This window comes from Gymnogyps californianus, chromosome 6 (assembly GCF_018139145.2).
Source record: "Gymnogyps californianus isolate 813 chromosome 6, ASM1813914v2, whole genome shotgun sequence".
Classification (NCBI taxonomy): domain Eukaryota; kingdom Metazoa; phylum Chordata; class Aves; order Accipitriformes; family Cathartidae; genus Gymnogyps; species Gymnogyps californianus.
The window spans coordinates 9,908,465-10,196,094 of NC_059476.1; the positions used below are offsets into that span (position 1 = coordinate 9,908,465).

A 287,630-nucleotide genomic window follows, 5' to 3' on the forward strand; every position below is an offset into this window, starting at 1 on the left:
CCATGACCCTAGAGCTAAGGGAATGGTGAGTCTATGGGACAAGCTGGAGAATATGCTACCATGCAGATCTGGTATCACAGTCCCCACTGAACAGAAGTCCTCAGTGAACACTGTAACACAGACAATTGTGAGTAAGCTCTCTGGATGTTACTGAGATTGCAGCAAGGATCAGTTCAACATGTTTTCCTTCATTTTTCAGAAAAAGCGTCTGAAAGGGTTTTAGAGGAACACTGAAAAGTAAATGGAAATGTTAGGGGCACTGGCAGTTTGAGATGCATTTTTGAGTGACTGCTGAAACCAAATCCATATGATGAAAGAACAGCAGCGTTTTACAGTCACAAGCTTCGTGAATGCTGGAGTCTCAGAAATTCAGTGTTTGTCACCTGCAAGGGGTGGCTTAACTTTGAGATGAACATTTGAGTTTTAATGCATTTAAAGTATTAAAATTCTCCAAATTTTGTCAGCGCACATCCTATAGACAATACTGTGCTGCTGCCTCTCAAACATAGTAGGCATTATGGGTCTTTTAGCCCAAGTCACCTTGACAATAAACCTTTTTGATCTGAAGACTTGCTCTCTCAAGGATGTGAGCTGCCAGTCTGTGTTTTTCTGTCCCCATCTCTAGATTACTATTGAACTTCTCACAGAATATATGAATACACTACCCAGTCGTGTCAGAAATGACTAAGCCAGGTTGTTTTCTCTCCTCTCCCGCCTCTCCAAAAAAAAAAAAAAAAGAAAAAAAAAGTTAATAAAAAAAAAAAAGGAACCCAGCCTCCTAGCCTGTGAAGAATGACAGGGTAATTTGTATCTGCCTCATCAACTGAGAATTTAAAACTGTAATTGCAGCTTGGGAAGGAATGAAGAGAAGCCAGCTTAGATGCTGCAGAAACAATTAATCTCTAACTGGATTTTGGGCCACTGCTGGTTCACATTTCACTAGTGTGGAGCATAGTCAGTTCACAGCCCTCTGCACTAGACTTAATACTGCTTATTTCTGATTGAGAACATGAAGGGTTTTCTGAGCTTCAGTTTCATGCCTATAGTTAATTCCCCTTAACTATCCCAACCATCTACATGTAGACACACCCCAAGAGATTGCCTGTCCATAAAAACCACGCTGCAGCCAGCCGCAGGGGGTGTGTGTGTTTTCTGCAGTGGGCTGTTAGCGATTGTCACTGCAACATTTTCTGTTCTTTCATCTGGTCTTCCCACCTAATAAAAACAGAAATGTAGCCCCAGGGAGAATTTTCTTTGTAAGCAATGAATCATTTTCCTAGTATCAATCAAGTAGCATTTTCTTGGGCAGTTCTTAGTAATTCCCCTCTTCAATGTTCCCTTGAGACATGTCAGGGGTTGGACTAGATGATCTTTAAAGATCCCTTCCAACCCAAACCATTCTATGATTCTATGAATATGCCTTAAGTACATGCTTACGTTCTTCTATCTCCTGCAAAGCGTTTGAGCTTCTGATAAAGTCCCATCAAAGTCAGTGCTGTCAACAGAACGTCATTGCCAAGAGGACTGAAAACTGGTTGGTTTTGTCTTGTTTTTTCCCCTTTTCTGCTTTAGGAGTGATGTAAGAGCAAAGACCTGTGAAAACATTGCAAAATAACCACACATGTGCAAAATGGGATTATGTACGCATGCAGGTTCTCAAACACAGGTGCACACGTAGCACGCACACTCTCCATTTGGAGTTGAGATACTATGTGAGTAGTTAACCTGGAATTTCCAAATAGTGCATAGTGTTGAATAGATAGCAGTCATAAAGTTATGAAGGTTGTCACTTGCCTCTGCGCTTGTATCTGCGGCGCTTGTGGATACCTGTGATGTATTGAGTGTGCAAAAGGCAGGGTCAGTTTCCCACATCATGGAAGTGCCAGGCTGGCCACAAGTGATATCACTTAAAAGACCTCCTCAGGCGTATGTGAACGTTTGCAGCACCCATCCCTGGCAGCGCTTAGATGGAAGGGTAATACCCTGTGCAGTAGTCTTCATATTAATGGGGAATCCAGAGATCTGACTCAGTGGGTTTTGTGCCCTCTCCAGATACTGGTCTGATAATTTCCATATGAACAAGTAGAGAACTGTTCTGCGTTAGAGTGGGAACAGCTGGCCATACCCTCTATACCCATGCCTTAACTTAGTGTAAGCTCCAGCCTACTGCAAGTCAGAAGTTAAAATGAATATGTTGAAATAAATATGTTTTTCATCATCTCTGAAGATAGTAGAATTAAGCCAACTTGAAGAGCACATTTGGAAATTACTAAACTGTCCACTATTTCTCAATGAAGCAATGTAATCTATTGTGGCCTTAGTTCAGGAAGCTGAATGTAGCATCTCAACTCTGCCAGTGTCCTATCCTAAACCTGCTAAACTTTCTGTACAACTGGAAGAATAAGTTCTTGTGAAGTTTGCTCACAGAATTTCTTTTTTTTTTTTTTTTTAATCATTTGTTATCATCTCATGCTGGTGTCATTTAAGACAGGTTTTAGAGGCATCTCAGAAACATACTTGTTTTCAGTTTGGTTAGTAGCTTTTCATTAAATATGGTTTGTGATGCATTGTGGACATAGCTGCGGTGTGCTGTGAAAGGTTAGACTAGGAGAACAGTAAGTTTCTTAATAGCTGTATGTGGGACAAGATAGCTCTGTGGCTCCAGTAGTGCTTTTACTTCTGTCAAGACAAGTGTCATCTCTCCTTACAAAGTCCTATAGTCCTAAGTCTGTGGGCCTCGCACTGAAGTGCTTGCTACCCTTTCCCTGTTGCAATTTGGAAGTCCTTTCTCAGCCATGTAGTTTAGATGTCTTGCTGTTCAGGGGAGGTCGTTAGGAGTCTCTTTTGTAGAAGTTTGTTATGCTGAAATTAGACACATTTTGAAGTGAAATCCCTTTCCACAAGCCATGCTTCTCCTGGTCAGGTAATGTCGATAGATGGAGAGGGTTAAGTTCTGGGAAGGAGGAGGGCTGGTGTAAGCTTGATTTCTCCAGGGTTTACCAGGGTGGTGTTTAGCAGACTTAGAAGAAAACGCAGGCGTGAGCCTGTGGTACTTATTTCAAACTGTGGGGAAGTAAAGTTTGGAGCCCATAGCTCATGAGCATCTACACTGAAATTAATGGTATGAAGCTGTTGCAACAAGTGACAGAGAAATTAACCCCCAAAATGGTAAAAATATGACCATCCTCTAAACTCATCTTGGAATGACTTATCTTGGCTCGTCCTGACTTAGGAGGAGATCTTGGCATATTTGGGCCATAGCCTCGTAGACTAAATGGAAATGGGCCTTTCTCCCACTCCATGACTCATTGCTTTCCTTCAGAATGTATTTGTGGAGGAGGATGTCCACATCCTGGAAGTTACCTATGGCAGTGAAAAATACCAATCAATGATAATGGTGATGCAATAAAACACATGCAGGAAACAAGAATATCAACTAATCTGTCCTGAAATGCCACTCATCTTGCCCTGTCAGAGAGACACCTAGGGCTTGACTCCACAGCCCCCCTCCCCGTTCAGTTAGCTGCAGGTCGTGGTCCAGTTCGTGCCCTGTCAAACTTTTTGGCCCTGTCAACACACCTGCTAGAGTCCAGCATAGTCTTCAGGGTAGACGCATAGCGAGGGCTGGTCTTGACAATATGTGGTATGTTTTTACCCCATTGCAATGTAATGAAGAGCTAGAGAGAGCTACTGAGCACTGTGATAGTAGTACAATGCACCTTTCTCTCTTAATGTAGAAACACCCTTGTCGCTGTGGGTTGCAGGACTGCTCTGGCTGGTGAGTTTTGCCTTGTGATTTCTCCCACACACCTTTTTTGTGCTTAATAAAATAAGGAACAAAAAATCTATCACAATGCAAAGATAGAGAGTTTTCAGTCAGACAGCTCTGCTGGCAGGATCTGTGTGATGCCTGCATTTGGCAGGGAGAGAATAAGTATTATTAATTTTAATGTAGGCATCAGTGCAGGAAGTGGGAATGTAATTAGCCATTAATGTTGTTTGCCTGTATGCAAAATAAATTATTTGTTGCCCAAAGGGCTTCTAACAGGGAAATAGATTTCTGCTAATGATTTCCTACAAAGTGCTTGTCCGTGTGAAGAGATAATACTTCCACGTGCATTGCGGTCTTTCTTTTGATGTAAAAAGAGATGACTGAAGGCAAACAGTAACCTGTTTTGTCAGGATCACCACAGTTAATACAAGTGTTGCTCCCAGGACTTGCAAAGCTGAGGCCCACAGGACCTTGCTCGTAGGCATTAGGAAATGAAGCATTTCAAGCAGCAGAGGCAGCTATGGGAATTCCAGCGGTGCCTTACCAGGCTGAGTCTCTAGCTCCCTTAGGCGCTTTGACAGGTCCCACTGGACACTTGCCTGGGCTTTTGTCACTGAACACCCTTCAGAAAGCGCTTCCTTCCAGATGCAAAACCACTGAAATCAGTGGAGCCTCTCACTGACATCCGCACGCTTTGGAACAGGCTCTTTCTCGGCTGGCTAGCCCAGGAAAGTCTCTGACCGCTGTGTATGCCCACAGCAACAAGCTCTGTATGTCATTACCAGATCAGTCCTGTTCAAGCAGTGCGGCTTGGTCATTGCTGACAACTCTTCCTGTAAGGGGCCCTTACAGCTGGGGGCTTTTTTTTAAGCTTTGGAAAATGAAACTGATTTTTCAAAGGTATATTTTCCTTTAAATCAGTAGATTTTGGCAATAGGATTTTTTATTATTTTATTTTTCTTTTCTCCTCCCTCCACATGTTGCAAACCAGCGTTTTGGGGAGGTGTCCCTGTGTTTTCCATTCATCTGTGAGACAGGTCTCTTTCTGAGTCTCTGTAAAAGTGAATCAATGTCTTGTCTGTACAGTAAGTCTGCTTGTCTGCATAATGAAAAGTTGAGCTGGGTTGCTGTTCTGTACAATTAGTGTTTCCACTGTCATACCGCAAACAGCACATATTGCACTCCTGTGCCACTGTAATCTGCATCACTGTTGTACTCAAGTCAATGAATAAAGTTTGGAGCTTTATTCTTAATTGCTGGCTTCATGTTGCTTCATTTATTTGGGGTTTTTTTCATCTTGCAGAGTTACATCAAAGTCCTCTTACAAAACAGGATGTGCTCTCAAGAAAGAGAGGTGAGATATGAATGACCAGAGCAAGACAGACGAACAGTTACACAGCTTCAGTGAAATTATGACAAAAGGTTTGAAAATGGACACAAGGCTTCCTGTAACTAAGTCACTAGAAGTAGATATTCATACAAACCACACAGGAGTGTTAATTTTGTGTGGTCAAGTTGTGGTTTAAAAGGACCTGAGATGATCATGCTGTTAAATCAGCTTCACAGGCTAAATGGTTTCCTTTCTTTATCCTTGCAAGTTCAGCTAAGATTGTAGTCCCCAACTTGAAAAGATATTTATGTGTCTTAGTATTTAAAGTTAGGTGTTTGCTTAATTACCTGGAGTTTAAACCTGCCCAGCCTTCGTCTGGGTGTAGAAAGTAGGGGACGATACCTTTCAAGGAAGTAGGGCTATAAAACACCTATGAATATGCTCAACGCCCAGGTCTCCAGCAGACCATAGTAGCAGCAGAATTAAGCACACTGCACCTCAGAGGAATCTGTAGCAATTCCTGCCAGTGCCTCAGAGGAAATACATGTCAAGGGACTTCACTCGTTACTGCATGTAGATATCCCCTGGAAAAGAAGCCACTCATACACAGCTCTCCAGATGACCTGCCAGACATCATCACTGAATTAATTTGAGCCTCCTGCAGTTGTGGGACCTGGAGCAACCAGAGCTGGAGCCTCATTAGGATTGGCCTCTAGGCTTGTTTGTTAAAGGGGAGGCGGGGTGTGGTGGTGTTACTATTTGAAGAGAAGCCACTGGGAATCAATCCTAAAAAAAACTCAAAGGGGGTGGGAAAGAATCTTGCTTCAGGCCATTATCATCTGAGCTGCAGCTCTCTGTTCAGGGGCAGGAGCGATGCAGCCCACATCCTGCACAGCGTCCTTGAGCCTACAGAAAGCCCCTGCAGCATCAAGATCTGTGTCCTGCAGATAACATGTTCCCCATCTTCTCTTCCACTCCTCAGCCCTCTGAGACTTATCCCTGCCCTTGCCCTGCCTTGATACTCTACACAGGTTCTCTCTCACAACAAAGGCAGAGGCTCCCCCAGGGTTTTACTTCAATGATGTACTGTGTTGAGTCTATCTAAGGACTGAGTCTCAGATGAGATGGGGGCTCATGTTCCTGCTTGGAGAGCAAGAGGTGGGGAATTCAACACCACCATGAAGTTAGCCTTTAGCAAAGTTCATATCTGCCCCGTTCACTTCCCAAGCCATGCCTTGATTTTTGTTGTGTTATATGTGTGCTGGAACTTGCACAAGAGAAACTCTCCTGTGGACAAATCCAGCAAAGTGACCTGGTGGCAGTTAGATGCTTCCTTTCTTTGGATGGCTTACTCCAGAGATTGTATTTTTCCTGTAGGTGGGACGACATCAAATCAGAATCAGAAAATCAGATTCATTTATTGCAACTGCTGTGAAGGGCAGAAGCACCACTTCAGTGGAGTATTTTAACACAGGTTTTTTGCTATCTATATTGCTGCAGTGCCTAGCTGGATGAGCCCTAATCCCGAACTGGATGATTTGTACGTACAGGGTGGAGATGACCCTTGCTTTGAACATTTAATAGGCTAATTTTCAACGGGCATGTAGGCCCACGGACTTCAGCAGATCAGCGCATGTGTTCCAGTATCCCTTGTTTCTCTGTTTGCTCCATGTTTACAGACATTTCCTGCCTGGCCACTTCACAGCCCTCAGAGCTGTCAGACCAGGTATGAATGAGGACATAATAACCCATTTTCTATCCTCTTCTTTTTAGGACCAGCACTGAGAAACTTCAGGTTTTTTAGGAAACCGTAGCCTCTTGTGAGCAAACCTTGGCTGATAGCACATAGTGCTGTGCAGGTTACTGGTGAGGAGTGCTGGGCAAACCTGAGCCAGAGAAGAGTTAGGAAGGCACAGGGATGTTTTTAAATGTCTGCCTGTTTGTCTGAAAGGCAAACATAGAGTCTAAGAGAGACCTTTCTTTGAAAAAGTTCTGCGCTGCTCATTTCCCCTTCCCCTGGACAACCAGACATCAGGGAGATGCTTCCTCACTGCTCTGCAGGGCAGGACCCCATTCCCTGCCTGCCAGCCTGCAGCCCCCCAGCACTTCCATGTTAGGTGCTCCCTGGGCATCTCCTGTTAGCCTCCCTGGACATCTCCACACGGTTAGGGAATAAGGAAGGTCTGTGCATGGAGTATCTGCTTAAAAAACCACAAGTGTAGGTCTATGGTTTGGCCTCAGAAATTTTCTTGAATGTTTCCGAACCATAGAAAAGAAAAAAAACAAAGTCTTCTTTTGGACTCAGGCTCACTTACTCTTGAAAATCTGCTGCCTGAGTCTCAGCTCCTTCCCTGTAGCAACAGTTACTGCGTAGTGCCAGCCCTAGGACATGTCCTGCCAACCCAAGCTCTGGAGGTCCTAAGCAGCAATCCCCCAGCTGGGGATCTTTGACCCAGGCGTGTAACGGAGCAGTTGCTCCATGACAGCCTTCCCCAGCCCAGAGCAGTTGGGAATATTATTGCCGTGAATGCACTGCTATGTGTAGAGCAAAGTCACAAGGATCCGTTCCAGTCATCAGCCCCACAGTGTGACAGTGCCAGCCAGCCTAAGTGCATTTTTAATTTCCCTCCAGTTAAATACACAAGCCCAGTGAAATCTAAGTCCAGAGTTTCTTTTTTTTTTTTTAATTGTTAGACCATTTTTCCCTGCTCCCCTCCTTCCCACAAATAATGTGAGGTTTATGACCCCTGAGTAATGACTGTGGAATGCACTGCATCCTACAGCCATTGCAAGGCATCTGGCAATGGGAATCTTCACAGCATGTCAAAAATACACGGATAATACCACTGTAAATAGTTCAGATCAAAACAAGTCAAATGTCAATGCTAATTTGCTGTCAAGTATATAGCCCAAGACCACTTCCTCCTGCAAAAAGAGAAACCCAGTTCCCAAGTGTGACTTGCTCCCCACCAAAAGAAGCTCGTTCTCCACCAAAAATCTCCCCAAACTCTGAATGAACAAGAGTGGTTTTTTCCCCTTGCTGTTTTATTTTTCTGTAGCTTTTGTGCCTGTCTGCTGCTGAATCCAAGGCTGGGAAATGAAACTTCAGTTTTGCCTGCCATTTTTCTATTGTAAAAAAAGGACTCTTGGGAGAGATACTTACTGTTTTCTATGGCTCAGTCAGAGGGCGAGAGAGAAAAGTTGTTCCAGGAGTTCCCATTACAAAGCATTTTTTCACATAGGCTCACTTTTGTTTTTTAAGGACTGGGAGATTAAAGAGCCGGCAGCACTGGAACAGGAAGTTTGCTGTACGTCCAAAGGTCAGGTGGGTCTCAGACAGCCACCGTTTCCAGCTCTCTTTTATATACACACTGCAGATTAAAATGTACATCCCGGACTGGATGTAGTTGTGGTAGTGATGGGGGCCCAAGGGTTTGGGGGGAAAGGAAGAGAGGGGGAGCAGGAAAACAGCACAGCGCACTCTCTCCTCGGGCTGTGATTTCAGAAGACAAAGCACTGGGTCGCTGTTCAGCGAGCTTAAGGTGTTCCCACGCCCCCACAGCTTTTTCCTGCCATCAGATATGTCAGCATGACTGCTTGTGGGGTCGCTCTCAGTGACATTCGGGAACTGATCCTGCTTAAAAAAACATTTTTTACTTTTTATTTTGTCGCATAGAGTTGGTATCTTTTTTCCTTTTTAAATGGAGTCAGTTCCCTGCTTTGATTTAAGCAGCGGCCTCACAAAGCAGTTGTGCTGGCATGAAAAATGGCGTGGGCACAGGTGGACAACGGGGTCTGAAGAAAGAGTTAGAGCAGGACACATTAAACTGCTAGGGATGTTGCACACTTTGTGTCAGGAAATCACAGTCTCAGGTCCATGGCAGAGAGGGCAGGTGGTGGCCCTCCCCTGGTTCCTTCAATTCCAGCAATACCATCGCACCTTCTGTTACTGAGTAGTCAATTAAGAAGGGTATAATTGTCTCCAAGACCTTCAAGGTTTACACTGCTGGAGTCGGATGTTTTTGCAAAGTCAGGAGTGTTTCAGCTGTCACCCCAGAATGAAAGAGGGAAGCAAGGAGGTGGACTAAAACCCACCTTCAACTTGCATCCTCTGGAGGATGTTCTGCTGGGAGAGTAAGCCAGGTGCAGACTGGCCCTGCTTGGAGAGCCACTGTACTGGCATGTTATCCTGTGTCCCAACTATTCCACTCACTCCAGGACTGTGCTCGAGTGCAAGGGGATGAAATACCAATGTCTTTTTTTCCCCTTTAGGTATTCCTCATTGTCTTGTGGCTGGACAGCAGGTCAGGACACATAAGTTCAATGCTTTCAGCTTTCTGGACTTGGCCAAGTCACTGAAATTCTCTAGGCTTCAGGTTTCCCTCATACCCTTTGTGGTCTGGTTTTGCCAGAGATAGCCAACGTGTCCCATGGATCAATCCAGTCTGCGAGGCAGGTTAAGCCCCGCTAAGGCTTTTGATTGAACAATGCATCAGCAAGTGTGGCCAGAAGCTTTTGCCTACTTCTGCCACTTGCCTTGACAGATTCTGATTAAGAGGGGACAATGCAGGCAGGGTCTGTGGGCCAGAGCGCTAAGGCTCACGTTGGATAGTTAACTGTAAAGAGCTCTGAAGATTTTGCATGGTCCTTGTGTTATTGTCTCTGCAAGTGGCTTTGCTAAGCTAGAAAGTCTCCATCCTCTGTCTGGCTGGGGGAGTGACATCCTGAAGAAGGGTGTTAGAGTGGAGGGAGAACGGGTTGAGCTCTGAGAGCCCTACGGTCTGTGCTAGGTTAGTGTTCAGGGCAGAAGATGGGATAGAGCTTCTGCTAGGCACGCTTGCCTTGGTGGGTATTATAATGTCTTTGCTAAAACTGCGGCAATACTGTTTGGATATAAGTCTGGAGAAGATGGTCTCTACAGAGTAGAGCCCTTCTTAGTGAAATTCCCAGTCTTTGTAGTTGGCAAGAGTAAGGGGCTGGATGTAAATTAATAGTGCATCCCTGGGCAGCCCAATGAAGAAACATCAAAAGGCAAGTCAGGTCTGGCAGGAGCAGACTGACTTGGAGGCTGACTCTGCTGCTGGGGGTCTCCACGCTTGGGAGTAGATCTATTATCTATTTCCCATTATTTGGACTATCCCAGCCCCCATAGCACCAGGTATTGGAAAGAAGAGTTGATGGCAGAACCAACCCTCTCCTCAGGACTAGCCCAGTAAGGCTGCCAAGAGGGAAATGGTGCTCCCCCTTGGTGACTCTCCTGGATTTAGGCTAGATACTGCAGAGAAAACAAAATGCAGCTGAGGCCATTCAAGGAATTCATTGACAAATGCTTTGAGGTCTTTATGTGAACCTAAGTGTTTGCTGTGAAACAGGAGACAAGCTAATAATCGAAACAGGTTTTACAATGAATGAACTGCTGCTGAGAAATGCCTACTTTACAGCCTTGATACTATGCTGGATGTTAAATGACTGCCAGGAGCAAACTCTGTGGTATCTCAATTAGCTCTTACCCTAATTATCGTTTACAGAGCAGTCCTAGCTAGATGAATGAGGACTGCAATATAAAGGACTTAAGTAAGATTTATTGATGTGACTACATGAATAATTCCCCTTGCAATGATGCATTTAAAAGCATAGATATTGTGGGAGGAGGAAAGCCAGTGTTTGATATTTTGAATCATTTAAAAGTGTGTATTTTACTTTTATGTTTTGGCTTTTGCTGTTCCCTCTACCTGCCCCCCTTCCAAAAAAAAAAAAAAAGGTTTAGTCCTCTTACTGGCCAGGTTTGTGAAACAATAGTAGGTAATTGAAAATAAACTTCTGCTGAGGCCAATAAATATTCGATCAACTAAATGGTCTGCCATGGTGCTCAGGCAGGCCCGAGCACACCGCTTCAATGCTCCGATGTTGCTCCGAACTCTTGGCACTCAAAGTTTGGTTTTTCCGTAACTAACTAATTGTTCAGCTTCCTGAAAAGTACGTTTGTGCTCTTTCTCCCTCGGGAGTGATCCCAGCAGAGGACCCTCTGGCAAATTTTCCTGTGTTCTGCCAGTTCGAGCAACAATGGAGTTACCACCAGGGCAGGCAGATCACCCATCTGACTGGGGGGAAAAGCTAGCTGAAAAACTGACCCTGTGAGGAAAAAACGAGTAACTTTTAGTCGTATCAGCTAGCCTGTCAGCCTCGACATGCAGCCAACCTGTTGCCAGTGCTGACATAAGGGAAGGGGTGAGGGAAGGCATTACCATTCAGTGGCAGCATGTTTTTAAGTAACTTGCAAACACCTCTAGCAGTGCAAGTCCATAGACTCGTAAGCTGAAGTGAGAGCTGCTGCTGTCCTGCCAGGCAGCCCTGGCCATTCCCAGTCCCGCTGATGGAGGCCGTAGTGGAAGAGTGCCCTGAGCCACCACGACTGCAGGCACGGGGAGGGCTCTGCCCCATGCCCCATCCCCGTGGTGACCGCACTACTGAGCCACCTGAGTCTTCAAAGGAAATTGTAAACCATTCATTGAAGACTGGAGTCAAGAATGAGCCTTCAGGAGAACATCTCCCTAGAGACAACCTTGCCCTAGTAAGTGCTAATGCTACCCAAAGGATCCCTGCCTGTTGCTGTTGCCCCCATTCTGGAGTCACATCCCTCAAGGAGAGGTATTCCTGTGACTGTCCTTTCTCCACAAACCCTATTCCCCTTATCTCGTCTTTCTTTCCTCAATCAGATTGTTACACAGGGACAAACATGCCCATTAGCCTGCTTTATCTTTGCCTGGCAGACTCCTAGCAGTCTGTGTCTGCTCCCACAGGTTTGGCCTTGCTCCACCACAGTTCCACCACAGCAGAATTAACCCCTCTACAGGTCCCAGGGTTCGACTTATTCTTCTCCTCATGGGGACACCCAGGAAAGTTCACCCAAAATTATCTAAACTAAATTTACTAATCACCACCCCTCCTGGGCCTTTTCAGCCTGAATTAAAATGTCTTTAGTTAGATTAGCTCACTGTGGAATGGAGTAAACCAAAACAAATTAAAGACACTTAAAATCTGAAGGTTTGGTAAGATCTTCTGCAGGTCTCACGGGAGATACTAAAGCCATTACTGCTCATCATCTCACCACCACTCCTCTGCCGCATGTCAGCACCTTAAGCTGCAGCGCGGAAGCAGCTGAAGGTGTGGGCGCTGTGTGCAAACACAGGCAGGTTATTTCAAGCAGCCTTCCTTGGTGGTTGAACTGTGGTAGCTTTGCGCTGAGAACGAAGCGCGACAACGACAATAGTATTTGGTGGGTGGCCAGTGAGAAGCGAGGAGAGGGCAGAACCCACACGGAACAGTCTTGATACAACTTCAGTACTGACAACTACCCATCAGCAGAAACCTCTTCCTGTAGCAGGAACGCACGTGTCCCCTTACTGTATCTGTCTGTGGGGAGGACTGGAAAGGTGTGGTCCAACAGGGACCGTATGCACTGGTATAGCCACCTCCCACCCCACGTTGTCTGTTGTGGTGGCAGCTCTGTGCTCCCTGGGGATGGGCAGATGATGGCTTGAATGTACAGGGGCCTCGGGCATTGCAGGACACTCTTTGCTCCTGCCCCTTGTGCGTGAGGTGACTCACACCGTTGCCTCACTTTGCTGGTAGCAACCCTAGTGGCCTGTGCCCCTGGGCGACTCTCCCAGTTGCTCCCCGCCTCCGAAAAACCCATTTCTGGGCACCTGGCCTGCAGTGTGAAACAGCCTTTGTGTGATATTTTGTCAGCTACAAATAATTGAAAAAGGCCTACATAAAGTCCTAATTGTGTCACAGAACAGGCTCTTCAGTCATCCATCTTCCTATTAAACTTGTGAATTTCAGCTACTCAGCCCTGTTGGAGTTATTTTCCCCTTCCCCTCCTTCTTCTTTTAAGCTTCTATTTATATTCTCTCAGTTGTCTCTGCCAGAAGATCTCATGTGGATACATTAGGCCTTTTCAAAAGGAAAGTTCGATTACAGCGATTTTTCTCCCCGTAGGACACAACAGCTTCATCATTCATAACAGAGCAATACACTATAACTTCATTATAGATGGCATGAAGCTGGCCTATTTAAACAGAATACTTAATGATAGTTGGGAAGGCAGGAGAAATTCAGCTCTACTGGTCTACATGGGAAAAGGGAAACTGCGTTTTTTGGTATTTACTGAGGCGGATTTCTTGACTCTTAATTAAATCTCTTTTCACAGAACAAAAAAAAAATGTGGAAGACTCAGCTGACATGGGTGAGATCTGTTACCTGGTAGTTACTTCCACTTTGGCAGGTAGTTTGACATACCCTAACATCTAATATTAATAGCAGATGTGGGGGCTGGGAAGGAAACTTGGACTCCGCCGTAGTACTTAGCCTCCACTGAAACAAAGTGCAGTTTGTTGGTGCTCTCCTGTATGGACCACAGGTTCTCGTTCTTTTCCCTTTCCCACTTCAGCAGCGCTGACCTCAGAAGTGTGCTCTGCTTATTGACTTTGGCTGAGTAGAAGTGGTTTAGGCCTAAAGAAAAGATGCAGACTGAAAAAAACTCCTTTTTGGGAAAATGCCAGAATAAATAGCCTTCTGTGAGCTCACAGTTGACATCGGACCACAGTTTGCGGTGGTGATGGGGGAGGCTTAAAAAAATCCCAGTGAAAATGTAGCAAGACGTAAAAATTAATGTTTTCCCATATTTTGATAAAACTAGTTTTTCCTCTTGCCTGGGTATGTTTTAGTGGTGCTGAAAGGTGCCAAGAGTTCAGCTCTGTCAAGGCGAGTCCTCCATTGACAGCTTGATACTCCACACAGGTGTTTTTGTACCAACTTGGGAGAGATTTTGATCAATATTGGTTTACCGGTAAAATCCGTAAGTGTGGATGAAGTTTCTAATATTTGTTCAGCTGAAAGCCATGATTTCCTATCCGATCCCCTCAAAAACTAGGACCATGGCTAGTAGGTATCAGAAACCTGTATCAGAAACTCTTAGGAAGCTGATAGCCACGTCCTGTGGCGCCTGTGAGTGTTACATGCCGAAATACTGTGTATTGATACCCGATGAGGACTGCTGGTGTGAGCATCCCCATGTGGAGTTTGGAGGGGAGAGGAAGAAAGAATGCTTTTTACTTATTTAGCTGGTATTGAACACTGTCAAAGGAAAGCTGAGGGGCTTCCCTGGAGGGGGGAGAGGGTCTGAAGTGAAAAATAAGTATAAGGAAGAAATGGCTCCAGGAGGAACAAGTGCCCCGGATGTTGAGCGCACTGTCTGGTCAGCATGTCTCATACTTTGGCCAGAAGAAGGTACTCTATCTGTTGGGGGAAAGAAAACAATTCATGCTATTAGAGCTCCCTGTAATTTGGCCTAGAAGCAGTTTGGACTCAACAACTGAAAAGGAAATGTCAAAGAATGGGAAGCCAAGAGAAGCTCATCAAAAAGACATCTGGTCCTGCTGTCCTTAATGGGAAATCCCCCCCTCCCTCCAGCCACCCTCTTCCCAGCCACGCTCTTTTGAAACAGTTAATGTCTGAGAGAATCCAAAACATTGCTGGAATGTATCAGCAACGAAGCTTTTGTATAGCTGAGCAGCTAAACAGCTCTGGTTTTGTTTGTGTTAGGGCTGATTGTCTTGCCTTTCATCGGTGAAAGTCAGAAATGGCTGGACAGAAGTCAGTGGAGCAACACCAGAGTAAGGGCAGTTTAAGCTGCGGGAGAATTTGGTCATCTCTTTTATGGCCAGAATCATGAAGCACTTCACAGGGAAGCCAGACCTCAAAAGGGACACCCATAGACAGGATGCTTGCAAATCTTGTAAGGTGAAAGATTCATGTCCTGTTCTCCAACAGAGTACTCACTCCTCTTCCACCGAGCAGCTTTGTTTGCAACAACCATGCTAGCCCAGACGGTGACCCATCTGCGCCTCTCTTTCTTCTGGCCCTTTCTTCACTGCCTGAGCCCTGGCAGGCTCCCAGTGCCTTCCTGGAACCAAGGAACTAGTCTGGTCTGCTATGAAGCACCCATAAAGGTTATTTCTGGGGAAAGATGTTTCATTGCTGCTCATGCTCCTGAGTTGGTAACCTGGGATCCGTAACACATTTCTGCAGTAAGCCATGTGGCAATGTCATTTATCACAGCTCCTCTCACAAAACCGTGTTCCCAGGGCCTGCGGGGCTCAGGGTTTCGACATGGGATGTAGAGTCTTTGATCATATGAATCAGGACAGTTTGCAGTGTCCAGCTATTTAGACTTCCCTGGGGAATAAACAGAGGCCTCAGCTCAATCTCCCAACACCAACTGTCCCTTTCACCCCCCAAATCAGAAATTCTGGAAGACAGGCATGATTCAGCAGATCAGGGGTCAAAGACATTGGTGGGAGCTCCATAAACATGCTGAACTCCTGTCAGTGTCTGCTCTGTGTCCCTGGCTAGAGGGAAGATCAGGGAGGACTTTCAAGACAGCTGAGCTTGTGACTGATGATCCCTCTTATCTGGTCCCAGCTGTGTGGTCCCACCTGCTTTTGTGGACATGTTTACATGGTCTCCTCCTTCCTTCCAGCTGCAGGTGCTTGCCATTTACCTGGTGCTGCCTCAGTCTTCCCTGACTCTCCTGCGACCCAACTTGGCTTTCTCAGCTGGGAGAAGAATCTGCCATTTTAGTTTTCCACCATTTCAGCATGGAAGTTGGTCCAATAACTGTGAAAATGATGCTAGGAAGAGAGAGATCATTTGGCCAGAAGCAGGGGGAGGAGAGAAAAAGAGACTTCTCCCTTTCAGAGACAGCAGTGTTGTTTTGCTGGCTTAGCTGTCCCTAGGTCCACAGGCTTCATTGCTGTTCAGAGGGATCCACGTATGGGCAAAAGTAATCCCCCCCCTCAGATTGTGGCAGCATTAAAGCCCAGCATTGTGGCCAGGGATGCCAAAGTGAAGAAGCCTTTGGCTTCCTCGTTTCTTGGCATTTCACAGGACACACCTCATCTTTAATCTCAGCTCAGATTTGTCACAAAACCCACCTCTGCTCAGATCTCTCATGTCAACTGCTCTGAGATGGTTTTATGCCTGCTTGACCACAACTGTCCACAGAGGTGTCACACCCTTATCTCAACAGGTACCTGAGATGATATTTGGAAGAAAAGAGGACACCGGTGCACCACCATTGATCTGAGCACATCTCTCTGCTAACCCTAGTCTCCCAAGCCATCTTCTTTCTCCATCTGTCCTCCAGGTGCCTGCACACATGGAGTACTTGACATGGCTCCCCATCTTTCAGGAGCTTAACAAGACCAAGTTAATTTTACTGCTGACTGAGCTTGGTCTTGCTGAGTAGACTCCTGAACTAGTTTTTCACAGCTTTGATCAGTGCATGGGGAAGAGAGAAAGAAAATCCCTGTGAAACGACAGATACCCTTCATGTGTGGAGGAAATTTCTACCTTTTGTTCTGCCAGCTGCAATATTTTCCCTGAAGAAAGGCAGAAGCCTGACCACTATGGACTGCTGCAATTGGGATGAACATCTGGGAGAAAATACCCCGGGGAGCAGGTCCACATAGTCCAAGTCAGGTGTGATTCTTCCTGACAGTCTCCATCAAGCATAATTTCCTTGAAGTCGGTGGAGGGCACCTGCACACAAGCTCTCATGGTAGGATTCCCTCCAGCTTTCCCAACGGAGAGGTCAGTAACTTCCACCAGACTTTGACTCATGCTTAAACCAGGGAAAGAGCAAGTCAAATGCAACCAAAGAGAAGAAAGTCATAGCAAAGATTTAGACAAACATTAGACATGAAAGACTTTGCTGATGCAAAAGGTAAGTGTAACAGCAGTAATATTAATGAAGCAATGTACACCTGCTTAGTGTCAATATTTGGGAAAAAAAGAAAAGCATTTAGCATCGCCAGTGGATAAAAGAGAGGATCAGGATCATGCTTCCACACAAGGTATTTAGCAAATCATTGTAATTGTTTGCAGAGTTTGTTCAGGCTTCTAAATTTATACTTGATTCCTTCTCTGTTTCATAGGAAGCAAAAGTGCTAAAATGACAGGATGTAAGGCCAGAGGAGCAGAATCACATCGGCTGAAAGCCACAGCACGGAACTCGAGAACTTCAGCCAAAGGTGATAATCTCACTAGCGGTCAGACTGTCTATTAATACAGCATGGATATGCAAGGAAAAAACCATTAAAACATGTAATCTATAGTATGATCCTCTGCACTGAAGGACAGGATGTCAGCCACATAAAAAAAGAAAAGTCTTGAACAGGATCAGCTTGGCCCTCAAGGCTTGTCACACCTGAGTCATCACTAATAATAATCATCACTAATAATCATCATTAATAATAAGCAGGAAAAAAGCAAGGAATACATGGGTACACAGGCAGATGACTGTTATTTTATTGGCTTCAAGAAGCTCCACCAGGAAAACCAGTGCGCAAGTATTTGCTCGAGCTGAGCATAGTGGCAAACATCTAGACTTCAGCACCAACACTGGGAATATTAATTCCTCACACTAAGCAGGGTCTGAGTATTTCCCAGTTTTATTAAACCCCAGAACACAACAGCCTGTTTGAAAAAGAATATCCCAAAGTATTTTAGGTACTTCCTACTGCAAGAGGAAGGGGACAAACAGGAAGAACTTGTATTCCTCTGGCATTAGTATTCGTCCCATTGTCACTTGCCCGGCAATTGCCATGGGCCTAACCAGCAGTCCTGGGATTCCAGAGCATCCTTATCACGGCTGGGGAGGGGAATGAAGGGACAAGCAGGGGATGTAAAGGCTCTGGGGCCTGAAGACAGGAATCACAGGTATCTGATGTCTTGATCTTTCAAATCATCTTTAATTAGTTTGTTTAACTGGTATTATCCTTAATTAGTCTTGCTGAGTTCAGAATGACTACTCACCTGCTTTGAGATACAGGCACACTTCAAAAGTTCGCAAGAACAGGGCCTACCCTGCTAGATTTTGAAAGCTAGAGCCAAGAAGTAGCTGGAAAGAGCTCTAAGAGAAGTCTTCCTGCGTGACAGATATATTTATTTAACCTGTTTTTTCTCCAGTCATTGAAGACCGCTATCTGCTTGCCGGATCTGATGGTTCAGGCGTTTGGCTTGCCTGTCTTTTTGTGCGGTAGTTATGTACTGGCAAGAGATGAGACATGCTCCACCTTCAGCTTCCTTGAGCAGCAATAACCCTTTATCTAAACTTGGTCTCGTATGGAAAGTTTCCATGCGGCAAAAGTCACTTTCCGGTTCCACCTGACACACGGATCCTCTGTGAGGTGTCATCTCCGTCAAGCACAGCCTGGGAGGGTGGGGGGCAGGAGAGGCACGTGGGGACCCGATGAGTGCCGGGACAGTGCCCTTCCAGCCCGGCTGCTCGCTTCCCTTGTGAGCCAAAAGAGCCTGCTTATGGCTATTTTCAGAAAATGTAAGGAGGGCCATATGATGAAGGCTTGGGTTTTTTTCAACATACACGGCACTAACATTTCCCAAGGCTGCCTTGGACCACAGATGTCAATGGTCTGTGGGCTGACAGGTCCAAAAATTGGGAAATATGGATTCTGTGAGCCTCTCGTTGACTTTGTCTAACTGCCCTCTCCTTGCTGACACCATGACCCTGCTATTGCACAGAAACAATGATGCTCCCACTACCACCTTACTCAGATGGATATGTGGAAATTACCATTTGTGAGTACTCCAGGCTCTTTCGATGTGGGTTGATGGCCAAGAGCTCGGCTTGCAGGGCAGAGTCAATGTGCAAGGGGCTGTGTAGTTTGGGGAACCCACCTATCTGTCCCGCTGCTCTCTGCAAGAAAAGGTTCGTTTCCATTGCAGGCCACACCACCATCTTCCTGTCCACACTTAAACCCTGAGCCAGGCCCAAGCTCTGTTTTGCCCAGACCCCAAAGCCTGTGAGTCCCTTGAGGGTCAAAGCAGTGGGATGAGGATTAATCTCAGAACAGTGTGAGCTTGGTGTGACCCTGGTGTGACCGGCATCTTTCGGTGGAAGGAGGACTAGATGCTCACACAGAGAGCCAGTGGATGTAGCTCTAGTGAATGATGCAGAGCTGACTTCTGGTTCCTTATTTTTCAGCTCCCAAGCAGAGCGGTTGATTTTCCAGGTAACGGTTGTATCTCTTTCCACAGGAACAGTGGAGCTGCCCGCCCAAGTCAGACGCCTAGCCTCTCCTTTTGCCAGACAGACCTTGTAATAGGCGGGTATAGCTCCCTTGTTGCCACACTGGGGATAGGGACTGATGGATTAACCTTAATTCTGAAGAGAAAACTTCCTCTATAATCATTGTGTACCTTGTCCATTGTAACTTTCGATGTTTTCATTATTGATATAAACACTAAATTCCTGCAGTGTCTCCAAAACATTGGCCTCAGGACAGATTGTCACCTGTGCCTTGTATTGAGGTCAGACTGGATGCCCGCTTCTCCATTTGTTATTATTTGTGCACTTTGGGCATGCTATCTCTGTCTGCAGTGGTGGAAGTCAGGCAAAAATGTTACTGGAACCCAAGGAGAGGAACATCTTCCTGTCAGATCTGCTCTATCCAGGAGGCAGATCCTACCAGGAAGCCTTAATGAAGCCACTGGAAAGGGAGAGTGCAGACTCACTGGCTCGGTGTAACAACCAGCAGCTGCCCCGGGAAGCTGGAAGGAGAACCCGACTTTTCAGCCTGCCAGCCCAGAGCAGGGCAGGAGGTGGGTCGCTGGTGGACTCCTGCCTGGGGTCTTAGCACCGGGAGCCACCGGGACCACACACAGCTATCCCTGGATAACCAAAGCCTTTCTCTGAATGTGCCCAAAGCCCCACTGCAGCCAGAGCAAACACCATCCTGAACATAGGGAGCAGACAGGGCACCCCCGCCCTGGGCACAGCGCTGGGGAGCAGCAAGGGGCCCCAGGAGCCACCCCACGGCCTCAGCCCAGCACCCCAGGCACCCTCCTCCTCGTGTCACCGGCCCTAACCCTGCTCTTTTCCCAGGGGACCGGCAGCCGGAGGGGCCCCACGCCGACGGGGAGGATCCGTGCCGTGCCGTGCGGGGACAAGGAGCGGGGCCGGTCCCCCATCCCCGTCCCCCGATCCCCGATCTCCATCCCGGACCCAGGTCCCCGTTCCCCATCCCGGAGCCCCGATCCCGGCCAGCTCCGCGGCTCCGGGGCGGGGCGGGCGGGGCGGGGCGGCCCGGGCCGGCCGGGGGATCCGGCGCCGCCGGAATAAGAGGCTACGGGAGCGCGGTGGCGGAGCGGCGGCAGCGGCAGTGCTGTGTCGTGTCTCGGAGCCCCTCGGGAGCTGGCGGGCTGCGGCCCCCCGCTGCAGTCTCCATGGATAGATACAAAGGTGAGGCGGGGTCCCACGCGTGTCTGTGCCCCGCGGCAGTCCCCCACGGGGGCCGCTGCCCTGCCCGCCGGGGGGGGATCGGAGACCTGCGGGGGCGGCGTGAGGGGGGAAGGGTCTTTTGCGGGGGACAGACCCACTGACGCGGGACCGCTGCGGCTCGCTGTCCTCACGCGTGGGAAAGCGCGGCGGCGATGGGCTGCGGCGGGCTGGGAGCCAGCTCCGGTGATGATGTTTCCTGAGAGAGGGACTGGGGGTCAGCTCCGGAGGAGGGGGTCCCCGGGAGCGGGGCCCGAGCTCGGTTCCGGGGGGGTGGATTGTCCCGCGAGTGGGACCGGGCGGTGAGGGCGGGAGTCCGGCTCTGCGGAGGAGGAGGCCAGCAAGTGGGGACGGGAGCCAGCTCCCGGGGGAGGCGATCTCCGCGAGTGGGGCCGCGGTCAGCTCGGGGCCGGCGGGGAAGCGGTCCCCGCGAGTGGGGCCGGGCGGTGGGAGCGCGGCTCCCGGCGGGCAGCGCCGGGGAAGGTGCGGGGCAGCGCAGCCAGGTCGCAGCACGGCCCCGCTCGGGGATGTGAAGTCCCCCTGTACCTGCCCCGGGCACTGGGCAGCGACGAGGAGCGCGGGAGACCTCTCGTTTCACACCATCTGTGGATCGGGACCTTTTTTTGCCACTTAAAAGCAGCGTCTTGTTTCGTTTTCTGCAGCCACTGAATTTGGCTAACGTTGCCTGCTCTGTCTTTCTTCCTAAATTGCCCGTCTGCATGGACTTCCCACCCTCCCAGGCTTAACAGGCACGACATTGAGTGTCCTGTTTTCTAAATGCAAGTAGGTTTGGTGGGTAGGGTGGGTGAACAGCCTTCCTGCTTTCTCTCTGGCAGATCTCATCCGGGCTGGTGGTCACCCACGGCCCATTTATTTCCCTGCAATCGATGGCTCTGGCGCTTCCTGTGTGATGCTACTTGGCCATTATCACTGAGAATGGCTCATCTCAGATCTGTGGTGCTATGGGCAGCTCTTGGAAACTTCTCAAACTTCAGTGCATCTTGCCAGCTGAGGAGGGAGGAGGTGGGGTGAGGTGCCCAGGCATGGGACACTCAGATGTGCATGGGTATTCTGCAGTTTCTGCTCCTGCTAGCGTGTAAAAGTCACCCCTGGAGGAGGTGGATCCAGCACTTGTGTAGCACAGAATAAGTCTGCAGTAAACGTTACCTGTTGAGAAGAGATGTGGCTCTCCTTGTAACTGCTGTCCTCCTTACAGAGCTTGAACATTTAAGTGGGGAACTTGGTACTAGACAAATATATTCCTGCCTGACCCCATTTGGACTTGTTATTGTCAAACTGGCAAGGTTTGGTTAGGCCTCAGCTGATGCATTCAAGCTAATAGCCCTTGTTCCCTAATCCTTTTTTGGTGGGGTCTTTGTATGTCAAGGTATCATATTGTGTGAAGTTAATTTTTGCCAGAGCTGTGTATTTTTGAGTATGCAAGTACTTTAGTATTCTGACAGGGCTGGCACTGTGCTGCCTGTTACATTTTGATCCTTTTCCTCCTTACAATCAATACTTCGCAGGCCTGCTAAGCACAATAGTAACATACTGCAAAAGTGATGTTAAAGATTATATTACAAGTCAAATATTGTGTAGTCTTTTTATTTTTTTTTCCTGGCAGGGTCTGTGCAATTCCATTCAGTTCCAGTAGCAAAGCAGTAGATTCATTAAGATTCAGCTATGTTTTGTATATTGTCTTTTTAAATATGCACACTGCTCCCTCAGAGCAGCGGGGATGTGTTCTGCACATGTGTAATTAATAGCAAGCGCAACTGATTGCGGAGCCTTGCCAGTCCTTTTTGTGTTAGTGGTAACGAATGTGTGCGCATGTGGGAGCGGGTGTGTGTTAATGAGGGTACCGAGGCATCTCTAGCTCTGCAGGGCGGCCGCAGGTGATGGCAACAGCTTGTTTAGCGGGTGGGAGGTGTCCCCAGCGTGGTGGGGTGGCTGGAGTCACTTGGGGCTGGTGAGGCAGGTAGGGGGAAGGGCTGGGCTGGGGGAGAACATGTGGGAGTTGGGAGCCCTGAGGAGCAGGTGGAGAAAGCAGGCAAGTAAGCTGTTATTAATAAGCACAGGGGATATGTGCCCGTTCTGGTGGGGATATCTTGTTGCTGCCATGGCTGGTATGGGGAGTCTTCATCCTTGCCACTAGCCAGGCAGAGCGTTTGTGCAGGGAAATCCTGTAAGGACAGAGATAGATGGACTCAAAGAGGGCTGTTGAGCAATGAACTGGTGTTCTGGGAAGAGGAATTTGACTACAAGATCTTTCCTATTACTTAAGAAATGAAGGTTGCAAGCATCAGCAAACAGCAGCATTTCTTTCCTTTAAACACAGGCAGGGATGTGCTTTAATCCAAGCTCTAACCTGGCACGCACAAGAGGTGTCCCTCCTGTTTCAAAGGCAGGGTGAAGCAGCCACAGGAATCTGGTTGGGTGGAGTGTGCAGGGCCAGGTGGGGTGTGAGCCAGGGAGGCTGGGGCTGGTGGCCGGCAGGATGGCTCCCATGGAGCGAGAAGAGCTCGGGCTGTTGGACTTGCATGGTGGGAAGTGAAGGAGGGATTGTGAAACTCTCCTGGGAATGGGTTTCCTTTCCCAGCCTCTGCAAACGGGGTTGCAAGGCCAGCTGCATAGGAAGACATTGTCTCTTGACTCTTGTTTGGCTATTAAAGCTCTGAAGGATGATCTCGATGTGTGGCAGGGTTTTTTTCTGCCAGGCCGCAGTAAAGAGTGTCTTGCGTTGGTGAAGATGCTGTTTAAAAATCCACCTTCTCCCTGGGATTTAGGAAGTATGTGTGAGGCATAAAGAGCAACGGACCCAACAGCCCCAGGGGGACAAGAGGGAGACCTGCAGAGGGCAGGCGTGAGTGAGGGTGGCTGCTGTACCCACAGCTATGTAGTGACAAGGACAGAGCTGCTCATCTCTTGCTCCTCCTCTGTTCCCTGCAAGCGCTCTCTCCCCTCCTTCCCATGTGTTTTACCTTTGAATATAAGATTCGTACAACTGTCCCATCTTGTGCTCCCTGTTACGGTGGCACTATGGCTGCTTGCCTACTCCTTGCCCCGCTTGTCAGACATGGCTGGCTGGTCTGTGACCAGCCGTCTCCAGACCCTGGAGGAGGAAGAGGTGCTGAATGCACTGTTACTGATGAGGCGTGTCTTGGGGGCTCCCTTACTTATCTGCCATCCCTGTCAAGTCCTCTCAGACCAACCCCTTGTCACTGCAGTCATGGGTGATTCCCCTGTGATGCAGCCCCATGCACATAGTCTAAAATGTCAGGTGATGTGAGGTTTGTAAGATTATTATTGTATTTTTAATGTGTTAGAGCTCCGTAATGGAAATCAGAGTGACTTGCAGCCCAGTTCTTCAAAGAAAGGTGTTTGGCATTCTTGTTTTACTGTCTTTGAGCAAAGACACAAGCTTCACGTTCCTTATCTGAGGGTCTCCTAGGGCTCTGCAGGGCATTGGTAGTGTTTGCAGTGCTCCCTGAAGGAGATGAGCATTGTTTGTCTATGGAGAAGAGGTTGGCTTCTTAACAGAAGCCAACAGTTGATAAGGATTAAAATGGTGACTTGGTAGAAAGACGAGGTGTTTGCTTGCTAGTTAACATGTTTTAACTGGGAGGGGAAAGGGGTGTGGGTTTGTTTGGGACTTTGGCACGTGTTCTTTTTAACAAGTTCCTGCAAATACAAGGAGATATGCTTGGGATTAAACCACAAAGTGGAGACATGAATGAAAGATGCGAGCCCAGCTAACAATCTGAGGCCCTTTATAAACTCTTGGTAATCAGAGTCAGAAATGGACTGACTCATATTAACATGATCTAGGCTCTAGACAAACATATGTGGTTTCTCCTCAGCTGAGCATCAACACAGCTGTTGTGTTTAGCTAATTATCTTGGTGTAATTGGCAACTGGCGAAAACAGGGCAATGTACTGCCCTCTACCAAATCAATACAATTTTCAGCTGCTGGGCTGAGCCGTCTTTGAAATGCAGATGAAAATTCATGTCCTGCATAACCTCGTAACATATACAGTAACTCTCCCTTATGTGAGAGTGACCCTGGTTGGTTTTGGAGAATGGAACGGACTCTGTTGGGGAATAGGCAGCAGGAGTGCAGAGTCATTTACTTAGCAGGGATTTAGGAGATGAAACCTTTTTCTGTGACTGAAACCACAGCCTGTCTGAATTATACATCTACCATGTCCACCCTACCAAGCCATCCTACACACTGTCACCTGTGCCAGTGTATTTCTGTCTCTTCCAGCACAGCTGCATTTCTTATGTAAACAGGGCACCTGAGGATGCTCTGAGTTGTAGTGGGTGCACATAAGCCTCTCCAGTGCTCTCCAGACCAGGACAGGCTCACTGCAGATGGGCATGAGGCTATAGGGATGCTGGCTTCAGCCCCATTTGATAAGCAGTGACGGCCCTTGGGGTGGGTGTGGGTAACTGCCAGGTCTGGGGGTGCTCCTTTTGCTACCCCCAAAATGGCCACTGGGGCTTGCTCCGTCCCCTTGGAGTAAGGGGCAGGGATCCATGCAGTGAAGGGCAGCGGGAGCAGTACCCCTGTAGCCCTGCCGCTCCAGGGTCTGTGCACCGTCTGTGTCACTACCAGAATTGCCAGGAGCCTGCTTCTAAAGCTAGCAGTGCTCACAAGCTCTGAGCCTTTGGGCACCTGCATTTGGAGTGCTCTGGGCAAGGCACGAGCCCTCGCTTTTCTCTTGTGGTGTTGACTAGTGTGTCAGGGAAGTCTTGCTCCTGTTCCTCCACGCACCTTCACCACTCCCCGCAGCAGGCTCTGTGCATGGTGTGCCCGGCCAGGGACCAGGGATACCATGTGAATGAGTTTATTGTTCAGGGGTTTTCACTGATCGCTTTCATCGAACACCCACAGCCCAGGAACACAGGGAGAGTCTATGCAAAAATGCTTGTACTACTTTATTTTGGAGCATGGCTGGCTCTTCCAGCTCCCAGCAGCGGTGATGGACTGGGGGCAAGCAGGCAAATGGGCAGCCCATGTCACCCAGGCCCTGCAGGGCTGCGCGCCAAAGCACCACAGGCTTTTAAATCTGAATTCTGGACACCTGCTCAATTGCATACTTGCTCCACAATGTTTCCATCTCAACATACAGCACATATGAAGGATTTAATGACTTGACTGAATCCCTGAAGATTTTATGGCAAATCCAGGACCTGAACCCGAAGCTCCCTAACCAGTGGCCAATGCCTTCCTCGCAACCATCCTGCCTGGGTCAGGGGAAATTAGGGATGCTGTTCTCTTGAGAAGTCCCTGTAAACTCTGATTTGCTGTACCCTCTGGAAAGGCAGGGGCCATCTAAGGCAGGGAAGTGCATCTTCAGGGAGTAGCAACTGGACAGCCCAGAGCTATAGGGGACATCTTGGGGAACCAAAAATAAGAGGTGCACCTATGATTAAAGATGATGCAGAGCACGTGCACCTAGGACATAGGTCTTCCCCTCAAGCTGCCTGGCTGAAGCACAGATCCAGACCCAGCAAGTAGATTGGGATCCCGCAGCCACAGAGCCAGTTTGACGACCTGCGTGTTGTTGTTTACTTCATCTTGGAAGTTGAGTCATTTGTGCTTTTCTCTCAGGTCAGCAGACAAGACAGACGGGTCCAGTCTGTGCTGCAGACTGTCAGCACAGCTCTGTGGGTCAGAGATGTGTCTGACATGGCCTTGCCCCAAGGAGCTGCTGGTGCAGGTGCCGACACCGCCAGTTTCTGGGCTGGAACCGCTTATTTGGCTCTGGTTTAGGGGTGGATGGGGAAGTGTCAGTGAACAGGCAAGTTCCCTGGCAGTAGCTGGAGAAGGCATTTCGATTGTAAGAGCAATGCTGCAATTTGAAGAAGGGGGGTTAAATTTGGGAACTTGCTGTGTGCTACAGTGCATGGTAAAACCTTGTGTGAACTGGAGGAATGACTAAAAGTTCACAAAAGAAAAATGTGTACAGAAGTGTTCAGTAGTAAGACACCCATCTCCCAGTACCCAAAGTTCCTATTTATTTAAAAAAATAAACTATTAAATTTACTTGAATCCAGGGAGCAGAGCTTTAGGAGGGAAAAAAACCTCCAAAACAAACACAAGTTGCTAAGGGTGGCCAGAAGAGCCGAGCCCTCTGAGAAGCTGCAGCAAAGCAGGGCTGGCACTGTGCCTGCACGCGCCCCTTCTGCGGGGCTGTGCGTTAGGTCCGAATCTGGCTTCTCGCTCTGGCCACAGCCGAAAGAGAGAACAACCGGGGCCAAAACCACTGAGAGCGGTTAAACTTGCAGCTGGTGGGCCAGGATGGCCGTGAGAGCAGCTGTCGCTAAAGCAGGCGTGAGCGTGGTAATTCCTGCTGGCAGGGAGGGCTTGGCTTACCATCGCCCGTGCTGCTGCCGGCTGGGGTGCAGCAGTGGAGGTCAGTTGTGGCAGCGCAGGACCCGCGGTGTAGCGGGGTGCTGCGGAGGGGAGGCCTGGGAAGTGCACTGGCTTGGTCTAAAGTTCAAAAGACGAGGGTCAGGACTCGGTAAAATACTTTTTCTCCCCGCTGACCTATTGCCTTCTTCGTGGGCAAAATGCCACAGAAAGCACATGTCTGAGGATGGTTTGGTGTATGGCAACATTGTCTTTGGTTATAAACAGCTCTGTCTGGAAGTAAATATCTCAGAATTATGGGATCAGACTGAAACTCCCACATAACATACAGACTTGGCCACTTGCAATTTAATAAAAGCCAGTATTTTCCCCCCTTGGGTGGACTGTGCTCTGTCTTGCATAAAGATTTTTCTGATGTCTTTTTTTTTCCTTCTTTTCCTTTGGATCTACTTAGGATAAAAGTGTAGTGCAAGGTTTAGAAAAAGCCTGGGAAATAGGGATCCACAAGCCTTAGCTGGCAGTTCAGCCTGTGGGCTTCTTATTTCTGAGTGTAGGAATCTCCTCCTGAGATAACCAGGAGCAGTAGCCGCCTCCAGCACCAGGGTTATGCATGTGTTTTTTCACTTGCTTTTGTGACTTAGGAGACTGAATCTTTTAAAAAATGTCTTTAGACTACCAGTCTCGCTGATAATTAATGCATCTAGGCTTTCCAGAGTCGGCACTGAGTTTGGGGTGTAGAGGTGGGCAGTTAAGCAGTTGGGATGCTTTTTGAAGAAGTTTGCATAACACTTTGGCTGCAGTGCTTTGAAAGAGGTGGGTCTGAGCCAGGAGATTCTTGCAGTTCATGCTCAAGTTGTGGCTTGAGCCCTTCCCTCTTGGAGTGAATTAGATGGGGAGCAAGTCTTGGGCTGCTGCAAGGAGGGGATCTCCTTCCTGGAGCCTGTGTGTCCTCCAAGGCAGCCAGCTCGGTCAGGTGGTGAGGGGAAGCATGTGTGCAGGCTCCTGTGAGCTGAGATAAGGTATCTGCAAAGAAATCTCTGATCCAAAGTTGCTCTGCAGATCTCATCATTGCTATTTATCACTACAAAGTATGACAACTATTAAGGCTTGGGAAGAAAGAGCTGGCTCGCAGAGAACATGAGTCGCACAAGGTTTTGCGGTGTCACTAGTGGCTTTAGCTGAAAGTCTCTCCACAAGTGTGTGTGAAACGCGGAGCTTTCTTCTGCTGAGGAATGCAACCGAGCCAGCTGCAGCCCCACAGCCTTCCAGTAGCGCTGTTGATTTGTCATCTCTGTGGAATAAGCCAGTGCATGTGTCCGGTCAGTCCCAGTGCCAAACAGCTCCGACTTCTGGTGGTCCCACTGTGAATGAGCTGAAATCAGTAGTAATGCAGAGACGCTCTTTAGTGTCTGCTGGTAACAGGTATGCAGTCGCAGCAATGAGGTGGCCACCACTTCTGGTAGCAAAATATCACAAATGTAGAAATTGGGGCTGCCTTTAAAAGCGGAGACGTGGCAAGCCCAGACTTCGGCAGTGACTTGTGACAGCTGGAGGCCGTCTGCCCCATCCATCCCATCAGCAGCTTCGTCCCTGCTGCTTGGCTGGGGAGCATGTCCTGTCTCCTTTGTTTAAATCCAGTATCTTCAAGGATCTTTTGTGTTTTATTGCAGTCTCTAAAAATGTGCCATGTAGTCTTGAATGGTGGGAACTTCTGCTGTTTTTATTGTCATACTCTTCAGACTTCTGCATCGCTCTGGGGTATGCAGAATCAGGCAGAGAGCTGGGATTGTAATGTACCATTCCACATCTGCTATAGGATTGCCTGATCTTGGCAGCTGCTGAAGTGTGATCAAGCCCTACTTGAGGAGAGAACTGCTTAGACTAATTGGGCTCAATCTACAAAGCAGCTGAGGTATCTTTACCTTGCTGTAGTTAGCCGGGCTGAGGGGTGGGATGTGCATCCATCTCATCTAACCACAGCCAGGTTTTTGGTCCCGTTAGGAATTCGGTATGTGTGCACATGGGTGAAGGCAGCTCTTTTTGCTAAAAAATGAGCTGTGTGTGACGTCACATGAACTAGGTCCGAGTGGAGGTGCGACAAAGGCAGGCAAGCCTGGCTGCTGCCTGTGGTGCAGGAGCCATCCTCCCCAAGTCTGAGGCCACAGAAGAGCTGGCTGCACGCTGAGCAGGGTGGCTCTTGCTCCACTCTCTGCTGCTGCAGGGGTCTCGAGTCTGCTGGGCAGCACGGTGGCTACGTGCTTTTTCTCCTGAATTTTTTCAGGCCATGTGGGTGGTTTGCCTCATCTGGGGCATGTTGCATTTGGTGCCTGGGGCTGTAAGTGTAACCAGTGCAGGGGCTGCAGGCGCTGTTGGAGTTCAGCAACTTCACCTGTTGCATTGAAAGATGGTCACAAGTACCCCAGAGCAGTGCAAAGTCACCAGTGAAATGCGTGTGTGATGTTTTGGGTGGTTTTGGTTTTCCCCCACCCCGGTAATTGTGCTCCCCACTTACTGCTGCCTTGCTTCCCTGAGCAGCAGTGTCAGAGCTGAATGCGGTTGTCAGTGACACTCAGCCTATGTGCAGTCACGGTGTCTCTAATAGCCAGTGACCTCTGGAACAAGTCATCTCCGCAGAGCATCTTCTTGTGTGCTCTGCCTCCTTCACCCCACCAGTTCATCTGGTAATACTTCCTTCGACTGGTCTGTGGGAAGGCTGTAGGAAAACGTGTGGATTAACTTCTCATGATGGTCCTAATCAAGTGTTACTGGATTCTGTCTATAACTTAACTAATTATAACACTGAGGAGTTAATATAATCCCTTTTCTGCTAACAAGGACCTGTCTTGTTGCAGGGCCAGGGCTGTATGGGATAAGGCGCAACCCAAATGTTCTCTGAGGTTTACAGCGGAGATGCACTTACCTTAATACAAAACCAAAAGGTCATGTTTCTTCTTACTGATAGAAAACAGAAGTCAGTTACCATATCATTTAGCAAAGCAACACTTGTAAATGATTTACTCTTGAGTGAAGCATGGTATGTTATATAAACACAGGTTCTCATTACTGCTTCAACTTTATCCCACCTTCTCTCTTCCAGTCATATTATAGGATACATACACATGTATCCATGCACAGTGTCTTTCAGCTTTCTCTAATGAGCAATGCTAGCTGATGATATTATCTAGTTGCCTAGATGCCGTGTCAGTTTAATTTGCTGTAGCTAGAGCTTTGAAATTGTTCCCCTAGTGAGATGATACGTCTTGGAAATTAGGTTGCCTTTCAGGTGCTGAAAGGAATTATTGGCTTGTTTGGTACTGGTTGCCCTAATGCAATATTATATGGACCCTGTAACTGATTAAAGCGTGTCAGAAATGTATTGATGCTCGCAAGTGTGGCTTGGCTTATATCTGAGTCTGTGTGAACTCTAAGGCCTGGTTCTAGGAAAATTCACCAGTTTTGTAAATCAGTCTTGAAGTGTATTCCTTATGCTAACCTATACTCTTGACTTCTGGGATATTGAGTTGTAATTCTGTCTCTGATCTTGATCCACAGCTATTGAGACACTGTTAATGTGGTCTGTCATCTGAGTGCTTGGATCATGGTAGCTAGTCACACTTTCAGCTCAGTGGGCTCTTGATTTAATCACCTATATATGCCAACATACCGATCAAATCTATTTAAATGGGTTACACTGGCTTATACTGAGCCAGCATAAACTGGCAATAAATGAAGCAGAACAGACCTGGGCACGGAAGTAGTTCCTTTAAGCCCGTGTCTGTTAGCACTCTGTGCTAGTTAACTTCAGTGAACGTAGTTTTCGGATCAGGTTGTTCAAACAGATGCTCTCTGAGTGTAGAAGAGGCCTATTTCTGGAAATTGAAGTGGGAGTTGGCAGGGTGGGGGCAAGCGAAATGGCAATCAATATTCCTGTACGTTATCCTAAAGGCTGAATTCCCATGTCTGGCTGAGAAGAGAGAAATGCTTTCTAGACCCAGGAGGCTCAGCATTCCCCAAAACAGAATGATTTAATTCTGATAGTTCACTGGAGCTCTTAAACCAAAAGAGCAATGACAGTTTTATTATACTGCTCAGAAATAAAAGCAGCGAGCTTTGGGCGATGCTGAGGTTGAAAATCCTGGGGTGCTGTAGGAAGGAAGGACAGGTACACCCGGCAGTCGGGCATCTGCACCGCCTGCGAGCCCAGCCCAGCCTGAGCACAGCCGGGGTGCTGGGGCAGCACCCAGAGGCAAAGTTTGACTCTGGCTGAAATTCTGTATTAAACGACACGGGATTTCACGTTCATGTTTCTTTGGACTGGCTACGTCAGCCTTCCTTCAATTCTTTCACTTAAATAATGACATCCCCCTAAGGTTATGTGCTAGGTTCTTTTCATTTGCTGCTGGTATCATTTCAGCTACAGTGAGTCTTCTGTTCTTGTGGTGGTCAGTTACAAATCCCACAGGAATGTCAAAGCCATGGGGACCAACAGGAGTACAGCCAGGTGTTGAGCACAGAGAATGGTACTTGTGTGAGAGGGTTTGAAGATCATACGTAGGGTGTCCTATTAGTGCTGTGCGTGTAATAAAATGGAGTATCCTTGCAGTTAACGTAGGCTGTTTACTGTCTCTTTGAAACTAGTGTTACTCCAAAACCAGGATAAGAACCAATGGACTGTTGCGTACCACTTCCAGATCACGTGTTCTTACATCAGTCGGCTGCTTGGTGTCTCCATTAAGAAATGTGTAGGTCTGGAAGATACTCCAATGCTTTCTTTAAGGTATTCTTATAATGTTTAATTCTGGTCAGACAATCTCACACTGACACTCCTGATTAGATAAAAAAATCTTTGCAGTTTGCTTTTGTTCCCATGCTGGACTGAGGTTTTTGTTGGAAATGCTCTGTTTTCAGCATATGTTCTTGTTTTTCCTGATAAACATGAATGTCTGTTGGCCCACATTTAGAGGAGGTGGGAAGGGCCAAATTCATTCCTGGTGTTACTCCAGCATGGTCAATGGGCTGACCACAAGGATCAGACTGAATCTAAGAATTATATTAGGTTTACCGCAAGTTTTACCAGTATTTATTGATACGTTACTTAACTGTATTTCTGGTGCAATTGATAAAGATGCCTTTGACATGCCAGGAAATCTAATGTTAACATAACAAAACCTGACTTGTGATAGAGAAGGAATGTAGAGCTGGCAACTCTTTCACCAAACAGAAATGCTAACGGTTCCGGGTGCTAATAGCACAGACGCGGCTGACCCTTGCTCCAGACATAATTATTTGGACCGTGCAAGATGAGGAGGCTCTACCGCACTGGAGACGTGCTGTATGAAAATGCAGCCAAATCTTGCTGAGGTCTCCACAGATGGGCTGAGGGGCCCTGGTGTTGAGGGCTGCGGAGCTGACGGTGGAGCCTGCACCGCAGCACAGACCCCGCTGGTCCATGACGTCTTCAACTTCTCTGATGCTTTGGGCTGAAGCCTCTTCAGCTGCTGATGAAATGGTGGTCCTGAGAGTGTTTGCTAATCCCAGATTCTGGGTTGGAATTTCAAATTTTCTTTCAACCCTCGATTGTACAATTACCTTCCCTCATTCATACATTCACTTTTTGTCTGTTATTCCCAAACGTGTGGGCCTGCTCTACCATAGTACAGACAGAAGGAAGTAAAATATTCCATTTTGAATATGTAAAGGGAGCGGCTGCTTAGCACAGACAGAGCTGGCTTCTAGATGAAAGAGTCAAATGCCAAACTGTTTTGTTTCAATTTGAGCAGGAGAAGCTTTGATCTAGAGGAGATGACTCAGTCAGTAGCAGGGAACAATTCTTTATAGTGAGTTTAGAAATAAAACCCAAAGATTTAGGCTATGATGGCTTTGACACATCAGTCATAGTGTATATTATGTGAAAATGAAAACCATAACATCTGAAATGAAGTGTCGAGGCTTTTCTGAAAAGAGAAAAAACACTTCTGATGTTGGTTGCCAAGCTTTCCTGAAGCCAGAAAGGACTGGGGGTGGGGGAAGATCGTTCCTATCGAGATAGGAATAATGAGCAATGTGGACAAACCAGGAAGGGGAAAGATTTCCTGCAGCACAGCTCAAGCCAGAGGTGGGGCCAGGATGAAAACTGGGATCTCCTGGCCCCAAGTCAGGCTCCATAATGCATGTGTGCTGCCTCCTCTTCACCCTGACTTGATGCGTCCCCTTTGTCACCACTCGCAGCACTCTGGATGAGAAGGCAGACGTGGTCAGACCCTGCTTGGTCACAGGGTCAGCTACAGTTGCATGGAGCAGGGATGGCCAGCTTCTTGCTACTGAGCTGCTTTTATCTGGATCCAGGTGTCCAGACCCGGATCAATGCAGCTGTGTTTTGTGGCACCGCAGCTGACCGAATAAACACAGCTGGACCCAGTCTGGGTCTCTGCGCCTGCCGCAGCACACATGCGTGGAGTGAGCTGCGCAATTTGGTTGGCGTGCTGCGTGGCCAGGATCCTGGGGATGTGGTGAAACACATCTGGCTCAATGCAGCAAGCTGTTGGCAATTCCCAGTATGAAAGGAAAGTGTCACTGGTGTTCATTATTTCTGCAGCTTTATTCTACATCCAGCCACTGACCTACATTTTGTTCTGTGCTACTGTCCTCTCTAGGCTAAGAACGAATGGGTATCTGCCTGGAGAGGGCCTCAGGGCATTTCTTCATTCTTTTTGGTGGCTGCATGCAGTAGGTGACGGAGACTTCTTTGGCACAGTCACCTTGTGAAGTATCCTGCTATCTAACAGTTTATTCCTGCTGAGAAGGATGGCCCAGCCCTCAGCCTTACAATCCCACCTCCTTGCCTGCACCATCTTTGGCATTCGTTCTTCTCTCCAGCAGACAGCTACTAGCTTTTCATCAGGTTATTTTTCTGCTGGCTTGGCTTGCTGACAGACTGGGCAGCAATGGGAGCAGGAGCAGTGGGCTGGGGAGAGGGACGAGTCCATTGGGTAGCAAAGCACTGTCAAGTGGGCTCACTCAGGGTGTCGAGGATGTGCAGGTCCTTCAGAGATGCCTGGCAGCAGAGACTTCCCTGGTCTGTGTTGTAGCCCTGGTCACAGAATTTGTTACAAAATAGTAGTCTGATTAGGTGGCCCAAGCTATGCAGGTATAGAGGTGGTGAAATCAGAGAGGGAAAAGATCCTTTAGGTCATCTAGTTTATGCTATATTCCAGAAAGTGTGCATCTTCTGGTGTTCTTCCTATTTAAATGTGCAATATTCCCAGTGAGGTGACTTGCCTCAGTTCTCTCAGGGATTATTCCATGGTCTGGGAGGTCTCATTACTCTTGTGCATATGATGTATAAAGGAATCAAATTATTAGTATTGGATGTATATAATGGAAGAATAAGATAATTTCCTTTCTTGGCACGGCAAAAAAAAAGCCATTTTCACTGATGTCAAAGAACAGCCAGTGCTGTGATGTGAGAACTGGAGAAAGTGTGTCTGTACCAGGGGATGCGCTGAGGATGCAGATACCCACATTGTATGCTGTCACCAAATCAAAACCGTCCTGGCTCTCACGAGTGTCACAGCCAGCCTGTGCTCAGCAGGCAGCTGCTGTCCTCCTCTAATGTCACTGTGCGACTGGTCAGGCTTGTGCATGTCTGAGTGCAGAGGTTGTGCTTGGAGATGGTTCAGAAGCTCAAGGCTTGCAAACAGAAGGCGGAGGGAGTGTGGTTGGAGAGAAGCAAGGTCCTCACCGGGTGCTGAGCTGGCCTGCAGGCGGGCAGCAGGGACTACCTGTGCTGTGGCTAGGAGGGCTCCCTGCTTGCTGCAGCTGGCCAGGGCAGCCCTGCCTGCCTCCGGCAGGGTGTGTAGGTGAGGGACTGACCTCTTGCTAGTATGGAGCAGGCCTGATGGATTGCATCCCTTCCTTGAGGACAAAGGAACAGGGTCACAGGTCCTTTCACCCTGGGGTTGTGCGGGAGGGAGATGGCATCTGCTGTCCATCCTACAGCAGAGAGGGCTGAGAGCTCCCAGATGTCACCAAATCCTTCTCTTCCTCTTCCAACTTCCCTTTGTACATACCACTATCATGGTTTGTTTTGCTGATGCATTTCCAGGAACTACCACCATTTTCAAAGTCCTGCAGAGACAGAGGGAGGTTCTTCTTGTGAAGGCTTGAGGAGAAGATGATCACATTTATTTTTTTTTTTAAATAGTCTTTAATGTGGCAGTGGCTCCCCTGCCACAGAGAAGACTTCTTCAGCCCAAGAATCCTTCTTTTAGATTATGTCTTTCCCCTAAATCCCAGTCTCTTCAATAGAATAGTTTTGAATGTATTTTTAATGAGGCTTCACTATTTGACTCCAAAGGGACTTTAAGAAGTCTCCACCCCAGCCTCCTGCTCGGAGCAGGGCCAACACTGAACTCAGACCAGATTGCTTGGGGATTTGTCCTGTCAGGTCTTGAAAATCTTAGAGGACAGAACTGCCACAACAAATTTTCATGGAGAAATTTTTTTCCCATGTATCCAGTTGGCACCTCCCTGTTTCAATTTATGTCCACTTCTTGTTCTCCCACTGTGCACCTCTCTGGGGAGCTGGGTCTTCTTGTTAGTGTCCTCATAGGTGTTGGAGGGCTGCTTTTAGCCCCCGAGACCTTCTCCAGGCTGTGCAAGCTGTGCGCAGCTGCTACTCATGCCCTCCTGCTTCATCTCAACTCCTTAGTGCCAGGGGCTGGATGCTGCTCATGAGGTTGTAGACACTGTAGCCTTTCCTACAACTTTCTCGAGTTACTTAATCAGGGCAGCTTTTGTATTCCTGCTGAACAAAGTGCTGATTTGACAAGAAATCTGAGCCTTTCTCTGCCAGGAATTGTACTCGTTGCCTACTCCTGGACTCCTGAAATTTGGGAGGTAGGTGTGAATATAAATAAGATAGGGAAGGAGGATGGGAAGAAAAGTGTTAGGTGAATTTAGCCTGTTCTCTGACTAGTATTCTCAGATGAGATCAACATTGTAATTGGTCTTTTAAACCTTAATCTACAGAAGTGCTGAAGTACTTCTGCTAACTTCAAGTATGTGAACAGCTCCGCTGACTCTGGTAGAGGCTTGCAAGGTTTCTTGGACTAGAGTTAGCATAAAGGTGGAAAATAAGTTCAATGAAGCTGGAAAGGAAAAGAAGGGATATTGTAGGGATGTGAAGGGGATTATGTTTGATTGTGTCAATGGAGATTAAGACAGAATTAAACTGACCATGACATATAAGCAAATGAGAGGCTGATGGACTGAAAACGCATTGCAGTTCTGGCTAATCCCAACTAAACCTCCAGCAGTATGTAGCATGGCAGTATGGGTGTACTCCTCGTTTCTGGTGGTGCTTTTGATATTCCCATGCTTCAGTTTACTCCTGTCTTGAGTGCATAGCACTGCCTTTACTATAAAGCAGTATTGTGAAAATTAATGGCTTTGCCCAGTGGCACCACGTGAATGCTAAAAGGAAAAACACTTTCTTGTGAGTAGCACTGATAATGTGTATGTTAGCAAAGAGATTGGAAATGTGGGCTCCAGTCCTCCAGGAGACAGCCAAAAGGACCTAACCAGAGGTGTTACTGAGTGTTATCCGAGTGAAGCCACTGCGAGCTCGTGATAGTTTTACCTCTTGATGGAAACAGTCCTGTCTATTGGGTGGACACACAGTGAGAATATTCATCTACAGCTATAAAACTATAACCTTTGCAATCAGTTGGGGTTTTTTTGCACAATTTCCAGATCTCATAAAATTGATGTTTATGAATTATAGATAGCAGTAAGTGTACCTGAAAACTTGGGTGCCATAATGGTTATTAACTACTCTTAATGTATATTGTAACAAAATGTAACTTCAGTCCAGAACTGGTGGCAATCCTCAAAGCTATAGGTGTGCCCAATACTGCAGTATTGTCATGGAGGTCCCTTTTAGATGAAGGAAATTGATGTGATAAACGTTGTATCAGAAAATCAAAACAAGTCTGTAGAAATTTCTGTTTGCAGCAAAGACCATAATTTTTAAGTATAGGACAAAGAGATAATAAATAATAAATCCAGCAGGGAACAAGGAAATCATGTAGCAACTGCAAAAGATCCAAACATATGGAAAATTCAATTATATGGAGAATTAAGTCACTATTATGTAATCAGGATCAATGGAAATGAGCTGATGTCAGTATTGGATTGGCTTAATGCATGGATGGAAAATTGTGTCCTCTCGGAGAGACCTGCTAATAGGAGTGGAAGCTCCATGCACACTACATTTCCATTAACTGTTGGGTTTCTTTTTTACCCAGGAGGGGCCTAATCCAAACCCAGCAAACAGAAGTAAGTAGGGTTTCTGCTAACCTGAAACTGATTTGGGGTCTGAATCTAAAAGATCTATAGAAGATGGCAAACAGTAAGAGCCTGTAATGAACATCTACCTCATACTGGTTGTTTGGGGTGAAACTTATCCCTTTCTTTCCATCTGTCTGAGCCTTTTGCACTACAGGTTACCTGCTCGTCCCTCCAGGGAGGGCTACAGTGGCCCAGCAGCCTTGAAAAGCCCCTGCCCAGGTAGGGATTTCCTTCCCGAACCCCCAGCTGCAGACTGGAAGGGGCTTTACCTGGCACCAGGAGGCAGGGGTGTCCCCTGTGCCCAGGGCATGGAGACTCCAGCAGCGTTGCACACTGATAGTGTTGCAAAAGTGCCCGAAGACCTTCCTAGCCTTCTTACGGCATGACTGTGATCCTGTGAGACGGAGCATGTGGTAGGGAGGGGATGTAGAGCAGCAGAAAAGCCCCTGCAGCTGCACAAGGTGTCCTGGAGGGGGGCATGCAAGCAAGGCATCCGGGAAGGTCCTGTGCTTGGTTTTCTGTTGTGACAGGGCTTGGTGGCAGCAGAAGTCTTGGAGCTTGTCCCTGAAAATAAGCCATCATTAGCCTGGCAGCTGTGCAGGAAACACCAGAGCACGCTCTTTGGGGTGAGCACACTCTAGTTGATGTTACCGGAGGATTGTCCTTGAGAAAGAGTGGCAGCAATGCATAGTCCTAGACATGCATGTGTATGCTCTGGCTAGCGTAAGGGAATTGGCAGCACAGAAGTACACCGTGCCACAGAGCCTCCCTCCTGGAAGAGCTGCTTGGGTTCGGCACAACTTAGAACAGTCCCCCTCTGGCCGCTGGTTATTGGGCACTTTGGCCCTGAGAATACAGACAAGCATCCTTGCTGCTGATTTGAGAGCCAGGAGGAGGGTTTGGGGGTTTCTAGGGTGTGGTGTTTTTGTTTGGGGGTTTTTTGGGTTTTTTTTCCTGGTTTGTAAGTGAGGATAATGGAGAGGACACAGCATGTCATGGTTTAGTGAAAAGTTCATGCTCTGGGTACCTTGGACACTGAGATAGTGATCAGGGCACTGCACTGTGACTTACTGAAGGCGCGTTTTAGTGATGAGCATCAGCCACATACTATCTAGAAGGGATCTTCTGGTGGGAAGCAATGGGCTTCATGAGAGACTCTTCCCCACATGAAATAGGTTTGATATTCTAGAGTGTTACTGTGTAAGAAAACATGCCTTTGAATCAACAAATTGGGGAGAAACGTCAGCTGTTAAATGTTAGTGGATGGAGCTGTTGCATGAAGTTAGTGTGTGGGTGGCTTCGAATTAACAGAGATGCCAGAGGTGGGGAGAGTTATGAGAGAAAGAGGGATGGGATAGCCTGACCTTCAACAGTTTCCAGTCCAGTGAGACCGTGAAGGGAGTGGGCGAAGTGAGTGTGAGGTCTCTAAGGGTGTCATCACAGGAGAGGACCTGAGTTGCTAAACACCTCACACCCACTGGAAAGGGGAGCTGCCATGCGTGCTCTTAGCTCTTCCCCTAGCCAGGCACTTCTGCTGCTGGCTTTATGCCTGCTCTGACAGTCAACCCACCCTCTGAGTCAATTCACCTGGCCAACCTAGCGGGGGGGGGGGGGGGGGGGGGATGACGACCCAAAACAAATAAACAAACAAAAAAACCCCAAACCCTTTTGTTGCTGCATATATCTTCCACTGAATTAGAGTTACTGTGGCTCAGTGCAGGGTGTGATCAACACCATTGCAAGTGCAAGGGAGGGCTGAAACTATGTAACCAAAAGCAGGGAAAATGAAGAGGAAAGAGGAGCACAGGGGTCTCACTAGCTCTATGGGTTCCTCATTTGGAAGGTTTCTGGGTCCCTGAAATAACCTTGATGTTTCCCAAAGGGAACTCATGAAAAGGATATAGAGGGGGCTATGACATGAGGAGAGCAAACAGAATTATCTTCAGTTCCTTAGACATTTCTTCTGCATTTCTAGTAGGCCTGTTCAGCTTAACTCAAGAAACATTTTCTGCGCTATGGAATAATCCCCCTTAAAATGGTGCTAGAGAGGTGAGAACACCCTTGGCTTTGTGAGCAATGTTAAAGTGATTGCGTCTACTTCCTGCCCTGCAACTATGCAGATCCATTGAAAGTTGGCCAGTGTCTTTCCTGAGAAACAGCTGCTCAGAAATTTTGGAGGAAAAATATTTTATTCCTCACATTCTGGCAGATTTGAGGCTCACCAGCTGGTTGAGAAGCCTGCCAAGGCTCCGCGCTGTTGTGGAAATGTACAGTAACTGGGCATAAGTAGCTCTAAGCCCTTTTTGGACTTAAGTGTGAAAATGTCTTAATGCTGGGAAGCTGTTGAATGTCTCTTTCAAAGTAGAAATAAATCAGAAGGGAATTGCTCTGTCTTTGCCAACAAATAAACTAATTCTGGGGAATTTACTGTCCCTGTTTCCACAGCACCTCTTAGGATCTGCTTGTTGGCTGGAGCTGTCCAAGCCCTCCAAGGCCCTCATGCTGTTAATGTCCATGTTTGAAATACAATATTCAAACTAAAAACCTGGTTCTTAAATTGGACTTTTTGACTGTTTGTACCCATAATTTGTGTTATTTCAGTCTGAGGACCAAATTCTGACTATTGAGGAAAGTCTCCCATTGACTTCAGTGAAATTAGACTCTAGCCCTAGCAGGCTGAATTAAAGAAGGAGAGGCGGACAGAATATTTCTGTCAAAATGACTGCTCCAGCAAATGCAATTTCTGTCAGTGTTTTGTTTTGGTCTTTTTCTCCTTTTTTTCTTTTTACCCCGAGTAAACTATTCTGATTTCATAGAATCATAGAATGGTTTGAGTTGGAAGGGACCTTAAAGATCATCTAGTTCCAACCCTCCTGCCATGGGCAGGGACACCTTCCACTAGACCAGCTTGCTCAAAGCCCCATCCAACCCGGCCTTGAACACTTCCAGGGAGGGGGCATCCACAACTTCCCTGGGCAACCTGTTCCAGTGCCTCACCACCCTCACAGGGAAGAACTTCTTCCTTACATCTCATCTAAATCTACCCTCTTTCAGTTTAAAGCCGTTACCCCTTGTCCTATCACTACATGCCCTTGTAAAAAGTCCCTCTCCAGCTTTCTTGTAGGCCCCCTTCAGGTACTGGAAGGTTGCTATAAGGTCTCCCTGGACCCTTCTCTTCTCCAGGCTCAACAACCCCAACTCTCTCAGCCTGTCCTCATAGCGGAGGTGCTCCAGCCCTCTGATCATCTTTGTGGCCCTCCTCTGGACTTGCTCCAACAGGTCCATGTCCTTCTTATGTTGGGGGCCCTAGAGCTGAAGCCCTCCAGGTGGAGCCTCATGAGAGCGGAGTAGAGGGGGAGAATCACCTCCCTCGACCTGCTGGTCATGCTTCTTTTGATGCAGCCCAGGATACGGCTGGCTTTCTGGGCTGCAAGCGCACATTGCTGGGTCATGTTGAGCTTCTTGTCAACCAACACCCCCAGGTCCTTCTCCGCAGGCCTGCTCTCAATCCACTCATCACCCAGCATGTATTTGTGCTTGGGATTGCCCTGACCCATGTGCAGGACCTTGCACTTGGCCTTCTTGAACTTCATAAGGTTCACACAGGCCCACCTCTCAAGCCTGTCAAGGTCCCTCTGGATGGCATCCCTTCCCTCCAGCATGTCCACTGCACCACACAGCTTGGTGTTGTTGGCAAACTTGTTGAGGGTACACTCAATCCCACTGTCCATGTCACCAACAAAGATGTTAAACAGCGCCGGGCTCAACACCAACCCCTGAGGAATGCCACTCGTCACTGCTCTCCACTTGGACATCGACCTGTTGACCGCAACCAATTGAGTGCGACCATCCAGCCAATTCCTTATCCACTGAGTGGTCCATCCGTCAAATCCATGTGTCTCTCCCATTTAGAGACAAGGATGTCAAGCGGGAGAGTGTTCAAATGCTTTGCACAAGTCCACATAGATGATGTCAGTTGCTCTTCCCTTATTCACCAATGCTGTAACCCCATCATAAAAGGCCACCAAATTTGTCAGGCACGATTTGCCCTTAGTGAAGCCATGTTGGCTGTCACCAATCACCTCTTTATTTTCCATGTGCCTTAGCATAGTTTCCAGGAGGATCTGCTCCATGATCTTGCCAGGCACAGAGGTGAGACTGACTGGCCTGTAGTTCCCCAGGTCTTCCTTTTTTCCCTTTTTTAAAAAGATTTGCTTTTCTCAACTCCCTTCCCACCCACAACATGGGGAAAAGTTTATATGAAGTATTTTGGCTGCTGTAAAGCAAGTATTTTGTTTGCTGTAGATCGAAAAGAAATATGTTTGCCCCAGTCTTAAAGCCTGTCTCTGGATGGAAAACTGGATGTTTTCTGGCTTAGGATGGAGTGGTGGTGCTTAGCAAAAGGGACAGCCTTATTCAGCCCAAACGTGTGCTCAGGTTGAGATGTTATGGTCCAAGTGGGTGGGCTGTGGATGGGTGGGCTGTAGATGAGTAAATAAATGCCTGGATTTTGGGGCTCAAGAAGAAAATGGTGATGGTTTGTACTCTACCTGAAGACCAGTTACCAGCAGAGTTTCCCAGGGATCTGTCCTGGGGCCTATCTCTATCTGTGACCTGGTGAAAGAGATGGATGCACCCTCATCAAGGGGGGGATAGTTATGACCCAGACACTGAATTCAGCATAAATACATGATACTTGTATCATTAGGCAGCTGCCTTCAGGGTGTGCATGGAGGGCCCTTGCCTGCACGGAATGGTTGAAGGCTATGTGAGCTGTATTCAGCCATTTTGTGAGTTCTGTGCACACATCCTATCTGGCCAAAGCTGCTCTTACCTGGGGCCAGGAGGTGCTTGTGTGTGGCTTTTACAATGGGATAAAGATTGCGGGTGCTGCAAGTATGGTAAGGGATCTCCAGGTAGACTTCCTCCCTCTGGTTGGAATAGGCCAGTCTCCTTGTAGCAATCCTGTCTGGTGAAACTCAGATCAAGGTTTCTTTAACGTAGAGTGAATTGTTCTCTTGGGATGAAGTTCAGGCTGCAAAAGGCCAGAGCTTCTTTGGATCTCACCCAAGACTTTAACAAAGCAGCATCAACCTATTTGTATGATTTTTGTATACACTATTCAAAATTTCTGAACAAGATGTTCTTCTAACCCTATGAAAAGAAAGGCCAAGAGAGAAAGTGTGATGCACTAGTGGGAGGCATTCAGATGCTGCCAAAAGGGTGTGATGTAACTTGATACAGTGCCAATGTTTCAGCTGTAAACTGAATGCAGGTGAATGCTGATTAAAATGAGCCTGCCCAATACCTATCTACTGCATCTGTTGTTTGGTTTAAGGTAGCATCTAGAAATACAGGTGAGGGAACCAGCTTCTGTCTGTCTGGTGATATATGAGTATTCTTATCTCTACTTTCATCCTAAAACAAACACAAACAACCCACAGATATGCAATGTTACTTGCTCTGAATAACTATAAAAAGAACCCCAAACACACCTTACTACTCTTGTTTAGTTTTTGATGAGTAGACAGCTTGGGAAAATGTTGGCTTTATTTATTACACCCTATCATCTTACAGTCTTGATGTGTGTAAAACTCCAATAACTGGCTTGGTGGCTGAGGGGAGAGTGGTGGATGTGGTTTATCTTGACTTTATTAAGGCTTTCAACACTCTCCCGTAACATCCTCATAGGCAATCTGATGAAGTACAAGCTAGAGAAGTGGACAGCGAGGTGAGGTGAAAACTGGCTGAACTGCCATGCTCAAAGGGTTGTGACTGGAGACACGAAACCCAGCTGGAGGCCAGTCACTAGTGGTGTGCCCTAGGGGTCAATACTGGGGCCAGTACTGTTCAGTGTCTTCATCAATGACCTAGCTGAGGGGGCAGAGTATGTCCTCAGCAGTTTAGTACGTAACGCAAAACTGGGAGGAGTGGTTGATACACCACATGGTTGTGCTGCTGTTAGGAAGGACCTCACCAGCCTGGAGGAATGAGCCAACAGGGATCTCCTGATCTTCAAGAAAGAAGGGTAGAGTCCTGCCCTTGGGGAGGAATAATCCCATGTACCAGTACATGCTGAGGCTAACCAGCTGGAAAGCAGCTTTGCAAAAAAACATTTGGGGGTCCTGGTGGACACCAAGTTGAACGTGAGCCAGCAGTGTGCCCTTGTGGCAACAGGCCAACAGCCTCTGGGGCTGCATTAGGCAGAGTGTTGCCAGCAGGTCGAGGGAGGTGGTTTTTCCCCTTTATTCCTCCCTGGTGAGACACATGGGGAATGCTGGCTCCAATGCTGGCCTCTCCAGTACAAAAAAAGATGTGAACATACTGGAGCTGGTTCAGGCAAGGGCTGTGAAGATGAAGGGATTGGAGCATCTGTCACAGGAGGGGAGGCTGAGAGAGCTGGGACTGTTCAGCCTGGAGAAGAGTCAGTTCAGGGGGATCTCATGCATATGTATGAATGCCTGATGGTGGGGAGTAAAGAAGATAGACAGGCTTTTCTCAGTGGTATCTGGTGAAAGGACAAGAGGCAATGGGCACAAACTGGAATAGAGAAAAATTCCGTTTTAATGTAAGAAAAAGCTTTTTCCCTCTGAGGGCTGTCAGAAAGTAGAACGGGTTGCTCTGAGTGACATGCTGCCGCTAGCAGGGGCTTGGATTAGACAGTCTCTGGAGGTGCCTGCCTACCTCTACCCATGGGAGTAGTGAAACCTCTTGGTTGTCGACACGGTGTGCAGTCCCTTTGAAGTGATTTCTGTGATCAGTGGGAAATCTGGGATGGAGCATGCATTACTCCAGCCCTAGTAGCTGCTCATGCTAGGTACACCCTTAGTAACAGAGGAGGAACTCTTAAACAAAAGAGTATGTAAGCTATCCTACGATGCTCCTCTATAGAGGCACAGTCTGTATCGGTCAAGGGAGTTTTAGCTTCCCGGAGCAGGGCCTATGTTCCCGTGACACGGCTGCATGGATGAACACCCATCCCATTGCGCTGGATCTACTTTTGGCACACTCCAGGCATCTGTGAACTTGTGGCTCTTAAGCTGTTCTACAGATGAAAATCTCAAGTGTTGAGAGTGTACTGTCTGGAAAAAGAGGCTTTTCTGTGCTAATGGATTTACTGCCTCTCTGATTTCCTCGAAGCACCGCTGAATGTGTCATGCAGAAAGGTGGTTTCATCAGCAGTTCTGCTTGGCTGGAGGGAAAATGCTCTCTATTTTATTTATATATTTGGTTGGTTCAACATGAAGTCTCTCTTGGCAGGTCAGTGGCTTCCCAGGCACTAGCAAGCAGCCGTTTTCTGTTCCTTTGCCGTGAAGCAAAGGTGAGCTCCCACCCCTGGCCAGCTCTGGTTGATGTGGGCAGAGCTGCTGGCCCGGTTGCCCTCCAGCCCAGCCAAGCGTGGTGTTTGCCGTGTCAATCCTCCTTGGCTGCCCTCTATTTTTAGAGGTTTGGAAGTGTCACTGGGATGTTCCTTGCCAGAGGATCTGGCACATTGGGTGTCCTACACGTACTGAAGTTCAGCTGGGCAGGAGGGACTTCTAGTGGAAAGGCACATCTGTTACTCCTTAAGTGTGACCACTGTCAAGGTTTCCATCCCTCCAGCAAAGCAGGTTTTAGCCAAAGGCTCGGTAATCTGATTTTTCAGCAGGAGAGGGAAAGGGAGTAAGTCTTCAGGATAACTGATTCTTTTTTTTTTTAACTGAAGAGACTAGTTTTGTTTTAAATTACAGTCTATTGAGTCAGTGTCTTTGACACCCACAGCTGTGTTGGTGGAAAGCTGCTGGAGGGCTTGGTCAAGCAGGACCCCATGTGTCTACTGTAGCTTTGTGCAGGATGCACCTTGCGTGGGGCCTTGCACAGCCAGTGGCGGAGGATGCCGCATGGCTCCCATGCTTGGCTTTGCTTCTCCGGTGGGAGCGTTCCTGTCAGAGGGTGCGAGTCTGCCCAGCAAAACAAATGACATTGTTTTCACATGGTGTAAAACTGCTCCCTCCACCTTCCCCTGCACCGCTGCCTGTATCCCGGCTGTAAATCCTGAGGGGAAGCAGCAGGCTGAGTCATCTGGCACTGCATGTGTATTTACAAAACAGAAAGGCTGGAACACTGCAGAGGCTGGGAGGAGAAACCGATGCACAAAAGATCTTGGCCAGAGATGGTGGGTTCCCCCCACACTCCTTTCCTGCCCTTGGGCTTGGTTGCTGACACAGATTGCCAGGTTTCAGCTGTGAGGTGATCAATAGGAGCTGGTTCAAGAAAACCATTAATGAGGCATCAAACTGCTGGGCTAAATTTGCTTGCTTTTTCCTTGAAAAACCTCACATGTGAGCTCAAGGCAGGGACAGAAGTATGGTAAAAGGCTTACACAGGCAAGTGCTTTGAAGATTTGTGATGCTCGCAGCGAAGATAAGAGGGCTGGTTGTGCTCGCCCTACAGCACCCAAGGTGATGGGGAGGCTGCCTGTGCAGCTCTGGCCATTTCAGCTGCTCCTTGCATTAGCTGCAGCCTGCAGCAATGTAACTTTGATCTTGCTCACACAAGGGTGAGAGGGAGCACCAGGGCTGCTCCTGGGGCTGCTTTGGAGTGGGGTAGCCTGCTGCGGTGGGCATGCAGCCTGTGCTGTGACACAGAGGGGCTAAGCCTAGCCTGGTCCCACGTCCTCAGGGTTAGCTTATTGTTTTGTAGCCTCTCCATATTCCCTCCCATCCCCTTTCCTCCTGGAATAACAAAATTGGAGCAGGGAGGTTTGGGTTACTCTGCTGGGTCTCTCCTTCCTCCACCTGCTCCAGCAGGTGATCTCCTCTTAATGAGCAAAGTTGCCTGGGTGTCGTGGTTTAACCACCATTTATGCAGGGGAGGCAGTTCCCCCTGCACTATTGCATTGATTTCTTGTGGAAACTGCATGTCCAGCCTTGCTTGCGGGTGCTGTTATCTCTTTTCCATGCTTTCCTTGGCAAAGCTGCTTTTCAGCAGAAGGGCTGTGTTTGCAAGCTTCCTCCTTCCTGGAAGGAGCAGGGTGAAACGGCTCGGCTCGTGGTCCTGATAATGTGTGATGGGAAGTGGAGACAGTGGAGGAGAAGTACAGTGGGGAGGGATTGCTCCTTTCCTCTCCATATATCCCACCTGCGCTATGAGAACAGGGAGTTTGCTGCTGAAGCAAATGGGCAGGAAATGGGAAGTGAATAAAGGAAAGGGCTCCTTCGCATGCAGCAAGTGCAACCTGTGGGACATGCTGCTCGGGCCAAAAAGTCACTGCTATTAGCCTAGCTTTTAAAAAGGGCTTGCTAACTGGATGTAACCCAAATCTGCCAGACCTCAAAGCAGTAAGTCTGCATCATGCCTTGTGGCTAGCCAAAATCAATCTGCACACTTGCAAGAAACACAAAGCAAGTGTGTCATGGGCTCCTTGGGCTTGCAGGGGTTGTGCAGCAGCTGACGTGGGGCAGTGTGGTCTTGCAGGCAACACCTGGAAAGCCTGAGCCTGTCCCTCAGCGAGGCAGTGCAGCCCAGGGTGGAAGAAGACCCCTCTATAAGGTGCACTGGCAATATCTCAGTGAAGACTCACTGTCCCATCTGGTCAGGGTTGTGTGCCATGCTGAGACTCAAAACTTCCTATGCTGCGACCCCAAAATGCAGACCCAAGCCCTGTGCCCTGAGCAGTGTTGGATGTTTCACAGGTGGGCTGCTGCTGCTGCAGCGGTTCTGCTCTGCTGTGGAGCGCCAGGTATCAATGTGGGCTTGCTGGCTCAATGGTTTCCACCACTACTGCATCCCTCTGGCTCCCCAGGGTCCTGGTCTGGGATTTGAGGCCAACGGATTTCTGTTTGTTTGTTTAAGAATGTTTTATTCATTTATTCCTAATCGCATACAGTTCTCATCACTGCTCAGGCTGTGGCTTTCAGCTATCTTGAAATGAAAAGAAAATACATGTTTGTCTTCCAGCACCTTGGGAGCCAAGGGAAGCCTTAGCCAGAGCCAAGATGTAACGTGGCAGTACAAACACTAATATCCAATGTTCCCCCAGATTTGTAATTAAGACCCGATGATTTTCCCAAGGTTACCAGAAGGACACTAGCCTACAGGACCCAGTTGTCTGACTCCCATAACACTAAACCTGTTCCTATGGCAGTGAGCTGATTGCTGTTGGGTTTTGTGCTGATTTCAGGGGTTTTTTTTTTTATTTTTAATTTAATTTTTTTTTTACAATGAGTGCTGCTACGTATCTCCCTCCTTCCTGATGCAGCCAGGATCTCAGCACAATTTCTCGGCACTGCAGCATCCCGTAAGGGCCGCAGGCAGTGCCAGACACTCTGCGGGGACGTCATGAGAAGCAGCCCTTTTCCCAGGGGTCCGTCAGTCCCAATACCATCACGGAGGTGAAGGGGGCCAGTGCAGCTCCAGTGGCTTCTGCTGGGGGCTGTGCTGGGGCTGCCGCTCAGTCATTCTTTCTCATAGTATTTTTGTCAGAGGAATGCACCTCCTGACCCGCTGCTTGCAGCGCTGCCTGGGAGAGCGGAGCGCCGGGAAGGGGGGTCCCGGCCGTGCTCCAGCTGCGACTCGCCAAGCTGCTCCTATTTTGGGAATGGGTGGTTGTTTCCAGGTCCCCTGGGTATGCGCTGCGTTTGCCTTCTTGCCTTTGTTAATGCTACTTGGACAATAACGAGGACCTGGAAACCAGCCATAATTTATGATCTATTTTTTTTTATTAGGTAAGCAAGAGACAGAATGCATCCTGCTTACCTCCCCCCCTCCCCTTTTGGAGAAGGGGTGTCTGTCTGAGTGGGAAGCATGCAGGGAGGGCTGTGTTGGTGCAGGTACCAGCCAGGTTTTTTGCCTGGTTGGTGCTCCCAGGCCACACCTAGTGTAGCGAGGGAAAAAGAAGATATTTTTGTCCTATTGAAAATTTGGGTCCTGCTTCCTGCCTGTACTGGAAGGTGAAATGTGTTAGGAACAAGCACAGTGTACATCTCAGGAGCTCCTCTCCTCTCTGCTCGCTGGTTGGGATGCTTTGGGAAGTTTTAAACTGACTGCCAGTTGGGAAAGCGCAGGCATGCTCCTGCCTGCTCCTGCCTGCTTTACTGCTGAGACATCCCTCCCCCAGCCTGAGCACAGGCTCAGATCCTATCACAGACTCGCTTAAAAGCGAGTTGTGTGCGCAAAGACATGCCGTCAAGGGATGGAGTTAACCGCATGCCTGACTTCTTTAGTTGAACCAGGTCCATAAATAGGCCAGTCGCAACAGTACAGTGTTTTGTAAAAGTCTGCCCTTCTGAGTTGCTAAAAGATGGGCTTATTAGTCATGGATTAAGGGAAATACATAAATTTAACACAGCCTTCAGATCACCCACCTACTGTACTTGGTACATGCAAGGGCTAGAGGACTTTGCTTCAGGTTACGTCTAAGTCTAACTGCTGTGCTGAGCAGGGATAGCCATGAGGATGGCACCCTTCGGGCTCTTCAGCTCCAACTCCAAGTCCTCCCTTTGCTGCATGACTGCAGCAGTGTGTCCCAGGCTCCTTGTTGCCCTCTTTTCGTGGGCATCCTGAAAAGTTTTTGTTCAGCCCAGCTCCCATCTGAAGTCCTTCTGGAAACCAGATGTGTCAGCTCAGCAAGACATCCTGCCTAAATATTTTCAAACAGAAGTTTAGGGTTGCCTTGTGACTCTTGGTTCATGAGTTGTTTGTTTTTCAATGGTGGTTTTCGGTCTTGTGGCTCTCCCTCTGCAACAAGGCCAGATCCCGATCTGACTTGATCCTGATCAGTCAGACCAGGAGCAGCTCATACTGAGTTGGGTAGCATGAAGGTTGGAGCAGACCCCTTGTCCACAGGGCCTTCTGAAAGGTGACTGAGAACGCAGTGGCTGTTTCCTAACCCAAACATCAGCACGGGGCGAGCCCCTCACAGAAGCTGCTGGGTCTCATCCCAGTAGGGTATGCTTGCTGGAACTGCAGTTGGCAGCAGGAGAAGGGAAGGAAAGCGGGCAGGTTAGGACATCGGTGGGTTTTTTCCTACTGTAGTAAGAAAAAGGAGACCATGGAAGCGCTTCTTGGCAGCAGCCCGTAATTTCTGAGACGGGCTGTGACGTGCAGGAAGAGGCTGGTTTGGGGGTTCCTGGCTGCAGCTCCAGGTGGGGGCCCTCGCCGTGTACCGAAGCAGGTTTCCCTGCAGGATGCTGCACCAGGATGCAGGCTGGCATGGCCAGCACTGACCCCTCTGCCAGAGGAGAGAGCACTGCCTCTACAGGAGATGAGCTTAAAAAATTTCCAAGCTTCTCCTGTCACTGAGAGAGTAAGAGATTACCAGTAACGCAGCTGGAGTTCATAGGCCAAATTTATTGGTAATTCCCAGCTGCTTTGGGATTTTGGGCTAGTGCAAAAGGGACATAAACCTAGTCTACTCATGCAGTTAACCAGGAGCTCTAAGGGCTTTGTAGCACCACTCTGGGATGAAGTCATTAGAGCTGCCCTGATGAATCTGGCCCAGAGGAATTCTACTGGCATGTAAAAGTCTGATCCTGGTATCCTCTTGCACTTAGAGCAAGTAGAAGGTTTTTCTGCTGGACTTCCCCCGCGGCCCCCCCCCCCCCCCCCCCCAAATCTTGACACATCAGGAGCTTGCTGGGTTTTTTGGTTTTGTTTTTGGTTTGTTGGTGTGTGGTGTTTTGTGGTTTGGTTTGGTTGTTTTTTTTTTTTTTTTTGCTAAATGAAGCTGCACAAAAGTATTTTTCATGAAAGTTCCTCAGGTCCTGGCTGGTATTTCTGATCATAAACAGCCTTTGTGGTGATGGCACTGCCCAGGAAACCCAGGTCCCCAGGCCTGAGCCTCAGAGATCACTGCCGCTGTCTTGGCGGGGCTCCTACCCCAAGGAACGGTGGTAGCATGTATACATGTATATGTAGGGGAATGACTTAAATGGGAGAGAGCAGCTCCAGAGGAACCGGTGTTTGGTATGCAGAGGAGTTGCCTGTGGTGCTGCAGTCTGAGCTCGGTTTTGGTCCTCAGTCCCTCCCATCCTAGACAAGAGCCCCAGTAGCCTGGTGGAGTTATTGGCTATTGAAGGGTGGTGGATTCTGTCTGTCTTTTCTCAAAAACAAACAAAATCCCAAAGTTTGGGCTTCCCATTGAACATGGAGTGGTTTGTGGTTTCCCGTTTCAATGAAGTACAGCTTGCATTTGTTTCACTTTCATCTTGGTTTTTCTCTGGTGTTTTGGGATCCCCAGAGCTGGACATCTGGATCTGACATGAATTGGGAAATTTCTGCACTGTCTGTTTGTGCCTGCATAAAACTGGAGTTTCCTGATAAGAGGGCATCCTTCTCCTCTGTGCTTAAATTAAAACTTTTTTGGTAGGCTTCAGTGGGGCTGAATAGGTCTATACCAGATGAAGATACAGCTCAGGTAGATATCTGTGGTGACTGCACAGCAATAATGTGATCTTTATGTATACTCTGAGCATTTCTGTGCTCTCAAAGGAATGCTCCTTTTATATGTAACCCAATTTATTCTAAACCCAACCTTCCAACTTCTGGTGCAAGTCCAAAGGTCCAGGTAGACCTGCCCAGCCCATTGAGCTGACATGGCTAAGGAACACCCATTTCCAGCCAGTGACTACAGAGGCGAGCAGTGTGTCCAGTTGCCTTTGATTCATGGCCCAAATACCCAGGTGGCTGCTTGCATATGGGTCAAGCTGATGGTATCACTGATACCTCCTGGAGCAAGTTTTGAAGTGGTATCTTGGCTTCTGTAGCAAGATGCCTTTGCCAGTCTGCCACTATGTCCCGAAATGTGGCACCCTTAGCATACCTTCTTGTGATAAGTCCTCATTCAGGAGTAGCTGCATTTGTACAAAGATTGTTCTGTTTCCCTCAAAATTGTGTCAGGAGCTTGTGAATAAGAGGCCCCATGAGACCTATGGGGATAAGTGACATAGGGTGAAAACTTCCATGCCTTTGAGATTATGGTTGGATCCACAAGCCTGAAGCAGATGGGATCCAACACAGCTTGAACTAAATCCACAAGGAGCATGTGAATGCTGAGACAATTTTCAGTAAATACTTTGTGTTATGACATCCTGTGAGCTTCCTCAGAGTGTTACTGGAAGCCTGTTTAAGCTTAGCAAACTTCCAGCAAATTTTTTTCTTGCACGCTTGACAGATAAGCAACTCGAGTGCCTTAACTGCAGTGACCCACTGAGCTGGAAGTGGGGGGGTCTGGAGGGACCGGCTGCACCAGGTGCTGCTGCTCGAGCTCATTCCTCCAGCCTGACTCACCACATCTCACCTGCACCCGGTGAGACAACACGAGCCCTGTTTGCCTTCGGAGGGCTGTTGACTCATTTTAGTTGTCTCTGTCACTGTCTGGATATGAACCACTGAGCAAAAGAGTCTCTACTGCAGGGGAAAGGGTCAAGAAAATGGGCATTAATGCCTTCAGGTAGGGAACAGATGATGGGAAGAAATGGCCCTGGTGGAACACCAGCTTTGGCTTCACTCCAAAGCTGCAAATTTTTTGACCTTGGATTTTATTGCAGACCTCTAGCTTTGGCTTTTGCTTTCCCAGAAGTGTTGAGACCTCCTGGTGGAAGGGGCTAAACGTTGAGTTTGTTGTGAGCTGCTTTGGCTTGCTGAGGAGAACCAGAACAAATGTTTCTGCTGGTTTCAGCTGCAGTTTTGCTGTTGCAGCCTCACGTTTGTTTGAATTACCAGTTCAAAGCCTCTTGTGGCATAGCAGAGATCTCAAAGCAGCAGAAATTTAGCAATGATCCTTGCTGACTGGAAACCACTGAGTTTTGCATTCAGTTTGATCTCTGACTAACATCACACCTCTCCAGCTGAAGCAGTGCTCCTGATCTGGTAGGTCACTCACTGGCAGAGCAAACACCAGTGCTTACAGACCCTGGAAGCCTTTGAAGCCTTTGCTTCAAAAAAAACCCTGCGATGCAGGAAGATAAACTGTGCCATATACAAAACCAGTCCTCTAAGAAATGTCTTATTTCTGAGGCGTTTGCAGAAACGCTCTCCTGTTTGGGAATGATGAAAGCAAGACAGCTATTAATAAGCTGAAAAGAGAAATGGGAGCAGGAGGCATCTAGTTTTTGATGGTGGCATCTTTCTCATGTTTTCAACAATTGCAAGGGTTTTCTGTAAAAATGTTTTGAGACACAGATATTCATGAAACTGCATTTCTAATACAGGCTAGGGAGCACTGGGAAAGCTAAAGAAACTTTTTTGGCAGCAGTTCATCTTTCTTAGCCTAGTGTACTTGCCCAATCTGTGTCCCTTTTAAATTCTAATTACTTCCTCAGGCACCACAAACACTCTGGCCTTGTCACTTCTCCTTTTGAAGTTTGCTCCTCATAATGCAGCCTTTTCTGAAGCGCTCCTGCTCTCAGTCAGCTAACTAGTCCAAAACACTCCCCTGCTTCAAAATCACTTAATTCCTTTTCAATTACAAAGAACGGCTCTCCTGTTGCTGGCAGCTGACTCATGCGAGCGTGCCTTGTGTCAGCCAGGAGAGCAAGTTCCTGCAGCCACCTAAAATAGGGCAGAAAATTTGAAAAGCGAGATGGCCGAGGTGGGAAGCAGAGCTCTAGATGCAGTGAGGTGTGTTAAGAGAAAAACATGTCTCGGTGAAGCCGGAGTCTGAGCATCAGTCAGTGCTGGGTGTGTATCTTTGCCGAAGCTTCGGCAATCAGCCCCATCGCTGAAGTTTTGTGCTTTGACCTAAAAGGCTGCCCGTGATGAAGGGTGAACACTGAAGAAAGCACACTTCTGAAAAATCTGAAGTATTTAACTGCACAGTAGGCTTTCCCAGGTTTGCAGGACCAATTTATCAAGTGTTGCAAAAGGTGAGTCTGCAGTTTGGCCCAGAGATACCTAAGCTAGCAGAGAGGGAGAGCTTGTGAGCACCATGCTGTCCCAAGATGCTGATTCCAGGATCTGAGCGTGGTCTCTGTATGGTGCCATGTTGTGTGAACATGCTGGCCTGCTCAGGGCGAGGTGGAGATGCTGCAGCATTGAGGGATATAAGCTGTCACACGTATTTTTCTTCACTGACCTTCCTCCCACTCCCCCCTTTATCCCCCACTAATCTGCCTGCACCTAGCTCGAGGTAGACTCACTGGTTGTCACTGAGGTGTCTTGTCCTGCATCAGGGATTTCACTTGTCTTCTGCTGCTTTATACCAACACGCAGCACTCATCCTCAAATGCCCTTTTGAGATGACACTGAGACAGGCATACAGAGGATGTGGGTAAAACATGCTGGAACGCTGCCTCTGAAGCACTTTGGATGAGGATGGATAACCATGGGTGGGGAAAGTGCAATGTATTATTTTGTTGCTGAGAGGTTCTTATAGATCCAGTTTCTCTTCTACATCTCTGAAACAGTTTCCTGCACTTTCCTTGCCTCCCAGGAGGGGAAACTTGAAGAAGCATGAGTTGGCATGTCTCACCTGGAAATTTCAGACAGATGTTATTCAAAATGGAGAGGAAATTTAGATCATACGTTTCTTGAATGCCATGGAGGAGCTGAGGAGTTTGTGGCTTGAGCAGCCCTTGAGAGCTTGGCAGCTCTTGTGCCTGTGGTTTTTGGTCTGCATTTTGTGCAGTGTGTGACCTGTTCAGCAGCTTACCCAGGAGGCCGTAACAGATGTCCCTGCTGAAGGCTGAGATGGAGCTAATTGCTGCTCCCTGCCCTTTCTGTCTTGCTACCGGCCAAACATGCCCCCTTAGGTAGTTTTTCACATAGGCAAATGTCGGTAGGCAGCAAAGTCCCATCAGTGCAAGTGTAAGAGAGATGACTGCCCTGGGGTGGCTGCCAGGCAGAAATCTTGTTTTGGGGGGCAAACAAAAGATTATGTGTGTTTTTCTTTTTAACTAAAGTCAAGTGATGAAGGACTAGGCACAACAGTAAGTAGAAGCCTTTCAGTGGCGTGGAAAGAGACGCACGGTGGTTACATCCCAGTTGCTGTTTGAGGTGGGACTCTCTGGGTGGGACAGCCCATGCTCTTTCTCCTCTGTAGTAAGATAAGTGGATGGAGCAGCCTCCAGAGAAGACTAATTCAAATCCCTTCAGTCAGGGTAGGGATTTGAGTCCAGCTCCCCACATTGGAGGTGAGGGCAAGAGGGCAACTGCCTGGTCTTTGGGGATCCAGCATCCTCCCACCCCCTCTTTTTTTTCTCCCTGAAATAAATGAGTGAAATCAAAATTACTTTTATCTCGAAAAAAATCAAATTTTTTATTTTTTTCAATGAATTCTGCAACAAAATATGCCTAGCCCTAAAAATGGGGGGTGTTTTCCTAGTCATTTTCTTTCCTTCACCTGCCTGTCTGCTTCTTAGAAAGCCCGGCCAAGCAGATAACAATAAAACCAATGAAATTGCAAAAAAACCACAACAGAAACAACCCTTGTGTTTTTCCTAATCTGAGAAGATTGAAAGGCTCTGTGGCTTTGTGCTCCCTGGCTGCCTCTGCTTCACCTTTGGGGCTGGAGCTTTTGTGCAGAACTGATGGAAGGGAAGTCAAAAGGTTGAGTAGGTGTTTGTAGTGGCAGCCTACAATCCCTCCCTAAGTAATATCCAAGATGTACTGCTCCCTAAACAGGTAGGCAAAGCAACATCGCTGCCTCCTCTTTTTCTCTGGGCCATCGGCAAGTTGAACGGCCAGCAGTTTTCAGTACCTTCTCTGCGAAACTGGAAGGCTGCTGGGCTGGCTGGGGCTGGCTGTTCCTTACCAGCTAGCCGGCAGTTGTGAGGATGTGCGTCTCTTTATGGCTGTGAGTACTAGAAAACTATCTCGAGGGCAGTTCCTGCTTGCAAGATGCTAATCATGTCCTCGATTGAATTGCTTCCAGCACTGGAGGCAGAGCGGTGGACTAGCCAGGCTGCACTTAGCAGTAAGTAAATAGAGAGTTCCTTCAAGTTATTACTTTCATTAAAAGCTATTAATTTATTAGTGCCAACACTTAACTATATTACGTTCACCTTTTGGATGGAAAACACAGCAATGCGGTTTTGAGCGAGGACAGCGTGGCCTGCCCTAACCGCAGGGAGCCAGGCATGAGCTGCTGATCCCAAACCGCTGCTACCCAAATAAGCTGGGTGGGAAGGGATCCTTAGTTACTGAGGATGACATAAGTGTTCATTAGCATGTAATGATGAGAAAACAGAAATGCCAGGCTAGTTAAATTATAGCCAAGCTACAAGGATGCCTCCAAAGTCTGTTAAGAGGGAGATGAAAGAGTCAAACATGAGTTTAGAAAAGCTCCAAGGAAGCTGTATTTGCTGGAAGGGCCTGAACTCGTTCATCAGCAGTTTCTTGTCACAGATTTTTCTGCTGAAATGGTAAACGAAAATAATGATCTAACTCTTAAATCTGTGATAGGATTAGTGATACCTTCGGCATATTTATGTAATGGGTTTCAGAGATTTAATTCAGAGTATTGTTCCCAGTCTGGATAACTGGCTCTCATTCATGTAAACAAAGTGCAAGACAGACAAAGTAAGAAAATCTTTTTTATCCGGTAAATGGTTGTTTCGCTGCTTTGAGAGCTGTCTTTCATTTCCCATGCCTCACAGTCAGGATAGAAAGGGAGAAGTTTTCCAATTCGCATGCAAAAAAAGAAATGCTACTCTGTCCTGGTTCTCTGCTGCCTCAGCCCCCCTGGGCTCCTGCGGGGCCCTGCTGGGGAAGAAGGCAGAGGTGCAATATGGTTGTCTTGTCCTGAGCCTCCTCTTTCCCACCTATGCATCTCTGAGTTTGACTTGCTGCTACTGCTGCTCGCTGATGAGACTCAAGCCCAGGGTGCAGGTGGTGGCTTCTCCTGTGACCCTAATGGTAAAACAAGGTTTATTTCTCAGTCTTGGCAGCTCTTTCGGTGCTTGCGTCTACCATACCTTGTAAGAGATTCCCCCATGCAGCAGAGCAGCTCTGGGCAGCGGGACAGGTCCATCACCATGAGTCAAACCAAGAGCTGTCCATTAGGTAGGTCACTCCAGAAGTTGCTTATCTCAGTAGGTAAATGTCCATGGCTTCTCTGATCCCTGCTTCATGAGTCTGATCATCACACCACGTGGGGCCTGGATCTGTAGGGAGACAAACAGGAGCTCACGTTGTATCTCCTCATGCAGTGGTGTGCAGCTCCAGCAGTCTCCATGGCGCTGGCATCCTGACCCTTTATCTTCACTGGTTCCACGCTGGTTTGCCTATTACTGCATCACTTATCCCAGTACACTACTGGCTTATGAGAAGTATTGTATCACCATTTTTCCTCCAAGTATTGTCACTTGTGTTTTAGCAGGACACGTTTCTTTCACGCAGTGAATGGGACCTGTGTTCAAAGAGTAATGTGTGTGCACCCATTGCACAAACTGGGTGGCTTGGGAGAGGCTCTCTTCTGAGGCTCTTCCCCATGAGTGACACTTATTTTCCCCAAGGCAGATGATACTTGTTTTTTGAGTATTAGACAGAGAGGCTCTACTAAGAAAACATATTTGGGAGTTTCTTGGGCAATGCAGATTAACAACACAGATGCCAAATGGTACCAAAAACTTGAACTGCATTTGAAAACCTGTTGAGTGACGAAAGCGATGTTTGGGGTGTGAAGCAGGGCAGAGCCTCTGTTTCTCTGGAGCATTGCTGCAGCATTGGGACAACATTGGTGTTTCCCCACAGGGCACATGTGTCTTGAAACAGCTCATGTGGTGCCCAGCTGCTTTGGTAATCCATAGCAAACAGGGGACCTGCCTGCTCTTGGGAGGCTGCTCTTCCACCCTGACTTCAGAAAAATGTCCTGTTGGAGGTGTGGGAGAGGAATAAAGGTGGCATCTCTTGAATGTAAGAGTGAGGACATCCGGCCCTGTCCTCAGGTCACCTTCTGGCATCTGTGCCTTCCCCGTGCATGTGGGAGGGTGGGTGGGTGGGTGGGAGCTGTGGCCTCCTGTGGTGGCAGGTGTTGGAGCCCTGCTGGGAGATACTCACTGAGCACTGGTGACTCATGGCAGGAGAAGGTTTGTAACTTGACCTCTGAAGTACTGTGTAGTCATTCCTAAACCTGCCCTTTCCACACCTGTTAACGCTAAACTGAAGTTTAGTAAATGCTGGTTTGCTTTGAATCTTGTTAGGAACGGAGGTGAGCTTTGGTCCTTGGTGATGTCTGTAGATTGCAGGGGCTGGGGGTGATGTTTTGGGGTTTTTTTGTGAGCAAATTTGTCTGCTGATGGTTATACACTGGGATTCCAGAGAAAATCTCTGGTTCGCACATTGCTGCATCAACACTGCTCAGCACCTCAGCTGCATGCTCCCTCCCGATGATTAGGCTCCCAGGTTACCCTGAAGAGGATGGATAAGGACTGCATGCAATGTTTGGACAAGGGATGGAGCAAGATATTAAGAAAGAAATCTAGCAATCAATAACAGTGTTGCTGTAGGCTCTGCCAGCCTACCCTGCTATACTTCAGGATACTTTTAAAACATGTTTTTCCCCTGCACTAGTGCAATAGCCTTGTGTAGTCATTCTGCTTTTCAGCTGTAGGAACAGAGGCCCAGCCTTGGCTGTTGTGGGCGGCATAGCTCGAAGAGCCCTTGCTGCAGAGGAAACGGCAAGGAAAAGACTGGGGACTCCAGGGCTGTGTGTCTGTCTTTCAGCCCCCAGAGCTCTTGCTTTTGCTTTCTCAAACATAATTGCTTTCCCCTTCTGTTATGTTTCTATTGTTCATTGGAGAAATGATGCCATTAAATCAACAGAGAATGGTGGGAAAATGCTTTGATATGAGGCCTTCAGAGGGTGTGTGCATGTCCTCTCTTAAAAAAAAAAAAAAAAAACCACACAACCCTCTGTGTATCTGGCAGCTTCCTTTAATTTGTGTCTTGCCTGAGAGAAAGAAATCCATCTCCAAATATTTTTGGCAGTTACCCTCCTTTATTTGTATTGAAGTGGTACAAACTGTGGGGTGTTGTTCCAGGGCTGTCGTTCACCATCATTGTGATAGTTAATCTTGTTAGGACCTTGCATTTTCCCAGTTGCTGTTTTGGGAATGTGGTATCCCAAGCTTCCTCTTTCCACAGGAAAGAGGGGTCCTGTGGCCGCAGGCTCTGGCAGGCACTAGGACAGCAGTGTGCCGGCTATTCTGCTGCTATTCTGTAATGCAGAGAGGGATGGAAACGTGCTTTCCTCTAGACATAGCCACACAGAGTGATGAACAAGGATGATACAAAATCTGCCACCACATTTTGACTGCAATCTTGCTCCCTAACCAAGGAGACTTGGCTCCAGGAGCCTTGGCAAAGACCTGAGCTGAGGTGCAGGAGCACGTGTTTCCACCTTTGTGGAGCAAAGACCACATTAAGGCAGAGGAGAACAAGGCTGGTCTAAGCAGGCGGCTGCAGCATGCCTCCTTGTGCTGGGTTTGAGCAGTAGAGACCCACGTGTTTGTGTCATGTAGTTGAGTTTTTTGCATGTTTGTTTTTCTTGAAAACAGCTGTTCTATTTGATCAAACACCTCTTAGTAGCCCTTTCCTGGATATAGCTATGTGTTACATTAGATAGCAAACAATGAATGTCCTTTAAGTTGCAGGTCAGGTGGTCCCCAACCCCCCCAGTGAAGTCAACTATGGAGAGGAGAGCAAAACTTCACAAGACAGGAAAAAAAAAAAAAATCTGAGCTGAAAACTGAAGAAGTATGGGAAAAAACATCAGAAAGGACTGTGGGGAGAGAAGGGGATCAATGGTGGCAGCTTTAGAGGAAATTGTGTCTCTCTGTGTCACTCCACTGTAGGATTCAACTCTGGGGCTTGGCAGCAAACACTATTTCTGCTTTGTAAGAATTGTTGGGATTGTTTTCCTCCCCGCTAGGAAGGGAGCCTGCTAGGGCCTGCTCTGGGGGATATTTATCTGAGAAAGAGTACCCTTTTTAACATCCTGCCCTGCCTGACTTGGTCCAAATTTTTCTAGTTGACAATTATCCTGATTTGGTTTGATCCTTACCCTCTTGGCTACTGTGCTGATGTTTCTTTAGTTGCTTCCTTGATGTTTTCCTAGCTCGGTTCTGCCCCAGCAGGAGTTACTGTGTTACACAAGTGATATGTGACCTGGTCCCCCACATGCTGAGGATGCAGCACTTCTCCAGGTGACAGTCTGATCAACCTCAGGTCCCAGCATGCTTTTCCATGGCACTTTGTGATATGTCCCCATTTGCTGATGCTACATGCATCACTAAGCACCTGAGCACAGACCTGCAGTCCGTAGCCTAGTAAAGCTTTGGGGATCTTCTGAGTCTGATGGGCAGTCTGCTAAGGTGGCATGCTGCAAAGGGAAGCGATGCTGGCTTCTCTCAGATGTCATCCAACAGATTTGTTTGGCAGTGTGAGGCCTTCAATGACTCACCAGTTGCTCTGTCATGGAAAGACTGAGACCCTTTGCAAAGAAAGACGTCACTGTATTGCCCCTGAAGTTTAATGCGTATACCCTCTATTGCATGTAATAAAGCACTATGGTATCAAAATACAAGACTGCTCAGTAAAAACTCCTTACGACACAGTAATTTTCATGTTTTGCTTCTCTTCTCTCTTCCTTCTTTTTTTTTTTCCTTAATTTTTCTTGGATGCTGTTTCCCACCTTCCAGCGGAGGGAAGAGAAGTCTATTGTTTGCTCAGCTAACTGAAAAAAAGCTTTGTGTGCATTTTCTGCTGCCGTTTCTGTTAAAGTTCAGAGTTCCTAGGTTAGAGCTGCCACTTCTCAATACAAATCTTGTTCGAACTTCCAGAGCAGCCCACGCAGAGCTGCTTGGGTTCATCTGCGCAGTTCACAGCCCACAACCAACGAGACACGTTGTTTGCCTCTCTCCTTCCGTGATTCATACTTTGCAACAAAGACGAGCCTAATGCTCCCAACGTGAGTGTGAAGCCAGGCGGTACAGGGTTTTAGGTACATCAATAGAAGCAGTCTGGGTGGGTTTTTTTCTTTTTCTTCCTTGTGAACACTCATGTCTGAAAATCAGACAGCTTTGTGACAGTGGTCATAACTGTCTGACACTTGTCTGGCTTAATAGGGAAACTATGATAGTTCTTCTCCAATTTTACAGTTTTCTTATTTTGAGGGATTTGTCTTGTCTCAGGCTTGTGATTTTTGCCTTTTATTTTGTTTAATCTAGCAGTGATTCTCCAATGAGAACGTTCACTGTTTACCAGAGGCTTGGTGGGGGTTTTGTGGTTTTTGTTTTTTTTTTTTTTTTTCTTTTTTCCTTTCGTTTCAGAAACACAGCACTTCTTATTTTGCTGTGGGGAGATTTCTTTTTTTCTACAAATATTTATATATTTATTTTTCTGTGGAAAAAATGGAGGCGTTTCAACTGGACAGCAATGGGCTGGGCTTTTTATTCTTTTCCCATGAAAAGCTAGAAGAAGGAAGGCTGGCCAGTCCTTGTGCAGCCAGGTGCAAGTGTGGGAAGTAAAGCCTGTTTCTGATAACCAAAACCAAGCTGGTAAACTTTATTCCACACTGGTCTGCTTTTTTTGGCTCATCACCCTGGGTGAACGCTGGTGGGGTTTCAGTGCGATGGGGATGCTTTTTGGAGGAGCAGCCTTCTGGGGTTCAACAGAGATGTTGCTTCTTCGTGGCGCTGCATTTGGGCAAGCCGTTCACCATGTGTCCTTCCTTGCATTATGTTGCCCGTGTGCACCGAAGCCAGTGGCATCCAGAGCAGGGCAGAGGAGCTGTAATCGCTGCAGAACGGCCAACGCATTGCTGTACCCTTTTCTTCACTGCTCCTCTGCAAGACCCTGAAGCTGGCAGGATGAGGAGGCTTGGTTTGCCTGAGGAAGGATCTGCTTTGCTGTTTTGGAAGGTGGCCCTGTGTAGGGGTCATCCAGCTGTTACAGCTGTCACCATCCACACATCTGCATTTCCTCACAGCTGGGGAGAATGGCCTTCTCTAGCTGTCATCGTGGGTGACTTTTTCCCTCTTGCAAAGGCCGACTGTTACTGTAAGACTCCAAATTAGCCAAGGAGGCCTGGGCTGGGTCCTCCTGCTCTGCTGACAGACTCGCTATTCAGCAGCCTGAATGCTGTCTCTGTACCCGCCTGTCCTCTCTGCACGCTCGTCAGCTGCCCTATTGATTTTACGCAGGGAAGGAAAAAAGAAACCAGGGCAAGAAAGGAACTGCTTTCTGCCAAAGCAGCCCCTGGGGAATCCCAGTGCTGCCAGCTGGGGCTGGTCAGTGGGAAATGGGGGCCGAAAGGCTGCCATGGGATGTACTGCGCGGAGGAGGCAGTCCAAGGAGGCTGAGGATGTGCAGGTACCTCGAGGTACCCCTCAGGAGCCCCTCTGCTCCTGCGGCATGACGCTTGCATGAATCATGATGCTGTTATCAGTTTCACTATCTCTGGACTTTCCAAGGTTTTTGAAGCGAAAAGCTTGGCATGCCACAGGCTGCAGGTATTTACCAGGTGCCTGAATCCGTGCTGTTTGCCAGCAGCTTAGCTCAGCCCCTTCTAGGAGAGGTGAAGCCAAAAGCACCAAACCCAGATCCTGCTTTCAGCAGGAGGGTGGGAAATCTCCCAGCACTTCAGGATCCAAGGAAGGGTGGTTTGGGAGCGAGATCTGTCGGCTGGGACACAGGAAAGCTAGGTTGTTCTCTCTACTAGAGAATACGCCCGTATCCTTGGACAAATCGCTTAATCTCTCTATGCCTTAGTTTCGTGTTAGCAAATGATACTCCTTATCTTTCATCTCTCATCTCAGTAGAGGAAAGAGTTTGTCTTTTAGTATGTATCTTATTACAGTTCTTTGTCCGGTGGCTGGGGGCCCTCTACCTTGATAAAATAAATAATTGAATTTAGATTAAATGCTCTAATATAATCCTGCCCAGTGGTTACTAAAACACTTGAATGAAAGTTCATTTTGAGCCTGTCTTTCCATTTCCTCATAAGGCCAAGACATGAAGTAATTAGATGTAGACATAGGTTGTTATTGTAGCACAATGACAAAGATCAGTGGTTATTGGTAGGAATGGCTTTTATAATCTAGTTTAATGGTCATTTACCTTCCAGTGACCTTGGTGTCAGGCAAAATTGGCAGCTCTTTTGCAAGGAATGTGCTTCCTCAATGGGGCTTTGCAAGCTGCTGCATTTTTGGCTCTAGCTTCACATGAACTAGGATAGACATTGCTGCAATGCAAGAGACTTTCTGTCTGCAAAGAAAGGCCATTAGATTCCTGCCGAAAGAAGCCCTTTTCAGTGCTGTCCTACTGCCACTGAACCGCTATTGAAACAGATCAGTCATGTTTCAAGCAATTCTTTGCTTATTGCTGTGACCAAAGTTGCAACCTTCAAACAGAGAGAGTCTGCTGTGGTCAGAGGGCTGCCCAGGAGTTTCTGTAAAAAGGGTTGCATTGTCGTGGAGTAAAAGGAGGGAGAACATCTCTCATCATCCAGTTACGTGCATGCAAGAGGAGCTGGTAGTTCTGGTTGTAATAAGGACTTACAGGGTGGGGGTTACATCAGTAAAGACGTGATATTTCTATACACTTTAAAGTTCAGTCCTTTCAGTGATGATAGTCCACTCACTGCAGATGCAAATCAGTCAAGTTTTCCATTGACTGTGATGCTCCTACACCTCTCTCCATTGCATGTTGTGAAATCCTCGTGGGTTTTGTCCAGTGACTGATGCATGTGGCCATGGAGAAGAGCATGGTATGAGCTGTGCTGTGATATCTAATGGTACCTCATATCTGTGGCCATGTAAGGAGATGGAGTAGGTCGTGTCCTGGGCTTGAGAGGACTGGATTCCGTAGAGGTATTCACAGTGACCTTGGCTAAGTCTCTTAATTCTTCTGGGCCAATCTTAACCTTAGAGGTAATCTCCTGTTTTCCATGAAGTAGGCTGACTTTTTGCAAGGGCTATGGAGGTATTTATTTGAGATGGTGCCAGAAAGATTACTTGAGTCACATTGTACTTGGTGGCTCACAAAGAAGTGCTATGAGAGGTGAGAAGAACAACATAGCTATGGAAGGAGGTTTCGCAAAAGTATCTCTGAGAATTGCACTGCCTTGTGACTTGGGCTTCTGTCTACTTCTGATCTCTCATCCTGCTGCTCACAGCCATTTGATTTTGCAAACACATTCCTTGCATCTGTAACTATTGCCCTGCAGAGCAAGCCTAGCTACAGGAATGATCTCTTTGTGTTCTTGTTTCTAAATGGCTCAGATAAGGAGAGCAAAACAATGCAGCTTGGAGGGAGAGCCATTTGTTTCAGGCTGCTTTGGATAACCACCAACCTGGTTTTGCCACAAGCATGTTCAATACATCATTGCCACAGCATGATAGGTCTTTAGCTGAGATCAAGCAGTGGTTTCCAGCATTCGAAATCCTGAGATGGTTTGACGTATGTGGGCTCTCAACTGTTTTTAATCCTATTGACCTGCTGGGACCTGCTGCGATACTTGCTTGCACAGAGGATCTTATAGACCTTCATCATATTAATTCTTCTTACTTCTCACATTCATCACTCTCCGATAAGTATTAGCTTGTTCTCCTCCTGATATGAGAGAATGAATGGTTGCATTCATTTCAACGGCAGTTTATTTTTGCAGGTATCAGGTTTGGATTGGGAATGTCCAGCTGAGATGAAAGAGATACTTGCATAGAAGCAGATGGTTTATATGCTGTTTCTTGCTGAAGAAGAGCAAAATGAATCTCTCTTGAGTCCCTGAAGTCTGAATCCATTGAAGTCTGACAGAGTCTTTCCACTGACCTCTGTGGCCCCAGGATCACATCCTAAATGAGTTGCTTTGATTCACTAGAAGCCTGAATTCAGCTTTGGTGGGCTGGAAAATGTAACCTACTGTATGGGCTGCGCTATTCATAAGCGCTCGGCCCTGTGTGTGTGCTAGCTGTGGATGCCTGGGAGAAGAATAAAGTCATTTTCTGCAGTCATGGGGGTGGAGGAGGGAATGGGAATTATACCCCTTTCCCTGCAAACCCGGTATCGTGACATCCACGTGGGCAGCTGTTGGGAGCTGACCCGCTTCTGACACTTCAAATTAAGGTTAGGTATTTGTTGCGCTGTTTCTTCTGATATCATCCCTGACGCATAAATGTCCTGTCCACCAGGCCTGAGCAGCAGGAACTGACCTCAACTTAAATTTTCTGAAGTGGGCCACTGAAGCAGATGAATGAGTATAGCAAGGTGCTGATTTACCCCAGTGGAGTTTCCTTAAACTTAGGAGAAGCAGGGTCCTTGAAGCTTGAGAGAAGCCGGTTATGAGTGTGTTTGACACCAAATGCTCACAGTTTGTTGTTTAACGATATCAATGGCATCTGATATTGTTGTCAACAAATACTACCTTACAGTTTATGAAAAAAGCTGTTGTTTCTTGAAGCGATTCTTGCTTTCTCTGGGTTGCAGTGAGTTATAGCTGGGCAAAAGAGCAGCTAGCAAAAACATTCAAGTTAATGCAGCATGATACAGGTGTTTTCCATTCCCTACTGGTCCTAAATCAGACCAGAAAAGAATTAATTGGGTGTAGAGGGTATAAAATGAAGTGTGAAGAACTGCCAGTTGGTAGGTTCCTCTGGAGCCGTTATTGATTGATTTGGAGTCATTAGACTGTTTTACAATCAAGCTAGTGAAGATTAATACAGTTTGAGAGCAGTAGCATGTTTTTCAATTAATGGCTAGCAACATAAACCTTTACAGTGTAACTTATGCTTTATTTGTCAATCTTCTAACATGTATTCACCTGAGGAAGGGTCAGCTGGTGGCTAAAGATGGGGGACTAAGAAGGTGATGGCTCTCTCCTGCTCTTACACAAATGTTCTTTGTGACCTTGGAGGTGGTAGCACTTAAACTAGATATGCTTCAGACGCTTTGCACTGTGAAACTAAAATATTAACACTTTTCTAGTTCATTGGTGTGAACTGTGACTCTCGGGGGTACCATGGGAACACACAGCATGGAAATGCTGTAAGTAAAGGGAATGGAGCATTGCCCCAGTTAAATTATCCATATGTCACGTTCCTTGATGGTGTGCTGAGGAGTCACAGCCTGGTTTGCAGCCTGGCAGCGGCAAACCCAAGCTTGACTGCCCGTCTCCCCCACAGCTCCTTAGCATCGGGGAGCGATGGAGTGGGGTAGCAGGGGAGCCTCCGAAGGGGAGGAACAGCCCCGCCTGGGTTTTCCGTGCTTTTCCCACACGCCGTCATTCTTGCGCAGCGCTTCCTCTCTCCACATAATACTCTGTTATTTCCTCCCTGGAACGGCATCCTGCCACTGCTGCTAATTAGCCCACGATAAACTTCAGTGTGAACAAAAGCAAGCAATTAAATGCCTGTTGCTTCAGCGTGAGCTCTGTCAGAGAAGTGATTTGTCGGTGGCAGAGCTGAGTAGCACCTCCTCAGGAGGAAAACAAACCTATTAGCCTGGCTTAGCCGCCAGTGCTGGGGAGTGGTGTGTCTGAGTTGCTTGTTGTGGGTGTGCAGGGATGTCTTTGGTACGGCAGGTTTTCCTGAGGCTGTCTGAGATGCTGCTCGGTCTTGGGTGTTCAGTTCCACGTGGTACAGTGATCTCTGTGGTCACTACCCAAGCAAGATGGCTTGAGAAGGTACTGAATTACGATTTATGTATGTGGGGGTTTTGGGGTGGGGGTTTTTTGTCTCTTTTTGGGAGACACACGTAAACGTTTTCAAATCATTAGAGACAGAGAAATGAGGAGGAGGCTTGGAAAGAGGAAGCAAAAAGCAGGGTCTTTGGTAGATCTCAATCCAAGTGAGGTTTGAAAGATATTTGCCGGGACTCAAGATGCAAGTATCAAGATCTTGCTAGCTGCTTTTGCGTAATCTCAGCCCTAATGCTCAAAATCCCTCCAGGCTTTCCCCCCTTGAGCAAAAAGTCCTATCGGAAGAATAGGTATTTACATGGGATTTTGTCGATGTATGAACAGAGTAAGGGAAGTTGGGGCCTTTTTGGTTTTGGCACCCACTTTCTTTTCAAAACTAGAGGGAGGGTTCAAGCTGGAAAATGAAATATGGATTATTCCTGGGCAGAAAAATGCAAAGGATCTCGGAAAATACAGAATTAATGTATGTCCTCTTTTGACATGCCACCCAACTGCTTTGCCATCAGTTGTCTCTGTTGCTGTTGTAGCTCTCGAGCAGCTGCTCACAGAACTTGAAGATTTTCTGAGGATACTGGACAAGGAGAACTTGAGCAGCACTGCCGTTGTGAAGAAGAGCTTCCTCTCCGACCTTCTGCGGGTCTACACCAAGTCCAGTGGTACGGGCAAGGAAAACCAACTGGGCTCTCGTGGGAATTGCTATGGGGTCTTGAAGCAACATTTTCTTGGAGGCTGGTGGGAAGGGGAGACATGAAAATTAGAAGGAGAAAATGAAACGGAGATTATTTTTGGAGTGACCTCTAATTGTTTATGTAAAATTACTATAGTTATGTGTCCAGCTTTACAAGCAAAGGATTCCCAAGATTCCTGATCCTTTCTGTTTTCCTTATTAAACCTTAAGTTTATTTAATCCACTTTGTAAGATACACAGGATGTACTGCTTGGCCAAGTTAATGTTTAAGTAGAAATTTTAACTTAAGGAATTTCCTGACTATAAAGCATTTAATTCTTCTGCTTTTTATTATTGCTTGGGGTTTTTTCTGCACATTGCCTCAATCAACATGCTCTCCCCAAATGTACTCAGCAGAGACACTTTTTACATCTGTTTTTGTGGAAAAACTTAGCAACGTGAAAGCAGCGGGTGGGTAAAGAGTTCACTTTTCCCTTTGGTTGCAGGTGGCGATGAGGAATATATTTATATGAACAAAGTGACCATCCATAAACAGCAGGGTGACCAGGAGAAACAAGACAAAGGTAGGGAGCTGAAGATTAATGGTTGCATCATGTCTAACGGGGTGATGAAGGCACACGCAGTTAGAGCCTTGCTTTACTGATGGAGGCCTCTCTGGCAGCTCTGAGGGCTGAGGCAGTTGATGGAGTGGAAGGACTGCCATTTTCATAACATTCCCTTAGAAATAGTGGTCCTTGCCAACGCTGTGAGGTTATTCCTGGAAGTAGCACTTCGGAGGGTGTTATTTTGGGATAAAAATGTTGCCTTCTAAGGCTTGAAGCTCCAGTGCCTGAAATATTTAAGGAAGCCCTCATGTTTCCTTTGGCCACAAAACAAGTCACTTCACCTCTTTGAGACCTTGAAAGCATGTGTCGTCTTTAGTGTGTTGCCCTGCACTATCCCAGAGAGTCTGTGTCATCACAGCCTTGTGAGGAGCGTTCCCGGGCACAGAATGCACCCTCAGCATCTGTGCGGGCAGAGCACCTTCATCTCCCGGGGGATGCAAAAGTTCTGCGGTGTACAAGCCAAGAAATTAAACCTAGATAAAATATTCATTTCCAATTTAGATTTCCCAGGTTCTGAATTTGTAACGTGGCAAAGAACATAATTGTCTAAAAATGTTCTTGCTCTTTGAAGTTCATCATAAAAGCTGCTTTTGATAATTGCGTAGAGTGAGAGTATTAGTGACACAGTCTCCTTAATGCACACCTAGTCGGAGGCTGACCCTGCCCCAAAGTTTCCGATCTAAATAGATGAGACAAGAGGACGCATCAGTGCAGCCTGCTGTTGACATGCTGGTCCTGCAATAGTTGGGATACCTCCACTTCCAGAGTTGTTTGGTTTGGTTTTATTGCTTTGTGGTGGGGTTTTTTTTTTTTTTGGTTGGTTGGTTTTGGTTTTTTAAACTACCTGCAGCTGAATTTAGGTTAACTTCAAACAACCCTGAAGACAGGATGTCCTCCCAGATTACACATGCAGCCCCAATGTGATCTCCAGACAGGGCCCTCTGGGTGATGCTGTAATGCTCTATAACAGGATTGCACAGCCTCCCGGTAGCTCCCAGCAGCTGAGCAGCAACAGAAACATCTCTTTATATAAGCTCTCATTGGGTGGATAAAACAAGGCTTGCACTGATCCACCATGCTGAAACACGGGGGCAAATTTCAGACAATTTATTTTTAGAGTTGGTTCTTTTATTTCAGACTTTTCCCTCTCAAGGCCATGAGCCTACCCACTCAGTTGCTCCCTGTGGGACCTGGCACTTCTCTCTTTCTCTGTTTTCAACAACCTCCCTATTCCAAGTAAAACTTCTGAGTTATTTGGAAATGCTGAAGTCAGTGAGATATGTATGGGATCTTAGCCATAGCTGCAGCTGGGTGTACAGCCCTGATCCTGCCTCTGTAACTGGATGGAGAGATCTGTGCCTGTCTGGTCAGTGGTGGGACCTGCAGGTTCAGGTTTAGCGGGTGGAGGGGGCCCTAGCACCCACTGGTGGTAGGGGGTGTGATATGGATCTCCTGGCGATCATGCAGCTCCATTTACTCCTTTTATCTACTACTGCTCTGTGCACTTTGTTTCACCAAAAGCCTTTGATGGGATGTGGTGACAGCACTTTTGTGGCTGAGATCAACAGGACCTCTCATGCCCTGCAGGGTTTCTTCACCACCATAGCTGCGCTCAAGTGTGCTCTAGCAGCACAGGATGAAATGCTTTCCAAAGTGATAATACGTCAGCTCCAAAAGTCCCCCCTCCAAACCTTAAAATGTGCTATTTCTGCAAAAACCATATTTCACTACTCACTGTATCTACTTCCAATTTCATCGGTAACGATTTAAGCTGAACAGTACGCTGCTTTTGAGATGCCTTTTTATGGCACAGTAATTGAATTCACTGCAGTCAGTGATGAAGGCACCATCACTTACTTGATCTCATTTACTTGAGAAACACAGCAAGTCTCTACCCTGCAAGTCCATGGGGCTCTTCAGTGAGCCAAATGCCATCTCCTTCTGGAAGTCAGCACAGAGGGATCGAGGTGCAGGAGTCTGGGAGGTGGGACTGATGCACAGTGTAGGGTTCCTGGTGGTGCACACTGTGGTCCCCTTAGCCCAAATACCGGGAGACATTCACTCTTACAAAGAACAGAGAGCACAGATAAGTAACAGTTAGTACAGACATGAATTTTAGCAGGCTCTTGGCTATTTTTTTCTTCTTCCTTCCCTTTTCTAAATTCTCTCTAAATTCCGGGTTTTAGAGAGACATCTTTATCAGAAGACACCTGCAAAGTGTTAATGCTTGTCTAGGAAAAAATACTCCTTCCCTCCCACCCCAGTAAGGAAACAGTCTGTGATTTGTGGTGCTGACCTGTGTAGCAGGAGAAGGAAGGGGTATGCACAGCACATGCTGTGTGGGGTCACCATACAGAAAGCATGCATTAGGTGCTTTTATCCATATGCTGGGCACAGCGATAGCTGCCCTCTGCAACCTCAGAACAGAAAACCCCGTAACATCTCCCACGGGTCTTGTCAGGATGAAGGTTAAAGGGATGGTTCTTCCTGGACAGAGCCTGAAAATCAAAGTTCCATTGCATCCTGCTCTGCTCCTCAGCTGGAGTACGTGGGCACGTGTCCATGGAGGTGGGCAGGTTTCCAGCAGGGTGAGGACCGAAGCCGTGGTCTCCATCCCATGCTCCAAGGTTGGTGGGAGGAGGAGGAACTGCTGGTACAGAAATCAAACAGCATTTTCCTGGCACGGTGAGGTTCAGTGGGATGATTGCTAGGTTTGCTGGAGAGTCAAGAACAGATGGCCGCCACTTGTGAAGGGTTTGGCAGTGGTTTTTGCTGCTGCAATGATTTCTCTTCTGTGGAGCTGAGCATGGGAGGTTCTGCCTGACGCAGGAGAATGTGAGTTGGCCTCTCTGTTTCTCCCTGCTAAAGAGGCCCCTAAAAAGTTCCCTGTGTGGACAACTATGAGTGCGGAGATAATCCCCTCTTGGGGAGTAGCCCACTGGGGCTTTAGGAAATCTCAGCTTTGTTTCTGGTGTTTCCAAAACTAGCAATGACCTCAGCAGCTGCTGCTGATGGAAGGTGTCTGCCCTGAGAGTGCCATCTCCTTGGTCCTTTACAGGAAAGGCCAGCCTCCAACAGCAGCACGTAGATATGACTCTGGCAGTATAATCATGGGATATTTTGGTAGGTGGATCTCCCCACGATCAGTCTGTGTCATAGGCTCACCTGCTTTACTCTGAACCTTACGAGGCATCCAGCAGCCCTACTTTCAGGGTGCAGACAGCTCCTTGGAGTTGGTGTCTATTGATCCATGGATCTGCGTGTCCTCCTGACTTACTGAAGTTAGCCAGTGCTGATGACCAGGAGACCTGCGTCACAGGGAGCAATTTGTCACAAGAGACGTGTTTTGGGCTCTTGCGCCATCAGGCCAGGAGCTGGCTGCAGCCTGGCAGGGCAGAGCTGTCATTGTGGCTTCTGAGCCCCAGACGCAGAGAAAGTAATGTGGTTTCCAGCTTCTATTTTTAAAGCCCAGAAATATGCAGCAAAGTTCCTGCCCATGTCTTCTGAGCGCAGCACTAACCGCTGCTGGGCACTGCGCAATGCATTGGTGGTTTCTGTGTGTGCCCGAGGAATGTGGCTGGAGCATCAACAGGTGACTAAGGGAGCTGGAGCATCAACTCGCTGCAGATTTTGGACCTAATTCCCTCACTTAATTTACCAGATTTGCAATATCTGGATACCTTAGCCTCATTTCTCCCAAAGTATTTGGCAAGAGACACTCTGTAAAAGGGGACTTCCCCTCTGCACAGTATAATGCCTTCAAAGTCCTTCATTTTTCAGCCATTTGTGCCTTGCTCCCACTTGTTCCTGAGCATTGCTGCATTGCGCTATCTCAGAGGTCGTGGGATTTGGGCACTTGTTTGAGGCCACCCAGGAGTTCTGTGGTGGGGGAAGAGGGACTGAACACAAGTTTTCTGAGCCTTCAATGTACCTTCCAGCTACTGAATCACTCTGTGTTCAGCTGCTTGGAAGATCTGACTTTCCAGAGGCAGACGCAGATCGCCTGGAGCAGTTTTGCTGCCATATGCCCTTTCACATGTTTGGCCTGGGCTGCTTCAAGAGCAACTCTGCCTTCAATAGCGATTAAATTACTGTTCTTGGCTGGCTTTGATAAACCGTTGTGCAGCCCAGCTAGGCAGCAACCTTTGCAGTTTGCTCTGGGAGCAGGGTGGTATCAGCTCTAGTTTTCTGGAAAGGCAGCAGAGGTGAGGACAGTTACTGATCTGTCTACTCGCAGCAGCAGGGATCAGAGCCAGCAAGGACTAAAGTGCTATGGATTTCCACATACTGTGTAGTGTTTGCCCATGCTGCTTCTCAAGACCCTTTAAAGTTTCAGCAGTGGGTCTGGGCTTCACAGTTCTCCCTCCAGAAGGAAAAACATGCCCTACAACCAGAGGCCAGCTCTTTTGCTGGGTCTCCTAGTGCCACGTTCCTGGGTATGGCCTGAAATGACATGGTGGCCCTGCAGCGCTGCCTGTAATTGTCACTCTGCTTCCTACCGAAATAGCACCTCGCTGTTCCTGCACAGCCCTGGTAGTGAGTGCTCTGCTGGGAAATGCCACAAGTCATGCATATAATTGTGTTTCTGGCTTGCAGCCCTGGATCGGAGAAGCTCCTTGACCAATGGAGACTCGGGACTGCATTCGTCCCCTCCTCAGAAGAGCCTGCCGGACCTCCCCCCTCCAAAGGTACATTTTGCAAATCCTTTGCTTTTCACTGCCTAGCCCTCAGCCTGGGGATCTGAACCCCCTGAGGCTTCACTTTTGTTACGTACTGTGCAGCATGGCTAAATGGAGAGACCTCTGCCCGTGTATGTTAGTGAGGTAAATAGTCATGGGGAGCTTTATTTAAAAAAATAATAAAATATTCAACTAGGGGCTCCCCAGTGTACGGGTTTCCAGCTGTACATTTGTCTTTATGAACACTGCAGGGCAGCGTGTGGCTGCTGCAGGCGCTGCAGCTGGCTGGTGGCCCCAGCAGAGTGGCCTTGCTCCGGGGCGGCTGGGCATCCAGAAACCCCTGGGGTTCCCAAAGCTCGTGCGCAGATGGAGCAGGCAGCTGTGGGAGCCTTGGGCTTCCCGTGCGTGTGCAGGAGCACTGTGCAAAACAGGCTGTGTTCCCTGCCAGGGAAACCCGTGCCCATCACATGGCAATCTAGGCTCAAAGAAGGAAGAGAATTGAGGTTTTCAGAGAAACAAAGGTGATGATGGCTCTCAGTTGTGGCTTTGAAAATCTCCCCTGAGTTGTAAAGCAGCTGTGCCTGGGCTGCTGACATGAACTTATAAAAGCCAGAAATCCTTCTGCTGCAGGGCGGTGGTGCGATCCCCAGGCAGCATCAGGATCTCCCTCGCTGGCAGAGCCTTGCACAGTTTGGCCATTAGCAGAGAAGATCAGGTTTGCTTCCAGTTGAAGTGTCTGGTGTTGTCTGTGGGTTGGGTGACCGTGCTGGGCGTTATGCTGGCTGTACAGCCCACAGGTCTGCGAGGAGTCGTCACTGGCACTGTAGATTTTTCCATAGGGCAGCTACAAATCTAGCCAAGGTCCAGTTCAACACCATCAGCTTTCAGTGGGATTTTGTCTCTGTGCCAGCAAGCTAGCTAGGCTGTCCTAGAGAGACACGGGTCATCCTCAAGACCTCGGATGTTGCTGTTCAGTAGTTGATCCAACGTGGGAATCACTGTAGCTGGAATTTCAGGATGTGAAAGGAAAGGAGGGCAAGGAGTGTGCATGGGGAGGAGGATGGGGTGGTGCATCCATCAACCATAGAGGAGGATCTGCTCCTTTCCCAGGAAGGAGGACGTGGGGTGAGGCCCCAGGACTTCTGCCCAGGGGACTATGTGGCTCAGCTAGAGTTAACTGGAGGAGCTAGGAAAATGAGGGGATAGGATGGGATGCAGCCAGCAAACCCTGGGATGAAGTGGGGTTGCCTGCTGGGAGCTGCTCAAGCCCCCAGGACAGCTCTGCCCACACAGCTGGCCAGGGATATGGCACTGGAGCTGGAGTCACCTGGGAGCAGCTACCAGAGCAGGAATCCCTGTTTGGCTTTGGGTTTCTCAAAGCCGGAGGGGATGGTGGCTGTGGCAGGGAGATGGGCAGAAGGACGGATGGTGGAATGAAGGCACAACCGAGAAAGCAGCAGCCAGCTATCCTGAAGGTATCTCTGCTTGTGCTTGGTGCAGCCCAGCTTTCTGATAGGGCAATCAGGAAGTTAAATGAGGGAATTAGAAAAAAACAGTCTTGGGTTTTAGCTGAGAAGGGTACCTAAGCTGTCTGTCTTCTCCCAGGCCTGTGCTGGGAACTACCTTCTTCTACCTGCTTACCACTGGAGCTAATCTCCCTTGGATAAAGCAATCAAGTACCTCCTTACTGCGAGCATGAGTGTCAGTGAGCTGTTGGCAGCAAAGATATCTGAGCATACTTCAAGGAGTAGGGCTGGGGAGAGCTTTAATGTGGTCTCAGTTAGTGTGTGGAAATTGCTGCTGTGGGGAAATGAATCTTCCCTGTCCATGTTTGCTGCTCCTGGTGCAGGCAGGAGCCATGGCCACGTGGGTGGTGGAGGAGGGAGCACAACTCCTTACACAGAAACGGGGAGGTGAGGAGAGGACCTCAGAACATATCTATTTTATCTCTGTGGAGTTTTCTGTAGTTTGGTGATGTTAAGGCACCCTCTGGTGTTGCTCTACACTTGCCTTTTGAGGCACAGGAGAAATTTGGTGATAAAGCTCTGCACAGCAGATTGTCCCTGGTATTTGCTGACACCAACAGTCAACAGGCAACCCAACAGGGGTGGCCCAGCTGGATCCCACTGGTTTCTTTGGATTTGTCCCAAAGCAACCTTTAAGCAATGAGTCCTGCAGGCTGTGGCTCAGACATCGGTGACCTTTCATCTGCGGTAGCCCTGGCAGCTCTGCCGCTTTCCGAAGCTGTCCACTGAGAAAGTCATGCAGTGCGGATGCAGATGCCCAAGATGGTTTTATTTGCATGCTCTGTTGTGCTGTAATGCAACAGGCAAATGTTCTGCAAGGGCCAGCCTGGGTTAGATAACACAGTATATACTCTTTGACTTAAGCTAGAGACAAAACAACTCCATGCCTTTAGGGAAAGAGAAGAGAAAAAAATAGCTTCTGGGGCAGCTGAGGTGCAGTCCCACCTAGTCCCTGTTGGCTTCCATTGTCTGTAGGAAACAAAACAGAGCAGCCCCTTCCCCCCCACCTCCTTTTGTGGGATGGTGTCAAATAAACCCACAGTGTTTCTTTGTTTAGGCAATTTGTTTATGGTCATAGCACAGTAAGAGCTGGCTACACTCAGGAGGCCACCACAGATGGCAATTGCAGACACGTTCCCTGGCCAGGGAAGGGGTTAAGTAAAGCTTTGTAGTGGCTGGATTTGGGTTTTTTCTTTAATTTAACACATTAGGACAGGTTCCTAAACCTTTAAGTGTTTGGAGGCAAGTGTTTTCCGGCATTGTGTCCTACGTGGCTCTGGAAAGCAAGCTCAGAGTGTGCTCACAGCATCTGGCAGACCCATGTAGGAAGGAGTTTTCATCCAAGACACTGAAGAAGTTTGTGAGGTTGGCAGAGCCTTGAGCAGATCGCTCATGTGGGAGCAGAGATGTGTGATTTTGGCCAGTGTGGTCAGGGTACATAGCTCCCACAGGCTCAGCAGCATCCCCCTTCATGGGCAGTTGCTGACCAGAAAATCTTTTCCTTCAAAGCTTCCTTTCTACTTCTGGGCAGCAGTACCTGTTGGTGGAAACATCCAGGGCAGGATGGGCAGCTTTGAATCTGCATTTGATGATGCTGGCATGACCTGCAAAGGGGCTGATCTTGCCTTAGACTGCTCTGCAATGCTGGTGCCCAGCTGGCCCCTCTTCTCCAGGCCACCACGAGCAATCATATGGGCTGGCATGAAGGACCGTGCATGATCCACGACCTTCAACGTTGCTGTCTCTGCAGAGAGAGACCTGCACTTCTGCCTGTCCTCCTGGGAGGAGCAGGGCTTTAGCCCTGCACGCACGGAACATCCTATCCAGAGTTTGCACAGGTCTCAGTCAGAAGCCAGTTGAAGCATTGTGAGCCAGAGCATGCTGTTGTCAGATGACCGAGGGTGGTTTGACCTGGGCGAGGAGAGGGGACACCTCACTGGGGAACAGGGGGATGCTACTGTCAGGTCATGATGGGAGATGGGATGCCACGTATTTTGGGAAGAGCATAAGCTGTGCGCTCATCTTACTGTGATCTCCAGCTCCGCTGTCTAACGTTCAACAGCTATGTGAATTACTTGAAAATTAAAAAGTTTGTTTCTTAGCTTCCCTTCCCCTCCTGCCCCTCCCCCCCCCCCCATGTGCTGGTATTTCTAAAGGATCAAGGCACTGTTTTTCCTGCCAGCCCTTGCTTGTGTTTAGGGAGGGGTTTGGCAGGCACCACAGGGATTTTCCAGCACTTGGACTCTTTTCAAAGGCTTACTTTCCATCAGTGTTGTTTATCCATTTCCTTCATTATTTGCTCAGAGCATAATTAAAGATTCCTGATATAGCTCCTAAAGCTGAGATTTTTAGCTGTTGGTTTGCTGTCAGTCAGAGACTTGGAGACACGACCAGCGACCTCTCAGGCTGCACTTCTCAGTGTAAAGCCAGGATTGCACCAAATGTCTGCCCTTCTGGTTCCCTGTTAAGATAATCAATAGCGCAGACGATCATCGCCAGTTACGATGAGCAGCCTAGGCGGGGTCGGTGCAGCAGGCAGAAGTCCCAGTTCACGGTAAGGCCAGTGGGTTGCAATTGTTGCTTTTGAGGAAACCTATGAGTTGATCTTCCCAGGGCTTTCAGCAATATTAAAGAAAATAACATTTACGACGCAATTATACAGTAATTTCAAAGAACACCTTTATATTTGAGCTAACTGTATACTGGAAACCCTCAGCAGTCTTTGTTCCCTGTCATCTCAACCAGTTTACATGAAAATCCTGGTGTACACATCTGAAAGATCTCATCCACTCAGATGCACTTTAGTGCTAAAAAAAAAAAGGATGCCCCATTGTTTTCAAGGATCTGTTTTTACCTTAAATCATGCTGCTTTTATTTATTTATTCTGCAGATTCCCGAAACAAAACAACCTCCAGTCCCCAAGATCGAATCCCCAGAGGGATATTATGAAGAGGCTGAGCCATATGATGTCTCTGTAAATGGTATATCACAGCTAACTCTCTGGGGGGTTTCATGTGGGAGATGGAGGACTTGAGGTTTATGAGAATGAGTAAATGAAAGCGTGGACATTTCTTGCAGCTTATGTGACAAATTTATTTTCTGATGCTGGTCACACTTGATATTACAGATCTAATGCTAGTTGGAAAGAAAATGCTACTGAATTACTCAAATTTTTAACTTTCCTGTAGAAATAAGTAGTACACCTGGGTTAATATAACATCACTGTAAAATATTATAAACCATTTTGGGTTTTCTTTGTCTTGATGGTTTTCTGGCAGATAGGCTGTAGTCAAATGCAGGTTTCTGTTGAGTGAGCGGTGAAGCTGTGGTGGCTTGCATTCATGTCCTAGTGCTCTAATCGTCCCTTTGGGGCTCAAAATCCATGACTCTTTTGGTCTGTTGGATGTGATAACCATTTTTATAATTGGCTATTTATTCAGCTCTGTCTCTTGTGGCAGTTTAACCATCTGTAAACTTGATTAAAAAGCCACACTTCGTGTGAGGGGACAGTGTGTGGGTTCTCTCTGCACACACTCGCTCGCCGCCTGGGTTGGCACCTCCCAGCAATGTCCTCAGCAGTGCCACCGATACCTGTCACCTGTGGGCTCCCCACCCCTTCGGGAGGAGACTGCTGCACGCAGGCTGAGCTCCCAGATTCTCACTTTTTAAGATGTATTCCTGTATCCTTCTTCTGGTGAACACCCTTCATGAGAGATTACCTTCCTCTGATCTGATAGTAGAGCTGATCTTGTCATCGCTTTATAATCCATTTAAGCCCAAATGAGACAGATTATATCGCTCTGCTGCAGAAGCAGATCTGTGCTCATCAGCCTTGACTGCAGCAGAGTGGGGTGCAATGACATATGTGGCGTGGGGCAGAGCTGAGCAGGGAGAGTTAAGGCAAGCAAAGAAATGAGTTAAGGGTAAAAGATTTGAATCTAAACCCTTGGCTGTTGAATCTGAGCTGCTTACGAGAGAAGCTGAGTCCTCTCCAGCCCCAGGGTGCACCACTGGGCTTTGAAGCTCCCTGGCAGGGAAGCACCAGTGGTGCCACTGTTTGAAGTGGCTGGGGGTTGACGTATCTGAACAGCCCTCGCTGCATGTGTGCATCTTGCACTCCTGGACAGCTTGTAGCTTAGTGTGGGTCACTGTTCTCACGAAGGCTTAGGAGTTACAGTACTAAACAAAAAAGGGAAATCTAGAAAGATCTTCATTTCCCTGAACCATTCCTGTTTTGGCTGCAGCCGCATTACAGCGGTGAACAGGAACATCATGCCCAGCTCAGGTGGGAAAAGGTGCAGGCTCATCATGGCTGGGGTGAAACGTGCCATTTGGTGTGGAGGAGAGTCCCCCAGCTCTGCCATGTGTAGTTAGGTGCCAGCTCGGTTTTTCCGAAATGCTCTGGGTTATTTGGCTGAGGTCAGGGCTGCGATGTGCGGGGCGCAGAGGGGCGAAGCCTTGCTGCAGCCGGGGCAGCACAGGTCGCTGCAGCCTTGTCCCCGTGGGGGGTTTCCAGTTGCCTGCACTGTAAGATAAATGGACTTTTTTTTCCCCTGCTGCACATGGGGAAAGTGGATAATGTGCTAACAGCCATGGCATGTAAAGACATACACTGGATTAGCTGGAGTATGGCCATGGACCTGTGTGTTGGGAAACCCAGGTTATGTTATCCAGGCAGCTCCATAAACTCATGTGGGGTTCAGAGCCTTGGCTCTGGAGCGATATCAGGAGCGATAAGCACACACCCAGCTTAAACCTCTGCTTTTCCTTGGTAACCTGCTGCTCAAAGATGCAAATACACCCACTGTCCACTGAAATCCAGACCGGTCAGATGCCTAAGGAAACGAGATCAGAGCCCTGCAAAAAGAGAGGAAAAAACCCCATATGATGGGGTTTTGATCCACTGTCAAAATGAGGTAGTTCTGGGCGCTGATGGGGCAGTCTGTGGCTGCTGTGACTAGCTGTTTGACCAGCAGGCTCAGTGTTTTACCGACCAGTATCGCAGACATAAGTGGAGATAAGAGCCCGTGAAGCAAGCAGAGATGGGACGTGCAAGTCCAGGCAGCCCCTCAGCGCTGAGGTGTGTGGCGCCTTTTCCTCCTGTGATGGCTCAACCACCGGTCCCCTCTGCAGGCCCTGGCAGGTCCCTTAGACACAAACCAACTGGTGTGCTATAATGCCGATGGCTTTTAAGGTGGTTTGCATGAGAAGGAAGGCAGCGTCATGTCACCAAGAATCTCTGTGCTTTTTGGAAACCTCATGTTTGAGGTGGTGCCTTGGGGTGAGCGAGAAGGAGCAGGGAGAGATGTGGAGCAGCAGGTATGTGGCAAGAGGAGGCTACGGGGGCTCAGGAGAGGGTGAAGCATGGCATGCTGTGCGGAGGGGAGGTTGGGCAGCGATGCTGGGAAGCTGCTGGTGCCCTGGTTTGCCTTGAGATCAGGCTTCAAATCCCATGGCACTTGGACAAACCTGCAGGTCTCGGTCCTGCCTGTTTGTTCAACAAGTACAAAACTGGGCTCCCCATCCCTTTTTTTTTTTCCCCCCTCTTGCCTTATCAGATGGCAGTAGTACCCTGTACCTGTCCTACATGGAGTGATGCTCGTTGCTAGCAACTGCCTTGAGACCTTGGTGTGACTGCTGTTGCTAAAGGGCAGTCTGGGCATGTATGGGTTTGCCCTGGCCAAAGATGCTAAAGCCTGACTGCAGCAACCCCCCAAGCCCTCTGTGCTCACCCCCCTCTCCCCACAAGCTGGGTAGGGAAGGGGCCGGGGGTCCAGGGAGCTGTTGGTGGTGTTTCTGACAGAATTACAGCGCGAGCCTTGGAAGACACCCATGCGTCCCCAAACAAATGGGCGTAGTGAAATCAAACAAAAATAGGAACACCACTAAAATTAGTGGGTGCACTGCCAAGAAAGGACATCAAAGCAAGCCTCCAGATGAGCTGACGAGATAGACGATTCGTGCAGCGTCAGAGGTGGGACTGTGAGGCACTGTAACAAACTGTGGGAGAATTAATTAAAATAAAGTGGGCAGGCGAGACCGCTGGGCCTCAGGGTCCCTCTTTCATCGGCAGGATTCCTGCCCCTCCGCTGGGGATGCCTCTGCCTTTCATTTTACAGCTCTGGCAAATGCTGCTGCTTCCCTTTCCTCCTGGGCTGAAATGTGTTAAACCCTTATCGTCCTCGTCTGCGTTTGCATAATTGAAGGGTGTGATAAACAGTGAAAATGCAAGGGGCAACATGACTGCAACTGAGCAATAATCATTCAGGCTGAAACAGCTCATCTGCCCTGGCTGATTTTAATTAAATAATGGTGATTCTGTTTTAAAGGGAGTTGCCTTGTTTGAGGGGATGGGATGAAAACGTTGTCTCTGTTCAAAGTCTCGCCTTGTCCCCGTTCGAAGTCTCGCCATACGGCGTGCTCCTCCATGGGCAGCAGGGACGGGGCAGCCTCACCGGCCGAGGGGGGAGTGCGGGGCTGAGCCAGACTGACGCCCTCATTCTCCGCATTTGCTTATCTGTGGCTTTCTCTCTTTGTCTCTCTTTCTCTTTCCTTTTGACTGTGCAGGTCTTTTTGGTAGGCTTGCTGCGGCTGGACCCAGGCCAGGGTTGCAGGTTACTGAGGGCGTTATTTATGCCACAATAACGATGGGTATGGCATGCTTTCGAAACCTGAAGTGGTTGGTTGTTTGGGTTTTTTTAATTAAAAAAAAAAAAAACAACAAAACAAAACAAGCCCAACAACTCAGTTTTATCAAAGATGATCAAGTGCCTCTCCCTGGCATTGCCCATTATGTGCATGAATATACATACTCTCCCCTCTCTCTGCCCGTGCTGGATATACACAAGGCAGCATGTTTTGTGCCTTCCCTGTGCTCAAGACAACAATGAAGAGAACTTCCCTAGCCTTTATTCCCCTGGTTCTGATCACTGATGTGGAGCTGATATGTGGTAACACTGGCTGTATTGACAAGTAGCCGTTCAGTGAATGTTGAAGGTGCTCTGCTCAGGCAGAGGCAGCTCTGGCGTACAAGATGGTTGGAGCTTCCTGCATCATGGTATTGATTTAGCTCCCTGGGAGGTTGTGGGAAGACAAACAGGAAAGCAGAGGTGGATTAGGTAAAGATATCCAAGAACATGGCTGCCACTGATGTCATGGCAATGAGAGAATAAAACTGTAGTCTTAGTTTAAACTGCCAGCAGGTGGAAATGGAGACCTTGTACTGTGCCTGAGCTGTATGACTTGGGATTGAGTGAGCCTTAGTAGTGACGACAGTGTTGTCTCAAGTCACCCAAGCAACGTTTGTCCCAGTTGGCCAACTACACAGCCTGGAAAACGCCTTTCCATCATGAGGCCGTAGCAGTGTCACTGAGCCAGCAACAGCTGCAGCTCTTCAAGTAGAGAAGAGCTCATCTCATGAGGCACTTGTGGTTGTGGGCGATGCATAGAAGAGCAGCCAGGGCTCCTACTGAGAGCATGGAAGAAAACTGTTATTCCCCCAGCAGAGAGGTGTGGCAGCTTGAGACCTAATGCCTAGGTGAGGAGCACCAGAGACATCCAAAAGGGGCCAGAGGGGCAGTTAGCAATAGCCCCATGTTGATGAGGAGGGAGACTTAGAAGATGAGGTTCCCTTAGGCATCCTTGCTGCTACTGCATAAGGAAGGGTCCCTAGCAGTGTAGAGGTTCAGCTTCTTGGTATTTCTAGGGATGAGAAACCTCAACACTTTTACTCCATCTGAATTTCTGCCCAGGGTGCCTGTGGACAAGGTCTGCATAGGGATAATGCATTGAAGGGGTAATCTTTTCCCATAAAAGATGGACAGTCCAATATGTTGAGGGTATGGAGATGGTGAGCTGTCAGCACCATTCAGAGACTTTAAAAGGGAGTATTTGCTTTTTAATAAGTTTAATTGGTGCAGCTTTGATCACTTGAGGGATGTTATAGAGTGAGATTTCACTTGGGGGTAAGGCTGTAGCTTTGTTACCACATCTCAGTTCCTTTTGTTTTAAGAACAAATAAACTCAACTTAAATGTTCTTCAGTGAAGCTCCTAATGCTTTTTATTCTCTTTTCTGGCTGCTTTTCCTCTCTTTATTTTGCACCAATCTGATAATGTTACTTTTATGTGGTACTAAACACCACACAGCTGTTCGTTTGCTTACTTCCCTCCTCCTGCATGGGATGGGGAGAGAATCGGGGGAAAAAAAAAAAAGTAAAATTTGTGGGCTGAAATAAAGATGACTTAATAGGACAGAAAAGGAAGGGAATAATAATAATAATGATAAAAGAATTAGAATATGCGAAACAAGTGATGCACAATGCAATTGCTCACCGCCTGTTGACTGATGTCCAGCCAGTTCCCAAGCAGCAGCCCCTGGCCAGCTTTCCCCCTAGTTCATATACTGGGCATGACATTATATGGTATGGAATATCCCTTTGGCCAGTTTGGGTCAGCTCTCCTGGCTGTGTCTCCTCCCAATTTCTTGTGCCCCCAGCCTACTCACTGGCAGGGCAGTATGAGAAGCTGAAGGGTCCTTGACCACTGCTTAGCAACAACTAAAACATCAGTGTGTTATCAATGTTATCCTAAATACAAAACACAGCACTGTACCAGCTACTGGGAAGAAAATTAACTCTAACCAGGACAGATGAGAATCAAAATTAGATTAAATTCTGGTAGGAGAAACTTAACGATATTCCTCCGTGCTATTTGGTAGGACAAGAATGCGAAACCCTACACAGATGCTGCCCAAATCTTACCATCTTGCTATGTGAGCTTACCTTGCGAATAAGAGCCGTACTGTAAACACCAGCAGAGCATTGCAAATTCCCCTGCAGTCAGTGGGAACATTTTCATTGTTTCTGATGAGTCTGGTACCAACGACCAGCTGTTCCTGTCGGCTGAAAACTCCAATAACCTACAATACAGTAGAGCTGGGTATTGAAAATCCCAACTCATCCTAATAATGTAGCAATCCATTTAAGAATGAACATGAAAAATGTGATTACTGTTATTTACAGCTGCCACTCATGACTAATTTTTGCTGCTGCAACAGTGTATTACTTCAAAGCCCCTTGCTGTCACTTAGATGCCGAGTAGAGAGAGAGCGCTGTTAGCCCAGAGAGGGAAAGTGGAATGCCATCTCAAACACAATATATCATTGCTTGCTGCATGGCCTCGCAAATACCATTTTTACTTCTGACATTCAGAGGACAAGGGCTTGATTGTAGCTTGCTGTTGCCTTAAAAACTGTGAGTGTTTGGCTTGAAGTGGAAAGTAGAAAAAGCATCTTTGGGGGGGAAAAAAAGAAGCAAACATCAGAAAACATCTAAGGGAATGTTCTCGAATTTGTGATCAACTGCTAAGTGTCTTTTGAGTGTTTGCTAACTGAGACTATTAGGCACAAAACATTGCGATGAGATTAATATTGGGCTAGAAAGAAAAAAGGATCTATGAGGGTTATTTTCCTATTGATTATCCTTCTGTAGGAGAGCCTCAAAAGACACGTCCCTACGCTGGAAGCTTTTGCATGTGTGAGCATGGCTGAGGCAAGCAATAGGCTCAGAGTTGTTCTAGAAATGTATTTAATGATAGAGCTTTGCTTTTGTTATAGAAGATGGTGAAGCCGTTAGTAGCTCCTATGAATCTTATGATGAAGAAGAGAGCAGCAAAGGCAAGTCAGCAACCCATCAGTGGCCATCCACGGAGGCCACCATTGAGCTGATGAAGGATGCCCGCATCTGTGCGTTCCTGTGGAGAAAGAAGTGGCTGGGACAGTGGGCAAAACAGCTGTGTGTTATCAAGGACACCAGGTTGCTGGTGGGTAGATCCTCCACTCTCTGCCTAAAACAACCTATTTTCATGAGCTGGGGAGGGAAGTGGCACCTCAGGCCATGTTAACTAGCTGGCAAAAACAAAGTACATCTAGAAGCAATGCTTCAAAAACCATGTCCCAGAGGTTTGGGGATCTCATTCCATTTTCAGAAGCGATGTGGGCATGGGGCTGCTGAGGGGCACACAAGGGCACATTTGTGGCCAAACTCCCAAAACGCCTAGAGATGCTTTTTGGGGAAACTTTCTGAGGTGGTTAAGCAGGAAGGGATGCTTATCCCACTGGCTAACCGCATACTTGACCCTCTAGCAGTATCTGTGAGAGGTATTTCAGACTATATATGCATGTACATAGATGTATGTGTATCTGTACATGCAGAGGTGTCCTGTATGTAGTCTCTGTAGACATCACAGCCTTGTAGGACCTGTAGGACCTTCCTGTGTTCAGTGCACTCTAATGCGTGTGGTTGCACTGAGCCACTTCTAGGGTTGAGTTCACGCCAGCGAGCGAGAGGGAAAGCTCCTCCTCAGCCTCTTACCTACCCTCCCATCTTCCTTCCCCAGTGCTACAAGAGCTCCAAAGACCACAGCCCTCAGCTTGACGTGAATTTGCTGGGCTGCACTGTCATTCACAAGGAAAAGCAAGTAAGGAAGAAAGAGCACAAGCTGAAGATCATCCCCATGAATGCCGACGTCATCGTGCTGGGGCTGCAGAGTAAAGACCAGGCAGAGCAGTGGCTCAGGGTCAGTGGCACCTTCAGGGCTTGCCCCGCTGGTGCTCCCATGCTTCTACCCTGACTTTGCTGGGAGACCATATCTTATCTCAGTCTTGTCCTTGTGTGCTCTGCCTCCCTTCCTAACTTCAAGCCCGTATACAAATACACGTTTCATTTTCATGTCCCGGGATAGCTTATTCCTGCAGCTCCCTGCCGCCTTCTGTGCGCGGGAGGCCATGGAGGGACCTCCCAGCCCAGCTGCTGTGGCAGGAGGGATGTCTGGGGTGGGTGCCCAGCATGAATTGGCTGAGGACAGGGGGAGATGTGGCCCTTTCCCTGAGACGGCAGCAGAAGAAGGAGCCTTCGTGGAGCCCGGGGCAGCAGCGGGGCTGCAAGGTGCTGGGGCTGCCTTTGCTGGCAGCCTCTCCCCGGCTGACTTGGATCCGACAGTTTCTGGTGGCTGCTTGCTGCAACACCAGGAAAGTACCTGGGGTCGCAGGGAACATAAACCGTGGGTGTCTCAGGCTGCTGTGGTTTTGCCTGTCCTGGGTGGGGGAGAAGTATTGATCCTATTACTGGAGCTCTCTCACAGGCTTATGGCTTCCCCTGCTGCACAGGTAATCCAGGAGACCAGCGGTCTGCTGTGCGAAGGAGGCAGTGAAGGCAACCAGTACGTCCCAGATTCACAGCGTCTCAGTTACCCAAAGGTACACCTTGTCTCTACAGAGAGAACTAGAACTTAGGCTTTTCCACCCTATTCCTTTAATAAATAATAGTTGTAGGTGCAGTAATTTTATCTGAGTGAAGACTGATATGAGTGTAACCAGACCCCTGTTCTGCTGAAAAGGAGCAGTATTGGAACAATCTTAATTTTCCTTTGCAATCTTAATTTTGTTGCCACATCTTTCCCCCAAAACTGACTCAGCATTGGGCTCTCCTCCATACAGGGCAGCAGCCACTATCTCATCCAACGGGACAGTTGTGCTCACCAAGGGCTTTGGAAGGGACATAGACCCTTGGATGCCAGGGCTTGGGCCATTCTCTAGTCCAGGTTTAGGTGACACTCCCCTGGGTGCAGCTTGTTCCAAAACAGTGGGAGAAGAAAGAAATCTTCATAAGTCTCTGGTGGACACCCAAAATGGACCTATTTGGGCACCTGGCCAGCTCCTCTGCCCATGCCCTCCTACAGGGACTGGCCAATGCCCCCACCAGCCAGGCTGCAGGGCAGGAGGCCATAGGGTGGCACTGGTGGTCCCACCACGTCACCTCAGAGGTGAGCCTAGCTGGGGCGGTTCATGTGCTGGATCTGCCCGTGGCGGGCTCAGAAACAATGGCGAGGGCACAGCGTGAATGGGTGGGCAGGGAATGTCTGCATGAAAGCATCTGCTACGGAGAGGGTGGGACCTCGTAATTTAGGAAGGGGGAAAAAGGCACTTGCGGCGGGTGCTGGCTGGAGGAATGGGTCACGTCCATCTGCGGAGCGTGTGTGTGGTGCTTGTTGACAGGTGGAGGTATCCGAGAGGTACTCTGCAGCCTCAGAGAGCGGGAGCAGCACGGATGGCCACCCAGAGACAGCCGAGACAAAAGATGGTAAAACCTCACCCTGGGAACAACAGGGAAACCAGGCCATCGACCCTGCACGTGCTGAGGGTTTCTGTAGCTTCTCCTGCCACCTCAAACTGACCTGATGCAGGGTGAAAGCTGCCTGTGAATTTGATTTCAGTGCTTTTTTCCCATAGTGAAGTGACAGGTGGATGTTGGGATTTCTCAGCAGTTACAGAGTTAGGATAGGGTTTGAGAAACCCGGGTGTGATACCTGCCCTATCACAGAGATCCTGCATGACTCTGGGCAAGTCACTTTGGGACAGTTTGAGATGGCATAAATGTAACCTAAGTGATTTTCCTCAGAGATGTCTGCAGAGAAACTTGGAGTACCTGTGTGACATGCTGAGCTGTCTCCAATGGGAGAGTTATACCTTTACACTAGGGCATCCGACTCTGGGCTTTAAGCTGCATTCCCCATCTATAAGATGGGGCGCCTAAGTACATTAAAAGAGGAGATGCTCTATTAGAAGGATGGTGGGACCTATCTATATATCAGAGAGAGAGAAAGAAATCCATGCTGAGGACTCACTGGAATCACCCAACAGATGGAGCTCGGATGCTGAGTCCCCCTACACTAGGACTTCATTTTGTTATGATAGCAGGAAGGAAAATCTGGACTAAAAACATCCAACTTTATTTCTTATCAGGATTACCTGATGATTACACAGCCATATTCACGCACTGACTGATATGCTCGGTAGGAAAATGCCGAAGAGGCTCTTTGGTCATAAGCTTTCCCCCTCCCCACCTTGAGTCCCTCTTTTAGAAAGGAAAAGAGTGGAATGCAGTAAATATTTATAGGTAATGGGTTTTAATTCAGTTCTTTGTAGTGTAAGAAAGTGAAGGGAGGTTGGCACCTGCATGGCAAGACCTGTGCAAACAGCATTCCCACAGCTCCTGCAGTGCCTGGCATTTGGTCAGAACTAACCCAAGTTTAAAAAAGCAATATAGATTAAGTATCTTTGGCAAATTACTTAACTGAGATGACCGGGGCCATCTTGCTCATCATCTCCCTGGGCTTTGGACTATTACAGCCTGTGCCTGGGTCGCAGGTTTGCCCTCTGCAAGGGATGTGTGTGCCTCAGCGCTGTTGGGTGCAGGACGGCAGCGCAGGCAGCTTTGGGGCAGGACACCCAGCTGGGACAGCAGGCTGTGTGTATGGCTGTGAGCTGGGAAAGCCATGCATACATCTTTTTCTTTTTCTTTTCTGGTAGTTAAGAAGAAGGGTACAACTGGCCTGAAACTGAGCAACCTGATGAACCTCGGGAGGAAAAAATCCAGCTCCCTGGATAGCCCAGAGAGATCCCTGGAGACTTCAAGTAAGTGGCAGTATGAGCCCCTCTGCTGGGACTTGTCTCAGGGATGGATCTCAGTGTGCAGGGCAGGATGAGCACCAGGCACCATCCTCCTCAAACGTGCATGTGCTGGGCTGTCCTGCTGGGGGAGGCAAAGAGGCCATGGTCTGCTTGGTCCGTGCCAGTAAATCCGTGCAGATTATGGTGCCTCTCAGGTGAGTCACCTCTCAAGGTGACTGTGTGGCTTACAAGGGCAGGCAATAGCTTGCAGGGTGGCCCAAGAGGAAGGGGAAGGTAATAACAGACATGCACGCAGAGGGCATCTCTGCTGCTCTTCCTGGGCATCAGCCCAGAGTGTGGGAGTTAGCAGGGAGAGAGTTGTGTGGGTCAGCTGGTATTCACCATCTGTGACCAACTTTGTCCAACCATCTGCAGCCAATTTGCTGCTCCAAACCTAACCTGAATTTCAAAGGTCTCATTTTGAACAGATTTTAACCCTTTTCACCTTGTTTCATGTGAACAGGACAGCTTGTCTTTGTGCTTTTGCTCTTTGTCATTGCCTGTGGCTTTGTGTTGTGTGGTGATCTCGGAACTTACCCATCAGGCATCCCCGTGCACACAAATGAGTTTGGATTCCCTCTCCCCATGGGGTGGAAAATGTGCATAAGTAACCTGTGCTTGCTTGCAGGTTACCTGAATGTGCTAGTGAACAGCCAGTGGAAGTCCCGTTGGTGTCAGATAAAAGATGGTCACCTGCATTTCTACCAGGACAAGAACCGAAGCAAACTGGCTCAGCAGCCCCTGAGTTTGGCAGGTTGTGAAATTATCCCAGAGCCAAGCCCTGATCATCTCTACTCCTTCCGCATTCTGCACAATGGGGAAGAACGGGTCATTCTGGAGGTAGGGTGTATATTTCCAAGAAAGCTCTCCAGCTTGGTCTGAAGTCATCACTGAAAGTCATCAGCTTGGGTGTCTTAGTAGGCCTAAGAGCCGGTGAGGTCCTCCAGAGGAACCCTCAGTCCAGCAAAACAGAACCTGAAGCGTGGGACTTTGGTTCATCTGCCTGCGGTCACCTAGGTGGTGTCCCACCTAACTGGTAATCCAGGCTGTGTCTGATGCTGGTGCCTCCAGAGGACCGTTCAGCCTTCATCTTGGGCACTCATCTTAGGATGGGATGAAGGGTCCTCTGGAGGTGCCCATCTCTCTCCACTGACTATAGAATAACCTTGGATGATTAACCATCTGAAATGCATCCCATATAACATAATGTTAGATGAGAGGAATGCCACTTTAGGGATTTAAGTCTGTGGTTAGGAGGAACAGAGAACTTCATCTTCTGAAAACAGAGAGTCCCAAAGCCATGGGTCATGCATCCCAAGTAAACCGATCACAGGTCTGCCCCTGAAAGTGCAAGTGAATTCATCTCCATCTGTTACTTTCCTTTGCCTGCATCCAGGACTGTTTATCTCTAATCTTAGTTCTCTCTGACGACAGCATGATTATAGTAGGAGGTGGACAATGTGAGCAATTTCCTGTATTTTTCCAGTGGGTGGAATATTTATAGCTAAACAACTGACTTCAAGGGCCTGCCATGAAGTTTGAAGGTGTTTTTGTTTAGCTTCTGATTCAGGGTATGTCTGTGTCTAAGAAACTTTGCCTAATTACAGATGTGAAGAAGAGGTCTGGAAAAATTTACATTTTGTGAATGGAAGAATCTGTATTTTGTTGGGATGTCAGACTCAATGTACAGGCTGGCTGGCTGGCGGGCTTCCCAGGGACCGAAGTCTCTGCTAAATAAAACAGATTGAAAGCTTAAAATATACTTTCCAGTTTGGGATTCACTTGCCCTGAATTTTACTTTGTGCTTACTGCTCTAACTCCTCAAATCAAAGCAAAAGATGGCTGCATCAGCCCACTTCGTGCTTCAGGTAGAAATCCCCCACTACCGGGAAGTGCATGTGGCTAGTTGCTAGAGCTGACTTCAAGGCACCGTATTTAGCTCTTTATTTTGCAAAATGTCAGACTGCTCACTGCAGCTGGGAATTTGGTACAGGCCATGTTAAAGCGAGGGGCTCTCTCTGCTGTTCTCTGATCCCACTTTAAACTCTTCCCTTCCCCTCTCCCCTACGCAAACAGCCCTGGAAGGGGTTTGGGCTCTGGAATTAGGAACTCGCAGGCTCCCTGGTGTGCTCGGGTCCCCTTGCATGTCTGTGTTTGGCAATCCCATTGCTGCGCTCTGCTGGTGCAAAATAAAACCCACACGCTTTCCTCGCCAAAGCCGGCTCTCCGCCAGCATCTCCAGCCCCAGAGACTTCTCTTACTCTTGAAGGCAGCTGAGCTGATCACCATTGAAAGGAAAAAGCAGACTTACTAGAAATTTTAGGAAGGAGTTAAGCAAATATAATCAGTCCATACACAGAGCAGTACTTCTTCTTCTTTTAATGCAGCCTCAGGTTTAATATAAATACCCGGCAGTTTATCTTTCCCCTTGCAAGCCCAGAGGACTGCCAGCATACTTCCCTACCCAAGGCAAAGTCAGCATTAGCCTTGGGAGCACAGAGAAACTGCTGTTGCAACCTGTACTATCTGTCTGATCACCTTGTAGGCGAAGTCCTCGGAGGAAATGGGCCACTGGCTGGGCCTCCTCTTGTCGGAGTCAGGCTCAAAAACAGATCCGGAGGAATTTACCTACGACTATGTGGATGCCGACAGGGTTTCCTGCATTGTCAGCGCTGCGAAGAACTCCTTCTTGTACGTCAGCGGTACCGGGTGGGGCTGGTGGAGGGGAAGCAAGCCGGAGCAGGGGTCCCTCCGCTTGCAGGAGGTTGGCTGCCATGGGTATAGGTGGTAAACTCCCAGCTGCAGCTCAGTCGCTTTCTTTGGAAGCTCAGCGTGGGACAGGAGAGCACTTTTGTCCTTGTCCCACCATGACACATCTAACCTGAGCTGCAGCTTGCCATGGGGCTAGGGGCATGTGCCCAGGTGGCTTTTGCAAAGGCAGGTTGGTGGGGTGGACTTGTCTGGGGGGCGTGGGGCCATGAGCACCCAGCCACACGGTTCACTGTGCCACTGGGGTGGGGGGGTTGTGCTGCTGCGGTGCTGTGCCTGAGGGGTGGGCGAGAAAGGAAAGAGCTGAGGGGAAATGTAGCCCCCCTCTGGTGGGTGCTGCTTAATGGGCAACAGCAGCAGTGATCACATTGCTGCATGGCTCTACCTTCTCATCTCCTGTGTCTGGCCATGTGGCCCTGCCCAGACTCCAGGACCGCTATGCTCAGATGCCCCAAAATGCAGCACAGCACGGCCACACAGCGAGACCGATCCCTCCTGACGGGATGTCCCGCTGCCTGTTCACAGCTTAATGCAGAGGAAGTACTCTGAGCCCAACGCCTATATCGACAACCTGCCAAAGGGCAGGATGCAGCAGGAGGAGCTGTACGACGATGTGGATCTGCCAGACCTGCCTGCGGTAAGATGCCCAGTGTCACAGGCAGCTGCCCTGCTGCAGCGAGCTCTGCGGAGACCATGGGCAAACATCTGGCCAGGGCGAGTCTCCAGCAGTGAAGGGGGAGGTTTTTCCAACAGCGGCAAAGGGGATTCCCAGCCCCTGGGGAAATCCAGGCTTTTGCAACAGGGCAGAAGTGAGTGCTGGAGAGGAGTTGCTAAGGAATGGGGGAGAGGTTTCCAGCAGGGTGCTGTTAGGGATCCTCAGGCAGCTGGGATAAAATCCCAGAGTTTCCGTCAGCAAACAGCATGGATTATTTGGTGATAGATAGTGGGTTGTTTGCAGCCCTGTCTATCAAAATTCCTTTTGATGCCTGTGAGAGCACATCCTGTGTGTAAGGACAAGAAAGATGGGCCATGCTGGGGATGGGACTGTTATCCTGGGAAAGGCAAAGAATCTGGCAGGGGTTGTTAGATGTACAACAGCGTGAGACCCTTGCATGGGGCTGCTGCTACCATTAGAAAGACCTATTGAAGGAGAGCAGGAGGGGCCTTTCCTTCAGTACACCAAAAGCCCTGTATGGAATGACTTAGAGAATGGGGGTTTAGTTCCTCTAAGGTTTATGGAAAATACTCCAGATTGCCTGAGATGCTGCTACTCTGCAGTGAGATGTTTCCTGTACTTCTGGCTGCAGCAGATGGTCCCTTTTCAGGGGAACGTTCTCCTTTTGCAGGAAGAAGTACCCAAGAGTGAGAGCAAATTGGAGGGGGACCAAGACAGAGTGTACCTGGATCTCACCCCAGTGAAGTCCTTCCTACACTGTGCTGGCAAGAAGTCATGCCAGCCTTCACCCCTCAGCTCACCATCTTTAGAAAGGGCTGCTAACAAGGCTACAGGAGAGAGTGCAGCCGAGACAGCCCTCACGGCTAAGGAAGGCGAGGCCTGTAGTAAGGTGATGGAGACCTTGGAGCAGGTACTGTCCTGAACTGTGGTGCGGGGCCAGGCTTAATCAGGGAGCCAGTTCCCACCACCACATCATCCCACTTCATTTCCACCCTCCCCCCCCCAGAAACACCCAGAGAAGCCAGAGCCCGATGAGGCGCTGCCACGGATGCCCGCCATCAAAATCCAGACGCAGCAGCAGAACATCGCCTTCCCCCAGCCGGCCCCTGAGCTGCCGGTGGGCACAGCGATGGCAGGCAGTCCCCAGCTGGTGCCCACACACCGGCCCAAGATGCCACTGCCGGGTGAGCGGGCTGCACGGGCAGCCAGCGGGTGCCTGCTGCAGCAGGGGCTGGGAGGGAGGTGGTGTTCTTGGCGTGAGTTTTGCCCTGTGGTTCGGCTTGCTGCTACTATACAGTAGCTTTACAGTGCCCAAGGGGCTAATGAGCCTCCTGCTTGGTGACTTTCCAGACCCTGGTTCGTTTTGTTTCCAAGCACCTGAAAAGGTTTTCCCTCCTGCTTTTTCCCCTGGCTGAGCTTGTTTTGGTGGGTTGTGTTTCCAGTGGCAGCAGTGGAAACCAAGCTGGGCAAGAACAGGACAGAGGCGGAGGTGAAGCGGTTTACAGAGGAGAAGGAGCGGCTGGAGAAGGAGAAGGATGAAATCCGGGCTCAGCTCACCCAGCTGCGCAAGGAGAGGCGGGAGCTGAAGGAGATGCTCGGGGGCAGCACAGGTAGAGCAGGGCAAGGGGTGATGTGTGGAAATGAGCCAAGGTGGGATCATGGAGAAGGAGGGGCAATGAACCTGGCCCACCTGGGACTAGAAGGGGCAGGGGGGAGATCTGGTGATTTGAGCTGAACCACATAGCCCAAATTGCACTAGAGCAAGAGCTTGCTCTGTCACAGTCCCTCTTGAGGCAAAATATAAAGAAAATATACAGGACATGCCCTGGTCTGTGCTCCCCTCACGAGCTCCCCAAGTTCCCGGCTGGCACCAAGTTACCCCTCCCTTCACAGACAAGAGCCTGGAGCAGAAGCTGAAGGAGATAGAAGAAGAATGCAAAAGGAAGGAGAGCCGGAGGGTGGACCTGGAGCTGAGCCTGGTGGAGGTGAAGGAGAACCTGAAGAAGGCAGAGTCCGGCCCTGTGACGCTGGGCACCGCGGTGGACACCACGCACCTGGAGAACACAGCTCCCCGGGTACGTGGGGGCACCCCTGGGACGCACAGCGGCTTTCCCGCAGCCAGGCAGTTGCACTGTTTCAGCCTGCTTAATAATACAATAATTAATAACAATATTATATTATTATAATATGTGATCTTAGGTGATATATAAATATAATCTATATGTTTGTATAAGTATGTTGTTTATTATATATAATATACATAAAATAATAATAATATAATGAGGTAACAGCAGCGATGGGGAGGTGAAAGGAGGCCAAGGCTCAGGAGAGCAGCTGTGTTTCCCTGTGGGACCTTAAGCAACACCCTCTGGGGCCATACAGGTCTGGACCCAGCTACTTCTGTGCTCAGCTGAGCCAAGGGGTGTTTTTTGGGGGGACATTCAGGCATCTAAATTCCTTCTTGGGAACTTGGTTCCCATGAAACGGAGATGGTCACCACCTGAGCCCTGCTCTGTACCTCTGCTTGAGTCCTCAACACCCAAACACACCACACACACATCCTGGTGGTATTTTGAAATTGGCATGTCACTGAAAAAATGTGCCTCAGTGCAAGTGGGGTGTGACACTGACTAGGAGATGGTGGGGAAAGGCAGCAATCTCTCTCAGTAGTCTGAAGTCATTACCATTTCTATTATTTTTATTGTAGATTCAGGCAAAAAGTGCCAGTCCAGCAAATAGTGCAGAGAACTCGCCAGTCAATTCAGCAACGGCTTTAAAAAACCGGCCTTTATCCGTCATGGTGACGGGAAGGGAACAGTCCTACAGAAAGCTAAGGTAACGTGCCAATTGGTACAGGAGAAAAATCCATCTGGGACAGCCACTGCTTTTCCCTCCTGGCAGTGGAGCAGACTGGCTGTGGTGGGACAGGGTTGTGGGGGGTCTCACGTCTGGGAAGCACCCCTCACCAAGCACCACTTGGAGCAGGCCAGCCTGGCTTTCCTCTGGTCTTTTCACCTGGGTTTGCCTTGGCTGCTATTTAAACGAATAAATGTGTGTATTGCTTATAACGGGGAGACATCCCTGACCCACCGTGTGGCCAAAACCACTCGGGTACCAGACGATCAGATTGATCCTGTGCACATTATGGCTACCGTGGCTTGCCAGATTTGCCTTTTGACTAATTTGCCTTTATTCCTTGGCAGGAATGGGAGAAGAAGGGCGCTAGTTAGAACCACGTTTTTCAGAGATGGACTAAAGACTGGAATTGCCCATGCATGGCCAAGGGGATTCAATCATCTGTAGGTGGAGGTTGGGTGTGCAACACAACCACATACCAAGCGCCTCCTCCACGTCGCGCCAACTGCTCAGACGCAGCAATGGAGGCAACAGCTGCCGATACAAGTTATCCCAAATGATCTTGCTCTTTCCAGACAAGTCCCAATCACATAGCTAAAACAATAACAACCAGTGGAAATCCTTGCATCAAATTCCTAACCCAGTTGATGTAAACAAGAATGTTACTGTACATAGGGGTGTTTTGTGTATTTCTACTCTGAAGGTTTATCAATGAGTTATTAAGGTTTCTATATTAGTGACAGTAGTGGGTTCAGAAGGGGCCTCCGCTATTCTTTATACCCCAGTGGTTTTCAACCTGTCATGGCAAACTGCAGTCAACTAAAGTCTCACCTGTCTTGCTGCCAGTCATCACTCAGCTGCATTTCATTCAGCCTTCAGTCAAAGGTGATACCCATGCCTGAGCGATGCTCAAGACATGAATGAGAAGCACATAGCAGCCTCTCTAGGGGATTTTTAATCAGTGTACTGATGCATCCCAGCATGTGCTTACTCCTACCAGCCTGCCATTTGCCAGAATATCAAGGAAGAGCCTTGCTTACCTTGTGCTGTAAGCTGTGTTACAGGCTGGTGGCACCAAGAGCTCTGGGCAAAGAAGATCTGCCAAGCAAATTCAGTTAATTTTCTTGAAGACCTTGATCTACTTCACCTGAGGAGTTTGTTCTGAAAGAAGAGGGGAAAAAAAAATCATATTTGAAGGTTTGTTAATAATTTACCAAAGGCCCAGGCCTGCTCAGCTGTTGGATGGGGAAGCTGGATCCCAGTGTATCCTTCAGGGCTTGCCCTTTCCCAGGTGAGGGGAGGTAAAGCTGTTCCTGTGCTCCTACCCCAGCTGTGAGCACCACTTTGCTGATGCTCTCTGGTCCTCGCAGAGCCACAGCTGTACAATCTGCTGAAGACATCCCCCTGCAAAAGGGTCCCCTCCACACAGGCAGGGCTGAGCAGCCTGACCTGCTCTCCTCCTAGGCCTGGCAGGTGAGGTTGCACCACCATGTCTTTGGTGGGCTGCTGGCCATCTTGGTGCTTATTTCCAAATTATTATACTTAATATAGACTTTGGGCCCTGGCAGTGTGGCCCACAATGCCCACCCCTCTCTGCCCTAGCCAAGCTTTCTAATGAAAGATGTTGGACATGTGGGACTGCTAAACTTAGAGACATTGAAATTTGAAGGAGGGTGGAGGGGGTGCAGAAATCCATGCACCCTCTCCTCCCTGTAGCCTGCTGTCATGTCTGATGGTCTGGAGAGACCTCTGCCTGTCTCCTCTGATGGTCCTTCAGCCTTAGAGCCCAGGCTCCGTAACTGGGTTGACTGTGCTGGGGCTGCAGCTGTTTTCCAACCCTGTAAAGCTAAAGCAGCACTGGTACCCTGGCCAGGTTGTTCCTGGGGTCCTGTGGCTACACCGATGAGCAGCACCCAGAGCCAGGGTAAAGGCAGACAGGCAAAATGTTGTACCTTCCTAACCCTTGAAAACCTTTGATGGGCCTGAGACCACCTCTAAAGGGATGCTCCTTCTTTGCACAAAGGCCCAACAGCCGGGGGGGTGCAGGGCTGTGATACCTGGAGCTGGTGGTGGCACTGGGGTGAGTGAGGACGTGCTGATGAGGGGCTCTGGGCTTGCTTGCCACTGCCACAGAGCTGGGGTGCCACAAAGCACTTGGTCAGGGTATCCTGGAGGCAAGAAAGGTGACCTTGCTCCCATTCTTTTTACTTTGAAAGTCTCCACTGCGTTGCAGATGGAGGAATTGCTAATCCCAGGCCTCGGGAGGAGTACATCAGACCCAGCTGCCAGGCCTGTCCCTGTGCAAGGTTTGCACATAGGAAAAACTTGTGCAAATAAACCACTAAAACTTCTGGTTCAGGACCCATGGGACTTCCCAAAGCACAGGGAGGCCACAGACACCATGAAGCTTTTGTTTGACTCATGATGAGCTGGGCAGGAGCCCCTCTCTACATCCTAAATATATGTGTAGTACCATGCTGTCACCATACACTCCACTGTCGTCCTCCAGAAGTTGTTCAGACATTTCACAGTGGTACTGAAACAGCAATGGAGGAGAGCAGCTCTGCTTTCTCCACCACAGCCCAGTCAGCTTCAGTGGTCCTGCTGGGATGTCTCTATTAGGGGATAGTAAACATAGGCAAGTCCTGAGCAACACATGTTCCCCAGACAAGAAACGTTAAACAATGTCTCTGCATCCCCATTGTTTTCCTAACTCAAGGCATTTCCTTTGTTGTAACTGTGACCTATAAAGTGGCGCTTTAGAGGGTTTTATAATAAAATGTTGAGTATATTATGTTACCAGTGTTTTTTCTTTGTAATGTGGCTTGTCCCTGCTCTACTTTCCAGTAGATTTCAAGTACATCAAACCCCCAACACTGTTAGTTACTACAAAGTTCCTTAGCTATGCAGTCTACAACTGCAATGGACTGTATCTTTAATTTAGTCCTCTATAGTGACTGCACCGTCAACCAAAAAAATTTCTGGACAGCTAACCCACTGAAAAATAGGAATAACCCTGAGAATTTGCATGAATACATGTAACAGATTCCTGCCTGTATCGCTGTAGCACAGTCCTCTTGCACAAAACCAGCAGAGAAAAATGCATCCACTACCTTCCTCTGGCCACTAGATCGCAACTGTGTGCAACGCTTAGTGCCTGCTGCAGTCACTGAAGGGAAAAGCAGGATGGGGTTTAGCTGGAAAAGAAGGAAAAGAATTAGTGAAGTGGTTGAGGCCAGTCTTTACAGAACAGACACCAAGCCAGACACATCTGTGAAATATCTTTTCATGGCTGTACCACTACTTGCTCCACTCCTGCAGAAAGCTTGGGAAGGCACCGTAGCTATGGCACAAAGTCCTAGGGAAGGTCCCGCTCCCCTGCCTTTCCTAGCCCACCCATTGACACAAACGTGCTAACAAGCCCATGAGTGTCTTGTCAGCCTCTGAGCCCAGGAGTCCCAAAAGAACAACTCGATTTGGGATTGCTGTTTTTGTGAGCTGAAGGGGCAACAGCAGTTGCTTTTGTCTTTCCCCAGCGGCACTGCCCATCATCTATGGCTGCTTTATAACACCTTGGTATCGGCTCCGGCTGTCCCCAGCACACCTCTGCCTTTCGATCCCTGTGGAGCATCCTGGTAGCAAACACAGCTGCCAAGGGTCATGGCTGCACCCAGACTGAAGGGCTTGCTCACCCAGGCACCACAAAGCCCTCGTGCCTGACCCAATGCAGCCTCATCCTACAAAATACCGTGCTGAAGGATTGCACCCAAAGACACAGCTGTGTAGGGAGGCAGAGCTCCTACTGCTACTGAACATCTAGCACACAATTTAATGCTTATTGTTATTGCTTTGTTAGTTATTCCTAGCATAATTCTTACCTGTGCACAATGCAGCCAGGCCACCATGGGGCCTGCAGTGTGTCACAAGCAGAAGCCCATATTCTTCTGGAAGTAAATTTCCTGCTACAAGTAATTTTTCTTAGCAAGTTGCTCACCTAAGTACCTTCAGTTCTTGCTTTGCATTCATGGAGAAACCCTACAACAGCTACTGGGGGGTCCTGCCTTAGCACATCAAGAGAGCTAGTGGGCACTTTGATTTTCAACTAAGACACAAGTGAAGTGCCAGATTTTAAAGGAAAAAAAATTTGCCTTTTACTGGTGGAGAAGCTGGCCTAAGTGTTTATATAAGTTGTCTCATGTATGAATCAAATCAATTTACTTCTACTGAAGAGAATAAGATTGCAGGTGTTTTGCAAGCTGAAGGAGCCAGCTGGCTTTACGGGGAGCATCAGCAGACCCAGTGCCAGCGCTGCGGTACCTCTCACAGGCCGGCCCCGGCTGTCAGTGCCCAGGGCAGGTGGCACAGCAGGGTCCAAAGCCCAGGTCCCCTGCTGCAGCCTTTACAGTACAGGCACCAAACACATTTACTCATCATCACAAACAGGCATGATTGATTTTGCTTGCTGAGGGAAGGTAAGACTAAAGGGGGTGAAATTCATGGCACTTAAATCCCAGTTTCTTAAAGGAGAAACAGGCTCTCCCCTGAAGTCAGCACATGGCCCGCGACCAGCCAAGGCTCATCCAGCAATCCTACAGAGCAAGAGTAATTCACAGCTCCGTTGTTAGTAACAGCAGCCCAGACATCTAATGACGACCTGGCACAGACGGCGTCCTCTGCGCTCCTCTGATGCCAGACAGAATTAGCACTGGCTTTGCAGGGACCCCACCTCCTCGGTGGCTGTGTCAGCCTCAAACATCGACCCAGCCTTCAGGGAATGAGCTCCCATCAGGTAAGTTCTCATTAAGTATTTCTGATCGAATTAAAGCAAGTCTGTGAGAGTGAATTTAATAAGAGATCATGTCAGAGACCCAAGCCACTTACTTACTCTTTTTTAATTAAAATTTGCAGGAGAAATGGCCTAGAAATTAGCCAGGATCTTCAACTCACATTTTTAAAAAGAAAACCGCTCCAACAACTGCTCAGCAGTGTCCTGCTTGCTTGTGGGATCAGCAGGTCTCTCCAAGACCATCCCATATATCCTGATCTTTGTTATCACCTTGGCTTTTCCCATCTCCTCCCAGTGCCCCGCCACCTTCTTACCTTGCAAAACGCTTTGTCCAGTACAAAAGGAGAGCTGGTGGGTGCTGCCACTGCCAGAGCATGTCTAAGCAACCATCCAAGGCTTCAGCGATCAGACGCATTTTGGAGGAAGGTCACAGTCGCAGCACGTGTAGATCCCCGACACATGGGGCATTTTGGGCACTGAGATGTCAGCCAGATGCACCCAGAGGCTAAGGGCTGGGTTTAGGAACCAGCTTTCCCAAAACTCCTCCATGAGTTTCCAATCTTTCATACCATCTCTACTTGAGAAACTGATGCACAGGGCTAGATGTATCCCATCCAGCATTAAAATGTTCTCTCCAGCATGAGATTTCACAGTCTGTGACTCCTGAATCACACAGAGAGGTTTGTCTATCTGTGCTTAAAACCAGCAGGGTGGCACAAACACAGGGTTTCCCCCAGCTCAGGACCCAGGCAAGCATCCTTTGTCCCAGTAAAGCCCATGCACTCTAAAAATGTACTTACTAGCTATGTATTAAAACAAAGAGAACTTACAAAGATTACACAAAACCACATTTGCCACAAAGCAAAGTGCTCAGCAGCACTGTACAAACTATCCTGCAGGCAACAGAGATACAAGGAAAAGGCTTTAAGCACCTGTATGAGGCTAGGAAAGCACGTCCCAGCTCCAGAGCTGCGTGCCAGACAAGGCAAATATGCATCTGTTTGAGAGGGAAGACTGATCCTGCCAAGGACAAACGCCTGTGAGGAGTGAATTAACGATGCTGTTAGACAAACTATAGCAGAGAAACCACCAGGGATCTGCAAACCCAACGGGGCAGCGAGGATGAGAAGTCACGGTCTCTCTGACCCTTCACACAACAGAGGATGCGCAGGGAGGCCGGGGAGAGTTTTCAGAGCAGTCTGGCTGGAATCCAGCCAGCTCCACAGGCGCTTCTGCACCATAAAGCACGAACCACGTCTTTGGTGTCAGCTGTGAGTCTGATCTAGCCCATTCTCCCTACAACAAGAGACAACTGACAGTTTTACAGCAGAGGCAATGCTTAGCTACAGCCATGCCTAAGTAACATTAATAGATTAGTTTCTCTTTCTATCCCAAATGTCAGCCCTTCAACTAAGCCTCTATTTGCTGTGCCTTAGGACACAGACAATCTACTAAAGTGACAGTGAAAAGAAAGAGGAAATTCTCCTTTCTCCTAGCCTGGTCTCTCCCACAAGGTACGACAGTGCTGCTCCTGTCTCAGTGCCAGCTTTCATCCCTGAGAGTGCTTTTAGACGGTTCTTTTGACAACAAACCTGCAGAGTAATTTGTGTCTCCCTCTGTACATCTAATGTTACTATTCAAACATGGGGCCAGGACATCTGGGTGAAGGGATTTTTATTCTTCTGGGAACAATAGATGCTATTTTCACAAGCTCTGGCAGTCACAGTTAATGTCTCTGCCTTGGCCCTGCCCAGAGCTGCTCCTGCTCTCCCGAGGTGATGGACGCCATGGGAAAGGCAGCAGAGAACAACACAAGAGTGTGAACCACGGGCCCTGGGGGAGCAATTATGTAAATTTTACAGCTTCATGGGCAAATTGATCTAGTGATCCAGTGAGGCTGATGCTCTGAAGGATGCAGGCATGTGGCCAAACTGTCTTTGGAGACACATGAGCCATCACAGCCCACCAGAGGCCCAGCTTGTGCTGCAGACACCACTGCTGCACTGAGGACAAGATCAGCTTAAAACAACAAGTAGAGGTAGAAATGCCATTCGGCTCGTCCTTCTGGGTTCAGGCCAGGACAAGCACGCTGTTCTCCCCAGCCAGCTGCAAAAGGAGAGCAAAGTGACACGGCACAGCTCAGAGTCATGGAAACAGCACCAAGAAGAGGTGAGACTTGACCTGGAACGGGCAAAAAAGAAGGAATACGAGAAAAACATGCACTGGCAAAGGAGAGAGCAAAGAGGTGGCCAGGAGGAGGACAAAGGAAAGGGTGGATGAGATCTGGGAGGAGAGGTCCAGGCCTCTTCCTCCTCTGACCCGCACGTTGCCTGCTATGCTCTGCTCCCAGCACCCACGCAAGCCACTGAGGAGGTTGTCCTGGTCCTGTCCCCTCCAGGTCAGACTGTGGCTGGCAGACAAGAGTGAGGCTGGGAGGGGAGGAATGGAGTTAAACCTGAAAGCAGATAGACCAAGGTCCAAAGACCAGCAGGATGGTACAAACCATGGCTCCATCCAGAGCCTACAACAGACCAGATCTTTGTTTACAAATGGTTGGGGGATTGCCCTTACGTGGTGTGTTTGCAGCACAGGTAACTGGATTTCACCTGGGTCAAATCTAGGAGAAAAATAGTCAACACACCTACTAAAAACAGCAACACACACTGACTGTTACAGCTCTGCTTTGGAGTTGCATAAACCATTAAATGCTCTTGCAAAACCAATCCTTTTCAAACCTCTCCTTATAAAAAATACACGGCTACAAAATGCCCATGAAGCTAAACCATATTCAATCACTCCAAATAAATTCAGAGGAGAAAGCGGCATGGACAACTTACAAAACAGAACAGAGGCTCATAATCAGTTCTCTTTCCTCTTCCTCTTATATGTCTTCCTGTGTGTAACAAGCCATTCACTCCAGCACCTGACTGCCAGTGCGTAATCTACGTTATACCCCTTCAGCAGGAGTTCCAGAATTGCTCAGACTTCTATGTATTTTTAGACTAACTCAAAGATCTCTCAAGAAGTCTGTTTAAAAAAAAAAAAATAATAATCACACAGCACTAGAATCTGGATGAGGAAATGCAAAATGCCAATAATAAATACTTAAACACAAATATTTACTTCAATTAAAAAAGAAAGAGAACACTGGGAAGCCCAGTTTGTGCAATGCAGGAACTGGGAACAGCCTCAGCACAGTCCCTGTGCTGGAGCAACTCAGTCACTGCTAAGGACAGTGGTGGCTTGCTGGATCGTGCCTGTGAGTGCCAGTAAGCATTCCTGGACGGAGAACTGGAGCACTCGGCGCATCTGTGTCAGTGTCTCTGATCCACGCGCCTTTTGGTGTGCTGGGGGACTCTGGAGAAGTGCTGCAAACCCCTTGGACTCCACTGCACATGGGAATGTGGAGGAAGGACTGGGGATCTTGGAGAATCACCCCGGAGAACTCCTGTTGCAGAAGAGAAGCACAGACGTGGGATAAGGGATTTAGGACCAAGGGATAACTCAAGCTCAGTCCATTTCAACCCAACAAGCATCCTCTTGGCTTTAGCTGACAGACATTAGAGGCCATGGGGTATAAGTCAGAATTCCTGGGCTCAGGTAAAGAGCACAATATTTGGCGAGGGGGAAACCCACTTAATTGAGAACTACTCACTGTGGGCACAGGACCACCTCTAGGGAGCCAGAGGCTCACCACCTCCTGGCCATTGCTCCCCTGCTGAAGAGGAGGAAGGCAATGGGGAGGCTTTTGCACCATGGAAAGCACTGAAAGCAATAGGGAGGGGATTGCAGCCCAACAGAGATGGCTCCCTCCCATTAAAAGGGAGCCAGAGCTTTCCACCCCAGGAGGGTTTGTTTCTTCTAGCAGGGCAGAGGGAGAAGAGGAACAGAACAGAGTGGAAGAAGATTACCAAAATTATTAGACCTTCTTGGGGTCCTCTCACAGTCAACTCGCTTAGTGAATACGTAAAACAGGGCACAGCTTCTTGAGAGAAGCCCTTGTTCCCCTCAGCAGCCCAAACCTCTCCACTTTCCATGTGACAGAGGCCACGTCAGCACCAAGACCTGGCCACCAAACAGCTGTCCAAGAGTTACAGCCACATCTCTGCTCGAGGGAGAGGTGGAGATGTGGGATCCGTTCAGAGGGGCTGGGCAGAACAGATGACATCTGCCGTGGTTGCCATCTGCTGATCCTTACTGCTCTCACAGTGGGGTCCTTCCCAGCCATGGCATTCACACCGGTAGCTCCCAGGCCCAAGGATGCATACGCCCTGGTTCATGCATGGGTTGGGTTTGCACAGGTTCACGGGGCTTTTTGCTTCTGCAACAAACACAAGCAGAACAGCAGGCTCAGGCACATCTACAGAGCATTAATAGCTAGCACCCACGTCCATCAGGAATGCTACAAAAATAACAGCAACTATACATCCCAGACATCAAAAAAGTCTCATCTAGGGCTAATGGGATGGGAATACCACATTAACATGGCAGAGGGTGCAAGCTCACAACCCTGTCTTGATCCAGAGGACAAACTCCGTGTTTAACCTAGAGAAGAGGAAGAACGGTGTTGCTAGATGTTCTAATCTGGAGGAGAACATTCCTAATAAAGCTTAAAACAGTGACATCATGTTAGGCTGCATATCAAAGAAAACCAAAACAGAGCATCTTCAGAGCTGTGCACTGAACACACGAGCACCTCTAAGCCCCCCCAGCATCCAGACACTGCCAATGCAGAGCAAGACACATTCCCTGCTCCAAGCAGTTTACAACCCCAAACACCACTGCAGTTCAAACCCCACCTTGCCCTGGAGAGGACCTGAGTTTCCACCAGAGAGGAGCAAGGACAAGAAGTCAGCTGGGAAGCAGGGATGGCACAAATGGAAAACAACATAGGAGAAATTTCTGGGCTTCTTTTCTAGGAGGTTTGAGAGAAAAGCTTGCAACCACGGCCCAAGTTGTTATTAGCCCTGTTCTTGTGAAGTACGTGACAGCTTTCCCAATCCTCTTAACACAGCAGAGCCCAGCTGTCAGCAAGGCTGGCAGTGTTTCATGCTGCCTTGCTGCGAATACATTAGGTTAAGTAGCAGCATCCCAGAGGGATTTGCTTCCAGTCTGCTGGCAACACCACTGCAGTGTTGGTAAGGGTGTGAAATTCCTCTGCTGAACAACTACGTGGTGTAGAGTCTGGAGCTGCTAGCCTTGCCCGTTGCTCCACAGTAGAAAAAGCGCAGAGGGAGTAGGAAAAGGGGGAGAAGGAAAGAACATAGAGTCTATCCCCTGTCCATCAGGACGGTTACTACAGCTTACCACACATTGTGCTCATTCTCCCTGTACAGATAACGATATGTGCACATCAATTCTCAACCTACGCCTAAGATTGGCAAAATTATAATTGAAATTCAGTTTTTTGACAGTCAAATCCTAGATCTGAGACATCTCAAGCTTTAGTTCCTGTTGATTTTATACGGAGCCAAGCTGAGTTCAACAACATTTTTGTCATCATGGGACATTTCAGATGGGGTCCTGCCTGACAGTGTATCCCCATGGATGGACACTTTCGCTTTCGTTGTAGGTTGGTAGAGCCACTGGCAATGAAAGCCAGATCTCTTGGACACACCACTGATCTTCCAGGTGCTGGCTGCTCCCCAGAGAGTTTTTCCATGGTGCTCTGCTCCACATGCCATGCGTCCACCACTTCCCTCCACGGCTGCTCCACAGCATAACCTCATCGTCCTTGTTTGTGGGAATCATGATATTCTGCCCAGACACCATTTTTCTGAACTCAAGCCTACTGTTAACACAGTATCATCTTAAATAAGCTTCTTGCACTTCAGAGATTATACCCTTTGATGATCCCAAGAGCTTGTATTTCCATTCATCAGATTCATATATATTTAATGCTTGGGATCTTTTCTCCTAGATGCCGGATCGTTTTTTTTCTGGTCTGTTTTCAGCTGTGCCTCAGAATAAATATGATATTCCAGGTGTCCAGAACCAGGGTCTGTTTCTCAAATACTTTTATCATGAGTCATAAATTTTTTAAAGTCCTTTCACAGACAATGATTCTGTTATTGAGTCTTGGACTTGGGAGTAGAAGACTGAATGAAGGGCTTATCTTTACATCGCCCTTGGTCCCAGCCTACCTAGTACAACAGCGATTACCTGCACATGAAATGAAAGCAGCAATTCAGTCTCAGGAAATGATATGTTATTACCCTGACTCATTGAACCTTGCCGTCTCTTCCCCTTCATCTGTGCCGTTGTAGTTAATTTCATGGTACAGTAGATTGTTTTTATAATAACACAGCTGAAAATACCACTGCAATAGGAGCACATTGAAAAGCTCCAGGTAGAAACCATCTGCAGAGTCTGCCAGGAGACCAGCTCCTCACCCCAAACAGACAGCGCTGTAGTTCTTTCTAACCCTGAAGGAGCCACAGGCATGCCCAGAGATGAAAAGGACCTTTGATTGTGCTGAACCTCAACATGCTTCTCCATTTGATCTTACAAATGGGTTAAAACTTAACAAAAGCAAATAGCTAGATGTTAAACTCTGACTATTTTGAATGAGAAACAAGGCATGGCATTTTAACTCGAAGCACTTTTGCCACCACTAATGTCTGCACACCAGGGCTGCTATCCTTTCTGAAAAGCTGATTTCCATCAAACACAGGCACTCACACTCAGGATGCAAGTGTTTCAAACTTGGTATCAGAGTCAATTTTTTCCCAGCTGGGGACTGGCCCTCAGGACTCAAAGTTTTGAAGTGCACTTTTTTTTTTTGCACAAACATGAGCTTTTACATGAATATTTAAAAATTCTTCCCTCCCACTTTGGAGATAAGGATTTGGTCCTGCAAACAAAATTAATCACAAGTTGTCTGAAGGCCTCAGTTTAACAGCCTGCAGGCTTCAAAATGGGCCAGTTCCGATTTTAGGATTAAATCCTGTGCAACACAAATAAAATCTTGAGAGCCTACGTGATAACTTCAGTAGCAGGACACTAAGGAGGAACAGGAGTGATGAGGTTTCAGACCCACCACTTCGCAAACACCTGGGCACAAACCTGTTGAACAAGACAGCAGAGACCTCACTCAGGGACCAACACTGTTGGCTGCAGAAACGTGTCCCATTAAGCCTCCCCAGCAACACTGCAGGGGGTACAGTAATGCACAGCAAATTCTACAGGTTTAAAGCAACATCAGAAAAAGAGCAAACTTCTTTTTCTTTCAGGGAAGGCAGAACCTAGACCTGGCAGGGCTAGAAAGAGCCAGTCACACTAAGCCCAATCTCACCCACTGGACTGAATCTTAGGAAAGTCGGTTCCTATTCCTATAGGATTGCTTTGGACTGTCACCAGATCTCTATGCCACAGTTTCCCCATCTGTAAAATGCAAAAGATAGTATTGAGCTCACTCGGTAAAGCATCAGAAAACCTACGATAACAACGGCTGGTGGCACCAGCATAAAGAGCGAGGATGGGACATTCTCTCACCTTCACAGATTCTTTCGATGATAAGGTCTTGGTAATACTGCAGGTCTTCATAGGAGGAGATGTGGACCAGGTAGTTGGGAGACCCAGCAATCCTCAGCAGCATGTCCCTCTGTGCATCCCCAATGACAACGACAAACACCAAGATGCCGTTGTGCCTCAGCTGCTGAGCTGGGGCAGCTGCATCCTCCATGCCGCCTCCATTTGTGAGCACCACCACCACCTTGTTGACACCAGGTCTTGCTCCTTTCTGCACTGTCATCACGTCACCATAAATATGCAGCAAGGCGCTGCCAGCAGAGGCCAAGTCCCCGAGGAAAGGCACCTGGTCGATGGCTTGGAGGACAGCTGAATTGCTTGTGTGGGTGTCCAAAGCAAACACAGTGTGAGCTTTGCTGCCATAGATCACAAGGGCAATTTGGGTGACATCCCGGTTGATGCTGAAGTGCAAACAGCTGCTCCTGACAAAGCCCCTCAGCCACAGAAAATTCTCCAGGCCAACTCCAGACGAGGCATCCACCGCAAATGCCAAATCAAGAGACTGCGCCTGGCAGCCTGGATAAAAGAGTGCAAACACGGTATTTTTCAGAATATATATATATATACTCCTTTCTGACCAAAAAAAAGCAGGAGGGGGGAAAGGTGGGCAAAATTCATCACTGCTGATCACTGACTGTGAAGGGTGATCTACGACCCTTTCACACCAATAGATAGAGATCCATCATAAAAAGCAGTGATGGAAGGTTTGTCCCTGGATCTGTGACTGACACAAACAGAACAAGGACATTCATCCTTCTGTCATTCCCTTCTCTTCAGTGGAGCTCCGAAGACCTCCTCATGGTTTGACAAACTCGTCCCGCAATGCCCATATCACAGTCTTACCTTCAGGGTTGTCCACGCTGCAGATTCTTCGCTGCAGCTCTGGGATCCTGTTGAACAGGTCCTGGGGGTCCGAGTAGACAATTGTCTGCTTTGGATTGCCGGTCACCTTGGTCAGCTCTGCTCTCATGAAGCTGCTGCCTACACCGATCAAGAAGAGATCTCGGTCCCTCACGTACTTAGCGGCTTCTGCCACTGGATCCTGGGACTTAGAGTCAGTGAGCAAGACAACCACACGTGGGAGATCATCCTGCACGTCTGCAAAGACTGGGGTGCTCCTAAAACCGTGCTGTGCAATGTACTGCAGGGCTCTGCCTGTCAGGGTTCTGCCTCCACTGAAATGCAAAGCATCAATGCTCTTCATGAGACTGAATGCATCCTTGTGTTGGCCCACTTCAATGGGTATCCTGACATCATTATCATACTGGGCCACCCCCACGTTCATTGGCGAGTCCTGGCCCATCACTGCTTGGAGGAACCTCTTGAGGAACGCCTTGTAGCGCAGGAACCCTTCCAGCGTGACCCCTGCCGAGCTGTCCATCAGGAAAAGGAGATCCAGGCTGCATTCGAGGATCAGCTTTGGTGCTGAAAAGGGAGACAGCAATTTGTCATTTGCAGGGCAACAAGACAAGCATGCCAGGCACCTCATCTGGGGCCTGCTGGAAGCCCTGTGGTGTGGAGAAGGGACATTGTGTCCAGTAACCTAAATGGTTTGCCAGACATGTCATGAGCTGGAGGACAACTGTGCCAGGAGTGCACTTTATTTTGGTTGGATGCCACATAAGCCTTTAGAGACAGGAAATATCTGTGGATGTCTGGGGGGATTCCTGAACTTTTGGATGGCAAACTTCAAATTAGAAACAACTCCTCCACTCTCTTAGTACTCTGGGGAAAACACTCCGAGTTTCAGTATATTGTATATTGGAGAAAGGAGAGAGTCCAAGCACCAGACCCTCATCTGTAACACCCTGAGACACTTTAAAGTGAAAGTCTTGATTCTGGGGGAAGTACAAAGCATCTTCTGAAGATCAGGACCTTCTTGGGTTTCTTACACTGAACCCCCAAAATCAGGAGTCCCTCCTGGGCCCATGTGTGCAGGAAGGAGAGCCAACAGACATACTTATGTGTCTCTCCCAGTTTCTCTGTTCTCATGCTCACATAGCACCTGCATTAAGAAACAAAGGCAGCCACAGCAGGGTGAGACTGTCAGTATTGGTGCTCTCCGCATCCACAAGGTTTCTGAGCAGCAAGACCCAGTCACTGGGCCTGACACAGTCATAACCAGCATCAGAGAAAACTCAGCCTGTCTTCTGGAGAAAAGCCCAAAGGCTGCAGCCCAACCTCAGTTGTCCCTATGGCCGTGCAACGGGCACCGCAAAGGCAGGACACAGCCGAGAAGGAAGGAGGGAGAGCGCAGGTTCACACCTACCGCAGTGGATGTCTCCTCCGTACCCCACCGGGCAGAGGCAGTGGTATTTGTCCAGTCCCTCTGGGACACATGTGCCCCCGTTCTGGCACGGCTGGGAGTCACAAGGGTCTAAAGAGGACCAGGGAAGGGAAAGACAGGGAGTCAGCAGGGAGCCTGCCCCCTTCCATCCTGTGCCAGTGTAAGCATCACCATTAGTGGAAAAGGGGTCACACCTCTGCCCCTCTTGCTGCAGAGTCTGAACTAACGCAGGGCCACGTGCACCCTCACCTCCATGGCAATTTCATTTTGAGATGGCTCTCCAACAGGCAGCGGTGAAGAGAGCAAAACAGACTGTGACCTCACTTCATTTGATTTGGAATAACGCCAATGAAGTTACATTCATGTAAATAGAGAATTGCTAAAGGTCATTGTCCTGGTTTTGGCTGGGACAGAGTTAACTTTCTTCTTAGTAGCTGGTACAGTGCTGTGTTTTGGATTTAGTGCGAGAATAATGTTGATAACACTCTGATGTTTTAGTTGTTGCTAAGTAGCGCTTATCTTAAGCCAAGGACTTTTCAGTTTCCCATGCTCTGCCAGCAAGCAGGTGTGCAAGGAGCTGGGAGGGAGCAGAGCTGGGGCAGCTGACCTGAACTAGCCAAAGGGGTATTCCATACCATGGAACGTCATGCCCAGTATATAAACTGGGGCGAGTTGGCTGGGCGGCACGGATCGTGGCTCGGGAACTAACTGGGCATCGGTCAGCGGGTGGTGAGCAATTGCATTGTGCATCACTGGTGGGTTTTTTTTGTTCGTTTGTTTTTTTCCCTTCCTCCCCCTCCTTTTTTGTTATATTCCTTTTCATTACTATTACTATTATTATATTTCATTATTACTATTGTTAGTATTATATTTTACTTTAGTTATTAAACTGTTCTTATCTCAACCCACGAGTTTTACTTTTTTCCCCTCTTTCCTCCTCCTCACCCCACCGGGAGGGGGAAGGGGGAAGCGGCTGCGTGGTGCTGAGTTGCTGACTGGGGTTAAACCACAACAGTCATGCAGCCCTGCCAGATTTACACCAGCAACGAACGGATCAGGCCTGCTGCTTGGACAACGTTGTACTGACAAAGAAAGTAAAGCCACTGTCACCTGAACCAGCAAAAAGATGGGGTTAAGGGCAGAACTGAAGGACCATAGCTATTTCCACAGTCACAAAAACAGGCTGGCAATCAGCAAGTGTCAGGTTCCCTGCTAAACTGATGATGTTCACGGTACCAAGTGAATGAGTGGAGGCATCTCACTGCATACTCCCCTAGCTGGAGAGCAGTGACTCCCTGCAGGCATTGGGAAGCAGTGCAAGCCTCTGACCCAGGAACACAAGCAGATGAGGATTAACCGGCTCCTCAAGTGGAAGGAGAAATGACGGGGAGATACTTTAATCCAAAAGAACTCTGGTCATAGATACCCATGAGACAAAAAAACCTGGACGTAATATCAACTTCTTGCTAAGGATCACAATCTCTCATTCAGAACAAAATTTTTAGAAGTAAAACCCCACCTGTTTATTCTTTAGTTATTACCTTTCCTGCTTTGTAAATAAATTTTTTAAAAGGCTAAATCCTACCTGGACAAACAGTTCGGAAGCATCTGGATGGGTGTTTTATCAAGACTCTCTTCCATCTGAAACAGGAAGAATAAAACCTGTCATGAATGTAAAGATTAACAAGGTATCTTCAAGGCTGACCTTACCGTGTTTTCAATGGAACAAATTTTCCTTTGAAAATGCAGTTTTTCAAAACAAGTATTTCAAAAGAAGATGTCCATTCTGAGTGGGGTGGCAAAAGAAAAAACATCATTTCATCAAATCTACTCTTTCTTTTTTTTTAATTCTACTTTAACGTTTTACATTTAAAGATTATGGTTGTATTTTTAAGGCTCCAAATGATTTTTTTTTTTCAGTTGCTACAGAAGAGATGTTAAACCTTTTGCTCTAAACTGGAATGAAAAAAAAAATTTTACAGCAGTGAGAATTTCTTATTCAATATTAATTCTGGCATCTAACTTATCCAGCTGTAACTAGTGGACAGGCAAGGTTTAGACTGGGAAGAAATCCTCAGCCCTCAGCTGTGCCTCCCAGTGGGATTTTTCAACTTCCTCCATCATTTCCCTGTCCTAAGGGGACATGAAAAAAAAAAAACCAAACCCTAGAGCAGAAGTGTATATTTGCCACGTGTAAGAAGGCAGGTGATGTTGGTTCCTGACAGTGAGATGATGTCTGCTTTTTTTCATCCCTGTTAACGAAGATTCTATTTCTCTAATACCTGCAGCTTCACTATGCCACCGATTTTCCAGTGGTCTGCATTAGGGCTGCTCAAATTTGTGGCAATTGTGGCCAAAACCATCACTTTTGGGATGCTGTAAGCGAGGCACAAGCTGCTCTGCCTTCCCACATTGGCTCCGAGGTACAAGTATCTGCCAGCACTCACAGACATTAGGACTTGTCTGAAATTATCCATACAATCATCCCCCAGTATATCTATGCAGCAGGCCATCAATGCACAGCCCAGATCTGGGGTGATTTTCAAACATTAATCTGACTGCCTGGTATTAAAACAAATGCATGAAGCATCTCTTCAAAGGAAAAACAATCCTCCCTACCAATTTCTGTACACCACCACTTTCACTCAGCTATTTTTATCAGCAAAGAGCACAAAGCTGCCTTTCCCTCCACAGCTCATTTTTAAAGCATTTCTCCCACTGTACTGATTGCAGTGACAATATTATTTGAAGGACCTGACATGCTTTATGGGTTTTCAGCTCCAGCCTCCTCTCCCCGAGCAAGAGGACATTTCCCTCATGCAACTCACTGCCATCGACCTGACAATGCAGCTCTTTGTGTGCATCCCTGTTTTGGTGCTGCTGCACTATGACTGAGGGGTATTTTCTGCCAGTGACTGGAGCCTCTCCATAGGAAAGTCCTTCCCAAGCCCCCCAGGGCAGCCAAGCAAAGGAAAAGGGGCTTCTCTGAAGGGAAGAAAGCCTGAGTGGACGAAAACAGAACTAAGCACCAACACAGGGAGCCAGACCTAGAAACCCTCTGCAGCACAGAGTCAGTACAGAGATGTAAACTTCAAAGCATCTCGGTTCAACAGGTAGGAAACTAATCCCAATTCCATTTATATTTATGGTGCTCTTGGGCTAATCATCTTCTGCTTCTTTGTCTCAGCTCCTCCTCCTACCCTTTGCTGCTCAGATCAGCCAATGGTCAGAGCAGGGAGAGCCTCTTCCTAGGTCTAGAGACCATCAGGTCTAGTTTGCATCAGTCTTCTGAGGGATCTTCATCCCAGTAAAGAGTCAAGGTCAGATAAAAGCCTCATTACTGTATCTCGCATCTTCTCTCAGCCCCACTCACTTTTAGAGATGTGGGTGTCCAACTCACCTGTAGAAAGGGCACAGTGATGCACGCACTGCATTTGGCTGCTTTGAGCCTTTCCAACACACATAGTTTCCAGCCAGCTCTTTCACAGTCTCCAAGGTCCTGCGTTCACAAGGGTGGGATTCAACTTTGCAGCCTGTAGCAAAGAACAAACGCAAACTAGGACCAACTGCCTGAAAATACAAAGTCTGTGTGAAAGTGGAGCACCATTTTGAAATGGGTTAGTCTTCTTCATCCACCTGCCAACAGCAGACCAGGCAGTGCTTCAAAGAGCCCCCATTAGAGCCCAGAAGAGAAATTCTCTGTCGACAAGCTCACCAGCCTACCCCACTTTCTGGGGTGCTCTCTATTCAGCCTCCTTTACTTTGCTATAAAACACACACCGCTGAGTTCAGGGTTCAATGACAACTTTTCAGCCCCTCTGGTGCCTTCATCATTCATGTATTTGACTGTCTTCTACCTCTGGACCACTCTAGTTCTATCTTTTCTATCTCTTGCAAGCCCCTGGTGGCCTCCCCTTAACACAGCCAAGTCCATTAGAAGATTTAACACAACTGTGTTTATTCCTCTATCCCCCATGACATGAGCAAGGACCAATACTCCCATTTTCAGAGGTGAACCGAGACACAGAAAGATTTAGGATCCTGCAGCTTGCAGGTATTTGGAGAGGTAGCTGGCAAGCATGCCATCCAGTATGGGCACCAGAAGCAGGTTACCTCGAAGTGCAACACCTGCTAATTCCCCTGTACGCTTTCTGACACTGCCTCATCTTTCTCACTCAGTGACACAGTCCAAGCTCAAAGCATGGGCATGACGGTGGAGCCAGGACAGGGGTTACCTGGAGCGGTGGTGCTGCAGACAGAGCCGGTGAGGGTGCTGTACAGGCCGTTGACAGCATCGTCGGCATCTCCAGCAAAGAGCACGTGCTGCTCGGTGGGCTCGCTAGCCAGCACGTACAGCTCCTCCCACCTGCCGAGCAAGGGAGGGGTTCAACCACTTAGTCACCCCCAAAGAACTGAGTATCAAAACAAAATCTGTGCAGCAGATAGAGAGCTGATGCAAAACCATGACACCCTTCAAACAGTTTTCAAGATCCTGGTGTGTTTATTTGCAGGCAGTAGCATAGCTCTACTCAGTGGAAGAGCTTCCTTCACCAACTCTGGTCCTTCTTCTACACCAGCCACCAAATTAGTGTTTCCTCCATGCCTGTGTTACCCCGCACATTCCCCTTTTCTCTTTCCAAAACTCGTATCTAACACAAGACCATCCCTCACTCACTAGGACTTGCCATGTAGCTAGCTGGGCCTCCATTTCCCACACTGTGGAAAGTTTCCTACCTTGGAAACTTGATTCCCACTGCAAAAACTGTGATGTGTCTCTCCTTCACCTGCATTGCAGGCATCGCGGTACTGCCCTGGGACTTTCCATCCGAAATGATGATCAGGACTTCAGGGACGCTTGAGTTTCTGCCACCAGGGAATCCCTTGCGGAGAATGTACTTCAGAGCCCGACCTGTCTCTGTGCTCCCACCTCTAGAAACAAGGGAGATAAAATCAGAAAAGCAGAAATCAAAGCTCTTCTCCTGCTACTGAATTTACCATTTGATTTTCAAATTTCCACCCTCTGGTATGATGGGGAACTTAGCATATTTCTGCCTATTGCCACATAACACATTCACAGAGATGTCTCGTCCTGTCATTCTTGTCATCTTCCTATCCATAGGTCCCATCTACTCGCCCTTACCTGCCTCCTCTCCAACCTAGAGTGGTCTCTAGAAGACTGCTAAACACACAGCAGAGTGCTTCTGCAATTGGAGCAGGAACCAGAGCTCTCAGATATTTGAGTTTTATTTCCAGCTTCGACAAATGCCTCAACTGCTTCTGTTTTTCCACTTGAAAATTGCAGTCACTTCTTTAAGAGTTGTGTGGAAAAGCTGTTTTACAACAACCTCTTGTATTCCAGTCAGAAACACAGTACAAGTGGGCAAAATGAATAAAGACCAGCACCTCAAAGTGGTTTCCTTTCTCTTGACGCATAAACGTGCTACAAATTCCTGTCACGCATCATCCCTTTCCCTCCATGGCACCTTCTGCCGTTCTTAGACCAACAGCTAAGGCAGGGAGCTATGTGTCCCAGCTTGTAACTGAGAATCTGCAGTCCAGCAGTGTGCAGAGAGTCCTTGCCTTTTTCTCCCTGGTTGATCTGCAGGTTAATTTGATTTTCTACAAAAAGTCATTCGTCCATCCTGTAGTAAAGCTCCTGAAAATACAAATGCTGAAAGCTTCTTAGTGTATCCCTGGAAACTCAGAAGGACTGAACACAAGGCATGCTTTCTTCAGGGCTTCACCAGTACCTTTTACCTGAGGAAAGTAAACATTAAGAAAAGCCACCTGATGTTCCAGTTGTCTAAACCCATGCTAAACTCAGTTAAAAGCAATATTCTCATCTGCTAGGTTGCTTGCCAGCAGCACTGGTATGATAGGGAAAGTGCATCAGCCACTGATGTTCACACAAGCTGTATCCGTCACTTCTCGTTTTGGAGATGGCACCACCTGGAAGAAGCACAAGGCCATTTAAAATGTGGCACAAGTTACCCACATCAGCTCATTTGTGGCTCAGATGCCAAAGCTGCCTTACTCCTCATACTGCCTGCACTGCAGTAGTGTCCTGTAGTCCTGGCAGGGTCTGGGGGCCCTCGGGGCTGGGGTCTGGGCTATCATGGAGATTGCCTGGGGGTCTCTCCTGTCAAAAATACCTTCCAATACATGTAACTCAAAGAGTGGGATGAAGACAGTCCTGCCATCCTTTGCTTACAAATGAATGGGATATCAAGAGATGAAAGGCCAGACTTGTCAAAGCATCAGATGATCCCGTCTGAAAATCTGCACATATCCATCTGCTCCGAAGAGCTGACTGATGGGATGGTCCTGAAGAGAAGTGGGCCTGGGGAGCAGGATGGAGGGGTGCGCAAGCTGACCTCTGAAGGAATGAAAACTAAATGTCCTCTTGGACCAAAGAGGACAGAGGCAGATTTGAGCGCTGATCCTGGGTCCTTCCCCACAAAACCATCTACTCCCTCTTGCCTGGCCCCACAAAAGCAGTTTCTGGTGGTGCAAGGAACCAGCTACCTCTGTATTTTGGCAGCCCTTGAATTCTGCCCTGGAGAAGGGAATGTTTCTGAGGTAGAAAGCGATTAGTTCAATACTCAGCAATGCTCTCAGTAGCAAAGTACTAAACCCACACCAGGACTTGGGTGCCAAAGGGGACACATTCCAGTGGTGACACATGCCAATGGTGACATAAATCAGCAGGTAAAATGGGCTGCTGCTAAGCATTAGGGAATGGCAGACATCCAGCCTTGCAGCTGTGCAATAACTCCCAAGGAAAAGCAACCTCGAATGCAGTATTAGTAGAAAATAAGCTACAGCTTGCCAGAGAACAGCTTTAGTCAAAGATGCCTTAGAAATCCTGAGACTCATTTCTTGTGAGATTATTAAAGAATAAGATTTGCTGACTGCTGGATGCCTCCTTAACCTAAGAGCCTGATTGCCCTGCTGAGCCTGTAGATACTGGAGCTATCTGTTTGAGAGGTATGCTGCACATCAGCACAAAGCCCTGGGGAGGGAAAAGAGAGGTCCCTCTGGCACCAGAGTGCACCCAAGAGAAGAGCTGCTCACTGCAGGCAGGCAGGCTTATAGGCAGCGTCCGCACAGTGCTAGGGTCTCTTTGGTGATGGCATACTGGATGTGAACTGGGAAGGAGCCTCTCATTGCAGAGCGTGCTGAAAATAAAGCAGAAGGGAATAAAAAGGGGAGTGCTATACATACACAGAGGTCTAGGAGGGGAAGGACAAGGTGTGGCTGTTTTTATGCACGTTATGCACATTTACTCTAGCTGTTATTTCTTGCTAGTGAGCTCCGTGGGGCAAGGACTGTCCTCCTCTGCTTTCAAGATTTAACTTTAAATGACTGTTAGAGATGCCTGCTCAAGACTGGGCTCCATGTTCTATGTACCATGAAATGTCATCAAAATTATATATAAAATTATCATCTGTGTCAAGCTGAGGCAGGAATGACTACATTGTGAGCCAAACACTGAAGTTTTATTTAAGTAAAACCATGGGTAACCTAACAGAGACCTTGGAGAGGAGGTAGGAGATGGTCTCCCCTCTGTCTTACAGGGTGAGGTTTGGTGGACTGTGCAGCTGGATCCCAAGGTGGCTGGGTGAAATCAGCCCCAGCTGCTCCAACTCCCTACCTACCTCCCACACTCAGAGACTTAGGCTACCCAGGCACAGCAGCCCCTGGTGCTGGCCACCTGATGCAACCAACTCAAGCTTCACATCAACCACCTACATTCCCCACCCAGTCATCACCAGGCTAAGACCTTGCTACAACACAACACACTAGGCAAAACCTTTTCGTCCCCTGTAAAAACCGAGGGCAACCTACACTGCAAGTTCTTCAGCTATTGTCACCAGCTTTGATCGCTGCCTACAACACATTATCTCTTTTTGTTGTTGGAGGGCTAAACATTTGCTTATCTCAAAGGGGTAAATCCTGCATGGACATGAGTCTCCCTCTTCCTTTCTTGGTAGTTCTCCATCTGCACAACATGAGAGGTCTGTAATGTGCTGTCCCCGACTGGACGTTTGATACCAGAGAGCCCAGCTCCCTGGGAACATGCGCCAGACCTGTTGATAATTAAGCCACTAGATCAGAGAAGACATTTCCAGCTGTCTTCTAATTCTGTCCAAGAAGCTGTGCTACAAATCACTTCCTATGATTGCCTTTTAGGGCTGCTTTTATTGCCATCCAGAGCAAGCAAGGGGAAACAAACTACAAGTGTTACTCCTTTCTTGGAGGCATCGTGTTCTCCGGTGGCTGTGTTGACACAAACACACCCCATTTGCTTTCTCAACATCCATCCTTTGCTTTAGCACCTGATTCCTGACTTGCTTGTTCTAGAAAAGCATTTGATCATGCCCAAGTTCATTATTTTCCATCTACCCTCTGATTTTCACAGAAACTTTTCAATTCAGTACCTGACAGGCCTTTTTGCTTTGAACTTCTTTCTTTAGGTACTTCCTCCTCTGCGCTCCACCATTTCAAAGCATACTCAATGACCGTGTGTTCATAGCATGTCCAAATCTGCCTTTTCCTGACCAGATGTCAGTAGCCGTCAGGCGCTTCAGTAAAAAGTGCTGTGCCTGACGGAAAATATATTGTGCATAGTCAGTTTGATGACTAAATCTTGATGAACTCAGTACGCTGTGCCCATGTGAGCCTTGAGGATTAGAAAAAGTTAATAGAGAGTCTCTGCACCAAAGCTCATTAAATTCAGTTTCTTACAAATTTGCATTTGGAGGTTCGCTGGTTTTTGACACAGCGGATGTGCGTTTAAGGCATTACTCCAATAAAGATTTTCTGAAGCCGAAGGAGATCTGGACTTTACCTGCTGCCTTTCCTCAGGAACAGCACTAAGAAGGTTTCTCTCCTGTAATCAGCCATTGACTTGTATGAAAGAAATTAATAAGAAATTTAGCTTCTGAGATTACCGCCGAATTCGGTTGAAATTGGCCAATGAATTCAAAAGCTATTTGGATGGGATTCACGGAGAGAGACCGGCACACTCTGAATAAATCACAAAAGCTTCACTTCAGTCTGGTGCTGCCTCCTTTCAAGCGTGCTCAGCTCCGTGCCCGGAGCACAGGGCTGAAGTCGGGAAATGCCTCGCTGGCCAAAGGCTCATCAGAAGCACATCAAGGAGCCTCTCAATCGAGACGTCAAACACCCAGTTTTTTCGGAAGCCGACTGGAATCCATCCATAACTATTTTATCTGCTTTGAAATGTCAGCTTTTCATTTAAACTAGATGAAATGGCCGAGCACAAGGTCATTACTTCTGTTTGATCTGTCAGCATCCATGTGTTGTCATCAAGGAATTTCAGCGCCAGACACCAAACACTGCTTCACTTTCTCTGCTCTCACAGACTTTCAAGCAACAGCCAAAGAGGAGGAGTATATCTTGTTTTCTGGTAAGTTTTTCCTGTAACATTACATGAGAGGTTTTCTTGATTTGATAAGTTTATCAAAAGCAATACAACAAAACCCAGCCAACTGATCTTGCTTGAAAAAGTCAAAAGTGATCACATTTGCTTGCAGTATGTACATCATGCTGAGAGCAGCAGACACCCCTGAGAAATGTTGAGCTAACCTTTGGCCTTAAAGCAGATCAGCTAAAGAAAGAGTAGACACCCACAGGCCATACCAGTACCTCATCTATCATCAAAACAAGTGTTATTTTGAGGTGGTTGTCAGATCCTTTGTAGATCCAAATGTATTTCTCAGAGATGAAAAGTTTGGATTTTGAGAGGCTCTAAGGACAGTGCTTCTTTGGGCTCCTGGCTCCGTTTCCTGAGGTCATGGGAAGACATCCAAGTCTTAACATTCAGGAAGAAAAAAGGTTTCTGTCTGAAAACCTGATCCTCTTCTTGAATTCAGCAGACACACATGCACAGATATCTGGGGACCAGCAATTCATCACTACCTCGTAGGACACAGGAAACTGTAACCACCAAAAAATGAAGATGCACACTGTCCTGCCTTTGCTCAGCCATGTGGGAACGCCACACTTGCTTTTCCCTGAAAGGATGTAACCCACTGCTTGGCACAAACAACCAGAAAAACCTGCCAGGAGGCTCATGGAAAACTCTCCCCTATTTACCACGTTATAGTGGGACTCTGAAAACTTTCTCCCCTATCAACTTTCACTGACAAAGACAGACCAGGTTGCGCGTTTTTAGCTGACTGTGGATTATGGACCACAGACAGTGTTCATCCACCCCCCCCCCGGGGGCATCATGTTGGTGTATGCACAGCAGAGGTGGAGATGTCTGGACCTCAAAAAACTCTCAGTCCAGAGATCATTCATAGCCCAGAAAAAGAGAAGAGCTGTAAAATAAGCTGACCTGAACGCAACCCTCTTGATTATCTCTTTCACTTCTTGTTTAGTGAGATACGAATCCAGTGGGAATTCAAGGTGGGGAGTTGAGCTAAACTGTATCATTCCCACGCGGACCTAAAAGAAAAGGTTAAAGATTATGAAAGGTGTCTGTGAGAGTTTTACTCTCTTGATCAATTTACAGATTTGGGAAGACTAAACTCTATCAAGACAAACTCTGTTTTCCATGTTGAGCCACTGGCACTCTAAATGAACTTCAAAAAAGAGCACAAATCACAGCATTACCTATACAGACTATAAACAAGTCAAAAAAGTTCATCTGCAAACAACGGGAGCCTCTGCTGCAGTTACAGGCAGCTCAAGATCTATATTTATCCATTCAGAGCGGCTAGTAGCCTCAAGGACAGTAAGTTCATAAATAACACCTTTTATACCAAGCCATTTATACACTGTGCAGGCTATCTTTCCATTACCAAAAGCAGCTCCCTCTGGCATTGAGCACAGTAGGCAACACAAACTGATTATTTTTCCACTACCTCCTCTAAAACCATTTTCTATAGTTGAAAATGCCTGAAAATGCAAACAGACCAAATTGTCTCTATTGGGCAATACATTCACAATATTTCACTGAAGCCTTACAAGAAGTTTTAGGGAATGTGACAACTTCAAAGGTGAAAAGGCTACTGATTTTCAGTCCAGCCTATGTGAGGACTAAGAGAAAGACTAGGGGAAGGATGGTATTTAAAAAAAACAACCACCAAATCTGCAAATATTAAATGTTCAAATTCTTTTGCCTAAGCCTACATTGCAGTTGGTTCCTAGATGCAAGACTCTACTTTCAGTCAATTTAGTATGAGCCACGAAAAGGGAATGCCCATTTAACCTGAGCCACCTAGCATCTCTCAAAGCCTCGCACACGCACTGTGACTCCTTACCATCATGGCCCAGGTTGTGGAAAGCTTCCTGTGCTGTGTGGCTGTAAGCTGAGATCTGAAGGGTGAAAGACTTCTAGATGAGAAAATGATGGAAGGGAATGGCGATTTCAGCTTCCAAAGGGCCTTGCAACAGGGGCAGAGCCGCAGATTTTGATTTTAGGACCTGGAGCAGCGGTGGTAGTTGGTCTGGAGGAGGTTTTTGGGTAAAAGTCTAAGCATCCCTGCTGTGGGAACCAGGAGCAAACACAAGACCTGCCTCTGTTCCTTTGCTCCCACACCTTTCTGGAGAATCAGACATGGACCAGGGGTCCTCAAAGCCACAGCAGGCCCAGACCCACTCTTTGTCCTGCCTCTTCCTGCTATGCAGAGACCTTGCGTCCCTGCCACAACCTTCCCAAAGACCTGACATTTATTTGGAAAGGCTCTGGCAGGGAATCAAGTACAGCAACCATCCCAGCCCGCTCCAAGGCCCCAGGCTAGGATAGTGTGATGTGGGACTGGATGCACAGCTGGAACTGCAGCTGGGTCTGGCTTGAAATCCCCTCAGACAAACCCCAGAACGTGTTATTCAGGCCCAGAGGTGCCTCAAGGATGGCTCCAGGGAGCAGGTAAGACCTGAGGGAGCCCGGACTGTGGCTACAGCGGCACAGCTCCCATCACTCCTTGCAGACACACAGCACCCAAAATTAGACTTTGATTTGAGCCAAGGTCCAGAATAGGAGTGGACAAGAAAGAACTTGGCATAGCCACACCTGTCCATTTATCTTAGCACGTTTTATACTGGGTATCCGCAAACAACAGCTGCTTGGACTCCAGCTGGCAGTCCCAGCTGGCCAGTCCTGTGCTCTTCTCTCTGGTGAGCACCAGCATTAAATGCACTGCGCCACTAGCAGGTGGGGAGTGCGGTGATATCTTGGAGACCTATGGCAGCATACAGATGCCCAAACGCCTCAGTATACAGCTGGTGCCTTGCAATGAACTCCTTCCCTTCTGCCCTTTTGGCTTATTTTGGAATAGAGACCTTCTAGGAGAAGCAGAGCAAGCAGACTGCATCATTTACCTCTGCACATGTGAAGGTGATTAACTTCCCAGAGACTAATTCTGCAACTTTCCAGGGAAAAACAACAAAAAGAGCCAATCATTTTAATCTATGACCATCCAAACCAAAATAAAAATCAGTAAAAAAACCCCAAATCATAATCTTTAACCTGAAAGATTATGTCTTTTCTCAAGACCAAATGGAACTGCTTAAAAATCTGTGAAGAATCAAGAAGTGTCCTCCAACTCTACCACTTCACAAACCTCCACTGCATCGTTCTGAATAAATACTCAGACCCCATGGTAGCTGCTAGGTTGAATTTTGCAAATTCACTCAGCATGTTATCACTGGCCTTTCCAGACATTGCCAAGCTGCTTGAAACTAAAATGAGACATTCCTGACACTCACCCTGTCTGGATGGATGTCCAAGGCATCACAGAGCTTGCCTGCGAAGTGCTTAGACCTTTCAAAGCTTCCTTTGCCAATGCTGTAGGAGCCATCCAAGAGGAAAAGAACATCTAATGAAGCAGAGCACTGCATCACTAGGAGAAAAAGATACACACTGTGAAACTGCACTTTATTAGTCTCACTCTCTGGAAGCAGACAGCCAAGAGCAGAAAATCCAGACAAATGAACTTGCCGAGGACGGACTGGGGCAACCCGGTGTTCACAACCCAAAGCTCACACGCACTCCTGCTCTGGCCTGCAGCAGTGCCAGTTCAGCCCTCACAGTCTGCAAGACTTTCACCTTAGATTTCAGGTCCCCAGCCTGGCTTTAGCAGTTCAGTGAAAGCATGGGAGCAACAACTCCAACGAGCTGATACAGCCATATCATTAACCGCAGAGAGAGCTGCTCTCCCGGCGAGGACGCGGAGGGGTGAGCAGTGGGGAGAGGTGGCCGTGCCCGGCGGGACCTGCAGCCTCTCCCAGCCCAAGGCACGGACGTGAATCCGGGAGGCGTTTACAAAGCGTAGAGAGTCCCACAGAGACAGATGTGTTTCATCTGCAGCACGTTTTTCAAAACACGCTCGTATTTTTCTAAACACAAACTCTCTGAACAGCTCCCAGGCATGGAGATAAACACTTTTCACAAAAATCTGCCTTTTATCCTGTCTTCAGAGATGTGTCCTTGTATCGCCCCTGCCTGCATGGACACGACTGCTCCCAAGTACAAGTTCCTGAGGTGCTTACGCTGCAGTGGAAACCCATAATTTCACTGACAAAAATAATAATCAAAAAAAAGGTAGTCTGCAGACTCTGAAGAGACATTTTCAAAGCATTTACACAGAAATTTTGAAGTCACCTCTGTAGCATTTACCAGAACCAACTTCAAGGGAAACTGAATCCAGAAGCTCAATACAGGCAGCAAGCACACCAGCCTTTTAAGAACCCTTTTGACCCGTGCCCTTCTCTATCCCCATTATCATCATCATCATTTTATTATCACTACTTTTTTCCAAATCAGTCCTTCTAGCAAAAACCTGTATTTATAATTAGGGTTTTCTAATACCAGATTATGAGGGATTGAAAGTTGTAAAGCATTCCCTTCTGGGTCGCTGGGTTTTCCAATAGGGCAACCAGCCTTGCCCTGGAGCACTGCATTGGGGACGAGCTGGAGCACGGCCCCTCTGCTAGCGCCGTCCCAGCTTGTCAGCCTTGCCCTCACAGCCGATCTGAACGTGGAGATGCAACAACCCGGGTACTCGCCCACAGTCACTGACCCCAGCTGCCTGCCCAAGCATGCACAGAGAAAACTGTTGTGCCCCCATCCCAGTATGGGCTTGGCATGGAGAAACGGTCTTCAGGTTGCTCTGGAGTTCAGCGGAACAGGGAGCAGGGATCTCCATATAGCAGCTGCACAGCAGCAGCAACACAGCTCTCTTACAGAGACTTGTAAGCAGGATGTCTGCAGCCCACCAAAGGGCTCTTGGTGATGTGCATCAGTGAGAAACTCCAAATACAGCACATCAGGATGGAAAGTCTGAGCTGAACACATGGTGCTACAGGGTGGGGCTGGAGGACATGCCTGGCATAGGAAAAAATGTAATTTATCACTTGACGGACAGACAATAGAAAATAATGGCTAGCAGGAGAATGCATGATACAGTTAAGTATAAGTAACCGATTGCATGTACGTCAAGGGAGCTGTAGGGGAACATGGTCTGCTGGTCAGCCAGAGCCCAGTCATCCCTACTCACCGCATCGTGGCTGGTGCTGGCCTTACAGCCTGAACAAATCAGCCACATGAGAGGTCTGATCACAAATCAAGTCTGTAATTAAACACGGCTCCTTAAATCAGGATTGCTTGAAACAGGCTCTGAAGGAACTGACAGAAACACGAGCCGGTTGGCAAATAGCCAATTTGGGAAAAACAGAGTAGGTCAGTGTCCCAGAAGGGCTAATACCAATGAGGGGAAAAGTCGAGCTAGGGCAGAAGCAGCCACAACATTGTGCTTGCCAGAGCATTGCCAGGGACTTTACGGACCGAATGGGGTCCAATAAACAAAAATAATAACAAAAATAAAAAAAACCCTGAGAAAAACAAAGAAAGAAGGAATTCAGAAAGTAGATGACTTGCTTTAAAAAGCAAACTTACACTGGCCAGCAGCTGAGATCTTGCTAATCATCTCCTGGTCAGCATGAATTTCTTGTATACCCAACACCAGCAAAACTGTGGGATCAAACAGATAATCACCCATCGACACTAGAAACTGCCTTTTAAAAAAAAAAAGTTACATGCAGGCTTTAATCTATAGCAGCAAAAATGTTCTTTTGTTGTGTAGATTTCACACTCGCAAAAAATAATTTGGTGACACAGCACAGCAGTGTATCTACGGGAGGAAATTCCTTCCAGCAGGGACACAGAGAGCGTGAAGAATGCCAAGGACCTGACTCCAGCGCATGGGAGGACAGTCCCTCTGCTCACCACATGCAGGGGTGCAGCACAAGAACAAGAGCTAGGCCAGGCTTAGGCTCCAAAGATTACAGTCATAAGCACTGGAGACACCAAATAATTGCACTGGAGAAATTTATGAACTTTTAATATCATAACAACAACATCAGTTTTTCCCATATCAGTTAGACACTTCACATACAAATCAGTGCCATGTGTTTGGATTCTCAGAAAAGCTGTTTCTCCAGGTATTATTTTCTCCCCTTCTGCATGAAACTATGTTTCAGAGGTTTATCCGCAAACCTCCTGGAGAGGAACTGATTTGGCTCTCGTTCCTGGGAGCGAAGAACTCCAGCCAGAGATGGGGAAGCATCCAGGACAGAAACCACTGATGCAAAACGACAACTTTAAACTTACCTTGGGGAAGCAGGAAAACGCAGATGGACTCAAATGACAAGAGGCTCATGGTGACAAATCTGAAAGAAAAAAAAAAAAAAAGGAGAGGAATATTAATCCAATTCCTAAAGCCGGTTTCTTTACCTGCAGCTGATGATCTCCTTGCTGGTTGTCTCATGTGATGAGTTCAGAAACATTTGGTTTGAGGGACAAAAGCAACTCCTACCCTGGGGAGAAGGGTGGGAAACAGAAGAAAAATACATTAAAATGAGGGAATGATAGAACAGAAAGTCTCCCCTACATACTCATCTCCTTTCCTATCAAGAACGGAGAAAGCAGGCTTCACAGGGGAGGGAGGGAGGGACTGCCCAGCCTCCTCTCCTTCCCTCCATGGCCACCCAGACCTCTACTCTCCTCCCTCCTCCCTCCACCTCCTTCCTCTTCACTGCATCTCCTTCTCAAAGCCGAGTCCCCCCAGGGCCCCCACTGCCCTCGGGGAGCCGGTGGAGAGCTCACGACCACAGGGCAGAGCCATGTCCCCCAACCCCACCATCACTTGGGGCTCCAGCTGAGACACCCCTGCTGTGGAGCCCTGCAGAGGGGGACCTGCCCCGTGGGGCCTGCCTCGGCCAGCACTGCTGCCCAGCCCCATCGCGGGTCTTCAACAACACTCAACCACAGGCTCTTCCATGCCTTACATTTTCTGAGGACTGGCTTGCCGGCAAGATGTTTTTATGTACAACTGTCCAGCAAAGTCAATTTTCTGCTCGTTTTTCCTTCGAAATCAGCAAGGCTGCCATCACATTTTAGGTGGACTTCAGTGACACTTTCAAGCATGCCCAGATTTAGACCAAGCATGTCTGGCAGAGGCCTTGGCTTTCTATTTAAAACTTGTATATTTATTTTTTCTCCAGATTAAAAGCACTGGATGCACTCACTAGAGCAAATTTGACCAGATTCACACTGGGTCTCTGCCTCTCTCTTTGCAAAAGCAGATTTTCTTCATGTAGGTACAGAGAAATAAGTGCATTTCTCGATAACCAGCTCTATTAACCAATTGTTTTTCCAAGAAAATAGAGAGTTTTTTCTCAGGAAAGACTTGTCTCTGCAGCAAATGATATATTTAATAAGCAGCTGGGAAGAACTGATGCTTGTTGGTGAAATCGCCAAAATAGGCCCATTCCCATCACTCCCAGTGCCAATTCTTTGAAAGCATAATCTGGCAAATCTCACATATCAGGGCAGTGGGGGTCAGGCTTCCTGGGGTGTCCCACAGGGCCCCATGCTGCCTCTCCCAGTCCAGCCTTCAACTGCTATCACCCTCAGACACATCTCTATATATTAGCTCCTGCAGGAAGGAACATATTTAGTCAGAGGAAGGAGCCGAGCGGTGGTTCCTCTCTGTCTTACTGTTTGACCTTGGATTTAATGTTCAGTGCTGGCGTCTCGCTTCCTCAGTTTCTCCAACTTTTGAGATTGGGTGCCAGCACCCCCTGTGTTTCCATAGGTGGGAAGACTCTATCAATACACAGGCATACTCCCATAAGACTTTAAACACAAGCCAAGCTTTAAGCAACAGAAACTCCTCCTCTAGGCAAGCTTTTCTCTTCAGAGGAGTGGGTGAGACACCTTAAGTGATGGGCTTGTCTTGTACTGGAGCCTCAGTCTCCGACCCTTCCCTCTGCCAGGGGGACCTCTAGCACCCATCCCAGACACATTTGGTCAGAGCAAGGGCCCATTAGGCCCATGAAGCTGCCTGCACCTTACACCCCTCACATCAGACAAGGCAAGATACCTGTAGCAGGCCATGCTCAGTTACCTGCATGGGTCCATAATGAAGAGGGGATTAAGAAAGTGTCATTAGGGATTACAGACACAATAATGCTCTGTGTCTTGCAGTTCTTTACCCAGTACCAGGTGCTTTCCAAGCATCACCCTTCAACGCATCCTCCCAACACCCCCACCAGACTTCCACTGCCAAATTAACATATCCCAGCTTGCTTAAGTAAAGGGAGGCAAACACAAAATATGACTTCATCAAGGAAGCCCTTGCGTTCCGCAGTAGCTTCAAGCCCTGGCACATGCCACAGAGGTAAGGTGATCCTTTTGCCATGCCCCGAGGACATTCTTTCTAGGAGCTAATTCCAGAGCACACAACACCCAAAGGGGGACAAGCCTCTGCTTGTAACCAGATGTGACAGGCAGAGGAGGGGTTCAGGTTGTTTTCATACAAAACATCGACAGGTCGAGATGTTTCTACAACTTGGTCTTATCTTGGGCTTAAATCAACTAATTTGCAGGATGAATTCTTTGCCTTGCAGCCCAGCTAGACTCTTGGCATCAGGAACTGAAAGCAAGCTTCATCATCACCTGCTGCTCATCAGCATTAGCCCAGGATTAGCAGCAGCCCAGGAACTTTAGACAGCAGCTTTGCTGGGGGATGGAGTGGTGAGTGAAGGACCTTTAAATTTTATCTTCCTGGCCATTAAGAAAGGGAAATTCAAAAATGTCTGCATTAGTACTGAGTCAAAAATAATCTTTTTTTTTTTAACCACACTCAGTCGAAACTCCTATTTTTTGTACCCAGATTCTCACTTGGCCACATAAATATGATGACAACTTATGCAAAGCTAAGTAAGAGTGTAACCATACATACCTTATTTGGAGGAGTGAGACAAGAGAGGGGAGAGAGAGGTAGAGGGGGGAAAACCTCTTCTTGACAAGTATCTTCCCAACATGCCTCTCACCATCTGCAAAATATCTGAGCTTGCTTATTCTTTCTAATGAGACAGAACCAAACTGTGATCTGAAAAAACAGTAAACCCAACACCACCGACCACTGTGGTCACCTGGACGTGGAACCAGGTTCGACAGCACAGCTGCGCCTACAAGGGGGCAAGCACCTGGCTGAGAAGGGATCCAAAAAATACCGTGGGCTGGTGCCTCTGTAAGAAAGGGAAAAGGCTTGCAGCTGATGTCAGGTAACTTGCTAAACTTGCCTGGCACGAAACACCATCGCGAGATGCTATCATATCCACATGAACACGTCCCACTTCTACAGACTGTTACCAGAACAGTTAATATCATGTACGCTACTTTGGGGCAAATGTTACTCTTGTACTGGGACAAGTAGAAGATACTTAAAAGTACCAGTCAGCTGCTTTAATTAATTACCACCTCTTCTCATCTCAGAGACCTGGCTTGCAACAAAAGACATCTCCAGCTCATTTTTCAAACTGTCCCCCTTTTATTTAATAGTAGGGGAGAAAGCAGAAAAGATTATGCTGCATATTCATTAAAGCATATTCTTAACAAGCCAAGTGACCCCCTGTCACTGCAGCTGTAACTCTGTGGTTCCCTTCAGTGCTGCTCTGTCTGCTGGGGAGGACGGGGCACCGGCTTGCTGAGGGGTGCCCACTGCTAGGGTCTTGTCTGATGTTTAGGCATAGGGGGGGAAGAGAGGAGGCCAATTTTGCTACCCCCTCTTTCAGTCTCCCTCGGCCTGTTTTCCATAGGTAAATTTTACTTTTTTCTTCTTGCCCAGGTTTGGAGGCAATGGGCCACCTCTATTGGGAACTCCAGGTGTCCCCTCTGCCCGGCCACAGGCACTGCCCCGGCTGGGGGCAGCTAACAGTGGGGGCTGAAACTGAAGGGGGGAGGAGAAAGATGACAGGGAAATGTTTAACTTCTCCTTAAAACAAACATCACAAATTTCAGTCTAAAACTTTTGACAATTTTTTTTCTCCAAGTGATAAACAAGATTAAATTTGCATAAGATGTTCTGCAAAACCAGCTTGTTTATTCATCCCCTGATTCTGCAGCGAGGAACAGTTTTGACAGGCTCTTTCCCCCCGTGCAATAAGGGCTCCTGTGCATAAGACGACCTTGATCCTGCAGCACTGCTCACATGGGGTACTGTCAAAATGAACATACTGCAGATCAGGTCCTGTATGACCCACGAGTTATGGAACAAAAGACACTTTTCTGACCCAAGAGCTTGTGCTAAACCTATTGTGTAGTTTGTTCTGACAGAAGTGCTCATGCTACTGACTTTGCCTGTGGCTAAAGCAACGGGAGTGTTTCTATGAATGTCTCATCTTTTTTTATCCTTTACTGGATGCCACATGCAAGACCACCCAAGGGAACCAGAGCCTGCCTCAGCATTGCAAGCACTCAGCACTTGCTTGCAGCAGCAGGCAGCTAGTGCGGATGCTGGGAAGAAACATTTTATGGAGCGGCTGAGAAAGGGGCACAGTGATCCGTGGGAACTTGGTGTCTTAGGACAAACCAATGGCAGCATAAGAAAATAAATATGCAAACAATATAATTATATTGATGTTATGAAAGAATACAGATACCTTGGTCACATACCCTGCTGAAAACTACTAATTCAAGGCTATGGGTTCTGGTGCAATTACCGTAATTGTCCCGTGTCACCCCCCGCCCCGAGCTGTGCAAATCTGGGAAGGCTACAGCTGGGTGCCTGGCTCGGGGCCTGACCTGCGTCGCCTTGCACCAGCCAGAAACATCCGCACCTGAGGTGGATCAACTACTGATCTACCTACACCACAAGCAGGTGTGAATGGTTCCCAAAGAATGAGGTGGGAGAGGATCACGCTCCCTGCAGCCTTGCAGCAGGCAGCTTTCTTGTGCATATCAGCAAGACGACATCTCTCTACTTCATTCCTTCGATGTACCACAATGCCATACAGATGTCTTTGTCCAAAAGCTTCGCAGAGGGACAGAAAGAGCTCAGGTTTGCCACCTTATCTTACAAGACAAAAAACCATCTGTTATTTCACTTGGTGGTAATCACTGTCCCAAGAGCCTCCCCTGCACGTGTCCTCAGCAGTTCTAGAAGGGGTGCTTGCCATCTGCAGCAGAAGCAAACCACTGGCCAAAGAGCATCATGTTGGTTGCTAATGAAGCCAGGCCTCAAAACATAGGCACCTGCTGGCTGGCTCAGAAGGACAAGCCTCATAGTACCACAAGCAGGAATAAGGACTTAAAGATTGCTACGACAAGCCTCCCTCTTGAGGGAACAAAATTCTGGTCTGTCCTTCCCCAAGCACCCAGTACTGCAGAAGAGGAGGAATTCTACCTTTCCAAGCCAGTCAGTTGCAGTCATTACCTACAGCAGAGGCTGGAGGGAGAGAGGAAAAATCCTTTTTTGACATCTCTGGTATTCAATTTAGCTCTCAGAACATTAAACAGTCTGTCCTCATCTCAGCATGCATGATGCCAAGATGTTCCTGATCATCTCATACCCAGCCCCTTTTACAAAACTAACCCCAGGTCACATCTTATCCTCCTGCTGCATCTCTGTGAGCCCCAGGGACAAGCCACGGCCTGAGAATTTTCTCCATGGCATCACTCCTGCAAACACGTACAAGCTGTTACCCACACGCATTTTCAGGACAGCGGCCTGTGGGACCTTTAGAAAGTGGGAATGTTCCATGTTTGGGTTTTTTTTTTTTGCAGAACTGGGGTAGGGTCAAAAGAGAATTTTTTTAAGTCAGTCCATCTACTTATTCCTTTTAGAGTCTTCCTAGAAGACCCAAACATCTTTAGGAGCACACACCGAAGATGACGTGGTTAACTACCCCAGCACACAGTACATGAGGAGCGGGTCAGCACACACACAGCCCCTCCAGCACAGCCCTCTCTGAAGAAAGTGGGAAAATGTGGTTGTATGTGGGACTTGTCTCCTGGTGATGCCTCATCTTCACTATGCAAAATAAACAAACAAAATAGAAGTCAACTTAGCAGAAGCTGACTTCTGTGAAATCATTTTTACAATTCCCAGGTCACATTTTAATGTCTGTTCACATTTTCCCAGATAACTTGGAAGCAGGGTCCTGCCACCTCCCTGTTTCCTTTCCACTCCAGGCCACTGGGGAAGGCATCTTCATCCCTCTTTAACATACACAGAAACCAAGATACAGAGAGACAAAGTGGCTTGCTCACTGGTGCATGAATCTGTAGCACAACTGGGAACCAGCCAGAGAGTCCTCCTCTAGCCATTATACCACATCAGGAAAAGCCGCTGTTGCGTGTACTCAAAGACAGGGGCGACTCCAATTTCTTTAATGAAATACAAGTGTCTGGGCATATTACAGATATCATTCCAGGTCCTTCAGTCCTTGCTTGATCAAGACTTGATCAAATTGTCTTTGTGTTTTCTGCAGAAAGGTTTTCATTAAGGACATGAGACACAACCTGTCTGAAAGCCTGCCCTGGCAAGTTCAGCACTTTCCCCTGGCCACACCCCAAAACTGCTAGAAACAAGTCAATTAAAGCATTACAGCATGGGCTAGGTCTGGTTTTCTGGGTGGTGGGTTTTTTTGTTATTTTAATAACGCAGCATGGCACTACTTGTTCATTACAGCGAACAAATTCATCCCTTGTTCAAGATGAGTCTGACCCAGTCCCTGTTACTGTGTACAGGAGCAAAGCTTGTGCTCTCAGGGGCACCGTGCAACTGGACCAAAGGCAGAACACACGGAGGCTGGGGCTCAACCTGCCTTGTTGCCAGGTCTTCTCCTGACCAGTGACGGGACCTCGGCTGAGCAACGGGGCTTTTGGGTACCTTCTACCATCCCCTCCCTGATCCTGACTGGCACACGGGCTTTAAGATACCTGCCGCAGAAGCGGTGTCCCGCCGCCCCCCCCACCCGTTGCCCCCCAGCACCCCTCGCACCCCGCGGAGGGGCCAGGAAGGCTTCACCGCCGCCGGGACCGATCCGGTGCAATCCCCGAGGACCGCCCGCTGGGGGCCAGCCCGGCTGCTCGGGCGGCGGCCGGGCTGAGACCCCCCCCGACCCCACCGCCCCCCACCCGGCGCTGCCGCCCGGGGAAGACTCACCCAGGCGCCATCACCCACTCGTCCCGCTCGGCAGCCGCCGCCGCCCCCCGCTCGCTCGCCCCCCCTCCGTCCCTGTGCTTACCCGGGCTCCGCGCACCCCGCCGGGCTGGGAGGAGGCCGAGAGAGCCGGGGCAGCCGGAGGAGGAGCCGGGCGGGGGCTGGCTGCCCTCCCCGCGCTCGCCCCCCTCCTCTCTGCCGCAGGGCCGGGAGAGACCCGCAGCCCCCGCCGCGCACCCAGCTCCGGCGAGCGAGCTTACTCTCAACACCTCTGCTTTCCCACAGGGTCCCTAACCTCTAAAGTCAGAGGTTTAAGATGTTATCAACTAAAAAAGGGGGGGGGAAGCGGTTAGAGTCTTGCAGAGAAAAAGTAAAATGCAACTCAGTATTGCGTAGCCCTCGTGCACCCGATGGGTTGATGAGCAGCCTCCTTCACACTTGGGATTTATATTGTGTCCAGCTGCGACAGCCTCTCTTCCTCATCCATCACACCCTGCCATCTACAACTACGATTTGGGGGAAAAAACCAAACCCAAGAACACCCACAGTGCTCTAGGTTACATTTAAGAGTCACACTGTTGTATCCGCTCATCCAATAGACTAAGTACAGCTGAAAATGTCAGCAGCCCTGGAGCACAGCTAACAGGCCTGGCAGCAACACAGAGCAGAAGTAAAACCACAGACTGCAGGTTACTTTGCACCACCAACAGCCATAAAGTAACTTCTTTTAGGAGTCAACTTTTTTGGGGGAGTGTTTTCCCTAATGCTTGTTTTTCCACAGAAAACTGTTCTTCACCTGTGATTAAAAGTACCATATTCACACTTACTACACTCAGAGGAATTATTTAGGGGACCCATATTAAAAATTATGTTGTGGGGTTTTTTTGGGGGGGGGGGGGTGGGGTGGGGTGTTTTTTTTAACAACTGAAGATGTGCAACTGTAGGAGCAGAAAAGAACTCTACAAATTAATATTCTTTGAAAAGTGTTAACTTCATGTATTTTGGAGTTGCAAATAGCTATATTTTCAAAGAATAAACTGGAATTTAAGTATGTAATAACATTATTCCACTAACAGAAGCTATACTAAAGTAGCAGATCCCATTCCTAGATCAGCCTTCCTTATTCTGCTTTTTACTTCTTTTCTCCAGCAGGACACGTGGTGCCTACCACACTCATCCTGTAAACAGTCCTTACCCTTGAAAGCTGAGCAATGCCAGGAACTCCACAGCAAGAATAAGGACACAAGACGAGCTGTGCCATGGGCATGCAGCACCCGGACCTTGCTCAGCTGTTCTCTGTCCTGCAAAGGTCTGACTCAGAGTGAAAGGATAAGTACTCAGGCTAGATTCCACCCCACCACACACCCACCACCAAAAGGCAGCTCCCACAAAAAAAGCCAAGGAAGAAAGCCCCACCAGAGCAATTAATTTTAAATACAGTGGCACTACAGGATGGTCCAGCCTTGGAGAGAACATTTCTGTCTTACATGATAGGGTTACCACAACATAGCTGTTAAAAACCTGTAACTCTAAAACATTAAGAGGATCGCTGTTACTGTACTTTCAGCCCTTCCCTACCAGGTCAATTTAAGAGATGAGAGTACTAACTAATCTAAATCAATCCCTAGCTGTTATCTTTAATTTCTTTTTAGAGGGTAATGCGGTTCTCAGGAGGTTACAGTAACCTGGCTGGAGCTACCAAACAGGGTCTGTGCATAGCCAAGTGGGTACTGAATCGCACTGGGAAGTTCTCCCTGACCCGTCCCAAGGCTCGGCTGTACTGCAGGCAGAAGGAGCAGCTAACCACTGTGATGCACACACTGTGACTGAGCAATGCTCTTGTAAATAAAAAAAGTACCTTCAGAAAAACTAAAGACATATTTAGGAGGGGAGAAGGTGTCAGACCCACTTGTAGTAAGAGTTTGAAAGTAGACAGCAAGACCTCAAGCGTCCAAGCCTCAAGACAGCACTGACCTTCAAAAGCATTGTACCACCTTAACCTGACAGGTTTAACCAGCATCTAACGTGCAAGTACTGGTAACTGCACAAGATGGAGCACTTTCAGTTGAAGAATATCTTGCACATCTCCTCCCCCACAAAACTAAACACAGATCAATAATTTTGTAATCTGTACAGACAAAACACTCCCTTGTGTCTACCTCACAGTATGTTGTTAGGAATGGAATGCAACACCAAGTGCTAAATAATAAATAAATAAAACATTTCAGTCAAACCCAATGAACAAAGTATCCTCTAGTTCCTCCAACAGTGATTCATAAATGAAAATTATCTTTTAAGGATTAAAAAACCCTGTTGTTTTTCAGTGCTATATAATTTTTATTAAATTTATACTACTTCCCTTTCAGAAGTGCTATGTTACTCTAGAGTTCCAGTTCACTTTTGTTATTCTTCTCCAGGGAGGATGGAGAGGAATTAAGAAATTTTATTCACCAAGAGCAGGGATGTTATAGTTTAAGTGTTTCATATAATAACCTTTGTTCAGACATAATCACACGTGGAATTTTACTCCAAAATTAGATTCTATACTAGCATTTAGATAAATATAATCCATAGCTGATAGTTTATCACTTCAAGAACAGATTTCAATTACAGATCAAAAGCAGCAGAGAAAAACAAAGCAAGAGGAACCCAAGGCTACATCAAAAAGTCCAAGAGGTTTCCACATTTCTTGTTTGATTTGTCCCTACGTCAATGTTCCCAAAGATTTAATCTGAAATTAAGGAGTAAACTAAGTCTCTGAACCATATGAAATCTCCTACTTCTCCTTTCCTTCCGCTGTCTAGAAGGATTACTGCCAGATACCTTTGTGCTGCACCACACACACATCTCCAAGTGAAACACCAACCACTGCTTTCCAGGGGTTTTTGCCTCAGTAGAACAAGCAAAGACTCACTTTTCCTTTCTCCTGCTTATAAAAGTATAGACAAAGTGACTGCTTTTGACTACTGCAGTCAAAGTCATCTTTTGAAATTCAAGGACTAGTTGCTAGGAGAGGTGGTATGTGGAAAAGTGAACAAAAGCCGTGGGAGGACTAAAGCATCAGCAAATTGCTTTGCATGTGGGCAAATGCTTGTGAAAGTCACACTCGTCCCAGAAAGTCAAAGGACACTTGAGACAGCCGCAATCTTAGTTCAGAACTGAAGGCACAAAAAGAACTCTAGAGACCCAAGTGCAAGAGTTTCTCTAATTATTAGATACTGCAAGAATATGAGGCAACAAAAACTAAGAGGCAGGAAAAAAATCTGAGGCAATTTAAGTGTAATAAAACATTAAGTCAAACAAAAACATTTCACTTTCACAACAAGTTTAATGTCAAGATCCTTCCAATTTGCACAAAGCCCGAACTTAAAATATATACTTCAAGTAGACAAAAAAGCTGACCCTGCAGTTTCAATATGTAAATGTCTGCTGTGCTCTATCAACAGTAATTTGGCATTCCTTAGTAACATCGCCACTGGATTAGTCAGAAATGACAATAAGGTATCAGCCACATTTTAGAGAAATACTGAAAATCCGTTAAAAATTTGATTCAGTATTTTTGTCATATCCCAGAACGGGACTTTTCTATTATGATGTGAAAAAACTTGATGGGGTAGAAATCCTGACAACGTAGCTACACACAAAACAGCTCTAATACAATTTACTTCAAAACAATATTCACAGATGCATTATTACACAGCGTAAGTGTAAATAAAGAACTGTGCGCATTTAAGTGTTCACTGATTTTAGAGAGAACTACCTATATGCAGTCCAAGGCAAGATTCAGCCTTTAATGACACTGAAACCAAGTTTATGAAGAACAATTTTTAGTCTAACTTCAGACTGGAAATTAAGTTGAAAGAAGGCTAACCAAGATAAGATACAGTTTTTCAAGTAATGGTGCTGAAGTTGAAGTAAGCTTTATGATTACAATAATTTCAAATGTAAGTTTGCAGAATAGACTCACAATGCAATGGCCATTCCATAAAGTTATGTGCATTCAACAGCAGAATAAAAACAAAAAAAGCTTAGCAGCACACAGTGGTATAAAACAAAAACAGAACAGAAAATCTAGCTTGCAGCTTTGAAATCCTTCAAGTTACATACTTATTTCACAATAACAATCCAAGCATACAGATAAATACAGGTATGTAAACAGCAGAATTTCGACAAAGTGACTCTCATTTTTAAGCTGATGAATACATTTGCTCTCCCAAAAAAGGAATGGCAGCAACCTGGTATACGTACAAATGAAACGGCACATGTCAGAGACTTAGTGGTCCAACAGTTTTTTCATTTCAGTGAATCCATCTGGATTCCCATACTTGTTTAAAAGGAAGAGTAGGATCTGTTCGTGCTTTTTAAGCTGTGGAATAAGCAGAAAGAATTAGAAATATCCAGTTGTTTTTTTTTTTTTTTAATTGCTGATTTCAGATTAGGGTAGATCCTAAACCCACAAACTCAGCTAAGTCCCATATTAGTTCAATGAATATGCAGATCCTTTCTGCTGTAAAATCTTCTGGAGGGGGAAAAAGCCAGCAGAACTGTAGCTGACTTCCCCTTGCCTCTCCCCCGCCCTCTTTTTTTTTTTTTTTACGAAGAAGAAACTTCCTTGAACTGAATTGATGAAATACTCAAATTAGGACTGACATCAGGATCTTAAATTTGGTTATTCACACATCTATTTCCTGATGTTTTCAGTTATATCGGAATCTTCTGTCTTCTCTTCGTCTGCCATGAGACTTCGAGCCAAACTTATCCGAGTAAGGAAGGATGACAGAAAACAGAAAGTGACCAAACTGAAGTCAGAAAAGACATTAGCTAGATCAAACAGGAAGATCAAAGAGATATAGAGGGGGAAGGGAAAAGGAGGTTCAACAGCCTACAGTGGGACAGAGAAATCAACTACATTCAGGAACAGCACAGTTTTACTGCCTTACTGCCACTAAACTGCTGGTAACTACACTTACTCTGAAGTGGTAAAGGTCTAAATGACCTTGAACAGAAATGCTCTTTTCCTACTTCCAAAATATCATAGTGCGTATTTTTGCTTTTGACCTTGCTGCCTCCGGCTGGGGAGAGAGGGGGAAGTTCGAACCACCCTTGAAAGGGGTTTCTGTCTTTAAAATTCAAAATTTTGCTCATTCCTCTGACAAAGATCCTCACTTTGAGAAAGGCTGATGCATCTTTTCTGGTATACTTTAAGTTACTTTTAGTAATCTAAAGTTCTAATTTTTCATAAATAGCCTAAGTTAAAATAAAAAATGAGAAAGCTTAAAACCAGAAAGCTTTCAAAAGTTACAGGAATATACCATATCTGTAAGAGACACTTCATTTGTTTTCAAAAGAAAAAAAAAAAAAATCTTGCAACTGGCAAACACTTACAAATCCCAGTATTCTACTGAACTCAGATTCTTAGCCCTAGCTCCACGACTGAAACTGTGGCACATATTAATATTAATCTCTGCTACCTGAAATACACATTGTAAAAATTTTCTTACATGTGCAGCTGTCTGCCAAGTAGTATCCACAGCAAAACACAGCCATATTACTGAAAAAAAATCCAGCTGCCCTTTGTCCAGATGATACAGTTTATGCAAAATACCACAACTACCTTTATACAACAGACAAAAGTAACACTCCTGAGCCTTCATACTCTAGGGAAAAAAAAAAAAAAAAAAGAGCTGTATGCATGGCAAAACATAGACTAATAAAGTCTGTATGATCTATACACTACCCTTCATCAGTTTCAGGGTGCTCTAACATATAAAACAAATTGAGAAAAAGCATTGGGATATTCACTGTGCATATCTTCAATGTTTCGGTTAGCTATTATCTCTCTACTCCCATTTGCTTCCCACATAGGGTTTCTTTTAAATTCTGGAAACGTAAAAAAGCAAGTATTGCTTGGACTGAATCTTACTTGCATTTTTAATTCCGTGCAGCAGCATTTGGTCTCACCTCCATGGCCTACAAAAAACAAAGCAAGTGAATGAGCAAAATACACATGGACACTGCTTCCCTAATTTTAAGAGGTGACGTGTGGAATTCTCTAAGATTTTTAGAAGAAAAAGTCACTTGGGCATCCCACATGCCCACAGTTCTTCAAATTAAGTAATTTGAAGTAATTAAGTGAAACTATGTACCTTGATGTTCAGTATGTAAGTTTTGAGCACTGCAGGATTTGACCAAACCTTCCATTACTAGTTTGTCAGCTACATTCAGACTACCATTTTCAGAATGTTTCTCCACTGTTACTAAATTCACATTTCCATTAATCCCTTTCACTGTAATTGTGACATATTTATTCAGCAACATTTCTTTCAACCTGTCAAGTAATAATGGAGACCACTCAGCTTTCTCTATTCCTGGTGGAAAAAAAAAAAAAAAAGTACAATCAACTTTGTTCTATAAAGAATTCCTTTATGACATGACTTGAATCTTACACATAATGGTATCACTGTTTTTGAAAATGACGATAAATTTTCCTAATAGCTTAGATTCTATAGATAATTAACTAAAAGCATACTTTCTAAAACAGCTTTCGCAGTATTAACCAGTATACTATTTCAGCACATCATCATGTTGTTTATCAGTCTTAAGGAATGAACACTATCATCAGAATAGGTACAGATTTATAATGTTCAAGAAAAACAGTCAGGGTTTTTTAGGGGTGGTGTTTTTGGTTGGTTTTGGTTTTTTGGTTTTTTTTTTTACCTGTAAGCGAACATGTAATTGTCTGAAAAGGCAGCTTTAAGTAGGAATCAGTGATTGGCAGCACCTTTGAAAGTGGTAAAGTTTCTGTGTTCCCATAGTCTGCATATAGTACTTTCACTACAGACTGAGAGGCTTTTTAGAACAAGAGCTCTGTACCAACGGCCATCACCTGAAAAGATTGGGACAAGAAGAATCACATGTGAAGTACCATCTTATAAACACAGCTTATCCTGACAACAAGAATCTGTATAGTTTTCCTGGAATTTTTAAATACTCTGGTATACAAAAGACCACTTGATAAGAAGCAAGCCCACAGAACAAGGGAATAGTTTCTGACTGCTGTATTCATGAAGATGTAAGTGTTGCTTTCAGAATTTTGCTCAAATTATACAGATAAGATTTTTACTACAATATAGTTCTAAGGATGTCTGCATGCTGTATTTCTAGCTCCTTACCTTTGTTTTCCAACGCATATTCCCTCTCAAAACATAACCAAAATTAAAAAGAAAAAAAAAGTCCTTTTTCCTTGATTATACTGAAGAGCCATAAACAAACAAACAAAAAAAATCAGTGGAAGTTAAAACCAACTTTCAAACACTTAGGTATACTCTTGTGGTCTGCTTAGTATTTTTTTTTAATTCATCTATCCTGTTTTTCATGAGCTGTTATCTGATCTAGCACCCAAGTTCATTTTTAGCACTTAGCCAGATCTCCTGTAACAACTCACATGCAGTCAACATTTAATATTTATGAGTCAACACTACTTTTTTTTTTTCCCCTAATATTGAGTTAATATATCAGCAGAGTATCCCCTCTTCTGAAAGACTAAGACAACAAATTAAGTTCCCTCACTGTTAAGAATACTATTGACTTGAACTAACAGTTCGCTAACCCTGGACAGCTTGTTAGGCTAACAAGGCTGAATGATCAGTTGTCATAGCCAGTGTCACCGTCCCATGCTCGCACAAAGCAACAACAAAACAACACCCAGGCACCCACAAACCAGACATGGGTCTGTATAGATGCAAGTGCACTATTGCTCTACCATGAATTTCGTGCCCTGTGACTCAAACACAAACAAATATCAGTTTAAGCAGTAACTAGCTTTCTTTGCTCTTAAAGCTCCATACATTTTGCAGGGCACAACCTATTCCTTATTTTCTCTCCTGGACTGTCAGATGGTTTCTTTGCCCTAAAGATGCAGCCAGGCTATCCTTTGTAACAGAATTAAGAGATCTGTAAGCACTTCAAAGTTCGTGTTTTTCCTTTTTCCACAGCAAAAATGAAAGTTGTGTTTTACACTGGTCAAGGAAATGTAAGAACAAATGATTGCCTCACCTGAAAACCTGGCACAACAGGCTTCACCCAGTTTTGGTTTGAAGGGCTGGTTCTTACAAGATTTACAATAGCCTTCTAGTTCAATCAACTGCCTATGTAGCTTCTCTTGATCTACAGAAAAACACATTTGATAACTAACCACATTTGCACATAATGAAGACCATACTTACTTTTAAGCTCCCCTGCTCCCACCTTTGGCATTTTTTATATTTTTCTACTGTCTGAGCTACATTTCGACATGGTTCAGTTTGCTATAGGCATTCATTTTATTAACTAGCTTGCAACAGTGACTTCTTACTGATATTAGGAACAGTGAACACTTTTTCTTACCTTTAGTTTGAACTGGTACAGCATAGAACAAGTCTGGGCTTACAACTTCTGTTACACAGACAGATACGGTTTCATCTATAGCCAATTCAATCCACTTCCAGTGCCCAAGTGAGGTTTCTAATAAAAATAGTAGGAAAATGCAGTGTACCGCTTTCCTCCAAGCGCATACATATTAAAAGTAACTGTTACAGAATATCTTTTTGAATTTTAGAGACAACTGCATGTCTTCACTTCAAGAAGAGAAACCTAAACCAAGAGAATTCTTGCTTAATTTGCTGTTCATAAACTATTAGCATATAAAAGTAGCTAAAGTAAAACACACCACAGAAAAATAAGATATTGGAAAGTAAGCAAGGGAAAAGTTTCAGTCGTAGCAAATTTGTAATTCTCTACTATCAAATATTCAAAGAGCATTCATTTAAGACAAACCCAGCGATTTTTCTCTTTCTCTTTTTGTCTATAATGCCACCTGCAGGGCAGCTTGGGTTTCACTGTAAAAACTGACAATATAATCAAAACTATGCACGTTTATTACAGATATTACCTATAGTTAAACAGCAAGATCACAGTTAAAGGCTGGAATAATGAAAATTATTGTTCAATCTAAAAGTTAACATTCGTTTAAATTACCTTTTTTGTCAGACTTGTTTGGAAAGTTATTTTTATCTTGTTGAACTTCCTTTACAGCCAATTTTTCAGAAGTTAATATCTCATTGATCACTTTTGGATGACCTGTGGAATTGTCAATAAGCTCTACACCTGCCCCATCTCTGGAAAGGGAAGTTACTCTGGCTTGAAGCTTTATCCCTGCAGTGTACATATGAAATCTTGCTGTAGCTTCTGGAATCCATTTGCTATTACCAGGCTTTATACCTAGGAAGTAGGAGAACTGTTCAAAACACCTCCATTAAGTGACTTTCTTCAACATTATATTTTCCTTCAAAAAAAAAAATCCTTTTTTTTTTTTTAAAAAGCACAACTTGAAATACCAAGGCTACTGTTACTACCTTAGGATACACGTTGTACTTCATCCTGTTAACTGGTCTCCCTCTTCCTCCTTTCTTCTAAAATAATACATTTCCTCAGCACTCCCAAGTTTTGTTTTCTACATTTTATGATATTCTACCAAGTAAATCCTTGTGCCTTAGCACAAACAACACTGTTAAGATTGTTTATGAATCAGTTTAATACAGCCTTTTTATCAAAGGAACAGAAAACCAAAGTGTTTCAAGCAAAAAAAAAAAAAAAAAAACCAGCAGAAGACACCTTGATGAAATGTGGTTTTGAGCTTTTTCCTGTTTCCACATTTTTTATTTTTAAACCAAGTAGACTACATTAGAAAGAAAGAATAATTCTGTAGAATTTTGAGTGATTTGGTGTGGAAAAGGAAGAGACAGAGAATTAGTAGAAGACTGAGAAACAGCAGTATGGTGCCAAACTCTGCGGTAATCAAATGAAACATCCCTACAGAGAACTGAAAGGCCAACTTGCTTCATAAAAACAGATGAACTCCTTTGCCTGAGAAAATTTTGAGAAATAATTAAGTTGCATAAAAGCACATTTACTCCTAGCAAGGCAGCAACCAAAAACTAGTAAGCACTACAGATGAAGCAGAACTAAATGACAAGTTCCCTTTGACTGGTAAATCAGTAAGTAACCTCCACGCAGATCACTCCACAGCACTGTCAGGAGCTCAGGGAAGAGCCACCATCTTTCTGTTAAATGCCAGTCTGCTGTGTACTAAGGCTAAAACAATGGCTCCCACAATTTCCAGAGGCTGGAAGCAATACAGACATTTATTATAAAAACAAAAAACACACCCCCCAACCCTGCCCCCCCCCCCCAAAACAGAGTTTGTGAAGTATACCCTGTCATCACCTCCTTCTCCCAAAGCAGCAAGTCTCTAAATGCAATAGCTCTTATACGAGAAAGAATCCATAAGAAGATCCACCTGAGAGCCAGCATTTAATTCCTTGAAATGGAAGTTTTAGGAATGAGGATGAGATCTGCCGTATTTTATCCAGTGGTACTTCCTCAACGTTTCCATAGTCCACAAAGCATACTTTAACAGTTCCATTTGAAGTAATGTTTTGCACCAAAGCACGGTACCAGTTACCATCATCTAATTTTAAAAAAGTTTAAAAAAAAAATTACTTCACACATTTAGTAAGTTTACTATTTATTTTTTAGTAAATAAATCCAATTCTTTGCTATCCTCCAATGCAAACTATCAGCTAATTTGTTTGTTTGTTTTATGTTCACCCTGTAAACACAAAAATATTTTAGTCTGTTACTTACCAGAGAAAAAAGCACAGCAAGGTTCTCCATTCTCAGGCTTAAAAACACTTGGTGGAGTTTTCTGACAATATTCAGACAATGATTTGTTAAGTAAGTTTAGAGCAAGTAACTCTGAAAATTAGAAAGAAAAAAAGACAAGATCAACGAAATAAGCTGACTTGAACTTTATCAATACTGTTTGCTGTATAGCTTACTTATAAAAGATTTGATGGGAGATTTCTGTGAATCTTAGAATTTCATAAAAAAAGAACTGTTGACACTGAGTTAACTAACTTACCAGACAGACTTATTCACAGGAAGAGGTGAGACAGCTGATATTTACTGACAGATTAGTTCAGTATGATAGCAAAATGACCAGTAATTCTTCCTGCTAATCCAACAAGCACCCTTCACTCCAAAATCTAAAGTATATGTTACAGCCAGATAACACCATGGGAATTATCTAGTTCAGCCAGTGCATATGACAGATTATGGGATCTCACCCTGCTCGCTTATTTATTTTTTGTATCAAGTCCTTTAGCCTGCTCCATACCATCACTTTTAGGGAGGAATTCAGTCATGTTTTAAAGGTGATAAGCCATGAAGAATCTATGCTATCCCTAGTAAGTCAAGGAATAAACTTCCCTCACTTTTTAAGATCTGCCCTATATCTTTGATTTGAATGCATTTAGCTTCCACTTCCAGCCACTGAATTTCATCATGCTCTTTTTCTAGCAGGTCAAAAAGCCAGTGGCTATCAGAAGTCTTTACACATGCCAATAGAGGAACAATATTTTTTTTTTGAGCTTATCCAAGAGAGAGTCAAGTCTCAAAAGCTGTGTTTTCTCATTTTCATGTTGTTTTCTCTCTTTTGAACCTTTGTAAGTTTTTATAAATTAGAAAAGGACAGAGTACTAGAGGAGAGCTCCAGTAAATACCGTATGGGCACAGGGAACATGTCTCTTATTTGCTATCTTTTGTTTAGATATCCTTTGCCTAGGTTATGGTAGCTCTTTTCACTTTTCTCTACATTCTTAGATTAAGTTTTATTCAACTCCTTACCTTCAATATTTTCAGATTTCAATCTCAGAGTCACTACATACCATGATTTAATTTCTTCATCATTCCACTTGCATTCTTAGATAAAAAAAACCTCAGAGGTAAGCCTTGGTGCTATAAGCTCACTTGAAACAGTAATGCATTAGAACCATAATAAATGACAAATCAGGAAGCAAAGAAACTAGCAGAAAGAAAAAAGCTGAATAAACTTACCACTGTTATTTGAAATCTGACAGTAGAATTCTCCAGGATTGTACAGCGTACACACTATGACATCTACTGTTTGTTTAAGAGTTAATTTACTCCACTTGCAAATTCTTTTGTTCGTTGCGTCCTCTAGAGAGGACAGAGAAGAGAGAATTAGAGGAAGGAAGAGAAATTAAAATAATTTTTGAAGGAAAAAAAATTATACATCCTGAACACTCATTCACGTCCTCAAATTTCTTGTTATAAATAATCCAACAGACTAACTACAAGTGAGAGCCTCTTTGCAGAATAAGAGCAAGTAAGAGAAATGTGCCAGTTGTTTAATGTATTTGATCACTACTGAGAAGGGCAAGCCATAGATGAATGGGGAAGAGTAATCACACGAAGAGGTACAGACTAGGTGGCAATAACCTGAGCAAGAGGGACTCTGGGGAACCTTGGTTCCTGGGAAACAGGATAGGGGGCATAAAAGAGGGAAACAGCTGTCACCAAGAGTACTGGAAATAGCCTAAGGAGGAGAAAGAACAAAAAGATTAATAGAAAGACTGGTTGCAGAAATTTGCACAGTATATTATACTCAAGTACCTGAAAGAAGCTTATTATATAACACAAGTTGAAGAACAGATCATGTGAAAACTAAATTACAGCACATTGGAGAAGCCAGTTTCCTCCATTAGCATATTATTAAATTTTCCTGTATTTTTCATAGCTGCTAAGTTTGTTACAGATTGTGGTAGGCAGCAGCATGCAGAAATACTGTCAGCCCCTTTAAGACTCGAGTCCAAGTGGCTTGCCTCCGACTTTGGTGGACCTTTCCAGTTTTAAGTGTTTGGATTTTTTTCCTGAAAATAAAGCTCAAGAAAGTTTTGAGCTTCAGGGATGGCGGTGCTGAGATGCTGTTCTATCTGCCCAGTATTGTGTCTGACAGCAGATTACTTTAGGAAGTCATATTGCCAACAGGCAAAGAAAAAAACCCACAGAACACTGCCCCCTCCCCCCCCCCAATCAAAACAGTCTCTCAACAGGCTCTCAAATCTTCTTTATTTTCAGTGGAATACAAGACTGTCCTTCACACTGTAAGCAATGCCAGATCTCTACTGGAAGGGACAAAGCACAGTCGGCATATTTTGAGAAATATGCTCAAAGAAGTAGAAGCTGGTTGAATTTTCCACTCCAGAAGGAAGAAAGATTGCCAAGAAAAATAAGAATTAACAAATGGCTCAAAGTTTAGAGAAAGCTTTAAGATGCTTAATAACTGTAAAATATAATTGTTTATTCTTTCATGTGATGGTGAGATTTAAGTAGTTCTCTAAACCAAAAAAATACACTGTTTCTTAATTTCTGGCAAGTTAACTAAAACCCACTCTTATACCATGCTGGATCCAGCAATCACAGATTTAATCACTAAGTTTAAATAAAGCAAACAAGTTAATGAAAAATTATTTTGCGAGTTGACAGAGAAATGTATCCGTTGAAAGTCCAATATAAGAAGCACAAGTTTTAAAACATATACGACAAGAGTTGATAATCTGTTTAGAACCTGCATTCAAAAGCTCCCACTCGGTGCAAGAAATTAAAAAAAAGGTGAGAAGTAACCAAGAAACCTACGAAGTACAAAACAGGTCCAGGATGATGGCCATAGATCAAGAAGTGTTTGGATATAACCATGAAAGTTACCCTTCATTTGAATTTTATACAAGATTCCTTACCCTTCTGAACAAATATAAGGAATAACCATGTCCTGGCCCCGAAGCATCTAGGGAGGAAGATCAAAATTAAGGGATCTGGACATAGCCTTGACAAAAAGACTTCCCCCAGTTTTCAGTACAGACAGATCAGGAGAGAATACATAGTTTTACCAGACACAGGATGGAAAAGAGGGGCTTAACATGCTTCATATGAGAGAAGCTAGGAATCTTCCCACAGTGCAAAGAAGTCTGACATAAAATTTGAAAATCTCTCAATTGAAAATCTCTCTTTGGTCACTAAATGCAAAAAAGGCAATTTAGGCATAGCCTTGAATTGTATAGGCTACGGCAGTCAAACAAATTTTCAAGGACTAAATGTGTGGGTTTAAGTGTAAAATATAGGACAATGAAGATGAAATACTATTTGAGCTAAAGGAAGAGGCATAAGAACAAGCAGGTACTAACTAGTCATATCCTACTTCAACTGGAAATTGTAAGACTTCTAACCAGAGAAAGTGAAATATTAGTGTGGTCTTCCAAAAATAAGCAACTGCAACTTTGTTATATATGCACAAATATATATGCACACATACATATACACACATACAGACACACAAGCAAATACACAATTTCTTCATGGCAAAGTTGCCATGGCCAAATTTCAGAGCTGTGAAGGCTAGACTTCATGAGCCAGACCAGAAAGTTCTTACCAGTTAAGAACTTGCATTCTTTGTACCCACTCCAGCAGGAGGTTAAATAAAGCCAGTTCAGCAGGATGTGCTCGTACTCACCATTTGCTTGCTTAACATCACTCATTCCAATTGCTGGTAAGGCCATCCTTGATTCCTCAGCTGCACAGCCTTTCTCTATGAAATGGCTCGATATATTTATTACTGGAGTAACTGATGCATCTACAAGCTCCACCACAGATCTATAACTCTCTTTATCCACTACTTTTACTGTGAACACTTTGTCTGTCACCAGTTGGTTCATAAAAGAAATAGCTTTTGAGGTCCAGGCTCCTAATGGTGACTTTACACCTAAAAAGTCACATAGCATGGAAAGGTTCTGAGGACAGTCCAAGTCCCAACAATATGTGGAAAGGTACAACAACACTGTTTAAAACAACAGATTAAGCAGCAGATATACCAAGTAACTCACCCCCACTCCTCACGCTTGTAACAAGATTCCAAACCCAATTATTTAGATTCTGAACTTTTGTAGTACTTGAATTTAATAAACATCTGACAAAGATCATGTACAACTAGTCTGTTACACAAAGAAAAGTGTAAATTCAGATTTAATACTTCCTTAGTATGAATGTCTATAAGAAGTGTCAATCTTTGGGTCTCATGCATACAACCTATAGTTTTGAACAACATTAATCATCTCTCAGCCAACGTATCTGCTACTATAAGCTGCTTATTCCTTAAATGTTTACTCTTTGTGCTACTAAATTTATTTCTAAAATGCAAGTTATAACCAGAACTTTATAGTAACAGATTGGCAGAAGTTGCCTTCCAGAAATATATATTTTATGCAGCAGTAATCCTTGACTCTAATCACAAAACATCTTATCTGATCACTTTTTTGTGTCCATGTTGTGTTTAGGACCTTTCTTAGTCTTAGAACACTCATTATCATCTATAGGCATCATGATTTGCCCCAGAAAAGAGATTTCTTTGGGTCACATTCCATATGCGTCGGTTCCATCTCTACATACAAGGGAAGCATTATTTCACGTTTTCCTCCAAAAGTAAGAAGCTAGAATGCTGCTCTGAACTTTACCAAAAATTTGAAAACCAGGTAAATATCAAGTATTGTAAAAGAAGGCTAGACATCAAGTATTCTAAAGAACAGGTATTGAAGCAAAGTGGGGGACTCTCTTGCATAGTGATGGGAACAAACAGAGAAAATAAACAATTTCCAACAGTAGGTTAAACCAATATGTCAAAAAATCAGATTATGATCCTGGCTTGATACAGAAGGATGAACTAGTAAGCATCAATGTCCTTTCCAACTTGACAGATTTCACAAGCTTATGGAGAGGAGTCTACCAGTAGTTTCACTAGATTTGCCCCAGGGGAGGGGGACAGATACAGTTCTGAATTTCAAGATATAAAATGAAATTTTACCTTCCCCTGCAGTATTAGAACCACAACAGATTTAAGAATTCCACAAATCCAGTAGGTGACTGGATTTTGCTTGGAACAAAAGCACACGCAAAACCTAACAGGTATGTTAATATAACAGTTTTCCAAACGTACAACTGCAGGTTACCAGGTACATTAGGAAAGATTTGTCATGTTTTGTAGATATGCCACAACAATTAAGAATTCTGGAAATATCTCCATCCTTCCCCATATTTCAATGTAAGATACTACAGGTGTGATCGTTATCTAACCCCACTTATTCTGCCTCTATCCAGTTTGAAACAGCTTATCATTTGTCCATACCTGCCAAGGTACATCTTATGGCTTGAGCTGGCAAGTCCATTAATCTTGGAATCATAGGACGAAGTCTAGTCAGCGGAAGAACTTCAAAATTACCATAATCTATATAGCCCACCAAAACAGTATCTTCAGAAACATATGCTATAACAGCAGCACGATACCAAACATTGTCTGCTAGAAAGGAAGATACAGAAGTTCATTGTACTTATTCTTAACTTCCGAGAACAGAATCATTTTTTGGGCAGACCAATATAAAAATACGTCAATCTCAACACAAAACAGCAGCATTACAGTTCACATAAACCTTCACAAAACCCTTATGGACACAACATCGACCACCATCATCCCTCGTACGAGTTGAGTGTTGCAAATTCATTCTTTCTGTAAAGAACACCCCCCCCCCCAAATATATATTGCAACAAAGAATTTACTACATTATGTGGATGTAGTGTTTAAGTTCAATAAATTTAAACAAACAGCAAACAGTATCTCAGCTGACCACAATGACATGCAATTCAAAGGCCACACAACAGGTCTAATAATTTAAATATTTTAATTCAATTAAAATATTTGAGAAATAGAAATACAAGCTTACTCAAGTTTATTAAGACATCTGAGGTACTGAACTGATAGCTTTCCCTAGCTAGGCACCTGAAACCAGTGCCCATTCAAACGCCAAGACAGCTTATTGGCAGTACTAGCTTTTTCTGAACATGCAAAAAAGCATTTATTTCAGCTTATCTGTTCAGTCCCACAGCTAATTTATTCAAAGCAGCAAAACCACAGGAAATGGAAGGAAATAAGTGACCAGGAATGTTTATCAATTACATAAAGAAGTTATAGCAGCAACACTTCTGACCAGAAAGAAGGCGTAAGAACAGCAATGTGTGGAGTTTTTTTCCTTGTTAAACGCTGGATGAAAAGGAGAATGATCTGTGAGGAAAAGAGATTCATCTTCATCCTACTGCCCTCAGGCAAACAAGACTTCAGATTCTAACAAATAAAAGGTATTTCTTTCATATAGACTTCCCAATTCCTAGCACAAAACACTGCTTTATGCAGAATACTAGCCTATGTTTAGGCAAGATTCAATTTTGTCACGAGACTTGCAGAAACTTGACATCAGTGATAACTGTCAGGTGGAAACTAAGTTATGAACATACAATTCAGGACTACCAGGTCCCAGCTAAATAACATTTTGAGAAGTCTATCAGAGCAGCATTGTTACATATAATCCCATTTCTTCTGTCCCTTTTTTGGGGTCTAAAATTTCAAGTCTATATTTATTTCCAGCCACAGAAAACAGTGCTCACCAACATATAAAAACCTAAATTTCTTCATGGTCTCTTAAAAAGCTGCTTTGTACAAAAATGAAGGCAGTGTTAAGAGTTTGCTCAATGAGGGGACCGTTTTATGGTCTTTTTTTAAACTAGTATTTTATAGATGTCACCATTTGCTATTAATAATTTTTTAAAATCGCTACCAAATGCTATTCACAGCTAAAACCAGACACAAATAAAATAAACTCTATATGAAACATTTCTAAACATAATTATAAAGTGTGTTCATTTTTTGTAATAAAGTGACATAAATTAAGAGCCATATTTTCACTTCATTTTTACCTGTGAACTGGGCACAGCACACATTTCCAGCAGCAGGACGGAAAGCTGGACTACTGGGAAATTTGTCACAATGTTCATTAAGAGACACTTGAAGCTCAGCAAGTTGACCTGATGTTAAAATACATAGGTTTTGGAATATACACTGTCTTGTAATTATTACAGAAGTACACAAATCTTAAGTTCAAAGCCTGGAAGAACATCTCGTAGTATAATGGAGATTACTTCACATAAAGTTTAACGTAATACCAAAAGAGTGATGAGACTAGGACTCTTCAATCAGTAAGATCGAAGAGAGTTCTCACATGAGTCTGAGAAATCACAGTGGTAAAGAGAAAGGACAGGGAAAACCAGTCACAGACTTTTTCAACACAGGAACAAAACTGAAGCCAGCAGGAATTAAAACCAAGCTAGTGGAGGCATGCTAGAAAGGAACCAAGGAAGACAGCCCTTCAAACAACAGGCAGATGATGAATGTCACTTCTTGCCAAAGGACATGCTATGCTATGAGTCTACCCAGAATTCAAAGGCTGCACAAGTACACAGAAGAGAAATCCACTGTAGGAGATACACCACATCACATCCAGCTGCAAAAGCCCTTTTAGCTGAAAAAAAATGCTGGCTCGGACAGCACTAGGAGGACACATCCCACAAACTTACTCTGCTCTTATTCTCCCCAGACATCTGTTTATGGGTACCGTGGGAGATGCACCACAAGTCCCTGCAGCCTAGCACTCTGGCCCACTACAGTGTTACGGTCTTATGTTTTACTGTGTCAGAAGACACCAAAGCAGGGTTTGGACACTATTATCTGGCCTTCTCATACCCAGATATTCTCCCCATACTATGTAACAAAGAAGTTCAGCCCACGCACCCAGCCTGTAAGGAAACACTTCCCTTCAGTGGTAAAGCAACAAGGCATCATAGAAATAAACAAAGTAATTAGAAACTCTCACACATTTCTGGAACACGTGAGAGAACGTATTTCACATTAAATATCTGAGATACAAATTGACTTCACATTGCTAAAATCCATGCCACGCTATTCTTCTACTTTGCACTACTCAGACGGCCCACAAATTATCACCTTACAGGTTAGTAAATAATATTAACAGCTAACACTGCCAAAAACATCCTCTACAACACCATGGCTCTTAACTGTCTGAGGCATGGCCTAATGCTACAGGGAATCACCATTTCAGGTCAAACTACAAGACCAGCAACACCTCCCTCCAGCCACCCTCTACTGAAAAGAAAAATGCCATACTAGTATCTTACATCCCGTTTTCAACATGTCACTTACGGGCACTGTGTATCTGCTGACAGAAGAAGTTTTCTGGATTTTGAACACAGGAAACCACGCCAGAAAATGCATCTCCGATGTTTACGGAGACGCACTCTGCAACTGAATTAGCACAGTGAAGAAATTCTTCATCTTCAGGTATTTTTTCTTTACTTCCCTTAGAATGGTCTTCTGACACTGTACATTTAAAAAAAAAAAAAAAAAGGTTACTGATCAAAAGCTAGATAACTTTGAAATGTGCAACCTCACCAGCCAGGATTCACAGACTTAAAAACTATACTAAATTAAACTACAAAATTTAAACACACTGAAGCAGTTTATACTTTTTGCTGACTCTTTGGACTTTGAAGGCTCCTGTCATATTATTCATGAAATTAATGCTCACATAATCATCACTAAACAAGTACTTCATACTATTAAAAAGTGTATGCGCTACTGTCACTAGTGAACTGAAGGAAGCTCCACTAGCCAATGCTTTTAAGTAGGAGGTGACGCTAGTGAACAGCTAAAATATTTACTACATTCAGAATATCATGCGACACAGGAGGACTTAAAATTCCCCAAGTTTTTTCTGCCTCTTACTAAGAAGTTTGATTTGCTTGCTTACCTCTTGGAGAGTCTGCTCCTTTGGCATTACTTCCTGGAGTTAAATCAGACCTCATTTCTGAAGGTACTTTACCTAGGCAGCCTCCTAAAATACAGATATAAGAAACAAAATAATTTACCACACAAGATAGTCATCATTTAGTTTTATTTCAAACCATCTTCTGAGCCTGACCTATATCCCTATCACAAGGTGAGCATGTTCTACTTATTTGTTGAGCACTTGATATACTTAGAATGTAAAATAAAAGTAGTTTCAAAGTAACTCAACTACTTGAGTTTTCTGAAGACATTCACAGCTCCAAGACTGTGACTAAATAAAATGAGTAAAGCAGTAATAATCAACATTTACTTGTAGTCACTAAAGACTGTTGGCTGAAAAACTGATTACAGGTTTTCACACAAGGATTCACAACTTACCTCCATATTTACAACACTGACTATGCAATGAGTTACCAAGATTTACAAAGAAATCTTGAGTTTCTTTGCTATTACATACTCCATTTCCAATGCATGAAGCAGGATTCCAAGCTTTCAATATAATTATTTTCAACTGAAAACCTGAATACAGATGTTTAAGTTGCTTGTAAGGTCATGGAATAGATGCATGCAACATTCCATGAATGCAGTGAGATTTTTGTGATTTTCTCTCCAAGAGGTTGGCAAGTTATACTGCTTTGCTATTAGTGTGCTGTAAAGCAACCAAATGTGAAATATGCCCAGCACAACCCTGTATCAGTTGAATTTACACAGGACTAAGGTGAACCATCATTTTATAGATTGCAGGCACTGTGACATGGAGATAAGCTTCCTGCACATCAGGAATTTTAGCAAGCTAAGAGGACCAACCATCACTTCCTTCAAAGTTTCTGTGGACTGCATATCAATGAAAAGAATATGCTCTTAGCACTATATTGTTCTTGCTCTGCAGCCAGAAAAGCACCCAAACAAAACAGCCCTCCAAATAATGACAACAGGCACACCTTCTGTGTATTGATCTGGTTCCACAATCAAAGCCACCCTCCCAGCTCAACTGAAAATCTGAATTCAGACTCCTCAAAGGTCAGGTGCTCTGCTTGTCTCTATCCACTGAGGATTGCTAAGTTAGAAATACAAACATGCTTAGAGTTCTCCAACTAGATACAACAACATCCAGTGCTTGCACTTTCTTTGGGATGCTTTTTTAGTGAGCATGTATGAAATACAAAAAAAGCTGGTAAAATCCTTAGTGGAACTAGAAACTGATACTATCACTTTTAAAAAGTTAAAAATGCGTGAGATAAAAGGAACAACATGGTCCTAAATTTGCACGCATCAATTAAAACATAATCCAGAAAACGCTGAATTTATTACAATTCTACTGGAAAAGTAACCTTACTAAAATTTAAGATTATTAAGTGTAAGAAGATATTTCAGGTACAGACTTTTTAAAATGACCTCTATATGGAAAAGGTGAAATAAAAGAAAATTAAAATAAAATTTAAAAAATCAAGGGGCAGGTTGGGAGAGTGACAAGAGGGAGGAGAGCAAAAGAAAAAAACTCTCCTCTTTTAAAGGTATTGGGCAGGGGTAGGGGGAAGGAAAGTGAACATGAAAGACTTATCAACTGTGTTGTGTTTTTTTCCCCCACGCTACCAAGTACTTACCAAAATCTGGAAGAACAACATCTACAGCAAAACTCAACATCATTTCCTCCTGTAATACGTCAACAACAGTTACTGAACAGTGTTTTCCCATGAGTTGGGAAGAAAAGCTGGGGATGCCTTCATTCCATCCTTTTTCTTTTGGATCATAATTAGCAAAGGAACACTTAATGGCCTGGAAAGAATTACAATTAGAACAAGAGGGGATAGGGGGTTGTTTGTCCTGTACAAAAAGTGACTAAATAATTAAGGCCCTTGGAAATATCACCTTGCATATAAAAGTTAAAGCTGCTGGTGGAATTTTAAATGCTATCAATTCAACTAACTTCTTTGCAAGAGAGTTAAGAATTAGGAAATTAAGTTCAAACTGTAAACTACATTTCCTCCAATTCTCCCACTATTTATACCGTCTTATGTAAGGCATGGTTGTATCACACATCACATCTGACCACAGGGGCATGTCCTAACTTGCCCTCAGCAGACACTGACGACTTAAAGCCAAGCAAGATTCAAACAGCTTTCAAAATCTTTTATGGACCTAGCAGAAAGTCATGTGAACAAGCTATGAAACACTATTCCAATAGTAGCTAGTTACAGTTGTCACCGGTTGAAAGAATGCTTCTCTATTCTTCTTTGTGCATAGTTAAACATACTAGTTTAACTCACAGACTAAAGCTAGACCATCTATTTGGTAATGGAAGACATCGCACAGTATGGCAATGAACTCAGACCAACAGCTGTCTTTATTCCAAAGTTTGCCCAAACTACAAGCGATTTTTCACTACTGCATGAGACCAGATTAGAATACGCAGGCAGAATGTTTCCCCTGCTGTCCTCCAGCGTATAAGGGACATGTGGACCTAACCGCCCTGCAGGGTTTTTTTATCAGCTCAGAACCCAACAATTCTGGGACTAGGAAGAAAAAAAGCCAGGTGGCCTTCCTCACTCCTGTGGAATAGCTAGGAAACATTTCAGAAGGTGAACTTAGTGTAGTATAGCAGGTTTTATGCATCACTTCCACTGAACACAAAATACTGTGATAATAATAGTTACACTGAGACATGAGTTACACATTTCAGAGCTATTAATTTAAAATACCGCAGCTACTGTTAGGAAAATAGAACTCACACATGGAGGAAACAACAGTTCAATGTCTCTGTGCAGAGCTTTAATCCAGGAGAGTGGAATATTTTCTTCATTTCCATAATCTATATAGAGTACTCGTGCTTTCTTTTGCAATATATCCACATCTTTTACCAGTGCTCTATTCCAGGTCTGTGTAGGAATAAACGATAATCTTAGTAAGAACACAACACATTTTGCTTTACTTCATCACATTTCTTTATCAACAAAGGCACTGACCAGTTCTGAAGGAACTCAGATGAACACAACTCACTGTAGTGTTGACTGCTGTGAAGATAAAATTCTACTCCTATGGATACTGGCTACTGTACAGTAAATCAAGAATCTGCTAACAATAGAGGAGAAAAAGGGGAAGAAATACAAAAAAGCGGTGGGAAGGGAAACAAGAACTAGATGTGGCTATAGAAATGCAACCAGCAAAGTCAGGTAAGAAATGAAGTAAGAATAACTTCTTTAATTAAGCAGAGTCATATTCCAAACCATTCTAACTACAGTAGTTTAAATTTGCTAAGAACACACACAGCCTTCAAGCAACAGTAGGACAAACAGTGCCAACAGGGCTCAAGTTCATAAAAACATAGAAGTAAACTTTTTAGGGGTGGGGGAAATCAGTACCTTAAATTTGAGTTCCAGATGTTATAAAGCTAGTTACTACCACAATTCTACCACAATAAACTGATCTCTAATTAGCAGCCTTCACTGGTAGAGACATAAAAGCAGAACATGCAAAACATGATGAGATCAACATAGAATGGTTATTTTATGGACAATCAGATGTTACCTGATCCAAAGAACACCTTGCAACGCAGACTTCCCCTTTGATTGCAATATATTGCTCTTGAATAACTGCATTAGCATAACAGTCTTGCAGTTTCACAGAAAGTTTACTGATCTGGTCTAAAACTTCTGGAGAACTCATCTGTACGTAAAATTCACTTGGACTCTTGAACTCTGTTACTGTACCCTAAAGAGAAAAGCCATAGTAGATGATAATCTTGCAAGAACAACCTACAGTATATTGCTCAGGACTAGTGTTCATTTCAATAAATACATTTCACCCTATATCTGATTTTGTTCTTTTGTTTTGAATCTAGCAGTAATTAACTGCAAGGAACAAAACCAGTGACGTTCACCTTCACAGAAATAATCTTCCTCACTTACTCCCCCCCAACCCCGCTTGCATTTACTCATCTTTATAAAAATAAAGGAATTTTACATGTGAGCAAAATGAGAGAAAGAGCTGAGGTGACACGCAGCTATATATGCTTAGCAAAGCTTCAAATGCAACCTAACAAAGCATTGTAGGATTCCTCCAAAATAAAAGTACCTGTACTTCCATAGCTTTTTTGATCCCTAGAGTCTGGAGATCTGTAAGCATTATTTTCTTGATGTGCTCTTCTGTCTTGAGAGCATCCACAGAAGTTGCATTATCCTATTTAAAACAGCTACAAGTTAAGTTTAAACTGGAGTTGTTCAGCTGTAGCTCCTTGTAGTAACAAATGAAAAAAGAACTTTTTGTCTTTCAAGAAACAGGTAAGTGCTTTTGTTGACTTTCAATAAAGAGTCTTACAGACTTTGTATTACTCTTGAAAATACTTAAAACATTAGCACAGAAATATACTAAACAGACATTGAAAAACAAGTGCTGAAGTCTCACAGATTCACCTCCTCCTTTCACGCCTGTTTTACAGGACAACTCAGCTATATTTCCTGCTTATGATGCTCTCATAAATAAGAGGAATTGAATTCCACCTGCTTCCTTGTAGCCTTAACGCCACAGAGTAGATTACAGCTACTGGTTTAACTGCTGGCATCCATTTTTAAAAAAGAGTCTAAACATTTAGTGCAACCTACCTAATGCATACCATCTGTGTCTGTGACATCCTAAAAACACTAGAAAAATAACCTCATACACATCCTTAGGGAAAACCTCTTTTACATTTGGACCAATATACCGCAGACAATGCATGATTACCGAGATTACTGTTGCAACTGCCAAATTAATTGTTTACTTGCAACAAAGATCCTTCTAGAAGATTTTCCATAAAAACACATCTCACAGTACAATAGCAAGATACATTAAATATTGTTCAATACACAATATAAGCTCTCTGACTTCTGCAGAACTTACTTGTGTTTCAGAAGATGAACCAGGGAAAAATAAAACTTTCTGTTATTTCAAAATAAATTGGCTACAAATTGTTTATTCATATTGTACATCCTCTTGATACAAAGGTCCCTCACTATTAGTTGATCAGTTTTATTAGAACACAGTGTCAAGTAACACATACAGCAAAAACTTATCAGGATGAACTAACAGAAGTCTCATGACCCAAAATGAAGCCTCCTTTCTAAATTCCTTTGAAAAGTTAAACAGATGAATGAGCTACTTCAAAGAAGTGCATGATGAAGTAGTTTTCTTGTACAGTGCAAACATGAGGCTAGTTCGAGGTATGCACAGTTACTTGCTTTCATAAATATCATCCCAAGAAACCACAAAGACAACAAAATGATCTCCTGCAGAAGAGTTCATGGGAAGACTACAGGCAATGTTTGGCTGAAAGTAGATCACGAATGGCTTCAAAACATTACAAAGAAGAACTGCGTCATGTTTAATTCCTGCTACAGCAAAGAGACAAAAGCTTATCTGCATCTGTTACTATACAATACTACATTGAATGTATTTCTGAGATAATTTACGAGGCTCCAAGCGTCAGTTCATCATCTACACAGAAAACATGACACCAGAATTTTTCTGAATTGGACAAGCTACATGTGTTTCCTTCCTACAATATTTCTCTAGCAACATCATACGTGTCTTGATTTTTAACTTTTTCACAAATGTTTTTTCAAACAAAAACCAAGTTGTCTGATAGTGTTGCTAAGGGCTCTAGAAGTAATGTATTTTTGAATGCTTCTCCCAGTAACTTTTGATTTGAAGCACTGATCTTTTTAAAAGGAGTAGATTATGATCTTTGGAACTTGTTCCTTTCCTGTACAGGTTAAATTAAACATATTGCAACTAGTTCACACCAGATCCATTCAAGATACAGCGAAAATTGTATTCTATACCTTAAGATAAACTCCCTTCTCTGTTTTAGCAGGTAACTTGCCTCCGTTTTTATTACTTACACTGTAATCAAAGAAAAAGATGTTAATTTTGAAGAACCAAAGACAGACAAGTAGCATTCATAACACCTACTTGCAAAGAGAACAAAAAGGCTGTGTCCATAATATGTGGGTTTTGTTAACCCTTATTCTTCCTCCAAGAAAACGTAGGATGGCAAATTTGTTAGTTCCCTGTCATGCAACATCTGGTGTGTTTTTTCTGATGCCATCAACAAAAAATAAATTAATTTTGATTAAAATGGAGAAGAAATCTTACACTGTTGTTGTGGAGCTCTGCTAACACTGTAATCCCAAGCCAACCTTAAGAACTATAAAATTGAAAAAAAAAAAAAAAAAAAGTTGCTATTTCAGTTGAATACCTAAGTAATATCCAGATAACATATATGACAGATTGCCCCCATGTCCCCCCCATTCAGTCACTGTAGCAGAACTTGTGGGAAAAAAAAAAAAATCTCTTGTAAACTTTAATTATGGACACGTGGTTGCAGATTCACTGAACTGCGATCATCACTCCTTGCTCGAGATTGTCAGCTTAAACACTCAGATCACTCCCCCAAACTGTTCCAAAGCCAGCCAGTCAATTTGTACCATGTCATAACCTAATGGTGCTTACTTTAATTGAAACAGATCAGGCAGTGATCTCTTGAGCATCTAAACTGGCACGTCAAAAAGCAATAATGAGCAGCTGGAGAATGGCCTGGCTGAGACAACTTCTTCTAATTGCAGCTGTGCTCATCAAAGATAAAATATCCATGAAGTTCACTGAGGCTACAGTTAGATTCAAAGGGTGCCTCTTCAGAGTCTGTTAAGTGCAATCCATTAACCATGCCACTGCTGAAAAGCACAGTCTCATTTCTCCTCCTTTCCCTACGTCATCAACAGCAATAACAAAGTCATGTGATAAACTGGTATTCTTACTGCACGCTCACGTACTTCTGATGCAAGTAAAAGTAATGCTTTTGCGTTAAGTCACACTACAGAACCTTAAGAACTCCAATAATATCTTTCAAGTCACCCTTCTAAAGCAAGAGAGCTGAGTTTTCTGACAAGTATGAGATAATGCAGTACTAACCTAAGAATAAGCAACATATTTTACTGTAATAGCGCCTTTACATGGTCATTTAAGTTGTATTAGGAGGGATATTGTCTTTCTGTAAAGATTATTTGGCAGAACTTTTAAAAAACTTACTTCTGTTTAGTTGGCTCACATACAACACTATGTGCTGGCCAATCTTTTTTCTGACAATCTGCAGAGCAATAGTATATTTGCTTGCATTGTGAACATCTGAGGGATCCTTAAAAAAAAAAAGTCAGAGAGAAACATCTATGTCAGAAGAGACAACAGCTGTTAAGATACAGACTCCATGTATTATTTAATAACTGCTTTACAAGACGGTTCCACTACAGTTCTAAGCACATACAAATAGGTATTTGTATTCACATATAGCTATCAGACATTACTGACCCAGACGTCCCAAATTCCTTCTATATTTAAGAAGCAAAAAACCCAACCATTTTTGATTAAGGAGATGCTCTCTTCTGTTTATCAGTTCCCTAACTCTAACCACGTTCTGAATAGTCGCTATACTTGCATCTCAGAGATAAAAATACACATCCATTTTAAGACATTTCTGAGCAAACCTTCTGATCCGGTTTCACTGATAAATATACTATGCATCACAGACTACAGGACAATAGGCACTTACCAAACAGACCGCAATGATGGCAAGTCCTCATTTGAGGGGGTGATATTAAAGAACTGAAGAGACTCTTATCATAGCCAATAGAGAAAACATTCTCAGAGGAATACTGCAATTTCTTTGGCTTCTCGTGAATCAAATCAGAATGCGACACCTGTGGAAGAAAAATAGTGATTCTTACTAGACAAAAGCTGCCCGTTAGGGTAGAAATATTCTAATATACCAAAATGTGACAATAAAGAGAGTCAAAATCTCAAAGTTCTAGAAAGAGCAATCTGTGCTGATCATTTCTCCTATCTAGAAATGCTCAGAGTATTTGGGGCAGTTACAAAGTGCAATAACTCACGGTATTTCCTTTATCAGCTGCAGCTGTCAACAGCAAGTTCCCTCTGCCAGTTATGCCTTCCATGGAACTTCCTAGAAGCAGAAGTATTTGCAAAGGGATCTGATTAACAATGCTAATGCATGCATGTGTTACGGAGTATTTGCAGGAAGACACAAGGCTCTTATCTACTCCTACTATTCTGCTAGCATGTTTGAGCAAATGGAGATCCTAGGACCATGACACATTCTGGAAGTCACTTCTTATTACCACTCTGATACTACATTTACTCAAACCTACCATCAGTGGTATTATTAAAGCAACAGTTTCACCACTCTGTGCTTATCACTTGATATAAGTCTTAGTGTCCTCCATCCATAAATTTGTTTCAATTAAGGTTGTTCAGCAGGTACAAAAAAAATTTACATGATTTCCAATATCCATAGGGCAAAAATTCAGAATAGGCAATTTTACAGTAGCTGAAACAGTAAGTTTCTTTCAATACTGGTGAACGTGTGGCCTATGTTAAGTTTATACTTATGCATAGCTTTGTCACATCAGCAAGTATTCAGAAACAAAATTCTATGAAACAAAAGAGATTTTGACTTTGCAATGAGTGTCTTATAAGCCTTGTGGTCTTTCCAGTGAGTTTATTCTTTATCAAACAACTCTTACCAGACAAACATTCAGCTAAGCCTGCATACTAATGTACTAGGAAAAAAAAAACAACTGTGTTTTTATAAGTGGTCAACTCATTTACCTAGAAAAAATCTGTTTCAGTTGTAGACTACACATGCTACTCGGAGCTTGTTTCAGTCTGGCAGGCTTATTAGCCCAAGTTCTCCACTGAGCCAACATAAAGCTTACGTGGCCTTTTTTCCCCACCTGGAAGCACGTTAATCTTGTAAAGTTTGCCTAAAAACTCTTGCCTAACATGAAATCAAATTTCGTGAACTCTCCAGACTCAAGATGGCTGCATACCAAGCTATCTCAGATCTCCCAGAATAAAGTCCCGTCCGTCCCCCCCCCCATCATTTGGAGTAAAAGGGAACATGGATCAGACAGTACTGAGGCACTGATGAAGGCAAGAAACATTGCTGAAGGAACTCCAACTCCCACTGCACATATCTGTGCCAAATTCCCTAGTATTCCAATTATCCTGTTTTTTTCAATTACGTAAGACATTCCAGCCCACACAAGTTTGGGTAATTAGGAGTTAGCTGTATTTGTAAGCCATACTCATACTGACGATGTTTATCAATAATCAAGCATACACACAATTAGAGAAGAACAAAGTCGAGATACCTTTGTCAAGCTTTGGACAAAGTCTCTCATTGCACTTGTGCTGCAGTTAAAACTTTCTGTACCATTTCTACACTTGGCAAAAAATACTCTGTATTGTTTGTTAACAAAATACTGATTTTTGTTAGATATTTCAGAAACTCAGCCTTGAAATTGAGAGGTTTTCAACAGGAAGTTGGCACCTGTGATTCTGCTGCTTTAACCTGCACCTACAACTTTATTACATTTGTTCTTCATGTGAAGCAGTTCCACCATCATGTAAATGTTCAGGTCGGAGCACGTCAAAAGCATGGATTTAAAGATTAATTCAGGGAGGCACACCAATTAAAGTATTTTTAAGTCACATTCTGAAGCTATATTTAAGCATCCATTTTGGAAGGCTAATTCTCTACTGTCTATTTCTGTAATCTGCACAGTGAAAAATAAAATACTTTCTGCATTAAAGATCTCAACAACAAACACTCCAGATGAAATGACGAAAAGTCCTTCAGGAGAGGAATGCACTGACGAGCAGGAGTGGCCGTCACCACCTGCACATCAAGCTTGCTGTATTCACAAGAGATGTGTCTCTGGAGAAGACCTCACTCTAGTTTAGATAAATCACCCCTCCACTGAAGCATAACCAGCAGTCATCAGTTCCTCGTGACTGGGAGCGCAGCCACAGGCGAAGGCCCGAAGCCCTGGGACAACCACCAGTTTCTGACTGGGCAGAGCCAACGCCTGAGGGGAAAATGCTGCACCCGGCTCGGCCACAATGAACTCCAGGCACCTGCTTTCCAAATGTTAACACGCAATATAATTCTCTTAAATATAAAAATACTCTCTTGCTACATTATATGGGAAAAATAAAATTAAAATCAATTTGCAAATAAAGCAGAGCAGTCTTTGAATTGACACTGCAATCAACTCAACCAGAGACGAGCCTTCACAACTGCAACTGAGTAGTACCAGTACATGCTATTTTAATTAACTCAGAATAAAATTAAACACCCTCATCCCACAGCCTCCAGCCAAGGCTCGGCCGGCGCTGCCCGCCCCCGCCGCCCCGAGCCCCTTCCCTCCCTCCAGAGCAGAGCTCGCCCCCGGGGCGCCCCCCGCCCCGCCGCCCGAGCTGCGCCACACGGGAGGCTGGGCCGGCTCCTCACTTGAGGACCGACAGCGGCGGGAGAGGAAGCACCGGCCCTCGGAGGCGACAGGCACGGCTCCCGGCGGCTCCGCACCGTCGGCGCCACACTCGCCCCGCCCAGCAGGCAGCCCGCTCCGCGCGGCGGCCCGTAGATGGGGCGGGGCGGGGGCACGTGCTGCCCGGCTGGTCGGAGCCGGCGGGATCCGGCGCGGGCTGTTGCGTGCCGCTGCCCGGCTGTCCCGCCATTTTACCCTGAGAGGAGCGAGCGGAGGACGCCCCCGGCATCGTGTGCTTTAGAGCGACACGTGTAGCGGCTGCCTGTGTGATTAAACGACAGGTACAGGGGCTGAGGAGACCCCCAGCTGCGGGCGGGGTGGGTGGGCACCACAACTGGCACCTCCTCATCAGTGCCCCTCTGGTCATGTCGGCTGTCCCTGTGCTTGAGTGCTAAGGCTGTGTGGTTTTCACTTGATCTACGGCATGGTTGTCAGAGCCCTGGCCAAAAACATGTTAGTCATAAATTGTATTACACCCAGCGTGTTGAAAGAGATTGCTTATATTTTATTACTCACAAGCACCACTGATTTTCTCACTCTCTTCAGAAAAATTTGGTGAGCGACAGTGAAACATCCATGGTTGCACTAGTAACCCCATGCGTTCCTTGGGGATCCATGTACTGTACTGCTCTTAGTGATGCAAAAAGATGAAAGTAATTAAGAGTTACAAAATACTAGCAACAGAGAGCAATGAGTAGCAGTGTCCTTAGCTCTTAATTTCAGAAAAACCTACAGGTTATACTCGCAACTCTGACTCTACCTGAGCAGCCTTGGGCTTCTCCTGACTTGACCTGTCAGTGCTTCACAGCAGCAGGCATACCCGCACCTCAGGCCAGATGTTCATAGTGCAGCGGCAGGAAAGGTGTAGAGCTGCTTTCTGTAATTTCTCCAATAAAATGAAAATTCTCTCAGGACATCAGTTAGACAACCTTGTTTCATACAAATTCAGGAGGTGGCTGTAAGATCTATGCAAGAATGATGAAATTTGATACATCAAATTGATATATTTGTATTTTAAAATATTTGAATTTTTCCCTGCAGCCTAGAAAATAAATCGCTTCATCTCCCATTTTCAACCTATTCTCTGCTTTCATTTGTCCTTTCTCCTCTTTCTTTTCTATACAAGGTGTTTTCTCCTTTTCTTCGTTTCCCATCCTCATGTCTCTTACTTACACTGGAAAACATACTTCATCCTCAACACTGCTGCAGTTACGGTAGTACTTAGACATGCTCTCAGGTGTTCCTGGTGCTGTGCAATTAAACTTTCACCAAAAATAAATGAATCTGGTCCATTCTAGTGCCTACACTGTTGTACTTATTATTAAAGTGTATAAAATCAGTGACGGATTTTATTCTTAAAAGTTCTGTGGGGCAGGAAATAATTATCTCTGTTCACAGAGAAGAAACTGAAGCACAGCTATTTTGCCTTAAAGTCATTTGGAGTCTGGCTGTGAAAGCATTTCAGTCTAAATCTTCCGTGTTTTAAGTCTAGGATCCTGCCTGCCAAACTATTATTCCCTGCTAAGCATTCTCAGAAGAAAAGGGAACAACACGTCAAAGGTTTGCTGAATTTTTTCTAGGTGGTTTAGATACTACCTACCAAACTCAGAGGAGAGACTCTTCTGGCTCCAATGAACCTCCAGCCCTCAGCTGCAATCTGAGTAGAAGCTGACCATATCGGAGTCTGCTCTGAAAGCAGGAGGGGAAATTAAGTAGGTTTAGGTGAGATTTCAGGAAATCCACCTGCCAAATTGCCCAGTGTTTCATATCAGAGTAGGCACAGTTGCACAGGGGAAACAGGGCAATTATGATCATACAGGCTCCATTACCTCCCTGCACCTTGTTCCTCTGTCTCCAAAATTAGCCCAATAATCCTTGTGCCTAAGAAGCACTAATACCAGGGAGGCATTAAGAAATACTTATCTGTCATTCAAACATCTCAAAAAAAAAAAATTTAGACTGTCTTTGTGACTTCAAATATCCACATTTCTAGTACATTCAGCTGGCTAGCCGTTTCGATCCCCAAGGCCTGCTGAATCAAAACAATGCTGCCAGTCTGAACAGTCTTTTGAAATGACACTAATTAACACTGTAGACTGTGCTGGAAGTATACTGACAGGATGCAATGAGAAGGAAAATCAAGTATCCCACTAGAGACAGAACTTTATCAGCATGTGAACTGGCACAAAATTTTCTTGCAGTTAGAAGTTGCAAAGAACGGTTGAGCCAGGGCAAATGTTGTTTTCATTGTTTTTGTTTTTTAAATGTCAGTCATTTGGGACTCTCCATGCCTCAGGATACTGCAACAAGAAAGGGCAGGAAATGACAGCAGTAAAATTAATTCTAAAAAGGAAAAATAACAGGTCTGGCTGCAGCAGTGGAAAAAGATAAATGCGGAGGAGTGTCAGAGGTAACTGGGGAGAGTGCTGTTAGCATGGAGGCTGATGAGGAGCAACATCACAGGAGCTGCAGGAGGTTGATGTGGCTAGCCTGCAATTTTTAGCAAGAGCTTTGGGCTTGCCTACATGTAGGTTCTGTAATAACTGTACCAGTGTGTCATAGCTCTAATTTGTAGGATCTAAGTGCCTAGGAACTAGCTGGGACACCACTGTGCTACGTGCTGAACAAAGGACAGTCCAAACAACATATAATGAAAATAGGTTTTTCCAGGTATAACTTACTCAGAACACTTGTGTAATCACAGTCACACTTAGGATTTGCCATGCATAGGTTAGACGTGACAGTGGTGGCAAGGTCTTAGCTGTCCCTACCTGACACAGGGAGGGAAGACGGGGCTCCTGGGGCTTTGTGGATGGTGCTCCCTGAAGACCCCTGGCAAACCATGCTTGCTTAGAGTAAAATAGTTGGACAATGAAAGCGATTCTTAATGAAGAAGATAATAACTCTTTATGTAATCTTGCCATGATGTGAAATGCAAGAATCAAATCAGCCTGCAGTAATTACATTATAACAGACCAGCCTTCTGACGAATGCAGAGGATGGGAGTCAGGCAACTGGGACTCGGCTCCCAGCTCCTCCTCGGCAATGCCAGCCACGGCCCTCCAGCGCCAGTGGTCCCAGAGGAGGGTGGGATGTTCAGCACATCTGCTGTTTCAGCTACCTCGTTCTCCCTTGAAGTAGAGTTGCTAACACTTTTCTGGTTAAAGGAGAAAGCATACGATTGTAAGCCCCTTCAGTGGGCAAAGCTATAAAAATGCTACGTATAATTAACAAACGTCACCTGGAAATTGAGCAATTACATGAACACTTACTTTTCTTTTTCTTAGATAGCAAAGCATGAGCCAAAAGCCAGAACTACAACCTTTTGAAAATACGGGCCAAATTCTGCTTCTGCCTCTGCAATGCAGAGCTTATATCTGCAGCAGAAGTCTGTTGTGTATGACTGACTGTATTTCAGATGATAAGTTCTCTCAGTCAGAAATTGTCTTCCTCAGCATTTGTACATGCCAAATGAGAGCTATGGCTGGCTAACTAAAAGTTACAGTAATTCAGTCATTCTTAATTAATATGAATGCAGACAGTTTGGGGAAGGGGCTTTCTCTGTGTCCTGTCATTATCATTCCCTAGGTGTCTGCGGCTGCCTCCTGGGGATAAGATACTGTTCAGATGAAAATTTGGCCTAAGCACAGGTACTGTAAGATTCAGAACTGTCTGAGCATCAGTGCTGGGACTAGAGCCATGGGGAGTCCAGCTGAGTACAAAAAAATGCTTTTTGCCTGCCTTTAAGGAAGAAATCTGCTAATCAGGGTCAATTTTCTTAACTTGATTTTGGTCCTGCTGAAAGAAATGTCCAGAATAAAAGGTGAAAATCAGCTGAAATTCTGCCAGGTCTGGTGGGACACACTAAGCCACATATGATTAACGTCAGTGGCACTGCAGACAAAGTGTACAAGAAAGCAGAAGCATAAATCCCAGAAGGACTGGGGCCGGAGTACAGCGGTGTCTCTGCAGTTGCCTTTAAATAACTGGAAGAGAAGACCAAATAAGAAACATTTGGGCACTGAAGTGATTGTGTTACAGAGCAGCAAGGCTGGGTGAACTTTGCCACTGAGCTATAGAACAGGAACAGGAGTGGCAAAGAAGCGTTTTCTGAAAGCAAAGCTTAGACTTGGGCTGCATGGCATTTAGCAAGTGAGTGTTGCATGGCACTGCTTTCTGAAAATGGACAATTTTTGCTTATCTCTATTGCACACCTGATTTTTAAATGTATTTTTAGCAACATGGAATGCGTAGCATATTATGAGCAAAGCAAGGGCTAGATTTTTGCCTTCAAAATATTATTTGGAGGTTAAAGCTGAGGTCATGAGTTCTCTCCACAACCTACTCTAGTTTATGCTCTCACCTAAATAATGTTTTTAAAGACATATGCCTTCATCTGACTCCTCCACTGCTTTAGAGGGGATGGTTAGGATATTAATGTTTAATTATCTGAAGCAGTATTATCTTTCCCAAAATAATGAAAATGCAAAGGTTTTATGAGCTCTGAATGGTTTGCAGATTGATTTTCTCTAAGATCTCAACGTTGTTTTTAAGGATCTGTAAAAAGGTTTCAAGGGAGCATTTTCTAGAACCCCAAAATTTGCATTTGTGATTTTGAAATTCCAATTACCTGGAAAGAATAAGGAGAAAAATAACTTGCTCTGAAATAACGCTCCCAGTTAATGCTTGTAAGTAAACTCATGTAGCACATTGTGTTTTCAAAGTCATCCAAGGTATGAACTGAAGAAATCATCGCTGGGTTTTATAGGTATAAAGCATATAGGTATGTGTATGGTTTGTAGGTATATAAAAGTAAATTAGCCAAAATAAAGGACCAATCTGATCTAACACCAAAGTTAGCCCTGCCACGAGTAGGGGATTGGACTAGATACGCTCCTGAGGTCCCTTCCAACCCAAGTTATTCAAAGATTTTAACTTGCTTTTCTGTTGTTATGTTTAAGAAGTTCCTGCAATAAAGATGCCAGTGCTTACTTTACCTGATCTGCTATAGTAAATGCAACTGTTTTCCCTTAACAGCTTGTCTGCTAAGGTAGTTTTTTCAATTTATTTTTTATGAAATGAAATAGAATGGCATTTATGTAGTGCTCTGGATTCCAAAAAGCTGTGTGTTCCACAGAGAAATTGCTGCTCCCAGCAGTGAAACACACTCCAGGTTTTTGATGCCCACCAAATTTTTCACATTGGTTTTTATCCCGTCAGAATAAGGAATGAAGTACTGGCAGGCGTTAACTGAAGCTGGACTGTTTATTAACATCACTGGATTTTTACTCTTACATGGCACGTGGGTGCAGAGGCTTTTGACGTCGTGTGTAGGGGTTGGTTCTGGAAAACGAGATGCTGTTTACTTAGGGAAGAAGAGACTCTATTAGTCATTACTTGTTGTCCGGGTTTCGGCTGGGACAGAGTTAACTGTCCCAGCCGAAACCAGGACACTTGTACACTGATCTTGCAGAAAGGGGAGGTGTCTTTGTGACCGTCTCTCTAAAAACTGTTGGGGTGAAGACTTTCTCCTATATGGCAGCTTTTCAGGGCTACGTTCTTGGGTAGCACCGTCAAACGCCTGACATGAGGCGTTCTGACCTTGCCCAGAAAGGTTGTATGTTTAACTAAGAAGAGAAAAAAACCCTTCCAATTGAAATAATATTTATACACGCACTCTAAATTATCTTACGTGTGAAATTCGGCAGCTTCAGTTCCTGGAGCTGTTAGCCCCTCCAGCTAACGTCTCGTTTCGTTCCCTTCAATCTGTCTGTCGTCAGCCAGGGTGGGAACATAGCGGCGGTACAAGGGAGAGAGGGAAGGCGGCCAGAAGGGTCGCGCCGTCACCGCGGGGTGCTCCGGGCTGAGCCACACGCCTCTGGGACACCCCCAGGGGCGGAGATGTCCCAGCCTCCCCGGGCCGCCGGCTCCGGTGCCTGGCCGCCCTCACCGTGAACCTGTGGGGGAATTTCCTCTGAAGAGGCAGCAAGGGTGAGACCTGGAGCAGAAGCGTGCTCGTCCAGGTGGCTGACGTGAGCGGCCGTTCGCCCCACCGCCCCTTCAGAACGGCGACGCTGTAAAAGCCAGCCGGCGGCACGCCGCAGAGGGGGTGCTAGCCCGGGCGGACCCGGGCCTTGGCGCGACGCTGTCCCCCCCCCGCCGGGCTCCCCCCGGCCCCGCCCACTGCGGGCTGGCCACGCCCCGCCCCTGGGCTGGAGCACCGCCCACCGCCGCCATCTTTGTTGATGTGTCAGCTCGCCGGGACGGTGGCGGCCGGCGGGGCGTACCGCCGCCATGGGGGAGCTGCCGCCTTCCCTGCCGGCCTCGTAGCGAGCGAGCGGGTGAGGGGCCGCGCCGGAAGGCGGGCGGGTGCGTGGGTGCTTGCTTGCTTGCTTGCTTGCTTGCTTGCTTGCTTGCTTGCTTGCTGCCGGCGCCCCGCGGGCGCTGCCCGGCTCCCTGAGGGGGCAGCGCGGGGACACCCGCGGCCGAGGGGGCCGGGGCGAGGAGGGAAGGCTCGGCGCCCCCCGGCGGGCTCGGGGAGGGGGCGGCGGTGCCGGCGGTTCCAGTGAGCCGCTTCGGCGGCCGCCTCCCGCGGCGTGCCGGAGTCAGCGGGCGAGGAGCCCCGGGGGGGACGTGGCCGCGCCGGCCTCGCGGGGGCGGAGGGAGGGTTCCCCCGGGCGCCCTGACGCCGCGGCGGCCGCTGCGAGGGGATGTGGGTGTGCAGGTGGGGGCACTTGGCTGGCAGCGGTCGCGCCGGGTCTGTGGGTGAGGCTCAGGTTCCGCAGGGAGGAGAGGGGCGAAGTGACATGAGGTCCGGGGGGATCAAGTCCTGCCTTGGCAGCGCCTTCCGAGTCGGGACCTCCTGAGCGGGTAGCTCTAGCTCCTGTGCTGGCTCGTAGTCTCTTTGTTTCTTGACAGCTTTCTTCTTCACGTTATTAATTAGGTTGTCCTATTCCGTTGGTTGTGTGTTGATTTCACTATATGGTTAAAGAATTAGATAACAAAACCTGGGAACTGTTATACCAGTATGAAGGTTATTTTTTAGAGCTGGCCGCAGTGTTGCGGTAGAGTACGTGTCCTTGTTTTTGCAGATGGTATTTGCAAAAGCTGCTTGCCCTTCTAGGTTTGAAAGCAGGAAGCTTTACTGCAACTTCAGCGAGACAATTATGATGTAGGCTTGCGGATTTTGGTTCTTGTCCTGGAAAATAGTCTGCACAGGTGAGTCTGATACATCTATACTTCCAGTGAGACTCTGTGCAAACCAGGAGAAGATCTCTTGCAGAACTGAAATCTGTATGTAAGATTAGAAATACGGTAGTCTGCCTTTATTGTTGATTTGCTTTATCTTGTAAAACTGCTTTTCAGAAGTTAAATTGTTGCAAGCAGAACACTAAAAAACCACGTGTGACCAGTGTCCCCGTATGTTCTGTTGTATAAGGAAGTTGTTGAAACAGCATGAGCCACAGCTGCATTTTTATATTGACAAGGAAATGTAATCACTCTAATTACTGGCTGCTATGAATGCTTATGTTGCCATTGACTTTAGGAGGAGATAGTTAAGCTCTAGAAGTATGAGAAACTGAAAGTCTGAAGATGTTTCAAGAGACTGTCAGTTTGAAATGTCATCCATTTTATGAAAAAAAAAAAGTAAACTTGTTCTGTATTGCCTTTGAGTCCTTCTCTTCTTTTTCTGAAATTCTTCAGTCATTCTTTCTTGCCTTGGCTTTAAAACAATATTTTCTGTTGTTTTATAAGACTTGATCTGGGCTTGTTGACAGATGTGTGTTAGTATTGTGAGGGTCACTATTTCAAAGTGTTGAGAAAAGAACTGAAGAACCAAACACAGAATGATTTCTTTGGTCGTAATTAGCAGGGATGTTGCTTGTCACTACCCAAGGCTAATACTGAATTCCTGAAGCTGGCTTTTTGAAGAGCTATGGAAAAAAGCAAGCACTTTTCTGGATGCAGTAGTGTTATTAGGCAGGACAAATATGTTAAATCAGTAGTCTGCAACTTTTGTTAACCTGTGGGCTCCAGTAGTTGGCAATATCCTGTACTTAGTTCTGGGTTTGCTTGTTCTGAAGTTATTTTCCTGTTGCCAAAAACAATATTGGAAAGCCTTACAGGTAATTCTTATCTTCAAGTCATAGACCAAGACCCTGCTGCCTCAAATTGAGGCAGGGTGGGAAAAATCTCATCAGGAAAAAATCAGTGTCAGAAGAGAGGAGAAAAGCAGAGTTGAAGGCATGAGGCTGAAATCCTGAAAGGTTACAGTAGTGCTGTTGCTGGTATTGCATCAGTTGCTGAGTGGTGTAGGCAAGACCAGTTGTCTTTACTTAGAAGAGTAAGAGTTGTTCTGTGCTGAAGACACTCTACTAACAGAAGATTACAAGTCTATGCATAAACCCTTAAGTATCCAAGTCGCATTTGAAGTTCACAGTAAAAGAACCCTGTTGCTAGTATATTGTTTTCACCTGAGACATAGGCTTCCAACCTTGGGACTAGTATGACCAAAAATAACACTCTCAAGGTGTACCCCATGACTTGTGTTGTGATGGGAACAAATCCAGTCCCGCTCGTTAAACCTTAACTGGTGAACTTTGTTTTGGAGTTGTGCTGTTACTTGACTCCATATGTGGAGTTAATATGACCATAATATTAACCACTTGCATGAGACTGGTAGAAAACCTAGTGATGCCTTGAAGGAATTCATACAATATTGCTCAGCTCTCTTACTTGTGACATAAGCAAAGAAAAGCAAAGATAAACTTTGAGTAAACCTTGTATTCTAAAGTACTTGACTCATGTTAAAAGAATTGATAGTAATGCTGAGCTTTGCACCTTGGTACTGTATGCAATCTGTGTTTATATGAAGTCAGATTAAAAAAGAGAAAAATAATTGAAATAAGTATTAAAGTGCTAAAAGCAAGGAAATCCTGAGAGTACCCACTGTGTATACGCACCATTCCGATCCCCTCCCTTCAAGCATGTGCATCAAAGCAAGTCTTTGTGTGAGCTGAATCAGGGAGCTGTGTCAAGTTATGCCCGGGCTGGAGGACTCGGTGTCCCAGTACACAGCCAGCTTTACCACTTGTACTGTGAGTCACAGTTGTCCTGTCTGTATTGCAGTCCTCTACCTTTTCTGTGTAGATGGGACCACGTTATGTTACATCTTCCTTCTCAGCAATACTAGGTGATATCCCAATAATATTTTCTCTGAATTAGAGCAGTAGCTTGTATTCGGTCTTGGGCAAAAGGGAATTAATACTGGGAGAGCTAGTATAGGTGGGACTTAAGTGTATTTCTTTTGTTGCCTGTATGTGTGATCTGTAAATACAGGAAGGCCATCAGTGTATGAGACCTCATGGCCACCCTCTGTCTGTTTTGTATGGAATACAGGGAGTGGTGATCAACTTTGCCTCTCCTTAAACTGTTCTTTTCCTGACTTTTTCTTAGCTGTTGTGATGGTTTTCAGTCCAGTTCATCTCTTTTTGTTGTTTCATCACTTCTAAACTTGGGTGGCTTGCTGCTCTGATTACCTTTACGTGTGGAGATGTAACCAAATGCATTTCAAATAGTCCTTCTGGCTTCATGTTTGTACACCTCACGCTAGATTATGTAAAATACCTGGTTTTGTGGACCTTTCTATCCCAGTCCCTTTCGATTTAGTTGAAACCTTTGATTTGTCCGTCTACACAGCTGGTATGCAGTAGAGCTGCTTTTTGTATCTTGTCATGTAGAACAGAACTTCTTTAGCTGAATCCTCATTTCTTTACAAATTTCAGTTACAAATAGAATTATCTCTAGGATTGGAGTTTCCCTCTTTTGCAGTGTTATCTGGTGGCATAATGCTTAGTCTGGGAAAGCCATTTGTGATGGAGGTCTTATGAAAGATATCAAGCCAAATACAGATAAGTTGGGTATTTAATTGGAAACAGCAGGAAATTTTGTTTTGCTAGTCAATGTGATGAGCAGTAGACAGCAGCTGAGGATATTTTGCTTTAGAAAAAGAAACAAAAAACCTCGCCCAACAAGTGAAGTAGAAAGGTGTGTTCAGTCTGTTCAGATTAGTTTAGGTGAAAGTATTATTAGGATTACACTACACCTAAATGCTAACACAAACTAACATTTCTCTTCCATTTTATTTTTAGTCTTACTGTCATGTAAAATTTTTAGCAAGAGTTCTGGTGCAATGACAGGTTGGCGCTGACTTGGAAAAGCATTTTAGTTTGCTCAAATAATGATTATTGTCTAATAAAGATGTGAAAAGTTCTTGAAGTGATGCATCTTGGGTTTTACAATGAACAGCACAACTATAAGAAAAAAACATTGTCATACCCCAAAATCAATCATTTCTTTAGCAGTCTTGTTCGAGTGTCATTGTACATATGATAGCATGTAAGCTGTCCTACAGCTTCATCTCTTACCTGAGTGTAGTAGGTTGGAAATTAAACCTGAATTGAAATGAAGTGGCAGTTCCTGTGATTCGAACAGTTGTCTGGTTGTTAATGGTTACTTTAATGTCTCTGTCTTAGGATAATGTGTTTAAAGATAATAGAAAGTACTTATTATTCTATTGTGATTCATCTAAGATTATGTTTCTAATAGAATATTTCGTCGCATGATATTTAAAGGAGAGGAATAGTCCTTTGTGGAACAAACTATTCAGACAAATTATGGTCTTCCTAATAAATTCTATGGCATTTGTGAAGCTTTTTTGCATGTCACTTCTTTAAGTCTTTGCTGGTTGCTTCATATGTGTGGGACTCCTCAAGAAAACTCTAAAAATCATTATCATTCTGTTCAGTATTCTTCAGCCAGTAAATCCTAATTAACTCTTTGAAATAAAGTCCATCTCTAATGTTACACGAGATTATATTGTATCTCATGTTAACACTTGAATTTGCAATTGAAGACTGGCTAAATCAGATGTACTCTGTCTTTTTGTTGCCCAGGAACCTGCAAGAGGGAAGTAGGTCTGTCACTGAACTGTTCAAATGGTGCTGATGTGCAGTTTTTGCTTCTGTTCGGGTCTTCTGATGAACATCAGAGCTTCATCGAGAAAAGCCTTTTGACTGTTGAAACTTCAGTCATATGTCACTTCATTTCATAGATGCATGAGTTGAAACGTAAGGCAATATAAAAAATGTCTCTACCAGAGCCTTTAGTCTATACTGCAATGATTGGGGAAAGAGCCAAAACGTTATTGAAGTATAAATGATAAATGTGGTTTTGTTAAAGTTATGTATTTGGTTTTGCTTCATGAGCTTTAGTAGCTGCCTACGTGAAGAGAGGTGCTTCCAAGTTGGGATTCTGCTTGAGTGTAATGAACCACTTGTAAAAATCAGTCTGTGGATTGGAATTTAATCTTACATATGCTTAACATGACTGAATAGGAGGCAGAGTTGTTTAAATGGTAGAGTACATGTTGATTATGCATTAGCATGTACACTATAATGTGATACTACTCCTTTTTAAAATCACAGTTATTGTTGAATCACAGTTTCCAAGGGATGAGAGTGAACCTGCTATCTCAGGATAGATATAGGACACTGCTGATCTTTCTTTATATGAATTTTTGAAAATCGTGTCAGAAAAAAGGCACTTTTTGAAATGTATTGCTCAGTATTACTGAATTAAAAGTCAGTCCTCAGTTGCTTGTGAAGTAAATGTTAGATTCTGTCCTAGCAAAAAGAGCTGAAGCTTCAGCTCATCTCCAAGTTGTGTATTTGCTAAAGAAGAGGAGCTTCTAGTGCTCAGTGCTTTTACAGGTCAAGACATGGAACAGTGTAAGACATGGAATGGAAGTTTCATTTGTAGTTGAGTCCAGGAGAGCAGTGTATGTTGGTAGGTGTGTCTGGGCGTGTTGCTGAGGGTTTTAATTTGTAGTTGGAGGGCTGGAGTAATAGGAAAGTGTATTACAATATGACTTGAGGTGTAAGTGTGAATCTTCAAAATAGGTATAAAATGCATGTAATTTCCTCTTGGAAATTCACGTGACTGCATTTTAATTTACTACTGAGTGATACAGAAAAAAATTCAGTGTTTTCTTTGGCAGCTATAATTCCATGAGGATAATGCTTTTCATCTTTAAAAAAAGTCTGTCTTCGAGATCCCCCAATTCTAGATTTAGCTGTTAGTTTGCGTTTTATTTAGTAGCCTTTTTGTGTGTATGTCTTGGTTTTTTAATTATTATTTTTATTATTGGATCAGCTTTGAAAGGTTGCACAACTAAGTTGATAGTATTTCTGTCTTCAGAGATAAGTCATATCAGTGAACAGACCTCTTGCTGTTTGGAGAGCTATTAGAAAGCTAGAGTAATGAAAGTAGAGGAAACAGTTTCTGGTATCTGTTTAGGCCAGCTACGGTTTCAGGTGCTTCAGTGCTCACTTTGCTGTCTGGAGAATTGCAGGTGAACAAATAGGGCAGTCATCATGAAAGCATTACATTTCTAACTGGTTTAATTGGGGTATAGAATTTTCTGTTCATCTAGCACCTGGGGTATACAGAGATAAAACCCACAACTTTCTAAATATGTAGGCAAGCTGTACCTCCGCTTTCCTAAATTCAGCTTTGTCAAAACTGGAATGATTCATAAGTGTCTGCATCTGGCACCTCCAGTATCAAAATGAACCTATTCTTTCCTCACTTGCTCCCACAACATTGGGAGCCACTAGCAAAAAAATCTGTGTAAACCCATAGATCAAATGAGCATTTTTTGGTTGAAGTGGAGAGGAGGACACAGAGGAGCAGAGATGTTTGTAAAATAAGTTGGAACCTGGTACAGAGAACAGTAACACAGCACCTGGGGTAGACAGCTGGTTATTTGAGTTATGTAGTGTTGCCCAAGTCTTCTGGTCTAGTACTAGGGAAAAGAAGTAGTGATTTGCTTTCACTGGGCAGGTTGAGGATGTCAAGAGTAAACCCATTTTCTAGCTATCTTCTTAAGCTGGCCAAAGGACAAGCATTATCCCTTCTTCTGGTAACGGACAGGGCAAGCTGCACGCTAAACCTGAATTGCATAGTAAAGGAGATAAATGAAGTTTAATTTACTTTAGTTTGCCATGAGTTCAGAAACCAGAACCAATATGGAAGGTTAGTGAGTATTACAGAGCATTTGAGCAGACTATTGCTTAAGGGTGTTTACTTAGATTTTTATGATGAATTTCCAGTGGAGCTTATCTCAAGAAGGTGCCATATTGAAAAGCAAAATAAAGAGTAACAGCAGCAATTCTGTGAGTTATGGATCCAGTGCAGTTTGAGAAAGAACCAGGAAATAAGGATCTCAAATTACAATGTAAAGAGAATTGCTCTGAAGCAATTTCAAGGGGCTTGTTTTCTAGGTAGCTTTTTTCCTGTAAACGTGGACTTTGTTTAGGGGTATGCAGTGTTGCCTTAGCCAGTTTACAGCACAGACTGCAGTGGCAGTGCAACTATATGAGTGCTGAGGTGACATCCATATAAGAGTGGTAGGGACTTCCAGGAACTCGGGCTGCTTGTGTTGGTGTCACCAGATTTTTTGTCACTTAGCTGCTTGCCTGGCCTGGTCATGGTACTTAGGACCCTGCTGACTGCTGGGGTCATCTGCCCATGAGCCATGGAGTGCTTCATCACTCCTTTCCTTTTCCCCCACCTACTCTCTGAAATGCATCTTATCTGTGTTGCAGCTTTGGGTTATTTTGAGACTTTAGTCTCTTACTTAAAGGAAATTTGAGTACTCTGCGGTGATGGCTGTGAAATGGAAGGGGAAGGAGGATGGCTTTGTAAATTTACATTGTACTTCTATTTAAAAATGAGCTTGTTTCATATCCTATAAAACCTGTCTGGATGCTTTTTACATATCCAGAGGTGAAGACCATACATGGTCTCAGCTGATGATGCGAGAACTGTGTGTTCACTATTTTGTGGATTGCATGTGTACTTGTTTGGAGAGTAGATGATTCCCTCTTCATCAGTGACTCTGCTACAAGGTCTCTCTTAGGAATGCGGCTATGAGCGAAAAACATCTACCCAAAGATGATACAAAACCCTTTCTTGTTGAAAGGAACAAACATAATTGACTGCTACTGGCCATTATATTATGTAATGCATGGCTGAATATGCCTGGTGTCCAGTGAACTGCATTTACTGTATTAACTTCTTGTTATTACTCCCCTTGCAGAAGGCTTTGTGCCTCAGAGTCGCTTATCTCAGTGCTCTTCACTTTCAAAACCCACCCTGGTTTGAACAAGTTTTTGTATATGCACGCACCCATGAAGCATTAGTCCCTCCTTCCCTTTTTTGCCCCTTTCTCTACAGTACGTTTCAGCTTTGTAACTTAAATATGTATTTTCTCTTATAGCAGTGATTTTTATTTCTTGGGACCTTGACCATGGCTCTGTTTGCTTACAGAACCACCCCAGGCACACACTTCGGTCATTCTTTAATCTGTTTATTGTAAAAGAGCGCCATTGTGATAGTTACTAGGTGACAAGGCACATGTTTGGTTTTTTTTTTCCCTTGTTGTTAGTGAATTCTTCTAGGCAGCCATACCTCAGAAAATGCTTCCTATCATTGTCATTTAATACGTTTCTTTAGATGTCATCTCACATGTATTTTGAAATTGGCTGAAAAAAAAAAGTCATTTCCTCCTCCTTGACTATTTACAACATAAGTGTTGATAGCTTGGGTCAAGCTATCTATTTTATGAAATTAAATGCTAGCATTAATAGTACATCTGCTTAGGAAAGTCTTTTGTAGTCAGGGATTTGAAAGAATCGTGTTTGTGCTCCATTAGAAGATTGAAAAGACAGGCAGTTTGAAATGGCATAATATTGAATTAAAATGTACCAGATTCTCAGTGCATGCCTGTAATAACAGAATAGCAGGTATAGCTGGGAAAGGTTGTGTTCCTAATTAGATCTGTGCAGACAGTAGGAAGCGTACAGGGAATTGCTTTCATTGTGAATTACTTTCTAGTGGCTGGGAGTTAGCAGTACTGGAATAGGGGGGAAGATCTTCAACTGGTATAGTGGATAACCTGATGGACAGCCAAGAGGTGAGGGCGTCAACAGCTTCCTTAAAAAGTAAGAGTGTATGTACTTTTCAGCAGAGGAAAGAGGAGGATTGACTGTTAGAGAAACTGCTTTTCTCCATACCAGTGAATGGACTCGGAAGTGAGAATTTATTGTTAAAGCATGTATGGAAAGGAACAACTTTGATACTCCTTTTTTTCCCCTCCGTCTTCCTTCTTTATTGCAGCATTTTGTTTCACTTTATAGTGGGTAATGGGCAGAAAGAGGGGGAAGAAAAGAAGAGAGAGGGAGGAAGGGCTTAAATTTTGATGTTAAAATGATAGGTCTTAGCTGTCTACTAATGCAGAAAAATACAGAGTTCTTAAGTTTTCAGACAAAGTGTTCTTCCAGTGAAGCTGAACAAACGACCTAGTATGGTGGTTCAGTGTAGGTATTGCTTGAAATATTTTTTTATTTGTAATCTAGTTTCTAGATTATCCATTGCTGGCTTGTGTTCTGACATCCATGTGTTTGATGTTGTGTCTAACAGTATACTTGGAAGAGTGATGCTAAAACAAGAATAATTAAACTTTGTTATTGCATGTGAAAATTAATTCTCATAACCTAATTTATCAGAATGTATAGCTGTATTAAAATCAGAATTTGAATTGTAGGAGCATTTGAAATTAGTGGCATGTATCTTCTAGCTGTTAATTGGCTTTTTATTTCTGCAGGTGATTGCTATGGTTTTAGCGCAGGAACTGAATATTAATGTCTGATTGCATACTTTCATATACAGTTATTTTATATAGTTTAATAAATCTTGGCTTGATAAACAGTCAAATTAGTGTTCAAACAAGATATCAATGGCTCTTCTGGAAATTCTATTTTAATTTCACTGTAAAAATTAAATTATAAATAAGTACCTAATAACCATAATTATCATAGCAATGATGTAGTACCATTATTACAGTTTTTTACTCCAGGAATCCAACTAACATGATGTAGCATAGTACATCCTCAGCTTGCAAGAGTGAGACCAAATCTTACATAAAAAGTTACTTGACTTGTCCACTTAGCAGATTGATTTAGTAGAACAGGTTAAGATCTTTGTCCTACATACTGGTAGTTTGCAGAGCAGGTCTATACTGTTAAAACAGCGAACTATTAAACATTATTTGACTTAATTTTTAAGTAATTTTAAACCTTGAGATAGATTACTTGCAGACGATAGAATGTAAATGGAAATGCCCAGATAAATTCCAGTAGCTTGTACATGTTATTCATCTGCAAGTTTTACCTTTTTATATGCAATGATTCTGCAAGATTTTTTTATGTGTTCATAACTTCGTATCTATGAATAGCCCCTGAGGCCAGGGCTGAACAAACACTTAGAATGACTGCTACTGAAGGTAGCTAGAAGAAATATTTTTTTCTTCTTTTTTGGGCATGTTACAGGACCACGTATTGAGGTTTTTTATGTTCTCCCTAGATAATCAATACTTATGTTCTATCACATACTTCACTGAAGAGCTTAAATGAATGATTGTCACATTTGTTCTATTTTTGTCATTTGATTAGCAGTTAATAGAGGATATTTCTATTGGGTAACAAAGAAAGTGAACGAAAAAGATACTATTTCCTGAGTCTTTGCTTTCCCTTACATACCTGTGAGACATTTCTGCCTTGAAAAGTTGGTGTGCTGTCCACTCAATTGTATCAGCAGGCTCTCTGCTCCCTGCTTTTGATTCCAGTCAGTTGTGCTATCAGCAATTTAGCAGATAAGTACATCTCACTTGCAGTAGTATGAGAAATGGTTGCAACCCTTGCCAGTGCTAGCCTTTAATGTTGTGTGTCCCGTGGCTGCAGTTTAACTACTTCTCCAAGTACTAATGTAATATTTAAAATGGACATAATATATGCTGATGCAGATGTAAACTTACTTTTCCTCATTATCTCATGGTATTCATAAAAATTATGCATGCTCCTTGCTTCTTTGAAGAACACATCTATGATGAGAAAAACAGTATCTGTTTTTTAAAAAAAGAAGAAGCAAAATTTTGTTTTTGCAGGGTAAAACTTGTCTATATTCTGATGTAGATATGCAGAGAGGTGTTTTGCTTGTGCAGACTGGGCCCATGGAGTCATGTCGTGGTTTAACCCCAGCCAGCAACTCAGCACCATGCAGCCACTCACCCCACCCCCCAACCAGTGGGATGGGAAGGAGGATCGGGGAAAAAAGTAAAACTCGTGGGTTGAGATAAGAACAGTTTAATAACTAAAGTAAAATAAGATATACTACTAACTAAGAATAATAAAAATATAATAATAGTTGTAATGAAAAGGAATAAAACAAAAAAAGGAAATAACACGCAAGAAAAGACAAGTGATGCACAATGCAATTGCTCACCACCTGCTGACCGATGCCCCAGCAGCGATCCACCCCTCCTGGCCAACTCCCCTCAGTTTATATACTGGGCATGACATTCTATGGTATGGAATACCCCTTTGGCTAGTTCAGGTCAGCTGTCCTGGCTCTGCTCCCTCCCAGCTTCTTGCACATCTGCTTGCTGGCAGAGCATGGGAAACTGAAAAATCCTTGACTTAGGATAAGCACTACTTAGCAACAACTAAAACATCAGCATGTTACCAACATTATTCTCACACTAAATCCAAAACACAGCACTGTACCAGCTACCAAGAAGAAAATTAACTCTGTCCAGCCGAAACCAGGACAGTCCATTATTGCTGTAAAGGAAGCTTGGCTGAGCTGTGTTTGTGTTCCTCATTCTCTGCTACTGACATCACCAGGTTTTGAATTGATGCGTTTCCACTTGCTTTGCTTTGTATTTCTGCATTGCAGGGAAACACAGACGGCTGTCTCCTTAGCTTTAGAATAGGGGCAGGAACGCGGGGCAAGGGTGTAGGGGTGTTTAGTGTGTCAAACTAATTGTGAGCTGTAAAACAGAGGAGGACTGGTCAAACCAGTTGTGTGAGTGCTAAAGAGTCCTGTCACAGCAGCAGAAAGTGTTATAAGCCAGTGACAGAAAGCTTTTCACATGCCACACTAGATGTGTGGCAGTTTCACAAGATGGCTTGTTTTTCAAGGTATGCAGACAGGCAAGCTTGGGCTGGGCTAATCTCAAAATGGTACTTTCAGAAGTTCCTATCCTGGGTGTTTTAAGTTGACTTGGGAGTGATTACATTCTCCTGTGGCATCGGCAGCAGAAGGGACATACACTGTGAGGGTAAGACAAAGATTACATGGAGGGTACTGAGGAGCAAGATGCTTTTGCCATACTGTTCAGATTATGATCAACCCTGAAGAAGAAGCAGAGCAAATGGTTGAAGGTAGAAGCTTAGCAAAACAGTGCAAGAAGGTTGGCCAGTGCTCACCTGGCACTTTGCTGTCACTCAAGGTGCTGCATGCTGACCTACCATGATTTGCTTGTCTGATGCATTAACAAGATACCATTACATAAAACAGTTGATCTCCTTGAGTCAGGATTTGCCTTTTATGATTGCTTTTGACGCACTCTGAAGACATCATAAAAGACACTAAGGTATTTTGTTTTCTTAGTGCAGTATTTTGTAAGAGAGCGATACCATAACCTTATTACTTCCCTGATTTTGGAAGAGTTGCTTATAAGGATGGGTAGGATAATGGAAGTTGGATATAAAACCTGAAAAGACATGGAGCTGCTGTCAAATGTGTACCTGGTGTCCAAATATTATCTGGGACTTGCTGTATTTCTATGTTTGATGTGAAACAGTCAAATACTAGCATGTTTCATTTCAACTAGCTACTGCTAGACTGGCAATGTTGATCTTTCTGAGCTACTTTCACACAAAACCTTTTGCTTACAAAGCAGGAGCCTTTTCTTTAGTTTTCTGTCTCTGGCCTTATAAAGGAGGTATCTGCTATATTCAGTTGCCTGAGGTAGGCACAACAAACTTTGGATATTCAAGAGACATTTGAATATCATGACGAATTGCATTGACAGTTGCTCCACATGATTCTTTATGTGGATATTTCTGATGTGAAGATAAATTGTGATCCTATGACAAATTGTTAAGTTTTATTTCTGTTTAAAAGTTAGTACTTAGAACATGAAAACTAGTACTAACCAGCAGCAGCAGGGAAAAAAATACCTGCTCAGGTTGTGAACAGATTCAGATAGATTTGGGCAGATAGAGCTAAAATCCAGTGTATTGGAATTGGAAAGGCTGTGAACATTCTTAATGTAGTAAATTATATTCTGGGTACCACTGAAAATTAGAGTAGGTCTGCAGGGAACACTGAATCATCATAATTTACTTTTCATGCTTTAACCGATTTGTATAGTCACTATTCAAATTCCCCATGCATTTGATACAAAACCTACACTTTATATATGATTGATATTAAGTGTAAGATATTATGGATATCGAGTTGGTGGCATTTTATTGCTCTGCAACTAATTGAGTTATGCAAATAGTTGTATTTCTACTTCCACATAGATTAATCTTTCTAACACTAATTCACAGTACTATTTACAGAAGGAAGTAACACAGTAAGATAAAAACTTAGTATCCTTCCCACTGTACGGTCTTAACAGGGCTGTATTTCTCACATGTTGCTTTCATATGAAGAGAATACCATCCAGTTTGCTGACTGGACTGGAGATTTTAGGTATGGTAACCAACATGTTCGCATATCTGATTTTACCGCTTCTTTTCTTGTGGGAGTGGTGAACTGCAGCAGCTGAGCAGTGATGAGCAGCTTTGAGGCAGTAATACATCAAACAACTGTACATTTTTGGGGTTTTATAACACTTTAGAAAAGGCTTAAAATGAGCCAAAAAACCCCTCTGATCATTCCAGAGCAAGTGTCAGCAAGAACTTAGACTAGAGTAACTGCTATAGAGAAAAATTGTACCTCAGCGTTATACAGTCTCTTTCTACAGCTGAGCGTGTGGATTATAATTTACTTATGACAAGAGGGAACACATACTAAAAGGTGAGCTTCTCTTCCCTCTTAACTGCATCATTTGCAAATTATCTTATGGTTATTAACTGTGTTAAATGCCCAGTCTCAAAACATTGATTTTTTTAACAGCTTTTTAATTAAGTAGGAACTAGTGTGTTCTGCTACTATCAAACTGCATGCTTTTTTTTGCAGTTATTGAGATCGTCAGTGGAGGTTGTTTCTTTTGTTTGTTTTATTTTAGAATAACAGAAGTACATTGTGAACTTTAGCAGAAGTTATCAAGAGCAATTGTTTTGGCTGCACAAACCAAGTGGATGTATTTGTTGGCTCCAGTGTTGACCTAAGCATAAATCCTTTGAAGCAAAGGGAATCAGGGATTTTATTAATATCAAGAGGAGATCTGTTTGTAAAATGGGGAGTCCTTGTAAAAGTTTCACAGTGTATATAAACTCTCACATTCACCATCTCTATTCTCATTTGTAGCTCTCCTTACAAATTGCTTTCTGATTCCTATTGATTTTTACTGGTTTAGGGGCTATAGCATTGAGGTTTTTTGCTTTGAAACCAAAAAGGAAAAGTGGTTTGCTTGTTACTTAAAAAACGTATAGTTGTCATTTGATGACTTGTGACTGTTGTGCATTGTGACATGTTTCCTTTCATACTTTCAGCCTTATGCTCAGTTTTCCTTATGCTTTCCTCTTGTTGATTAACTGGCAGTTGTAGCCCAACTGTTGGTTTCAGATACTAGTGGTAGGTTTTTCATTTGATGGTATTTCCTGGTAGAAACAATTGGGCTGAGGCTGCTGCTTTTTTCCTTACCTGATTTTTATACCTAATAGTGAAAGGTGATAGTGGTAGCAATTAGTCACAGACCTAATGGGATTCATGCATCCTTCTGTTTTAACACTGTAAGCCTCAGTACTAAGTGTTGGTTAATAAGGCAGGACTCTGGAGGAGTGGAGCCAAGCAGCACAAAGAGTTTCCTTTCAGACTGAGTCCAAGTGCAGAGCCTGGAGCATGTAGCTGAATGACTCAGACTGTGTGTCCTGATTTCAGCTGGGATAGAGTTAATTTTCTTCCTACTAGCTGGTATAGTGTTATGTTTTGGATTTGGTATGAGAATGATGTTGATAACACACTGATGTTTTTAGTTGGTGCTAAGTAGTGTTTATACTAAATCAAAGACTTTTCAGCTTCTCATGCCCTGCCAGCGAGGAGGCTGGAGGGGCACAAGAAGTTGGGAGGGGACACAGCCAGGACAGCTGACCCAAACTGGCCGAAGGAATATTCTATACCATATGACGTCATGCCCAGTATATAAACTGGGGGGAGTTGGCTGGGAGGGGTGGATCGCTGCTCAGGAACTAACTGGGCATCAGTTGGCGAGCGATGAGCAATTGCATTGTGTATCACTTGTTTTGTATATTCTAATTCTTCTATTATTATTGTAATTTTATTATTATTATCATTATTTTTTTTCCTTTCTGTCCTACTAAACTGTCTTGATCTCAACCCATGAGTTTGTTTTTTCTTTTCGATCTTCTCCCCCATCCAACTGGGTGGGGGTAGTGAGTGAGCGGCTGCGTCGTGCTTAGTTGCCAGCTGGGGTTAAACCACGACACTGTGTAAGAGAAAGCTAAACAAATGAGAAAGCAAGTATGAAAACAAGCTTGATGTTGCAAGATGGCAAGGTTGCTGCTTCATTTGAGATAATTGTTGGAATAGCAGAGTTGAATTTCTAAACAAAAAATTTGCCTTGTTTTTAAAAAGTCTAATTTATCCAGTATCAGGAGTTAGGGTTGCATCTAAAAGTTATGACTGCTGTAATGAATTTCTCCTAATTGAAATGATATAAGGGCTTCTTGTGCTTGCTAAAAATGCGAGCAGTCTTTCCAGACACCTGACCACCTGGGATTCCTGAAAAAGAAGATACAGCATTATACCCAGGCTCTTCCATAAGTGTTCAGGCTATTTGGATCTCAATATGGTGTCCTTCTAGTAGAACACTTCCTAAATAGCTTTTCAACTCCTCAAATGTTTGCTCTGCAAGCTACTTTTTGAGAGTGCAAATCTGCTGCAGACCATCTGTGCTCTTCCAGCAGGGGATTTCGGGTGTTTGAAAGCAGATGGGAAAAGAGAATTTCACCCCCATCCTCCTCCAGCCCCTTCCTTTAGGTTGCTGGGTACAGATACATTTTGCTGTATGGGTGGTGAGTGAGGACATGACGGTAAGGAAGTTGAATATTCTGGCTGGATGAGGGAGTCGCCCTATGTTGTAAAAATGAGTAAGTTGACATATTGTTGCTTTCAAATAATATATATGAAAATACGAGCTGTAAGGCTCTAGATTCTTTCTTTTTTTTTTTGTTATTTTATGTCTGAAGTGTTTTTCAGAGGTGATGTCCTGGTTTCAGCTGGGACAGAGTTAACTCTCTTCTTAGTAGCTGGTACAGTGCTGTGTTTTGGATTAGTGTGAGAATGATGTTGATAACACGCTGATGTTTTAGTTGTCGCTAAGTAGCGCTTATCTTAAGCCAAGGACTTTCCAGTTTCCCATACTCTGCCAGCAAGCAGGTGTGCAAGAAGCTGGGAGGGAGCAGAGCTGGCGCAGCTGACCCAAACTAGCCAAAGGGGTATTCCATACCATGGAATGTCATGCCCAGTATATAAACTGGGGGGAGTTGGCCGGGAGGTGCAGATCGCGTCTCTGACATCGGTCAGTGGGTGGTGAGCAATTGCATTGTGCATCACTGGTTTCTTTTCTTATTTCTTTTTTTTTGTTGTTGTATTCTTTTTGCAATTATTATTATTAGTTAGTAGTGTATTTTTATTTTTACTTTAGTTATTAAGCTGCTCTTATCTCAACCCACGAGTTTTACTTTTTTTTCCTTTCCTCCTCCTCACCCCACTGGGAGGGGGAAGCGGCTGCATGGTGCTGAGTTGCTGGCTGGGATTAAACGACGACAAGTGATTACTTGGAATTTTGGTGGATTTAAATGATAGAATTATTAATTCTAAAAAGCTCTGCTTTTTTTTATTGTCTTGGCATTTACTATCCCACTACTTCCTGTTTGCTGTCCTTGATTTCTCACCTTCTTTTAGAAAAACTTGTATTGGAGCGTTTACGTAAAAGTCAGGCTGGAAGATCAACAACCTCTGCATTACACTGATGTATCTAAATATTTTTGCCCTTTGAATTTTACTTTCCAGTAGCCTTTCTTTCCCCTCTCTCAATCTCTTTTCGTTTTGATTTTGAATATAATACGTTGTGTAATATGAATTCTACTTCTAGATTTCCAAAGGAAAATGATGGAGGGATATTTACCAGAAATGCAAAGCATGCTGGAGCCAGTCAATCTGTCAGACGATGCCTCTTCCAGGTCCCCAGATAATGAGAAGTCTGATAAAACATCTGGAATGAAGGACTGCTCAAGCATCAGTTATCCTGGAGATGATACTGGTATCTTGGAAAGGGAATCAAGGTTGTTGCCCTCGGACCAGGATTCAACATCTATTGGCATAAGCAGCAATGGGGCCCTGGCAGAAAGACAGGAGCAGCAGTGTGGAGGGGCAGACTGCTGTGCCAATACCTGCTCTGAAAGAAAGGTAGAAGGCTCCACAAAAATAGAACATTTATCTAGTGAAGAATTTGAACGACAAGATCCAAAACCTAATCAGACAGAACAATCATTAATGGAAATATTACAGGAGCTAAAGGAGGAGTCTGACTTTCTGAAAAAATCGAGCGATAAAATCTATTCAGAAAGCCCTTACGACACAGACTGCACAAAGAAGCTTATTTCCACAATACATCAGACTTCCTCACAGGAGGATTTGCTAAAGGAAATAGAGTCTGAACTCTTATCTACGGATTTTTCAAAGGAACAAAAATTCCCAAATGGTGTGCGGAAGGGTGAACATGCCTTGGCTGTGTTTGAAAAATGTGTGCAAGATAAATACCTGGAGCAAGAACAAACTATAAAAAAGTGAGTATTTGAGTATGCTCATCACAATTGGAGGTGTGTAATGAACAATTTCAGTTGCATCTTGTGTACAACTGCATACAAAATTTTGGTATGAAACAAGTAGTCTCTTGTGAGTTGTTATAACGGCAATTAATGAGCTTCTTTAGTTATGTTCTTTAAGTGAGGAATTATTTTTGCTTGTGGTATGTACTTGTAAATAGAAGTGTGTGCTTAGAACTCTGAATTTTTGTGGAATTTGGCAGGAACTGAATAGCCAACTGTTCAGTTGAATAGCCTGCCAATGTCTAGAATTACTTAAATACTGTAAATGTAATGGTGATATAAAAATAGTCCAGGATTCATTCAGTCCATATATGTCTTTGGAGAAATGATTCTTTATAATTACTAACTCCCACAATGTGTGTTCTATTTGAGTTTGAAATTGCTTGTTTCTTTTTTAAGTAGTATTCAGTCTCCTGTCGTAATCCAGCAAAGTTGCTAATCAGTTGAGAGCTGTTCTTTGAGTTGGAAATGTCATATATAGATAAACTACTGTCTTATCACACTTTATAGGAGGGCTTTTGAAATGCATGGCTTATAAACTTTGCTATAATAAGCTGGGCTTAATAGTTCTACCAGGCAGTATACTACCTGAAGAATATTTATATTCATCAAAAGCCAGTTTATTGCTTGATTGCTTGATTCCCCACTTGGTGTTTCATATTCTCTTACACCTTTAGAAATATTTTTTGCTGACAAAATATAGCCTCTAACTTCAAATTCATTCCTGCTTGCAGAGGGTTGGAATGGAAAGCTGGAAATGAGTGTGCTACTCTTCATATAAGGCACTCCGATACCACGGTATGGGAGGACATCAAAGGGAGGGAAACCAGGCAGAGGGAGAAGAGATGCCCAAAAAGCAGAGTAGGGAAGGTATTCTCTTGCGCCTCACCAGTTGACCTCTGACAGAAATCATAAATGTGAGGGAAGTCTGTTGAAGACAGGAAAGCTTGGGAATGCATAGTTAGACATTCAGTAATTACGGAGGAGGAGTGGGAATCTGAAGTGGTGGGTGTGTAGATCGTTGTAATTCCAGGAGATCATAAGTTAACAAGCTATTTGAGTTTTACTTGTTTACGGTAAACTCAAAGGCAGGTCAGTGTTTTCGGCCATGGACCAATTACTTTCTTAGAGACAAATGTTTGTATAGATATGTGTATATATTATGTATACATACAGGAAGTTTTTTATATAAACATGTCTTTGGTCTCTTTTTTTTTGCCAGCTACTGTCCCAGCTGCACCCCTTTGACTCTTGGGGACTCACCTCAAGAGTGTAAAACAGCTGTGGAACATTTTATGTTTGGTCCAAAGGGCATTCTGGGTTGGGTTGATTTTGTCCTTTAGTTTATGATCAGCAGAATTTCTTGTAACATTGCTCTGGAAATAGCCCAGTGGTCTCCTGTGATCAGATCTAAGATAGGTGAGCAGCAGTTGTGTGAATTAAGAATTTGTAATCCTGGAATATTCATTAATAGGTTAAAAAACAGATCAGAAGTGCTAAGCTCTCTTTCACTGATGGTTTTCAATTCCTTGTAATGTAGGGGACTGTTCAGGGAATTTTTTTTTGAAGGAAGGGAGCTAAAGATGAAAGTATATGTGTAAAGGGATATTTAAATATCTTGTTCAGGTAAATGCATGCCTCCCACAAATTCATGCAATTAGTGGCCTAAAATAGCCACCATCTAACTGTATCTTCAAACATTTATATACATTTGAGACCCTGTTTATTCATCAATTCTGACAATGTAACTTCTGAGTTTCATGTGTAACTGTCTTCTGTTGCAGTGCTAGAAGGTCAGACTAAATACGTGTCAGCTTCAACTCAGGCTTCAAACAACTAAGCTGCAAAGGAACAAATTATTGCTAAAAAATTGAACTTCATAAGGAGTATGAGCATGGACACTGTTGTATTTAGATACCTGCTTAGGACTTAAAAAAATCAGGGTTCCATTTCTTACCAGGTTGTGAACTTCAAGGGTTACACTGAGCAGTTCATTAAATGAATACAGTATCTGTGTTTTCAGACATTTGACTGGCAGAGCTATCTGACTGGAAGTTACTGTCTTACAAGTACCTTAAAATTATTAACATTTACAGTTCTGTAGTTGCATAGAGGTACCAAATGTCTCATGTCATCATGGACCATAACAACCCCAAAATGCTGGAAACAAGCAATTTCCTCACAAGGAAGATGCTGCTCGCTGGTTTGGAGTTAAGTTTCACGTGCACAACATAATTCTGTTTTGGTTTTGTAAGGCTTTTGTGGATTTCATTAGCGTTTCTGGCTGTAACTCCCAATAGAATTTGCAGATGAAAGAGCAAAAGCCATGTATCTCAAAATTAAAAACAAACAAAAAACCCCAGTACTAATGTACATTGTTTTTCATTTCTTTTTTTTTTCTTTACAGATTGATTAAAGAAAATAAAAAACATCAGGAACTGATTTTGGAAATTTGCTCAGAAAAGGACAACTTAAAAGATGAATTGAAAAAGCGAACAGAAACAGAAAAGCAGCACCTCAACATTATTAAACAGGTACAGCTAACAAAACATAAGTGCTGGTTAGTATCTCACCTGTATACGATGTCACTATTGCCACTGTTTAACAAGACATCCTTGGTAGCATAGAGGAGAAGGAAGGAATGCCTGTGCTTATTATCCTAAGCTTTTTAAGAGGATAAATCTGCTCTTTCATTCCAACAAATATTGGCTAAAAGCATTTAGTGTCTTTGGATAAACTGACTTTCTAGATTCACATCAGTTAAGTGTTCTGTATCTGGAAGTCTCTCTTCAAGTCAAGAGAGTTCCCATTTCGTGGGTTGTCCTGGTAGGTGGGTTTTGTGTACCTTGGCTTCCTGCTGGAGACAGTGTATGTTGAAGGCCTGTTAGACCTTTTTATAAAAAATGACACGTTCAGTCTTTTATCCTTGTAGGATTATCTATGCCTTGTATGTAGACATAAAGGAGATCATCTTAATTTGTCATCTTTATCTTTTGTTAACTACTGCATCTGCTAATAGAAGTGGATGGGGGGTGTAGTTCCAGTTGTTAAATGTTAACAATATATGGAATGTGTATGAAGAGTAGAGCGTATTAACTGTGGTCTTGCACATTATTTTGATATTATCGGTTACTATATACAGGCATTTCCCCAGTGAATTATTAGAACCATGACAGGCCAAAGAGGAACATAGAGTGTGCATTGGTGTAGGCTGGTTTTAGTGTGGGAAGAAAAGGTATCACATCAGGTGTCACTGCTTGTCTGTTACAAAGTTATCTGCTAATGTTCCTACAGTTGGTTGGCCAGCTTGATAAACTAATTACAGATTACAGCTTAGAAGTCTGGCAAGAGATAGCATTTAAAATTCTAATTTCTGTTTGTCAAAGTACTGGTGATACTACCCTAGTTGTCAGGTTTCTCTGTTAATGTCTGCGTCGCACAGAAATCTGTTCTCAAAGCAGTGCGTTGGGCTTGTAGTGTTCCAGAGGAATGTATTCACACATGTAGAAGCTTAGTCTTTGGTTAATTTCAAAGAATCTTTGAAAAGCCATGATGTGGTTGAAAATGGAATTGTAAAGTCTTTTTTTTTTTTTTTAAGCTACAAATTGGAATTGCATATGCCTGAATAAATGAATATGAGCAGGTTACTCATTCTTTCTTGTCTGTATTTCTATGATAGCGCTGTATGATTTCATGAAGCTACATCATGCAGCAATTGCTTTATCCCATTCTGAAAAAAAAAAAATATTTGTGAGGGAGTTTGTTATGCTTTCTGGTCAGATAAGTAGGATCTGTGATGTTACATGCTTGCAAATGATTTCAGAAAATACTGGTTTGGAGTGTAATACTTTTATATTGTAGTTGGATAGCACCTGTAGTTGTAAAATACATTGCAGTGAAACACTTGAGTTTTTTCATTTGTGATGTGTTTTATTGTTACAATTTCTGAATTGGTGTGTTCTGGTAGCTTTCAAGTAAATGAAAGCTTGGCTGCAGTCAAAACTGTAAGCAAACTGTGCATGCATGCTTGTATGTGTAAAACTTTTTTTTTTTTTTTGTATGGGCAATGATTCATTTGCAAAGCTGCACAGGGTATGATCAATTCATTGTGTGGTAACAGAAGCATTTTAGGGTGTTCTTGCCTTTTATGTAGTGGTTTGGAATTGCACAAAAATGTAAGATACTGACCCTGACATCTTGTACTTTTTTACACAACCGCCCTGCCCCCAAAACCAAACCAAACCAAAAAAACTAACCTTGGTGAATTGCCTTTCCCCTGGAACAAGAGGATAGTCATTAAGGCACAATTTGAACAACCTTTGGGCAGCATTACAGCTTATGTAGCCACCACTTGCTCTTGCGCTAGTGCTGCTGCTTCTTGTACTGGACTTGCATGGCTGTGCAGTGAATATGCTCTGGGAAGTGTTCCAGTTGAACGTTGGTAACTATTCTTCAGCTGGATCAGGTCTCTGACTTGGTTCACTAGGCAGCTAAAAAAAGTGCCAGCACAATGACTAAGCACCTCTTTACGTGCTGAGTTATTTTTCAATGAATTAATTCCCAGTCCAGTTCAGTATGGATACATGACTGCTTTGCTGGCACAGGGATAGCAACAAAAGGGTGGAAGGTGAAGCAACTTCAGATAGCAGCCAGCTCATGGCTGAGATGGCATCTCAGCATTTGCTGTCAATCTAATTTTTTGTGTAGTAAATTACTATGCCTCGTGTTTTACTTGATTTAATGCATCTTCAGTCTCACCGAAGATGAGAATTGACATCTTTCATGCTTGTACTGTAATGCAGAGCTAGATGTTGATACGGATAGTTGCAGCTTGACAAGTGTAAAATACAGGTAAATATCTGTTGAAGCATCTAATTTTGTGTGAAATGTTCCTGCCTGTATGAAACATGATGAAAGTTTTATTTTCCCTATAATTATATCACAATGTTGTCTTTTAGCTGGAAGCAAGAATGGAAGAGCTTAATAAAGAAGTGAAAGCTAGTAAAGACAAACTTCTAACTCAAGATGCAGCAGCCAAAAATGCTATTCAGCAGTTGCATAAGGAGATGGCCTTTCGAATGGAACAGGTAATATGGAAAACCTTTAATTATTGAACATCGTATGAACAAACTTGGTTCTTGTAGGAAAGATATAGCCTTGGTTGTTAGATCACTAGGTAAGGCAAAATTTTCCAAAATTGGAGCTACTAGTGTGCAGTTATATATGCGTTTTTGATAACTGGCATCAGTGAATTTCTAAATAGCTGTTAACATTCTAGAGTGCCTGATAACTCTTTTTAATGTGTATGTTTATATGTATGGAATTCAGCCCTCAAGGAATCTCATTTTCCTTGCCTGTAAGCTGATCTTGATTCAAACAGCAGTAAAAGCTGGCAGTGGCTTTTTTCAGACAGGCTATCACAAAATTAATATTTTTCTCAACTCCAGCACAAAGCTCTTATTTTTGTCTCATGTATTACTGAGAACTGAGATGACTTTTTTCCCTTCTTAATATTATATTATGCCAAGTATTTTCTCTACTGTATGAATTCTAAAGCTCAGTGTCTGATTCTTTTTTTTTTTTTTTTATTTGAAGCAGTATTTGTTAGTGCTGGGGGGGGGAATCTGTAAAAAGCCATCTGAAAAATAAGCCACTGGATAATGATTGTGCAGTTGGCATGAGGATGAGGGAAGACTGAGGACTGGTACTGGGTATTTGCAAAATTATTTTGTTACTAAAACTTACCAAATACACTTCTTTCCTTCTGAAACAACAAATTATATTCCAAATTACTAATGTATTGATAACTCATTTGAGATGTTCAGCTGTGAAGCTGCAGCTGCTTAGATACATATTTACTGTTAGAAGTATGAGTAATTCCAGTATTTAAGTGGGATCTAGTGTTAGTCTTTGCAAAACTGGAGCTTTTGAGTCCTACTTCATTATGCTACTATACTGCAATACTGAAAATAGCCAGTAGTGTCTTATAAAAGCTAATTATGAAATACAAGATTGAGTCATTCTATTTTAATATTTTTTAAGGCAAACAAGAAATGTGAAGAAGCACGCCATGAAAAGGAAACAATGGTGATGAAATATGTCCGAGGGGAGAAAGAGTCACTTGACCTCCGAAAGGAAAAGGAGATACTTGAGAGAAGAGTGAGAGATGCAAACAAAGAAATAGAAAAGCATACTAACAAAATCAAACAACTTTCTCAGGAAAAAGGAAGATTGCACCAGCTCTATGAAACTAAGGTACTCTTAAGTATTGCTGTATGACTTGAGTGAATGGTTAAAAGCACGATCAGAACAACCTTATCACTTGTTTGCTATTGTACTTGGTGAAAGAAACCTGTTTTCATTTGGGTTTGCTCTATAGCTGTGAAAACCCCTTTCCTCCAAGGGAAGGAGAAGAAGTCACTGAGTTCTCACTGTTATCTTTTTGAAGTTCCTTTTAATATTTCCCTGAATATTAGTTTGTGAAACATTAGGGTTTTTTTGACAAAATTGAAAAGACTGCTTGTTGCAGATGCCTGGATTTTGAGGGAATTTCTAGCTTGTTTGGATTTTTTTTTTAAAAGCTGTAATGGCATTAAGTTATTGCAATCTCTTTTGCTATTTTTCTGTGTTTTCACTCTGTATTTTCTCTTTTGTACTACTAAAAATTGGTAATAAAGCAATAGGATTTTTCAGGCCCAATTCCAGAAGTTTGCCATTCTTTTTTAGAAGCCAGTAAGAGATTCCCACCAGCCTCTTATCCAGGTCTTTTTGTATTGTGCTTCACAGCTGTGCTTCACAATTCTATTTCATGTGAAAGATCCAAAAATTGATAAATGAATAGGGTTCAAACTTTGATTTGGGCCTCATCTGAGCAATTCTACTATGCACAGAAGGACCAGAAAAATACATCTTAATAAAAGTCCTAAAAATTATGCTTCTGAAACAAAAAAATTACCTCAGTGTCCTCTCTCACATGAACAGCAAGTGGGAGCATGACTTCAGGTTTTCTAAACAAAACTTAACATACTGTCTATCTTCATAACTCCTGAGGATTACACTAGAGCCTTACAGGAATTGTACTGCCCTCGTACAGTGCTGCTTTAAATTTTTTTTCATAAGATGAGCCTATTACTTCAGAAACACAGTTTGGAAATTTGGCTTTATGTAGTGGTTTGTGGATACTGGTATAGAAGGTTATGCCAGCAATGTGCTTCTGTTAACATCCGTTCTTGGCACAGATTAGTGATTTGACTTGCATACATTTTGCTGTCAGTCCTCACACTAGTCTGCACCTGTATAGTTGGTAATACCATTCCATTGGTGTTACGATTTTTGGCTGTAGCCTTGTATAATACATGACCTTACCACTTCGAACCTGTGTTTCCTTATCCTTTTGCCAAAAAAGAACAGAGAGGACTGTGCAGCTTACCCAGGAGATACTTATTTTAGATCAGAACTCTGTGCTTTGCCTTTTAACAGATGTATACTAACAGTAATGCAGCCTTACCTTGCTATTCAAACCAGAACACTAATGTTTTAGGGTTTGGTTTTTTTTTTTTTCACTGATTATGGGCTAAAGCGTTAATCGAGCATTCTCAAGTATGTTGTCATGGTTTAAACCCAGCCAGCAACTAAGCAGCACACAGCTGCTCGCTCACTCCCCCCTGGTGGCATTGGGGAGAGAATTGGAAGGGTAAAAGTGAGAAAACTCATGGGTTGAGATAAAGATGGTTTAATAGGTAAAGCAAAAGCCACACATGCAAGCAAAGCAAAATAAGAAATTAACACTACTTCCCATTGGCAGGCAGGCGTTCAGCCATCTCCAGGAAAGCAGGGCTCCTTCATGCGTAACAGTTACTTGGGAAGACAAATGCCATCACTCCAAATGTCCCCCCCTTCCTCCTTCTCCCCCAGCTTTATATGCTGAACATGACATCATATGGTATGGAATATCCCTTTGGTCAGTTGGGGTCAGCTGTCCCAGCTGTGTCCCCTCCCAGCTTCTTGTACACTCCCAGCCTACTCGCTGGTGGGGTGGTGAGAGAAGCAGAAAAGGCCTTGACTCCGTGTAAGCACTGCTCAGCAATAATGAAAACGTCCCTGTATTATCAACATTGTTTTCATCACAAATCCAAAACATAGCCCCATACTAGCTACTGTGTAGAAAATTAACTGTATCCCAGCGAAAACCGGCACATATGTGCATGCTTTTGCAAAATCCAGAGATTAAGGGGGGGGGGGGGGGGCGGGACGGACCCCTGCATTTGACGCTTGAGCATGAGTCTTGTTGTAGAAGCACTGGATGATTTAAATCCATAAAATAAAATCTGTGAAATCTTCTTAGGATGGTGAAGCCACTCGACTCAACAGAGAAATAGAAAAATTGAAAGAAGAAATCAATTCTCATGTTATCAAAGTAAAATGGGCTCAGAACAAATTGAAAACAGAAATGGATTCACACAAGGTTAGTGAATTGGTACTGATACAATGACATGAAAATATAGTCAGAGGAGTATAGTTGCTATACTGTTTACTTTTTATATAGTACTAAAATCTGTTTCTAAAGTGGTTTTTGTTTAATTTGAATACCTGCAGCAAAAGTCAGAATAGTGCTCTTAAGGGTATTCATACTGAAATGGAAATGTTGAAAGGATGTGAGAGGAGGATGTATGGGGGGGATTCTGTTTAATCTGGTGATCAACTTTTAAATTTTTTTTTTGTATGGATTAATTGTCATCTTAGTTTAGTTTTTATGTGATAGGGTTAAATCTATCATCTGAAAATGTGCATGGCACATAACCGAGAGATCCTTTTGTTGTGCTTTCAGTGTTGGAACAAATGAAATTGCATAAATTAATAGTTGAATGGAAGCAAGAGGAAAAAGAACGCGGGACGTATTTTTTTGTTGTTGTTAATTCTTTCCAGACTGAAATAGGAAACTTTTAGTATGGGCAATGCTTTTCCCAGATTAAGTTAGATAAATAGGTTTAACCCGTTATTTATTACTGTTTTTGTAGGAAACCAAAGAACGCCTGAAAGATGCGATGACAAAATTAACTGAAGCAAAAGAAGAAGCAGACCAGATAAGGAAAAACTGTCAAGAAATGATAAAAACCTATCAGGTAGGCACACTTTCTCAGGAGGTGAAATTAGTGTTTAGCATCTGAGTCTTCTTTTTCCTCCCTTTCTATCTTAAGCTGTAGCAGGGAAGAATTATCCTGTGCAAGCTACAGAGCTGAGATGACTAGTCACTGGTTTCTTTACTTGGAAAGTTGTTAAATAAAATGGAAAATATTTGTCTTGATTGGCATGCAGTGTGGGGGTCTTTCTTGGCATGTTCAGAATTATTAGGTATGTACCTACAGAAAAGACTCAGTGATTTGAAAAGCTGTCTGTATGCTCATGAAACTAGAAAGGGGAACATAAAACTCTAAAAGTCTGCTTACATTTCTTCAATCCTTTTAGGAGTCAGAAGAAATTAAATCAAATGAATTGGATGCAAAACTCCGAGTAACGAAAGGAGAACTAGAGAAACAAATTCAGGAGAAGTCTGATCACCTGGAGGTAAATGTGATGTGTGGAGACAACACAGTTGGCAACTTAGTAGTTAAGAATGCCATGAGTTTTTAATTTTGAGAATCTTTAAGCTGCTTACGATTTTTGCCAAACATTTTTCTTTTTGGCTTAATATTACATCCCAGGTGTCTGCCTCCAGTCCTGCTTTTTGGAGGATGTTTTTAGCTATTAGCTTGGATTCACTTTTTAAAAACAAAGTTATGGGAAAAGTATGATGTAATGAGGATGAAATAACTGCTCTTTCATTTATAAACATGAATGTTGCTGTAATTTAGAGCACAAATTCAGATGATAGGCAGACCTTTCTCTGACCAGCTATATGGCAATGAGGGACAGGGAACAGCCTCTGTTCTGTGTAGAGATTTGCTAGCCCAAAAGCTAAATTCTCTAATGATTTAGTACCTGCTCACAGCTCATATGTGCATATGCCATCTTCAGAGTTAACCAGGTGTAACTTTGCCTAGAACTTTCCCCAGGGGCTGTTGTGGCATAGATCTGTACACCTAAAACCAGAGTGTGTAATCTCACTTTTGTTCTCAGTTCTTCTGAGGATAAAGAAGCTTTTAGGCTTGGCTTTGCTTTTTGAATAAGTAAAACAAACCTTTAGGGTACCTGTTCTGCCTCAAGCACTCTCAGCTGTTGTGGTAGCCTGCATTGGCCTAGATTTTTTTGACATCCCAGGAGATGCCACTGTCCATTTAGATTTCTCAAGGAGCTTCTCACTCTTTAAAAAGGTGCATCATGCAAAAATAAAAGAACTGGAAGACTTGAAGAGAACATTTAAAGAAGGCATGGATGAGCTTCGAACACTAAGAACAAAGGTAACGTGTGCTGTGTTGGATTGCAGTGGGGCTCAAGGCATAGTGTTGGGGTTTGGAACAAGACTATATTCAATCTGTTAACTGTATTTTTACCTCTTTTGGAATAAACAGTGTGGTTAGAGACTGGCTGGCATGAGACTAGAAGGGGTACGTAACTGTTGACTCTGGGTAGCCTTTCTTGGGGAGTATCAGTTGATCCATAGTATGACAGTGTTTTGTTTCATCGTATACACCTCATTTGACTGAAAAGTTGTGACAAACATTTTGGTAAACGTCTCATAAATTTAGTAACTTTGGAAAATGAAAAATACTTGTAAACTTTTCGTACCTGTGAAGCTAGTTTTGTAGAGTTCGTACATGCAACCTCTGGTAAGGAGTATATGCTATCCATAACTTCTGAACAGTCTATAGCATGCCAGTCCCTCTATCCAGAGCAGGGATTTAGCTCAATAGGACTTTAGAAAAAAGGAGGAAGACATAATAAGGGATTGGCTTGGTAACTGGGGAAAGATGATGTCTTTGGATCGTGGTCCATTAGACTGATAAGTTTTTGAGTCTTTGGACAAAACTAACGTTAATCACACTTGTTTAATTTGATTTTTTTGCCCCTTTTTTTTTTGTCTGTTTATTTTTGTGACTGTATTTGATCTGAAATACTTGGGATATTGTTCTAAGCTACTTGGAACCACCAAAAAATAACACAAGAACTTTGTACAACAATCTAGACATTTGATCAGAATAATTCAGCTCTGAAGTTTGGGAGAATAAATAGTTTCTGATTTTATTTTTTTTTCTATTTAGGTAAAATGTCTAGAGGATGAGCGTTTAAGAACAGAAGATGAGTTATCCAAGTATAAAGAAATCATTAATAGACAGAAAACTGAAATTCAGAATTTGCTGGACAGAGTCAAAACTGTAGATCGTCTGCAGGATCAGCATCAGAGGTACAGCTATGCACTTTGAGGAACGATTTAAAAGATTATCTGGGATGTGGAAAGTTTTTTTTCTACATTGAAATTACTGATGCTTTAAAATGTATTGTAATTTGAAGAATCCCTGTCCTAATTTTAAGTGTTTTTTCTAATCTAAATCAATATTGCTAGTACTGGAGATAACCTTGGTGGCCTCTTACAAGATGAGGGAATTGAGACTGATAAATCTAATTCAATGTCTTTCATTATTGGAATAAGAAGTGCTTGCTTTCCGACATACTCTATAGGAAGTTATGTATTGTAGGTGTCTGCCCAGTGCTCGTTTTATTGAAAGATTGGGGAAAAGCAACTAAACTGGAAAGACAGATTGCTTCAAAATTGTGATGGATGAATGAAAGTATTTAACAAAAAGAGTTTTATATATTTGACAGATGCTGTATTCAGATAGTAGGAAGCACTTGTATTTCTAATGGACTGGAATTCATTCTGCTGTGTCAAAGTTTGCTCACTTAAGAATGTGAGGGAAATCATCTCAGAGAAGAGTTGGGTTCGTGGACACTTCAGGAGTGTCTGAGCATAGCTGTGTTTCTATATGGTACATATGGACTAGAATATACAAATGCTATCCACTTCACTGATTCTAATGGTGTTGCATAAATGGAGATAGACAAATGTCAGATAAGCAGAACCACCCATGTGTCCCTCCTGGGCTTTTAAACAGTTCTTATGTATCATTGAAAAATATTTCAGTGATTATATGCCTTCCTCAGGGTTTAGAGAATGAAGCATGTTCCATTTGCTGTGTGCTGGTCAGCTGTATTGGCACCGTGTCATCAGCCTTTCTAGGGAAACTGCAATATGTTAGAGACAACTGAAGCTTACATGTTGATCAATAACAGTTATTTTTCACTTGGGATCTTGCCAAATGAATTAAAATGACTGTGATCACAGTGTGAAACTACAAATGTGTTTTTCCAGTTATCTTTTCCTCTCAGTAATTGAGACATGCTTAAATATGTCTCTCATTCCTATTCAATTTGGATCGAATTTTTTTAAGTATCCTTCCTGTACAACACTTATTATCTCTACATGAAGTTTCATATTGTCTTTTATTTCTCTTTTAGAATGACTTTAACATGTTTCCAGTACTCCTTAGAATGTTTGATAAAGTTGTGGAATCCCAAACAGAGGCTTAAAACTTGGACGAGTAAATTCCCGTTATCTATGAAAGAGGAATCCTGGAAGCTTGACCTCTGTTTTTCCTGTTGTTGTGTAGAATAAATAAACTTACTGCCTTTCATTTTCTTGGAAGCAAATGGAAGGAATTTCATCTTAATTCACACAAAATCTTACCTGTTTTCTTGATGAGAAAAGAATAGAGGAGGCAGGTTTCTTTAGTCTAGGGAAGAGAAGACTGAAGGGAGACCTCCTTAAATGTATAAAAGGCTATTGTAAAGGGAATGTTGAGCTATCCTCGTTCACTGGAGGAAGGATAAAAATAAAGAGTTTTGCAGGAAAGATGATTTTAGGTTGAATGCTGGGAAGAACTTCATGGCTGAGCTGGATACTGATTACCTCCAGTGTTGCCTGGTCTCCTTCATTGGAGAACTTTAAGGATAAGCTAGAGATCTCCTTAGGATGGTCTAAACATTTAATTTTGTCTGGTTCAACCCTGACTGTTAACTAGAGATTTCTCCTGTCATAATGAAACAACATATTTGGAAATGTAAAATATGAGCATAGCCTTCTGGCATAGTTTTTTAAATGGGAGTTATAGGTGAGATATTTTGCAGCATAAATGGCTGAAAAAAATCAGTGCTGTAGTTGTTCAGTCTTAAGTCTTCTAAAAGGTAGAATTAGCCTAAAAAAGACTGTAAAGGCAGGGTGTAATACATTTGATGTTATCCTTTGGCAGTGCAATGCTAGTTAACTTCTGTTGTCATTAACCACATGAACTCCTCATTTTGGTAGCTGGAAGAATGTAATTTATAGTGATGGAGTTCTAGTAGAATTCAGCTACTTAGTTTTGCAAAATTATAGTTCATTTTCAGAATTAGTGATTTGAATTGCCTGAGCCTCACCTCTGCTTGAAGAAACATGTTGATATGGGGTTGTTGATTTAAAGTGAATTGAGCCTCCTGGTAATTATACTGTCTGACAGGGAATTAAATAAGATGTGTGCCCTTGCTTTGTATAACTTTATTTTTAAATTTGAATATACACACTCCCTGTGAGAAAGAGAGGTGAGGGTTTTTCTGCTGATGTTGGAAGGTAAGGTTTTAGAAAGGTGTAGAAAATCCTATGACTGACGAACTAATGAAATAATATTGCAAGAGTAAACGAGGAGGACATTTTTAGTCTGTAACTGTTTTAACAGCTAGTTAATTTTGGAATTAATTTCAATCACTTTCTCTAAAATATTGATCATAACTGAAGATATGGCCTTCTCACTCAAATAGATTGCAAGTGATAGATCAAAAGTCTCCTAATGGGAGTGCTTCAGTAGAAACAAGAACTTGTTTTGTAGAGGATTGGGGGAGGGATGGTAGAGTAAGACAGGTCCTTTGAATCGGAGCTGCACTGCTTGGATAAGGATGTTTCAGAAGTCACTGTGCTGCTGTCCTGGAGAAGCTCAAAACTGGAGTATTTCCCCATCTCTTAAAGACAAGTCCTCTTACAGAATGACCCACTTTGTTGGGTTTGCAGACCTTCCTCTTATCTACAGGATCTGTTTTTGAGGGTTTTATTTATACCCTATACTGAAGCTCATGAAGTTGAATACAGAGATGGTCTTCCTTGAGGAAGGAAATGACTGCATGTCCTTCTGTGGGATACAGATATCTGTCACTTCAGCACTGCAACATGTCATGAAATGGAGTCTGCAAACTCCCTCGGCATTTAAAACCATCCAGTGACTAATAGATGCCCCAGGGTCATTAATTGTTCCTCTGCCTTATTTGGTCTTGACCTGAATGCTTTTATTTCAGTAGGGTTTCATATCTTTAAGCTCACGTTATCCCTAATAAGATACTATTGTTTTGACAGAGATGAACAAGAAATCAGTGCTTTAAAGGAAGAAGTAGATGGTTTCAATTCTCTGATTGCTGATCTCCAGAAGGACATTGAAGGTAGTCGGAAAAGAGAATCTGAGCTATTGATTTTCACTGAAAAATTAACCAGTAAGAATGCACAGCTTCAGTCTGAAAACAATTCCTTACAGAGCCAATTGGATAAGCTTTCTTACAGCGAAAGAGAGCTGCAGAATCAGCTGGAATGTGTTCAACAGACTAAAGATGATCTGGTGAGTACAGTGTGCAGCTTGTTTTTTGTACTAGTAAGATGTCTGATACTGATAAAGATGTGGCACATGAATGCCACCTTGTGTCTTTACTTACCTGACCGCAATTTCTCATTGATTTTGCCAGTTCAAAAGAATAATAGTAGCAGGATATGAACACCTCATGTTTCTAAGGGGAAAGAAATCCTGAGGCACACTGCACTGGAATGAGGGGGTGTTATGGTGTTGCTCTTTCTGTCTTTCTGGGAGTACAGAGTTGTTCTCTGTGTAACTGGCATTGAAACAATCAAAAGGTTGTAATTTGTCTGTGAAATGTATTACTGTAAACTGTTTCTTAGGTCCTGTTTGTACTATGAGATAAATGCAATTTTTAATGAACTTAGTGTGTCATGGAAGGTAATGTGACTGCACTGTACAGCTCTGCATGGCTCTGTACTGTATCATGTAGATGTTTTGGAGATAGTTCAGTAGTCTCACTGCAGCGTTGCACTGTGCCGCGTATTCATTGGCAGTGGTAGTGTTTAGCCTAAATAATAAATGTAAAATGTGAATGATTGTCAGGTGAAAAGTGCAGAGTTAGGGCTGTTAAGCATATGGTATGGTTAGGCTGGAATTTTTCTGTATACGACTGACAATAAAACTACAATTTCAGGCCACCAAGTTACAGAAGGAGGAGGATCAGCGAAAGCTAGACGTTGAGACACTACAGGCTCAGCTAACTTCAGAGCAGAAAGAACTAACAGCGCTGAAGACCCACGTGGATGAACTGAAAGATGAACTGGCTACTCAGAAGCGCAAGCATGCAGCAAACCTGAAAGATCTCACAAAACAACTTCAGCTAGGTTGAAATTATTTTCAGATACAATGAGTCAGCCCCATCTGTAGGCCCCTTCACAGTGTCTGGTAGAGACTAGGGTCCTGTCTGCGTATGCGCACTGTTTGAGTGTAGCCCTTGAAGCTGACCCTGTCCCTAAAGGGAATGAGAGCGAGTGAGCAAGTTAGATCTTGTGGAACTGCAGTTACACAAAACAGGCCTTAGTGTCAATTTTCAGTCTTCAATATAACTTTTGAAGTGGGCTTAGACATAAAATGAAAGATTTCTTTCAAAAGAGCTTGGTCTTTGTTATCATATATGTGACTACTGAAGTGTCACTGTGGGTGTATATGGATCCTAGTCTGTGTAGGAGTATATTCAAAAGTTGCTAGAAGTTTCCTAGTTGCTGACTGTATCAGGAATTGCTGGTGACAGTTATTTTTTAGTATATTAAACAGAGCGCTTCAGTTTTTAAAGATGGAAACAAGACAAGTTCCATGTTTCTTTTTGTACATATATGAACAGCTGTGCACTTTCCCTCTTGATCCCTACTGAATGAGTGGTGGTTCTGGCACAAGTACTACACTCAGCTCCCAGTAGTGATATAGTTATGAGATCCCAGAACACAGTTGCCATTCTGTCATTCAGTGGTCATTTACATGGCAGTCCTAATCAAAAGTAAAATGAAATTTAAGTCTTATTGTTTCCAGTTAATCCTATATATGACATTACCCCCTTCAGCTGGCAACTGCTGCAGGGTGTAGGGATCATGGTGGATGTTGCGTCCAGGTGTTTCATGGTTGGGAGCAGAGAGTGGAGGGGGGCTGTTTGGTTTGGGTTTTTTTTTTTTTAGTTGCTACCATTATCTTTCAGTTGTCAAGCCATGTTAAATTAGTGCAGATCAGAGAGGATTAGAGTTCTTGTATGTTGTGTGACACTATGCTTTTTGGTTTTTAATCTGCTGTTGGTAACCATCATTTTGTTATACTTTTAGCACGGAGGAAATTGGATCAGATGGAAAATGGTAATTATGACAAAGAAGTCAGCAGCATGGGGAGCCGTTCCAGTTCATCAGGTAATATAGCACATAGCAGGGCTGCCAAAACAATCCTTCGATCTTAATAAGGTTGCCATGGTGTGCTGCCGTGAGCCTTGTTCTTTCTGTGGTTTGTGCATATGCAGTGTGTGGGCAGCCTCCCATTAAAGCTGACAAAACAGCCTTTAAGCACCAAAATGCACTTGGCTGAATGCAGCTGTAGGTGCTTATTCTTATTACGAGATTAAAGTTCAGTGTTTATAATGTTTATGTATTTTGGTTGTTTTTAAACGCCTGCCTTTTTTTATTTTGTTGCTTTTATGTTTGGAGGAAGATCAGAGGACTCCAGTTTATAGAGGACCCTCTTAAATGCTGCCAGAGGCCAAACAAAAATGAGCAGTGGGTTCCAACATCATTTAATTGCACTATTGACAGTTGCAACTGTGTAGATGATAAATCAATTAGCATGTTTAGAGGCATCAGCGTATTTGTGTAAAATTCATTACTTTCTATCCGGTTAGAAGTAAAGCGGTTATCTTTAGCACTGAAAACAACATCTGTTTTCTTCCTTAATATCTTTGGGTTTGTCATGGTTTAACCCCAGCCGGCAGCTAAGCACCACGCAGCCGCTCGCTCACTCCTCCCCCCAACCCCCTGGTGGGGAGGAGAATGAGGGGAAAAAAAGTAAAACTCATGGGTTAAGATAAGAACAGTTTAATAACTGAAATGAAATATAATAATTGTAATGAAAAGGAAGATAACAGAGAGAGCAGTAAAACCCAAGAAAAGGCAAGTGATGCACAATGCAGTTGCTCACCACCCACCGACCGATGCCCGAGCAGCGATCTGCCCCTCCTGGCCAACTCCCCCCAGTTTATATACTGAGCATGACGTTCTATGGTATGGAATATCCCTTTGGCTAGTTCAGGTCAGCTGTCCTGGCTCTGCTCCCTCCCAGCTTCTTGTGCACCTCCTTGCTGGCAGAGCATGGGAAACTGAAAAGTCCTTGACTTAGGATAAGCACTACTTAGCAACAACTAAAACATCAGCATGTTATCAACATTATTCTAATATTAAATTCAAAACACAGCACTGTACCAGCTACCAAGAAGAAAGTTAACTCTGTCCCAGCCGAAACCAAGACAGGGTTTAAGTTGGGTTAGGTCTGTCAAAGTGTCCTGTAATCTCACTGTATGAGAGAGAGAAATACTTAGAAGAACAGAAAGAAAAGAAAATACTTCAAGCTCTAAGTGATCAGTGTTGCAGAGTGTTTATATAGGGCTTTTGTCAGTCTGTACAGTTTTCATAGTGGTGTAATTTTAGTGGACTCCAAAACAGATATGTTTAAAATCAGCTCAGTCTTGTACAAAGTAATATTAATGAATATGATTATACTTGTACTTATGCAGGAGTAAGCATTACTGAAGCAAGCACACTTAGCTAAAGGAACTATGCCCACGCTAGGGGACTACACTGCTCTCTCAGCATGTATCATTTAAATGGTGTAAGGATTGTTTATATAAAACCCCACTAACATATAAGGGAAACTGATATTCTGAAGAAAATATCCTAAGCTACTGAAATGTGATGAATGCATGCACTGCACTAGTGGAGACATTTTACCTGGTATAAAAGCAAAAAGAGCTTTTACAAATACGGATGTATTGGCAGGGTCCCTTAATGCACGCAGCAGCAATGAGGATCGGTCACCTGAGAATATTGGATCTTCAGTAGCTGTGGATAGCTTCCCGGAGGTGGACAAGTCTGTCTTGGTTGAAAGGATACTAAGGCTACAGAAGGCACATGCTCGAAAAAATGAGAAGATGGAGTTTATGGAGGATCACATTAAACAACTGGTGGAGGAGATCAGGAAAAAAACAAAGTATGTTCTGAGTTCTGTTCATACCGTCTTTCAGTGTTGAGCTGGTGCACTAGACAAGTATTCTGGATGTTATGTAAGACAAGTAATTGTCTGAATGAAAATATTTAAAACAATAAAAATATTGCAGTGACAGAAGATCTCAAAGGTAGGATTAGTCTTGGGGGTTTTTCTTCCTTATCTTTCCCCAGCAGTTACAGTAATTGCTGAGTTGTTTATTATTAAAATTTTTCAGGAGGAATAGACTGGTGCAAGTGGGTTTTTTTGGTAGCAAAATGGTCACCAGGTGGCTGATTTGAGGTGGACCACTGCCACTGGCTAACAGAAGAGTCCATTCTATTCATGTGCTTAAAAGGGTGCTGATTGTAAGTGTTTGTTTTGTAAGGAGAATCTGCATAATTCCAGATGGTAGTCTGGCATGCATATCACACAAACAATGTATCTGAGCCAAAAGTGGTCGGTATTTAATGTGTGAGACAAGATTCCACTTACATGGAAATCTCATCTTACAGGATGATGTTTGGAACTTCAGTTAGGAGAGGAGGAAATTGTGGCATATACCTTCCTCTGGAAAACACAGTTGTCTGTTAAGTATAGCCCTTGCTTAATGAGCCTATATGTTTATGCCCATCTGGTACCATTTCATGGAATATGATCATAGCTTGTGAAGACTCTTGAGCAGAGACTTTGTAATTTTTGTCTCATCTGTAGAAAGCTTAAGATTCCCTGTCTGGAGTCTTTCAGCAAAGAAAAGTAGAAGCATTTTTTAAGTACCTTTTTTGCTCTAGTAGCAATGTTACTTTCTCAAAATACTTCTAAATATGTAAACCTTGCACATTGTAGTGACTCAGCTTACCAGCATCTCCTATAGCACTTTTGGTATCCTAGGTTTTCCTCTGACCTAGAAATTGCAGGAGTTGATTTTTACTGCCTTTTCAGTAATACAGTACCGCTTGAAAATAAAATTACTCTTCTGTCAGGAATCTGAAGTTACTTCAATGTCTGACTTTTCACTGCCTTGTAATGCTATGATGTTTTTCATTTTTTTCCCCCCAGAATTATTCAGAGTTACATTTTGCGGGAAGAAGCTGGAACACTATCATCAGAGGCCTCTGACTTCAACAAAGTACACTTGAGTAGACGGGGTGGGATTATGGCATCTCTGTATACATCTCATCCCGCAGATAGCGGTCTCACATTGGAACTCTCCTTAGAGATAAACAGGAAGCTACAGGCTGTGTTAGAAGATACGTTACTGAAAAATATTACATTGAAAGTGAGTAGCTATGCCAGTTCTTCCACACGTTCTTGTGGTTCTGAGATACTGCCTTCGAAGAGATGCATGCTGTTAAAAGGAGGAGGCTTTTCAGAAGTCAGCTCATTGTGAATTGGTGCCGCTGATAGCATTGGGTTAATCAGAGTTATGATCCATGCTGAACCTCCATTTTGGAACCCTCGTAGTATGCTGCACTAATGGGCTGCTGCTTGAAATAGATTCTGGGCTGCCTGTGCGTTCAGCGGGGAAGGGCCTCTCCACGCTCTCCCCAGTCACGCGGAGCCAGGGGCATGGACCCTACGGGCCTGGCCCTGGGCCAGTAGCTGGGTACCCTCTTGAGCTATTGGGGCAGCAGCTCTGCTGCACGGGAAAGATGGCAGGCTGAAAAATGTTCTGCGGGCTGTCGGTCGGACTGCAGTGTTCTGCAGAAGTTGGAGATCTCTTCCTGTAATTATCATTCCCCTTGAACACTGTAATTTCTAGACAGCCTGTAGAATATTAGTAACTGCAAAAAAAGACTTGCTGAGTGCTTTGCATCCTTTATTGAAATGAGCTTGGTTTTCTCCAGCTCTGTCTAATCATTTGCGCTTGTTCTGGATACTTGAAAGTATCAACCTGCTGACATAAACAGTAATTTTAACTTATTAGTGCATTTTGTGCTGATTGACTCATTTTCCTTGTATAACTTTCCCTATCCTTTTTTTTCCCCCCAAAAGGAGAACCTTCAAACTCTAGGAACAGAAATAGAACGGCTTATTAAACACAAGCATGAACTGGAACAGAGAATAAAGCAGACATAACTAAAACTTTTATGGAATAACCAACATGAAGATGCAGAAAAGGCAGGTGCTACAGACCACTGTTTTTTACATTTTTCCTGACATTTGATCGCCTGCCAGCACAAGCATCCGGTATTTTGCATATACAGCCTTTAACCATACAGGCTGTCCTTACTCGTGTGAGAGATCTACAGGGTTTGGCATCAGTGTGGTTCTGTCTACTCAATACCAGCCTGAGGTGCTGCTGAATTTTACTACACACCAGATTTATCTAAATCTTTTATTTGAAATGACATACAGATGCTTTGCAGTGCATACTATGTTTTGAGTGAGTTGCAGTGCGATTTTGATTTCTGCACTGTATAATTAATCAGTCTCTTAATGATGGAGCTTGAAAAAATAAAACCAATTATGTCTTAGTTGCTATTGAACATATCCAGTGTTACTGAGCTTTAAGGGCTTTCAGACATTATTTCCTTTCTTGCATATTATTTCTGATATTTAGGTTGATTAAGCATTTTTGACATACGCATGGAAAAATGCTTTGTCACAAAATTTTGGTTTTTAAGTGGTGGCCATGATACTGCGTATTTTCTGCTTTAGATTAACATTCAACTAGCTAGTTTCTTTATTCGAAAGAAGTGAAACAACAGTAAAACTAAGGGGTTAAGCTTTCTGACTCAGTTGTTGAGTATATGTAATTGAAACAAATGTCAATTCAGCAAATCCTGTAAACCCTTGATCTTTAGACACATGGATCTAAAGAAATCTGATATCAGATAATTGGTTAATAAAGTTCTCTGGCCTTCTGCATAACTAAAAGCATTTAAAAAGTAGGAGTTTTAACTGCCCATTGTTACATATGTACAGGTATACATCGTGATTGCATCTGTTTTCAGATGATCAGAAAATCTGTTTTCAAAGACAAATGGAAGCTAACTAAATTTTCTCATTAACTGTGGCTAGACCAGCTATTGAAAGTAATAGTAGGAAATGGGAAATATATCTAAATGAGATTTTAATCTATTGGTTGGACTGTGAAAGTCGCACAAATTTCTGTGCCACTCCTTAATTTTACTGTTGTGAAAATTAGTTAGTCAAAATGGCACGAACCAAGAACTGTTATTTAGTCCTTCAGTGGCTGAGAGGGTGATGGAGGAAGAGTATCAAGGTGACAAGATTCTGGTTAGTCACAACATCATGTTCACATTTTAATTCCAGGGTAAGTAATTTACAGGATCTGAAATATCTCTATTCCAGCAGTAAATGCATAGATTTCTGTATTTATTGCCTTTTGACCAAAATTAATTGACCAGATCACGGTGTAAATATATACTTTGGGTTTTTATTAAATACTTGAACTTCCGTACATTTACAATAGCAATGCTTTAGCTATTTTAATTAGAAAGGATACTTGGGGCGGGGGGGGAAATCTATCTTACCACAGGCACCATTTGCGTCATACACAAAACAAGGAGTCTGAATCTGGCAGCGCACAGGAGGATAATTTATCAAAGCATCTGGTGACTTAGGGGTGTGTACTCCGTTTTCAGGTGCCACTGAGTCACTTCAGCTTTGTAATGAACCAACTTGAGCAAAAGGGCCTGATTCGGTTTGAGTAGTTTGATTCAAGACAGTGAGACTTCCTTTTTACTTTAAAGATAGGCATCTCTGAATGTCCTTGCGGGATCAAGACCTGGTTTGTGGTCCAGAGAGCTTCAGGAGTCTTGGATGGCAGGTCCCTTCAGTGTCAAAGGTTTAAGTATTTCTTTAGAAAGGGAGGATGGAAACAAATTATTTAAAACCCGACCGAGCATTGTAGAAACTGTGAGCCTTTAATCTGGGTGGGTTTTAATACATATATTTTTCTAATTCCTGAGAGCAATGGTTATCTGAAGTGTTAGGGAATTTGGACCAGTCCAGTCATGGGACTACCTCTGCTTTACTGTTGTTTAAGTGATGTGAAGAGGAAAATACCTGGCTCTGCTGAAACAGATTTGTCACCAGCTTCCAGGAAGTGAACAGGCAGGTGTTCGTGACTGAACTAGACCTTCTGCTGAAAGAAAGTATTTAGAACAATTTGCATGTCAAAACATAGCTTAGCTCTTGTATGTTTGTGTTTTCATGCTTTAATGTACCAGATCTCTGGATATTTTCAAGCATTCAGCTGAATGACTCCAGTATTTTAGATACCATGTTAATATTGTAATCATTTAATATATGTTCTCCAGGTGTACAACGTGAATGAAGGAGAGGTGTGGTGCAGATGGAATAAGTGCAATGACATTGTGGAAATTCTTATTTCTTTTTGGCATGGTTGTTTCTCCTCTTAAGTTATTTGAGAAACCTAGTTAGCTGTCCTTCTGCCCTGCTGGAAATGCTGCTTCCTCTCTGTAGCACTAGTAACTTCTCAGACTTTTTTTCTTGGTTATGGAGACACACAAAGCAGCCAAAATACCACATTGTTTATTGTGCACGGTATTTTCATGGACCAAAGTCATCTTCTACAGGCGTTACTTTAAACGTACCTGTTACGAGATGGAAATTTCATCCAATCTGACTCCCTATCCAGTAAGCCCCAAATGTGATGAATACATGACAGGGTCAGCCAGCAACTTTGCTTAATGATGTTGTCATTTCTGAGAGGCAGTGGTATATTAGCCATAAAAATGTTGCTGGCAAGCCACCTGCCTGTTGTTTCCATGGGGTAGATTGTCAGGAGTGCAGTATTGTTGGTGCAGGTAATGAGAACGCTTCCTGTGAAAAGGTGTGCTTCTGTGGGGTGGCTCACACAGGTGAGCACCACCTGGTGCAGAGCGGGTGCGAGGCTTGCGTAGCAATCGTGTTTCACTTACCCTTGTTTTGGAAACTTTGTATGATGAACCTGAGATTGAAAACTGTCCTCAGATAAACTGATAAACTAATTTTGAACGCAGCCTGGAGCAGTTAGCTACATAGCTGTCATTGAAATTCAGTATCCATTAGAAGTGTAATTGCCACAGACTGCTTTTGAAAATTCCAAGCTTGTAGCTAGTTGTGTGCTACAGGCTTAAACATCTGTTTCTTAAATACTCAGGGTGCTCTTTTAATTCAAACATCGCACATCCAGATGTTGTTTAGAGGCCCTACAGGAAAGCTGCCTATGCTTTTCCACCCTCTGTAAAATCCAGCACTGTCATTGTCTAAAGCCAGACCCTGTGAACTGAAGAATACCATTTTCTGCTATAGAAATCACTAGCTTTCTGCCACATAGACTTGTGCAATATCTTTAATTTTAGTCTCCAGAAAACAGTGGAGATTGATTTGTTCCTCAGATATGTTCTCATCATCTTCACTTGTTGCTGGCAACACCTGCAGTATCTCCAGCTCCTAAAACTGAAGTTACTCTCTCGAAATATTTTTCATTACAACGTTTTGGTTCATAACTAAAAAAAAAAAAAAAAAAAAACCACAACAGAAAAATTAGATCTCTGGCTTCCACTGAATTGAGTGTAAAGCTGATTGCCCGCATGCTGCAGAGACCTGAATCTAGGAAGAGGTTGAGAGAAGAAGGCCTGTCCGAACGGGCCTCACCCTTCCCGCTGTCACTGGAGACAACTGTGATGGCAAATGTCGGCAGTAGGTGGCACTAGGAATCAGATGTACCGTGTCTCCACAACGACCTGAAACCTGTCAAAGGGCCGACGGCTGCGTTGCAGAGGGAGCTGGGTGGTATTTAGAGCTTTTCCAAGGTGGATGGGGGTTTCCTTCCCATTTTCGTGTCCTAACTGAAACTATGTTGAATCTTCCAATATATGTATGTATGTTGTCTGAATATACACAGAATGTCTATTGATTTAATTTTGTAGATACCTGTTTCTGTATAAAGTTTTTGAAGATATCACTATACCTTATGTATATATTGTACTTTGAAATAATAAACATACAAATGTATGAAAGTCTGGTTTGTGTTTGTGGTTTGTACCATTGCTTATTTACTGCTGCCTAACTCTGGATTGCGCCGATAGCTCTCAATGGAGGCCTGTGGTGGTGGCAGCAGGGTGCTCCATGCTGGGTGGTCATCTTTAGTGAGTGGGAGCCTCCCCTTCTCGCAGTGCTGAAATGTCCTCGTGATGCTTGTAAACAAGTATTCTGGCAATTAAGCTGCTTTTAGCCCAGCAAACTGTTCTTGCCAGTGTGGGTGCTGGGAGGACACCGTAAAAGCCCCTTCTTGTTTCCCCTCAAGTGGATATAACTATATGTAACTATATAGTATGATCTGCGGTTGGAGGCATTGCTACTATCCATAGCTTGGCAGGGCGATGCTTGCTGCCAGCCCATATTATTCTATTGCACTATCTAAACAAGAGGTGGCAGTGCCTCTTGCTGCATACGTCTGGTACTGCGAGTCAGTTTTAACAGCAAAGCCAGGGAAAATAGGGCTGCACACCTTTTGTACTGTACTTCATCTCTTGGAAACTGGGGTGAGACTTTTCCATCCTAAAGATGGAAATAGGTCATAGGTGTGCTGCAGTTAAGTACTGCTTTGAGCTACTGCCAATCCCAGTAACTGGCCTTTATGCTGGAGTCCTCTTTGCCCTTGTCACATGAATTTGACAGTCCCACAGACCCAGTAGCAAGGGCTGGTTTCCTTGGCCATAGCTCCACATTTGGGACACTATTCGCTGCTCCAGTTTTTATTCCCTTGCAGAGATCTAATGTAGTTTGGGTTTTAGTCACGGTATTATTTAAAAAAAAAAAAAAAAAGTGATGCTGTCAGGTTGCTTGGCTGTTCATTGTGGCTATGCTTGTATTAAAAGGCTGGGAATCAGATTTGTATGAGTTGTTCTGCCCTTGCAAACTGATTGTAGGGAGACGGAAAAAGGAATACCATGAAGGGGATAATTTATGGAGTTTATTCTAGTATCTCCCAGAGTACCTTAAGTGAGAGAAGAAAGTGTCCTATTTTCTTGAAATTTAATGGCAAACTACCGCTAGCTTCCCAGGATCAGGGTGAGGGCTCCCAGTAAGTTTTCTGGTTAGTTACCTGTATGACCCTTTGCTGGAATTGTTTTGCAGTTCACCATTTTTCTTCCAGCCTTTTCCACTGATAGCAGATACAGCTCTTGCTGACAGATGTGACCAAAAATCAAGAGTTTATTTGTGCTCCCCAAGTACTTAGCACTGCTGTTTGGAAATGACAGCCTGAAGCTAAACTTCCTCACATACAGATCTTGGCTTTGGTGGTATTTGCAAGTAGCCATTTGGCGAATAACTTCCCACCCCCATTTTACAGATAGGTCTGTATTTCAGGCTGACACAGCACGACTATATTGGCAGAGGAAGGGTTCTCACAGCACAGTAGTGTGAAGTACTCAGTCCTGAAGCAAGCCAGTCTCATACTGGAGCTGTTGGGTAATAAATATATAACCCAATGCTAGCAGTTTACTTGTCTAGCTGACTGTGAAAGAGGAAATCAGCACTGCTATTTTTCTCTCCCTCTCAGCTCTATTTTAAGGGGTTTTTTTAAGAGAGAGAGATGGTTGGGTTTTTGTTGTGGTGGTTGTTTTTAGGCTATTTTGCATTAAACCACAGTGGGTCTGTGCCAGATTTTGCAAGATTTTTGCATGCATAAATGTAACTGTTACAGTAGAAGAGTGCAGCTGAACAAGTTGTTCTCATGTAATGTGTATAAATATGCTGTTAGATGTGTTTGTTGCTGTTCTGCTCTGGTGGATGCCCTATAGTCAGGAAATCCTCCAGCCTTCAGGTTTTGTGGGGCTCCTTACCACATGCAGCTGCCCACTGATCTCAGCGGGACTGCTCTAATGCCTCAAGTGAAGCACCTCGCTGACAAAAAGGCTTAATCCATTCTGGTCTGAACACCTATGGGCTTCTTAAGAAGTTTCTATTTTAAAAATAATCCCACGTGTGTGGAATAAGGAAAAGCAGCACATGAAAGCACAGAGAAGTCTGCGAGCTCTACCCAAAATGCTGGTGTTTTACACAAGGTAGGTGAGCACAGCCTAGGAGCCACAGCCGTTCCCTTCAGGGTGGCTGGTGAGTCCTTAAACGCTGCCCTGGGCCCTCCAACCTGCAGTTCTTCAGGAACTGGTGCTGCCTTTGAAGATGCAGATGGCTTCAAGCAAGGTGCGAATGCAGGGCAATGTTTTTCAAGCTGTGGTCTGCAGCCTGACAAGGGTTTGTGAGGCTGCACTGTGAAAGCAGCTGGTTAAAAATACTCTGAAAATTATTAGATCTGAAATTATTTTATCTCCAGTCAGTGCCTGGCACAGGGGAGAGGAAGAAGGTAAGAATCCCTTATATCAACACTGTAGGTAAAAGCAGCATATGGCCAAGTCACGGGCTGAAAAAACAAGCCTAGCGCCGGTCAGCTTAAACCTGTTTCGTGGGTCTGCAAATTCCCTGGAAACTTTGGCAAGTCAAAGAGGTTGAAAAACACTGAACTTGGGCTCAGAGCTGTGACCTGTTAATGCTCTAAGTGTCTTGTAGTAATCAGCTGCTCTGGCTTCACCTTAGTAATTAGATTATCAGAGAAATACTGTTTAGATGGACTCTGGAAAATGTTTAAGGGCTTCACCCTTCTGGAGAAGGGATCTTCAGCCATAAGGTGAAGTGAGAAATCAGAACGAGCTGCTGTCAGCTTGTCATGGGCTTAACATCAGGAGTGACACAGGCTGCTGGCAACCGGGCTTCCGATGCGCTTTCACTGGTCCCTTCCTCTCGCCATGTGTCTGATCTGGCCCTAGGGCTCAATCAAACCAGTGCGGACGGCTGGCATAGGGGACAGGACTCTGCTGCAGTGGGGATGGAGACAGGACTGTCCCAGGGGTACGGCTATTGCCCACAGCTGTCCACCTGCTCCCAAGCTGTGCGGTTATTCAACTGTTCAAGCAGCTCCCGACGCACTGCAGGTAACTGCTCAGCCCTTTGAGGCAAAGCAAGGAGTAGGTGTTTTCCCTGGCAATGCCGTGCTGTGACCTGCAGCGTGTCGGAGGTGGTTGCACATCTCCCACGTCCTCCATGCTGTGGAGACAGAGCTCCTTGAGCGAGGCAGGACAGCTGGCAGTGAAACCCCTCCAGGTAAACCCTCCCCCAGCATCCACAGCCCCTTGTTTCGCTTGGCTTTAATCAGACATTTCTGGGCTCTAGAAAGATCCAGCTGGAGCCAAGCAGGCATTTTCCATCAGCAAGGACTGGCGGAGGAAAGCTTCTGCTTCGTAAACCAATCTGGTGAAGCGAGCAGCCATTGCTCCGGCTCCGGACGCCGTGCTTTGAAGCCCTCGTGGTTTTTCTTGGGCCATGCAACCCCGATACCAAATGCATAGAGATGGGCTGCCGGCAGGGAATGACTGCCACACTGGCACTTCAAAAATGTAGGTGCACCTCTAAACCAGGACCTGACAAACACGCGGGTTGAATCAAGTTACCTTTGCTCCTCAGGCAGGTGAAGCCCTTGGAAAAGAGATGTGACAGATTTGGCAGTAAGCCTGTAGCACGAGGCTCGCAGATTACATTTTTTTGTTACCTGAATTACGTCAAACCATTTCCCTCTTTCAGACTTCCCTTGCAATCTTCCAAGGCTGCTTGTTGATGGTGAAAGACCAGTCAACTATTTCAAACTGATTTGACCTTGCTTGGGTTGGTGACAGAGCCCAGACCTTGCTGGTAGTGGTCACCTTGTAATGCCAAATCCACTGCAGCGTGTCTCTCATTAAACACAATGTTTAGGCAACCGCAAGCCATGCCAAGGCGCAGTGGCGGGTGAGCTCCCTCCCATCGCACTGAAGGAGAGCGTGATTTAGCTTTCCTTGGCTTTGGCAGTAGCTGAAACAATAGAAATGTCCCCAAAGGCCAGGGCACGCAAGCCAGCAGGGTTTCTCTAGAGAGCAATAAATGGAGGCACGTTTAATTAATTGTGTATCAGAGCAAACATTGGAAAAAACCCAAACCAACCAACCAAAGCAGCGAGTTTACCACCGACTGCTGGGGGAGGCTTCTGCCAAGAAAGCAGCCTTGGATTAGAGAGCAAGGAAGCGAGGCCCTTCCAAGGGGTGACTCAGAGCAGCCTCGCAGGCTCCTGCGCTGGCGCCCCGTCCTCGCCGTGCTGGACCGGGGCACAGAGGAGCAGCTCCCAGCCAGGCACCATCCTCTGGGCGGGCGCCTTGTGACCAGTGAGGAGCCCGTCTCAGACATGGCCTCCGGGGAGGTCAGCTGGGGTCCTGATCCCTCATATATATATTAAGATGAAAAATTCGTATATTTTCCAAGATGAGATGGTTCCTTTGAATTTTCAGCCTTCTGGCCACCAGGGACCTGATACATGCAACAGCACAGGGACGTTGAAGGAGCTCCTGTTCCCTTACCAACCTGCCAGCTCATCAGCTAGGGCAAACCTTTGAGCGGGGACAAAGTCAGCCGGAGTAGTCAAGGCAGGACTGGAAAAGGAGCCAGTCTTCCCTGGAGAGAGACCAAACCTGGCTTTGTTAGCTGAGGCCGTGAAGGCAACCAGAAAACCCAGCTTGCGCTGTCAGGAAGGTGGAGCAGACCCTGCGATGAGCCTTTCACTTGTGGGACTCCCCTACCTGCAATTTGCCCATGAATTGTGGAATTGGGCTGGTCCATAACACATTGAGGCTAGGTCTGAACAAAGACTTTACTTCATGAAAACATCATGCTTACACAAAAAAATTCCCCAGCTCAGTTTGGTTTTGTGCCCTTGATGGGTTTTAGAGCAAGGCAAGCTTGGGCTGGGCACTATTAATTATGGTTTCAGGAAAATGGGCTAGTCGGGTGTGCAAAAACAGTGAGAAGAAGTGGTGTGAGCAGCCCTCGTGCGTGCTTCCCCCTGCCCAGCGCTGCCTTGAGCTCAGCCCTCGTCGGCTGTTCCTCTGGGCACCTCGGGCTGGGGGGAGCTGCTTGTCTGCAGTACGCAGACAAGGGACAAAATCAATGTACAGGGGAGAGGAAGGGGCTGGGAACTGGCTAGCTGGTGAAAGGCTAAGAGATGGGGGAAAAAAAGAATTTTTTTTTTTTTTTTTAAAAAGGCCATCCTGGCACAAGAGCAAACCCCGCTTGCTTTTGGAGCGTCACGGCCTCTGCTCTCCTCTGCAAAACTAACTCGGGGTGCTGCAAGCCCAGATCTGGAGCGCAGCTGACAGCATGATCTTAACTTCTCCTTGTTCAACCCCGGGGCATCCAAAAAATGCACTTTTGAGCGGATATATATGAAAAAGAAACAGAAAAGTCTGGCTCTCTTTGCCAACGTGGCACAGAAATGGCTTGCACAATTGTATTTACTTTGGAGGTTCCTTTTGGGAAGCATCTGCCTGCACTGGGCTGTGTGTCGGCTCCCAATCCCATCAATTTTTCCTTCCCCTCTTTCTTCTCCGTGCTTTTGGGAGTTTGCTGCCTGCACAGGAGCCAGGGACCCCAGCCCCTGCCAGATCTCACTCAGCTTCGTGTTTACTCACATTGCGTTTCCACCAAGGAGCAGGACATGACGGCAGTGCAGGGACCATCCCCTGAGTTAAACCTTGCGCTTCCAGTACCGCTTTCTCACAGAGTAATCGCTGGACCAATTTTTTTCCTGTTTCTTCCTACATCTTACGACAAGAAGTCATGAGGGCAGCATGCTGCTTGCGTTTCTAGTTTGCTACTAGGTTCCTGGAGGCGAAGAGTTTGGCGAATTTGCTCTGTGTGGTGGGAAGTATGGCACATACCACGTTTGCCCCCGGCGTACAGGGCTATCCTGGGAGCCAGCACTGGGCTTACTGGGGCCGGGTGCTGCGGCCGTAGCAGCTGAGAGCCGGGAGTGCCGGGGCAGAGAGCACAGAAATAGCAATGTATGGGCAGGGGGAGAGAAAAGGAAGATGCAGATTCTAACTCAAGGCCTTTATAGGATTTCTGATGGGTTTAGAGGAGAAAAAGATTGTTGTTGGGGGTGATTGCTTTGTTTTTGTCGTACAAAAAGCACAGGCAAGAAATATAGTTGGTAATATAAGAAAACACAACTCTGTACTGGCAAACTATACATGTCTGATTTGACTGTGAGCTCTCACAAGAAAGGGCAAATTGTGTTATAATAGTATTGGGGATGAAAAATGTGAGGATTTGAATGAATCCACCAAGAGCCCTGCACTACTGTTGTGGGAAGCTGGAGACACCTTAAAAGCAGAACTGCCAGGAGTAAGGAACGGGCTTTGCTAAACAGCCTGGGGAAAAAGACAATCCTAAATCCATTCAGTTGGGAAGGTGCGCATCCAGAGAAGGACAAGCAAAATGTGACGGTAGAGCTGTTTACGCAGTGATGAAAACACTCAAAAGTACCTAGTTATCCTTCACAGTTCCTTTGAAATTCCTTTGCACAGCTGCTGACAAAGCTCTGAAAATGATTAGTGCCAAGCACGTACGTCTATCATGCTGGGTAATGCTGCATCATCATTTCTTGATGCTCCTGTTTTCCTGCCGGTATCCCTCTGTTGTCCCACGTGAAGGTTAGAGCAGAAGCACTTGGGGACCAGGAGTGTTGGGTTTAGCCTGTGCAGAACCAGCACAAATTGTTCCTGATCCTTGCCTGGATCTTCTAGGCACTGCTATCAACAAGAAAACTTTAAAGATTTCACATAGTATAAGGACAACTTTAATCCAGGATAAATACTGATATACAAAAACTAAAGGGGAAGAGAAATTGCATTAGCCATTGTGAACAAGCAAGGAAAGAATTGCAAAATAAGTACTTTGCAGTTTGGATTTGCAGAGGCGAGCGCAAGGTGCACAAAAGGGGAAACGGAGTGTGCAGCTAGCAAGTGTACATGTCTGCAAAGATGCCCTAACTGCAATGCCAAGAAAATCAAACCTGCAGCCAAGAAAAACACCGTTAAAATGATGCAATGACATAATCTAAATGCTGCTAGTGAAGTCTAAATTACACGCAGAACAATCAAGAAGGAAAACACCGACAACATTTGCTTGTATAACAGGGATGTAGACCTCACAACTGGCAGGCAAGAGGACACAAAAGCAGACACAAGTAAAACCAGCGTTGGAAAGAGGGCCTTGTCCTTACTGAAAGTATCAACCAGGCCTGTCCCTGAGGGGTGATACTGAAGTAAGCACGAAGACTGCATGCTCAGGTTTTTAAATTTTTAACTGAGTGGTTTGAAATCCACCACACTTAAAAATCCCACTAGAACAGACTCACCTGTTGAGCAGAGCAAGCCAAGAAAGCTGCAGCTCAGCAGCAGGACACTGCATCTTGCTCAAACAAAAAGCTGGATAAGGATGTGATCAGCATTTTTTAAAAAAGAAGGAATACACTTCACCAAGGCCTTTGAGATCTCTGGTCGAGAGAGGTCCTACCTGTAAGATAAGTACTGGTGGTTGCACTGCAGGTGGGAGACTGATGCAGGGTATGTTCTCTAGACTTCTGCTCCATGCCTTTTATAGGCTATAAAAATTTTGTGGTGCCAGCACTACTTATACTAGCAATGCAGTCAGGTTATAGAACTAGACATGAGAAAATGCAAATGTAGATTCACACAAAAATATAAATATCCTGGCTCGGACCCAACACTATATTTTGCTAAAAAGCAGTGAACAAAAATGTCTTGATCAGGGAGTAAAAGGCATTTTATTCACCCGATACCCTTTATTAACAGGGTATCTACCCTTTATTCTGGGATATCTACTGATGAGCAGCATTTATTATTCATGCTTCACAGCTTCATCTGTATTTTAGACTTTAATATAAGCAACACGATGCAACCCCTGATAAGCGGGAGAGGGGAAATGAATGCACAATACAAGATGTTCCCATCAAAATCTCAGTTCCTCTTAATGCAAAGAGGACCTACAGGACACAGCGTTGCTAGGGCTCAAATACAAACATCCGATTCAGCAAGCACCCCCTCAAATTGGGAAGAAGAGATTGTCTGGTGTTTTTAAACACAGCCTTCAGCTACCGTGTCCTCAGAAATGCCTGGGTGACTGCCGGCCTCACCCCTGGACTGGGGAAGCGGGGTGCAGAGCGGGCTCATTTGAGGCTGTTTGCAGTGGACCCCAGGCTGGACCCACAGCACTGCCCTCGCCCCACGCCCAGGCAGCAACTCAACAGGGAGGCTCTTGGCAAAGACCCTTCAGCATGAGCCCCCAGGCAGGCTCAAACCCACAGACAAGTCACTTCACACCCTGCCCTGCCCTCCTCTTCCCCCCCTAAAATGCTTCTTCGCCTGCAGCTTTGGGACCTACGGGTCTGCGGGCGAGAAGGGAGAAGCGGCACCCAGAGCCATCAGGCTACAGAAAGTACCCAAGAACAAAAGATTAATTTCAGTGTCCCAGCTCCGAGCAAGCTTGGCCGTTATCTTCAGGAAGTCTTCATCGTTTATGCAGAGGAGGAAGCAGATGGAAATCACAGAATTAATTCGATCTGAAGAGATTGCGTTCTGGAAAAACACATGTGTCAGGCCCCATTACTCAAGATTGCAGGCGCAGGGACAGGATAAGCCACACGTGGCATGCAGGTGTGAGCACGCTGGATGCCGATCAGTGGCATCAGCTGAACCGTGCGTTCCCTCAAGCGAAAGGTCCAGGTCAGCTTTGCGTGGGGCTGCGGTGTGCCCCGGCTGGGTGGGCTGATAGTGGGCAGGGAGCCATCCCTTCCCCCAGCAGTAGTATCTGGAGAGGCTGGGTGAGATCAGAAATAATCAGGGGGAAAAGGGAGAAGAGGAGGGTCTGGAAGGGCAGCTCTGGGCCTCTCCAGGGATGGAGATCCACATGGGAGCTGAGTCGCATGGGAGATGCAAGTCTCCTCTTTCCAAGGCCCCACAAACCACACCTGTGAGCTCGGCAGCTTGCACTGCATTTAACATCACGGGTAGCGATGCAAGCCCCGCTTCTCACCTCTTTCCATTGCACAGTAAAAGCAAAACCACGAGATGACAGCTATGGTGACAGCTACAACTGCCTGATATGGAGCCGGGGCTTTGCAGTGCTCTGGGTTTTGTGCAGAGGTTGGTGGAGGTTGCAGCAGGCTATGTTGCGTTCCTCTCGCTTCGCAATTGCTCTTAAAAACATTGAGTTCAAGGATCATTTATTCTGAGCTCCGTTACCTGTTCTGCAGACACTGACCCTGGTGGCTTTTTAAAGGGGATGTATCGAATCCCTTTGGCTAAAGTTGCTTGTGAGTCCTTGCAGCCAGGAAGTCCACCTGGTCTTACAGCTCACATGTAGGATGTTTGCAAAGGCAAACGCAGTGCAGCAGAGACACCAGACAGAGCTGCAACCTACCTACCATGGCCAACAGGCTCCTCATTTGAGGCTGCCACCAAGTTGGCAGCTAAAACTGCTCCTGATATGCACTCACTCCTCCTGTAGATGATATTGATGGCTTGGTAGAGAAAGAGTTCATTTGAACTTTCCCATCTCCTCAAAAGCCAGACACTATGTCTTGTTGTGTGACAAGCAGACACAGGACCTCTCCATGATGCCTCGGTGCCATCTCCACACACTCTGCCCCAGCCATGCTGCAGCGCAAACCTGGGACAGGGTTTGACTTTTGTTCTCAATGCAGAGGAACCCAGAAGCAGCAGCTTTTGGGAAATCAGAGCCAAGAGACTGGTCTAAAGGGGGCTGAAGACATGTGTCCCACCATGGTTTCAACGATACTGAGAACACAGGCCAGTGACCAAGTACCAAACTAGGTCAGGGAAGGAGGTTTGATTTCCCCTTGCAAAATGGGAAAACATTGCAGATCACAAAGCCTTGCAGACTGCAGGGTCAAATGCAGAAACATTCCTCCTGGCCCTTGGTCTGGCACCACGGTGTGCCCGAGCAGTGCCACGTTTCTACATGGACTCAGCTCAGCTCTGAGGCCAAATGCACATGCACATGCAATGGAGCTACAAACTGCAGAACAAAGCTGAACACCGTGTACTTATTTACTGCCCTTGTGCTCTGAGTGAGTATAAATAGGCTATCCATTAATTCACACAAACAGGCTGACAGGCTTCTAACACGGTTTGGGTCATGGCCTGTCGGGCAGTTGTAACTCAGGTGTACTTTCTAGCTCTCCCTTTCCTCATGCGAGGAGCTGCCTTAGTCCATAGCTGCCAGCCCTCCAGCAAGAAGGGGTGTTGCTGCGAGTCTGAGATATGTTAGACAAAGGAAACGTGAAGAAAATTCCTCAGTTTATCCACGAGGCCTGTTTCACCTGGCAAACTCGCATTACTGGAAGTGCTGCCTCTGTGCTGGTGTGGGCAGAGGAGGGAGAAATGGTGCTTTTCGCTGTCAGATGGAAGGACATCCAGGCCAGGGCTGAGGCCACCCTTTCTCCTTGCACCCCAGGCTGTGGTCCCACAAGCGTTCAGCATATTGCACCTAGCTAATACGGGGTGATGGGGGCTCAGAAAAGGGCAGTGCCAAGATGCTCAAGTGTCTTCCCCCATTTGGCACGGTTCAGAGCACGGTGCAGGGTGCAAAGGGGGTTAGCGAGCACGGGTAGCCTCTCAAGCTGCTCTAACCTGAGCACTTGCCTCTCTCTCAAAGCAGAAGCATTTTGTCAAATGCAGCCACCACTTGAAGTGACCCCACAAGCACTTTCAGATAGTCATCATCATAGTCTTGAAGTAGTTGAACAGCTATTGGAACAAGTGCATGATAAAAGCCTTTCCACCCTCATCCCCCTCAGCACCACTTTTGGATCCCATGATTTCTTCCTTGTTTAAAATGATTCAGCAGTAGACTCTCAGATAGTCTCCGTCTGGTTAAAAATAGTTGCTTGCCTCATATGGCTTTAGCATGGTACTGTCAACTGTAAAATGTTCCACCTTCCAAAAAAGTAGAGTGAAAAATGAAAGTGAGCTTTCACACATCATTACTCTCTGCAGCTAGACCTCCAGAGTTCATTCCAAACCCATCAAAGGAGGAGAGGCGAGCTGGGAGGGTGGGCAAGCAACATGCTCATGTTGCTGCCTGGTGCCCCGTGGGTCCTTGTGAAGCTTTGCTCCCTACACAAAAGCAACCAGGCTGATGGTTCACTCATTTCCCAAAACAAAACGCTAGCTTATTTTCAAGAAAAATTCATTTGTTGGATTCCTGGAATGTAAGAAGAGCTTAGTCATCGCAGCTGGATGTCTCCTGATGTCAGTTAGGGGAACATGCTCCAGCAGGGAAACAGTATAGCCCAGTTAGCTGAGCCACATTCCACAGCCAACTCATAACACTGGGGCAGGAGAGCATGAGAGCCCGAAAGCCCGTCAGCCATCTCACAGCTCTTGTGCTCTGTAGGCATGCGGATCAGTGATGGGCTTGCACAGTGTGACTGGCTGTCCTGAACGGCATGTGTTTTGAGGGAAAAAAAGGGTAATTTGATTGCAATAGTGGACAAATGGTGCAGGTGGGTTATTTCACTTGGCTTTCTGTATCGCTTGAAGCTTGAACGTGTTTGCATTCAGACCCAGCTGCTGGAGGGTGTGCGATGGGACCCCTCTGCCACAGAGGTGTTGCAGGGTGGTGGCAGTGAGGCACAGCAGAGCGATAAACGGAAAGTGCTTCAGGTCCAGCCTACAAGGAGACAGACAGTGCTTCTGCAGTGCCCGCAGCCAGCTCCTGATGCTCCTGCCCGAGGAGGGAAGCATGGCACAGAGGGAAAGGCTGAGCTATGGTTTGCCCCGTGGCCCCATGGTCAGAGGAAAGAGCCACTTGTGGTCAGCAGCTGGAGCATTCATCATGGCTTCTCCCTTTTGCTGAGCAGCAAACAGCCTTGGTGGTGTTCGCCTGCTACCAGTGCCGAAGAACTTCGGAGAAGCCAGAGGAGATGCAAAAGTATCCGTCGCTTTTCACTGCACACTTCACAGCATCAGAAGCTGGCTTTAGAGGCTTTATGACAAACTGTTGGTTAATAGCCGCATTAATTAATTTTTTCCCTAAGAGTTGTATTTGCTATGCATGCCGAGCCATCCTCTGCTCTCTTCCTCAAGGTGATGTGCTAAATCCTGGGCCATGGCAATCAGCTATTGCTGGAATATGATCAAGCCGCAGATGGCAGGTGTGGGAATCGCAGGGACTCTGCATTGCTGAGCACCACGGTCAAATCCTGGCCAGCATCAGTGGGGCAGGATTTGACCACAGAGTTAGACCTCCCACAAAGACCGAAGCGAGCCAAGTGCTGCAGCCTGCCCATGGGGTGCTCTCAGCACCTCTCTCTGCCCCCGGGCAGCACTCTCTGGTGCTGCCGCTGTATTCATGAGGTCCTGAAGCATACCTGTCACACTGCCATATCACCTCATTACAACTCCATCGTAAGCATTTGCTCTGGGTCACTCCTGACAAGACAAGGGATGAGCCTAGAAATTAACTACTGCTACAGAAAACGAGTGCTTTGAAGGAGTGCAGAAAGGGTCCAAGTTTTCTAGCTTTGGATGCCTACTTGTGTATTAGACCCCAGCAAATAGCTGCGTTTATGGGAAGGGACATTTTTACATGCCAACAATTTTAATGCGCATCAGGCCTCATGCAATTTTTCTTTCAATTTACAATATTACGTATTTTATATGATAAATTTTGAAGTGCGGCTTTTCTGCATGAATGATACAGTTTCCATAATATTTTTTCATATGCAGAGACATTTTGTTTTGATCTCATGGGGCATGAGTCAACTCCTATTTGAGGCCACTGGAGTCCTTCCAGTAACCTTCCCGGAGCCTGGCTAACTGGGCAGCCGAAGCCTGACACGTTGTAGGTACTAGCTAGCACAACCTGCCGAGGCTCAGGGCAGCTCAGTAGAGCAGGTCAATCAAAAAAAGCCTAGATCAGGAAACTACACTGATAGCATTCCATGTGCTTGGTGCAAAAATGAAGTCTCTGCCCCAGAAATGCACATGCTGCAGCAACAGGAGCCCCCCTGGACATGTTGGCAGCAGTGGGTGTTCAGCCCTGCAAGTTCCCCAAAGTCTGCCCATCCAAAGCAGGTGCCAAGTCCCTTAATCTCAAGGCTGCAGGAGTCAGGGTGAGCCTCAGGACTCATTTGGCTGAGCTCCTTGAGTGGGACAAGCATGACCCTGGGTTGCCTGGATTACACAGGCCAGGTCCTGAACCCTCACAAAAGCAGCAGCCCTGTGGACCCAACTTGGCTGCTCAGGAGTGCTGCCTGCATGATGATGCACGATTGCACGGCAGAGCTGGGTTCACGCTCTAGCACCACTTCTCATGAAGACCCCTAAGCATGCAAGACCCCCAGGACCCCCCATGCAAGTGTGGGATCCCACACAAATTCAGGCAAGTGCCCATCCAGTATGCATGAATTTTATTCCCCCTTCTTAAGGACTGTTGGAAGAGTAATTTCTTTTTTTGGTAGGAGCAAGTTTCGATAGGGAAATGTCAGGTTCCCCAATTCAGCAAAACTCTGGCAATTTGCCTCAGCTCAGAAAGGCGCCCCTGTTCTGCAGGGCCAGCAAGGAAGAGAGCACACCCGGACTCTGTAAAACGCACGTCAGACCCCAAACGAGCAACAAACAGGTCAGGCCCACACAGCTACTCATTGAGCATCCTCACCATTTACATGGCTTACTCACATCTCAATAGCTATGTTATTGATGAAGAGCTAGCGAGAGGTGTTTGTGCCATGATGCTCAGCACACAGCATTTCTGCGGTTGCCCAGAAAGCGGTCGGTGCCGTCAGTAAATGGCATTGTGGAGACGTTCAGAGCAGGGAGTAAATGAGAAAGGTCCAGCAGGTGGTAGCCTCTGCCTGGCTCTGCTGCCAGCTCTGGCAGGGACCCGGGACTGTTCTGCAGGACGCAGGGCTGCAGCCCGTGTCCACATGGGCGGCTCCTCCACCACTGGGCCTGCTAAGGAAATGGCACATGATTTGGAAATTAAGCAAAAATTCTTTGTGTTTATGAAACAGCTCCTAAGAGTTTTAAAAAGGGACTAGTGGTGTTTATGCACAAGCTGGACAGACTCTAACGTGGTGCATGCTCTGTTGTGTCAACTCCCGCACCTGCATAAGATATTTTTTTAAATCCCCATGAAATGAGGGAGCCAAACAACCGAGGGAGTCTAATCAGCCCCGTCTTGGTGCTCTCACTAGAGCCACATTGAACATTTTTGCTAACAGAGCTGCAGGATGCTATGGAAAATCTTCTCTCCAAAGAGCCTCTGTTCATGTCTGAAGCTAAGGCTGGTCAAAAGCAGGGAGTGGAGCTGCAGGGGAGCTGGTGGTGGAGCAGCCTGGGTGCAGAGCCCTGCTCCTGGGGCTGATCGAGCGCTCCTCGGGCAGAGGGGAGACCTTGGAGGGAGTCCAAGCCTTGCAGCGCTGCAGCTTGCTGCCTGCGCAGCGCAGGAAGGGAAGAGCAGCAGCTCAGCTAACACCGCCTTGATCCCCTCTCAGGCAAGGAGGAGACTTGGCCAAAGAAGAATGAAGTTGAAGCACATTTTCTTATGCTTTCCCAAACTACCAGAATTACCAAATGTGCTCTTCACTCTGTGTTTTGGTTTTCCATGCTAGAAAGTTTCTGGACCCCTTCTTAGCAACACAGGTTCTCCATTCTCTCGTATCACTTGCAGAAGGTCCTGCCTGGACCGTGTTTGCTTGTAGGATGACACCAGGATTCAGTCCATAAAAGGTTATTGACCTGGGAAGAGAGAGTTTCTAGAATTTAAGGGCTGGGCAACTTCTTGGAAACTGCCTTATCAGCACGGCTACAAGCTGGAGCTTTAACAACCCTTCCTGAGCTGCACGTCTGTAGTTCCTATTCCTGCAGTTTGGTATGCGTCTCTGCACACGTATGCTTATTTTGCGATTTGTTATTTAAAACAGCTTTGGGCCAAGATTGCCACAACACCATGAAGCCAAGCTCGATAACTTTGCTATTACTGAAATTAGGTGTCAGCTAAGTCCTGAAGCAAACCAGTGAAGGGAAGCAGACGTCTGTGCATAGACACTGGGTAAAGGCTGGTGCCACAAACCTTACATTTAGTGCTCCTTCGCTGGTGGAGAAGGGAATTGCCGGGGTGGCAGGGTGTCAAGAGTTGTTATCAGCAGAATCAAAAGGTGGTAAAACAGGAACAGAGAGGCACTGACTTTGCATAGCAGGGAGTGTCACCAGGGCACAGGCTGGCCTCTAAGAGTGGTGGAGGAGGACTGAGAGGGAATGGATGAGTGCAGCACGCCAGGGATTTAAAACAAAACCTGACAATACATTAAATCCTGCTGGAGGCATGAGCCTGCACTTACACAGGGACAGACTTGCTCTGAAGTTTCACAGGGAGGGGCTGGTTCACCATAAACCCTGGGCGCGTCTGCAGTGCCTCAAGCCTTCCCTGCCAGAGCAGACCTGGCAGCCCGGCTGGAGCTGCTGCCCCTCGTCCTCCCTCCGGCAGTGCCTTGGCCCAGCCCAGGTTTTGGGGCGATGCCGCTAGCTGCTGCATGGCCGGGCAGTCTCCAGCCCACTCACAACTGGGGGGCTGGGGGAGGCATCTTTCCAGGAGAGCTGTACAGAGTATGGGCTTTGCATCTGGGATCCAGGCCTCGTCCCCGAGGGGCACAGCACAGATCTGAGCGAGGACCGCAGGAGCCGGCCAGCGAAGCCCTTCGGTGCCGACAGCTCACCCACTCACCCGCTGCCCTCACCAGGGCAGGCTGCTCAGCAAAGCCAGTGTCTGCCTTGGAAACAAATGTCCACAGAGCCATGGACACACCAGTAACTTCACCTCCTGAATTGCTGCTATGATAATCCTGTTTGCTCAGTCTTAGTGACTGAAGAGAACCGTAACCAGGAAAAACAGCAGGATTATCCTCCAGCACCTGTTTCCACTGAAAGGATTATCATAGCTGGCCATACTGGATGATGTCTTTTAGGTATCACCATGAAAGCAGCCTGAGCGACATGGCAACCCACCAGAAGACCTCTCTCCCCTTCTGCATGCCCCTTTCCCAGGTATTTTCAGCACAGCAGCTGGAAGCTCCTCACAGACGGAGGCCAGTCCATGTGGATACAAGTGTCAGTGCTTGCATGTCTCCAGCACACAGACTTGCTCTCCAAATAGCATCATCTCTTGTTTGACTGTCTACGGGGAAGCAGCATGAGAAGTATGGGCTGTAAGCTGCAGGACTCAGAAGATAGACAGCAGCTTTAAAGCACTTTAAAACAAATTGTTTTTCCTGCTCATCATTGCTTGTACTTTTGTTGTTCAAGCACAGGATCTGACCCACTCACCTCACAACATGTAAGGGCTCTGTTGTGCTGCATTTGTATCCACAATACAATGGTAGCTGATGTAAGAGCTATTTTACTGCAGAATGAAAATGCTTCATTGCAGAAAAAGAGATCTTCCTCGGAGCTGTTTACATGGGAAAGCAGGAAAACCAGAGAAGGTCCAGAGAAATTTTGGAGGGACTCAGCTCATCGATGGATGGTTAGCTCAGGCAACAGGAATGCAGCCCTCGTGTAGATGGAGGACTTCTGTTTAATCTCATCTTCCAGACATGAAATCTGTCCCACTGCGCCCTCTTGGCTTTCTTTTGGGATCACTTTGAATATCAAAGTTAGCTCAATTGCCATGAAGTTGCCACCAGGCTTTGCAGCAGCAGCCTGAGGGCTGGTTCTGCCACCGGTCTCAAAGCCTGAAAAGGAGCCTTTGGAAGAAAGGAGGGATGCTCCGGAGGGGAGGAGGTGGCCGCCATCTTCACACCTGGGGGAATGATTTAAGTGGGGGAGTCTGCATGTAAAAGAAGTCCCATGTGCCACTGGAGCCCAGGGACAGGCCCCTCTGGTCCTGGGCCGTTATGCAAACTTGTGATTCTCTGAAGCAATGCTAATGTACTGCTGTCATCACGCTGCAGTGGTGTCACACAGGCCTGGGAGCTCGGGCTGTGACCAACCACCTTTGCTCCCATTGTGCCAGCACCAGATCAAGTGTCCTGAGCCCCTTCAAGGCAGGGTGTCTCCCAGTGGTGGTAACTTTTAGTCCCCCATGGAGCTGCAAGGAAGGCACAGTGTCCCTTAATGGCGCAGAGAGGTGCTGCGACTGCCCCAAGGCCTCCGTGACATGAGCTAATGCCTCTCTCCATCATTCTTCTCAAGAGCATCCTCCCATCCCTTCAGCAGAGGCCTTGGTGAACAAAATACTGCAGTCACAGATGTTTTTTTCTATAATGGAATGTAACATTAAACTAAACACTGGAACACAGAGACAAACAAAGCAAAAAAATCAGGGGAATAATCCTTAGCTTGTAATGATTTTTGCAAAACATTGTCAAAATTAGGTTTTATTGGAACAGAGATGTATTTATCATATCTATCAACACTGGAAAATTATGTTTAAATTAAAACTTTATTTTAAACCTTGAAGATGACCCAAAAGTGTTATGATATTTATAAATAGCTTATCATACGTCACAGTATAAAAAATACATTTATCATCTTGCTATTGAGTCAAATTCATTGTTATATATGAGATGGGAATTAATTTTACCCTTCTGACTACCAAAACAGAGAAAAAAATTAAAACCATAGGGAGGAGAGCAACAACAGGCCACAGGTCCGAGTCTCCTGTGAAAGGACCATAGGAAAATGGTTCCCATTGGAAAAGGCCACTCCGATGCTGAAGCTTGTCTAGATCCAGGCCAAGACTAGGCGGTACCAAGCAGCAGAAACCTCTGATCCCTGCCGTTGTGCACAGGATTTCAACCTCTGGTGTGCTTAAAAGCTGTTCTCAAGCCCTTAGCCAGCCAGGTCCCCATTTAAACTCGTTTACGCTGTGGATGGGTGGCTCTTTCCAAAGTCTTCACCCTGTTGTTTTTGGCCACGGCTTTGACAGGACAGCAGGGCTGCAGACGACTTCTTGTGCCAGCTCAGCTTCAAAGCAAGAAATGTCCTGTGGCCCCGATACCAAGCACTGCAAAGGCTCCTCTGACAAGGCTGAATAACGTATTGTATAAATTGGGCATAAGACTAACTATGCAGCTGTTTTACCCGGCCAGGAACCTCCACGGGGCTGCCGATGCTGGTGTCCTGCCCCATGCGCTTGCCATGTTCCCAGTGCATCCCAGTGGCTCACGTGCTGTGCTCAGCTACCAAAGGGTAGAGCTTACCTGGGTTTTTAGGGGTGCTATCTGAGATCTCAAGCAGCCCCACTGCAGTGGTGAGGATGCCTCTGCCAGAGGAGACCAGTGGCTGACAGGCAGTGAGGGCTGACACCCCCCTCCTCCCTGACCCAACAGCTGGGATTTAGGGGACCTCATACAAACCTCCTTTTTACCAGAGAGGGAATCAGAAGTATTCTCCTTGGATATTTCAGTCTTTGAACCTCAGATAGAGGAGACTGCATTCCTTTATCTGGGCTTCATTAATATCCCATAAAAAAAGACAAATGTTCTCCTTTCTTGGGGCCAAGCCGAGTCAGTGTGCTCTGCTCTGGTTGTGGCTGTGGCCATAGCCCAGATGGCTACGTATGTGGGGGATGGAGACAGCGGGCTGCGATACAGCAGCACAAATGCAGCCCATCGGGATGCTGGCTGGCTGTAGACCATGCAGCAGCCCAGGCCTGCCGCTCCTGCATGCAATGCAGAGGCCGTCACTGAAGTGGCAGGGAGCCAAGGAGGTGACCATGGATAATACCGCGAAGCCGCCCGGAGAGGGGACATGGGAAGCTGGCGGGCAGAGCGGAGCCCCGGGTGGTGGGAGGCTCCGAGCGGCAGCAGCCGGGAGCCGAACGGTGACATGGGAAGATAAGGCTTTTGATGGATGGACCTCAGAAGGTTTGAAGGTTTTTGTTCTGTTTGGATAAGCAGCCAAATATTCACACAGATAAGCTTCAGAAGTGCATCTGATCTGAAGCCCTTTGTATCTTAAAAAGCAGGGCTGGAAATAGAACAAGAGAATTCCTCCGGGGCCTTCGGTGGTTCCTGGGCTTTCTTCACCAGCACCAGGCTGTCCAGACCTACCCATGCAAGCAAACCAACAGTCAGGACAGCTCTAACAGCCAGACCCTCCCTGAACCTCAGGCATTCAACTGTGCCTAGGTACCAACTTTACTCACAGCCTGGGGAATAGGGGAGGTGGTCCTTCGCTTGGTCGCTCTCTGCACTTTGTCATCTTGGTCCACATAGCTGCTATGGGTGGTTTAAAACATTGTTAAGGAAACGCCCTCGCTAACATTTGTGTATATCTTAACATATCCGTTGGCACAGAGTTTATATAACATTGCCTGGCGCCTCTTCACCAGCAGAGTTATACCCACATCGAGCATCTCATTGCGTGCAAAGATCTGCAATAACCTGCTGATGAATGGTTGCTGGTGGCAAGACCGGACAGCGGCAAAATGATCTTGGAAGACTCCTGCCCTCCTCGTGCACCACGCTCAGACCTAGATGAGGGCTGCAGGCAGCACCGAAGATGGCCAGCAATTATCCTGCAACTTTAAATTGCAGTGCTCGAGTGGAGTGCTTTTGGAGAGTGCATCATTTCCTCGGAAATAAATTATAACATTGTACTTTACTCCAGCGAGTTTCCTTGTACCATAAGTTGTTTAAACAGTTTCTCATTATGCGTTTCCCATTCAGACAAAAAACAGGCCAGAAAGCCTGAGGCACCAAGGCTGGTAGGAAAACGGAAATCCTGCTCCGACCATCCGAGCGGGCAGAGAGCAGCTCTCCAGCTCTGGGCAGGTGCTGGCGGACCCAGGGAAGGTTTGGGGCAGGAAGGGGCAGGCAGGAGCAGCAGCAATTTCTGGCTCTGCAGAAAGTCTCCAGGTGACCCGAACACCTTTCAGGTTCACCTTTGAACAAATACAACTCCCGATCAGCTATGCAAGATTTCTGTCTGAGCATCCCCCCACTTTGGGATGCCTTAGGGAGGACCCAGGTCCTAACCCCAAGGGCAGAGCAGCAGAGGGCTTTCGGCAAGCTGAGGGAGTCCACCCCATCTAGGGTCAACTCTTCCCCTTCCCCCGTGTCCCACCCCAGGCTTCCCAACTTGCTATTTATATCTTTGCCCTAATGAGTGCCCCCCATCCACCCCGTAGCTTTAACCTCTTCCTTGCCAAGTGGTGTTTGGAGTTTACATGAGAAAGTTGTTTATGTTACATAGCTTTGTCATAGTTTCCTCCTACACCACCTCCCTTCCTTCCCCAATAAAATTCCCTACAGCGCGCTCGGCAAAGCCTGTAAACAAAGGAGGGGTTTGGAGACCCAACCAGTTTTTGGTGAACCCAATGGGGAAATAATGTCTCTCTCGAAGGACATTAAAGCCTGAGCTCATAATAGTAGGAAACTAGTGTCCACCCTACGTAAGGAATTGCCTACTTGCAGCTACCTAGCATAACATACAGATGTCCATGCAGCAGGCCACAAGTCAACCTTGGATGTAGGGGGTTAACCCCATGTGTTTTCCTCACCAGTCAGGATGGCGCTGATGGTAGTAAACCGATGTGTTTGCTAAGCTCCAAATACTTGAACTTGTGACAAGTGAGCAGGGAAAGGAGAGCACAAAAAGGCAGCAGTGTTTTGAACTCACCTAGATTGATGAACAGAAGCAGAAGGCAATGCAAATCCATTAGCCTGACTGTTCCCTGCAGAGGAAAAACAGGCACACAAAATCCAATTCATTATTCTCTTTCTTATTTAATGCTAAGTAAGACATTGAACTTTACTACTTGATCTATCCATTTTCTTTAGTAGTAGGGCTGCAGGAAATCTTTCTCTTCTCAAAGGGGGTTTCAAGTTTCTCACTGATATCATGTAAAAAATACTTGGAGTGTATGAGTAAAAAATAACTGCATTTCAAAGGGAGCTTGAGCCATGCAGATAATGATAATTTTTCTTTTCTGAAGCGCAGAACTGAAAAGCAGAGGTCCCTGGGAGCTCAGAGCACCATTGTTCTTCTTCCAGGCTGTTATCTGGAGACAGGCCCTGCGATAGACTCCGATGAGGCCACCAAAGGGATTATCTGCTCAGAGTGCTAATGGCATGCATTTGACAACATCAACCATTTAATTTATGAGGTGCCTCATAATGTAAAGGCAAAGAAATCCATACCATGCAAAAGCCCAAGCACATCCAGTGCAATTAAAAAGTATCTGATCAAAGCCCAGCCTGCTTTACAACACAACTTTCTTAATTATGGCTATGTAGAAATGTTCCACCTTCCTAAAAGGCACCTTAGCACCCTTTGTACAGTGATGGCAGCGTTATATAATGAGAAATATATTAATGGAAACTATCCAGCACTGAAATTATTCCAGCCTTTTTATCACTGCATTCCTTGCTCCCACATGAGCGAAGTGCACAGGAATAAAAGTGGTTAAACATCATCCACAAGAAGACAGGCACGATGGAGATTACTCACAAATCGCTAAGAGCTCAATGGTGCCCATCAGTGTTGGGATCCACACAAAGACATATTGCAAATAGAGCTGCTCTTCCTGGGAAATTATTTTTCCGCTGCCCGTGGCTCGTTGCCATGTCACCCTCTTGCAGTTGGGGACAGCTTAGTGCTGTCACCCAGTACCTGAGTTGTGATTTCAGCTCCCCTGGTCCAGATCTCTGCCAAAAGTTGAGGAGTCTGTCCCATCTTCTTCACTGTGGTATAGTTACACAGTGGATAATCAGACTTAAATCATGTTTTTCTTCTATCACATGAATATTGGTACAAAACTAAATTTGTTTTCACTTTTCACATGCAATGAGAAGCTTAATGGCTTAGTCATTAAGCTTCTGAATATAATATTCAGCGTGGCCCCTGAAGGGAGGGAAGGTTTAGGTGGTGAGTCCTGCCTTTCCAATGCAGGTCAGGCAAAATGACAGGCCAGAGGGTGCTGGTCTGCATCTCAGCTTCTGCAGCATCACCGCCGGACACGAGGTTTGTGATCACAGCGATGGATCCAAATCAGGGCTGCTACCAAAACATGATCTCAGCCCCACCGCTCTGCACGTTCCCATGCCCCTCGTGCCATTACCCGTGTTCGCGCAACCCGCGTGGATCAGCTGAAACAAACCATTTCTGAAAGGGCTGGTTTTCAGCCAGAGGAGCCAGCCCATTGCCCACGCCGTTGCGCAGGCAGCAGAGCCAGTCCGGGCAGCGGGACATGCAGTGGAGGGCAGAGTGCGAGCACCCGCCCTGGCTTAGATGAGCTGATGCTGAGAACCATAGACACGCGTTCACCCCATTGCCAGCTAGCTATGAACCACCTGGCAGTGGAACAGGAACAAAACCTCTCCCATGGATGCTCTTGAGGTGGTTTAGAGCAGTGTTACAATACCTGTTGTTACTGGCAATTACCGCAGCAGCAGCTGCCTTGCACCGAATATTACATAAAAGCTCCAAAAAGCCCAAGTATTTGAAGCGAGCTGATTTGTGAGCAGATCGGATGCTCCTGTGTCAGGATCCGGGATTTCAGGTGCAGCCTGGGCGCACTGGTGTTGTGGCTGTCCTAGTCCGGTGATGGGAACCTGCCAGTGTACCAGCGATACTTCAGTCGGGGGGGGGGTGAGCAACAGGTCCCCCCACTGCCCCTCCTGCCTCCCCCTCGCCTCCGCTGCCGTACCTCAGTGAGGGTAGCTGCATGCCAGGGAATGCATCCCACACCGCGCTTCATGTTGTAAGTGAGCTAATTGAGATTTTATTTGACAGCTCCCAAGCGAGTATTTAGGGGAAGAACAGACAAACAAAACATCCCTCGCTGAAGGCGGGCTCCATGAGTGGGCGAGCTGTTAAACAATGGGAGCTTTGTGGGACATCTCCCAGTTTACCTGCTCCAGTCCAAGAGGAAGCGCTCCTCCCTCCGCAGCACAATGGTGGGTCAGCAAGCCCCAAGGGGGGACACAAGCTGGCACACACCTTTGTGTCGCAGGACACCTCTGGGGTCCCCTCCGACGCTCGGGCAGGTGAGAGGAGGGCACGTTATACACCCAAATGGGAGCAGAGGGAGGGCGGCGGGGGACCGTGAGCTGTCCCCAGGGGTGGCTGGGGCGGACAGCACTTGTCCACCAGCATGGCTTGCACAGGGTGCCAGCAGCATCTGTAACTCTCGCTGGACCAGTCAACGAGGGGCTCTTCATCTGTACATGGAAACTTTAACCCAGAACGGCATTCTCCCTTCCCCACTAGGAAATCCTGCCAAGGGCTTGTCTCAATTCCTTCTTCTTAACAAGCGCTCTTCAAATTTTGGCCACAAAGCACTTTTTAAATTTTACCACATGGCAAATCTTTTGTCATGAGCTGTTGTGTTGTCCCTGCAATTTTTCCTCAGTAGCAGGGTATTCTGCAGTCTCACTTTGATGAAGGGCAGCTGACAGCCTCTGAGGGGGCTGCAGCACTCGCCTGGCCCTGCAAAATGGCTTGTTGGTAGCTGAAATATTTATACACCTAGCAGCTGCTGAGATTTTGAGCTCTTTAGTGGCTCTGATTCCCTTTTCGGTGTATACACTTAAATCCGCCTTTCAAAGCATCGTGCCAGTGAGCTTAAGACCAATTATCAAAATAATTTTGGTAGGAAGAAGTCTAAACATCATGGCTTTGAGAGAGACACTGTGCCAGGCATGCCAAGGTACATCACTGCCTAGAGATGCACAACAGTGGCTAATGGCTGAAGCACCGAACTAGTAGAAAATCCTCATTTAATCTCATTAAGGACAACTGGATTTGGTGCATTATACAGGATCAGAAGGGAAAGGCACACCATTACGTCTGATATGTGCTGCTAACCATGGCAATGGCAAAAGTCTGAGCAAGCTTCTGTTTTCTCCTTCAGGTCGTGGACCTGGAGGTCAGGACTCATTTGCTATTTGTCTGGTACTTTTGCACTTCGGTGCAGCTGGTATTAGTAACTGAGTATCAATCCTGGAAGGAATGGGTACAACCAAACCCAGACACTGCCCGGCATCTGGTACCGTTCATGTCTGGGTGCAGACTGCTGCTGGGGCACAGCCGAAAAAACTCGTGCTGCTGGGTGCTAAGGTTGAGCAAGCAAACACTGCCACAAAAAACCTGGGAGCCAAGCGGGTGGGAAGACAAAATGGCACTTGGCGAAGCGAACATGCATACCAAGCTGCCAGTTTTCGCGAACCAGGAAGCTGACCGCCAGTTTACATAACAAACCCAAACACTCTTCCATTTCCGGCACGGCGGGCCCGATTCTGTCACTGGTGTTTGCAAGACGGAGCGATGACTCAGGGGAGCGGCGCGGCCGGCAGCTTGCACCAGCACGCCCGGCACAGCCGCGGCAGCGCGGGCGCACCCTGCACCCTGCAGCACCCATGCATCCGCCCCACAGCGCAGCCACCCTCGGGGTGCCACAGGGCACCTCCTGTTTGGCACCACACAAGAGGACAATGGCTCCAGGCTGGGGGGAGGCTCCAGGTCCTGCGAAACTCGGCGTAAGCTGGAGCCCCTCGGAGGGGAGGGGGAAGATGCTAGGGGGGAGGCATGTGTCCTGGGAGCCATGGACGGCCAGGGAGCTGCGCGGCTTTACATCTGCTGAGAAGCCGCTCAGGTTTGCTTTAGTCTGCTGCTGTTATCCAAAACGAATAAGAAAAACTTTTAGGGATGTTTGGGGCATGTTTCAGCTGCCAGTCCCTTGGTAGCACGGTCCTGTATGGAAAGTGTCTTACCTCTCACACTTCTTAACCTGTGTTTCTATAGTGCATCTGCCTGTCCAAACCAATGAGACTTTACCTGTAAAAGGCAACACCTATAGTATGGCCAAAGATGCCCCAGTTTTTGCTGTTCGCAATGACATCCTGGGTTTGCTCGCCAGCATCACCTTTTTTATCCTTTTCCCATCTCGGTCACTTTTTCAAGCACAGTTTGACAGCCTGAAGTTACTGAATTGCACAAATAAATCACCTGCTGTTACCACGGCTGCTCCTCGCACATGGGCAGGCATACAAACATCTCAAATAAAAAGTGTATCGATTTCTTCTGCGAGACGATTATCACAAATATTGTTAACCTTACATTATATGCGATTGTTTATATAAAGAGAAAGACTCCTTACTTCCTCCTGGGGCGGTCAGGAATTTGGCAGGCTCTGAAAGCGAGTCAGTGGTGCATAGGGTAATGCTCCTCGGGGGGAGTGTGCTTAGTGCTATTGCAGGAGATCACAGTGCTTTCGACACGATCAAACAGAAAGTTCCAGCTGAACAATGAGTTTTTAGGATGAAAAGTGAAATGTTAAGAAGGTGTGTACGTCTCCGTGAATTTGCTTCATTTTGCTTGTTGATATGGTGGTAACAGAACTATTTTTAGGTATAATCCTTCAAACAGAACACGACTTCTCCTTTCTGATTAGTACAAAGCTGGCTGCTAGTCAAAGGATAATTATTTCCCAACACATCACCTAACACACACTAGCAAACAAAACACTCATTATTTGAGCTATCCAATGTTAACTATTGTTTAGCAGTTAACATTTTCTTGACAGCTTTGAATAGGACTAATTGCTCCAGCTTCATTAGCAGAGGTCATTTACTGCTGGTAACAATACTTCTCTGGAGATAGTCTCTCGTATAAGATTAGATTATCAGGTCAAATTCTGCTCCCAGTGGCAATGATGCCTGACCGCATTTGGCCTCAAGAAAGTCTGCTCTTTCAGTTCATAGCTGCACAATTTCCAGCGCTGCAGCTGATATATTACATAAAGGAAGTAAGTGCACTCTACCGGACGGGAAATTACAATAAATTAGGAAAGCGTGCAGCACAAGGAAGGTTTGCAAAATAGCCACTTAAAAGTTATTAATAAAACCTCGACTTCAGATAGGGTTTAGGGAAAAAAAAAAAAAGCTGATAAAGAAGTTGTCCTTATACTTGAAAACACGTGCATACCCAAAAGGGAAAGCAGCGTTTGCAGAAGAACCGGTGCATGCTGTATCACAAACACCTGGCTGATGCTGTTAAATGGTGTGTATGCCATGGGCACAGTTCAGATCACAATTTTAAGCCACATTTTTTGCACACAGTTTCATTCGTTCATCAGTTACTGCTTGGAGCTACAGTCAGTTGATGCCGAGGGTCGCGGTCTCAAAGCGCAGTGAATCTGCAGGAGTGCTTTTGTGCAGATCTCACTGGTGGGGACGTCCTTCTGCAGGCACTCCGATAGCCCGCTGTGTGTCTGAAACATCCTTAACTTTCCTGAACACACGGAAAACTGAAGCCAGGCTTTCCACCCGCTATATTCCCATTTAAGCACGTGGAGAGATGCAGCCTTCTTTTCAGAAGTGCTGGGCAAACACTGCTTAGAGTGCAGCCGGCGCCTTTGAGAATCGGGCGCCTTGCATGTGGAAGTCTCAGGCACCCTCGCCAAATAATTCTGCTCCTGGCAGACGCAGGATGTTTTCTCCGAGTGGATTTCTGTTTTACCTGTGTCTCCCTTTCCTGCAGGCCTGCGGCTCTTTGCTGTTACTTTACTGCCCACGTACGTGTGCAGCCGCATGCCTACCACCTATACTTTCTGACTTGCAGCTCCAATTGCTAATCCATGTCTGGTTTTCGTCAGAAAAAAATATTCATCGTGAGTGTTTGACTCATTGCCTCCGGAGTATTTCAGCTGCCCCGTAACACTTTTCAGAGTATCCTTCTTCTCCGCGGAGAACAGCCTGTTCTGAGCGTGATCCACGGCAGACTGCTCGCCAGCAGCCTCCCCTTCCTCGCACACGTGTGTGCCATATGTCCTGCTCTGTCCGCACCGTTACTGTGCCACCGTCTTTTTTTACACCGTGCAAGACGGACCGGCATCCGCCATCCATGCTGCCAGGTGGATTATCTTAGCTGTCTACGAAGGGACTCAACGTTCCAGCCTCCAGACTCTTCCAGCAGGTCCTCAACTGGCCAAAACTCAACGGCAGACAAATCCTGACCACTTTGCTCACACAGCTGGCCCTACTGAGGCCAGTGGGCAAAACTCATCCTACCTTTCACCTTCTCAATGCCATTACACTCATCCAGGCGAAGCATGACCCAGCACAGCTATTTGGCAGGAGAAGCTGAGCAAGTCCTGGCCATAAATTTCCCACCTAAGTCGGACCCTGTTGAGCCAAAACTTTCATCACTTTTTAAAGTCTAAAGACACGAGCGTTCAGATGGTTAAAATTAAGTATGTGGACTGATTTATGAGACAACAAGCCAAGTCCATTAGACTGTCCCACCCCACGCAGTAGGCACCGTGCTTCCCCAGGATCCAGCACCCTGCTGAGCACAAGGGCTCGACAGCCACTTCAGCTCCCAGCCGGGTGCTGGGGCCAGATCCTGCCCTGCCCTACCTAGCAAGCGGGGACCCGGTCCTGGCCTGGCTCGCTGTGACCTCCAACACGCGGGAGGAAGGCAGTGCTGCCTCCCCATCCCGTCCCGACCCCGACATGCGCAGCCAACATCTCGCTGCAGTCGCTGGCATCAGACACCACCACCCCGTGCACCGTTTTGGTCCTGTTGTCTTTGCTGGAATCACAGACAAAACCAGATTAAAAAAAGAAAAAATCATTTGGTGGCAGAGCCTACTTCACTTAGCACCTGATCTGATGTCACCCCGGCATTTTAAGGAGCCCATTTCACTATTATCAAGGGAGACACCATTAAATGCAGCTCACATCAAACCCCAGTAACATCAATGGAAAAGTATTATTTACTTCCCTGGTCCCTTTATTTTGTCCTTGCATAAAAAGCATAACTTTTTTTTTTTTTCCCTGAAAATACATCATTAGAAATTGCAAAGGACAAATTCCTTAATTTTTAAAACAAAAAAATGAACAAATGGTTTCCAAAACAAACCGTTGGCCACCACCCTAAAGAACTCACTTTGGGAAGTGCTCTTCCCGGGAGCTGATTTCTAATTTAACTATACTTCTGAGTTTAATAAAGCTAACAATGGCTTCACTTTTATTCTGCACTACCTTTCTGTTGCTCTATCTGCCATGTATTCATTGCAGTAATGAAAAACTTGATGAAACCACAAGGATACAGCGTACCTTCATAAAGCAATAAAGGAAGACAATCTTTTGGACCAGGGACGCAAATCTGCAGCCCTTCTGTTCACAGTACCTCCTTACTTGGATCAGTCCACAATATAACATTCAGTTATCATAATCTGGCCCCCAAGGAGTATGTGACTGTCGGCAGCACACTGAAGCCACACTGCACATGACCGTTAGCTTTATGATCTACAAACTGGGTAGTTTTATTTCACCCAGTGACACAGAAGAGGTTTCAGCGGTGTTTAAGTCTGTCCCAGAGTCCGATCCTGCTCCAGTTATGCCCCAGCCATTCCCTCAGAGGTTAACTCCTTTTTTACAGTAAGAGGGAACCAAAGTCTGGACTCCTGTGACCAGCTCCCCGGCTGCCATGTCCCCTTACAGGGCACAAGCCTCCTCCGGCTGCTTTTCGGGCAGGGGTCTCCCCCGACCTCCATGCTCAGCACTGGGACCCAGTCCAGCAGAGCGCACACCACCCACCTCGCGCGGGCAGGATCAGGCCCACTGGCGGCACGAGGTGGACTTACTTGTGGGGTGGCGCGTACCGCATATGGAGATTTCTTTCTACTTGAGACCATTTTTAGCTTTCAAATTAAACATCCTCTGTAATCTTAAATATTCTGGTCTCCTGACTCCCAGCTGCGTACTCCCAACAACAACAAAAAAGAATATATTCCAGAAAGGAATAGTTACAGAAAATGAGTGTATTCATTATCAGAGTGGAAACACCTTGTCTTTAGCCATTAATTTTAAGGGAAGTCAGCAGACCTCGGTGCAACAGGAACACAACCTTATTGGGTTTCAAACACGTTTTTTACAATACTGTGTCAGGAAAAGCCATTAGATAGAGTTGTATTGGTAATCTGAGCCGTCTTTGGAGACAAACAAATGCTGTTCTTCCCATTATAGGTAGGTATTGTTTCAAAACCTATAGAGACACGCTTGCTTGTGCTGCAATGGTATTTATTGCACATAGACCAATTACTTACACAGTAGTAAATTGCACCAGAGTATAAATATGTTATAAAACACACACAGAGAGGAAAATGGAAATGACACACAAGTGCTAAAATAACAGCAGATTCATGTGGGCATTTGGAAATAAAAATAAAAATAATAAAGTCTCTTAAGATATTTTAATTTATAATATGGATATATTTACAGTACCTTCATAAAATAATATAAAAAAAGAAGTCACTCTGTCAATAAAACTGTAACAGATCAGACAAAACCAGAAATCAGTTTCAGGGTCAGTGTTATTCAAACCTCCATTTCATTTTTAATTTGCGTGTGTGTACGTGTGTGCAAGTAACATCTTCAAATAACATTACAACTCAACACTGTGCAAAAAATGGCTTTGTCGCCATTTTAAAAAAAATGTGCAGTAAATTTTTGTTGTTGCCAGGATTTTTTTTCCCCCTGTTCATCTGTAATTACAATGAACAAGCTGCAGAAGGCTCCTCACCCCCCCCCCCGCCTTTTTCCTAAAATACTATTAGTGGCATGTAAATATGCTGTTTAATATAAACATGGTCCATTTATTCCCCTGTACAATATGCACAGTTTGAGGTAGAAGTTTCTCAGCCTGACTGCTATTGTCTGGCCGAACGAGATAAGCACAGTAACTCACTGCTTGCTGATGCAGAGGGAAAAAGCACAAGAGTGTGGGTTGGGTTTTTTTACCCCCTTTCAAAATACACTCCTCATTACTCATTATTTTTCTCCATCGCTGCTCTGCAGAAGAGGGGAGCACAGCTACTCCGAGCTTAAAACTCATCTTGCCCACGGGTCCGTACTCTCCCCCTGGAGCACCTGCAGCACAGACCCTGCGCCTCCCCAAAAACCACCTGGTGCTGTGGGTGAGGGAATGAAACCCGGGGTGTCTGACAGCCCCAGGCGAGGTGGGGGACGGCCGGGACCCCGGCTGCAGCTGAACTCCGCGGCCAAAGGCCAGCACCTCCACGCTCAGGTTCAACCACCAGCACGGTCCTGGGACAACTCACCCGAGTGAAGGGCGCTGCTGCCACAGCCCCTTCCGAAAGCATTTCTCCTAAATATAAGCTGGCTATCTTTGGGATGGGCTGTTTATTTTCTTTGTTCTCTGGTCAGTGGGTTTCCTGTTTGCTGTAGTTTCGGATGAGGTATGTCGTACACGAGTTCACCTGCTTTTATTCCTAAGTAAACACCCGCTCTCTCCCCGCTAAGACAGGAATCAGTTTTGCCTGGCATTAGCTTTACCACCAGGCAGCTGCCGGGGATTTCTCTGCTCCTGTGTGACTCCCTGCCTGCCTTTCCCCCTGCCCCGGGTCCGACGCGGCCCCCCGCACCCCCCTCCCTATACCTTGGACTCTGAATCGGACGTTTTGCTATTTCTCTCCTCCAGGCTGGACTCGCTGCCGCCCCGCGTGCCCCCGTTGCAGTCGGACCAGGTCCCTCCCAGGCTGCGCTCAGGGGAGCCCACGGTGCTGATGAAGCCCCCGGGCAGGCGGGCCAGCTCCCCGCCACTGGCGTGCAGCCGCCGGTCAGCTTTCCAGGGGCAGCAGAGGAGCCTCTTGAAGGCCTTACGAAAGTCGGGGCTGCGGCAGTAGATGATGGGGTTGAAAGCGGAGTTGGCGTAGCCCAGCCAGTTAAAGAAAACAAAGAGCCAGTCTGGGACCAGGTCCCTGTTGAAGACGTTGACGATGTTCACCAGGAAGAAAGGGAGCCAGCAGAGGGTGAACACCCCCATGATGATGCCCAAAGTCTTGAGGGCTTTCTGCTCCTTCATCGCCATGATGCGGGAGGTCTTCCGCTTGCTGGCTCGGCCGTTGCCGAGGATGGGCTGGTGGTGAGGGTGAGGGGGCAGGGGCGGCTGCGACTGCTCGTGGCTGCCGTAGAACCGGCCCTCGCACCTATCGATCTTCCTAATCTGCTCCTTGGCCTCTCTGTACACCCGGAGGTACACAAAGATCATGATGAGAAGGGGGATGTAGAAAGAAATGATGGACGAGGCGATGGCGTAAGCCCTGTTGGTGACGAAGTCGCAGCAGCCTGGGTCCTGGTAGCACTCCAGCGCCTGGGGGTCCTCGTCCCGCCACCAATGCATCATGATGGGCAAGAAGGAGACCAGGGCGGAGATGGCCCAGACGGTGCAGATGATGCCCTTGGCCCGACCCTTGGTCATGAGGCTCTGGTAGCGGAAAGGCGAGGTGATGGCCAGGTAGCGGTCGATGGCGATGACGCACAAGGTCTCGATGCTGGCGGTCACACAGAGCACGTCCAGGGAGGTCCAGCACTCGCAGAGGAAGGATCCCCAGAGCCAGGTGCCCCGCACCACCAGCGTGGCCCCGAAGGGCACCACCAGCAGCCCCATCACCAGGTCAGCGCAGGCCAGCGAGGTGATGAAGAGGTTGGTGAGGGTCTGCAGCCGCTGCGTGCGCCCGATGGCCGCGATCACCAGCACGTTACCGGCCACGATGAGCAGCACCATCAGGGCCATCAGCAGGCTCATGCCCACAGCCCACTGCTGCGACAGCAGCTCGGCGGGCAGCTGCCTGCTCCCGGGCGGCGCCGCCGTCACCCCGCCGCCGGCGACGGAGCGGTTCTGGGGGCCGCAGTCGGGCGGCAGCCACCCATCGCCCATGGCTGTGCGGGGCGCTCCGGCCGCCGCGCCGCGGGCAGGAAGGCGGCACCGCCGCCACCGCCACCGCCGCCACCGCCACCGCCGCCGCTGCCGCCGCTGCCGCCGCCGCCGCCGCCGCCGCCCCGGGCTGCCGCATGGCCCCGCGCCGCGCCGCCGGCCCGCCCCGCCCCGCCCCGCCCCGCGTCACCGCCCGCCGCCAATCGGCCATCGCGGGGGCGGAGCCGAGCCGCCCCGCCCTGCCCTGCCTGTTGCCCGACGGTGTTCTTGCTTTTGCCCGGCTGCAACCCCTGCCGGTACCCCTGCCTGTACCCCTGTCTCTGCTCTGGCTGCGGCCTGCCTGCACCCTGCCGCGCACAGACACCACCCCCCCCCCCTCACCCCGGGCCACCCACCCTGCCGTACGGCAGGGTGGGTGGCCCGGGGTGAGGGGGGGGGGTGTCTGTGCGCGGCAGCTGTGGGGCAGGCAGGGGATGTGGGCAGGGTGGGCTCCTGCCCGCAAGGTGCACCAGCGGGTCCCCACCGTGCCGGTGCTTGGTGCACCTTCCGATGCTTGGTGGGAGCCGGCTGGGAGCAAGAGGGAGTCAGTCGGCAGCTGTAGCATGCTCCAGAATGGAGCTTAGGGAAAAGGCAGGTTTATACCCCAAATATTCACTGCGACCCTGGTCTGAAGCTAGGCTTCGTCCACCTCCACCTCTTTGTGGGCTCCAAATCCTCGGCGGTGGGAAGATGGTGTAAGTGCTGGGGGGCACTTCTCATGCCAGAGGTACCCCGCATGCCTCCGTTGCCTTCCATTGCCAGGTACGCCTGTGCGAGCTGCTGGAGCAGGTGCTCCCCCTCTTTACACCTGGAAAAAGTAAAATGCCAAATACCAGCACTGTCGGCATCATTCTCCATTGAAAAGCAATGGACACCCTCCCATGGGATGTCCCCATGGGGACAAGCCCCACGCTTGCAGCCCCCCGTCACCAGTGTCTCCTGCCCCAGCCTGGGCACCCCCAGAGACCCGCTGGCTGGGACCCCATGTAAAACCTTCTGGCTCAAGGGATGGTGCTACCAGCTCCGTGCAGGGGCTGCAGCTGTGGCTTGTCCCGTGCACCTCCCCATCACAAGCCCTGTTTGCTCCGGCTTCTCCGGCCCTGCCGGACCAAGCCACTGCAGGGCTGGGAGGTGGAAGTCCCAGCTCGCCTTTCTGGCTTTCCTCTGTTGCATCGGACAGGTCTCTCTGGACTTTTTAAAATGCAGCCAGTAGCTTTCACCCAGTCTGGTCAAACCACACTAAATCTAGGGACTGCTCTAAGTATTACCACTGTTATTTGGTAATGAGCAATAAAGTACATGAAGCATCCTGAGGCTGTAATGCCCAGATAACAAACACTGAGCAAATCCCTGCTCAGCTCCCATCCACTTCCATGAAACCTGCTGCTAGGAGCTAGTTGGGCTGGATTTTCATTTACTTGCTCAGCCCTCTATTCGGCTCCGAAGCTGGAAGATTACTCTTGGGTGCATTTAACTGTGTTTTAGTCCTCTTTTAAACCTCTTAAAATAATGTGAAACAGCTGTTGGGTAAATGAGAGAGATGTCCCCTCTTTCCTTTCTTTTAATCATCAGCATGTCTTACAGCAGCACCAAACGTTCCCCACAGCAGTCTGGGAGCAACTGGCAGGCACAGGTTTTTTTTTTTTTTCCCCTATATATATTTATTCTGCTAAGACTGCTCTGCTGTTCCAGCTGGACCATAAAAATCCCTTCCAGGCTTAGACTTGATTTACAAGGTCAGAACCTGGGAGAGATTTATTTATTTATTTACACGCTGTTTATTTAACCCTGACTAAAGGCCACACACCAGCGCGGGCCTGCTGCTTGGCAAACCGTTCCCTCATGTTCCCATGGAGTTTGCTTTGCTGCTCGTCATCTGCTGGACCAAAGTGCGACCCTCTTTGGTGGGAAGGGCAGGAGGCATGGCATCTTCAAGAACAGAGGGAGACCTTATGCTGAATGAAAAGCAGAAGGATAGTGGTTGGGAATATTTGTCCAGGACTGGTATTTGTAATCCTGATTTAAAAATATAATAATCTGAAACCAGGTCAGGGCAGTGGAGCGGTGGGATAGAAACAATTTTTTATTTTCTAGATCTAGCTGGAACACTCAAAGAGGGTATGAGCCCTGTGGTGCCTCACCACACCAAAGACTTCACAGCTGAGACGCTTGGATGAATTTTGTGAATGTACATAGTCCATTTTAGCGCAAAATCAGCCAGATAAAAATCTGATAAAATCTTAAATACTTTTCCCAAGATGACACTGACAGTGGGAAGCAGTGTTGGGGGTACCATGCTGTTTTGCTTGCTATTCCTGGAGCATCATCCATCTGTCATCTGTTCAGATCCATTATTACTATAGTATCTTTATACAGTTAATAAATACCGTAACCTAATCAAATGCCAGCTCTTTGCCTATCAAGCTGTCCTACCAGATCTCCAGCTGGAGATCCTCATCCCACCATAAGAGAAGATAAGCTTAAAGGTTGGAGAAGTAAAGGAAATTACTAGCAAGTATGCAATAAACCAGAAGACGCATAATCATGTGTTGCTTCCCAATATCTTTGTTGGTTCAACAAGCATCAATCTGGAATGCTAGATCAGAGCTGGAGCCAGAACGTCTTTGGGAAACAATGCACCTCCAGAGGAAAAAATAAGCAAATTTACAATTTCTGTACAGAACATCCCTCTGGCCCTTGCAGCACAGAGCAGCCAAATAATCACTGTAGGCTTAACCCCTTTCAGAGCATTACCTTTTGCAAATCTCCTTTAACTCAAAATTTCCTTGGTTTTTTGCATTTCAGACAGCACCTTAACATGATTTTAATATAGCTCTTTGTTTGCATATTATTTAAGGATGTCGGGTCAAGAGAAGAGCTTCCAGAACAGAAATGGTTTGTTTCTACTTGCTCTCCAGATCACAGTTTTAAATCAGCAACTAATTTATTTTTTTCTTTGGAAGTCATTTAAAAAAAGAAAAAAAAGCCCGAATTCTCAGTGGTTATTAGGACAGATCAGTCTTATATTGCAGAGAGGATAACAGATAGATCTGATGAAAATCAAAATGTATTGCATTTGAGGAACGCTGCTGGCATGAGCTGTGAAGCTTCAACATTTCAGGAACTGAAGTGGGTTATCTAGGTATATTTTTAAACCCAGTCCTTTGAGATGCAATGCACAGCTTCCTGCTTGTCTTCTTGCCTCTCTCTCCATGTAAAACAGATTGCAAGATGAGGGTCCTGTTGCATGGGTATGCATCTACATACACAGTGCTGCCCTGTGGAATGTCAGCAGCACCAGCAGTGGGGCAGGAGACTGGGAATGGGGCTGGGCACTGGGGCTAACCCCTTCCTTCGTTGTTGCAGTGGCTAGGGCAGCACTGGGGGCAGTGGATTTGCTCTTGCCAGTTCTGTGTCCTGGGGACAGGCAGGTGACTTGTTGCTGGAAAGCATCCCTGGATCTCCAGGGATGCTCTGAGCTCTGTGTACCACCTCTTGGCACTCTTATGCGGCCTGCGAGGTTGGCTGGAGAGGGAGGATGTTGGCAGAGAGGTGATGAACATTTAAAGGATGGTGGGGTTAGCAGATGAGGAGAGTGGAGAGGCAATTTTAGCTTGTTGAAGACATAATCTCTTAATGTAGTTGGAGGAAGAAAAAATTGTCAGGGAGGGAGACGAATAATTTAGATGAATACAAGGAGATTTAATGAGTGGTAATGTGATGAAAGGGAAAATTTGATATGAATATCTGAAAGAGCTTTTAGGATGTCAAACCCATTAGGTTGCCAGGAGTAGCAGTGGATGTCTCATCACTCGGGCCTTTCTAGTTAGGTTTGACAAAACTCTGATTCTCAACTTCAGATCAGATTGCATCATGTCTAACATCTGGACGTTTCTAGCTCTTACTTTTAGCTTTAACATAGTTTCTTACCATATCTCAGCAACTTGGGTCTTGACAAGTAACCTTCAGTTTTCCCCATGCAAAGAAAAATAAATTTGGTCATCTTTACTGGGTTAGCAGCTGGATTTAAGGAAGCTTTACTGGAGAAACGAGGTGAAAGAATAGTTTCCCTGTGGCTGTGAGGCTGGCATGGACAGAGCAGAAATCTCCTGTGGGCCAGCAGCTGGGATGAGCAGTTGCCTGCCGGACGCAAGGGGTGACGGTGCTGCTGCTTATGACCCAGAAGGATCTCGTCTTCCTTGTTCAGCCTTCGTCCAGTCATGCCCTCATTGCAATCAAATTCAGGCACCACCATTATTAACATAATATCCTCTTAATATATTAACTGTTTGTTCTCTTAAGGCATTAGTCAAAGCCCACTGAAATGCCTGGAAGGCCTGCCATTGAGTTCAGTGAGTTTCACGTTATTGTCATTCTTTCTCTGGAGAAAAAGAGTTATGCAAAAGCAAATTAAAAATGCATTTGCTGTCCCTTTTTCTTCCTGATGCCCTCCTAAATCTCTTTGTAAACTTAGCATACATCTGAGAAACCATTTTGTGTTCATTACCTGGACAGTTTGACTAAAACCTGAACTGAAGGAAAGCAGATGAGAAACAACTCTGCAAGTCTTCATGTGAAGTGGTCAGGCTTCACCCTCTCCGTGTTGTCCCAGGAAGAAACTGTCACTTGGCTCTATTCACATTGGATATTTGTTATTAGAGAAATAGAGACATGATGGAACATTGCCACAAGATCCATGTCTCTTGTTTTTAAAATAAACATCTTGGCTTTGACTTGACGTTTATTTTCCATAAATGCCTCGGCTTCAGTTTGGCATTTCAGCAACAGCGGGAGGTTGTTATCCTGTGACAACATGCAATTCCATTGACATTATCTCTTGATTACATGTGACAGTGCGCCAAATACTGTATGTAGTTGCTTTTAGTTAAACAATGCCACGAAAATATAAAACACATGTATTAAATAACAGAAGCGGCCATACTTTCCAGCCCTATGCTGTGCGTGTGACACCGTAATTACATGAGGTATGCTATGTAGTAGTGTGTGCTACATTAGTAAGCACACTCTGAGTTTGACTTAGGGGATCCAAAGTAGTGAATGCCTATTAATTCCTGTTGACTCGAGGGCTGTGGTTGATGTGTTGGTTAGCATGTACAGGACCGAGCATATCAACATTTTGAAAAGCTCTAAACCAAGCTGAACACACACAAATAAGTCCTGGTGCTCTGGAAGACCCTGCCACAGTAACCCAACCCTTGTTTAGAGAATTTTTTCATCAGGAGACCCTCTTAAAGCATGCTGATTCATTAATTCCCTTCAGGTGATAAAAGAGATGCAATAACTATCTGTCTTTCTGTCTCTCTCTTATACACTGAGTAAAAAGATGCTGAGGTACAGCCAAGCCAAGGCCTTGTCTCCTGAAATCTGTGTTGCGTTGTTGCTAAAAAGTCAAAACTCAGGAAAAGGCTGAGTTTGACCAGTGAGTTCAACTCCATCCAATCCTCCCAGAACGGACTGAGGACTCTTTTTTTCCTAGTGCTCTTTAGAAGTGCCCAGATTTTAAAGATCGTCTGATTTCCACTATAGGATTGAGGCCAGGTCTCTATTTTTCCTGTATTTTATGAGAATTGTGGTGCTTTTTATAGTCCTACCCACAATTTTAAAGAACTGTAGGGCCCTGGACTGAGGTCTCATTAGGGAAGTGAAGGAAGGGGCTGTTATGACTCTGGAAATATGTCTTTTTCAGAAAATGGTCTTCATCTGGTACGTGCAGAAGTTTGAACTGGGAGTAAAACTTCTGGCTCATGCCAGGTGTATTGATTAGTCATACAGACGCCTAATACAAAAGGAGTTGCACCAATTTATGCTAGTTGAAGAGCTGGCTCTTTGTCGATCTAGCTGATTGATAGTTTTCAACATTCCCTCCCCCAGCCTCACTCCATCCCTCTCAGAGGAGGTCTGTACTTCAACTTTGAAGTATCTCACCCAGGAGAAATTCTTATTTCGCCTTTCTCAGTGACACTTTGCCATCTGCATGATCCAGACTTGCTGTTGCTGACTGGGCCCCCGACTGATGTTCCAGTTCAAAGAGTGCTTTTTCCATTGTGTTACCATTCACTCTGCAGGAATGAATTGTCCTTGGGCAAAAGCAATGTTCAAACTTTGCTAAGAATGAGCCAGGTTTGGTGTATCTGGAAGCAGAGTGTTCTTTTGCTATTGATGCAATTTTCGTAAAGTTAATACCCATAATTATTTGACAGAAGCTTTTTCTTTACAATCTGGACTAATATTAATCTGGAGCAATAATGATGTGCTCATTAATCCAGATTATAACTAAGAGTTGCCTTTAAATGCTCAATGTGCCAAGTCTCACTGTTTGCATCTCCCTATACTTGACAACCAGACTCCTAGACAGAGACACTGGCACTGTGAGAAAAGCCTGACTAAGGCTGCCTCTTTTTTAAGCATCAGTGATTCCTTTGAGAGGAGTGGCGAAACATTTTAAAGCAGGCCAGAAAACACTGCGGTGGCCAGAGCCTTTGTTTATACAGAGAGAATATGTTCGGAGACCAGAGCAGAGGAGTGATGACTAGGAGTCCTCTGAGATTTTAGTCTATTCTTGCTTCAACGCATACTGGCTGCAAGAAGTTGCTTTATTTCTCCATCCTGAAGCCTACCCATCTGTAGGATGAACGTTGCATGCTTTGGGAAATATCATCTCAAATTTTAATTGGAACAAAAAGCTAATCGTTTACAAGTACCCACTGAGGTGTGGACGTGAGGTGCAGTGAAAAGGTGCAGTGACAGTGTTTTGGTGTCAAGCAACATGATGATTAGTGAAGTGCGTAAGTCAAGAAACCATTTCTTTCCCCTTTACATCACAGAGGACTATAGCATGTAAGCTAGTGGCTGGAATGTGCAAAAAGACTAATTCAGATGGCTTGGGGTGGAACCAGCATTTTCAGATGTGTGGGAAATCTGTATATATTTTCTGGATGGCAAAAGACTGACTTGAGCAGCATGGCTGGGGGTCCAGCTCCGGCTGGCTGTGATGGTGGGTGCATGGCTAAGACTGATTTGGATGTCTGGGTAGCCCAGTGTTGTTGGCTGAGTGTCTCCAGATGTAGGACTGAGGCTTTGGATCCTGTAGGGAAATGGGTTAGGGCTCCCACTGGGAGAAAATATATTCTGGATTTTTTTTAAGCAAGAAAAGTCAATTGCAGTTCATGCTAACTTAGGGCAGTACCCTGGGAAAGAGCTCTGAATAGCTGAGACTATGTCACAACATGTGAAAAAGCTGAATGATTATTCCTTTTTGGTGGCATTAAGAGTGCCTTTTGAAGCTTTTGGGGGATGCCGAGTTGCAAATTTTATTTTTCGAACCTGTCTTTCAGGCGGTTCATAATGTTCAGTGACAGGCTTTTTCTAAGTAACGGTCCTCCTAAGTTGCCTTGGTATCTTTTAAGCCAACTTTGATTTTTTTTGATTAATAGGAGAAACAAGTCTTGCCTTAGATTTCATAAGCAGTTATTGCTGCCTATTAGCATCTGTCTGTAGCCCTGTGTGTCCTCTCAGCTAGCTATCAAATACACAACACTAACCTGCCATGCCACATACTCAGGTAGATACTATCTTTACTACACGGAGAACAGAGCAAAGCTACTTTAAAGTAATGAGGGGTATATCCCTCCAAAAAGTGCAGAGATCCCGACTGCTTTTATTTGGTGCAAATAATCATAGGATTAGCTAAAAGAGGAAGAAGTAGTAGGATGCATCAGTGTTAGATGGGGGGCTTGCAGAGCCATGTGAGGTTGCTATTATGGAACATAAGAAAACCCAAAAGCTAACAGTTATCTTTAAAAAATCCCTCCATGGAAGTCTATTGCAACAACTTTGGTCTAATTCTGTGGGGTTTTTTTTCCTGACCTGTTGCTTTGGACCTCTCTGATAATTGTCTTTGATATCTGGTCCTGGAAACTGCTGAAAAAGTTTAACATCAGCCTTAGATATAGTCAATGCATGTCATTGAGTGAAAACCGCTGTGGTTCAATTGTCACAGTATAAATGGTTGACTTGCACCTACCTCAGATCTGGGTGAACTAGCCTGCTGCCAATTAATGTACTGCCCTGGCTGACTTGCAGAGCACCGGAGTCCTCTGGCAAGTGAGAAAGGAGAAGTGCTGGAATCCTGTTGTACCTCCTTCTAAACACATTCATTATGTTTAAGCCAATGCTTAAAGTAACACATCTGCTTCTACTAACCTCTTCTTATTGGCTACGAGACACCTCCGCTGACCACTTCTTGGTGGCCTTGGTACTGCTGGTTTGGATTAAGCTATTTGTCACCTATACACGTTTTGCTCTTCAATAGTTGCAGACCAGGGCATGCACTTTTTTTTCTGTCTATCATAAAATCATGCTGAGATAGTGATAAATTGCCTCACTGTTCACCAGTTTGCTTGTTGATTTGTAATAACAAATTAAATTATGATATTCCGGCTCTGCAGGTAACAGCATATTTCTGATGGCAAATCCTCTGTTTAGGTACCACCCCTTGGGAAGTATCTCTTCAGTCTGCATTTAGCACCAGACACCTGGTATGATAAGTGCTCAGCATTCCCCAGTTTCCTGGAGGTAAGGTGGATAAACATATGCTCTGTACCTCTGAAAATCTGGCTAGAATTTAAAGCTATATAACTACATCTTTCGATAAAATGATCGTGGTCTTAAAGCACAGCTGTAACTAGAAATAGAGCTGAAGTGACCCTGGATCTGGCTTTGGTATCAGTGTCTTTCTTTTCGTCATAACTTGTCCCAAAGTCTTTTTTGAGCTAAATTACTCTCCTGCATTTAAAACCCTGTGTTGTGTAGGCGTTGGAGTATGACAATAATCTTGTCTGACTATACTCTTTGCTCAGAAATCTGTATCTGATTTTCTCTCTCTGTTGTGGACTCCATAAACTCTTAAGCAACAGACCATGATCACGATCAGGATGTCAGCCCGGTGTTGGCAGCTCCAGTCCTACGCCTTTCCTGACAAGCTGTGCTGGTGGTGCCAAATCGCCAAAGACTTCAGGGCTCCTTCATGGACAGTGAAGCCACAGCACTGATGAAGTAATAAGGTTAATAATCTTAAGGTCTTAAAACTAAAGAGATGGCAGAGGGGAGGCTCTGATCCAGCCTGGTAGTGCTAGATCAGATTCCCAGGGATTTGGGGAAGATTGGAGGGTACTTAGCCCCTTGCAGGATTAGGCCATCAGTGAACACCCGCCCTGAAAATTACAAAGCCTCTTGTCAGACTCGTTAAGCTGTAATTAGTTTAAATTACTTTATGAAAGAGGAGGGAAATGACATGCAGCATGATGCCTCTTCATGGGGATGTCCCAAGTAGAACAAAATGTATTTCTCTTGAAATGACATTGCCTTTGACAACAGATCACAGTATTTGCCACCTTACCAATTCTACCCATTGTTATGCTTAGAAAAATTGCCCAAGTTCTAGAAATTCTATCTTTTTGTTTAAAAAAGATGCAGAGAGAGGGATAGTCAGTCAGTGTGGGTAGATCACCAAAGTTGTAGTGACTTCACTGGAGCTTTACTGGAGGCATTTAACACAGCTCTGCCAGTCCTATGCTTCTCTAGTTTTGTTCAGTGTCTGATGAAACAAAGTCATTCCTGAGTCCTATCTCAATTTTCATTGTAAGAGTCTAATTTTGAATTCAGCTTAACTAGACCTCTCTTTTCCCCCACCTCTTCAATCAGCAAGACATTTAATAATATACAGATACCTCACTGCGCCTTCAAGCTAAATTCATTTATGACCAAGTGACATAAATGACACCCGCAAGAAATTCTTGATATACCTGCTGCTAATATACAATGCCTTTGGACAAAAAGGGAGATTAACCTTTTTTTTTTTTAAGTTTTCTCTGTTAGCTGTTAATGTATATAACTCCCTCATATCTGAGTAACAAAACCTTACACCTGCCAATAAATTTGTAATGCATTAGTAACAATGCGATAATTGCATCTAATAAATACTCTCTCTGCCCTCGCTGGGCTTTTGTGAAGCTGAATAGCTGTGAAGCACTTTGCAGTCCTCATCTGAAAGGTCTCCTATAGACAGAATAATATGACTATTTTAAATAGCAGAACTTACTGAGACACCTCTGTGTTCTTGACAGTAACCACAGGCTACTCACTGCAGCCTCGAAATCTGAAACTGCTAAGCTTGTAGTTAGCTTAGCTATTCTCACTCAGCAAGCACCTTGTTCCTTATGATTTATTTATCCCTTTATTCTGCGGACTATCCAGGAATGAGATTGGGTTTTTTTACACATTAATTATTCATAATGATTCAAGGAGTTTGTTTATGCAAACATACTTCAGGCCACAGGCTCTCTATGAACTCTTTGCCTTCCTAGTTGCTTTGCATATTTGCTGTTCATCATGTGCTGTCTACAGAACTCATGGATCACTACAAACCATATCATGTGGCATTGCTTTTATTCTCTGACTGATGAGTCTCAAACCCAGGAAAGGCATTTCTGGAAGGCACAGGAGGGCTTCTGACATGAACATTAGGGCATCTTGCTGTTTCCCAGGTCTCTGCAGCTCTCATTCAACTGTTTCTGAAATTGCAGATTCACTCTCACGTATTTTTGGAGACTGGGTTGAGCAGCTGGCATTGCTCTCAACTTTTTACTTCAGTTGCTACTAGCAGGTGTACTACAGTGGAGGTTGGTGGTTTGAGTGAGATAGGAAAATGACTGAATCTGGCATGTGGTAACACAGGTGCCCTCCTACAGACCTAAACCAGGCTAGTTAGGTCAAAGTTAGGAGGGCAATCAAAAGGACAGACAGGTTAAATGACTTTCCCAGTGGCACCCAGAAGGACTGGTGTAAGGTCGGACTGCCACTCACAACTTCAGCATGTCCATCGGTGTTTGGTCTGTGGGATTACAGCCTACTGATTCCACCGAACTTGTCTTTTTCTCTTTATACCCATTTCCTGCTCTTATTACTCTTGGCACCAGTTACCGTACCATGAAAAGACATTCTTGGGGAGTAGGACTAAGGGGGTAGGGCCCTTGTTTCTCTCTCAGTGAAAAGGTCTGATAATCCTGACATGCTGTAAGGTCTCTGGGGAGTGGTGACTGCTCTTACACAAGCATCACAAGCAGGAGTTACGTGCAAGACATAAAATAATCCCTCCACTCTATTGAAAATAGAGTAGCAAATCAATGCCTGGCATTAGTCTACTGGCAATTCCTGTGTCCAGATTTGGGTGCCAACTTTTAGAAATATGTGAGCCTAGTGGCATGATCCCAAAAGCAAGCAGTGAGAACAAACAGAGACCTTGACACTGTGGCTGGAGTGGAAAGACTGAAAGAACTGGGTTTGTTTACTCCGGAGATGTCACTAAGGGGACACAATGACAGTGTAAAATGTTCCTGCAAAGAGGAGAGGAATAAACTATTCTCTACTGGATACAGAACAAGAAGGAATGGACATACATTGCAGCAAGAGCCATTTAGGCTGCAGTGGAGACAGCTGGACTTCAGTCTGGGCTGTCTGGGAAGAGAGTAACTTTGTGCAATTAAGTGATGTCTCCAGGTTAGGAGTATCATTGAATTTTAGAGTTTAGACTTCTTCTGTATGTAGTAAAGAGAGATGTTAATTCTGGCTGTGCTTCAGCTCTCTTTGAAGAAGCTTTTATCTCTACATTGACTAGTGGGAGAGCCCAGTTTCCTACATTAGCCAATTCATTTAAGTGCCTAAAGTTAAATGGGACGGATCTGGGCCTCAGTGACTTGCCTTTACCCTATGACTCATCGTCAGACCCTGTGGGTCCTATGTCATCGTCTCCAGTTTCTGCTTTCATCATTGCTTTTTAGTTTCCTTGCTGCGTTCAGCAGCGAATCTTTGCTTTACAGAAGTTCGAACAACCTTAGCATAATATATATTTCCTACTCTTCAGGAAGATTAAAGATTTGTTTACTGCACCAAACTGTTTGATGAATTGCCCTTTGAATATATAAACATGATTCTGAAGGCTCTATCAGCTAAACCATTTCTCTTCTATAATAATTGATAATGAATAATATTTTACCTAGTGGGTCGTATTCCGGTGTAAGTGCTAAAACACCAGATAAAGGAAAAATAGATTTTAGTCTCAGTTTTCAAAGATTCTTTATAAATATGATCAAGTAGAGTAAAAAACTAGATAAAAATGCCATGGCAACATCCTAATAATCTGACTATCCTATCAGGTCAGAAGATGCAGAATTAAAAAAAGTCTAACCCCATTACTGTGGACTAAGGCAGTACTGGGGAATTGTCTTAGGTTAATTAACACCAAACACTGTTTTGTAGCAGTGCAAAGATCCCCTCCCCAGAATAATCATACTGGTCTAAAACTCTTGAGGTTGTACATTTAGAAAAACTGAGGTCTGTCTTAAATGTTCTTTGTTTTTTGGGGTTTTTTTCTGAGTCTTTGGGGTGTGCTTGCTTTGTTTTTCATGTTGTAAGCCTATAAGGAAGTAAAAGATGAGGGTCTTTTACCAATGAACTTTCTGGACCTGAAACTGGGAAAAGCATGGACTTGAGATTTAAAACTGAAATCAAAACACTTGCATTGGAAAAGCTGCTGCAGCGTGACAAGAGGTCTGTAACACGGCATATGCTATACCCATGCTTCCACAGTCCCTGTTAGCAGCAGGAATGAACGCTGATGGGACAACTGCAAAGTGTGATGATGATCCTAACCTGTCTTCTCGAGGAAACAAGACTTAAAACTCACACTCTCAGTGATGTGTGCACATACAGGTCTTTCCTCCTGTTGGCTAATTTCAACCAAAGTTGACAGAGGACAAAAGATCTCCAGTAGAGTAAGATCCTAGAAATGTTAATGGAAATAGTAGTTGGGTAGAGTGAAGAGAGCCTACCAGTACCTCACTTAGAGAAAGGCAGCTGCAGAGCTCCTTTCACAGCAGGTATCAAAGAACCCACACAGCAGAGACCTATTTGAAATGAAGCTTCCCACAGTTTCAATTTTCACAGGAGTAATTGCTTAAAAGACCTTTGGTTGGAGTTATGGCATGTAGAGGCTCTGCTGCCACCTACTTCTAGTCTCCCCAGCCCCAAGTACTTTGAACCCCTTTGTTTCCGATTGACAAATTTAAAAAAAGGCAAGTTAAAACATCTTGGAATTACATTTCTCTGTCTTGTATTTGTTCCCTGCAGCTAATCTTTATTTCATACTCACTGCAGCTATTGTTACAAATCAGGATTGATTTTTTTTTTGATTGTCAGCTCAACCAGGTCTACTTGATACCTTATAATGGAGCTGTATTCTTCTTCCAGCTCTATAAACAGCGAAGTTCCTGGGCTTGGCTAGACCATAGCTACTGCTCTTACACCGCTGTAAAGGCATGAACTGTATCAGAGCACAGCTTGCTCCTGCAGCTGCTTTGGCTCCAGAGGGGTGTTTGTGTCAGTAAACTAATCACACGTGACTTGGACAAGAGGCAGGCAGGAGCAGATAAGGGGCTGTTTTTGCAGAGTCCGTTCTTTGTCCATGACCATGTTTTGGTGAATGAAATCATTGCAGTGCAGACAGCACCGTGACTGAACAGGAAAGGAGCCTGGTTGCCCCTTAGTTACAATCCCCACTTGGTTATGTGCTCGCAGCCTTGGACAAGTCATTTAACCCTTGTGTGACTTCTTCTCTGAGCAGTAAAATTTTGTAGGAATTAAGTAAGAACAGTGGCCTGTTGTCTGGAGGTGGTGAACTTTAATACCTTTAAAAATAACATGTATACTAAACAGCCAGACAAATGGGAAACATGCTTTAGTTTCCACTTAGGAAAGAGAAGTAAAAACCTTCCCAGTGAGTTCCTTATATGTGTGACAGAATAGGAAGAAATAGCTTTTTTTTGTAGTGTAAGATTTGTCCCTCCAGTATGAGTGGTAAGCTAATAACTGGGACATTGTTAGTCCTAGTGCCATGAGCTACTTGTGGCACAGTGTAGTTCCATTACAAAAAATACACACTGCCACTCTTCCCTAGATGCAAAGCGAATAAATCAGTAGTTTCCTAGCTGAGAAGTTCCCACATTTGTTGTTTTGGTGAGTGAAACAGAGACAGTCTGTCTGTGGGTGCTGCCCACAACACATCAGCCTGGCTTTCTCCCTTCACAACACAGCCCAGACCCTGCTTTGAGACGAGGGAGTCCCCTCTTGTTTCCCTGGGTAAACACCATGACCATTTGTAGCTTCATGTGCCAGGTAAGTAATGATCATTTATTCCTGCTGGTTTTATGGGGTGCTCACGGTGGCCACCTGTCTGGCATGTGACTGATTTTGAATCACTGTGAGAAGAAAGGTGGCCAGGGAGGAAAATTCTTCCAGCCACATTGGACCTCCAAGTCCTTGAGATCCTGTGCAGTCGGCAGAATGGCACATTTCTTAAGGGCAACTGGGAAACAAAAGGGAATTTCAAAGAGAGGAGTCAAAATACCTGGAGGGCTTTTGTGGTCAAATTGAGAGGTAAGACCCCAGTGTTCACTTGCGTTTTCCAAGGGGAAGTGAGACATGTTCTCAGTGTGAAAATTCTGGTTTCATCAGAGACGAAAGCTTACCTCCAATTGAGATCAGAAGAGCTGGGACTCCCTCTCCGGTGCCTGGATGCCCAGCAGGAGCCATTCTCAACAGCCACAGCAGGTGAGATACGGTGTGCCCTGCTGGGCTTGAAAGCAGGTGTGCCTTCAAAACAGGACCTAGTTTTGAAAATTTAATTGACTGTGTGTGTTCTTAATTTCACAGGAAGATGATTGCAGAAAGGAAAGGGGCTCAGGTGAGCTGTGAAGGGAAAGAAAATGAACACTACGTGACAGATATCAGCCCTGTTGTGCTGCTGAAGAGGACTGCTGTGAACATGGATAGAGAAGAACTTGTGTGAAAGGGAGTGGAGTTAGCAACATAATAGGAGATGTCCTGAAGACTAGCTTTGAACAAGACAGTTGAACATATCTAGGCCAGCTGAAGAAGAAGGGATATCAAGCACAACTTCCTGCTAGTGTCATCTAGTAGGCTATGGAGTAGTCTTAGAGAAGCTGCAGAGATCCCCAACATTACAAAGCAGAACACAAATGTGATCAGTCATGCTCAAGCAGAAAGGTATGGACTATTCCTGCTTTTGGAATTCAACATAGCAAGGGCTGTCTGCTTTGAGAGAGAGAGAGACAACACTGAGACTAGAGGAGACTAGCTATAGATTTATTTTTGTAAAAAGGGAAGACCCATGGACAGGCTGATCCACACAGTTTATTAACTATGGCAGGCTGGCCTCCATCGTTCCTTATTGTTTGATATGTCTTCCCTGCAAAGCTCCAAAACATGAATCTTCATCAATTAAACAACGCTGGATGTAGTTTTAAAACCTTGCTCAAGAGCCACATCCAGAAACACGAGACAGCTGGCTGGATCTGAGCCAGTGGGTTTTGACTGGATAACAAAGAAAACCCTCCTATGAACTGAGAGGTCTATTACTATCAGTTTGTCTTTGTTCGAAAAGAACCATTATCTGCTTCCTTAGGATCAAAGGTAAATAGTTCATGAACACGAGAGAAAAGGAAAAAGGAATCCTCTAGCCAGAGAACTGTACAGTTTGAGGCAGCCTGTTGTCAGGTCATGGCATGGTGTTCCCATTGTCACTAGTCTGATTAAACAGGGAAATAGGTTAAAAAAAAGAATAAGCTCAGAATTTTTCATAGGCACTGGCTTCTTGCAGTGATCAGCATCTGTGGTCTTCAGGTTGTGACTGTTGGACTTGTACACTGTCCCTTCAATTTCTACTCACTCAGCCTGAGTGGGTGGAGAGTGCTGTGCCACGACTCACACTTAGCGCGCGTGTTTATTAGCACTTTCTTTGAGTTCTCTTCTCCTACTTCTCTCCATTTCCCACCTCTTTTGCAGCCTCAAGGCATTAGACTGTACTATATGTTTGATCCAGAGGTTCTTCTTGCACCTTTCCTGCTTGGTCGGGTTGAGTGTGGCATTGCAACCATGTAGAAGAGTCAGTTTGCAGGTCTTAGGTCAGGCTGGAATAGCTTCCCCTGTACAGAGTGGGTGCATGAAGAGAGAGGGCAGGATGTGTCTGTAAGTCCTCGGCTTCCATGCCTGCCCTTCCTAATTCATCTCTGTTTACCCATAGCCTGCTGAGGTAGGGCAGGGAGTTGGGATCTTGACCAGGCAGGCATTGCTGACTCACTGCATGGCTGACCATCCCTTGTGCTGATCAGCGCAGGTTCTGGAGAGTCTGGTATGTAGGTGCGTCTGTTATCACTGGGAGGACACATAACTGCTTGATATTGAACAAAGTGCCTCTGACTGAAAGTGCTGTAGGGGGCATGAGGGAGGCATTATGGAGTTTTCTGTAGCTGATGGTGTTGCAAAAACTGCTTACTGCCTGTAGGCAGGCAGAAGAGTAAACAGAAAGTCCAACTACTGTTACTACCACAATTCCCCTCTTAAGCCCATTTGTAACCAGCCAGCCTGAGGTTTGCCATGTGATACTTTTGCCCCAAGTAATCATTTTCATCAGGGAACCTGTCCTGATGCTTCTTCCCTACAAGTTCAATAATCCAGTCCACGTTCTGGGTGGAGATCTGCATGGTGACACTGTAATCCTCGTATTTCATTCTATAGACTGGCATTTAGTGTGTAGATTAGATTTTGATTTTTGGAAGCTCTTGCTAATTTAGGAGGACTTTGGATTAGTCCATGAGACCTAGGCTGGACTGTGGAAACAGCCTACACAGACCCTTTTCTGTGCCTCGTGGCTTCTGTCTCATGCCCACTAGAGTACTAGTGTCCATCAATACAGATAGGAAAGTTCAGATCGTTTAATCAATAACAGATAATTTGTCTTTACTGTAATTATGTTTTGGACTCTGCGCTGCTTTGCTCTTCAACACAGTGAAATCTATCAAGTGTTTATTGCTGTCCTGGTTACCTTTCTCTCAATGCATTAACCATGCAGAGAAACCCTCATTTTTTATCACCCTCATTGTCATGACAACATGTTTGTGCTCTGCTGCTTGCCATTTTACAGCCTCTAAAGCTGAGGAAACAACACTGCTGTACTCAATTCTATGAGCCACAGTACTTTACACTCTTGTTCTGCCCTGAGCTCTTTCCTGAGCTCATGTCAACTTCTGTTTACTTCCCCTTCTCTGGGGAAAATGGGAGGAAGGGGCCAAACAGTTTAAGTATGGGCTGATGTCAGGATGGGCCAAAGGAGGAATGTAGGAAAAACAAGAAGTGGCATTAAAGTGATTGAGACAAACCTCCACTGTCATAGTGCTGATATACGGGACAAATCCACCCATCCTTTTCTCACTGTGGATGCATAAACATGACAATATATTTAGGTAATCCATTGTCTCTCAGCTTTCCCTTTGCTGCAAGATGTTACAGCTTGATGGAAGAAGGGAATCCTACTTTATGAGTAACTTTTTTCTTTCTTATCTTCAGATTCCCCATCTATAACTGAGGAATTAATTTTACCCTACTTTAATATGCTATATGAGCCAGGGATTATGTTTCCATGGACAGAGGGTGTCTTCCGATAATGGGATCATGGCTAGTGCTATATTCTGGCTGCTGTTCTTCTAAGCACTAAAGACCCCATCTAAATTATAGAAAAATGCCAGTGATTATGTTAATAAATATGACAATCCCAACGGGTTTTAAATAGCACTTCACAGCTTTGACAAGCCTGCCTCAAAATTTCCTTGCAAATGAGAAAGTTAACACCTGGCTGGGAAATTCATTAAAATTGCAAATGTTAATTTGCTTCTAGCTTGACTTGGGTCACTCATCGTCTGCAAGAAAATTGCACAGAGAGATTTGACCCAAAACACTGAATTATTTGAAGAATACTTTGATTTCAAGAATATCTGAATTGGTGAAAATTTTAATGGAAATAATTATGCTCTTTAGAATATGTTGATCAGAGCCTACCTTGATGCTACAGAGTTTTCCAAAGTTGCCTGGTGGATGCCTCCAGGGACTTTACTTATGATCACTGCATGGAAAGTTCCTGTTACACAATTTTATTTTTTTTCCCTAAGAGAACTAGTGTCTCTCCTGGCACTTGCAATGCCATAGCAAAAAGCACTTGAGACTACCACCCGTGGTAAAGCAAAGTTGTGTTCGACACATAATGATACGTAATTGGAAGTGGAGTTGTCTCTGGGAAAAGAATCTGCAGCCTTAAACTTCCTTCCAAACCACTCATGACCATAGGACTGTTTTCTGCATTACTGACACGTAACACAAAGATTTGTGTTACCATATGGCCAGTGAAAGGGGACTGAAAAGCCTTTCAGCCCTTGGCAGGTGAAAGGCACCACATAATAAGATCTGGATATTAAGTTGGATGGAGTGTCCTTTCTTTGGCCTGATCCAGTGCGGATATAAATTAGTCACATCTCCGAGTTTCTTAATCTAATTCGGTACCTCAAGCCGCGGCTGCAGGGTTTGGGGAGGATCCTGGAGTACAATATCTGCAGCTGCCCTCACTTCGACTCTCGTAACTCCAAGTGACTGTGGCTCATCAGGGTGACAGACTGGAGTAAGACGGGTGGACCACATCTCCTGGTGAGGTTCTTGCCATCCTTATTTTCTGTCATTCTGTATAAATGACAACAGAGTTTGGCCCGGTACGACTTCCTGTGTTGAATTTCCCCAGCACACAGCAAGTTCTGCCCTTCCTGGTACACGACCTAATCTGTTCCCATACCCCAGGGACACAGATATCATCCCAGCAGATCTGTCCGGATCTCTCCGGCTCTGCCCCTCCGCTGAGTGAGGCCATTTGGGTGCCAAGACTCGCAGATCCTCCCTCTCAGCAGCTGATGTTACTTCGGCATGAAGAGAAAACAAAGTAGGTTAAGCTTGATTTTAATTAAACATTTCCTGCTTTCACAATGAAAGTGGAAAACACATACGGGTGTCTCCTCACTAAGTATGAAGGACAAAACAATGCTTTATAGGAATGGCGTAGATGTTAAACCCTTTGGCACATCTTGTCCAGCTCACTTTCCTTTGAAGTCAGGCTGGGCTGATTTACTTAAAATGTTTCCCTCCTGTGCATGTCATAGAGTCCTGTAGATGATGAGGAAAAATGAAGACATCCTTAGTGAGCATGCTCTTTCAAACAGAAAGGATTCTTCAGAGAAATAGTCTGTTTTCCCCAATTCCTAGCTCTGTAACGAATGATAGGACGTGAACTATCATTTAGATTCAGTCTCAGAAAGGGGTATGATATTTTGATTTCAAGATGGCTGGACGGAATTGATTGTTTCCTATAACTCTGTGTGTACAAGTTATAATGCTTCTACCTGGGAAAAACCATTCATGACTGCGAGATGCCACTATTGCCCTGCTGCAATTCTGCCACTTGCCAGTATCTGGAACTACCTCCAAAAGTGTCTTTATGGAGAAAGGAGCTGATTTACAGGGAAATACACAGGGACCATCAAATAGCAGTCACAGCCTGATTAACTAGACGGGCTACTGATCTGGCTCAATATGACACTTTATAGGCTTGCATATCTCATGGATGTGATAAGGGACACTTGCATGTAAGTCTACATTTCCTAGAAGACATGGAGTTAGTGGTTGCATCTATTGTTGTTTTGGTTTAAGTCCTGTAACTGAACCCAAACTCGTTGATCATGTGAACTGATCAACACTCTGGCACTAGGTTGGAGTGAGTTGGCCTCCTGAGCAGAGGGATTGACTGGGGGCACTGAAGTTCAGTCAGGGATGTTTTCCTTGGAGTGCTGCCTTCCTCTTTAAGTTGTGCAGCCCTGTGGGCAATGAATTAAAATGAAGACAGTCTGAGGAAGTACATGGAAAACACGCTGTTCTCCTGCACAACCCAGGATCCTGCACAAGTTGTGTGGATGCAACTGGCTCTAACCCCAGTTGGCTCTGAGAACTCAAGCCCAAACTCCAGCGCAGCAACCAAAGACATGACCGTGGAAAATAGGAGATGAGGGCTCCCCTGGCCCCTGCCCCTCCTCCAGGACAGAACCAGTGTTGCCTTTGTCATTCTCACCCATTCCCCACTTGTTTTTCAAAATCTCTTGTGATGCACATTCTGTGTCATCCTCAAGCAATCTACTGCACTGCTTCCCTACGCTTTCAATTGAAAGATTTTTCCTACTGTCTGAATCTCCCACGTTGCAACTGATGCTTCATCTCAGGTGTTCCCAGCCCCATGTGCAGCAGGGTTACTCCAGCTGCCTTTGCGGACTGTGCTCCCAGCCTGGGCAGCCCAGCATGCTGCTCACCTCTTTTGCAAAGGGACAACATCAAGCTCAGCTTGTAATTCAGTTTGCCCCCCTTTTCTGCAGTTATGTTTGATTATTTCTGCCCTGCTCTAGTCCCTACAGAATTATCTTTTTTCCAGACTTTTTTTTTTCCCTACTTGCCAAGATATTTTGCTATGTTAACTGTGATTAACTTGCAGCCCCTCTCAGTTTAGCGGTTTCTGCAAATTTAGCAGGTGTAGTCTCTCTTGGCAGACTCGTGAGGTTTGAAATCCTCTATATAGCAAAGCTTTGAAACTGGAAGTGAACCTGACATCCAAATTGTCCAGCTCTCCCAGAACCCAAGGGGCATTGGCTGAACTTTTTCATTTAATAGCCTGCATTAGCATCAAAGAATACAATTGTGGCCTGACGCAAAGCTATTGTTAGAGATGTTTGCGCTTTCCTAATAGAATATAAATGTCCTCAGAAAACAAAGCTTCAGCGAAGCTTTATTAGAGCATGCTAGTGAAGCTCAGGGGATGGAAAGGCTAGCTAAAGGCTTTCAGGTGTGTGCCCTTTTTCTTGTCTGTTTGCAGTTTTATTCCAGTGTTCATATTATGATCTTGGCACAGATAAAAACCCCATTTGTGTGTGATCAGGAAGCAATACTTACTACCTCATTTTTGGACACTGCTGCAGGGGACAAAAGCATATTTCTTTCTTACGCACACAGACAGATGTTTCTGGATAAGGTACATTATATCCAAATATTAAGGAAATAACTTCCAAGAAGAATTTCTATCCTTCCTGGTAGTAATCTTGATTTTACTCTTTTTTTAATTCAAAAAGGCTATTTACTATTACTTTGACAAGGTTTTGTGAGATGTGCAGCCCTGCATTATCAGGCATGAAGAGTTATTGTGACAGCACAAACCATAACGCTATCCGTCTAGCCCATCAATCACATTTCCCAAAACACCCAATGAAAGAAGGCGGTATTCTATTCACTTCCTGACTGTTTTTACTCAAAATAAGCAGAAACTAGATGAGAATTTCTTGAGGCCATGCAAACTGAGTCAATGCAATCCTGACTCCAAACTCGTTCCGTTAAGATAGATCTATTGCAATTGCAGATGATTATGACATTACAATGGCATTCATTTCTGTTAAACAATGCACTGTCCTTTCACTCTTGTTCCCTGGACTCTACTTTCCCTCTTAGTAAGGCAGGTCCGAGGGCAGGGACAAAGACCTGAATTCTCCTATCAGGTTACCCTAATGCCTTGTGGGTCTCCTTGCCAAGTGGCAGAAGAACCTGACTTGGAATAAAAATTGTCAGAGCTCTGTTGATTTCTGTAGAGTCAGGATAATTTGTGCCAGCAGAAGTTTTCTCAGGACTCTTAAGAGGAAAGAAACTAGAGGATTACAGGGAAAACTGTACTGGTATTCATGGAAAAGGCTAATCTTGTGTGCGAATATGGTCATGCTCTGGCTAAAGTAATTGCTGGCACTAGAGAGTAGCAGAAGTTAGAGTCTGTCATTGAGAACAATCTGTCCTGGCTCATCATGCACCGGTTATCATGAGAGTTGTGGATGGGGGCAGATTATGCTGACCCAGTCCCATCTGGCAGGGCTGGCTTGTCCATGATTGTGGTGCTCTGGGAACAGCACTGGAGGGAACAGCGCAGGAAGCCCCTTTGCCCTTTCAGAGCAACTTCTCTGCGCTCTCTCATGCGGTTGCAGAAGGCAGCAGCAAGCAGAACAAGGGAGAAGGCAGAGGATACATGGTGTCCGAAGACAGACAGGCTCTTATCCATGGTTCATCAACGGTTTTAGTGAGGCTGAGCAGCTGAGACTGTTAGGAGGTCTTGGGAGGGCAAAATGAGAGAAGGGGAACTGTTGCAGGATTTGTTAGAGTAGAGCCCATCCAAGGTCAGAAACCCACTGGTGTAACACAAACACAGGCAGGGATAGCTATAGCTCCAAATTAAGCTGGCAAAACAAAGGGTTAGTAAATGTCCTGAGATACCCCAGATCCCATCAGGAGTCAGAGGCAGAGCCAGGAAGAAAACTTTTCCAATGATTGATGGTTTTGTTTATTTTTAAAAATTATTAAAATCCCTCCAACTGCCCACCCCACAAGTTTCTGGAATTTGATGTAAAGAAAACATTTCATTTCAGATTCAAGCATTGTAGGATGTTCTAACATCTATTTTCTTGAATAAAGGGGAATGAATTTTCTAAATGAAGAGCCATTTCCAACTGGAAACCAAATGTTCTGGCTGGAATTGCCAACATGAAAAATTTCAGCTTTCACCATTTACTGTGGTTTGTTATTCATGGACAGTTGAGCACAACTGAGACAAATTCACAAAACATTTACGTTGCTGGCAGGTCTCCTGATGCTCTGCTGAGTCCCATCATGAGGAGTTCCTCCTGCATGTGGCCTGCCAGGACAATTTGCTTCATCTACCATTTTCCAGTTGACACCTGCCTTGCCAATATTAGTACCTGTGGCCAATATCACTTGACATAGTAGCAGCAGAAGACAGGAGTCCCTGTATAGCACCTTTCTAGACCTGGGGGCTCTAGAAACTCAAAGGGGTGTCAGTTCTCTGGGTTTATTCAGTAGGTATGGTTACAGTGTGAGCTTGGGCTATGGTGTATAGCCCATGACAGCCAGTTACCCCAGCTGTACCACAAATGCTGGGTGCTACTGCATAAAAATGTGCAGCACTAGAGCATCTCAGTCAGAGGTTGCTGTTATAGTTGAAGCCGATTTGTGGCCAGCTGGAACCTGCAACTCAAGAAAGTCCCCAGTTTGCTTGACTGAATCATTCCAGGGCTGTCTGCAAGTTGGACTACCTGCAGGCTGGTTTAGCTATGCCAGTAATTATTCAGTAGCCAGTGAATCTCTCGTAGGCATTTAAGAAGCCTTCAGCTTCCCGATCCTGGGAAAGGAGAGATTAAACTCTCAGGAGCCCATATCTTTATTAGCAAGTTCATACTCACCTGATTTTTAAAACCATTTTCATAGATTTGTTAGTTTAAGAGAACCTGATTCTTTTTGTCACAGAAATATCACCATAGTGCTAACAGAAGCTTATTAAACTGGATGTTTGAGTGGAAAAAAATGTTTAGCAGCTCTTTGCAGATGCATGTGGCTTGACAGATATCAAAATGACATAAAACTGTCTCCTCCTTCAGACAAATCTTAAAGCTATTTATAGCTATTAGCTATTTATCTATTATGTGTGAGCTCTTCATAGCTGTTTATAGCATCATGTAGTGCACTACAGGGACTCAGGACTTCAACACCACTGGGAGTTACCATGGTGTTTGCAGGGAACAGAACATGAGGACCTGAATTTTGGTACTGTTTTCATTTTGCAACACACACACATGCACACATGTGCACACACACATGCTTCTGGTGCCAGTTACTTGCTAGTATAAAAGAATGAGGCTCTCTGGTGTGCCTAGAACAGCATCCATTTACATTAGCAGGGAATTTGGCTTGTATTATTTATGCCATGCTACCGCAGGCAAATACTAGTAAGATATCTGCTGAAGATGGAAACAAAAAAACTTACATGACTCACAGCAGCTGCAAGAAGATATAACTAGAGTGCATTAAAGTTTGTTTGAAGGTTTCAACAGCTTCACTGTTGAACGGTGTTCTGTACATGCTCCTGGGCTCCTGGGATTTGTGTCATAGAACATCAGAAAATTATGAAACAGAAACCTCCATCTGTGCATAGAGAACACAAAATCTTGAAAAGGGGGAAAATGAATTAACTTGTATATCCAAAGTTCAAGCTGCTCTCTGTTCAAGAATAGGAGAAACACAGACTTATGCTTTTAAACATGGACATTTCCTTTGCTAACGCACTTTTTTTTTAAAACACAGAAGGAACTCAAAACAGAGAGATTTAACCCGCAGTGGTGTCCACTGTTGTTTTCCATCTCTGACCATTTTGGGTAATGACACAGATAAACAGCATTCACTGGAGTCTGGGTTTAAGCTCCTGGCTCGTGTTCCCAGGACTGTTGCCAGCTTAATGAACTTTGCCCCAGGTTCTGTTTGGAGTTTTCACCCATGGTTTGACAAAAAGTGAAAGGTATTAATGATCTGATGATTTAGTGCTTTTCATCTAAGATGCCAATGTTATAGCATCAAGTTTCATAAACAAAGGACCAGATTCTTATTTATAGTCAAGATGCTTTGGGCACAAGTCAGCATGTCATGCACAGAAACTGCATGAAGATTGCCTCCACATTCCTCTGATTTTGTTTCTGCTTAGCACAGGCTGGTTCACCTGCGCTGTCTTTGAACTGTCGGAGCTGCTCCATCTTACGTTACCCTTCAATGGCAATAAAAGGCCAGAAACAATTCAGTCGATGAGCAAGCAGAGGCATACTGGCCATACAGTTCCCATAGCCTCCCACAGAATAGAAACTCTGTTTTTACTCCTACACATCCTTGCCCTGAAGTGACCTACACCAGGCTGGAGTGTGGTTACAGAGACACCGTGCCTAGCAGTGAGAAACCATGGCTTTGCACAGGAAAATCTAATCCTTGTTCACTGGGCTAATTAAAAAATATACTGATATTTCTATTAAAACTCATAGGGTTTGGCTAAGAAATTAGGGTCATTATTTCTCAGCTTTATGGAAAAGATTGTAGGATTGGTTAACCCAAGGACTAAGCAATCTTGAGTTTACATCTCCTCTGAAATGTGCTGTGTGTAAGCACTCTCAGAGACTTGTTTTCATGGGGAATAACATGGTCATTTGCCGCTTGCTAGAAAAAATTCTCTGTTAACATATTACCAAGAGGGCAAAATCCGGGTTCGTTTCCCTCATAAGGGGCATAGTCATGTTTTAACTTATTTTCATTGCCCCATCAGGTAAGGAGTTGGCTCTCTCCTGAACACTGGTCAGAGCTACTTGGGAAACTGTTTTTATTCCCAGACACACTCCTTGGATAATATTGCTATAATTCTTAATGATGAAATATACTCTCAAAACTTCTCCTGAGACACATGTAACACAGGCAAATCCTGCTGTCTGCAATTGTAGATAAAGCTAGGACACATGGAGTTAAAGCCTCCTAAATACCTGGAAATTGCCACCATAAAACCTTGTCCTACCTTTTGAGTCCAAAGAAATAGGACCACTAATGGTTAGCACTCTACTCAGGCCATTCAAATCAAAGAGCCTTGCAAGAATGGCACCGCTCTTTCTAGGCAGCAGTGGCATTACAATGACCCAGGCAATTATTTTTTCCTTTTCTTTAGGGTAAAGATGATTCAAAGATATCCTAGTGTGTGAGACACATAGCTGAGAGAAGTAATGGGCCTTCTGTGACATATTGTGAGTGGATGTGAGGAAATTGAACTATTTAAAATTGGTAAAAGTTGGTGTGACACAAAGCCCATGCTCCCAGCAAGACTTCCAGCAGCCACGGCGAGCTCTGGGATGGTGACATCTCCGCAGAGCCCCTGGGGACTGATCCTGTCTGCTGCTGCGGGACGCGGCTAGAAAGGGAACTGCTGAGAGCCCTTGATGACAGATCACTGATTTCCTGTTTTTTTTCCCCAGCTTATCTGAACCTCTGGACTTGCTTGTGTGGAGAAGGGGAAAAAAAAAATAGAATTGGCACTTCCTATTCTGTTTTCCCAGCTTTTTTTCCAAGTGACCTGTGATTAAAAGAAAATCCATTTCAGCTTAGAATAGCAGAAATTGTATCAGAGAGTTTACAGACAAAAGGAACTATCTGTTTTAGGGACCATTATATTTAAATAGATTGTTTTCCCTAAAGCAATTAGTCCTCTACATTTCCTTCAAGCTATCTCACAGTGGTGAGTGGAGGTGTTTCCCCTGTGTAACACATGGAGCAGAGGATGCTGAGACTGCGTTAGCCCTGTAGCCGTGTAGCCACCCATCCGTCAGTGTGCCAGGTGCTTTTAGTAGAACACAACTGTACTGTCTATTTAGGAAAAGGGGTGCTCACCAGAAACAAGCAAATATTTAGGAAGGTGAAAAGATAAGGCATTAAATTGGGAACTGGAATAGGACACAAATGCTGATAAAGAGGTACAACAGAGATTTGTAGAGAGTGTTGGTGAGGAGTTTGGTATAGGGTCTCTTTTCAGTGTGAAATGGTGCGGTGGTACCTACAGCACTATGCATTGTATGGCAAGGTAGACTGCCTGGGTGTGCCTGCCTTCTTACTACAGACACGGTAAATCTCCATCTTCCAGTGCCTTTGCTTCACGTCCCACCTGTGGTCTTGGTAAGCACTTTGAGAATGGTTTGGAAGGTTCTTCCTATTACAAGTTTTCACAGAGCCCAGAAGAATAGGACCACAAGCCCCAGCTGGAGACTGTCGCTGCTAACATAACTCTTCCACCAAATAAAATAGAGGGTTTCAAGATTCTTTGTCAATGAGTTATCTCACCTCTAGTCACACCGTCTTTATGTATACAGCACTTTATGTAAGCAGAAAAGTGTGTGATTTTATTAATGATTATGTGGGTAGTAACATTTTCACTAGCATCAAACATCCAAGTCACAAATTCCTCTTTCACAATTAGTTTCTGCTGCTGGTATCTTAAAGTTGTTTTTCACATAACATTAAGATTTTAATTTCATTCACGAACAAATATTATCCATATCAACGTTTATGTAATACCAGCAATCGCAGCTTTTTACAAAGGAGTTTAAAAAAAAAGTTTAAAAAGCAGGATATGTTAGATAACCTCCAAGTCTACCTATATAAAGGTCCTATGCATGCACATACACATACACATACACATTTTCCATTCATACAACACTTCCCATCTAATGCTAAACTTTGCATGACTCCATTCTGTTAGTGAAGAGTTAATTCCTGGCACATATTTATATTCATATAACAGTGATAAGAGTAACTAGTAACAGTCAAGCCTAGAGACATTAAGCAAGATTAGCAAAGGAATAAGACTTTGAGGTCTGTGTTTCTATGCAGAAAGAGTATAATCCCTGACTCTTCTACTATAACTCTAGATCCCAGCACCTATAAAGTTCCATGGATATTCTTTTAGTCTGTGTTTTCCATGGAGGGGAAGCAGGTATCACACTTGCGGTGGGGCTAATGGTTGAGAATTAGCAGCCTTAGTCCACATTTTTATTAACTGTGCAGTGGCAATCATGCAAGATGCTTTTAGCGCACAAGCATTAAGAAAAAGTCTGTCCAAAGAATTTTCTGCCTTAAGTCAGCTTACAAACAGGAGGAGGAGAATGAATTGAATTCAGCTGTCACTCTTAGCAAAGTGTGGCTAGCACATGAGATCTGGGAACCTTTGGTATTAAGGATCACAACACTCATTAAAAAACAAGCAGTCAGCCCCCTTCCCCAAAAGATCATTTATCTAACTTTCACGATTGCAGAGAAACTTGAAAACATAATCCATGAAGACAAAATATATAGTTTTTAAAAATACTTCTTGATTTTAAGTCAAATTTTTGACCTGGAGAAAGCGTGAAGGGGAATGCATCACATTTTGTCTGCATGATGTCTGTATACTTATTGTGAAATTAGGTTTTTTTGTAAGAAGAGAATACAAGTCTACTTTGGGACATTTTTGCGATTTCTATTGAATTTGTGAATTGCGCAATAGAAACTGAGTCCTGTCAACCGGTAGGATCTTTGAAAAGAAGCGAGTGTGTTTCTCCTATCCAGTTCTATTTATAAAAATACCCAGCAGCTGGCAAAAAATGAAGTCTGTGTACCTCACACTGCCCTAGAAGTTGTGAACAGCAGCTAAATGCAATCCTGACAGGCCACAGAGATGCTGTGAACCAGGAGCTGCATCTGTTCACTTCCACCCTGGGAAACAGATGAGCATGAAGGCAGGGAGTGGGAAATCTCTTCTGGCCCTTTCTTCACTGTTTGTTCCAAAGAAGTGATGGAGGAAAACAAATTTCCTTAAACTTAAGAGGGCAGTCTGAAGGTAGGAGAGGGACAGGACTGATTCCCTACCTTCTAGCTGAGGATTTTGAGTCTTTGGAACGGTGCTGCAGTTAGTCCAGGAAGCTAAATTATTTCCACCCTTGCAACACTGAAACAAAATTAGAACATAATTCAGAAGCCTTAATTAGGATCCCAAGTGGCTGTTGCCCACACAGCTTCTTCGAATTGGCAAAATTCTTAGAAGAGCACAGAAACACAAAGCAATGCAGGAAAGCCCAAGAAGCATCAGGAAGATGCCTTTGGTCTTTGCCTCAACCCCTCCCACTGCAAAAAAAGAAAGTTAATTTGCAGTTTTACTTTTCATTAGCTAGTCATTATTTACTACACCTAATCTGTAATTGATGGCATAGAGTTTACATTCTGCAAAGTTAAAATATCACTCATTTCCCTAATAACTGATTTTGTAAAGTTTTACAATGTCACCATGTGCCATTTTAAAAATATACAGGACTCCTGAATGCTCCTTCAAACAGAAATCAGAATGTCTGTGTAGAGTAATGTGCTATTACACCTACGTTGCACAATAATATTGCAATCATGATGTTTAAACTGCAAGTCACAAGAAGTTAGAACCAAAAACTTATGCCCTTCTCCAATTTTAAAAAATGTTAATATGAGTATGTCAAATTCTCACATGCCTCACCGCAGTACAGGGCAAAATTTATATCCTGCAGACAAAATATAACAGAGCTCATAATATTGCAGGGAGCTATTTCTATCACATTGATTCTTCTTGCAACCTGGGACCCTTTCTGCTGACTTCTGCATTCAAACAGAAGCTTGGGAGCTCGGCACGCTGTCGGTCTGTAGCTCCCTGGGTCATATGGCCCAGCACACGGCACAACGCCCGCCGTGTAACTCAGCCCTTCTGCTGCAACGGGGCGAAGCTGAAGATCCAAGGGCTGCATTCAAACCAGCCTGAAAGGCAGAGTACCACCCAGGAGTCATAACTCTTTGTTTCTAACTTTGAAGGCATCTCTTCCTGTGGGACTTTAGCCAGGTCTGCAGTGAGTCAGGAGGTACGGTTAGAAGGCTAATTAAATATGAGAAAACTCTCATGACTGACACTGTGGCCTTGCCGTATTGTCCGGTCCTCGTGCCAAATCCCTAGACCACTGTTTTCTTCTCACCCGCTTACCACCACGGAGATAAGCTTTTTATTAACTCACCTCAGCTGTAGATCTAACAGCTGACATCTGCTGTGCCAGCTGCAAAGGTTACAAAGGCATTTTTAATATCTAGAGCTGGCTAATGCACACAGCACTTGCTGTGCAGCAGTAAAACATCACAGGAGGGTGATATGAAGCTACTTCACTCCCTTATGGTTCAAAGCTGCACCAGGGAAGGTTTAGACTGGACGTTAGGAAGCATTTCTTTATGGAGCAGGTGGTCAAACGCTGGAACAGGCTTCCTAGAGAGGTGGTCAATGCCCCAAGCCTGTCAGTGTTTAAGAAGTGTTTGGACAATGCCCTTAACAACATGCTTTAACTTTTGGTCAGCCCTGAATTGGTCAGGCAGTTGGACTAGATGATCATTGTAGGTCCCTTCCAACTGAAACAGTCTATTCTATTCTAATTCTATTCTATTTTATTCTATTCTATTCTATTCTTATGCCCATATGCCAATTAAAGCTAAAAAAAAAGGCTGTGAATGCATGATTAAATATATGTGGAAAATGTGTTTGTACTCATCCACTTACTTACATCACGCGTGTTGAACAGAGAAATTTGCTCTCACTCCTGGTTACCTGACATCCAAAATATTCATTTTCCAGTTTTCATTCACAACATGGAGACTCCCTTCTCTTTCCTTTAATTGTAGTTTGCTTCACGGAGTCTGTTAGTTACCATTACTCACAACTAAAACCATATGAAGGTACACAGCGCAACCCTTTCAGTCAATATAAGCTTTTGAGAGCGTGTCCCCCAAAAACATTTATTACTGGCTGAGTCGTGCTGTCATGTTGGATGACTTCTGCTCTCCAAAGGCATAGACCTGAAGCAGCTTCAACATAGATTTTCACACGCATTTCTGACACATTTAATAGGTGAGAATTCGTCACCACAAGCTGTAATTTCAGCCAAGAGTGGGATACTGGACCTGTGTATGGATAAACACCACCACCTCAGTCTATACCAATCCTGGACAACCCCAAGATGCTAGAGGAAATATCAGCTCTCATGTTGAGGCAGTGTCACCGCAGATTGTGCTTCTCCGTGAGACCTTACTGGGAGGCAGAAGTAACTTCCTCGTAACTTCTGTACTACCAAAAGATTAGTACCAAGTCAGACTGACAGGGTGTTAAGCTTTGTGATTTAAGGCTTCAGTTTAAGAAACCATGCAGATACACTTGTATTGTTTTATACACATAAATCCCTAGGAACGAAGAGCCAAATCCTCCTCTTCTCCAGTGTAAACCTTGCGCTGTTCGAGGTGCCAGAAGTCCAGTTTCTTTGGATTTGTACTAGACAAAGCAGGATTTGCTCAGTGTTTTCTGTCTGAGATTTATTTCTTTCTCCTGTTTGGTCCATCTCTGATGAGAGTTTAATATGATAAACTGAATAGCAAAATAAAAATAGCCGCTGCCCAAACTGCTCTAAAAACACCAACTTTCCCACTTCCTTCACCATCTCACTTAGTGTTCCTTGTATGGTAATATTAATAAGGGCAAACTTCTGCAGCCAAGGTTTTAAAAGGCAATCACTTTTAACCAGTTAAAAGAAAATTAATTTGTCAAGCAGGCTGACAGACTAGTCAACCCAAGCAGCTGTGTAATCCTACCAGGGCAAGTTCCCAGCTCTGTGGCAGCACTAGTAATGTTGTATCATCTGCTGAGTTGATTACATTTTCTGGTATGTCAGACTTAACTAAAGAAGGAAAAGAGAATAGAAATTTATGTTGGCATCTGCCTGCTGCAAAGATCAGCAGTAGAGCTTAGGCATTAAGGAGTAGAAAGGAATAGAAAATAACCCCAAATTGATATTGCCTGGATTGCTCATTATAATTTAAGAAGCTCCCTCTGGTATCCTTAATCCTCTCCATAAAAAACCCTACATTGACACATAAAAAGTAACACACCCTTGCGGCTACAGATGTTATTCTTCTAGCACTGCATTTTACTCCAGAATAGGAAGGAACCAGAGACTGAAGCTTTCTTTGGTATTTAAGCAGGCATTTGAATCATAGTGGGATTCTTTGTAGATGGCCTTTCTGAGGGCTGCAGTTGAACTTGCTTCTTTAAGGTTCTCTGGACACTTGTTTTGGGTGTGGGTGTCAGTAGGCAGTCCTCCTGTTATAAACATCTGAACACCTCCTATAGTTATTCTCTGATCCCTCTCAGACAGGGAGTTGTTCTCTTTCTCCTTCAAGGAGAATTAAGGCATAGAGGAATGAAGTTACTGCTCTGGATGACCCAAGGAATCCAGGTAGGGGTGGGAATGGACCCCACAATTCAGCATTCAGTCCTCTGGTTGGATATTATTGATTTTTCTGGGACAGCATTTTTCTTCATGGTGCAGCAATGCAATCCAAGGGCAGTCCATCACAAATCAGCTACACGACTTACCTTGGAAAGGAAAGACAGGATTCTCATCTTTGATGACTCTGCCATGCATCTAGGTTATTGTCTATATCTTTTCAACATATGTACCTTGGCCCGTGATACTCTTTTCAGCCACAGGAATTTTGTTACCTGAAAGAAAAATTACTTTGAAGCTGTACAAATATAAACCACCTATAACTGGAAGATACATGACAGAAATCACATTATTAATATGAGAACCAGATAGATTCAACAAGGGTTCTAGTATTTCAGCCCTGTGCAGAATACATCTTGCCTTTAAGAGAGAATTTTACATGTTGTCTTTAAGAGAGAATTTACAGCAAATTTGTGATTTAGTCCTCCCACAGCATTGTATATAACCAGCTGCACATGGGAAAATTCTCCAAAGGGTGACAAATCCTTTCTTGAGGTACCTGGGAAACCTTTAGCTTCTTAGTGTTAGAAGCATGGAGAAAAGATCACACAGCAATTAGCTTACTGCTGAAAATTCAACACCTCCTTGATATTTGATGCAATTTTTTGCCTGTTGCTGAGATGTTTTGGATATGAGAAAAAAATCACTCCAGAAGCACTACCAACTGTAAATGGGCATATAAAAAGTATTTCAGAAGCTTAAGTTTGTGTAGTGCTATATTTCCTGGATGAAGTCAATATGTGCAATGTTGAAGATGATCTATGAGAAGAAACAGAGCCTAAAGAGATCTGAAGATACAGGGCAGAAAGCTTTGGAGGAACAGAAAAGCAGGTATCAAAGCAACCGGCCTTGGAACAGAGATCCCCATGCTGAACAACTCTTTTATCTGCTTGACTGGCACTGGGGATGTAATCATGTCGTAGTTATACTGACACTGGCAGTGAACAGAGAAAGGTTTGATATTCCTTTTCCTTTACTGGGAAGGGATACCATGTAAAAATATGGTAAAAAAATAAGACTGTAGGCAGAAAAGAACAAGCCAAATCCTGATATATTAAAAACAGTTTCCTACTGAAATTTAAAAAATGTACCATAACTGGAAAAAGAAGAAAACAACCCTCAACTGATCCAATGAATGATTGAAAGAGGTAAAGAACTGCAGAGATACCATTAATTTTCCTTCTATGTTTTTTTCAATAAAATTTAAAAATTCACCCATATCTTCAGCATTTGTTGATGAAAGAGAACATAAACATAGCTCATACAGCAATCTTGCTACTTTTAATCATACTAGAATAAGTGCAAAGCTTTGATTCTTGAAGGAAGGTGGACTTCACAGAGTCACAGAATGGTTGAGGTTGGAAGGGATGTCTGGAGGTCATCTTGTCCAATCCCCCTGCTCAAGCAGAGTCACCTAGAGCAGGTTGTCTAGGACCATGTCCAGTGGATAATGTCCACTTCAAATACCATGTGAATTGCTACAATGGGGATCAACACTGGCATAAGGGTTTTCATCCTGTTTCTCACTTGAGCCTTGTGGTCCATCTGTATATAAACTCTGCTGAGATAACCAGATGTTCTAGATCAGAAGGAACAAGAATGACAACACGAGTGAATGAAGTTCTAGAGAACAAAAGAAAACACAAATCAGCTTTTAAAGTCACTACCTCTGAATTTTCATCATGTAAAGCAGAGCATGCTAACCCTCAGATAATTTGTTAAATTTGTTCTTATAAAAGCATGCAGTACGTTTTATACTGCGTCAGCCAGTCTGGTATGCTCCATTTACAGCATCAAAGGGATATGAACTTGAACCTCAGCTGAAACAGAGACCATTCTAGATAGTGCCCCAAGATTAAGCAATGTTTTGAAATCAAGTTCAATGTAAGTCTTCTGTCCTCTGTGGAGTAAGTTATCACTAGTTCTGCAAACAAAAAAGAATATCTTATGTTTCCCAGAGTAAAAGGGACCCCACAGACTGAGAATCCAGCCAAAATCACAACCACCTTACCGTATATCATGTTTATTTTAGCTGTATATCTTGGGCTAATGAAGTAATCACTTTTGCAGTGGGCAAAAGGACAATATTTATAAAGGTTCAGGCAACCAAGCATTTATGATTTTACTGTAGACACACACATCTTTCTGAGGCAACAAACATACAGCAGACTGAATATTTTTTTCCCACTTGAAATAGGAGGAAAGCTGAAGAGGCTGAAGAGCCATTATGTTTTAAATACTGTGAAATGGATGGGTGCTTTTCATAACTATATTTAGTAATGATAAACATTGCACACAGAGACTCATAAACCTAAAGAGGGTACTGAAACTCTCTTGTGCTCTTGTAAGCAATATAGCAATACCTGTTCTCTTAGTGAGGCAAAATGCAGCAACTGTTTAATGTGAAGAAGGAGACATAACAGTTCCCCAGGAAACTATCTTGTGGTTAACGCAGGTATTAAAAGACACCTTTAATTCATAAATCCTGTTGGAATCATACACCATTCTTCTTCCTTTATATTCCAAAAGGTGACGATGGGAGTCAAAGTCACTTCACATTCTCACTCAAACTGAAGAGCCCAGTTGTCTGAAAATCGTGAGTCAGAGGCCCAAGGAAGACAGCCCACAAACCTGCCCACCTCTGACACCTAGCCTGAACCACATCATTCAAAGTCCTGTGACAACGTGCGCCATTTGTGTGACAGTGTATTATCTAGGATGCTACATCTCCCACAAACCTCAAAAGGTCGGTGTCCAAAATGTTTTTGTTCTACATGGGTGCAGATGAGGTACTTCCTTGCATGCCTAAATGGGTTAAAGAAGAATATAGTTACACAGGCAAACCAGCACGGGCAGGCGTGGTCACTTGTTTTGCACCTGCACGTATTCAAGCATACCACAAAAGACTGGACGTGCCTCCCAACATTGCTGTCAAAGTAAAGGTGTCAATCTGAGTAACAGCCTGAAGTAAAAGCTTTTACTAAATTTAACCACACACAATATTCAGTATTCTGTTTCCTTCACCTTTGTCCGTGTACAGAGGTATGACCAATGTGCCTGGTGACTCATACCAAGAGACAAGAATAGCATCAGTGAATTACTTGAGCGTTTACGGCAGGACTTGCCAGAAAGGTACCTTGTTAACAATTATAGATAGAACTCCAGCTGCAGTTTGTCATACAAAGTCCAGTTGCTCTGAAACCTGAAAGACTGTGACTTTATTAAGCTTGTCTCAGCTAAAAGTTGCTATTTCTCTGTCTTACATTAGCTGAACTTCCACATGGGTCTTATATTGTTGCAAGACTGTCAGAAATCTCTCAGCGGGAGCAGTAAATGCCAGTGAACTGTAGAAGTGAACCAACAATTTCTAATAGCATGCTGAAGGAGAGTGATAACTTGTTGAGTAGATTATCAGGAAACTTTCTTACGTAATAAATCTCTTCAGTCATTCAAAAATACGGAGAGACTGAAAAAGGCCTGGAGAAAACAACTTACGTAATGCAGATCTTCTCAGAACCATCAGACATTTCAGCAGGGTTTTTCCTCAATCCTAGCTTTATTACCAGAGCGTTGCTACAACTCTCCAGAGAAGACTGTGCACACCGTATCTATGAATAGTGCAATTGTGAAACAAGGGTACCAGTTCAAATGTTTACTGTTGTTCCTGGTATTGGAACAGCAAGTTTTCTGCAGAGAATATTCTGGTCAGAGGCAAAGTCACTTTTATTAAGTTTTAATTTGAAAAATGTTTTAAATCAAGTTAAGTTTGGTGGTAACAATCCTCTAAAAAGACAATGGGTTGCAAATTATTTCATCTGTGAGTATAAGACTGTGTACGGAGCTTTATCTTTAGGTTATTTCTTAAGGAGGCAGTACCTTGATCCCTCTTAGAAGGAGAACTACATCCACAGATGAAAAAGAACTATAGAATTCCTCCAGAAATCTCCAGGAAAAGAGTAAAATGTCTATCTGACATTTTTAGTGGTTTTAAAATATACAATGTGCCCTTCTCTTTTTACATCCTCTGGGTTATTATGAAAAATAACTAACTTTGAATCAACATTTATGTGATGGAAAACTCTGAGAACTGCACAAAGGCTGCTCTGGGACCCTGTGTTTACAGGCATCTTCATTCAAGGACCTCTAATGTCTCCATGCTCCCACGATCTGAATTTATCTACACAAATATATCTACAGACAGAAACACTGTTCAGGCATAACTATACTGGCTTGTCTATGTCTGCCATGTATAGCTGAGCTCGTCTTTTTCCTTTACCTTTTCTGGTAAGGCTACTGTGGAGCTGCTGTTCCTCATGACCATTGCATGACTCTCTTGAGGTGGTAACAAAGCTTACTCATCTATGAGTCTGCTGTGGAACTTGTGGTTTCATAACTTAGCAACTTCAAACAGAAACGGGTATGATACTGCTCTTCTACCTTTAGCAAAGTAAATATCAAATGCCTGAATGTGATGTGACCGGGTTGACATAATCAGGTGTTGTGGAAAAAAACAGCCTTCTCTTTGCAGCCTTTCATTTCATTCTTTTATTTTCCAATCCCATCCATTTTTCTATGCTTGTCCAACATCTGATCAGTTCATTAAACAAAATATCTTAGTTCTTGTGGCTAAACATCTCAGAGAACATGTTTTTTGGTGCTGTGCAGAATAAGGGCATGGAACGATAGACTCACCATTCCTGACCTTCATACAGTCCCTAGCTACTACTTGTCTTTCTAATGTTCCTGTCTGAATACTGTTTTTTAATCACTTTAACAAAGCTAAAACTCAACTCCCCATGTATTTTCCAGTACTTCACCATTCTTAAATGCGCAATCTCTTTTTGCTCACTTTTTCTCCTTTACTCCTCAGTCACTCCAGGATTATTGCTAGACCAATGAAGACCAGAACCCACTGTGCTGGTACCACACTTACAGCTGTTGAACTACCCCCTCGCCTTGGAGTTCTTAGCATCTACATACACCAGGCAGATAAAGGAAAAGAAGTGGACAAATGGTGGGCTCTGCAGTGATGGTAGGATCAGGTATAAATCCAAGTCCCCAGTAGATCCTACTTCTTCCTCTAAAATACCCTTTCCTTTCATGCATCATGTATCTGGAAAGCCTTTATTTAGCTCTGAAGTTTTCAGGTGACAGTAGCTCACTTTGAGTGTCTTTGCAGTAAACTCATCTCAGTTGAGCAAGTGGGAAGACCTAGGCTGAGCTGGGAGAAAACTGTCCCCAATGTCTGTGAATCACACTGTCCTGATTTCGGTTGGGACAGAGTTAATTTTCTTCTTGGTAGCTGATACAGTGCTGTGTTTTGGATTTAGTGTGAGAATAATGTTGATAACACACTGATATTTTAGTTGTTGCTAAGTAGCGCTTATCCTAAGTTAAGGACTTTTCAGTTCCCCATGCTCTGCCAGCAAGCAGATGTGCAAGAAGCTGGGAGGGAGCAGAGCTGGGGCAGCTGACCTGAACTAGCCAAAGGGGTATTCCATACCATGGAACGTCATGCCCAGTATATAAACTGGGGGGAGTTGGCCGGGAGGGGCAGATATTGCTGCTCGGGCATCGGTCAGCGGGTGGTGAGCAACTGCATTGTGCATCATTGTCTTTTCTTGGGTTTTATTTTCCTCTTTTTTTTTGTTATATTCCTTTTCATTACTACTACTACTATCATTATTATTATTATTATTATTATTAGTTAGTATTATATTTTATTTTACTTTAGTTACTAAACTGCTCTTATGTCAACCCACGAGTTTTACTTTTTTTTCCCGATCCTCCTCCCCACGCCACTGGGAGGGGGAAGGGGTGAGCGGCTGCGTGGTGCTGAGTTGCTGGCTGGGGTTAAACCATGACACACACAAACATAATTTGCATTTCAAGCTGACCTGGTGCATCTAGCTGTTTCTTAATGAGAAATTTACCGAAATGATGCTGTGTCTGCCTACACAGCCCCTCATAGCAAGGCACTGATTGCACTGGGGATCAGAGTGAGCAGCTTTTATCTGCATTTTGAGATACTTACCAGTTAAAAAAAGAAAAAGAAAATAAGTCTGGGGGTTTTTTTAACTGAAAAATTGTTCCTCAGAGGAAAAGAAACAGTGTTGCTGGTCCTCAGAGTACATTTTGCCATGATACTTACTTATCCTTATCCTGCTCCTCCAGCAACAGTGAAGCAGCAGGTGCCTTTAGTTATATTAAGAAGGATGGCATTTGGCGGCCATAAAGTCATTACATACGGGAAACAAGACTCGCATTACCCAAAGACTGTGCTGTCAGAGCGGCAGTTTGAATGCCATCCCACTTCCTTATGGTCAACAGTTGTTTTCATCCGAGGCTGCAAACCAGTCATTGAGACTTTGTTGAATTTACACTAATTCTTAACGGCCATCTGTCTGTATTATAGAACATTTTATCAAACATGGTGTACTTTTAGCAGAGGGGCTGAAGGAAGAACTGGCAGGAAAACTAAACTGCCCTGTCACCTCCTATAAGCATGCCCCTAGGCAGACGGAGCTACAAAGAGATGAGCAAAGCTTGCACTGACAAGTGGTCCTATCCAGGTCTCATAGCAACAGACTTGTGTCTCCATGACTGTTAATACAACACTCTTCCACTAACTGCAGCCAACCAATTTCCTTCTTCACTCTACGACCCACTGGGGGTGTGAGTTGCTGAATTTGCACGTCTGAGCCTTGGTGGCAAAAAGACGTGCTAAGTGATGGCAGATGCTTGCTCTCAGTGTACACACGCAGTGCTTACAAAGGCTTAGGAGGAGGCAGAAGAAGAATAAATAGCACTGGGTGCAGTGATACAGTCTGCCCTTACTTTTGGTTTAAAGTTGGGAAAGATATAAAACAAGATAGCTGGAAAACTTCAGGAGGATCGTGATTGAGGTATCAGATAGTCAGCACCTATTTCTGGATGAGATGACTTTTAGGCAGACTGTAACTTGTGTTGAATTAGATTATACCTTGCGGCTGAAAAAGCTGATTGAGGATTTTTTCTTAAATGTAAACACATTTTCCTCTGACAGTTTTTTAAATGAAATGTTTCCTCGTGGAAACTGAAACATTTTTTATTTTTATGTTTTCCAAATGAAACTTCCCCTTTTGAAAAGGCATATTTTACTAAAAATGTATTTAAAACTAAATGTGTCAAAAAAAGAGCATTAAATGAACTGAATTCTTCAAAAAGTAGAGCTTAAAGGGGAATGAAACATAAAATGTTTGTGTCCCTGAAACATTCCTGCTTCATTTTGTCCAGAATTAAACCACTTTCCTCTGACTTTTTTTAGAGTTGGGATACACTGGGTGAAAAATCCCTGTATTTTCCTACAGAGTAAAGGACATCAATAATGTTACAGAACATGAGTGGAGGTTAAGCTCTGCAAAGGTTGAGCAGAGACAGATGGCAGCAATAAGCCTTTCCAGAGACTACTGCAAAAACATGCCCTTGCCACTCTTAGATCATTTAGTTTGAGGAAACCAAAGTAAAATGGCTTGCAAAGATGATACACTGTGTGTCACTGGCAGTAGGAGCACACAGGAGGAGATCAGCAATGGAAAATGTTCCCGCAGAAGATGCTATATCTGCTAGGGCTCTTTTCTCCTCACAAGCTAAGTGTTAATCAACACAGCCAGTGGTAAAGGCTTGACTTTTTGGGGTTTCACATAGTTGAAAAACTTATTGTAGTTGTGAAGCTGACTTTTACTGCATGCATTCTTGATGTACAGTACTTGAGGAGAAGAGGGATGCAAAAAGTTGCATGTTGTTTTTAGACTTACTAACTAAACAGAAGCTTTCTTCCAGCTTTAACTGTATTCAGATAGTTGGACCTAAGTAGACTTTGTCTTTTAATTAACCCTCGGTGGCAATAAATAATATGAACAGAAAACTGGAGTTGCTGATAAGTTATAGCATACTGCTTGCAAACTCGCTGCGCTAAGTACACACTAACTTACTACCTTTCATATGAATTCCCACTCTGCAGAAAAAGAAAGCAAGAACGGGGCATGGTGTCTTCCTTGAGATCATTGAAGAAAGTAAAAGGACAGTTCTGGGCTCCCACACTGACACTTACTGCTTTTTAGCATATATATAATTACATGAGTACATTACACTGGTATATCACCTTCTGCATCTGCCTACATTTTTAGCACAATTCTAAGCCATGTTGCCACTAAACGAACCAGGCACTTGATCCACAAAATCTTCATTCAAGCACCAGAAGGAGTTTGCAGTGTCACTGAATCTGTCCCTCGCTGTGTGTCATGCAACCCAGTGACAAAACACATCAGTCTCCATCTCTAAGCTAGACAAACTCTTACACCTCTTAGAAGGCTGTCCCAGTCTCACAGAGGTCTCTTGTGATATCAGCTGAGGTACCTACACAACCTCTGGTTGTGCCGTGTTATGGAGTACGACTGTCCCGAGACCTTTATGGACAAAGTCATCAACTCAGTAATTTTTACCTACCTTATCTAGGGGTTTGGAGAGCTATTTATCAATGTTAAATGGAGATCAGAAGGTCCTTTTATTCCTTTCTGGTTTTGACACCATTTTTGAAAAGCTTTTGTCTTGGCTTGTATTGTATAACAGAGAGTGGTTTCTTCACACCCCCATTACCCAATAGCTAAAAGACCACAACATGACAGTATCTATAAAATCAGTATCTTTCTTTCTACCTGTTATGAAGCAAAAAAGGTACTCAGTTCTATCAGTCCTCCCTATACGGACTGGATATCAATAGTTTGGCTTAGTAACTTTTTATGCAGCTGAGAAACACAGTGCCTGAAGAAGCCACAACAGCTTACTCAGCAGATCAGTCAGTATGGTGTTATTTAATATAAACATAGGGGAATCATCCTGTGTGTGGAATACATTGAATTTCATTTTTCTTCAGCAATATGAAAACAATTCTAAAACAACATGAAAGCATCTCTGTTAGATGCCTGAAGGAGTACTGAAAAATGTCAGGAGAATGGTGGTTTTAATAGCAACCTCATATAGTATTTTATAGGTTTATAATTGAGGAGACTGCATACATTGTGTGTGTGTGTGTGTGTGTGTGCGTGTGTGTATGTGAACACTTACCTCTTCCCCATATACCTAGTAGACAAGCAGTGTAGTAGGATTCTGGAAATCAGCGGCTTTAATTTTTAGCATCAGCATTGGCCTGACAGGTTGATTTTGACCAAATCAATTTTCTTTCAGTGCACATCCCTCAAATACTTTGATTAAGTTTCAAGCCGATTAGGATTTAGATTACTGACAGTGTTGTTGAGTCATTATGAACACCTGATCTAACTAGTTTAGCATAAAACCTGGAGGATGTTTATCTCTGTTTTCTGGGTCCAGTGGAGATCAGGTAGGGCCAGCTTTGTCATTTGACCCTAGATCAACCTGACGTCCCAGTCTTGGGTGTGCTCTGCAGCGCAGCTTTGAGCTGGAGCACAAACCAGTTCAAGGCAGTGGAGCGGACCTGAGCACGGCCAGGGAAATCCTCAGGAGTCAGTCAGCCTGGCTGTGCCGTAACGGTTGGCTTGCTATGCGTGTCACATTTTAGCGAGAACAGTAAGTGATAGACCAGGAAATCTGGGATGGTCCTATAATAAATAGCTCGTGCTTAAAATGAAAAATTAAGTATGACCAGTGTCCATTATTGTAGGAATACAGATGGTTCAAAACTGTTTTTCTAAGCAAAGGAATTAAATCACAGTGAGTTGAACAGTTTGTGGTTACTTGACAGTGTGGCTTTCTCCAGCAGAAATCAAAGAAGTCTCTTTTATTTGATGTCTTCTTTCCAGAGAAGAGTGTGCTCTCTCCTAACGCTTGGATCACAGACAGGCCTGAACCAGACCACCAAGCAGCACGAACTTTGGCTGGTGGCTGATGTAAAAGCAGACTCAAATCCAGATCTATAAAGCCAGGAATAGGTCCCACCTCTGTCATTTGTCAAATTCTAGCAATTTGGGAGTGCACAAGCTCCAAAACTTGTGAAATCCCATGATTTTCTCTAAAAGGCTTAACAGGAACCTGGAATTTAAACACTGCTCCATGTATACAGACTAATGCAGGAGCAAACTTAGATTTCAAGAAGGTATCTCAGATTGATCCTGATTTCTCAGTCCTTATATTGACCTTCTTTGCAACTTGCTTCCTGTAGTGGAGGAGAAAAAGAGGGAAAACCTGCCTCTTCTAATCTCAGAACCTCTTTGGAACATAAATGGGGATATAAATGGGGAGATGGGCACAGGTCCATTCTAGCTTGGTTTCTGACATAAATAGTCTGTTCTGCAGATGCTCATCAACATGCTAAGTCTTCTGAAATACAATGTCTTCTTTATGCCCCAAATTTCTATTTAGCAGTAGAAATGCAAGGCATTGTATTAAATCAACAGTGGTATCTCCTAGTCACTGGATGATATAGATGGTCCTTTCCAGCTCTCTCTGAATATGTGGAAAACAGCAAGCAGGTTGAGCGTAGCCGCTATCCCTGCAGATCTCCAGCTGTTTCATGAAATAGTCTATCAAAAGGTTGTAAAAAGGAGACTTCTGTCTCTTGTTCATAAGTCACTGCTGGAGACCAACTGTTCCCAGACTTATTTTATAACCTGCCTCCAGCTTGAAAATGAAAAAACCCAGCTTTTTTTCACATACATATTCCTAGGCTATTGCTTGGTTTAGAACCACATTGTATCACGTTAGATGTTTAATATTAGCACAGCATTAAATCACAGATATAGAGCTGAACGTACAGAAAACATTTTCCAGCCCAGGCAGTCAGGCCAGCAGCTTCGCTGAGCCTGCAGCTTGCTCGGCGGCTCTCGGCAGTTCCTGGCATGGAGGGAGCTGCGGGAGGCGGCTGGGACTGGCAAGGAGCACCACGAATTCCAGCAGCGGAGAGCAAAGGACAGGAGAAAGGCAGTGGCAGGGGCAGCACAGAAACAGCCCTTTAGAAATCAGGTTAATTTCTTTAACGTGAGGTCGAGCTTGAGTATTACTTGCTTTCAGCCTCCAGCTTTAGAAATGTTATTGCTGGTTATACAAATTTTTTTGGCCAGACAAAAATGGTGAAGAAAACACGGGTGATGATCAGATGAGCTCTTCAGCTTTGATAACACAGACCCCCACCCTAAAGAGACCACATGGGAGCAGAAGGCCCCATATGGCTGTGGCCAGGACAGTACCCACGCACAAAGAAAGATGAGTGTTAGCTAGGCTTTGGAATCCATGCCTGACTGAGATGGAGTGGGACAGTTCATGCTTCTCAAGCGCTGTTTCTTCCTGGCAGAGCTGGAGAAATGCCATATCAAGCACTCACTCACTTCAGTGTTTCTACCTAGCTAGGGCTTGGGGAGAAGGAACCCCTTCCATTATATTCAGGTTTTCTTTGCCACACAAAAGGATATGAATAATTACTTCAATTAGACTCTTTGGAAGCCGATTGAGTCACTGGAGAAACGTTGGTAGGGAAATATCACTTCAATCCAACATGCACACACTGTGAATACAAATTGCCAAACAGAAGTTTAAGCTCCATTTTAAGAGAAAGTTCAGAGCGAACATGAGAGTTGTCAACTTCCACAGCAGCTTGAACAAACCTTCAGGCTGAATTGAACTGTCATGTAACAAAGTTCTTGCTAATGCACTTCATCGCCCACAGCCCAGGTACTGCGTGTGCTTCCTATTCCTCGTGCCTGTCACTTAGTCTCTTCCCCTTGATTAAGACAATAGATATTTTTAGAGCCCATTACTTCTTTGCTGTAATTTCTTTTCTTCAGGCTTGGGGCCCCTGTAATTGGCCGTGGTGATGTTCTTTGTGAAGGAGGTGTGAACAGGTTGGTCTCCTGGGACACTCCTTCTTGACTGGGTTTTTTTCCTCAAAACAAAAAAGGAACAAAGAGATTGATGAACACTTGCCTAATTAACACAAATATGTATGGCTTATCAGGGTGTTTAGATGTAAGGAACAGTAAAGAGGAATAAGACCTGGCTTTTCAAAAGAATTTAATTCAGCCTGTAATGGTTTGCAGACATATCCAGCAAATCTCCAGATAATTAGGTCTGTTTCTGGCATACCAAAGCAAATTGTTTACATCTTTTTCCCTTTAAAATCACATTATCTGGAATGCCCTCGTTGATAGCAGGAGGATGAAGCTCAGAGGCATAAAATACTTTGTGCAAGACAACACAGCTGTAATGGTCTTTTCCATTAATTTCCGTGAACTTCATCCTTTTTCTTGGACAGACTGCCACAAGACAGTCAGGCAGCTTTCAGAGCATGTGCATTACCTACCACTGCTGAAGCGGTAACCTGGAGTAAGAAGGGGCAGCATCATCTCAGATGGATGCACAAAGAGCAGCTCGAATGAAAAAGTACTGACAGATCGCCGTTCTCTCCCTCTGCCTTCTCAAAGCCCTCTAATGTATTGTCACTTCCATTACTACTGAAAGGAAAACACAAAGAGCTTTCTTGCTCATGGAAAATGGATGTATTCTCATCTATCACATACATGTGAAGCCAAGCCAAAATTAGTAAGAACTGAATTTTAATACCATGCTGAGAAGGTTTTATTCACTGAGCCTCCTTGCCTCACAACATGCTGCTGCCTTAGAGCAGAACTCCCACACATTCTGGTTTATTAGCAAAAGCTCAGATTTTATAGGCAATTCTTAATCCTCATGTTATTTTGTTACTCAGACAAATTTATCTACATCTATCTGCAAATTTTTGCAAATACAGACTGTGCTGTCTGAGGATGCAGGAGTCTGGGACTAGCTGCATAAGGTAATACAAACATCATGGTTTTCGTTTGCTTAGAAGTTGCAAGCCAGGAAGCTCATCAGGCCGTTTGAAAACTCCCCTTTGCTGCACTCAAGGAGGCAAAGGCTGGCAAAACGAGGCTTATGAACCCCATCCCAGTCTAACTCTCATGATAAGAAGTGCTCTAAACTTCTAAAAAGGGACTCCTAGTATCTCTTCCCAACAGCCACTTTTTAATTCGGGGGGGGGGGAACCCTGCAAATTCTTTATAACTCCGTTTTGTTATATCTAAAATGATAGATCAACATGCATCTTTACCCTGTACATTGACCTCCTCAGGTGTGACAGTAGAGTGTGTGACTTAGATCTCCCCTTGATGCGAGTATTGACTTCTGGCTCATTTTCTCAGTTTACCACAGCTGAGGATCTGTCCAAATAAGTGTCCAAGTTTTTTCATAATAGCTCTTCCTTCACCAGCAATGCATAATTTAAGTGTGTCCTTCTGTTGTCCCTTAAAAAGGTCAAAAATCCTACGCTTCATTGATTCAGAAGGATGCAGGAAAGGGGGTTTTAAGAACAGTTTTGATTTGTTAGCATGCATTTAAGAACTACCTAGAGTTTCTTTGGGGTCTACCAGAAAGGTTGAAAACTCTGTCAAAGCTTATACAAATATTTTAAGTGGAAGCTTTCCAACCTAAAGCTAAATAAAATAAAATATGCGGTGTAGAAAAAGAGAACTAAACCATTATTTCACATTTTTTTCTATTTGTGTATTTGTAAAATGTTTTCCAATGGATGCACAGATCCATTATTGCAAATTGAAGCAGATCTGCATTAGGCTTAACACTTTCAAAGAGCCCCACATGATGTTCCACCAAACCACAGGGACCCATGGGTCATTAGGTGGAAAAAATTGAACTAGACTTCCAAATATTTCATTATGCTGCTTACAGATACATTAATCAATTCCCCACACATCCTGCTCAACATAAAGAAATGGACCTATAATATCCCATAGTTTCCACAGTATGGATGCTATAATTCAGCATGGTAGAGAAGAGGGTGATCAGTAGGATAACTCAAGGCATCGGGTACTTACTACTTGCCATGAGCAATGGGAAACAACCAGCTCCCCACCCGAGTTCTGATCTCAGTCACTTCAATGTCAACCTGAAGCAGCTGCTCTGAAATTAATGGATTTGCACCTGCAGGGTTGAGAGCAGAATCAAATTCTCAATCTATAATTTAGAAGGGGATCGCCCTGGTACCTTGCTATTTTCCACATTTTGGATTGCTCTAAAGTGCATTCTGAATCTTTAATGTGCATCATTGATTCATGGAAAAGGCATCATCATTAAACTGATTTGCTTTAGACAATTCTGTTCACCTGGAAGTTTCTATTCTTTCTATTCAATGGAAAGAATAGAAAAGAAAGCAAAAGGAAAAGGACAGAGTCTCTGGAAAATCAGGGACTTGACTTTAGCCATCACCTAATTATAGTATTGAACTAAACCATCAGCTTTCCATTTCAGGCTTGTTCAACATTAAAGTTGTAGAACAGTGGTAGCAGTTATGGTGAGAATTTGGATCTATATTGTAGATACTGTCTTGTAAAGACATTAAAAAACAGTTAAGACATGGGTTTGTGTATAAACTATTAAAAACTGCATAGGAGAATCTCAACACTAAGTAAATGAGTGTGCTCTGGGCTCCCAAATGCTCTGAGAAGTATTGCTAGGCTTACATGAAAGTAAATGTTATCATTAATTTTCAAATGTGAGACATAGAGGTTAATCAAATGATGCAGCTTTTAATTTTCCCCTTTTAAATCTCTGTACAGTACTTGTGATTTGATATTTCATCTCTAACAGTCTGCCAGCTGGGAATGCTGATGTATAATGGGAGGTTGCTTTCTCATTTTCAAACTTTGGAGTAACCAAAAACGTACACAGCAAAAAAGCTGTAAAAGGAGAAATAGATCCATTTGGTGCTGCTGAAGGTTTCCCATTGAAAACTCTATAGAGATGCAGCAAGAATAAAAGTAGCATGTAATAACTAGTCTGGACTTTTTAGTGGGAAGAAGGGAGAACGGCCATATGAGTATTTGCACTTCTAAAGCCTTAGGCTGAATTGTGATAAACTAGTAACATGCAATTTAACCAACTTTAGCTGAAGTGTGATGGAGAGAGGGGATGCTCTCCCTCCTCCTATCAAGCTCTACTTGCTAGCTCGTCCATTTTGTTGTTGGTTTTAGAGATGCATCTTAGTCATAAAATCTGATTTTGACCGATCACCATCTATGAATGCCACAAAGGGTAGCGTTTTCCTTATGTGGATTAATACATTTCTGTTAGGAGGACAGATATGGTGAAAACATAGAGTCAGGTTGTTCCTAATTACTAGATTATCCTTAACTCTTTTATTTACTGCATGTTGTTTCAGTGACAACAACAGAGGGATTGCTCCTTTAGATGAAGTCTGCCATCCACTTAAACACAGAGACGAAGAGCCGAGGAGCTCTGGAGTGGGCATGTGCTGGATGCTCTTCCAGGAAAATGTAAGCTAACTCTGAAAAGTTACAGATGGCTTTAAGATTGAAAATCCATGGAAGGGGTCTGTCCCACTTTCAAAATGAATGTCAGTGTTAGCTTTTATAGCTGCTGGTATTCTCAAATGCCACTCTAACATCCCACCTACATGGACCATCTGCCTGTTCTTGTTGGAGCCTCGGTGAGTGCTGGACCACCACCACCAGTGGCTGGGTACAACCTCACAGCCGGCTGCTGGAGTGTACCAGCTCCCGGCAATGAAGAGCTAGAGGGAGAAAGTATTTTTATT

The 287,630-nt window shown here is 44.9% G+C and overlaps 5 protein-coding genes across 8 annotated transcripts; 2 read left to right on the top strand and 3 right to left on the bottom strand.

The window, feature by feature from the left end:
• Positions 1–20,370: 20,370 nt before the first annotated feature.
• AFAP1L2 (actin filament associated protein 1 like 2) lies at positions 20,371–93,553 on the top strand. Its single transcript, XM_050898851.1, is given in 22 exon segments — positions 20,371–20,427; positions 66,333–66,461; positions 66,979–67,056; positions 71,695–71,786; positions 74,066–74,068; positions 76,194–76,284; positions 79,871–79,954; positions 82,918–83,123; positions 83,700–83,879; positions 84,469–84,558; positions 85,357–85,441; positions 86,671–86,775; positions 87,440–87,651; positions 89,357–89,502; positions 90,106–90,217; positions 90,927–91,166; positions 91,263–91,440; positions 91,699–91,866; positions 92,150–92,331; positions 92,970–93,057; positions 93,060–93,091; positions 93,460–93,553. Coding segments are annotated over 22 exon segments (2,544 nt in total). The 5' UTR covers positions 20,371–20,411; the 3' UTR covers positions 93,487–93,553.
• Positions 93,554–100,961: 7,408 nt separating this feature from the next.
• On the bottom strand, positions 100,962–130,348 carry VWA2 (von Willebrand factor A domain containing 2). 2 transcript variants are annotated; one of them, XM_050899179.1, is made up of 14 exons: positions 130,285–130,348; positions 123,359–123,417; positions 122,645–122,719; positions 120,457–120,590; positions 118,082–118,191; positions 112,450–112,644; positions 111,951–112,081; positions 111,116–111,248; positions 109,301–109,356; positions 107,698–107,805; positions 106,272–106,853; positions 105,393–105,944; positions 102,097–102,219; positions 100,962–101,346 (listed from the first exon to the last, which is right to left on the bottom strand). In XM_050899179.1, exons 2-14 carry the CDS (start codon positions 123,405–123,407, stop codon positions 101,213–101,215), a joined length of 2,382 nt encoding a protein of 793 aa, XP_050755136.1. In that variant the 5' UTR covers positions 123,408–123,417; positions 130,285–130,348; the 3' UTR covers positions 100,962–101,212. The 2 variants fall into 2 exon arrangements, with proteins under 2 accessions (XP_050755136.1, XP_050755135.1); XM_050899178.1 differs by lacking the exons at positions 120,457–120,590; positions 123,359–123,417; positions 130,285–130,348 and having other exon boundaries at positions 122,645–122,693.
• Positions 130,349–136,505: 6,157 nt separating this feature from the next.
• Positions 136,506–158,743, bottom strand: TDRD1 (tudor domain containing 1). Of its 2 annotated transcripts, XM_050898786.1 has the most exons (22): positions 158,712–158,743; positions 157,755–157,825; positions 157,415–157,562; positions 156,898–157,003; positions 155,652–155,712; positions 153,907–154,011; positions 153,361–153,543; positions 152,565–152,711; positions 151,440–151,611; positions 149,798–149,881; positions 149,191–149,367; positions 147,891–147,998; positions 146,272–146,442; positions 144,607–144,855; positions 142,134–142,256; positions 140,883–140,993; positions 140,536–140,706; positions 139,215–139,457; positions 138,585–138,701; positions 138,255–138,365; positions 136,917–137,085; positions 136,506–136,567 (listed from the first exon to the last, which is right to left on the bottom strand). In XM_050898786.1, the coding sequence occupies exons 2-21, from the start codon at positions 157,815–157,817 to the stop codon at positions 136,964–136,966; spliced, it is 2,772 nt and encodes a 923-aa protein (XP_050754743.1). In that variant the 5' UTR covers positions 157,818–157,825; positions 158,712–158,743; the 3' UTR covers positions 136,506–136,567; positions 136,917–136,963. The 2 variants fall into 2 exon arrangements, with proteins under 2 accessions (XP_050754743.1, XP_050754744.1); XM_050898787.1 differs by lacking the exons at positions 136,506–136,567; positions 136,917–137,085; positions 138,255–138,365; positions 138,585–138,701 and adding an exon at positions 138,723–138,830.
• Positions 158,744–160,432: 1,689 nt separating this feature from the next.
• Positions 160,433–206,046, top strand: CCDC186 (coiled-coil domain containing 186). 2 transcript variants are annotated; one of them, XM_050898694.1, is made up of 17 exons: positions 166,515–166,555; positions 167,338–167,432; positions 183,469–184,162; positions 186,612–186,738; positions 189,163–189,291; positions 190,247–190,459; positions 192,549–192,668; positions 193,222–193,326; positions 193,670–193,768; positions 194,515–194,601; positions 195,403–195,545; positions 198,579–198,834; positions 199,484–199,673; positions 200,640–200,720; positions 202,353–202,563; positions 203,617–203,836; positions 204,553–206,046. In XM_050898694.1, exons 3-17 carry the CDS (start codon positions 183,483–183,485, stop codon positions 204,634–204,636), a joined length of 2,745 nt encoding a protein of 914 aa, XP_050754651.1. In that variant the 5' UTR covers positions 166,515–166,555; positions 167,338–167,432; positions 183,469–183,482; the 3' UTR covers positions 204,637–206,046. The 2 variants fall into 2 exon arrangements, with proteins under 2 accessions (XP_050754652.1, XP_050754651.1); XM_050898695.1 differs by lacking the exons at positions 166,515–166,555; positions 167,338–167,432 and adding an exon at positions 160,433–160,495.
• A 32,864-nt stretch (positions 206,047–238,910) lies between these two features.
• On the bottom strand, positions 238,911–240,197 carry ADRB1 (adrenoceptor beta 1). The gene has a single exon (XM_050899028.1). It carries the CDS (start codon positions 240,195–240,197, stop codon positions 238,911–238,913), a length of 1,287 nt encoding a protein of 428 aa, XP_050754985.1.
• Positions 240,198–287,630: the final 47,433 nt, after the last annotated feature.

What these genes read in the sequence shown, in the direction of transcription:
- TDRD1 (XM_050898786.1), bottom strand. Translation starts at nt 157,817, where the DNA reads ATGGAAGGCATAACTGGCAGAGGGAACTTGCTGTTGACAGCTGCAGCT. An exon ending in TGTGAGCCAACTAAACAGAA is followed by an intron (nt 155,713 to 156,897) that starts GTAAGTTTTTTA and finishes CTTTGATTACAG; the next exon opens with TGTAAGTAATAAAAACGGAG. An exon ending in CATAAGATGTACCTTGGCAG is followed by an intron (nt 144,856 to 146,271) that starts GTATGGACAAAT and finishes GTGACTTTTTAG; the next exon opens with GTGTAAAGTCACCATTAGGA.
- ADRB1 (XM_050899028.1), bottom strand. Translation starts at nt 240,197, where the DNA reads ATGGGCGATGGGTGGCTGCCGCCCGACTGCGGCCCCCAGAACCGCTCC.
- VWA2 (XM_050899179.1), bottom strand. Translation starts at nt 123,407, where the DNA reads ATGAGCCTCTTGTCATTTGAGTCCATCTGCGTTTTCCTGCTTCCCCAA. An exon ending in GATCTCAGCTGCTGGCCAGT is followed by an intron (nt 120,591 to 122,644) that starts GTAAGTTTGCTT and finishes TTTTTCTCCTAG; the next exon opens with TGATGCAGTGCTCTGCTTCA. An exon ending in CTGCAGCACCACCGCTCCAG is followed by an intron (nt 111,249 to 111,950) that starts GTAACCCCTGTC and finishes TCTTTGCTACAG; the next exon opens with GCTGCAAAGTTGAATCCCAC.
- CCDC186 (XM_050898695.1), top strand. Translation starts at nt 183,483, where the DNA reads ATGATGGAGGGATATTTACCAGAAATGCAAAGCATGCTGGAGCCAGTC. An exon ending in ACCTCAACATTATTAAACAG is followed by an intron (nt 186,739 to 189,162) that starts GTACAGCTAACA and finishes GTTGTCTTTTAG; the next exon opens with CTGGAAGCAAGAATGGAAGA. An exon ending in AAATGATAAAAACCTATCAG is followed by an intron (nt 193,327 to 193,669) that starts GTAGGCACACTT and finishes CAATCCTTTTAG; the next exon opens with GAGTCAGAAGAAATTAAATC.